The sequence below is a fragment of the Athene noctua genome, chromosome 2, assembly GCF_965140245.1.
Source record: "Athene noctua chromosome 2, bAthNoc1.hap1.1, whole genome shotgun sequence".
Lineage (NCBI taxonomy): Eukaryota > Metazoa > Chordata > Aves > Strigiformes > Strigidae > Athene > Athene noctua.
The window spans coordinates 126336768-126608935 of NC_134038.1; the positions used below are offsets into that span (position 1 = coordinate 126336768).

A 272168-nucleotide genomic window follows, 5' to 3' on the forward strand; every position below is an offset into this window, starting at 1 on the left:
AGTTACTTTGAGAAAAATGTGGATGATCTGGAAGGGGACCAAAGGAGGGCAGTAAGAATGATTAGCTGTCTGGAAAGACTGACAGCCAAAATAAGAGAAGACAGGAGGGAGACATCAATAAGCTTCAAACATAAAAAGTTGCTGCTGCAAAGAGGAAGGAACTAATGTTTGCCATGTTCGTGTTGGATAGGACAAAAAATAAGAGGCTTATGTGTCACTGAGGGAGATTTAGGTTAGATATTAGAAAATGTTCCTGAACAGGCAGGGCAGTGAATTTAAATCAGATTGCCTGGGGAGTGAATTGGGATGTACGGTCCAGATCACCAGCTACGGCTGAGAATGGACTGCAGAGACTGAGCATAGCAAGTCAGAGGAATGGCAAGAGCAGCCTCTCAGAGTCCTTCCCAGTACTGGAAGTCTTCCTAGTACTGTTTATAAGTCATATCAAGAGTAGCAGAAAGAGGTAATCAGCTGAGTGGCAATTCAAGTATTGTCTCGAAAAATTCGTTAGCACTTCGGGCAACAGGAAAGTTCCTGTAGCATGTCTTGGAAAGTATAATACGAAACTTACCTTTAATACTGAACATTGCTTTCTTTGAAACATCCTCAGGTAGGGAATAGTCCACACAAAATAAATTACTAAATTCAAGTCAAATTTAGAGACCAAATTTTGTCTTTTATTTTCTGCGTTTCTTTACAGATAGGCATCATCAGGAACAGGGAGTGCAGTACTGTGCCTTATAATATGGTAAGGAACAGGAGGAACTTGGTATTTTTTATTGCAGTGTTGACAGTGGTATTTTTCTTTAGGTAGTGCCTTGTCCCTGAATCTTTTGTCATGCATCTGCCCAAGAAAAATAGTCACATTAAGTGGATAGGTGTGATAACATCAAATAGGTGTGATACATCAAATATATATTTATTCTCCTTCTGCAATATTTGTGACTTTCATATTCCTTAGAGGACTATTCACTCCATCCAGTTACTGGAGATATTCAAATTTAGACAGGTAAATTTTCTTCGGTCTTTGTAGGGTTAGAACTTCAATTTGCATTAAAAGCCTCGTGACTCCATATGGAGGTTCTAGGCCTAATTTAACAAGAGTTCATGACTCTAAGATTGAAAACCACCAGACTATAAGAATAATATACATTAATCAAAGGACTGTCATGACTATGGTTAACTTGCCATTTTAATTATACTGCATGATGAAACTGCTATATTAAATAACTTCACTAATGACTAAGCCTCACAATACAAGCTGTGGAATGATTTTTCTTTAAGATATTAATTTTGTCTTAAGATGATTTTTTTCTGACATGGATAATGTTTCTGCAATGACATCTTCATGGTGCAAAATTAATTATGTCTGGACAATCAGAGATGAGTTTCTGAATTCCACTGTATTTTATTGTAGTCCCTTCTTAATATTTCAAAGTACTGTGGAAAATTATTTAAATTTCTCACTCTTTCACTGCTTTGTTTCTTTTTGAAGCAATACACATTTTTCTAGGACCTAATAAAGGAGAAACTGTTCATAAAAGATTATGTTTATGGGTTTCCATTTTCTGTATTCAGTCATATAAAGGTGATCTCATTACCCTGGGGGGATTGTGGGTTTTTTGTTTGCAGTGCACCCCAGAGACAGTATAAGGATGCATTTACATAGGCATCGCCCTCAGAAATGTCATATTATCAAGTTTAACTTACTGAGCAATAAATTCTTACCAGCTTTCAAATCCAAAAGGGGCAGCATGGGAATTACTCTTTATATTACATCTTTAAATAAGCATTTCTTATATTTTCTAGGTGATAGAAAAATTACAGTGAAATAGGGAGGGAGAAAAGGCGGAAAAACAATAAACTGACTCATGGTGGGAAAATTTGAAAAGGTCATTTCTTGTTTCTGGCCTGATCACCCTGGGGCACATTTTTCTCTGTTTCACTGCCCAATTTTTACCAATGCTTTTGAGATGAGGCAAAGACACGTCCACCTTCACAATACAGTTCTGTTTGTGGGTGAAACTAGGACCAAAACCAAAGCTGAATAGGAACAAATACCATGGGGAGACACTTTCAGCCAAGTCCTCTGGACATCCCCCTTCAAGTCCCTTTTCTGACACCAGAGTCTTCTTGCAACACCAGATGCTTGAGGAAGAGAAACAATTTGGATCAGCTTCCTCACCCTGTTCTCAACTACTAGTTCAGCTTTGACTTACGCCTGTTTTTACCTCCATAATAGGTTTTATGTACTGCCCAAATGAAATTGCTCTTTCAGCTTTGATTGTTCATGGATATAATCTGTCATTTAGGCAGCCTCTCTCCCTCTTCTTGGTCAGGAACTGAAAAAAATACTGCTTTTGATGGCATATATGAACCCCAAATTAAAGGTATTAGTATGATCCTGTCCCTGCCCAGTTCTGGAGTCATTACATTTAAAATTGTAAACAAAAGCCTAGTATTATTCAAATATACTCTACTGTTAAATACATCCTAATCATCTGTCATATGTAAATACTCGTAACTACAAGCTGCAGCAACAGGTCAATCCTGCAACCTGGGCAGTGGGTGGCAACCATGCTTAACTGGAAATCTCATCTGCCCCTGCTATGTGGCCCCTAGGCTATTTCAGATACTGCTTTCAGCATGTCACTCCCATCAGAGGTTCTGCTATAAAGTTTCAGTGCCTGTACTGCTTAGAAAGGCAGCTCTAATCCACTCATTTGTGGTCCTGGTCCAAGACCTCATTTCTTCCACTCTCATTAGAGGCTCCAAGATCAATAACAGTCCATCAAACACACTGGCTCCAGATGCATAATGCCATATATATCCCTAGGAGGAAGCTCTACAATACTTGCAGCAGTGAAGACAGATCAGGCCTTTGAGATAAAGGCACACCAGAATCCCATACATGGACCAGCGGCTATAAAACAGGTGAAGGATGTCCCCAGTGCTCCTCCTCTCCATCCTACCTGCCGGGGAGGAGGAGACTGAAACCAGCTCCTTCACTCCCTTCTTCATGTCCTGATAGGTGCCATTGTGACAAAGTCAGTGAGGGAAGTGGCAAATAACCATGTTGGCAGGATTTCTGCAGTTTGACAATTACATTAGGTGTCTTCCCATTCTTTAAAATATTTCTCCTTGCTTCTTTCATTTTGATTAGTATATGAAAACAGCAAAAGCTAAAGGACTCTCTTTTCACAGAACAAAAATACAGGATGCTGGAAAAGGAAGTTTAGAAGTTTCCTGAAACTCTAAGGGACAAAAAAAAAAAAAAAAAAAAAAAAAAGACAATACCAATTTTCCATCATTCAAAAGAGGCAGATATTTAGTATTTCTCATTTCTTAATGTTCTGATATATTAAAACCCCAGTGATCTCCAGGACTGTTACTGGTCTGCTCTAAAATAAAAGTGGTTTAATAGCTCGATACTGTCCTCGGCCATCTGCATCAGGTGACAGTGCACCACCACCATCTACTGATCAACTGACTGTACTACCAACAGAGGCCTCCGCTCAGACCGATTTGGACTTGCAGAGATTTTAATTCACACATTAAACTTCTTTTACTGAGCCAGAGTTTGTCACATGTTGCATATGCCTGAGAAGGAGAGCAAGGACAGATACATGCAAGAGTCTAGAAGAATTATGAAACTGAAAAATTTCAGGGAGCAACTGTTTAGGTTTTTTGGATAATGTTGAGCTACTGCTGGGAAAAGCTACAGATACAGGTCATTTGAATAGCATCTTGCTTTGACTTAAAAATCATGAAAACAGCAGGGTAGGCCACACTGATTAATGTTGCATTGGAAGGATTAAAAACTACTTTCTCTTCCTGCACTTTTACTCATGCTAATGAAAATAATCAGAAATATTGTGTAAATGATCTTTGACCACTCTTCCAAGGTATTCAGCTATCTACATCCATTTAAAGAACTCAGTAATGTAATGCATCACGTTGCATAGAACACACACTTGGTTCTTCATGCTAAGCTCAGAGCGCATTTGTTAGGAGGAGCTAAGCTGTCATTTCTCAGTATGTCTTCTTGAATTTGAATACATACATTAAAAATGTCATGGCAAGGCATTTTCATGGTTATGAAAGGGCTAAATTGATGTCAAATTTCTTAGCTTAAAAGGATTATTTTGGTTCGTATTCTTTATAATATCAGTTGTTCTTTTTCTAACCTTTCAAGTTCTCTATGTACTTAGATCAGCTATTCTATTTTTTAAGAGGCTTCATAGAATCTTTGCCTCTGTAGCAAATGGAAAATTTTTCCTGGAAAGTGTGATCTCTCAGTTTTTCCTATGTTATTGAATCCTTTTGGTCTGATACTGCTGTAAACCAAACTGATGTGAAGGAGGATCTATCAAAAATACCCAGGCAGTGGTGTAAATGTCTGTGCATTGTGTACGAAGACACACACTGGTGCTCAGAGCCATCCTTTCCATCTCAGGTCCGCTGCCTTTTGTTAAAGTGCTCCATATGACTACCTCTTCAACTCACTTACCTTCTTTTGTCTGTGTTGATGGAGTTGTGCCATCTTACAGCAATAGATAATAAGGCGTTACGTTCTGTGCAAGTGTTACCTCTGTGTTTCACTTTGCTGTGTCTGTGCACTAAAATGATAGGTGTTTGTGGCCAGTCACCTTTGATTTACTGTTGAGGGTGCCATGCACACCTCTGTCATTGTAGATGCAATAAATAGTGTGAAAGTAACAACTTATTCCTACTGAACAAGGAAACAGACACGTTACCGAATGGGCTGTCTTCTTGTTATCCCAACCGAGGGAATTTACAGGTGTTCAGCTGGCCACAGGAGGGCTCTCGTATTGTTCTCTAGATTCAGTAAGGAATACAATGTGAACAAAGACCACATCATTCAGGTCAGACAAATTCTCTCTCTTCCTGCATTACACTCATAGTTTATGAAAAATTGAGTTTTTTATAGTTCTTAAACAAAGCCTTTCCATTAGGGTTAAAGCCAGCTGGGACCATTAGGTCGTTATAGAATATGAATCTGTTGTTCCCAACATTTTTGTAGTCACAACTCCCTGCAGCCACCTTCTCGCTTTCCCAGTCCCTAGACTTCATCTTTGTCTGTCTGGTCCTTTCCACTTCTGTTTTCCTCCTTGCACTCTTCCACACTTTAATGTCTCTTAATGGCAATAGCAGGGAGGTCATGCTAATTATCCTGGCAGGGTTTATTAGCCTGGACTCCAGCCACTGCCATGTTTTGCCTCTAATGTCATGAATCAATCCTGAAACAGGGACTAGAAAGTAAGAACATGAGCTGTAAGATTTTACCAATGTCCACTTTTTTTTTGTCAAGATGTTTTTGCTGAATGCATAATGTTTGTGTGCCTTTACATGGTACAATCATTCTTAAAGAATTATACTAATTCCACAGACTTTAAAGTGAACAAGGAATGAAAGCCTTTTACTCAGTTAATACTTTTTTTTATATATTTATACACACACACAGATATAGAGACCTACCAGTGGCATGCACAGATACAGTTGTATGCATAGATATATGTATTTATGTGTCTTGATATAGATTTATGTATACATTAACAATATATACATAAAGACTGAAAAAGAACAGTACTCCACAGTGGCATTACAAAACACATAGACAAATGCTTTTCATGGAGGGAAAATACTAGAACTCCCATGTTGATAGTGCTGGATTTCCATCTTCAATAATTTGTGTGTATCTACATGCATGTGCATGCACACATGGTTAAGCCTAACATTTGAAGAGTTCCAGTTTCCTACAGTCAACATTTCAGTAGTGTTTATGTAGGTTATGAGTCACTCTCACACTGAAATCGTGTTCCAGCAACCAGGCAATATACAGGGCTTTCAGAGCATCTGTCACTCTCTGCAAGTACATGATCCAGTTTTGGGCCTGTCTACTTTTCTTGGGCCAAACCCACTCATTTTTATCTTAATTTTCTCAAGATAGATAAAAATCACAGCATCATAAGATACATGTAATGAGATTACATCTCATTTTCTGGGTTTCCCCAGAAAAGTCACAGTCATCATGCTCTGGAAAACACATTGCAATGGATATCTTTTAGTTAGCATGTTTTCACTTGAAAGCAGAAAGAGCTTGCATCTCAGTTTTTGTGGCGCACTGGTTCTGCACTCTGTTTGATGGCCGTACCATCTCTGTCAATGAGTGAGTTCAATATATTTTCCCAGTTCCTGTCTCCCATATTCTTCTTTTGCAGCATACAGAGGTTTTAGGAGAAGCTGAGTAGTCCTTGTGGCCTTGAGCCCTGCCCTATGGGGAAAGCCTGGCTGTTATCTATGGACATTAGTCCACAATCCTACACTTAGCAGTCCCACAAGTTTCTTGCCTTTTGGGGGGAAAAAAAAAAAAAAGATATTTTAGATTACTTATTAGTCTTTACCCTGTCTTCCCAACATATGGCCACAAACTGTCTTGCCTTCAGTAGTTTTATGTGTTGGACATGGGCTGACAATAACACTTTTTTTTTTTTTTTCCTTTACAGAAGGCATACGTTCAGCTGGAGGACTGTTCCTGGAGCAGCATGGGGTGTAGGAGTGCACAGTGAGGGGCTGTGAATATTCCTCAGGAAGCAGCACAGGGTTTGGTGTAAGATTAAACTGGGTAATCCATAACCAGAGCAGGCATATGGCGTGTCAGCATGGTGGGAAACTCCAACAGATCAGGCAGAGGCTGTGAGCAGAGCTAAGGCAAAGGGCCTGGGAAAGCCAGAAGTTTACTGCCTTTCCTAAAAGCAGCTGATCCCTGCTTCAGTGACAGCAGCATTTTGTTGCTCCCAGGAGTCTGGTCCGATAGGCAGCTATCCACTTTGCCTTTCTCAGAGCCAGTCCTGCCAACATCAATCTTAAATGTTTCAGAATGCCAGACACAAAAACAATTTCACAATGCTTCAGCCCTCATCTCCTGAGGCTTGTGCCTCTTGAGAAGCCTCGATATTTTCTTAAGTAATCATGAGGCGAGTCCCTCCCAGCGAGTTACATCTATGATGAATTACGATGCCTGGTCTTATTCACTCATGAGACAAATAATAAAATCCTGCCCATCATTTCAGTATTTCACATTTCACTGTGTTTATCTTGCACACTACTTAAGCTCTGTCTTTTCCAGATGATGAGTAATTCAGGCAAAACCACCTGCAGATGCTCTTTTTCTCATTCATGCTCCCCTCCCTTGGAAATCTGTGGTGGCATCTGTTTCAGACAGACAGTCCTCCAAAAGAATGGGAAGAGCTGATTCTCAGATAGCAACTGAGACAATAACCGCTCTCCTATCTTTTTAATATAATTTAATAAAAATTTCAACAAATGTTGAGTTCTGGTACATTTGTAATCAACAGCACAGATGTTAAGTTTAATTAGCAGTCAGTGATGGGTTCAGTATTTGTGCTTCAGTCAATATGATCTACTGTATATTGAGTATAATGCAAACTTACAGTGAAAAGTACCACAGTTCAAATGAACAGACTATTCAGCCATATCTACATGCTCTGGAAAAACATAGGGATGAAATGAAAAGGAGAGGAGAGTGCAGACAGAATTCTGTGTATTTCTAATAAGTATACAGGGAAATACAGGGGAAGATACGCAAAACCTGACTTGGAAATGACCTGGCACAAATGTGTAAATATTTACCGGTATGGTAATTAACTTCTTGCCTGAATTCAGAATACAGAAAATGTTCAGTCTCAGTGCACTCAGAAAAGAAAAGCAGTGGACCACAAAAAAAGCAAGACTATTTAAATGTAATAATGAATTTCCTTTAAATTTTTTAGTCTTTTGGTAAATCCCCTTAATTTTCAATTCTATTATTTGTATTTTAAATGCACAGTGAAAGAGCTGCTATCTCTTTTTCACTGAAGTGGCAACTAGGTTAATTCTCTCCTGAACTCTGGCATAGAGAACACCACCATCTCTTCTTCCCCAAGCTGACAATAACACTTACATTGCTCATCAGTCCTTTGGTCACCTTCCTCTGACAGGTTTCTGACATTTCCTTCCTTCCTTCCCTGCCAGATGCACCTTTGACCCTTTGCTTCACATGTACTGTCTCATTTCCATTGCTTCCTCCCTCTGTGCTATGCATAGAGAACGGGTACACTCAGGGTCTTCAGGGGCAACCTGAAAACAGCACGACTGTGGCTATCTTTACTTCCACGGGTAAAGGCTGCAGAAATGGCAAAATCTTCAGGGTTACTTCCAAAATAATAGGAGACAGTAGGACAAGGAAAAGGCACAATTACACCAAGATGCTTCCTGAGACAATGAGCTCTAGAAATCATAAGACTTAGAAGAATAGCAAGTAAACCATCAGAACCATTTAGAAGCATAAATGCACCTGAAAAACCAAGCAGTTTCTGCGTATTAATATTGTATAATTTAGTATTTACATGAAACAATTTGGTAACAAACTCTATGTGAGATTGAAGACTTTAATAATGAGCTTGAGTTTATTGTCAGAAGGAAAAAAAAAAAAATTTGGAATGTGCATCATGTTAATTGTGGTGGGAGGGACACTGTTTAGCACTAGCTAATTCAAAGCTGGGCCCTTGGGAGCTAAGAAACTAGTTGCATTTGCTGGCACAGCTGTAGCTGTCTAAGAGATTACTAAACTGTGATGGGATGTGTGTGGCAATCAAATGCAGCAGACCAGTCATCTGAGAAAAATTACAGCAATAATTGCCTCTATATTTTGTTTTTAACTAGGTAGCCAAAATTACAACAGTCCAAAAATTATATCCATTAAGGACTGGTGGCATAGTATGATGAAATTAATACCTGAAATATTTTAAAAGTCAACTTAGATAGATCCTGGAAAGTTATACTTCACAGAGGTTCCATGATTACAATATGATTCCCTGTCTTTGTAAATTACCAATAACTGTGAACTATTTTTAAGCTGCTGCATAATTCCATTTGGAAAAAAACTGAGTTTTAACTTTAAAAATGGTAAGTCTCCAGTTCTTACGAAGAAACAGTGAATCAAACAGATGCAATTTGAATGTCTGTTTGAATCGGCAGGTGTATTGATACCAAAGATCGGAGTGAATTCTGATCCGTCATAAACAACTATTAATCATTTTAGATTAAAGAAGGAAAGAGGTTGACGTAGGAAGGTGGGAGTGGATGGGGAGGGACCTGTAGTAATAGAGATTAGGTAAAACTGCTTGAACAAGACTATGGCAGTAGGAATGTTTAGGATAAAGTAAAGTTTAGAAAGATGAACCAGGATAAATGTGTGAGATAAAACAGATGGGAAGAAAGCAAAAGGAAAAAAAAAAATGGAAGTGCTGTTTAGAAGTATAGGTGAGAGGTAACAGTAAGTAGGTTTTAAATAATAAAAGAAAGGACAAGGTTTTTGAGGAAAACGCTATGATTTCCAGTTGTAAAGCTGATCTGCTTGAAGCTGAAAGGTTGAAGTAACGAAAAGTTTGGAGTAGAAAGGTAAATGATAATGTAGGCAGTAGCTGAAACCACGAGCATAAGTGAAGTGTCCTGGATGAGAGGAAGTCTGAGAGCAGAGGTAACAGGCAGATGGGAGGAACGAGAGCCACAGGAAGATGATTGACACAACTGATTGGAGAACTTTAATGAAATTCCGTTTTTAAAATCTTGCTAAGATTATGGCTTCTGGAGAACAACGTTTGACAGTTTTGTATTGATTTATAAAGTGCGCTTTTTTTTTTTTTCCCAGAAAAAGACTAAAATCTGTACAGAACTCCTTAATGACAACTCAAGGCTGTAACTGTAACTCCCTTGCATTTTATTTTTGCTGACTCAAAGGGAGAAAACAGAAGAAACTGTCAGCAGGAGGCACATGGAAGCACAAGCACTCACAAACTCCCCAAACAGAGCTGTACCTGGATGGATGTTTGTATCTCCATCAAATTCCAGAAGAGCTGTGCTGCTGCAGTGGCATAGGGGGGTGGGATAGAGTACAACTAAGAGCAACGGTGTGACTTGGTGGTGAAGAACTCGGATCTAAACTGCTTTGAGAGTATTTCATCAAGGCAATTAAACAGAGAATGGAGGCTCTTAAATTTAATCAAAAGCCATCAAGAGCTTTAGGGGAGACGGTGGTTTAGTAAGACATTACACGAAAACGACACTTTAGAAAGCTTCTATTTTGCTGGTATGCTTTTGGCATCCTTTGATGTAGCACAAAGATAGTTTGGTCTATTTAAATCTGACATATTTTTTGTTGTATCATAAGACTTTGTGGCAGTTTAGACAATCACATAAGTAGTGTCCAGCATGGTTTAAATCAAGCCTTCTCCAGTTTTAAGTTCTCCTAGCTTATAACGAAATGATAGTCATTCCTTCAGCTAAATTCAGCCATAAATAACAGAAAAGGGAAAAGAAGCATTTCTGAGCTAACAACTTCCTCTTAATTATAGCCTATGTTAACTTTGTAACAATCCTTTGTATGAATGTTGTCACCTTTTCTTATTTTATTGAGAATTTCATTATGTTGGTGTTCTTATTAAAATCTCAGAGTCAGGGGCTCATCTGGGACTCTCAGATTTTTGTTGTTTGTTTTAAATTCAGCTTTCAGAAATGCAGGAAAAAGCTGGAAAACATAACTACCCTAGAGGTTAAAAAAAACCCTTGCCAGTCACAAAATGTGCAAAATAATTCCTTTTGGGGATGGGAGGAGATGAGATGTCTGGTTTTTAATTGGACATTTAGGATTATTGATACTGAAAATCTGAAATTAATGCAGTAAAGAGTAAGGAAAACAACTCTGTGTGTGTACTTGATGCATTATGCATGGTGCTACATTTTGAGGTATACAAGAACTAAATCTTAAGACCAGGACATGCTTAGCCTCTCCAAGGCTAATGTTTTGTATGTTTGTGTGAGAACTGGAGCAGGAACTGGAAGAGGTTCAAAAGAATCATGACTACATTTCTGTTCTATAGCATGTGTGCTCAGATACCGAGACCTTGATTTGCTTCTCAGTGTTCTAATTTTGGATTATCTTAATGTTTTGTCTTTCAATTAAATGAAATCCCTTCAGCCTAGTGCTAGTGGATCCTCCCTTGTTTGTTGTTAATAAGCTGTCCACAAGGCTATATAACCTCACTGGCCTGTTCTCTGTTCTTATAAAACTTCTTAACTCATGCAGACCTCATAAAGTTCAACAAGGCCAAGTGCAAGGTCCTGCACACAGATTGAGAGCAGCCCTGCGGAGAAGGACTTGGGTGTAGTAGTGGATGAAAAACTGACTATGAGCCAGCAATGTGCACTCACAGCCCAGAAAGCCAACTGTATCCTGGGCTGCATCAAGAGAAGTGTGATCAGCAGGTTGAGGGAGGGCATTGTCCCCCTCTGCTCAGCTCTGGTGAGACCCCATCTGGAGTGCTGTGTCCAGCTCTGGGGCCCCCAGTATAAGAGTATAAACTGATCTAGTGGAAGGTGTCCCTGCCCATGGCAGGGGGGTTGGAACTAGATGATCTTTAAGGTCCCTTCCAACCCAATCTATTCTATCATTCTATGATTCTTAGTTTATAAGATAATGATGTGACCATATCCCCACATGTGGCTTTTAGCATCTCCCCACGTTTTACAGACAGACTTACAGCTGCTGCACACTCAAATATATTCTGCCCTAACTCAGAGGCTGCAAACTGAAGTATCCATGCCCAGCTTGTCAAGACATGTATTATCACTGGGAAATATCTAGGTACCAGGACTGGCATTTCTACATTTGACTGGCAGACTAATGTCTGGAAGCCTTTTTCATCATATGCTTCCACCAAATGTTCTTCCAGCAGAAGTATGGGTTGCTTCAAAAAAGTGATAGGTTACTGTACAGTATTTCTGAAATTGCGTTTTCTCCTCTGGGAGATGCTGAACAGCAGTATATGGAACTTTTTTTGATCTGCCCTAGACTTCTTAGAGTCCTTAGGGTCAGTCCAGACCTTTTATTCTTCCAAGATAGATTGAGTATCATTCAGCTAGTTGTTTCAGTCTTCAGGGAAATACAGACACTATGCCTGGATATTCTAAGGAGGCTTTGCACAAAGAGTGTCAACAGAAGAAACTAGTTTTTGATGTAGTCAGATGCCTGGGGTAGCAATCTACAGGAGTTGCTATTCAGCCCAGTAAGGGACAGATGTTTCCTCACAGCTCACCTGCCAGTGGGGTTAAGCAGATCTCACTGGTCCCAGAACTGGACTTTGTTTTTTGTAGCTGTGCACAGGGCCAGACTTGCTGCTGTTCCTGTTAAGGGAAGGGTCAGGATGGGAGGAGCAGTGGCCACTTTGAAGAGGAGCCTGTGATGCACTGGTAGAGGCAGTCACTGCTCTTTTGCTTCTTCCCTGGTGCTGCTCTCCCCCTCCATTGCTCTTCGCCCTGAGCCAGCTCTTCACCTTCATATGCTGTCTCCCTTGGCAGAAGCAGAGGCTGCTCCTTCTGTGAAGAGGTAGAAGCTATCCGGAAAAGAAGACAGCAAGTATCTGCTCATCTTCTGAGCAGGTCATGCTGCAAGGAGAGGCACAAGCTCACAGATGCTGGTATGTCCCATAGCTCCCAAAAGCTCCACAGACCCCATGCAGCCCTTCCTTCATCCTTCCTTCCCCTGTCCCAAAGCCCACTGACTCCTCAGCCATCCTTTCATCCTTGCTTCAGATCTACCACTGTCTCCCAGTCCTTTCCCAGCTGCTGAAGCACAGCCTCCTAAAACCCTAGTTCTGAGTTCAAAACTCCCTGCTAGCCTCTCCTCTGCAACCTTTAGGCAATGCCTACAGATCTTGTTTCTAATCTCAGCCTAGTCCTATTCTGGTAGCTTCCACAAGATAAATATTATTTTATTTAATATAGAAACAGGGCAGTGAAACCTACTTTTGGCTCTAATACTTATTGAAGCCTTGAGCTGGTTCCCATCCAGTTGTCTACCAAGGGATTTAGTGTGCAGTCAGGTATGGGGATGTATTTCACACATAACTCTTCCACACTGACTTCCCTATGTAAACAAGCACTTAGGTCTTGCTTAGGCAAACTTTTCTTTACCTTATAAGCACGTAGAGGCACTAGTTGACTTTCATATTAATAGCACAGCATGTGTATGTCAATATTGAAATGATCTGAGATCTTTTGGGTAAAAGATATTTATGCCAAAGATATTATGTTTTGGTATCCACACTCAGCATGGCTACAATTAAAACAACAGGCATACTCAAACACTGCTAGATTTCTGGTAAGGATAGGAAGTTACTGTTACTGTTATTGCCATTAAAATTTGCTTTTCTCTTTGAAAGATCCAGGACTAAATAGCTTCTATAGTTTTGATGTGAAACGTTGAATACCACATAATCAGTAGATGGTTCAGTTTACCAGGAGCATTTCAAAATAATCTTCAGGGCTTTGTACTCTTGACATTCACATTTTTTTTTTCAGATTTAGTTTTGTGTGATCTTCCGTATGTAAAGTAACTTGTGCGTTGGTAAACAAGGACTCTGCTAGAAATGATAAAAGTACTTCAAAGCTATTCTCAAATGCACAGACGAGTACTACCAACCAGAAAGGCTAGATAACATCTTGCTAGAGATATGTCTTTATTACAAATATTTGCACTTCTTGATGTACTGAATTCACATGCTACATAGAAAATATTTAACTGTTAATCCATTATAGATTTTTCATTGGCTGTCTGAGCACTGCTTTCATAATTTACATTTGTGTACATGGAAATAGTACAAGAAAAACTGTACTAGAAGTGGTACTAGAAGTAGTGAGAGAGAAAAGAAATCATTAGCCCAAATTTTTGCTTAAGCATATTCACTATACCATTCAAAAGTGTCTGTGAAACTATTCATAGAAAATTGAAAATTTTAACTATAAGCCTAACCTCAAAGTAAGCCATATACTCTTCAAGGCACTCTTTGAACATGTCTATCTACTAATGATTGATACAGAGAGTCTCATTAATAGCTGATCATGTTCTAAATATATTAGTACACACGACTTGAATGGCCAACTACTTGGAAATTAGTTTGTTTGTACAATGTAAAATGCAATTTACATTGTTTGTACAATGTAAAAATGCACAGTGTGTAGCCTCAGTATGGACTGGACAAATAGGAAATGCTGCAGAAAGAAAAAATTTCCTTTCCCACCTTGGGGCAGGAATAGGTCCAGCCACCAAGCTCCCACTGCACCTTGGGTATTCTTTCTGAATAGAAATCACTGAATCACAGAATGGTTGAGGTTGGAAGGCACCTTTGGAGGTCATCTGGTCCAACCTCCCCTGCTCAAGCAGGGCCACCTAGAGCCAGTTGCCCAGGACCATGTTCAGGCGGCTCTTGAATATCTCCAAGGGTGGAGACTCCACAGTCTCCCTGGACAACCTGTGCCAGTGCTCAGTCATCTTCACAGTAAAAAATTGTTTCTTGATGTTCAGAGGGAACCTTCTGCGTTCCAGTTTGTGTCTATTGCCTCTGGTTCTGTCACTGGGCATCACTGACAAAAGACTGGCTCTGTCCTCTTTGCATACTCCCTTCAGGTATTTATATACATAAGACCTCCCCTGAGTCTTCTCTTCTCCAGGCTGAACAGTCCCAGCTCTCTCAGGCTTTCCTCATGGGAGAGATGCTCCAGTCCCTTCGTCATCTTCATGACCCTTTGTTGGACTCTCTCCAGTATGCCTGTGTCTCCCTTGTACTGGGGAGCCCAGAACTGGACACAGCCCTCCAGGGGTGGCCTCACCAGGGCTGAGCAGAGGGGAAGGATCATCTCAAATGACCTGCTAGCAATACTTTGACTAATGCAGCTAAGGATGCCATTCACCTTCATTGCTGCAAGGGCACACTGCTGGCTGATCTCTCACTAGAGCCTGACTTAGGTCATATTATTTTACTAATGTTATTTACTGATACCTCTCCCGTGGTGTTTACTCAGACTGCAGTAAGCTGACCCCCTATTTTCTTTAAAGGTGTCTAGCCAATGGGTATCAACAAACAAGGCATGAAAATATGACTGGAGTATAACTGATATTTGCTTAAGTTTGATGAGGATTTGAAGCTGGGACATGAACTATCCCATGTGTCACAGGCAGTGTTCATCCAGGAATCAATGGCATTACCAATAGGTCAGTGTTAGATACTACAGTGTTCATTGAAGCAAGGGAGAAAAGATCATTTGAGAGAAGCTATTTGAAGGAGTAGTTCAGTTTCATGACATGAATGGGTGCATTTATGAGAATGCTACCATATGATTATGTATATAAATTTAACTTATTCAGGAAGGAGACAAGCCCTGTGTGCCCAGCATAGTCTATAAGTATGTCTGGGCTGCAATAAATAGGGTTAGTGCAGGGACTGCGTGGTATTATATATACAGCTTGTGTTTTCAAAATCTGCACAGCCTATTTAGGATCAGGTATCCACATCTCACTTCAGTAGGTCAAAATATTTACGGGAATATGAAGAAAAAATATATATTTTCTTTTCATCCTCTGCTGTGAATTGTTAGATGGGATATTGTAATGTCAAGATCTAGGTATTAACTTATACATAATTTGAAAATAAGAGATTTGGGAATAACCACTCCCGGAAAATCTTTTATCCTTTTTCATGTCTAATCGGCTTGTGTGAAGTGGTAGGTGTGATGTGTCTTAGTCGTGGAATCCATATAGGTGAGCTATATTCCCCAGGCTAAACAAAACTCAAAAGCTATGAGACCACCAACCTAAGAAAGTTGAATTTCATAACTTTAAGGTAGCTTACTCAAGTTAGGTTTCAAAACAACATAGGAAAGCCAAAGCAGTCTGTAATTCCAATGAGTTGTGGTAGTTCCCAGTGCACAACCACAGGAGAGGGGAAAGTGCTACTGTGAGTGGCTCCAAGCAGTATTCTTTCTTCTTTGAAGGAAGAAGGCAATGATGAACAGTTAACCTTTCATATGGCTGTAGCTTGTAGTATGAATTAGGAATCATCCTTTGCTTGAACTGCAAATCTATTGCATAATGGGCCAAGTGAGCAAATGCAGCCAAAACTGAGTCTTGAAGCAGAGCATTTGTTTCTTTGTGATAAAGCAAAATTTTCTGGTTTTGTAAAAGATGTTTAAGGGAAGGGCCTATGTGAATGGCTTTCTGCTTTCTTAAATGTAAATTCTAGACAAAATTAAATGTAATATCCTATTTCTCAGTGCAATATCTCATTTATTTTCCAGCCCAAATCATTATGTGTTATCCACTGATGTTGCAAGGACTGTGGTATCTGTTTTCTGTGAAAATAATGCAACTATGTTCAGGAAAATGCATATTCCTCTTTGTAACAAATTGCTCTAGCTTTCCTTATGGACAGAAATAGGTTTTATACAAGTTTCTAGCTATGAGCTCATCTTATTTATGCTAATTTAAATCCATGCACATCCAGAGAAAGGAAAATGGAATCTCAAAAAAGATTCTATATATTGTGTGATTATTTACCACGTGGCCAACTTTCTTTAGGGAGGAGTTGCCTCACAGTCACTAACAGCCTTTAGACTTTGATCAGTTTATAAATCCTCTGGGCTCTTCAGACCATGATAACTGTTTAGACATGGCATGAGTTAACAATATTGAAATCTTTGTTTTATGATAAGCAGGAGTAAGATCAGATGATCTGTATTTGCTCATTTAGTCTTCTCTGTGAACTGAATAGCCTTTTTGTACCTACTTTCCTTATAGGACCAAGCTTTACAAATAAATCCTCCAAATTCTGAGGATAAAAAGATGCAGTGTCTACACTGTATTTATCAACTCTCAGAAAATGTATTTGGACAACTTAATGGTAAAAGCAGAGTGAAATATATCGTAATAAATTGGAGTGTCTCTAAAAATGAACTGGAAAATCAGTTTTAGCACTTCTGGGGCACAAGAATTTAATAAAATTCATAAAAGGAACAACCTGTAGCTTGTGGTATAGATAGTCTGGTCAAATACTGAAGTGACAAAGTAAACTGTACTCGTTTCTAAAAAGAAATGTATAAAGCATTGCATTTTTATGAAAGATTTCATTTTTAAATGGACGTTAAAATAAAACCTGAAGCTTTAAGGCACCTCTGTGAGAAAGATTAAACCTGTAGATCTATAAACTGCAGCCTTACAGGCAAACTGAAGCATTGGCAGTGTTTGGGAGCAGATCGTGGGAAACCCGTGAGCTGGTGGGGCAGAGGCTTTGCTTTGCACAGCTGTGTAAAGACTTGCCATAATAGCTGTCTGCAGCAGCGATCTCTGCGCTGGAAGAAACGTGAAGAGCGCCTGTTCTCCCTCCCCTAGGAAGCATAACGCCCAGTAGAGCCCGGGAAGGGAGGAGCGAGTGCTGTGGCCTTGCATTCTGTCTCCACTGGCCTGGAGAAAAGTACACCAAGAGATGCTCTTAGGGATGGTGCAAAATATACCAGCGAGAAAGCCCTCAGGGAGCCTGTCCCTGCCCTTTTCCTTTTCCTGTTGCAGTTTCCACAGAGCTGCTTCTCTCCTGCCCTGTGCGGTGCAGCTGTGGGAGGCCACCACACCGCCACCACCCCGGCGACTCCGCCAGCCCTGGCTGACCCCAGCCTTCACCGCCAGCATTTCAACTGCCTTTTTCGTGCAGTTTGCAATAGCATCTTTTAAACAATTTTGTATAAAACCCAGTAGGTGGATGCATTTTCTGTTGTGCTTTCGTTGCTTCTTTTTTTTTTTTTTTTTCAAACGGCTGTAAATATATCATCATCAGCAGCAGGGGACCGTGCCGGGGGGCCGCGGGCGCAGCTGGGCCGCGGGGGACCCTGTGACTCGACACGTCTCAGCCGTGCCGTTATAAGCCACCACGTCCATCTTCCCCCTCGTCCTTCCCGCTGGGCTGCGGCTGAAGGCGAGCGAGCCGCCGCGGCGGGGGACAGCACCACCGAGGAGGCCATTTTGCAGCCGTTGAGGGCGGGAGGAGGGAGGGGAGCGAGCGGCGGGCGCTGCCGGGCGGGACCCAGCCCCCCGCGGCAGGTAAGCGCGGCACCACCTGGCGGAGGGGCGTGAGGAGGGCGCGGGCTACTCGGCGGGTCCGTGTGCCTGCCCGCGGGCAGCCGCCGGGTCCCGCGGGACGAGGAGGCTCGGCGGGGCCGGGCGCGATAGCCCGCCAGGCCCCGCTGCTCGCCGGGCAGCCGCGGCCCCTCGCCCCGCGGCGGGGCGGGCCGGGCGGGGCCGGGCGGGGCGCGGTGCGGCCGGCAGGGGGCGCTGTCCCGCCGGGCGCGGGGCAGGGGGTGCCGCAAAGGGTTAACGAGCGGGCGGTGGAGCCTGGCTGCCCCTGCCGGGAGACCGGCGAGGGGGGGAGGAAGAATAATTAAAAAAATAAAACCAGACCGGCAGCCGGGGCCGCGGAGCGCTCCCGCCTCTCCTTGTCCCCCCGCCTCCGCCGCCCGTCCGCCCGGGGGGACAGCGCGGGACGCGGAGGCCGGGGCGCAGCGGCGGGACGACAATGCAGCAGGCGGAGAAAGCAGGAGGGGCAGCACACGGCAACATGGAGGGAGGCGCGGAGCGGGCCAGCCCCTGATGCGGCTCTTTCTCCTCCTCCTCCTCCTCCGGGCAGCGGCTCCGGCGGCGATTCCCTCCCTGGCGGCGGCTGGCGGCGGCGGGTGGAAATGAGCAGGTCGGCGGCTCTTCTCCTCTGCCTGCTGGGCTGCAACGTGTGGAAGGCGGTGACCAAAACCTTAGGGGCGCCCGAGGCGGCTCAAGGTCGGTGCGGGAAGGGTGGCGGGACCGGCCCGCTTTGTGCGGCGGCCCCCGGGGCGGCGGGGGGCTGCACTGTGCGGGCGGCTGCAAACTTGGGGGGGCCGGGAGCTTGGCGGGGGGAGGGGGGGCGGCGATGCGAGACCTCTCCGGCGCCCACCGGCTGCGGGGCGCAGCGGGGGCGCCACCCGCTGCAGACCCCCCCAGGCCCGAGGTGGTGAAGGCAGCCCCGCGGCTGGGGAGCTTTTGTTAACGGAAGGGGCAGGGGCTGCCGCTGGCCTCATTGTGCTGCCCCCTCCCTCCTTCCCTCCGCGCCGCCGGAGCTGTTGCATTGCGTCCTTCTCCCCCGGTTCCCCCTCCTCCTCCTCGCCGTGTCCGCTGCAGGGCCCGCCGCGGCGGTGAGAGGCGGGCCAAGGGACACCGGCGGCGGCAAGGCCCTGCCCCCGGCTGTGCGGGGCCGCCGGGCTGCGGGTTCGCCCCCCGGGCTGGTGGCGCGGCTCGGCCCGCCGCCCCGGGACGTCTCGGGGCCTTTTGTTCGGCGCGGTGGGCTGCCGGCCGGGCGGGGGCCTGTCAGGGCGGCCGCTGCGTCCCTCGGCAGCCTGGGAGAGCCGGGTGGAAGCAGCGGTCGCAGCGGGGCAATGCCCGATCCCCCCGGGAGGCCGCGGCGGCTCCCCCGGCACCTGGGGCAGCTCCTGGGCCGGGGGCCTGCCGGGGGCTGCTCTGCCCTGGCCCTCGCAGGTGCCGCGGTGAGGCGTCCCCTGGGCGGCGAGGTGCACCTGCCCTCCCGCCCTCAGCCCCTGGGGAGGGCGGCGGGGGGAGACGTCCCCCGTGCCGCGCTTGCCCTCGGCCTTGCGTTTGGTGGCGGGGCAGCAGCCCCTCGGTCGGCCTCCTCCTACTGGGCGCCCACGGGGATCCTGCGGCAGCGTCGCGCCTGCCGGGACAACGGTTGTGTTAGGAAGCAGAAAACTTGTCAGCCCAAGGGTGCGAAACGTGCTGGGAGGAAACGCGGCCTCCCCCGTGGTCAGTGTTGGCCTTGTGGCACGCGTCCTCAGCTGGCTAAATGTGTCATCTGGGACGAGAGATCGTTCTCCTGCTCAGCCTTCGTGGTGATGGGCTTGCAGCGGCCTTCCCGCTGCGGTGGGGTGGAAGCACGCCACGCGAAGAGTACGCTTGTTCCTCGCATCCTGTGAGCTTTCCTGTCTTGTGCGTCAGTAAGAATCAGTAAGAGATGCTTGCCGTGAGAAGAAAAACCTTAAATGTAACCTTTTTGAACTCTTTTCTCTCATGGTTATATTTGCAGTGTGCTCATTAAGATCTAGGTGGGCCTGTGCTCTCATGCAGAGCATTCAAAAGGTAATGGTGTCTTGTTGCAAAACCTACCATGCTAGGCAATCTGGCAGCAAATGTAATGTCAGATTCTGCCTTATACAATAGCAGTTCTGAAATAAGAAGTACTAAACTGTAACTCAGAGGCTGGTAAACTGTGGAGTATACTGAGTTTATTGGTAAGTGGGCCAGAAAAACAGAGCTCTTGAAGCTAGCACTTCAGATACCAAGGTAATATCAAAATCTGTTGTAATTTCTGTATTGTACGGAAAATCTTTCATATAAGTAATCAAAGTGGTGAGATGTTAGCAAAATCAGTGCCTTTCAACTGCCCTGTCGATCTCAACTTCCATTGTCAAGCTTAATTCATGGTTAAGTGGAAAGGTTTGTCCCTGTAGCTGCTAAATCCACATCAAGCCCGGTAGCTGATTATTTAAGTAATAGCAGCTATGTCAGTGACTTGAGAACATGTCTATCTAAAATGGTCTAATTTTGTCTTCAGTGTAAGAACATCAGAAGTTTCGTAGATAGCATCATTTTCCAAAGTCTAATTACAAACCCAATCTTTACTGCTTGACGTGTACATTGGTAAGTGGATATGTAGAACTAATTTCATATTGAAGTGTGTTCTGCTCACTAGTTACCAGCCACTTACTAGGAGCCCTTTTTGAAAGTTCATGAGGTGACAGCTTAGAGCCTTGAGTAAGTTCCCAAACATCAGGCGTGAACATCTGGGGAAAGAGTTTTAGTACCAGGCAAGGTCCTTGTTTGTATATTGAATGAAGTGAGTGCTAAATGGTTGTAAAGCCTTAAACCAACTGTTTTTCCCTCCTGCCCTTTTAGCACCGTGGTGATAGTCTAGCCACAGGTGAATGGCCATTGCCGAAGTTCAGGGATGTTTGCTAATGACTGACTTTCCCCCTGTCAGTCTGGGAAAAGACTGGTGAGAGACTAGTGAAAAACCAAGAAATTGGAGTAAAAGTGGAGATGAGAAAGCCAGAGGATGCCATCAGGGAGTAATTGCTTCATCTGCATTATCTGTTATTGGACAGGTTACAAGAGACTAGGACCGAGAGCCCTCCTTACCGTGGGACAGGTTAGATGAGACTCAGTTAGGATGTTCCATGCCTGTGTTAAACAGACCAAATAAATAGGTCTTTGATTTAGAGCTATTCTGGTTAAGGAAGGGATGAGGAGCGATTGCTTTGCATTGAGCATTTTTCTCTTTCACTACTTTCAGCCGTATGTTCAGACAGTCCCAGCTTCAAATTCCTCGGCCAGACTGATTACATAATTTGTGAATATGGAAAGTAGTGGTAATTAAGTTCTGCATTTAGCACCCTATTTAGAAAATTGGATGACTTTGGCATGCTGTTACCTTGTTTGATTCATTACACAGATCTGTTGTGGTGTATGAAGGTCACAGAGTTTCAGTAACTTTTTTTTTTTCTTTAATATGGTAAAATCCACACAGATGACTTGTTCATTTTTGTCAGTGTTCCTGCTTAGAGCCCCAGCAGTGAGGCTGTTAGAAGTCCATGAAGGTACATTTTGGGATTGGTAAGGCTTTACCCCTTAAATTTCTCTCAAATACTTGAAACCAGACATGTTTCAGATGAGGACTAAATTATCATTTTGAGGTGTCTTTGTGTGGTTTTTTTGTTGTTGATGTTGTTTGGTTTTTCATTGTTCTATCAAGTGTTCCAGAACTTAAAGTTGTTTGAATGCTGAAATGAATGTGTAGAAATTTTAATTAAAACAAGCCAGCCCTTAAGCTGCATTCCTGTTGGGAATTGGTGATTTGAGTACAGACAAAATATACAGTGAGTTTTCTTTATGTGAACAGATGCCTTTTAAACTTAGGGAACCTTGGCAAATAGCAATTTAAGAGTTATATGAAGAAGTAACACAAACCCCGGGAGGATGTAAGCAAAATCACTGTAACTTGAGAAAGAGTTAAATTTCTTTGTTGCCTGTAAACTTTGCTTCACAGTTGAAGATTAGGATGATTCATTTGTAGAGTCTAGGGAGGCTCTTTTAAGAGAAATCCTAGTATGTTGTGTTGTAGTGCAGAAGTCCAGTATGACTGCACTCTGCTGTGGTGAGTATTGGTTTTAATTCATGTCTTGGTCTTACTATTTCAGTAGTTGTTCAAAATGAAGTTATGAATAATAAGCAAACATTTGAGTAATAAATAGCACTCAGTTCAAGGACTAGTCTACTAGAAGATGCATATTCTCAGGATATCCCACCTTCATAATCCCAGAGTGTGATCAGGCAAATAATCTTTTTTCCTAGTATGGTGAATAGAAGTTCAGCTGTTGCTCCTTAGTCAGAACCCTCAGTATCTTCTCCCTCTGTGTGTATGGAGGACAGGAGGGTTGGTGCTTCAGTGCTAGTTTGTAATTGCCTGTTTGCCTGCAAATAGTCATTATTTTACTTGACACTGTGAAAGCTAATTCAACAACCATTTTAGATGGACATTTTGTAAAGGCTTCTTTTCTGAACAGCACAGCTGTGAGGAGACTCTCAAGTTCTCGTGTTTTCTTTTCGTTTTTTTTAAGCCAGTTGTCCCAAGCTTTTAGTTTTAGCCACGATGATAAACTTTGGGTGATGCAGAAACAGTCTTTCTCTCTTTCATCTTGCACTGCTGTATTATCTCTTTTCAATCAGCTGCAGATTACTAATGACCTTCAAATGCAAACATTTATTTCATTGAGACCACAAATGGACTCATAAGAGAGGAAGCTAAATGCACAAAAGATGTTTTAGTGGAGGAGCAAATTTTTTACTTAGTACTAGATAGTATCGTAAAATCTTAAGGAAGGTGAGGTATTAATTGATTTTATTGGTTATCAGATCCAGGTAAGCACTACTTGTGTGGTGGTTTTTTTTAATGTTTACCTCAAACTACTGATGTCTGCAAATGCCCAATAACTTGATTTCTTTGTCAGATGAACAAGTTACCTGGGTGAGCTGAGGGTTTAAAACTGCAGTCCTTTACTGCTGGAAATTTGTGTTCACCCTTCTGGCTTTTGTAATACCTTGCAGTAAGTGATTCAATTTACTTTAAACAATGTGTGTATGCATTTGTCAAGTGACAGGAAATTCACATGCACACTTTCCCTATGGTCCTTTGTTGGATTGTGTCTTGACGGTGTTAATTGCCATGTGTTACCTAACACAGAGGTTAAAATAACATTCTTCCTCTGCTTCAGCCTTTTTTCCTTTAAACCTCACACTGAGACCCCTCACTACTTGAGACTAGAACCTGATTCATGAAATTTTTAGGGGCGGCTGCTTTCTGTGCCAATTTCTGGCCAAGTGAATGGTTTCAAATAGCAGTTACCTCTCTACAGGAGAGGTTTCTGGTAGCAATGAAATGCAGTTTTACCATATGATTGTTAATTTTACAGAAGCCTGGGTTATATGTATTTGTGTGCTGGGGAGGAAGAAGGATTATGCTTTTAGGTTTGTTGGAAAACTTAAGAACAGTGGCTTTGGTGCATGGAGGAGCAGAAATGTCAGTCTGCTTCCTGTTAGTACAAACTTCAAATTAGTTTTTTGCTCATCTTCTGTGGGCAATGACTAGCCACAGTGTTGGTGTATAAAGAAAACTTAAAGTGCATGACAAAGAAACTCAGTGTATAGGTCATGTCAGCACAGGTATGCACAGTACCTGACAGCTTGGTGGTTTGGCTTTAATGGTATTTCTTAACAACCTTGCTTGAAGTTTGACTGTTGAATAGCAGTATGGTATCCAAACAGTCTTCGTTTCCACATATCTCAAATTACTCTAGTACATTTGATCAATACAACTGTGGGGTGTACCTTGAGCTTATATTTTAGGGAGATCATTATTTTTGTAGTCAACCAAAGGCAAACTAAATAATCTCTCCAAAATACCTGCAACTTGAAATCAAAGTGTGCACTTTCAGTTTGTATTACCTTATATGTTGATTGTTATGCAAGCTGCACTGTTTTGTAGGATTAATCTCCCTTTGCTCCAGTATATGTATCAGTTCTGCTTTTAGATGTGAAGAAAGGCAACTTCTGAGAGAACTATACTGTCACTATTCTACCTTTCCCACAGATCTCAGTGGTCAGGGAGCACAAATAAGGGAGGCAAGAAGCCTGTGTATTTACTACAACAAATCATTTTAATAACACTAAATATAATGCACACTAATAATATACACTAAAACATTTTGGTTTGGGACATACGAAAGAGAACTGAGTGCTTCTTTTTTCTTCAGAAATTCCAGAAACATTTTTCTGTAAGCTGGTTTACATTACGTCTTCAGTTAATCTAATACATTTTTCTGTAAGCTGGTTAACATTACGTTTTCAGTTAATGTAATATCTGGCTTGTTGTGCATGGGTAATAAGCATTATACACATGCTCTTTACGAACACTATCTTTAGTTTTATTGGAAACTGGAAAGATATATATTTGTTAATACAGAGCCATAAAAATGTGAACATACTGTAATTTCTTGTTACTTTTAGTAAGCGTATTGAATCTTTCACTTTTAAAATACTAAGACAGAATCATAATTGACATAAGGGTGAGTTTGAGCCCTTGAAAGTAGTATTTAAGGATATTCCAACATAGATATTCATGTTGAAATTAATTTCATAGATATTACATAAAATGTTTCATGTAAAATGCCAGTGTTCTGGTTCAGATACACCTATGTACTTTTTTGCTAGCTTGAAGAGCAACAAATCTTGAGATGACCTGAAGGAAAATTTCATTTCTGTATAGTATAGTCTGTAAATTTGGCTCCCTCCCTAGCTGCTTGGGGGATTTGATGTATTTAAACAACTGTTGTGGATATAAAGTATGTTTTGAATAGAAGCAGTCTCTGCAGGCAGGGCACAGAAGTCCCTGGAAATCCAACACTGAAGCATCTTTTAGTTGTTCCTACTTAACTTTTGCAGTTCTGTGAGCTGTCACTGCCTGTGCCATATTGTGGAGGCATTCTAAGGAGTGAAATCCTGTTTTTATCCATTATCTGTATACCTCATGCACCAGGAGGTAAAGCTTCCCTGTCACTGTGAGTAGGAACCTGCACCATGGAAAACTCTACTATGCTGCCGTAATGGTGGCTTTTCAGATGGGGAGGCAAGAGTACGTAACAGTAGAGGGGACCCCACATTAAGCCTTGCTGGACTTGGGGTGACTCTTGTAGGGGCCACCCTCAGCCTCTCTGCCCTGTGGGAACCAGGCTTTCAGGAGACATAGTGGCAGCTGCAGTTAGCAGGGAGGAAATGGAACATGGGGGAAGCCCAGGGGAAGGAATTAGCAGCATCCTTTTGGCTTGGGAGCTACAAAGGAGCTAAATCCAGTAAGGTGAAAAATGCTTCCAGTTTTCTTAAATTCTAGCTGCAAAAGTGCTGAGAGCTACTGTACCGTGTGGTAGGAGTGAGTAATACAATAGCAATATTTAACAGTAAAGGGAAGCTTGCCTTGACAGTCAGTAAATGCTGAGATAAATACGAGGTAGAGGCATAAGGTACTCCTGCTTTGTTAAAGAAAACAAAGAGGCCTTTCTTCATGCAGTAATTAACAAAGATGATAGCAGTGTTGGGAGCTCCTTGTTTCATCCCACCTTTGTGGTTGTCATTACTGAAAAAAAGGTGTCTTTCATTTTTATGAGCAAGGGCATGTACTAATACAGCAACAAGTATTTATCAAATGATGTTGTGAGACTTGCTTGATAATAAAGTAACAACAAACTAAGGTGTGTTTGGACTGCTGCTGGGGGGAAATGAATGTATCAGCAGTTTTCTCCAGACCTCTTGCTCTCCGCTGTACCGTGAACAGTTGTGCAAATTTAAAATGTTAAGATCCCAACATCTCCTCTCTGTCTGTATTTGATATGTGAATGTAAGACTTCTTCTGTGAGAGGTATGTAGTTGTCATCCAGGGTAGGAGGCATCTCACCTAACTCGGGTGTCTGCAGCCTGCAAGTGTCTACATCTTAGCTAGTCATCCATGGTCCTTTTAAAGACATGATGATCAGACAGCTAATGGAGCCGAGTGTTATTCCTGTCACCTGGAATAAGCACGTTCGGTCAGATAAATCAAGCTGTGTGGATCTCCACTGACTAGAATGGAAGCCTAGACAAGGCTGTTTGTACTCCCATTTAGTCGGATGAATCTTCCCTCAGGTACTGTAACTGGAAGTTTCATCAGCATGGTGTTGCCCTCTGGCTCGGCCTTAGAGCTACTGAATATATATCATGTAATAAGCTATGTGAAGGAATGTACACTCTTGAATTACCTGTCTGGGTTATCCTGCATTTCTCAACACTTAAACAAGAGTTATTGTCTATTTACATTTCTAAACCATTTGTCTTCATAGCATTATGCTTATGAGCCTAAGTGTTTCACTCCCAAGGGTAAATAAACAAAAAGAAAGGTTTAGAATAAAGTAAGGAGGCTTGTGGAGTTGTTTGGGCTTGTCTACATGTTTTTTCCATGTTTTTAATTAGCTTTGTATTCCCAAGAGTTGATTTATTCTGGATTAAGCTGCATTATTACTCTCACCTTTGTCTGTTTTCTCTTATTGGCATTTGTGTAGCAATGTGGTAAACCAGATTGAGGAATTAGCCAACTGAAAACTCCTGCATGCACCAGTTCAGCCTTCACCTGGATCACTTCCTCAGTTGAATTCATTGGGAATTACACAAATACTGTTGCTGGTGCAAGAGGAAAGGGCTGAGAGGAGCTGATAAGGGAAAACAAGTACTTCATGGCAGCAGTGCCAGTTGATGCAGGATTAAATTGTTTGCAGAACTGTAACATAGGATATAGGGCACAACATTTAGCAATTTAACTGTTTTAAGTGTTAATGCTCAAAGGAGACAGCTGCTCTCTAAAAATGTGGTATCACCCTATTACTCAAAGAAAAAGCATAGTTTCTTGAAAACTATTCACCTACATTAAATGAAAAAACTGTGTTAGAGTGGTGAATACCTGCAGACCTGGACCTAGGTACTGGCAGGTGATTTGAGATGCTCTCAGCTGTGATTGGCTCTGCCTCCATCAAGACAGGCTTTTGTACCTGCCTTGGATACTACAGTTTGTACCCTGCATGGTAGTTTAAACAGAGCTTCATCCACAGTTTCAGCGCAAGTGGACTGTGAAATGTAGTGCTTATGAGTGTTTCTCCCAGTTGTAGGGTAAAGGGTGGGTTAGCACCCAAGTCATATGTTCTCTGCTGTCTGGATGTCCCAAATGGCTTGAGAGGAGATGCACTTTGGCCCATTTAAACACTGAAGAAATGCGAGGGCAGTACTGGGCACTTACCATAGCATTCTGGTAGAGTAACTTTTGTCAGGTAGCCATGAATGTTCAATTTGTTATATAATTAGTGCATGATGCCTGATAGTGTCTGGTCACTTCTCTCTGTCAAGCTAGAGCAATTTCCACTTTTCTCCAGATAATTGCCTTGCTTTCCTTAGTTACTGTACTTCTGCATTGATGTTTCCTAGATTAGGGTGTCTGCTGAGAGATAAGAAGTTTTTACTTCTTATCTTACCCTTCCTTCTTCTGTCCCTGTGTTGGCCTTCTCATGTCTTGAAAGGTCTGGAGTGCTTTCACTGCAGGTTGACAAGAAAGTCAGCTAGGGAGGGTTCATGGCTGTTTCTGTTTGAGTTGGGCAAGTATTTCTAGGGAAATAAATGGGTCCAGGAGCTCTGGAGACAGGACTGATGGTCTGCAGGGGGTGAAGCAGCCAAGGGCGGGAACATGCTGCCGGGTAGCAGGGCGATAAACTTGTCCAGGCGCCGCATTGTGTTTGCAGAATGGGTGGCATCAGTTCAAGATGGGAGCAACAGTTGCTCTCTTTGATTCCCTCTAAATTGTGCTCCTGGCAAGTTCTGAAACCTGCTGAGTAGCATGCTGACCTGGACAAATATTACAGTAATTTAAAAAGCTACTTGTGGTAATAATGTTGACAGACACAGTGAAGCACATCAATATACTTATTCTTTTAGCTTTACTGCTAGTACCCAGAGTATTCCTGCAACTCGGCTTATTTCAGTGTGTGGTGCTGCAGTCGAGTTCCTGGCAAATAACTTAAGTTTGAGCCAGTGTCTAGGTTCATGATGTATGATTTACAGGAGCCAGGAACACAGATGTTTGTAGTGAGAGCTGTATCTTCATTGTTTTGCAGTGCCTGTGGACTGTTATTTTTCCCTACTGCTAAAACTTTAGTGTTAAGAAGTTTTTGCTTTCTTCAAAAGTTAGAATTTCCTTTGTTCTTACAGGATATTCTTTATTACACTGCTAGTAAAAACTTTTTAGAGGAAACTGTGGCATTAAACTTACTTGATGTAAATACTGTTGTTAGCAGTCTACCTGAAAATTAAAAGTACGCTTGCTTCAGGCAGCCTGAAGCAGCAGGAGCAAGAGCTTCTAATAGGATGAATTTCAAGTTTACTTATTGCTGTAAGCTATTGAGTTATAACTGCAGCAGGCTTTTCAATATTAAACTAGTAAAAGTACTTTAAAAAACAGTTGTTGAAGGAAGAGAACCCGATGTACTAAAAGTCTTGCTGAAAACTATTAGTTTTTCCAGACCTTTGATGAGATAAGGACTTCCTTCTTCAGATCAGATATGAATAGCTATCTGCTCTGTGAAGCTTTACCTCAGTGAAAACTACTTGGCACTCTTTAGCTATGTTCAAAATCTTGCTGGAGATCTTGTTTTAATCTGTAATTTTACCTGAAAGTATGTAGTTAAATGTTCAGTAACATTTTTTTTTTTTTTTTTTTTAAAAAACATGGTTTAGTGTTGCTACCAAAAGAGTCAAGTGAGCCCTCTCAGCAGATGCTGTCATTAGAACGGGGATCGAAGCTTGTGACATGACACTGCTAACTTTCTGCACAGAAATTCTTGCCTTTCAAGGGACGGGAGGCTAGGTAACGGAGAGTAGAACAGTTTTTTGTGGTGGTGTCCTAGAAAGGTAATGGTTATTCCCATGTGCAAATTAATGCATGCTTTTAAGTGAATATTCCATACTTTCTTGAATCCTTCTGTGGTGAAGAAAAATCAAAAAAGAGTGTATATAAGCTCTCAAGATCAAACTCTTGTAAGTGATAGCTCTAGGTTCCTTCAGAGCAGTAGAGAATCTTTGTTTACCATGGATGGTTGCACATAAACAAAGATGCTTTTTAATATCTGATGCACTCAAGTGTTAAGTCTTGCATCAGTTAGCCACTCAGAATGATCAAGTGTCATCTTCTCTTACCCCTAGCCTAATTGCGTGGTGGAAAATATTAAAGCTCAGATTTTTATGGCCAACCTCAGGTGTTTCTTCAGTCCAGGTATTATTTAATCTGTGTACCTGAGCCTTACAAAACTGGTGATTTTAGCACTTCCAAGATGGTACATATTGAATTGGAAGAAAGCAAATGCACACCAGTGTTCCTTGACTATGGTGCCGATGTGAGGCAGAAATTTCATTGCCTTACTGTTACTCTGTGCCATTCTGTCTTCTGCTATACAGACTAACAGCTAGTAACTATATCCTTACTCTATAAGGATATACTCTGAATAGTCCATCATGAAAGAGCTTTGGTACATCTGGGGTCTGGCTATAAACAAATGCTATCTGACAGTATCAGGTTGTGGGCCTGATCATGGCTTACTTTCTGGTGTGTCTTTTTGGAGATAGCAAAGTGCAGCCTTCGTTACTCCAGTTCTTGTTAAAATTAGGAAGAGCTTTTAAAAGCCCAAAGGCTTTGAAGGAGATGCATATGTTTGCCAAAAGGAATAGCACTTTCTGTTGCTGAGTTGCATCTGTAAGTTACTCTTACAGTATCTTGAGTGGGTAATAAAAAATTAGTATTAATAAAAGGGTGTATCTTTCTTGGAGAAAAAACACTCCTTGCTTACTCTGTAATCACAGGATGAGGAAGATACTTCTATTGTGCAGAAGATAAGGTTAAGAGTAAAGAGAAAGTACAATGACCGAGACAGCATACTGTCTGTATCAGAGCGGGTAAGTAAACCAAGGCCGTTCAAGAGTCAGGTCTTAATTCATGCCATCTTTACTTTAATGATTAGGGAGCTTTTAATGAATTTACTGATACTCAGTTGTGGCAGTTTCTTCTTGGACCCTTGTGAAATAATTTTCAGATTTAGTCACCCTTTTCTTGCCATTCCATACTTTTCTTTGTCATGCTTGCATAAGTGTAAAGGGTAAAGCCGGAAAGCTGCCTGGCAGTGGGCAGCGCCGTGGTGCGTCAGCAATCTGGGCTTGCTTTTGGCCTCCTGAAAAGGCAGACGGCCCCCACCTGCTACACTGATTTTCAAATTTGAGGATTTTTTTTTAAAGTGGATACACAGCCACTTGTCCCCAAAATGGATGACAAGCTTGATTTCTGAATATATATATATTTAATGAAAAAAAGGAGGGGGGGGGGGGGGGGAAGGCAAAAAGAAAAAGCATAGAGAGGATGCCATGTTAAAGTTCCTACATAGGAAATGAAGTTTGAAGGGGTTCCAGTTACAGTACTAAGAAGCGTCTTCATTTTCCTCTTGCTCCTTCTTTCATCTTTCCTTCCTTGTTGAGTTGAGCTTAATTTTTAAACTTTATATCAGTTGTCCAGAAGGCAACCTACCTTTTCAGAAGCAGTCAAGTAACCAAATCTTTATTTCAAATGTACTCATGAGTTTGGTGTTGCTAGTAACATCGGAATCTCATTTCATGTTCTTAAGCAACAGGAGGGTAAAATACCTCAAACCCAAGATGCTGTGAAGAAGTCAGTACTTGTCTGTAGTTACAATGCAGAAAATACCATAAGAAGCCATTATTTTAATTCAGAGAGTGAGGCAATACAGTCAAGTGTTGATTTTTGGAGAATTTTGCTGATAACTAGTTGAACTTTTAAATAATGTTTTCTGTGCTCCTAGTATAATATTTGGTTTAGCTTTTTTTATTTTAAACGCAGACTGATGACCCATGACTTTGAGATAGCCATGTATTGCATTCACTGGACCTCTGCCTGAGGAAGAAATAAAAAATATTGTATGTTTTATACCATGTTAAACAGAATAAGGTAGAAGAACTTAATGATATGTCCATGGATCTCTTTCCTTGTCATGAATTATTCAGATAGTAGTATGATTGGTTTTGTTCCGTTTTAGGGGGTTTTGTAAGCCTTGTAAAGAGGAAAACAAATGCAAACATAACTAGGTATTGTATTGATGCTAGGTATTATCTTCACACCTTTATTTATCTCAGTTTGTGTTAACTACCAGGTTTCTGAGACAGTGAGTCAGTATGATTAGCTTTCCTGAATGACTTTGACTCTGAAAAACTATGAATTTAGTGTTTACTGGAATCCTCCTGTCTTCTCCTTACTTCTAGAAAACTGGGATAGATACAATTGCACATTGGAGATCTGTGTTCATGCACACATGTGCAGATGTGCACACATGCTTGTCTTGTAAGGCCATATGGTATGAATCAAAGCTTACCTCACAGTAGTAAAACTGTAATGCATTTTCCACCATTTTCAGTTACGTGTTTGTGGCATGATATTCTGTACTTTGAAAAACATAGTGATTGTCCTTTTTAAATGGTATTATTCTATGAAATTAATGTTTTATCCAGGATACTTGGCTTCAATTTTGTCCTTGGATTGCTGTGGCTATTTCAATAACACCAGAAGTTGCGTTGCCTTTTCTGCTTGCTGCCTTTGTTCAAAGCAGCTTTGGCTTGCAAATGTATACAGATGTGTTTGTTCTTTCTTGTTCATGACAATAGATTTGAAATAAACCCTAGCTGGCAGATAGAAGGCATGTGAATTAATTGAGTGTATGAGTATGTGTACTTCCTTGTTCAAGATTTTTAAACAATCTGTTGAGGCCTCTAATTAAGCATCAATGGCTTCTGGTATTTTTTTCCTGCAGTTTTCATGGTATTTGCATATTATTATCAGGACTTCTTACAAATTTCCAACTTTCTGAGAAAAAGTAGATTTTAATATTAGAATTTTACATCTTTTTACATAAACCTGTATCACCTATAATTTTTCTCTCTCATTCTAAATTGCCCAAGACAATGCAGCCTTTAGTCTGTGACAGTGCCTTCAATACTATTAAAAATTATCCTTTCTAAAAACACAAATATGCTTAACATTAAAATGGAGAGCTGACCTACTTTATATCTCTTTATCTGTATTAAGATAAGAGGGTTCCAGAGGTAGCTAAGATACCCTAAAACCCGACCAGATGTTGAATCAGATGTATTTAAGCAGAACTGGTAAATTCAGTGTATTTTTATTTCTTTTTCCCAACTCACTGGTGCTTTGTGCTAGAGCCTGTGTGATACTGTATTGATGTTTTGTGACCAAAGGAAAAAAAATACTTTGAAGATTATACTACCCTGATGTAAGGTATGACATTCAATTAAAGCTGCAATACCTTGTAACAGGAGTATGGGAATTTCGTGGATATTCTTAATGCAGATAAAAGTGACAGAATAATGTCTTATTCTGCGTGTTACTTAGTGAAAATCAATACTAGTAGCTTTTCTTTGGTAGCGATCATAGGTCTTGGCTTCTAACTATTCTTGTATTCTCAGTATACCTTTTTGGAACTGATATGCTGTCAATTTTTTTTATCAGAAATAAAAGGTATTAAAATTATACATATTTAGGTAACATAATATGTCTTCTACATTGATCTTTTTGTACTGTTTGTAAATGCTCTGATCCGTCTCTTCAGAATTTATCTAGTGTCTGAATCTTCTGCCACACTTGTCATTTTTGACAAGAGGACTTCTCTTGTTAGCAGCTGTGGTACAGAAATTGGGCTCAGTGGAGTGGCCAGTAACTTTTTCAGTCACAACCACTTTGACTTTCAGAGGAGATGAGCACGTGTCCACCTCAGTGTGGTTCTGTGGTTCCCTTAGAGCAAGAAGCACACTCAGGCCAAAATATGAAGGAGATGGATAGTTCATCAGGGAGTTGTGCTGAGACTTACTTAGTTGTTTCCTGATTCTTGTTTCTGGAGGCTGTCCATCCTTATGGCAATTCTGGAGACATTCTATGCTTTGTTAGATTCACTTGAACTTGCCTCTGACCACTGTTTCTAACTGTGCATTATAAAAGGTTGTACTGTGCATTATAGAAGTTGTATTACCTGGGTGTTTACTCATGAGTTAGTTGTCCCCGATGACTTGGCAATGTTTCAACGTGTCCTTCCAGTTGTTTGAAATACAGCTGCATTTCAGCTTCTGAAATATTCTCATCCATGTGTCCTGTTCTTCTCCCAGATTCTTAATCCCCATCAGAAGTGATTGAGAAGGATTTTTTTTCTGCAGTGATTCCTGGAGAGTGGTGCTGGATGTGTAGGTGGAATAAGGCATTTTGCTGGCCTTTACTACCACGCAGGGATGTGCACAGATGTAGTTAGAACAGTGTGTTTCTGTGTGTGTTATTCCTACTTGAGGGGGGGTTAGTTTGACAGCCACGGCAGTATCTCAGGGCTACTAACTGGCTGGTGTTGGCCAGTCCTTTGTATTCTTTTTGACACATTGCGTCCAGACTTAAAAGGTCTGTTGGCTTTCTACCAACTGAGGGTCCTGAACTGCAGCTTCTTTAGCGGGGTTGATGTGGCAGAACATAGAGCGATGAGCAAGCTGTGCTCCTGTTCTTCACACCCATCCCAACCCCACTGCAGTAGCTCTGTATCCAGATAGTATGGATCTCTGCAATAATTAAAAGGATGATTATTATGGACATTTTGTGAACTCATTGGGGGACATGAAAAAACAAAATCATCTTCCTGGCTTCTGTTCAGAAGAATGGTGGCTGCTGTGCAGTTGTTTTTGCCTTGCTGCGTGAGCTTGGAACAAATGTCTCATTGTTTTGCTCTCAATACATGTAGGAGGCAGATGCTGGGCTTGCACTTCGTACCACTGCTGTAACTTCTTGCTTGGCTATTAAGATCTGTAAATAGCAGTAGCGCATGAGGGCCCCAGCTTGTGGCTGGGGTTCTGCTGGGGCTGTAAAGTGTCAAATTGTTGCCTTTTTTTTTTTTTTCCTTTTTCTGTTGCTGGGGAGATAAATAGCAAAAGTTCTGCTTTGTGACCCCTTCAAATACTGTAAGTTGTGCAGTAGGGAAAGGCAAATAAGGTAGAAACAGGAAAAAAGTTCATATGAAACTGCAAGTAGTTGGAAGAGGTAAGCAAAAGAGAAGAGAATACATGAAAGGTACCCATCTGTCTTACTGGCTTTGGCTGCTTGCTCTAAACTGGTAAGAGAAGAATGTGTCTACCCTTGTTTGCCAAAGGCTGACATGCTCAGGACTGCTTCAGAGCTACTATCCCACAATACTGAGTAGGAGCTGAAGGGTAGTTCACTGTTCATTAATTCTTGTTGACAGCTTGGGGTTGATGGAAGTGGGTACTTTAAAAGGAAGTAAATTTAGTGCAAGGTTATGAAATGATGGGGTAGCAGTTTATTTATCTGTAAATTTTGGCTTCTCTAGACTCATTGGGTTTCCCTGCTTTAAGGGGGCTTGTATTGCCCAGATATAGGGGCTTGATGTAGTGATGTGTGATGTTTGTGTGCTGGATAGCCTTTCTCCATAGGTGCAAAAAAGAAGAACTTATGGGAAAAAGGGCATTTATTTGAAGAATTCTAAACATCAGCATTTCTTTTTCTTACTCCGTTGTGCAAAAGCTTCTGTCCTAGGTGTTCTCTTCAAAGACAGTCTTTGATTACTGTGTGGTGCTCACCCTTCAGGTCTAGCAATGCTGATCTCCTGGTCTGATTTCACTGTGGCTAGGTTTAGTGCCATACGTTGGCCTTTACTTTCTAAGCGTCTTTGACAAGAAATTGGTACGTTGTGGGCTTGAATACCACCTCAAACTGCTCCTTTTTAATAACAGTGCTCAAGGTTTTATGATTTTGTTTGTCTCTTTCACTGTAGAGTGCCATTTGCCTCTGTCCTTGTCTCTCTTCTCTGCATATCTTCTCCCTCTAAGAAATCATATTGCTCTCTTCAGCCTTACCCATCACTTCTATATAGGTCATGTCTATTTCTACATACTCTTAATTTTGATTTCTTTGTCTGTCTGGTCTCATTGGCTCCTGGCTGCACTGTAATTTATTGCAAGTGACACTTCTGGAGGAGGAGGTTCTCTGCTGTGTCGTATCTCTGTAATGATGGCAGATGATCGTGCTGTGACATTCCTCTGCTTGGGTGTTTTAAAAAGTTTCAGGGTGGAGGAACTGACATGCTCTGAAAACTATAAAACCCAAAGGAGTTTAAAGTAACAGCTTCCAAACAGCTTTAACTCTTTACTTTCCATCTTTGTTTATATTATGAGTGAGGAATAAAGTTAATTTTTTTTCAATGAAAAAAAAAATTTGGACTGCATTGTGAACTGATGAGAATCAGATGCTAACTTTTTATTGTGTGATTCTTTAAGAGTTAAAACATGATAGCAAGGGTGTTAATTCAGCAAATGTCTTCTGTTCATGTTTTAAACTCAGCATGAACAGACATGGATGTTTTTAATAAAAAGACAGATACTTAATTCCAGGAAATATACAGGTCTTATGCCAGAATAAATGCAATTTATGATTTCTGGTTAATTTTTTATTATTATTATTTTAGAATTATTTCCTCGGAGGCCACTTGTAGTCTTTGGAGCACTTTGTAAGTTTTGGTAATAGTTTCAATATTTTGTGTATTACAGAAATTTAAGATTTTTCTTGCTGGTAATCTGCGTTTATCTGACTTTCTGAAAGCTGTTACAGGCACCAGCAATAGCCTGTACTTGATTTCTGAATTAGTGATTTTTATTTTTTAACTTTTTTTTCCCCACACTTCTTTGGTCTAGTAGGTCTACCTTGTCTACTTTGCTTTCAGCCTGGATCAGGATGATTGTTAACTGCAGAATATGGAAGGCAAATACTTGCTAGCTGAAAGTAAAGGGAAGCAGTCTCATTTCTCCTTTTGGTGTGCAAAGTGATTGATTGCATGTTGTTTTCAGAGTGAGTAGCTTGGTCAGCATGGTTGCAATTGGTGCTTTGTATGCAGAACAGAAGTGGGGACTAGGTGAAATTCCTTAGTGTTATATTGTGGCTCATACCAACTGGCCTTTCTGCCATCCAATCTACAAACCTGTTACTGAAGAAATTACAGGTGGTGTGCAAGGTGTGACCACAACTCTCTTTGTAGACAGGGAGAGGTAATGAAGTGCAGCAATATGTTAACTTCTGTGTTTGACCTAAAAATGTTTGGAATGCAGTTTTGAATATGAATTGTGAGCCTGATGTAAATGTAGGAGTATGGGATTAGAACAGGCTGGATTGTAATCTCTGTAGCAGGTGCCATGTGAGCTCTTCTTGAATCTGACTGACCTCATTTTAAAACCAAGTTCTGCTTGATTCCACCATTTGTGAAGTGGAGGATGTTTCAAGGCATTTCACTGTTATTAGTAATATTGTACTATCCAGTGCAATTTTTCCAATACTTTTTATCTACAGTAGCAACTAAAATAGTTAAGTCATAGCTCATGAGTGACCCAACAGCTTGATCCATCTGGCTCAGTTCAGTGAAAGTTGCAGTTGTACAAATGCCCTCGTGAGTTTCTTTGTGTGATGTTTGTTGTTTTTTTTTTAAATAAAGTAAAAAAAAAATTTACAAACTAAAGATTGGGCACATGGGGTCAGTGCCAACAGAGATGCTGAAAACCCTTAGCAGTACAGAGCCACAAGTGGTCACTTACCTAAGTTCTTCTGAATACCAACTGGATAGGAATTAATTGCTTTCTTTTCTGAACTGTAGTGGTAAACTAGTCTGAACCTGATAATCTCTTACACTTTCTTTCCCCAGTCTTATCCAAATGAATGTAGCTTGCACGTGGTCCTGTTTCTTAGAACAGTCATATTTTAGACCAGCTTGTGACATAGAAAAACAGATAGGCCTGCAGATGCAAAGATTTTATCCATGTCTCGGACAAAGGTGGCTTTCCAACTTGTACATACCTCAGTACAAGTACTCTGACTTTAATTTGCTTAAGTTAATATTGAGACAAGTTGAAGAGAGGAAAAAAGGTTGGTTAACATCTGTCAAATCAGGGAAAGGCAGGCATTAAAACAGTGGAGGGCTAGGAACACAGAATCAGATGGTTGAGGTTGGAAGGCACCTCTGGAGGTCACCAAATCACAACACCCTGCTGAGGCAAGGCCGCTTAGAGCCAGTGGCCTAGGACTGTAACCCAGATGGCTTTTGAGTATCTCTAAGGGTAGAGACTCCACAACCTCCCTGGACAACCTGTGCCAGTGCTCAGTCACCCTCACAATGAAAACACATGTTCTGATGTTCAGAGGGAACCTCCTGTGTTTCAGTTTGTGCCCACTGCCTCTGATCCTGTCACTGGGAACCACTGAGAAGAGCCTGGCTCTGTCATCTTTACAATAAAGTAGGAAGTGAAGAAATACTGGGTCAGATGGTATTAGCATAATTACACCACATTAAAAGCTGGTTTTTTTCCAAGCTGAACTTGGCTGGAAGGTGCTGCTACTGATAAGACCAGAAAGGGTGGAAAGACTTTTGTGTCTGAAAAATTCTCAAATTCTCACTAATTATTCATTCAGTAGAAGATATCTGTCATGGAAATCAAGCCTTGCATGTTTCCTCAAAATTATGAGGTCTATAGTGGAGCCAAGAAGTTGCCAGTGTGCCAGGTTATTTTGAGTGGAGTTGTATTGCTTTCATAGCATTTGTTGTTAAAACATGAATAGTAAAGATACAAGGTGAACTGCCAGAAATTTTGGATGTTTTAACAGTTGCCTGTGTTCTAAAATGTCTCAAGGACAATATTTTCAAACTGCATCTGTCTATCCAGAGCTCTGGCTATGTAGGATTTAATATACAGGGGGTTGTGGTTGTACCCTACTTGTATGGTTTTTTAGTGATATATGTGTTGACATCTATATCTTATTTGATAAGCAATTTTATAACATACTCCTTACATTGTTTCCTTCTTACAGTTAAGATATGATCATATTATCCTTCCAGATCTAGCAGAATCAACTTCGGATCTTGCAGCAGTCAGTGAGAGATTGCTGTTCTACAGTTTGGATAACTTCAGTTGATTTTCACCAAAAACCTGTCAACAGTATTGGTGGATGGAGTCACTGCCTGGCTGCTTTTGCGCTCATGTAGATGAGGTATGCTCAAGTAATGCTCTCTGCAATCCTCCAGCTGTAGGAGTAATAACGTGCAGATGAGGGATGGTGCTAGGTAGCTTGGGTATGAGCATCTTTGTCTACTGCTGCTGTTCCTGATTACACTGTTTCATTCACCTTTGGTATCTGTGAGTAGCTGTTATAATGGTATTTGATCCCTTTCAAAAAGCAGTGTTATTCTTTTGGCTAATCAGGAGTGAATGTTATTTACCTGTACAGAAAAGGTTGCTGTTGCTAGCCTGAGCTCACAGCTTTGTAAAGCCACATGGGGCTGTTTATTCTCTTGATGTCAGTTTGTGCCACCTGGCACAGCTCCATTACATTCAAGTTTTTCTCCTTTCCCAGAAAGGAGGAAACAGGCACTTCAGGCCCTGAATAATCATCTAAACATCAGTGTGTGATGATTTGAGATAATAAAATGAATTATTAAACTTTTTTATTTGTGTAAAGTTTGTTGCTACCTAGCTTTTGAACTACAGATGAACTTGGCCAATCACACGTTTTTCCTCATGGCATGTTTAATTTAGTTTTCCAATACTACAGACTACTTACATTAATAATTTTATATGATACTAGTATCAGCATTTCAGAGTATATCACTGCATTCTTTTTTGACTTTCAGCTTTCTGTAACCTAGCACTGCATCCCAGTACTTGCAAAACTCTTAACTGTCTCTCCCTTTAAAAAAAAAGGGGGGGAGGGGAGGGTTGGAGGAAATTTCTTAATCAAGCTGGTTTTCTGAAGACCAGCCCCAGGTTAATCCGTATGACCTGCTGCTTTACTTCAAGAATTCTGGAAAAGATTTTGGATAATAGCAGCTGCCTGAGCTTGTGAGCATAGTATGAATTATTGTTACTGCCTCCACCTAAGAATAGGAGATGAGGTTGGAAATTCCCCATCTCGGGTGCTGGGTGTGGAGATGAGGACTTCTGCAGTTGGTGTCCTGGCTGCTGGATGGCCTGACACGGCGCTTTTCTTGGGGTTACACCCTGCCTTTGCAGCTCTTGACACCAGACCACCTTTTAAAATCACTTGTTTGTCTTTCTGTTATCAGTTGTAAATCCCTAAGACTTCTATTCATGGAAACACCACAGTTCAACCTCTTTACAGCATTTATTACTCTAATGCTGTACTTTCCGTTGTTACAAATAGGAAGCTAATTCTCATATAAACTTTACTAAACCTTTTTATCCCAAGATCTTTGTGTTCTCTTGCTTACTTTATTGTCCTTCACATTCTATGGTCTTAGTTATACAGTTCTGTTCTTCTTATGGAGCTGAAATGCGCTTTTCAAAGCTTATTACCAGAAAAGTCTGTGCTTGCTTTATGCTGTTTTGTTAATGGCAGTCACAAAATGAACCTCATCATCTTAATATTATACAGCATAAATCCATCCAGTCATATCCCTATCCTCCACTCAGCATATACATTAATGGTCTTGAAATAAATGGTTTCATGGTGTGTGCAGTAAACCACTAACATAAGAAAGCATCATATTTATCGGGATCATTTTGCTAAAAAGTTTGAATCTTAAACTTCTACTTGTAAACTTATATCTAACTTTTAACTTGATGAATGCTTAAACTTGTCTTCAGATTGCATTTCTATTTAGACTTCCAGAACTGATGCCTTGGGTTTTGTTTGTTGTTTGGGGTTTTTTGTTTTGGTTAGGGAAATTTGTCATTTTATACTACTTTTGCTCTTTTATTTTTAAGAGTTGGAAAATGCTGTGACAAAGAACACTCAAGACTGTTTTCCAGTTGTTTTCTGAAAAGCTGATATTTTGCTAGACTCTTGTAAAAGCTATTTCAGACCTTTCGCTCTAACATGTTAGCATTGCACAAAAGCTTCTGTTAATATTGAATGGGATAATAGTGCTGTTCCTCAAGTTTATGGAGCCCAAATTTGACTGTACCTACAGTAACAAAGCTGTTACTATTGTTCCATAAGGATTTTGATTTCCGTTTGATGTTGCAAAAGTATTCCTGTGTGACCAAACACACTAGCCTGTGAATAGATACTTAATATTTTTACTAGTGGATTTTTATTCACACTTCTAACAACATTTATAAAGCTTTAATTTTATAACATTCTTTATGACATGAGGCAACGATATTACAGTATGAATTTGTGTGTTTTGGGACCAATAACAAGAGTTTCTAAGTTGGAGGCTCATCAGTTGTTAGTTACAGAGGTAAAAACAGATTACTAGAGTATTGATCAGTCACAGAATGTTTTATGAGCCACCAAAGTGATTCTGCTATGGAAAGAGTGTATGTGATTGCAAAATGTGTTGGGTGAGTTATCGACAGAAAGGATGATATTAATACAGTTGTAAAGACATTGGCAGCACCTTCTCTAAAATTCTGGCTTCTGTTTTCTTATTTGGAAAAGATTAGTTCTGACATTTGAATATACCTTTTAAGTTGAAAAAGCAAAAGAGGATGTATCTCAATTAATGGAGAACGGAAAAAAAAAAGGGGGGGGGGGCTTAGCAAAATTAAGAGTGGAAGGTGATTGTGCTCTGCAGATATAGAAGGGACCCTGTTAAGGAAAGAACAACACTTGACAGTTTGGCCATAAGAAAAGCATGCAGGTAAGAAGTAGCCATTGAGAAATGGGGTTCTGGCACAGCAGCCAACTGCATAAGGGTGGAAGATGTGTAATTACCTTTTTAAGGTGGAACTTGAAAAACTTGGATTTTTTTATTATCTATGTTTTTTGTGGTGATGGGTCTGGATTTGACTATCCACATGATTCCTTTAGGTCCTTTATTCTAATTTAAAACATGCCTACTGAGAACAAGTGAAAAGAATAGAAACATGGGAAAGATGTAATAGCATAATAAAGATCCAGCTAAAATGTTTTTCTTTTGTTGTTCATTTTTGGTTTTCAGTGGAATACAAAAAAACCCCCCTAAAAACTCTTCTAAAAATGGCCTGAGGTGACTCAGTATTTAAATTAAAAAACTAAAACCAACACAAGAAGTTAAAAAAGTGACTCTGACTTCTTGAGATTTACGCTTCCTTTTGTACTTGTATTGCAGTTTATTAGGGATTGTATGTTGTTATTTCTTGATAATTTCTGTACAGATTAGTTTTAAAGTATAAGTCATTTTACTTCAAGAGAACTCGTACTCTGAAAGTAATTACAGTTTTCTTTCTCAGTGCACATGGAAAGTCATTAACGTATGGGTAAGGGAGTGAAAGGAAAAAACTTCATTTCAGTGTTGATTTGAATGACTGTTGAGTGCGAAGAGTTCACTTTGTGGTTGGTTTGGTGGCTGTTAATCGCTAATACAAAACCACCACTGGGTAGCAAGAGGAATATGAAAAACAAACCAAGCTTGTAAATGCAACTTCTGATTTTGGGAAAAGTCAAATGGCTGCAAGATCCCTATTCTGTGATTACATGAAGGTGTGACTACTGCAGATTTTGTTGTAATGAGTCGATGGAATGAAATTTATATAATGGTGGCTGTGTTCTTCAGCAAACTTTCTTGCAGGCCATCAGTCTAGTCTGTGGGTTTCTTTGTGTGTTCACTTGTAGTGTAAAAGACTTGGGTGATAAAGTGGCAAAGACTGAAGCTTTAAATAGACTATCCAAGTATTCTCAACACTTGGATAAGAACAGAGATCTACTCTAAGTCTAGAGAGCTAATTGATGTGGCATTTCACTATAGTTAGATGTTATGACCAGCAACCGAGATAATTTAGAATTTTAGAAACAGATTTTTTTTTGATGCAAAATGTTTAATTTTAGTAACTCAGTATACAAATCGAATTGGTTTTGAGAGGAAGTGGTCTGATTTGTTTCAAAAGCTTTTGATGGTAATTTGTTCTTTGTCATTCGTAAAGCCGAAGGTGGGACTCTGAGACAGGTATTGACTTGAGAACATTGTATTGATGAGTTTTACAGGAGAGCAACAGAAGTCTCAAGTTTCTGTCTATGGAAAACCATAATCTCAGAAATAGCTGGCAATCAGTCTTCCCCTCTGAAATGCTGTACTTTGTCCTGGGAAGTTCAGTCTATTCTGCATGCTTCTTTGCCTTTGTTTCACATCCGTGTTTAAACTTTAGTCAAACTTTATTTTAGCTCAACTTTCCTGTATGGATTCTTGGTGGGAACTGTGCTTCTAGTAGTTTGCAAGAACGCTTTGGGTTATGGAATACCTTACTTCATGAAGTCACCCACACAGCTAAGTCTGTCCAAGTTTACTGCAAATAAGTATTTAACTATTTCCAATAATATTTAATGTTTTAACTAATTTTCAGACAAAGAGCATTCTGTTTCTACATTTGGTTTGACAGAATTTGTTGTTAGTTGAAAACCAATCCCAAGTGAAATTGCAATAAAAGTAGATACCAGCAACAAGTTCCTTTTTCTTCTGCATGGCCTTGTCTTGTGCCTTGCTTACTGCTCCAGTGTGGCACATACAGTCCACTATGGTTTGCCTGCAAGTTGATCTTTTCCTGAATAGTTCTCTCAAGCAGTTTCCTAGATTTTCTTTGTGGGGGGATGGGGTGGTTTTTTTTCTGGTCTCTTTCTTCTTTCTTTTTTCTTTGCTTCAGAATTTTGTTGGACCTCAACAGAACATATGATGTCATCCCATGTCCACTTCATCTGTCTACAAGAAAGGTAGATTTTTAACCTAGATCAGTCTGAACTGAGCAGTTCTTTGCCTGGGAAAGATTTATTTTTTAAATTATTATTCCTAATAAAATGGATGTGAGAATTCTTTCTTGATCATCCAAATAACTCCCTCCATGGGGAGTTTCTTGATAACCATGAAACATCTTAAAGGATGTATGTTGTGAGCAACTCATCTTCCAAAATGTAAAACTGAGTAAGAAAAATGAATAGACTGATATTCCTGCATATATGAAATATGGGGTACAACTCCACTGTTCTTGTCCCTAGTCACTCATCTGTCTTCTCTACCACCTTTTGGCTCTGCTGACACCACCACCATCCACTATGCCTGGTCAGTGACTTGGTCTGGGTTAAAAGAAAATCCTTCCCTTATTAGTTAAGTTTTTTGACTAGGGTCTATTTTAACCAGCCCATATATGCAGGGAAGTGGAGGGAATCAGTGGCCTACAGAGTTTTTCCCCACAAACACTTAAGTGCTGCTGCATGCTGTTAAGTCCCTTCTGGAACCACATCTGAAGAAGGAATCTTCTTGCACCCACTGGAAAATTTTTTTCTCCCATCACTTCTTTTAAAATTCCTTTGTCGAATATAAGTGCTTGACAGATGGAGCCCCATCTGTCATGATACCATTATCTGTTGTATTTCTAAATTTGGTCTCACTTGTAGTGCTTATGAGACTACTTTCGCATTGTTCTTAATTGTTCTTTGGACTGCTTGCAGAGTTATAACCTTGAATAGTGAATTAACTCAGGAAACTGCATAATTCATTACATGATTTTATGTAAGATAATACAATTTCCCATGTCCTTTACTCTTTCATTTTCATACATTTATGCTATGCAACTTCATTTCTTTTTTTTTTTTTTATTAGGCTGACTTTGTCACTTTCTTGCCAATCCGCATTATTGAGCAGATGCCAAAGGCAGATACCATCCAAGATACAGTAGTGGCCTGATCTGATGTGGCAAATCCCATTTCCATTCTTTAACGAATGGTTTTTTTTACTGTATTTGTTAGCATAAAGTCTGATTTACCTAGATCAAAACCATAGTGAAATATTGCTAATTACTCTGTAATAATCGTGTATTTTGAGGTTGAGTATAGCTTAAACTGTGTCTAAAAGCATAAAGGAGTGTATGGCCTTTGGGAGTGTCAATATAATGGTTTAATCAGGTGAATAGGTTTAATTATTTCAGTAGTCACACTAGTAAATTGCAGAACCCAAAGGATAACACAGTTTATAGGATCATTGATTCAAGTGCAGCTCATATAAATCATTCAGGAGTACCTGATCTGTAAAGTAATATTTGCTGCTACCATAAAAAAACCCAGCCAGACTGCCCTAAGGCACATTTTAGTGGTTCAGCCTCACTTCCCAGCTTTGATATGTGGTTTTAGTCAAAGCAGTGACTGAGTTCTGTCACAGAGGATCTATCAGGTAGACTGCATCTTCCCTCTGGCTCTGGTTTACTCTAAATTTGTGTGGCTAAAACCCATCTTAAACACACAAACAAAAATCAATGGATTAGTCAATTCTCTGCCTTGCTTGTCAGTTAAAGGACACTTTCCTACATTGTAGTAGGGGAATAATTGGCAAACGTTTGTTTTGTTGAGGACAATACAATACTGTTTTTCAAAAAGTTCATTCAATAGTGGAGTTGGTTTACTTTTAACATTTTGCATCACAAAATCGTTTAGGTTGGAAAAGACCTTTAAGATCACAGAGTACAACTGTTAACCTAACACTACCAAGTCCACTACTAAACTGTGTCCTGAAGCACCACATATACACATATTTTAAATACCTCCAGGGATGGTGACTCAACTGCTTCCCTGGTCAGCCTGTTCCAATGCTTGACAATCCTTCCAGTGAAGAAATTTTTCCTAATATTCAATCTAAGCCTCCCCTGGCACAATTTGAGGCTGTTTCCTCTAGTCCTATCCCTTATTACCTGGAAGAAGAGATGGATACCCACCTAGATACAGCTGCCTTTCAGGTAGTTGTAGAGCAATGAGGTCTCCCCTGAGCCTCCTTTCCTGCAGACTAAACACCCTCAGTTCCCTCAGCCACTCCTCACAGGACTTGTGCTCTAGATCCTGCACCAGCTGTGTTGCCCTTCTCTGGATGCACTCCAGCACCGCAATGTCTTTCCTGTAGTGAGGGGTCCAAAACTGTATACAGTAGTTGAGGTGGGGCCTCACCAGTGCCAAGTACAGGGGTAAGATCCCTTCCCTGTCCCTGCTGCCCACTTTATTTCTGACACAAGCCAGGATGCTATTGGCCTTCTTGGCCACCTGGGCACACTGCTGGCTCACATTCAGCCAGCTGTTGACCAACCCCCCAGATCCTTTTCTGTCGGGCAGTTTTCCAGCCACTCCTCCCTAGGCCTGTAGTTTTGCATGGGGTTGTTGTGACCCAAGTGCAGGCCTGGCACTCAGCCTTGTTGAACCTCATGAAGTTGACCTTGGTTCATCCTCTGTTGGAGCATTCCTGCCCTCAAGCAGATCAATATTCCCACCCAATTTGTTATTGTCTGCAGACTTAGTGAGGTTGCACTTGATTGCCTTGTCAGGATCATTGATAAAAATATTAAACAGAACTGGCCCCAATACTGAGCCCTGAGGAACACCACTTGTGACCAGCCACCAACTGGATTTAACTCTGTTCACCACCACTCTTTGGGCCTGGCCATCCAGCCATTTTTTTACCCAGCAAACGTGAACCCATCCATTTTTGTTAGTATCTTGACAAATATAAAATGCCCAGTTAAGGGGATATCTGGTTTTAAGAGTTAGCTGAGGAGATTGATGGTACTTCATGCTCCACTGTAGATGGTGCTTTTGCTGTCAAGATACAACTTATCACGCTTGACAATGGCTTACATCAAACTTGACTCCATACATTTCTAGAACTGCCTGGGGGATAGTTTTCTTGTTACATAGTTTTCTTGCCTTGAGAAAAAGCCCTTTTCAAACATCTTATGTCTTAAGAAGCTACAACGTTCTTCTGGTTTAGTGATTGGAACTGTGATGTCCAATTGTCTCCTTACACCAGCAAATGTGTTCATTTTGTGCTCTTTCTAACCTGTTGAAGATCTCTTCACTGGCAAGATGATTAGGATGTGTGAAATATGGAAAAGTTTATATTTAAAGCCCCTAGAACAAATATCATGACTCATAATAGGAACATGAATCTACCAAATAGACATGTGAGGACTACTTAGACATTTTTACCTGTCTAACTCAGCAAAGGTTCAGCCCATCACATATTTTTTCAGACTCTTCTCTGATAACTAGGCAAAGATGCAAGTTGGAAGTCACTGAAGTTAATTGTAATGACTGTTCATCTGCCTGTCTGCAACTTTTCAGCTCTCTTCTACCTCTGGTGGATCCTAGTAGTTGTTTACCTTGACTTTAGCAAGGCCTTTGACACCGTTTCCCACAACATTCTCCTGGCAGAACTGGCTGCTCGAGGCTTGGACAATCGCACACTTTGCTGGGTAAAAAACTGGCTGGATGGCCGGGCCCAGAGAGTTGTGGTGAACGGAGTTAAATCCAGTTGGCGGCCAGTCACGAGTGGTGTCCCCCAGGGCTCGGTTTTGGGGCCACTCCTGTTTAACATCTTTATTGATGATCTAGACGAGGGGATCGAGTGCACCCTCAGTCAGTTTGCAGATGACACCAGGTTGGGTGGGAGTGTTGATGTGCTTGAGGGTAGGGAGGCTCTGCAGAGAGACCTGGACAGGCTGGAGCCATGGGCTGAGGCCAACTGGAGGAGTTTCCATAAGGCCAAATGCCGGGGGCTGCCCTTGGGCCACAACAACCCCCAGCAGCGCTACAGGCTTGGGGAGGAGTGGCTGGAGAGCTGCCAGTCAGAGAGGGACCTGGGGGTGCTGATTGACAGCCAACTGAACAGGAGCCAGCAGTGTGCCCAGGGGGCCAAGAAGGCCAATGGCATCCTGGCTTGTGTCAGCAATAGCGTGGCCAGCAGGGACAGGGAAGGGATCTTACCCCTGTACTCGGCACTGGTGAGGCCGCACCTCGATTCCTGTGTTCGGTTTTGGGCCCCTCACTACAAAAAGGACATTGAATGACTCGAACATGTCCAGAGAAGGGCAACAAAGCTGGTGCAAGGTCTGGAGCATAGGTCGTACGGGGAGCGGCTGAGGGAACTGGGGGTGTTTAGCCTGGAGAAGAGGAGGCTGAGGGGAGACCTCATTGCCCTCTACAGCTCCCTGAAAGGAGGGTGCAGAGAGCTGGGGATGAGCCTCTTTAACCAAGTAATAAGTGATAGGACAAGAGGGAATGGCCTCAAGTTTCACCAGGGAAGGTTTAGATTGGATGTGAGGAAGCATTTCTTTCCAGAAGGGGTTGTTAGGCGTTGGAATGGGCTGCCCAGGGAGGTGGTGGAGTCCCCATCCCTGGAGGTTTTTCAGAGTCGGGTTGACATAGCGCTGAGGGATATGGTGTAGTTGGGAACTGTCAGTGTTAGGTTAATGGTTGGGCTAGGTGATCTTAAAAAGGTCTTTTCCAGCCTAGATGATTCTGTTACAGATACTGCAGTGATATTGAGCCCCATGTTGTCTCTTAGTAATAGGTATGTGCCTAAAAGTACAGAATTTGGACTTTTTAGAATCAACACCAGGGAAGCAGCAATTTGAGTAAAATCACATAAGAGGTTGACTCTTTGCTGCTTTTTTTAATGTAAATGATGTAGCTAAGAGGTAGAAAAAAATAGCTTGGACATAAGCAGAGAGAGAAAATAGATCTTTATATGTGGAAAAAATGAAATATCTTTAGACTGAGTTGGAATCTCATCTGGAACCTCATGAAGGTCATCATGCATCAGTATTCATTGCAGGTTTCCCTCCTCCTTTCCCCCCCTACGCGCATGCACACATACGCGCACAAACACTCTTTTTAGTAACAAGCTAGGGCTTGGAAAAAGTAATAACCAGCATTCCTGAATCCAAGCTGTAGAGCTCTTCTTGTAGCATTACTTCCTGGAAAGTTGGAGAATCACTTTGTGGGATCATGAGGCTACTAAAAGGGTAAATATCTTTAAGTATCCATGAATATCAACATACTTAATGGAGTTTTTCTTCTCCTGTCCAGACAGTATTGCCATATTCAGATAGCATTGATAAAGTTACAGAGTAAGGCAGGTGCTGAATGTACAGACCTGCAGACCCTCTAGATCTTTCTAATTAAACTTCCTTTAGAGGAAAGGACTGCCTTAATGGTTCATTTCCTTGGTGTTCATCCTTTCTGTCATGTGTGTCGCCTGTTCCCAACTCCCAAACTGCATAGCGTTTGTGTGCTATCACAGAAGGAACTCAGAATAGTTCTGGTACAGGTGAATATGGAGTTCTGTTTATTACAAGTTAACTTGTTTAAAATGCCAATTGTATTTGTACTTACCTGTAATCAATATCTTGAAGAAAAAATGTAACCATTTTTAAAAATGGGGAAGTATTTGAATTATACCTCTAAATCCTGTATGCTTTGCTTCCATGTGATAATTGCATCAATGTTGTTTTCCAGCAGTGCATGCCAAGAGAAGGTTCCTGTCCTCAGGAGACAGAAACTGCACATTCTTTCCTTTTGTCCCTTTCTCCAACCCAATGTGCAACTGCAGTCTGAGGGATAAGGGGTTGAGAGCTTCAGTATTCTGTATACTGTGTACCCAGGAAAAAAACATTCCTTCAGTCAAATGTTCATGCAGATCGTTGAAGACATTTTCTGAAGATTTAAATTTGCTCGCTCTTCACTCACATAGCTTTTTTTGTTTCCCTCTTCTAAAAGTAGGTTGTCTGAAGTGACATGTACTGTATAGCTTTTAAATGCATGCTAATGTAGCTAGTGAGCTGCTTCTTCATTCAGCAAGAAAGTCTAACTGAAGTCATCCATTCAATAGCTTTCCTAAATATTTACCAAAATTATGGAAGTTTTGGTCATTTACCATAATGCTTAAATCAGCTAACAGCCTTAAAAAAGAAACTTTTAAAAAAGCCCATAAAAACAGTGTCATGATCTAAGTCAGTTTAAGTTGGCTAAATGTGAAAGATTATATGCAATATTTGAAAAAAAATACAATTAAACCATGTGGGGTTTATGTTATTCTTGGCAGGTAAGTGGTGTTGCTTTTGCATCACTGTACTGGTTTTTCACTTGCTTGTGTCATGTTGACTTGTGAGCAACCATATTAACTTTACTTGAAAGTGAACATTTCATTGCTCTTTAAGCCCTGTTTGTGCAAAACATGCTTTTAATGAGTATGCACATTTAGCTGTAACAGATTGAAAACAGGAGGACTCTCACAGTAGAAAAAATTGTATTTTGAAAGCTTGCCCACTACTATCCTTTGTTTCGAAGCTATGGTAAACTAATGCAGTGTTACAGCTCTGGCTTCTGCTTGTGGTTGGGCGCTTTTTTTTTTTTGTTTGGGAGAGGGGGATTGGCTGTAATCACGGTGATATATCCATTATATTCACATATAAGAACTGTTAAGTAAGATACTTTTACCTTCAACTAACATTTAATGTGTATGTTAACTCAAATGAAATTGAGTTGCAAATGCAGTCGTTACTGAAAAGGTCTTGAAGAGGCATCAGGAATGAAAGCACTCTAAGGAGAAATGGAATCCAATTGATTTTAAAAAGTGGCTTGATGACAATAATGTTCTCTGTTAAGTATGGAGGAAAAACAGATTGCTTTTTAAACCAGTTTCCAGGCTGCTTTAGTGTTATGTCTTTTCCATACTATTCTTTCACTGTAATTTCTCAAAGGAATTTTCAGCAAGATTGTTCTTTCAAGCTGGTTTAGAATATGATAATTTATTGCAGCACAGTTTGAGTGAGAAGTGTTTCTTGCTATATAAAATTGTACAGCATCTACTTTGCTTTCACTTTTAAACATAGTGGACAGCAGGCAAAAAACATACGGTTGCAAGATATGGGACGTGTCAACTGAAATTTAAATACTTTTCTAGGTGTAGCTAAAAGAAGTGTATTAAATGCAGGAGTCCTAGTTTTGTAGGCAGGCTTGTTTGTAATCAATGTGTCTGTGGATTGCCATAATGAAGATTCTAGAAAAGCTGTAATTGGACCATCTGAAAACTAGAATATCACTTAATTGCCTCAGTGTATTCTCTTAATTGGGAGGTTATATTTCTAGAAAACTAGGTGGGTTTATGCATTGCTTTTACACTCATAGTGGTATCAGCATTGATAACAGGCTGGTTAACTACATTTTTAGCAACTTTGTCGTGGTCAGAAAGCAAAGGGAGATAATGCCATTGAGGGTTAAAGATAGCTTTGTGAAATTGCTCTAAACTGACAAATAATGGTTTGCTGTCTTTGACATCTGTTAAATAAATGAATACAGCTAAATTTAAGTCAACTAAAGGGAATGCTGTTCTGTTAATCAGTCTCCCTTTCCCCTTTGCTTACCAAGTACTTCTAGGAGAGACAGTTCAACTGCAAACTTTCTTTCCCAATGTGATTCTTCTGCATAAATCTACATATAGATATGTGGAGTGTTTTTCCATATTAATTTTAAGTTAATATGGACATCTAACTTGCTTGCAAATCAAAGTACCAAAATAAGCATACTGTATTCTTTGCATTGTCATTGGAGAAATGTTGACCTTCCCTGGAGGTGTTTTGGTTTGAGTGCTTCTGGCAGCCTAAACCAGGTGATATAAAAATCCCTTGTTATGTCTCCAGTGCAGGATTTTTATACTCTTAGAGCTTTATCTAATAATTATTCTTTGCTTTTGATCTGTGAAGAAAAGAAGTCGGAAAGAAAAAGATCTGAAAGGCAAGTCAAATGACAGGGAGGAGCAGCCTGCATTGAACAGTCCTGTTGCTTTCTTCTGATGATGAAACCTCCAGAGCCCCTGGGAAGCTGCAGTCATGGGGAACAAACTTAGTAGACTTGGAGGGTCGCTGAAAGACGGTGTGGTACAGTTGTCCTGCTCATGGCACTGTGAACCACTGGTACATGGTGTCTGGCTGGTAAGGGATAAAGGTGGGTCTACACCAAGTTCTGCTTCTGACTTGGTCGCTGTAGGATTTTACAATTTTTTTATCAGTGGGCATGCTGTGCATGGATGGTGTGATTCAAGCAGCCACACCACATTGCTGGATCCATCCTGAGGTGTGACGTATTTCAATTCTGAAACATATTGTGTTCGTATGGTACTGAATAAATATTCCTGGTTTTGAGCTACAATACTGAGAACCTTCCGGTCTTCAAAATGTCAGATACAATAAGTTTTTGCTTGCCACTTAGAATTAAATGACCATCAGACTGAATGATGCTGAACTAAAGTTTGTCTAAAATCGTGGTATGATTAACGCTTTTCTAGTTGGGTTTCTTAGCTCTGTATTAATACCATATGATGAAGCATTCTAGCCCTGAAACAAAACCCACGTGAAGTGGAAACTGTGGTTTCTTGATTTAACTGCAAGGAAGTTAGTCCTCGCTCTCCTTTATGCATCTGAGCCAATACTTCTATTAAAGATGTAATGCATAAGGAGTGTGATGCATAAAACCCACAGAGTTTTGTAGGAAAATAATCTCCTAATTAAAAGAATACGCTGAGGCAGTGAAATTAAGTGTATTCTGATTTTCAGATGTTTCAATTCTATGTTGTCTAGGCTGAAGGAAATGGTAAACTTCCCATTTAATTGTTCCCTTTTTAATAAATGAACTATCTTAACCATTCTTCTGCTCAAAAATACAGTTTTAAGATAGGCAGTGTGGTAGTATCGCTAATAGCTGTAAACTATATGAGGGTGTATACTAATAAAATAGGTTGAATTCATGTGGTAGCCAAGTTTTACTCTGCCTCTGGCACAGAGCGTGACAAAACCACTCGCTGTGTAGCAGTGGGCTTTTAGTACACATCCTGCTGTGGTGAACTGTTGCCTTTTCCTCTCTGTAACTACAGATGCAATAGTAACATTCTCAGGACGGAAACTGCTACTTTTAAATCACCACCCATAGATTAATTTTCTACATTGCAAAATCTCAGCAACCTATTATCTATTTCACTGACTATCAAGGTATTGACTGTGAAAGTTTATAATGTAAAATTAAAACCCCTGTATTCTTGTAGACTTGTCAAAAAGCTGCAAATCTATTACAAGTAAAAAAGGCAAAGCATAATTACAGGTCTCAATGATCTGTGTGGCCTTTCTTTGCCCTCCACTTTTTTTTTTTTTTCTTTCCTTTCTGTAAAGTGTAAAGAGGCAGCATCATCATCTCTGTGCAAAGCTAGCCCAAACCTCAACAGCAGCCTTTGTTTTAAGGTGCTGTGTAAGTTCATAGGTCTTCCAGAGAGCCTAAGGCCCTGCTGAGAAAGCAGTGATCTCAAAGGAGAAGAAAAGTCAGGAATATTTTTCTTGTCTAGTATGGCCTTGGTTTTAGGATGACTGTTTCCCTTTGCCTGGTTTTGCAGTGTAACCTGGGGCTCCCATGTGCTGCTGAGGCTGATTCATTGAGAAGATTTGCACAAAGAAATGTTTGTGTTTGTTTCTGTTTATGATAAACCCAGAGTAACTAATTTATTATTCTCTTGATATCTCTGCCCAATTAAATTAAAAAAAGAGATAGCAACTAATCCTTGCCCACAAATCAGAAAATAACCACTGATCAAAATGAACCCAGTCTAAAACATTACCACGTAGAAATCAACTTTGTAGTTTTTTCATGTTGGTTGGGGTGTGTGTAAGGCTGAGTAAGGAGAAGAGCCTCAACTGTGTCTTTGGGAATTGAGTATGGCGAGCCCACAAGGTGGTAGAAGAGTGGTTCTTGTTTCCCCATCTTATGCTAGGACTTTTGGTTTCAGTAATGCAAGGAAATCTGTTTTCTGCACTCCCACATGATGGTTCCTGTGTTGCTGTGGCAGCAAAAGCAGGGTGAGAGTTGGCTTCCGAAACAGGCACACAAGGGGTTCTGCAGTGAAAAATCAAGGCCGCAATTAATGAGTCACCAGATTCCTGCTTGTTCTCTCAAAGAGATTGTCATCCTCAGCCCACTCATCTCATTGCAAACCATCTTGAGCTAGCTTTGAATAAAGGAGACAGTGTGAATGTATTTGCCAGGGAGGCAGTCTCCCCTTCAGCACAATGAAAAAATACTTTCATGTGGTCACTGTGCAGTTCACAAAATATCAAGCCCTTATCAATGTTTTTTTATTAAAATCTAAAAAAAAGAAAGCCAGCCCCCCCCCCCCCCCCCCCCCCCCCCCCAACCCACCCAAAAGGCAGTTAATAGAAACATCCGTTCCCCTGCGGTTACCTGGTTCTTTGTTGGTCCCATGTGTCATGCTGTAGCATCTCTGTCACACTTCCCAGAGGAGCGATGTGGGAAAGAGCATCTTGGCCAGACGTGTAATACAGCCGGGCTCCTTGGCATGAGAAGGGTCTAGAACTGAGAAACGTCTCCCATGTCTGCCTGTGGTCTATTCCCTCTAACCCCAGGAGTACTTGTCATCCTTTCTTCCATATAAAACTTTAGCCAGTTACCTTCCTACCCGATTCTGTCTCCATCTGGATAGAACCCAGACTGGAAACTGTAGGGGTCTGGTCACTTGCTGAACTTAACAACTCTTTTTCCTACATTAAAACTGCTGTTAAAGTGGTATTCTTGGAATTAAGTTTCATTCATATCAGATAATTGAGGGTTTTTTACTATTTTTTAAAGATAAGTTCTGTGAAAAAAGGACTTTTTTTACTAGATGTGAACTGTAAATATGAATGTAGGATTTTTCAGACTAGATATAAATAAGAGTAATTTTAAATACCCTATTTTGTGTGGGTTTTTTAAGCTATCTTGTAAACTATGAATTTATTGTGTGTTCTATTTAAAAACATAGGTTAATTAAATCTTCAGCTTGTAGTGTATAAGGCTTGAATTATGTCTCTGTTCATTAATAAACTGTCTTCATGATGCTTTTGAATCTCTCAAAAATTTCAGTATAGCAAAAGCCAAAATACTGCAAATGAAGCCTGTGAGTCTATAGAACATATAGGTATGATAGGCAATGCTACTCCCACGTCTAATGCTGTTGACCTTGGTGGTGTTGTCTGTGCACTTGCATCGTAAAAGCTAACTTTTCTCAGTGTTCATTCATGGTGCTCTGGCAGTTGCATGTGACTAGGGTGTAGAACCAAACAACTGCCTGATAAACACTGTGTTCTGTATGGTCTCTGGCACTTCAGAGTAGATTTGTATTAGTGTTAAGAACTAATTATTTTCTTTGTGTACTAACCTTTGAAGAATTCAGAACTAGTTTGTTAGATGTATACAGGCAGAACATTCAATAATAGAAGCCTAACCTTCTTGAAGCCTTACACTCCAAATGTTGCTTGACTTTTTCCCAAAGGTATGCTGGTGACATAGGAGCATGAATCCCTACAGCCTCTGGAATTGTGGAGGTGTATACAAACTACTCAGAAAACTTCATTTTCTGGATTGTCTAAAGCTTGTGGTTTCTGAAGTAACTTAACCTGGAAGTGAGAGAGTCCTACAGTTGTCCTTTGCAGTACCAGTGAGCATTTCAAATAAAACTCTAGTGGAAAATTCCTGTGTAAAAGCTAGCAACTATTTTACTGGCCATGAGGAACATAATTAAACTAATTTAAGAAAAAAAAAAAAAATCTGTAGTCATTTAACATCCAAAAAACCCTAAAGACTTTTTGAGTTAGGTCAGCTATGACACAAACTTTGCACTTAAGCATACTATTTTTACTAGTTTTCACTTTAGGTATTGCTTCATATCCGATTGCTGATGTGTTTCAAGGATGTATAGATGTCCTCCACCACCGTTCATTGCTGCAAGTGACAAATCTGTTCCATTTGACCTTTTTTTTCTGTAAAGCAATGTGCAAATCATCTTCTAGCACTTAGGTGCTTAACCTATGATTTACTTACGTGTTTGCGAGAGCCATTTTCACGTTAGATGCCTTTCTCATTGCAACTTGCTCCATTTTTATCTTGCAAACTGCAGCAAGTGTCCCAGATGCTGAGTGCTGTCACACAAGCTATGCCAAAGCTTCAGAGGGAGGGGGGTCCACCATGTGCCTTGTAGTTCTGGCCAGGGTGGGACCCAGATGGGTTACAGCTATTCCAAAATTTCATCTTGTGGAAAGCAAGCTGCAAAAGTCAGAGAGGATGGCATACTCCTATGTCTCCTCCCAGCATGGGACTGCGATCTGTTGAAGCAGTATGTACACACCTGAGAGCCAAGAAATTTTCCCTAGGTCCCAGAGCAGAGAATGGAGTTGGTGTTTTTGCACAACTCGGGTGGCTTCAGGGCACACTATTTGAAATATCTTCCCCTCGGACCTCGTACCCTGCTGCTGGTTGTGATGATTGCATGATGTGAAGTCAGTGCTTGTATGAGTCACTCTGTGTCTCTGGGGGGAGGGAGGGAGGGGTGTAATATTCCTGCAGTCCCTGAGCAGCATCAGAGCACAATGTGTGGGTAGAGAAGTGTTTTTATCTCTTAGGGCCTCTCTTGACTGCTGTGAAGGGAGAAGGCAGAGCCCTTTCCACCTCACTTTTTTACCAGCTAGCTGACAGCCTGGAGATGGTGGGGTAAGGGTGATATCTCTGGAGGGTAAGAGGCCAAAATAACCCAGTGGTCAGGAGTGAGGAGAGTATGCCAGCTGCTGAGCAGAGCTGCCCTGTTCAGTGACCTGGCTCACCACAGCGTGGCTGTGTACAGCCCTTAGGCTGAAGTGTCTTGGGACACAGCAGTAACGTAGTCCTGTGCAAATCGAAGGGAGCAGCCTGAAATACTCAACTTTGGGTGGGGTGGTTTTTTTGTGAGTTGTTGTTTTTTTTTTTTATCCTGACACTCCCACATCCACGGGGAGATGATACTTTGCATATACAAACCCCACATGCGTAGGAGGATCTTAAACTTGAACAGCCAGCTGCTGTAATAACTAAAATGTAGCAAATGATCCCAAAGAGAAAGGGGAAATGGGAGTCAAAAGGCCGAGGTGTTCTGGCCCAAAGCAGATGTTGGCAGTATCTGGGCTGGATGTGCTGGAAGAGGAGTGAATCTTGAATGATGTCAATGAAGTGTGTAGACCCAACAATGGGGGATGGGGCACCCAGCAGAGCGCTAAGGAAGCCCAGCTGTTCTTTGCTGTCTGTAGGGAACATAGCTGTGTGCTGCCTTTGCTGCCTTACACCTAGGTCCTGAAGAACTTGGCAGGTCAGGAAAGTGGAGTGATAGATGTATCAGTGAGCAGGGCCTGTGCCATTGTGTAGGTGTTACTCTCTCACTACTGCACCAAGGAAGAATTTTCTCTGCATCTTGCTTCTCTTGATACTTTTGGATCAATTTTCAGGCAAGTCCAAGTAAGACCAAATTGCAACAGTCAATCTAGAGCTGATGGATGTTACTGGAATATGCTAAGGATTTATAGAGGAAGGACAGTCCAGTGTTCAGGGAGAAAAATGCTTAATTTTTTAAAATATTCCAGCAGGATGGAGGAGCAGTATCTGCAGACCTATAACTTTCACATAAGCATCTCTCCTTGTTCTCATTTCATTGTTGCAGTGGACAGAGATTGTCCATCTCTTCCCATGTCTTCCTGTCTACTCCCATCCTACCCAAGCTGACAGACACGGCAGGTAGCTGAGCAGGCTCCCAGCTGTGTTAGTTGTCTCTGCCTGTAATGTTGAAGTCTGTTTCCTGGTTCCCCCCACCCCAACTCAGCCCAAAGGCTTTTCCTTTTGCAAGGATGCATTTGCACTTTTTTTTATATCTAATAGGAGGTGAAAGTCTCAGTGGACACAAAACATTGTGTAGATCCTTTGGAAGCTAATAAATTGTTAGAATAAATGTATACATAGGCTTTAATTCAACTCATGTGAAAGCTAGATGCTGCCCTATCTTCATTACATTTTCACCTTCTGTTACTGCATTATTTTTCTTTCTCATAGTTTGGAGTTCCTTTTTCTAAATTGTCTGTGAATATCTGCTTCATAAGAACCGCAAACCAAGAAGCAGCCCTACTACCATCTTAATAGACTTCCTTCATGATTCAGCAATATTTTTTACCCTTTTTGCTTTTATAGATCCTATTAAAAATATATAATATTCTAGTAACAGTAAAAATGCCAGTATACTACTGGTAAGCTTCATGGCTCGCTTTTGTAAAGATTTGCTCTTTTTTGGGTGCTATTTATGAATCTCTTGATGTAATCTGTATGTTCAAGAGCCTTGTACAGAGCCTGAAAAACACTGCCGTGAGAAACAAAATAGACTGGTAGGTGACTGCTTGGTGTACCAAGGGATCTTCCTGCTGCTCTGAACTTCATGATCATACCGTGTTCCAGATATTCAAAATACTATGCTGCATGATTTGTGGGCTTCTTTTAACTTTGGATTTCATTTATTTGGGAAAAATGTTTGTTAACTTTAGAACTGAGCTGTCACACTTGCTGGAATCAGCGTGCCTGCTGTCACTGAACTAAGCAATCTAAAAAGGATGCATATTTTCAGGAGGACTCTGGGAGCAAGTCACCAAGGATTGCAATGAAACTATTGAAAAATGAGCAATCTTAATATAAAAAGCAGTTTCAAATTTCTGTGCGCTTTGTAGGATGAACTTCTGAAACCTGTTTTTCTCAGCAGATTGGTACAATCTCATGAAACTTGGGGTGGATTGTCTCAAACTTTTGCAAAGAGAGACAAAAGTAAAATGTATGTGTTTTGTTGACTTTTTAAAACTGTGTTAGGACTGCTATTTAAACCTATTTGCTATTATTGGCTCTCAGTGCTATTTAAATAAAATTAAGCTTAAACAAGACATACTGCTCGAGAGTAAATGCATTTAATTCTGGTTTTGAAATTTAATCACTTGATTGAATTTATCTCTAGCAGAGCTTTCTCTTTTTCCTTTCAAAAGAAGGTGTATCAGTAAGTGATGGTGTTTTGAAGTGGGAGGGCAGCAGGGCAAAGGTATCTAAATATGAAGCAAGGTGTTTGACAAATAGCTCTGAAAATTCATAGCTAACACGTCAACATGTCCAGGTTATTTCAGCAGTATCTCATTAGGCTAAAGAGGTGGTGGTTTTAAGCTAAATGAAGCTTCAGCACAAGAGTGGAAAGTAACCCAGACTGGGATTCCTGGGTGAGACCATCAGCCTCGAGCACCTTCTTATGCTGTGCCAGGAACCTGGGCCAGGAAGTATGCTCTGCAACTGCTCTGCCTGTCAGAGAGGCTTCCCAGGTTAGAGTACAGCTGCCTCTCACAGACCTTTCCCTGTGCCTTCCAAAGTAGCCTGGGCTGAAGAAATTAGAGCACTATCAGGGCCAAGCCCACATATCTTCAGAGTCCAGGCTTTGTTATGGCTGATGTGAAAGTCAGTCTCCAGGACATTCTGTCAGGAAATCCCTCTAATTTTTGGAAGAGGATAGGCATGGTGCAAAAGTAGTTTATGGCCTGCAAAGCCACCTGCTCCTACCACTGCCTGTGTTGACTGAAAGTTTAGCACTGCATCCCTAAGCGAATCATGAAATCTCCCCCATTATGCTTCACAGGTATTTGATTTTCTATTTGATTTTCTGAAAGTTCTTTCTACCAAGGGAATTGGAGCAGTGGCTCTAGAAGGTACGTTTGCTGAGGTTCCTAGTTGAAAAGAGATTTTAAGAAATTCCGCCTACCTCACTGCATGTTACTTACATGGCAGTAACACAAATAAATTTCAAAAGCAGCCTTCAAAGTAGACAGCCATGATTTTTTAATATATAAGCATACCCATTGAAAAGAATACAAAATGTACTTGCTTGCTTTGGTACTGTAGGTAACGGAAGAATCACCACATATTTTAAATGATACATTATGAGTATCTGTTATACGCTATGAGTGTCTATACTTAGCTGAGTGATTATCTTGCATATTCCATGCTATTTAGGATCCTAAGGATTTTGTGGTCCATGTGAATATAACCATAAAATAATTTCAGCCCAAATTTAATACTCATTTAATGACCAGAAAGATGAACTTAAATTTCAAATATTAAAGATTGTTTCATTCACATTAGCTATTAATGATTGTTACTTGCTGCCCTTTTTCTTTAGTTAACTACCCACTCAGATGGGAGTGTCAGATTGAATGGTCCAAAGATGAAGTTAAAATTCTTCTTGCTCACATTGAACATATTGGCATTAGCGTAACTTGGCCATTTCTGGGAGAAACTTGAGTCTGCAGATATGCTGGTATACATCACCATTTAAGGCTATTTGATTTTTAATTATTTTGTCTCTCCTATATCCCCATACTGCATCCACTTGTATGTGGGTAGAGGATGTTAATGTGCCTGTATAATTCTGTTGTAACTGCATAGAATAAGAACTATCACTGTTTTGCTGTGTGTGCTGGCTGATACTGTACTAGAGACCCTGTCGCAAATGAATGATTTAGGATCCTTAAAGAATTACTGTCAAAGGTATTAGCAAAAGTGATTTTAACATGGATTTGTAAAAATGTGACTTAACAGAGTTCAATGGTAAGGTTCACTCTATTACTTACACGTGGAAGAAACAACAGAAAACTGAGTTAGAATCAATTTAGAGTTATGGTCAAAGATGAAGACAGTAAGACAGACCCTCCCATTGAGTCACAAGGTTCAGAATGGACCCCTTGCTTTCTAAACTCCTGGTGGAGCTTAGGTGTGGCTAGATCCAAACTTAGTCTCAGATTTGGTCAACAGTTATGTCTTAAGAGATACAAAGGATAAGGAAAACCTCCCATTGAGTCACGCTGTTCAGAATGACCCCCCCTTGCTTTCTAAACTCCTCAGAGAGGAGTCTAGGTGTGGCTGAATCCAGACTTAGTCCCAGAGTTGGTCAGTGATTTATGGCTAAAGGATTATATGTGTACAATCAATCTTTTATATCAGTTAGGATTTTAAAGTTTAGCATGGTGTTAATTACTTACCTTCTTTCCAGATGTCCAGTGTTAGTTTGCTCTGAAGTTCAAACCCTAGGTTTTCCTAAAGTGGAATCACAGGCATCAAATCTTCAAAAAATAAATAATTTAATAGAATGGTACAGCAGCAGGATCAGGTCAAGCTGGGTGTCTCCAGAAAAGAAGTGGAGAGAGGGACTCAAACAAAAAAAATCCATGGGCAATTATACCCTTTCAGACTATTCACCTGCCGCTTTGGCCCAACAGTGATTCTGGCCTGAGCTCTTCTGACACTTTTGACACCTTACTGGATGCCTTCACTGAGTCCAGACAGGCTGTTGGTTATCTTGTCTAGTTGCAGGTGCTGTTGATGGTCCTAGCCTTGAAGCCACCTTATCTTCTGATTTACGCTGGCTCTAGAGGCCCCTGTTTTGACTAAGTAGGGGCAAGTTCGGTAAATCTAAGTGAAAGTTTAGACCTTGTGGCCTAAGGCTTCAGCAAATCTAGCTACTTGTGAAGTAAGTAAAGCTAAACAAATAGCATACTAAATCACAGAACATTATAACTCTAAGTGATTCATTCTATTGAAAACGTACTTATTTAAGCTAAATAACTAGTATCTCTTAACACTGAGAGGGCATCCCTGCTCAAGGGGAGAGTTGCCTGGCATGCAGTCTGGTTGCCGTTCAAGGAGAACTCAAATTGGGCTCATCCAACGATCTGTCATTGGTAAAACATCTCTCTGCCTCGAGGAGCAACCTTGAGAGGCGTCCCAGCTCGAGGGCAGATTGCTGCCATGCAACAACGCTGCCTAGCAGGGGGAGCTCAAAGAAGGCTCACTCAGGCTGTCGTATTTATGGGTTAAAGTGGTTGGCTTGTAGTCAAATTGCATATAAGAGGAGAGATATGCATGAGAATCCTTCTACCCACAACTTTGTTCACTCTGTTCTTTTATGGGTTTCCTAGAGGAGTTCTTGGCCCAGCTACAGCTCAGGCCTTTACCTCCTTTGGAGCCTGTACCAAACTAGTGCTGCCTTGGTTAAGGGGGGTTGAGTGCCTCTGTCACAGACCCAAAGTCCTTTTCTCTTTGTAAATATCTAAGGCAATTCAGCTGATTGTCAACATTTTTGGAGGAGGCATCCAGTTCCTACTGGGTGAGTGCTGCTAGATTTCCTAACCTCTTTACTTTGTGAGCTCTTTAAAACTCTGCATATTGTGTTCTGCCAGCTGATGGCTAGAAGTCTCTGTAGTGCTAGTATGGTAGCATGAGGCTGCCTGGGAATTTGCTTTGAGCAATAATAGCAATCTCCTGTCCTTTTACTCTTCCCTTAAGTAATTCTGTAACCTCAAGAGAACATCAGGCCACTTGGATTATTAGACCAGTTGTTGAAATAAATACATCAGCTTTCCTTTTTTTCCTGTTTGCTGTGAGTTGTGAGTGTGTGTATGCACACACGCATCCATTGGGTTATGTGTTTGGGTTTTTTCCCCAGGGTCTAGTGTGTGTGTATGTGGGGGAAGTGAAGAGCAATTTTGATTTAGAACATATGTTTAGCAAAGCAAGAATAATACCTTATTTCTGTATTGTGGAATGTTAATTTCTCAAATCCCAGAACATGCTGAAATTATCTGAACTTTATTTTAAAAGTGTATAGTAGTTCAGAAAATTGGATGTCATATAAAATAATACATAGCATGAAATGATACTGAAGGTATTGCTGAAAATTGGTATGTATAGAAGGAAAGATGAGAATTCTGTATCTCTATAGCATATATTTACAAGGTGGTTAGTACTCCTGCAGTACTCACCGGAATTTTGTTTATGATTAAGTGTGGTAGAATAGGTTTTTAATTTAGTGGGTTGATTCTTTTAAAATAATGGCTAACTGTTGTATAATGTTATTTTTCCTAACAGTTCCTTTGTAAGTGTGAGAATAGAATTAATTGCAAAGAAACAAACAAAGATATTATATAAATAGGTATTTTCTTATCTTCAGAAAAGTATCCATAGTGTCAAAGAAGCTTTTAAGTAAATGCTGTCATTTTTAGTGTGATTAGCTCTACCTTGTATTTTCGGTTTAATTTAGCATACATATAAGTGTGCATGTATGCATAACATTCATGAACCCTTCATCTGCTAACCTTATATTCATTGTAGGCACAATGTAATAGAGCATATTTTGCCCTTTTGAGAAGTTGATTTGTCTTGTATATGTACTTTTTCATTTGCTTCCCAGCACATTCCCCCAGCACATGCTGTTAATGTGGCTTCTGTATATAAGGTTAGTGTCTGTATGATTTGGTTATTTAGAAATTCCTTCCTCCTACTTCCCCTTTAGACGTTGCTTGTATGCAGTAGATCACTTTCCAAACATACAGCTGTTTGTTTAAACCAGTATAATACTTTAAAATGCCGGCTTAATGCATAGACGAAGTGGCCTACAAAATATTCATGTTGCTGTCTGTGCCGAGAAAACAGAGTGCACTGCTGGAATGTTTTCGGTTCTACGTATCTGCTTGTTAATGGGAAGGTGAACATATTTGTTAAAGTAAGAATGCCAGCAGTTTTTTGTGATACTTTTAAACAGATGCGTGTTTTGCAGTACGAGTGTAAGAAACAGAGTGGTGAAATGAAAGAATGTGATGGATTCTGTGCTGTGAGAGAGCTTAAGAGAGTGATGTTTACAGCTATAAATATCTAAAATGGGTCTATGCCAGAGCATAAGCAATAAACCCTTTCAGTTGTCAAATAGACAAACAAGTAAATAATATGAGCATTTGTCAGAGTCCTCTACTCTCTGACTGGACTTTTTTAGGCAGGCCACATGTGAAGAGTATAATGTTTAATATGCAACATACTTATTTGAAGATATTTAATGTTACATGGGATTTTTGATTTAGCACCGTGATACAAAATATACTGAAATCACAATACCACGTAATTTGCACTTAACAAATGGGAAATAACAGCAATGGCAATAACAGACAACACCGGTGTGTGATACCGTTGCTGGTCTCTGTAATATGGTCACTGTCACAATGCTGGGCATCACTAGACACTGAGAAGGAATATGTGGGTTGAAAGCAGATCAGGCCTGTGGCTCTCTTCAAATTTATTTATTTATTTATTTATTTATTTGTGTTGTTCAGTTTTTATGCTCTGTGCTGGGCTGAGCCATGTATACACCCCCTCCCCATGCTGGTCTGGGAGACATTCTCATTCCTTTAATGAACTCGGAGAAAGATTTCATCCACTCAGCTGTGGTGTATTCAGTTGATCCACTCAACTGACATAGTTGTTCATCTAAAACAAAAGTCGCCCCTGGGTCCCATTTGTGTTGAGATAAAGTCAGCTCTGTTTGCAACAGCTGTGGTCAGTCACAGCCTGCATTATTATTCCCTGAGCTTCAGGACACACTGCCCTTGCCCATCTCCTCTCAGCCTTCTTCCATTGTTTATTGGCCAGTCACAACATTTTACATTGAGATTTATCTCTAAGGAGAACAGATAATTAAAGGGTTTGTTTGATCAGCCAGTTCTGCTGTAGTTAGTTGGTTTTCACCATTTTGATTTGTGAACCCTGAGAGTCTTTCAGCAGAGTGCCGTCCCCTTCAGGTCCCCCTTAGGCAGGCAGTTGTACAACCTACACGACCCTGCTTCTCCAGGCTTTTCCAGGTCACTTTCACACATTCCCGAAGCCGGGACCACAGACCTCCAGGTTGAAAAATTTTGTCTCCGAGCTACAGTGGTAGTCCTGGGACTGTGATAAGCACCACTGGGAATCAGAGCTGCAAAGTGACAAGAAATACAAAGGTATCACAGAGTCATCTAGGTTGAGAAAGACCTTGAAGATCATTTAGTCCAACCATTAACCTAACACTGACAGTTCCCAACTACACCATATCCCTCAGCGCTGTGTCAACCCAACTCTTCAACACCTCCAGGGATGGGGACTCCACCACCTCCCTGGGCAGCCCATTCCAACCCCTAACAACCCCTTCTGGAAATAAATGCTTCCTAATATCCAGTCTAAAAAATTGATAAACTCCAGTGCTCTTCCCAGTCACAGAAAGCAATATAAGCTGGATGAGCAGCATTTCAAAGCCCTGGTCATTGCTGCTTTGTGGTTTTTATATAAAATGAGTTTGTAAGGAAGATGCATGTTGCAAGTATAACTATAACTACTTTCCGATTATGATTGTGAACTTGTGGGAGAGCCAATAACTTCTGATCTACATAAGTGACTTCCCATGTTGGAGATTGGAAAGTAATTTTTTAAAATTCACAATTTTAGTCTGATTAGAAATTATTTTCATATGAAATCTTAACAGCCCTTAAATTAATCCACTGCCAAGAATTAAGATCACCATGGCTGTTATGATAATTTAAACTGAAGAAAGTTTTGGTCGCTGAGTCAGTTGTTATGCTTGGCATATATATGCAGTCATTACAGCTGAAATACAGACAGTAGCATCCTGGTTCAAAAATATTAATTGAAAAATTAATTGACTTGGATGAGAAGGCTTCTTCTGTGTGACTGAGATTGAATGAAGGAGTAAACAAAAGATAATGAGAAATGGCCATGTGTCAAGCTAGGGATGCTTTACAGTGTTAGGATGAAGGGAACTGGAGTAGATCCTTTTTAATTTGAAGTCTTTACTCATTATCTGGAAGAAGACCTAGATCATAGGTTAATTTATTATTTTTTTTTGTTATTCCAAATAAGGAAATATGAACATTGTTTGAACAGAAAAATCTCAAAAACTTGGATATAGTAAGTATTTCTGGAGGATAAGAGAACTTCAATATAGGCAAGTTGGGGGGCAATTGATCCTCATGTTACAGTGAGGAGAAAACAGAAGTCACAGCAACTGGCATGTAGAGATGTTAATGAAAACGTGCTTTTTAGGGTCAGGAAGAACCAACATTAACCTCCTCCCTCCAGACATAAATGGCAACTGTGACTGTAGGGGTTCTGGGGTATTCAAGAGTGGTTATAAAGCCTGCATAGTGCCCATGCAACAGTCCTCACTGCTCCAAATTAAACTCTTCCCTGGCATTGCCACAAGCATCCTATCCTTATGAAGCCAGATTTTACTGCTGCAGTGCCAGTATGCAGTGGTAGAGGTACGGTAGTCGGGAAGTTACTTAGGATTCAGTTTGGGATTTGAGACTAATGCAGAATAAAGGTCTACTGCAACTGTTCATGTCAAGTACTGACCTAAAACTTGTCTAAGGAGAGGGACAGGCAGCTTTCCAAAGTGACCGTGGGGGTGCAGTTACTTGAGGAGGACCCTCAGGGTGTGGTTCAGCAGTACAGTTGAGCTGGCCTTATTGTGAACCAGCAGGGATGGTCCTGATTCCCTTCTCTTGCACTTGGCCAGAAGACTTCTTCCCTGCCCACCCCCATACTTGCCCGTTCTGCTGATTCTGGCACTTTGAGCTGCATTGCTTCAGCAGTTCAACCTGATAACCTGGCAGCAAGCCATTTGTTTTGTTAAGCTGGGGCTATGCTGTTAGTAAGTGGAACCGACAGTGACAGATTCAAGGAGCAGGAGTCCACAGCTGGGCCACGGAGGTGGGATGGGAAGGGATGCTCCTGATTCTGCCCTGGCATAGCTGAGCAGCAGTACTGAGCTCCTCATCACCCTGCAGAGCTCTGCTCAGGCTGTCAGCTGCAGGAATGAGGTTGTTACCATGTGAAGCTTCACCTATGCTTAATTTTCCTGTCTGCCAGCTGGGGATAACCTCTTCAAGGAGTGAAGTGAATATAAATTGACTATTTAGTTACTTGAAAAAAGAGAACGTGCAAGTACCTAGATAAAATTTTAACACAAGAATTTGCCTCTGTACATGTAATTATATATTAAATTAATTATCTTACGTCAGTGGAGGACTGAGATGGAAGTGGAAGTCTGCACTGTAGACTGCAGTGGGAATGTAGAGAGTCACTTGAGTTGGGTTTGTTTGAATTGTTACAGTGGTTTGTTTGAAAAAAAAGGACAAACAACTCAAGTAAAAATACACTCTTCCAAAGTGACATCTAGCTTTGCTTTCACAACAGGCTTTGGAAATAAGTAGAGATTAAACCTAAGATTAAAGTTACTTGGAAATAAGCAAAAAAAAGTCCTTGTCTCCTCACTGCCCCACTGCACATACACTGATTCACTTAAATGTAGAATGCATCTGCTTTAAATTGTTTTCACCAGATGCATACTGTTGTTAATAGAGTTAAGAAAAGTTGTTCCAAGAAAGCGCATCCATTCATGGCTAAGTAAATCCAAGATTTCCCTTTCTGCCCTCTCCCAGACCAGACTGGTGATGCCAGTAGGTATAAAGTTGGCTTAAAGTCCCTGTGAGCTGTGCAGTGGCTGAGCTCAATGAGTTGTTATCCTCAGAGCTGATGTTGCAAAATCAGCTGTGGTCTTGTTTGAGTCAGTGGAGAACTCTAATGCTCAGCAACTGAAAAATATCGGTGCATTAACTTTTCATTCCGTATTGATCTCCAGAGTTTCAAAGGACTCTATTAGGAAAAAAAGAGGGTTTTAAGCAGGGATTACTTTTTCATGTCTTGTAAAGAATGCATTATGCGTGTGGCAAGCTAAAGCTTTGAAACTCAATTTCCATCTGCGCTCCATGACAGTATCTTTATATAATTCCATGTCTAAAAGACAAGATTTGGAAATGAAATTAGTTTGTGCCATGCACAGTTACTGTAGAGATCAAAGCCAGACCTGTTAATGCAACTATTGCTATTCATGAGTTTCATAGCTGTGTGAGTTTCAAGTTAATTATAAATGCTTGTTTAATCACTTAACAATAGAGTATCAGAATCTCATCTGGGCATTATGCATATAGCTCTCACTTTTTTTAATTAAAGCAAATTCCTACCTTTTTTTCCAAGAAATTAATTTTGGTGGTAATGCTCTTGGCTCTAGCAGGTCAGGATGTGCAAATCCTCTTTTAAATGCTGGACAGTTGTGTGATGAATGTCTTTATTTTATTATCCTTTAACTGCCCCTTCCTCCTCCTTGAGTACATGGTTGTGTAGTAGCCTGGTTGTCACTGGAGATGGCATAAATTGCTCTAGTTCTTACATTAGAGTTCCTTTTGTGGCATTTTATTAAAATTTGTGTGCATTATCATTAGGAGATAATATATTTTGAGATAAATCAATTATCAGTTTAGTTTCCAAATGCTTTGTTTAATAGATTTTAATCCTGAAGAGGCAAATAAGGCACCTGTCTGACCTTCATATCACAGACCACTGTGCTTTATTTGAATATTGAGCATTGAGTTCTAATTATTTTATTTAAGATAAACCATTTCAGTCCTCTGGAAGTTAAATTCTTGTGCACCAGAGGAACTAGCCACAGTGCCAGCAATGCTTGAGGCATTTGCAGTGGCAAGGGATGTTAGATGAGAAATGCAGATGAATCAAATTGTGCTACGGAGAAGGGTGAAAAAGTCTCAAGTGCCACCCAAGAGCAGCCTCCTCCAGAACCCTGGATCCTGCTTGTCCGTTGAGATGAGGTGAGCAAGATGCAATTGATCGGGCTCACATAGGGACTTTACAAAAATAAGCACAGCTAAAAGATTGGACTGTGCAGCCCCAGCTGCATCAGATCTCTACTATTTCTGATGCAGAGCAAGGGAGAATAAAAGAAAAACCTCAGAAATCACAATCAGTTGTGCATTTGGGGAAGAAAGTTCCTTCTTGACTTCTGAGGTGCAAGAGTTAATTATAGTCATCACACTACAAGTGCTTGGAATGTGCAGAGGACCATACTGATAGTCTTCCCCATGACCTGTAAAGCAAAAAAGTGTTTAGCAAATACAGATTGCAGTGATGAAAAGAAGCACTGTAGACAACAGTTTGGGCTGGCTTCATAAATGTTCCAGAATAAAAAACTAATTCTCTTACCTTCAGAATTAAACATTAATTGTAAGCCTTAATTAAACACCTAGAACTAAAATTAAAGCTATTAAAAAAAAAAAAAACAAAAACAAAAAAACCAACAAACAACCCCAAAGAAAATAAATCTTCCCGTAGTTTGTCAGCACAAGTGGATCTGCCATGTAGTAAGCTGTTCTCTTGTTGCTAAGAAATTACACCCAAGTTTGCTTAAGTTCAGTGTATGGCTGTTGAATCATACTGTATCTCAGTCAGCAAGACTAAAGGTCCTCAGCTGACTTTTTTTTTTTGCAGTTGCGCTGTCATGCACAGTGATCCACCTTCTCTTGCAATAACTGAAGAGGTTGGATTCTTCAGATGGCCAGTTCCAAGGCTGCTTCCCTATCCCCTGGATTTTTATGTGGCTCTTCTCTGAACCCTTGTGCTTTCTAAACCCTTGAAGTCTGGGCCTGAGAACCAAGCCTTGTTGTGTGGTCCTTACTGGAGTTCTGACTAGTGCTGTGGGCAGAAGTCAGGATCTTTCTGCTTGATGACTGCAGCAGCCCTGGTAAAATTTTGAGAATTGCTGAACAGGCAGTGAGCAGAAGCAGACCTGCATCCCAGCTTCTGTGTGGATGGATTCCCTGGAAATCAGTGGCAGACACTCATCCCAGTTGAAACCTTGGTCACCTGTGGTGGAGGGAAAGGCTGTGTAGCACCACAGGTTTTCCTGTAATGTGGACCAGAGCCTGTTCTGAACAGAGGATGTCATTGTCTTTACTGTGAATCTTCTACAAGCATGCCAAGTTTGCCATTTGTCATGGTACTTGTGAACGTACTTTTCAGGTGACAACATCAGTGAATATTAGAGTCTGGACTTCTGGAGGAATTTTACATACACGTTTCCTTTTTCTTCGTATGAACTTACTCTGCTACTATTTTGAAGTATGGTTTTCAGTAGAGCCTTCTTGATGCAGTACATTAGAAATATGACGATAATGTAAATCCTTGAGTTGGCATTTGTGGCTAGGGGATGGGGAACACTCCTTTTTCTAGAACAATGTTTTCCTTTAGATAAATGAAAATCCTATTGTTTGGCTGAGGAGTAACCTTGTACATGGGTGAAAGGTTAAGAGGCAGAAAAGCTTATCTATCTGGCATGTAGGATTCAAAACCAGGCATGTTGCCAGTAAGCTCAGTCAGAGCGGAGGTTTCAATTTTAAATAAAGTTCATAATGGCATTTTTTAAATTAGCAGGAAGTTTCTTTCTCTAATCAAAACCTAGATAATTTAAATATCTCTTTCTTTGGTAATATCCTGACATTGTCCATGGATAGGGGACCCCCAGAGGAACAGATAAGTGATTAACGGTTGCCTGTGTCAGCCTGCTCCTAAAACAGATCATCTGTCCAGCAGACATCAGTGGGAGTCTGCTTGACGGAGGGGTGTGTGCACAGAAACCAAATTGCAGGATTGGGATCTAAGTAAAATTGTGATCTTTAACTTCTAATCTGTGTCATAACTTTTATCTGTTTATTTCAGTATTTGAGATCTGATAGTGCGCCATCACTCAGGATTTTTCTCTCTGTGTAACATTACTGGCTTTTCAAAAAAAAAAAAACAAACCACAAGACCAAAACAACAGTGCTTTTCACTTCTCAGGAGTTTGGTTGTAGAAGACAGCACTGATGATACTAGTTCTGAAGGAAGCTGTTCCAAACTGGGAGTTCACAGCAATATAAGGAGCAATTGTGAGTCTAATAGGTGTTGCAACTGCAGAAATAGTTGTCTTAAGGTTACTTGTATTTCAGAGGAGGCAGTATGGTTCATAAAGCAGATGGCACAGGAAGGATTGCTCAGGGAAAGTTTAGACTTAGTAAAATCTCAAAAATCAGATTAAGAGGACAGATGGGATTCTGGATTGGAATGCTAACATGTAAGGGTTTTTTTTGTCCTTTTTTATTTCACTTTCCCAAATTATAACCTTGGAGATGCTGGGGGATTTTTATATAGCTGACAATAATTTTAGTACTAGAAAAGTGGGAGGGAGTTACACTTAAGCAGCTGGTTTCGCTGTAGCTAGTAGTTTTGGTTTGTACTTGTTTAAAAAACAAGATGCGATTGCTGAAAAAAGACAAAGGAATATAACTATAAGAAAGGAGATTTAGGCTAGATTTAACTTGCTAGAGCATACACATACCTCAACCTTGATCTCTTTGTGGAATGTAACCTAGATTTGTTGTTTTTTCACTAACCACCTTTTTTCCACTTTGCTTTGAGTTTCTTGAAACAGAGTTGTAGGGTTTCCCAGATGGTCTGCATTATTTAACGTTTGTGAGTGGCCCATTCCTAGCTGCACTTTTAGACAGGGACACACAGTCTTTTTGCCCATCCAGACAGAATATCTTTGTCCATCTCCTGGAAATAAAGTTATCGTAAGTAGCTCTGGCTTTGGACATGAAACATTCCTATAGGAATATAATGGCAGGGCACACGCTAGTGGTGCAGGCAAATTACGCTGGCTCTTTCTGGGCCCACCTGCATTGCACTGCAAGCCAACAGGGCATCACATGCCAGGCAGCCCAGGTCTGAAAAAGTCACACCACACTGGTCAGGAGCCAGGTGTATTAGACAGGGCCATTAGCTCAGGCATAGCCTGTCCTGAATGTGGCTGGCCTCTCTGGGGGGCAAGAGAGATCACAACTGCCCTGGGTGAATTCATCATCCCAGGGTTTGACACCTCAGCTATCTCTGCTTTGCTCTGCAGTGAGGAAATATCAGCACTGTACACCTTTATGCCCCCTTCCTCCCTCCAGGACCTCACTAGTAGCACAGAGCAAAGCTCTTTCAGAACTTAGTAATTGAATATTCCTGCTGTAGTAAATAATAGGAAGCACAACAGTATCACAAATCTGTGAAAGAATGAAGCATGCTTCTCTTCAGCACTTCGCATTCTCTGAGTTCATCTTACTCTGCAGTGCTTTCAGTTCCTTGCTTCCATTGTGTTCCCCACTTACTGCAGATGTCCTTCATTCTCTGAGTCCATGTGTCTTTAATTCTCTGTGAGCTCCTTGCTCTGGCAGGCTGTAAAACTCAAGAATAATATATCTGCTTTATCCCCACTGTTTTGCTGAGAGTACCAACTAAAAAGTTTGCCAGATATTTTAAAGACTCTCTTCCTTAGCTAATAATGAGTCTTCTAAGCAGTTTTTCTAATTAAATACTTATTTTAGTATACCTAATGCTTCAGCCTACGACCCCCCTATTGATTTGAGGTCAGACTGATCTTGGATCACTTGCTGTCATTACTCTGCTCACTTCTTTCCCTTTTTCAGTCCTCCTGTTCCTCAAGAAGTGCCTGAGTATCTCCTAACAATTCTGAAACTTACTGTGTAGGTTTTATAGTAGTCTCTCGTTATAGATTGTTGTCATCACTCACTGTTTGAGAGGAGATTTTCTTCAACAGTTTCTCTCCAGTTTAAAGCTTGTAATCATTCTGTTGCTGTGGAAATTACTGTGATAATGAAGGTTTAGCATTCATGACTTCACTGCTGCATTAGATAAGAAGAAAAAGGAGCTGTTGCGTGGGAGAAAGCCCTGAATTAACCAAGTTGTATACATTTCACACCTATGTTAGGGAAGATAACATATGAAAAGGAAATAGGGTTGTTCAGGCTGCTAGTATTTTCTCTATGTTTCAGGAAAAAACAAGTCTAAATATTAATAAAGAGGAGAAAAAAAGCCCAGTGTCTGATCTAGGGACTGTGGTTTGGAACAGCAGTTCCAGTCCATTGCCTTTCAGGACATCAGTCTTCCATCTTGGGTGATGGCCTTTGTAGTTTCTGTTTGGAAACAGGATTTTGGAAACCCTTGTTCTTCCTTATCAGAAAGAGAGAAGGATGCAGACAGAAAGCTTTATATAGCTGTAGAGTGAAGGATAAAGGCATTTCCTACTCATGGCTAGCTCTTGTTAGAGAAGAGAGAGCAGGATTTGTGTATGCAGGAAGAGTTTTGTTTATCAGTCTTTGTCTCTTGATCAATTTTAGTAGCAGTCTCTATTCTAGAATTTTGGATGTCCATAAGGAATTAAATAGATTTGATACTTCTGTTGTTTTCTTATCCTCTTCCTTGATTAGTTTTTAATGTTCCAGAGCTCCTTCGTTCCTTTTTATATGTGGTTGTTTTAGAAAAGGCTAAACTTTCATGTTACTGAAATTGCTAACCACAATGTTCAGCTTGTCCTGTTTCCTTGCTTTTTCTTTAATGCATGACCCATTATTCTTAACCGCATCTGTTCTTCAGCATTCTTTGCTAGGCAATTCAAAGTGGGAAACATTAACAGCACAACTATCTGGCTTTGGATCTAAGCATATTTTTCCTTCACATTTTGAAAATAAAAACTTACATTGCTTTTTGCCCTCACGTTTGTAAATCCATGTACAGTTTGTAAATACATAAATACATATGTGTTCCTCCTTTGATTAATGTGGCTGCCTTTCGCATGCACAAGATTTCACGTTTCTTGGTGGTCAAGGCAAGGTTTCTAAGGAGGCATTCTGTATGTGCACACCAGAGTGTATGGACACTGCTTTTCTTGACTACTAAATGCAAAACTGGGAACAAGTCCAGAATCTTTAATAGCTAGAATGTATTTGATGCTGATTCTCTGTAAACTGGCATCCTTCATTGCCAAGTTCTAAAGTGAGGGCTGCGATGATGATGAATTTCTCTAATGGGGTTTTTGTTCAGAGCTGCCTGATATTTATATTTTCTGTACCGTAGGGTTCAGACAGAAGGTGTCCGCATATAAACGGGCCCGATATCTCTCTGGCTGAAATGCCCTCAGGATCGAAGTGCTGATATTTTTGTATTAGAACCTGACACCCTTTTAAAATTTTATATTATTACAGTATATTTCTCAGCATACTTAGTTGTGTCCTTTCACTATTGAAATTCACAACAGAGGTTTTGTTAAGTTCTTCGTTGTTCTTGGTGTTATGCCTTGCTGGCTCAGGGTTTACACCAAAGTAAGTTTTTAAAATCCTAACACTGTAATAATAGAACAGTACCACCAGTACTGTTCTGTAGAAATCAATGTATTGTTTTTAAATATATTCAAAAAGGAGGTCATACCCTCTTTTCTGGGCAGCACATGAAAAAGTTGCACGTGGAGTGTGAGCATCTTGTTTGTTAGCAGCTGAATTACCCTGACACAAAAAGGGAGTTTGCAAAATATCATCTACTACACTGGGGAATGGAGTAAGCTGAGATACGGGAGTTCATGCAAGAACAACAGAATTTCCAAGGATGAGGGAGAGAAAGGGGAGAGTGAGAGAGAAGAGAGAAGAAAAAAGAGGGAGGTAGGTACTCATTTAGGAGAACAAGGTGACTGTAAACAAAAAAATCCAAGGGGTGGTTTGGTGGAGACATTGGACCGTTGTTGGATCTTTTCAACACAGCATTGCTAAATGCATAGTCATCGTTCCTGAAGAAAGACAACAGCTGTCTCTTTAGAGCATGAGGCAGAGGAACTAGTGGAGGGGCAGAAAAATAATCATAGATATAGAGGAATGCCTTCCAGAGGGACTGTCTTGCACAAGCCACTGCACTTTATGTAACAAAAGCCTGGTGACACAATGCATGGTTTAGTCATAGGAGTGCCCTGGAGTGGACAAATATTGTACATCTGGAAACATTTAAACAAGTAATTAATTTCTGGAAAAATGGCAAATTACTCAAGGAAAATGTAGTCCATTGTGTTAGCTTCTGACTGCATATCTACAAGATGTATGATTTTCCTGACTGCCTTAACCATCAGTTCTTTGCTTCTCATACCCACCAGTTGTATGTGGGGACCAGTATGGTAGTGTCAGGGCTGACAAGCAGATACCACTAGGGGCTGTGACATTTTTGCCCCTTTGGAAAAAGGGGCAGTGAACAGAGAGGGAGGGTGGGAAGTGTTCCTCTCTTCCTCACTGCTAGCATTCTGCATCCCACCTGGTCATCCTGTGCTTTGAGGACAAGGACCTGATCCTGTGGGATTTCACCACCTTGGTTAGACCCCACCAAGGAAGTCCTATGCCACCTGGGGCAATCTCTCCAACTGGGGTTCAAAATCTCTGACTGTAACACAGCCCACTTCGTTGCCCACTTTCTTCCTGGGCTTCCATCACAGCATATTACCTCCATTCCTGTGCTACACAAAGAAGAGAGATGTTTTGAGGAATGGGTAAAGGAGCACAGCCCACTGCCAGTTTTTCCCTCTCCCTGCTGCTGGTGGAAAAGGCTGTCCAGAGCAGAGGCACAGAGAGGCAGGGACCTTACAGAGAGTTACAATGTTGTGCTGTCTATGAGTAATAAATGATGTTTGATAGCACACATATTTAGAATTACAATGCTACTGTGAGACTGACATGTTGCCCATCAAAAGGAATATTGCCTGCCCCTGGTGATATGCTGCCCAGCTGTTTGTGAGTCATAAGTGGAATATAGATGCCTCCACAGCTGGAGTTAGCAGTAAAGTCAATAATTCAGGACCCGGTCTGGCTTGTGGCAGAATCTGCAGTGTCTCTAAAGAGTGACTGCCTGAAATGGAGAACTGCAGGCCAGGACAAGAGGTCGTACTTGGCACCAAAGTGTCAGAGGTTAGTGCTGAGCCTGATGTCTTTTTGATCATTGGTGTGCTAGCATGTTCTAACTGCTGCCTCCTGCAGAAGCTTTTTGGACGATAATTGCTGTGGTTGTTTGTCATTACAGAAGTAACGCTGAAGGTCCATGTAAGTGATGCCAGCACACATCAGCCAGTAACTGAAGCCTTCATTGAGATTTTTACCAACCAGATCTCCATTGCATCTGGAACCTCAGGAGCAGATGGCACTGCCTTCCTCAAGTTTCAGTATAAGTTGGGCAATCAGCTGATAGTGACTGCTAGTAAACATGCATATGTGCCAAATTCTGCACCATGGAAACCTGTAAGATTGCCTGGTAAGAGATCTTTATTTTTGTTCTGAGGTAAGATTTTGCATCTAAAGGAAGTTACACAGTTTTGTATGATGTGTTTTAATGCTTGCTGTCCTGGGTGGGAGGAAGAACATCTGTGTGTTTCAAAAAAAAGCAAGGTTTCTTCCTCAGTTAAACTGTGGCATCAGGGCTATGCAGAGATGTGCTCTCCTCCTGGCTGTCCTTGATACTGTGCTATGTCAGTTTTCAAACAACTGTTGGTGCTCTTACAGCTCCACAAAAAATACAAATCTATTCCAGATACTTTTCTTTATGGGAACTCTGTTTCCAAGTGCTTTGTTTCGGCAACTATAATGTACTCGTTCATTTCTCCCCCAAGGTGTAACAACAACTGTTGCACTTTAGGCTGTAGTGTACGAAAGAAGTTCTGACCTTTCAGTTTTTGGCTATGTCCATAGGACAGTTTTAATCTGCAGTTATGTTATCCAGATGTAAGGATTTTTTCTAGCTTAATTAGCATGGTTTGTTTCTTCCACAGGCAAACAAATATAACAATAATACTTGCATATTAGTTTTTATCAGAATGCCTCAAAATTTTATGGGAAGTGGGAGACTTTTTGTTAGTTGTACAGGAGGGGAAACTGAGTCATGAAAACTATTTCTGTACTGCTAAATAAAACAGATCAAGAGTGACTTTCAGACCAGGAGACCTAACATCTAAATGAAGGCCACATCCCCAGTTTTTATCTGTCTTTCCTCTAATCCCCAGCCACAATTAGGGTGAAAGTAGTTTGGGAATAGTCTGAGGCTTGTATTATACCCAGATGACACCTAAATATCACCTCAGATTTGTTAATTAGCTGAGGCCAAAGCCATGCCACATTTTAAGTGCACTAATATTTAAATAGTACAAATGATACCAGGGCAGTGTTCAATCCCATGCCTTGGCTCTATTTTATTTGTTAATGTCAGCATAGCCGGAAGGACTGTGTGAATTGCCACAAGGTCAAGCAGCAAATATATTTTCATATGGGAAAAGGAACTTGAATCTCTTCAGAATTATGCTTTAGGCATTTCAACATGCTGTTTACTTATCTGAACTTGCTTGCTTCAAGTAAGATAGACTGACTTCTACATTTCCTCTACTGTATTCTTCCACATTTTCCAGCTACTTAATGGAGCTGTAGTGAAGACTGAGTCAGGCTTTTAGGTGCATGGTGAACAAATAAGAAGCAACTGAAATGAGTTGCAGCAAGGAGAATTTCAAATTAATAAAAGGGAACAGTTCTTTACAGTAGTAGTAATCAAAGATTGGAACAGGTTTTCCAGAAAGGTTGTGAAATCTCCATCTTTAAACATACTCAAAATTCAGCTGGACACTCCTCTGCTTGGTTGAAGCAGGTGACTTCCAGAGGTCCCTTCCAACCATAATTGTTTTGTGGCTGTTTAGAAATTTCCTTGATGTTTCCTTCTGTTTGAATAAGATGAATTGCAGCTTCCTCAGCATGTTTCATGTACTTCCTTAAGACACAATCATATATGATTAAAGCATGCAATAACCTTTTCTTGCCTGAACCTTTTCTCACCTTGTGTCTTATATCTTTCTGACTCATACCCTGGATCTTTTGAATGTGACTACTCTTCCATGGCCTGGAGGTTGTCTGGTTAGGTTTTTTGCTTGTTGCTTTTTCTTAAATACTGATTTTTAGGGAAGGGAATCAAACATGCCATTATTGTTTTGGTAAGTCATTGAAGTTTAAAGACCTGTAATCATATACAGTTTCCACAAAATCTCTTTCCACAGCTGAAATGTGAGCTTAACTCAGAAAATAGATTCCTTTCACCTCTGATCTTCCTGCACTGAAACTGGTAGATACTTTGCCATTGATTTAATTGGGAGTAGAATCCTTTTCCTTTTTGTACCTTGAACTTAATCCTTTCTTTGATTAAAGAAACAACAAGTTACAACTTGATACACCCCATGTAGATTTAATAGGGTTGTTCTTTGAATTATTCCTTAAAAGGGACACAACATAAAAGATCAGACCCAAGATACTTAGACTGTTATTTTCTGTGTTGACTAAGATACCTATAGTATTTTTAGAAAAATTCCAAGAATTGTTTGCATTTAAATGTGCTGTATTTAAATGCCTGTCATGCTTGTAGCCAGCACAGTATAGAAGTTTTGAAAACCATGGAAGTTTTGTTGTTGTTTTTAATCTTGGTTGAATGATGGGGAACAGGCATCACATTTAAATCTTGATTCTACAGTGTGCAGTCTGGGCACATGTGTACAGCAGGATCCTTAGTTCCCGAAAATGCTTTTTTAACAGTGCTACCAGTTGTCACCTCATAGAGCAGATACACCATACGGAGTAGCATTCTACCCACAGCAGTGGTTTAAGCTGATATGCTGTCCTGTGTGCTGTGGTAAATTAACTATAGACATGTTTACTTCAAATGCAGAAATGATAACCATGAGCAGGGAGTAGGTTTGAGAGCTATAGGGTGATAATGTTTGAAGTACGGTAACAGCACTTTGCTGAAAGATCAGGATTCTTCCATCACAGTCTATATACATTAGTTATAATCTTACGCTGATAAGCTGTGCAGCCACTGAACTCATATTATTGTAATATCTTTAAGAGGTAAGCATCAAGGGTTTTCTGTTTTCATAATTCAGCAGAAACGAACTTTTCTTATATTAACAAAAATAATTACTAGCTCCTTACCACTTAAGCAGGAGGATTATTTATTTACATAGTAATAAATGGTAGGAGGAAACGATTAAGATCGCTTTTTCCATTAAACTATTTATCAGCAGAGCCATGACTCCACTTATTAACAGTTCATTAATTTAACATCACTTGAGTTGTTGAAGTGTTCATGATGGAAGTTGTGATCATCTATCTGCTCTTAGCTGTGCGTAGATTTTTCTTTGTAAATAATTTGGAAGATAAAAAATTGTGACTGGTAGTCCCTATTTAAGAGGACAATTTGGGAGCAATGTGTGTGATGGAGAGAGGGAAGTTGCTGAGGCAGCACAGTTCAGACTAGTTGGTAGGGTCAGTCAAAGCAAACCATGGTATTCAATGCAGTAAAATGTAATTTTAGGAGCAGAGGATGCTCGTAGTGTTTCTAGGAGAGGAGAGCTCATCTCAAAAGCAGTGACTCTGCAGAAGACTCTGTGAGTCATGGTAGATGAATGATTAAAAATAACGTCCCAATGCAGCAATGCAAAAATGCAGAATAATCTGATCCCTAGCTGTAAAATACAGTAAAGACTGAGAAGATGATATATAGTATTTCAGAACTTGTCCTTGGTGTGGCCACTCAGGGAAATGTGTGTCCAGTTCTGGATCCGTGCTTCAAGTAAAATGTTTAAAACTGCAGGGTTATATCAGGAGTGCTTAAAAGATTGGAGAAATGACTTACAGGGAAAGGCTTGGAAGTGCTTAATTTATTTTCTTCACCAGAGAGAAAGTTCATGGGGTAATTTGATCTTAGTCCATCAGTACCTGCATAGAGAACAGGAAACAGGTAAGAGAATTCTTCTGTCTAGCAGGCTTGTATAAAAAGAAGATCAAATGGCTGGAAGTCTAACCTCAATAAATTTTGATGGGTAAAAAGACACGTAGTTTAACTGCCCTCATAATTATTTACTAGAACGCTGACATTGCAGTGTGTTCTTCACCACTGGGCACCTTTAAAAGAAAATTGGATGGTTTTTCTGCAACATTTTCTAGTTTAAGCACAGCTATTGGAACTGAAGCTGTAATTAATTCAGGGGAGGCTGTAGTTATACAGGAGTAAAATTGGATCATCACAGTCATCCTGCTGGCCTTAAAAACTATGACTTTCTGCCTTTGTCATGCTGAGAAAAGATTGTGCAGAAAAGCCCAAGGGAAGTTTTAGAGGTTATATATGCATTATAGTCTGGCATATATGGAAGAAGATGTTGGTGTTTTTTATTGTGTTGAGCTCCCCAGGGTGTCTAAATTATATTAGCTTTCTTCATACAAATTAAGTTATTGGAGTAAAGACAAACAAATTTTGTAATTGTGTGGCCTTAGTGCTACTTGCAGTAGGCTTTTATACTTACGTTGTTTGATGTGTAGATCTGTTTCACATGTAGAGCGTTGAAAAGAAAATTCTCATCTGTACTTGCAATAACATGATTTTTTTTCTAATGTTCATATATGTTGTTAAGATAATCTTTTAGATGGTGGCTCTTAGCAGTATGTTTCTCCTAGTTTCTTTTGCTTTCTCCAGTATTTGTCCCAAACACTAAAACTTCTGGTCTTTAAAAAGAGAATATTTCTTAAAACAGAAATAGTGTACAGTCTCTCTGTAGCTAACATCTGTATGGTCTCTTGAATTAAGTAATACATACTAATTGAGAGGAAATTTATGAAGCTCCAGAAAATCAGAAGATCTTGTGCTGTTCTGTTATTACTCGGTTCTGGAAATGTCTTCCTCAGCTCGTGATCATTTCAGAATGGGATGGGTACTTTCTTGGTGCATATGTGGGATGGTGCTCAGTTACCGAAAATTACTAGTCTTCATTAATCTCCTTCTCTCCTTCTATCTTTGAAAGCCATGCATGGACTGCAGGCAGGTCTACTTCTTACTGTTTTTATGGGTGTGGGAGTCAGGTGTGCTTGATGGCTAATTCCATACATATTTCTGGCCTTCTGAGTCTGAAGAACTTGGCATGAAATTACATCATGTTCTTCACTCTCCAAAGATGTGTGTGCATGCAGACACAGCCCCCTGCAAGGAATGTCAGTACCCAGTGGCAAAGGAGGTCCTTGCAGGTACCTTTCTTGTAGCAGATACCATTTATCTGTCCCCTTTCACACCACTGGTAGAATGACAATTCTGATATATATATATATATATATATAGCACTTCTATAGTGTAGGTGGCGACTTAGTAAGGACATGCTGTATTTTAAAGCAAATTATTCAGGCTTATTCATCATACTTTGCCTCTATGACTATTTATGTAAGTATCTCAAAGTATTTGAAAGTTAAGTTTCATTAAAATCTTCCTAAAAAGTATAGCTATTTCACAAAAAAAATAATTTAGTCAGACTGAGTTAGTGTTTCACTCCTCTTTATGTAATGACAAGTCTTTCTGTGGAGCTGTAACCCAAAACCCTGCTTTATACTGCACTCTTACGTACTTTGAGCTACCATGCATGACTTGTAGGAGTCAAAGCATAGAACGTGCTGTTTAGTTCAATAATAATTATCCTGGAAATTTAATTATTTGGTTTAGAAAATGCATGTGGTTTCTGTCACGTATACAATGTGGTTTTCATTTTTTGGGTGGCCTGCTTTTGCAAAAATGTAGAAAAAAGTAAGTGCTGTTGTTGTTGGGTTATGTTTATAAGAATTCAAATATATCCCACTTAAACCACTTCTCTCCCACAGTGTTCTCTTCACTGAGTCTCGGCCTTCTTCCTGAACGCTCAGCTACACTAATGGTCTATGACGATGTAGTCCAGATAGTCTCAGGATTTCAAGGTATGCTGATTTTGGGGAGTCAGATTTGAAATCTGAGTGACACTAAACAAAAAGCCTGACAGCCCAATACTTTCTGAACTCTATCCAGTGGGTGAGACTGGTATTTCGTGGGGAGTTAACTTCTGAGTTCCCTGAGGAATGCTCCTCTGTGGGATAGTTTTACCAAATTGATTAATAGCTAAAGTCATCCCTAACTGCTGTGACTAGGGAATTTGAATAACTTGGTAATAAACAAGTTTGGACTTTGTGTGCCATTTGAGAGAGCTAGAGATTAAATTTCTTCCATTATCTGTTGGATGTTTTTTCATCTAGCCTCATTTAACCATTCTTGCAGTAAACATTTTCTGATGTTCTTATTGTTTAAGAATTTTCTCTGATTGTATTTTGTTTCTTGCTTCCTACTGTGGATGCCTTAGAAATGTAGGGTATAGAAAAATTGAAAATTTCTCATATTTGCATTGTTGTATATCCTATATAAACTTGCTTTTCTTAAGTACTTCCTGTGGAACCCTTATCAGACTGCCTGCAAACGCACATGCTATAAGATGAAACCCACTGTATTGGAAGACTAAAGTTCGAATCACCTTTTCATAAGGCCAAACACAGAAATTAAAGCAACTGTAGTATCAGTCAGATGAACACTGTGTTTTCTGAATTGCACTGTAAAAAATAAAATGTTCATCAGACCTAGGTGTCTGACCTAGCTTAGCCCAATTGATGTGATAGCTGAGGTGAGTCTGTTAATAAAAGAACAGAAATTTTTAAAGATACTTTGATGAGCCAAAACAAGGGGATATCCTTCCTGTGAGCACTTTTCTTGAACATAAAATGCGTCTTATTCATGTGTATTATGATTACCATCATTTTAAACTCTGCCAGATAGCTAATAAACTAGGGACTACTATCTTCAATAATATTCCAAGATAACCTTGTTTTATCTGAGGGAATATAATTCAATTATGCCTTCCTGACATCTTTTTTTACAGTTAGAAACCATCCAGACACAATAGGCTTTTCATTAATGATAGCACTAGATACAACTGGAGCTGAAGAAGCACTAAACAAATTAGGTAGCTGGTGGAACACTCAGAAGGAGCTGGAGAACAGCACAGCTTCTGTACATATATTCTGCACTTTGAGAGCTGACATTATCTAATGGGGTAAATTAGATGGACGGTGAACTGTGTTAAAATGCAAGGGATTCCATTAGACAAAACGTGAAACGTTTACCAACAGTATTCTACTAGCATGGGGTATTAAATACTCTTATGCAAATGCATTAATATTATACAGTTGGCTTTAAAAAACCAATCTTTTCATCTCTACAGATTTCTTTCTTCAAAAAAATAGGGATATTAGAGGGACATTTAGCAGCCAAGTGACACTCAAATATTTTCCACATAACTTTGCTCCCTTCAGTGAAGTGATCCAGTCTGTTCACAATATATTTAAATAAACAAATAAATTAACTGATTCTGCTGGTATAGAAGAAAAAGAAGATAAAGGAAGAAAGTGGTACCCAGAATATTCTAAGGGTTGAGATTTGAACTCTCGGTCTTGCCCAGTAAAAATTATTTTACGTGACCTTTTCGTGGGAATTGTCTTGTGATGAAACCTAAATGAAAGACAGCCTAGACATTGTACCAGCATTTGAATGGAGCCTTTCTAGTCTCGATCCAAATTCCTTGTGGCCTAGTTTTCTTGTTTATTTCTCCAGTTGATTTCCCAGTAATTTTGCACTACTTCAAAAGAGCTGATCAGGTGTTACCCTAGTGCAAAAATGAGAACAAAATAGAATGCACTACTAGAAACAGGCTGGGAACACTGGGGTTAGAAGGCCGGGAAATAAAAAGCCTGTCTGATACAATAAATTACCAGTTGTTTTTGAATAACTAATCAAGCAAGCGACTTATGCAATTGAGAAGTTTGTCTGAGTTGATGTAGCCAGCTTCATTTTCATGATGGCATTATAATCCACTGCTGTGCTCAGTCAGTAATTGCGAGGGTTGGAGCTTGCCAGCCACTGGGTCATTTAAGTTATTTAATACCAGCACAGTGACAAGCTGAACTTCAGCATTCAGTGAATGGGAGGTGTATGGGTACCCTTTGTCTGCCTCTGACATATGAGCAATCAGAGCATGAATTGATGATACTTTAGATGTTACTTCACATAGATTGCAGCTCAAATGTCAGTGTTGGTGCCACATGTCACACATCCACGTGACAAGAGCTGCCTTACGGGGACTCCTTGAGATGGTTACGTCTTCAGGTGTGCACTGGCAAACTGGAGCTGACAGCATTTCAGTCATGGCCAGTGTGTTGACAAGAGGATGTTTAAAGAAGATCAGTGCTCAGCAGTCCTTTACCTCATGGCACTCACTAAGTGGAGAGAGCTCGCATGTCAATATTATACTTGAATGTGTTTGGGTTTTGTTTGGGTTTTATAAGTCATATCTAGACATCTTCAGTAGTAGAAGCAATACTAATAATACACTCTCAGTGGTAAGTGTTGACTTGTTAAAAAATACTCTTAAGAGTCTGGTCAACACAAGTCTTTCTCTCCATTTTACCACTTCCAATTCCTTCATTAAGTCTATTCCCAAACATATACCTTAAATCCTCTATGACCTCTGCTAAAGGAGGTCATTGGATTATCTTCTAGCAAAGTGGTGAGAGAAGGCAAAAGCCTTGGTAGCTGCTTCACTCACAAACCTTTTGCTGGTTGCTCCTGGTCTTCTGCCCCTTTGAAGTCTCTTGCTGAGTTTGGGGAGACTCAACTGAGGAGCCAAGGGTAGAGTCAGGGTGAGTGGCAAGTTTCAGCTGGATATCAGTATCAAGGAGTTTGTTAATCTAGGGTGTGAATCAACTACTCTGCCCTGATTTGTTCTATGCATATGCACTATCTACAGAGAAAGCTGCTTCTTCCACCTTCAAACTTTCATCTGAGGTGATTGCTGCACAGGTTTCCTGCCAGATTTGGGTCTCAGCCATAGGAACACTTTATGTTGCCAGTCAGATTAAAGAAACTGAGATTGGCTTTCTGCGTCCTCTCCATCTAGTTAAAATTTGGCAGGTCCTGGCTCTCCTAGTGTTACAGACTCAGCAACAGTTACTTTGTTTTTAATTCTTAATTAGTTTGTCTCCTGGGAAATATAATATCGGTTCTTAGCAATTTGAATAATTCATTTTAACCAGAGATGTAGACAGCAGAAAATCCTACAATTTTACACTGAACTCTTAGTGATAATCTAATGATGGTTTCTTTGTTGTGGTGGGGTTTTTTTGGTTTTGTTACTGTGGATGCTTATCTCTACAGGCCGTAGTAGCCTCCTCAGCAGTGCAGTCAAGAGGTTCCCAAGGGCTTGAGTAGTTCTGTCCCAGAGGCACAGCAAACTACTACAGTACTGGAGATCACTCAGGAGATAAGTCCTCCTCAAGTTCACTGCAGTCAATTTATTTAGTCTTTTATGTTGTTTTCCACTTAAGCCTAGAAATTGGGTAAGGGAGATTGCTTTCCATTTCACACAGGTGTTTAATGACTATCTTAAACATGTAAGGAAATTGCCAGTCTTGAAAGCGGTAAACACATGTTTCAGAAATTAGAAAAATAGTTTTATAGCTTTTTCTTGCAGAATTACCAGAGAAATGACAGCTAAACAATGATCAGCTCTGGAGATTGTTGCCCACCTACATAGCAATTTTTGTTGGCTGATACAAAGTTTGTTCTGTAGAATTTTATGTTTGCTCGTAAGTACAGCTCCTGCTAGAAAATAGTGCAAGAAAAGATTCCAGTCTCCTGGTTAATGACACTGACAGTTAACAAAGCTTAAGAGTTTTGAGTAAAGCTCTTTAATCTTTCTTGAAGTGAAGTTACATGTAGCCTAAAAGGTCTGCCAGAGACTAATAGGGGAAAAGAAGCAAAATTGTTTTGAGTTGACATCTTTGAACCGTGTAATCAAATGTGAATTAAGAAAAAAACTGCTTGCCTCTTGATTTTGTGCTGTGTGGGGAGTGTTCTGTGGGTATGCAAAATGAGCTCTGGAGAATACAATAGCTTTTGATTTAAAAATTAATTTGCATGTTGCACACACAAACTTGCAGATGGAGTCTTGCTGTGTGTTGCTAAACAGTATTAATGGTGAGCATCCATTGAAAAAGACTATTGACTTTATAAACTGGGATTTAAATGAGACATGAAATGCTGTAGTACATGAAACAGTCTTAAATCATGTTGCAGCAAAGACCCTTCAATTAACACCTAGTGATCTTGAAAAAGACACTAAAACTGCACAAGACAGAGGAAGAGAGAGAAATCTTAAATGCCAAGTAATCTGGTTCTGTTTAGATGTGTTTTTTGCATGGGAGAATATGGAAATTCTTTTCACCCAAGCTTTGTCAAGTAAATCTTTTTATCCAGTGATTTAAATAAAAAGCGACTATTATCTCAGTACTAGAGATAGTTAACATGGCCAAAGCTTTGTAAAAATTTTATACAGAAATTGCTCAAGTTAATTGGGACTATGGGTAGAATTGTCTCTTAGAAAATTACTTTAAAGAGTATAAACTACATTTATCTGACTATTTCAGGAGAAACAAAATTTAAACAAATATGAGGAACCGAATGCTTTTCTAAGCTTTTACATGACCTACCTCTGGACTCAGTTTTAGTTTAAATTATATTAATTAAAAGAAGTGTGTAATGCAATTGGAGATGATCTGGGGAAATAACATTGTCAAAAAAGCTTCTGATACTAGGTGTCTTCACAATTTTGCTCTGTAATACTTGCTTAAGAATAATGCCAACTGCAAAATAAATGTAAAAATACTGGTTTTCTGCCTCTTTTATGATAGTCTTCTGATGTCTCTGTCCTCAAGCTATTGCAATTTATAATGAAAAAAAATGTAAATGTGCTTCCATAAATATGAACACCTAAATATTCTGTTCGCATTGGATATAAAGTCACTTTTAATTTTCTTAGGTGCACGGACTCAGCCACAAGTTCACTTTCAGAGAAGATCTGTGAAATTACCAGAGAACACTAGCTACAGTGATTTGACAGCATATCTGACTGCAGCCAGTTCACCCTGGGAAGTGGACAGCTTTCCTTATTTGCAGGGGTTAGATGGAAATGGAACAGGTAACCCACTCCTTTAGTTTTGCTCTGAGTTCATATTAGTCCAGGGATCCACTTTTGACCATGTAATTTTTCCTATTCCCCATTCCAGCAAACATTCTTTAAAATTTGGCTGATGTGATAGGTTCAACTGCCCTATCAAAATGCTGTTCCAATAAGCAAGAGAGCAAGGTCCACTGTCCTTTAAATCGGACCACTGAATAACAAAGATGAAGACTCCTAGGCCTTGAGAAATCAGAAAAGTTTGTTATACTTGTAGTTTAGAGCTAAATGTGTCACACATGCATGTATAAGAATGGAGGTTAGCATGAAGGGACAAAAGAGAATTTAACTTGAGGTAGCCATAGAATTCTTGTCCATTTTTTTTTTTCCAAAAAATAAAATGCCATTTATCAAGGATCTAATACTCTGTTATTTCAACCAAGAGTTGTTTCAATGGCTTTGTTAATACTTTTGAATCTAGCTTTAGCCAAAGATGTGCAAATTCATCTAGCACCAAAGGGAAAGCAATGACAATTCGTAGTAAAAACACAACCACTGTTAAGTTCAAAGCTGTAATACATTTTTATGATTGCAACTGCCTGTTGGTTGAAATAATTGGTGTTGTGTAGGCTAGGGGAAGATAGAATTGGACACAGAAACCTTCAAAGTCTTAAAATGCTGGTATGAAAAGGAGAATAATGTTTCTTCTCTGTCTGTATTTGGTTAGAAAGCAAGCAGTGGACTTGCAGTGCAGCAAGAGAGATTCAGACTGGTGATTAGGAGAATCTTGCTATGGTGAGGATAGCTTAAGCCTAGGATCAATTGCTTGAGGGCATTGTACAGTTAGATAATCACCTGTGAGGATGGCACAGCCCTAGCTGAGCCTGCTTTGAAGCAAGCTAAATAACCCCTTGAGGTCCCTCCCTGCTGTTTCTCAGGATGCATTTGCTTGTGATGTGTTGATCTAGGTGACTTTGAATGCTAGGTCATGTGTGTAAACTATGTACTGAGCTTGCTAGCTTTTCCCTGTAAGGAAAAAAAAAAAAAAAAAAAAAAGGCATACTAAACTTACCCTTCCCTTTGTACAGATCTGAATACCTCCTTTTCTATTACAATTAGAAATGTATCTGCTGCCTTACCCCAATCCTTCTGTCTGCTCCATCTCATGCTATCTCATTCTATCTGTCATTTCCCTATTCTCATCTTCAACCTGCAGTTTTCTCTGGCTCTTCATATTCAGACATGATCAAATATCTCTTTATCTTTTTTAAAAATAAAGAATGCACTTGATCTTACTCATCTGTCTACTTCCTTGTCTCCTTTCTTTTTATCTCTGAACCCACTGAAGAAACTGTTGACAGTGTGTGTGGGATTGTTCTCTCCCAAATCTTTCCTTAGTACTCTGCAACCCAACTTCCCACCCTTGCATTTATTTAGTGAAAACAGGTCTTTCCAAGATTTCAGATGATCACCTTTCATGGGAACTACACAACCAGGACATCATCTTTTTCCTGTTTTACCCTCCTAGCCTCCTACAAAACAGATGAGTGCACCCTTGGTTTTTTAGTCTTCTGTATGCTTCAATGACAAGAACCTTTCTACTTGAGCATGGGGAGCCTGGATTTGACTTTCATTAGCCTTCAAGTAAAAGTATGTCACAAAAGACCAAAATGACCAGCAAAGAAATTAGGTTTAAGAGACTGAGAATAGCCTTGTTTTCTGAATACTGTAGTATTCGGTATGGTATAATACAGACTACAAATACAATACATTTGTATACGCACTATAGTATAGGTGAAATGTCCTCTGTTTTTAGTAGAAGTTTCTCCTGCTGCGGAAACATGAAATTTTAAAATCCTAAACCTGGATTGACTTCCTTTTCTTCATCTCCAAGCAACTTGGTGAAGATTTCCCCTGAAAATCTTTTGAAGGAATAAAAAATGAAATCACCACTTGCTGAGGATTTTTTAATACTTCCATTCTCAAGAGAAAAAGAAAAATATGTACAAATTTTAGAATCCTAAAAGAACTTCGCATTAATTTTCATGGGAAAGTTTTGAATGTTCCTGAACACTGCTTCTTCTCCCCTCTCTCCCACCTCTCCTCCCCCCCCAGTTACTTCTCTATTCTTTCATGGTTTATTTACATGTCTGTAGAGGTCTGTAGAGGTCCTCCCATTTATTTCAATCAACTAAGTTCTCTGGCTAGTATTTATCAAGAGTGACTACAGTTGTTTAACTAAAACCTATTCTCCACTAGTTCAACGGTTTTCACAAAATCCCAGCTGGGTGTTGAAGTAGTAATATGGAGAAGTGAAAATCCATTGCATGAATCAGCATGTTCCAAACATAAAATTTCAGAGAATTTAGCTACAAGTAGTGACATGCTTGTATAGTGTTAGATTATTGTTTGTATTAATCACTAATTGGAGAGCAGTAGGATAGTTTCATAAAATCTTGTCCTTTTAGCTGACCTAAACAAAACTTTCAATCATCTGCAGTAATGGACCAAGCTGGCTAATAACCATTGCTCCTGCTGGTTTCATAGGCTGATTGTTTCTTTATAAACAGTCAAGTCTAAGTCACAGTGGATTTTCCTCTGATTATTTTTAGAGCTCTTTACAGGTCACCAGATGTCAAAAATGACAAGAAATAAATGAAAGCTGACATTTGTTGAACTGCATTCCCATTTAATCTGTGCATGTGTTTATCAGTTTCATAGCACGCGAGAGTTTCATAAGCATTGACTTTAATTTACCTTCACAACAGAGAAAAGAAAAATGTATCTTTTTAATGAGCATTTACATACTGTGCAAGGTGGCAAACTGAAGGATTATTTCTTCTTGCCAGAGGTCAATGGATTTCAGAAATTTCTTCATGTTCTAATATAACTTGTTCAGCCCAGTACTGAGCAAAGTGTCAGTGCATCTTAAGTAAAAAAGATGCAAACAGTGTTTTACCATGTTTTTTTCTGGGGCTAAAAATTCAATTTTACAGATATTGGGCAGATAATTCTTTATCAAGACAGTAATGAAAGAAAAATTTTAAATCTTAAATACCTAAAAATAAGTAAAATATAAAACATAATTTAATCTTAGATATTAATCTAAATGTTTCTAAAATCTGAAGTTATACCTTCTATTATCAGGGATTTGTATATGCCAGAACATGGTCAGGTTATGATACTTAGCAAGAGGAATTTATTTCTTTGAAACCAGCCTGAGAAACTTAGTGGTCCAGGCCCAGTGGCCTGAGGACAACCATCAGTCTGACAGAAGTTACAGGTGCATGGCAGAGGCATTGAACGATCAGGAATAAAGAAACGTCTTTTTTCCCCACCGATTCCCTCCTCTATCTCTCTGGTTTATATTCTAAGGCTGTAAGGGGATGATATTGTGCACCATTGGAGCCTATAATATACAAATGCTTGGGTAGGCTGACAACCTTCCCCTGTGCCCTAGCTGAATTTTCAAACCTTTTTTTTCCTGTTTTTTTCTCTGTTAGCTCTGTGGCTTTCTTATATGGCCATCTTCAGAGTGCCTGTTTTCTCAGCACTCTAATCCCTCTGGAACATATGCTTCTGCCCTTCCATTCACAGTACGTCAAAGCAGCGTGTATGCTCTTTGCATGTCAGCTGTGCAACAGTGACACTTGCCTTGAAATCTGGGGAAAATGTGCATCATAGTAAATAAAGCACATGCAAAGTTACTTCTGGTTATTTACCATGTCTTCAGTTTGGCACCTCTTGCAAAATCTGAAGAACTTCGTTCTGTGGAATTTTGTCTCTTTTTTACCTTCCCTTTGCCACTTCCCCACCCCACCCACTTTCCTGGTGATGTCTTTACTTTGGTGAGCTGTTACTCAGAGACACCAAATTTAATAAAGGCCATTCCTTGAGACTTACTCACTCTTAAAAAGTATCATAAAGGTCTTAATGTTCTCCCACTGTTCCCTCGAATGTACTCATCCTAATGAACACTGTCACTGAGATACTGCGTATTCCTGAAGACCCCTTGTTGTGCCTTAGTGTGGCAGGTGGCATACCACTGTTGGGTGCACATATGCTTTTACAGGCTGTTTATGCTGATGCAAGGCAGCAGAATGACAGGAGGGGCAGCACCCTGCTCTCTGCCCACCGAGCACCCCTGTTCCTTCTCTCAGATTAGCCCCACAGCAGGAGGAGTGGCTGCACAACCCCCGGAGCCAGCAGGAAGCTGGTGGCAGGGCTGCAGCTCCCAGCAGCAGTGTCAACCCGGGTAGCTCAAGCCCCTTGCAAAACTGGAAGCTCCATCTCTTCCAGTTTAAACTACTGCCACTATTGCCAGATCTCCTTGGTTTTAAACCTCAAGCCTTTTTCCCCTGAATACATATATATGTGTGGTATTTTTCCCTGTCATTGTTTCATTTGGTTAAATGGTTGAAGGGTTTTTCAAATCATGTTGTCATGAAGTAATGTCCATTGGCATGCAGTTTAAACATAAAGAATATTATCTTACATAGGTAAGAAGATGATACTGTGTATCCTAATAATCCATTTAGCTTGGTTTATTTCAGTGAAAGGCCAAAGGAGATATATCCTGGCATTCTTATACATATGACCAATCATCCTTGCAGTGTCACTGCATGTTTGGATGTTTGTTAGCTATCATATGGGTATGTAAATCTTTAATAAAGGCCTGTGAGATTATTTTTTTTTGGCCATGATTATGGTTGTGATAATCGTGCATATTTATTTAATATGAACTAAGATGAGAAAATATATGCAGGAGATCTTTGCATTGTAGTTTTCTTCAGAATTTTCCAAAATTAAGTGAAACATACAGGAGCATATATGCCTGTCGTCTTGTGAATTTTGTAAGGCAGGGAGGATTACCTACTACCATCCCTTGAGAAATATGTTGGTGCAGTACTGCAGTCATGGACCACATGGGTGTATCTTAAATTCTGGAAAATTCTGCAGTCACAATGTTAATTCATTCTCTTGGTAGGAAACAGCACTAGGTATGACCTCACCCCTGTCACTGCCGTCAGCGTTCATCTCCTCAACAGCGATGGGACTCCAATCCCCGTGAATGGCCCCATCTATGTAACAGTGCCTCTGCCAGCAAATAGCAACTTGAAGCACAATGCACACGTTCCAGCATGGAGGTTTGACCAAAAATTTGGTAGGTAGCGTCTCATTGTGATTCCCTAGATGATTAATATCTTGCAGCATTTATGATGTTAGTATATTAAGGTCTTCACTGCAGTGTACAGAAATCTGTTTTCTGTTTAAAAGGAGAGAAGACTGAGTGTTATTGCTCAAGTAATATATAGTATATATTCAAATATAATTGAGTAGTATTGTGTGCCACTTCTAGAGAAAAAATTCTGGCAAAATGGTACATTTACAATTATTAAATATTTTATGTGGAAACTATCTTGATAAAATTTAATTTTACCCACAGACTGAGAAACAGAGAGATATTCACTATGACATTGAATTGGAAGTCTGGAGAAATGGAAACTAGCCTTATCTTTGTCAGCAGCCAGCTATCTGACCTTTGGTCTATCTCTTGTCTCTAGCTCAGTTTCCTGCCTGACAGATAGGAAACATAATACTGACTTCTTTTGTAAATCACTTTGAGATTGACTAATACTATCAAGAAGGAAAGTATGTGTAAAAGATTTTTTTCAAAAACAAAGGGAGCAAGCAAAACTCATGGAAAATTTTGAAAGAACAGAATGACTAATCAATATAAGCTGTAAAAAGCACTCAGTTTTTTACATTGCAGGATAATGTTTGCTGTTGTGAACATGAATTTTTTCCACAAGTATGTGGTTTAGATTCTCTATTTTTGTTTTGATTTGTTTTTTCATTGCTTGCTGGTATACCATGCTGGCCTTCTTTACACCTTCAAAGTGTAAAGCATTAAGGGATGCGTAAGTTTTGTCCTAGTGATTCCCCTTCAGTTATTGCAATGTGCCTTCTAAAGTATGTACCAGATGGTTGTTAAGAAAAAGTGAAGAAAGAAGAATGGAAGGTGAGAAAGGTAGATGCTGTGAGGAAGAGAGAAAGAAAAGGAGAAGGAAATGCAGATCTGTGTAGACAATTGTTGGGCTTTTGTCCCTGCAAGGCAAATGTTTTGAGCCAGTTTATGATCACATCCAGAAGCAGAGCAACCAGCATGAAACCAGTATGTTGGAGGAAGGGAAGGGAGGAGGGGAAAGAGAGGGGGGGGGGGGGGGGGGGGATAATGTTTTTGCTTCCTTCCTGCCTCTGTTTACTGAAAAAGGTGATGTATTTTCAAACAGCATGCCTATAAATCTTGTGACAGAAGTTGGCTTTATTAGAGAGTAAACCAGTAGCATTTAATGAAGAATAAAATTGAATAGTAGAGAAAGAGCGCCATGAATGGATTCAAGGTTTCCCTTAACTGTAGAAACAGCACTTTTCTTGTGGTAGCCTGGCAGTCAGTTTCACTACATTCTTCCTGAAACTGATTTTGATTTGTGATTCTAGAAACTATTCTGTTTTCCCTGGTTCAAAAAAAGATGGGAAAGACATTCACATTTACTTTCTCCACAAGAAGCAGTCCAGCCCCAATCCTTTCTGTCAGCTGTGTTATAGCTGCAGGCTGCCTCATTGCTAGTTACTCACTGCTAGTAAAATGGTTCTGATTTTGATTATGGAGCTTTCTCATTTGTGGCCAAATTTCCATGCCCCTGCGGTGGAGTCACAAAAGCTCTCTCTTAGTATAGAATATGGTTTTCACTTTTGTATATAAAGAGCTAGTTACCCTATTTTGTGCAGTATATATTAGTATATATCAATACAGGTTAGTTAATTAGTGTTGCAGGCTTGAGGCTCCCAATCTTGAGACAAGTCCAGCTTTGTTTTCTTCATGATAAACTGCTGGAGCACTTGTGTTATTAGGAGTGGAAGGCATGAGGACCACTAAACAAAATGTGTCTTTGTCAGGCCACTTAGCTTCACAAAGCCATGGAGAGGAAGGTATTGAAGACGTTATGCTTAGGCTCAGGCTCACACTTCAGCTGAAGTAAGCATCTTTCCGTGCAACCGAAGATGTTGAACAAAGATGCATTTAAGCCCTGACTGCAGCATGCCAGTTCTAGCAGAACTTTGGCCACCTCCCAACCAATTTAAATTCGAGTAGCCTAATTTAATAAGTAGAGCAGCCACTCTATCTTGTGCGGGCTAGATTAGCACCCTAAGGGCTGTCAAACTAGCCATATGTAGCGTGAACATGGTGGTACCCTGTCACTCCCCATCCCTGTTGTTCCTGGACTGTGAAGGGAGGAGGATGGATGATGACTGGGATGACTCCATGCTGGAGAAATCTTTTAACTGGCAAATAAGTTGTTGTAACCCATTTGCACTGCCAGATCTGTGCCTTGTCAGGATAGGACCTCTAACCTCATTATTCTGATTTTGTCTTTAATTTCAGGAGCTGCTTTTTTCAGTGCTAGTGATGTTTCAATCTCTTCTTAATAGATTTTTGGTGGCTTAAGTTTTCACACTTGAAAACTGAATAAATGCCAGAGATGGAAAACTATGACTGTATTACCAGGCAATAATGCAGTGCTTCTCTCTAGCCTATTAGCAGTACAGTGGGTGCTTGTTCATGCAAGCCACTGTTTTTGTTTAGAATCCATGTGGTTGTCATCATTACTGCATGAAGTATAGTTTCTGCTCTAAAAAGCAGAAATACTTTTCACTTTTAGAGGACAGAGTGTAAAAGGGACAGAAATACTACAACTATGTTTTAATCCTTAGGATCTCATACATTTTGCTGAGTTTGTGATGTACTAGTATAAACCCAGTCGTGTCTGATTGGAAGTGCAGAGATTTTCATAGTTTCTACAGAAATTAGGCATGTTTGCATACTATGGCAGCCAAAAATAATTAATGGCTTTTTAGGATGTTTACCATAAACAATCTGTATTTTCATGACCACAGTTTCTGTCCTTGAGAGAGAACTGAGGAGAGAAGGGGGAGAAGCAGCATAGTCTGCTTAAGGCTGAGGGTAGCTCCATTGACACTGATGAAACACACAGCCAGAAAAAGCAGGCTGACATCAAAATAAGACAATCTGCTGCATCTATTTTATACCGTTCCAAATGAGATTTTTCATTACAAAACAAACTTACTGCCTTGCGTGCACAGCAAGCAAATTAAAGCAGTAATACCTTTTTGAATAATTAATAAAATGAAGAGCAATTATCTATGCCCTGGAGAAGTTTTAGGGTAAATGAATGCATCCAACCTTGTTCTTGTGTTGAAGATGCACTCTAACACCTTCCTCTGCAGCATTTCTTAGTGTTGGTAATAATAAGCAGAGATGCATTGATGTTATGGAGACATATACACTAAAAAGCAATTTAATCATTCTGTGCTGTTGACATACCCATGTCTCTCTCCTGTGTTTCACACTACTGTGGGAGAGTGGTTTATTTCATACTAAACACTTAAAGGTTTGAAGATAGAGGTGTGGATTCTCAGTTTTGTAATCAGGATTGCTCAGTGAGGTTTTCTGGGCTGGCTTCCCCCCCCCCAGCGCTGTCTTGTTTTCCTCAAAATCTGAAGGGTCTGAAAACCTTTTTTTTCCTTTATCTGTAAACAGATGGTTGGGATCATGAGTTCCTCCCTGTATATTTGCCTTGATGTCAGTAGGATTTACAGCAATATAATTAATCTCTCTATTCTTGGACATCACATTTATGTCCACGACTTCTTTCTAGCTTTGTCATCTTCAGTCAGAAATGAACACTACAGATCCCAGTAGAAATGAAACTTTGTACCTTCTGTATCATTTCCTGCTCTGGCCAGCTGGACTGAATAACACGGCACTTGCTCAGCTGTATTCTCAGCCTCCGTTTAGATGGTTTATGCTTTATGTTAAGGTGTCTGTTTTTCATTTAATTCAGCGAGCAAATCTGTAAGACCAGCATGCTCCATCTTAAGTTCTCAGTTTCATCCCATGTGGTATGGAAGCATCATGTTGCACCTAGACCTCTAGATCCACATCTAGAGCTGTATGAAAGACTTTAAAATATTACCAAATATTTCAGAATGTATAAGATGAAAGTGGGATTTATTCTTCAGTGACAATATCAATGCATCTGCTAGTTTATTAATCCCACCAAATAACAGGAAAATATTTTCAACGCTGTTTTCAACCTTGTGTAGCAAATTATTCTGGATCGAAGGGGTTAAACCTCCACCCTTTTGCTCCTCCTTCTTAAAATGTGTTATTGCTTGTGCACTATGTGTAAATGAAGTTCAGAGTACTGTTTCTCTGTTCTTCCTCCTCCCTGAACACTTGATGCACGTCTTTGACGTGACCTTGTTGTCTTTAAATTATTGGCTTCTTTGCAGAGGAGGATGTTTCCCAGTGCCTGAAATTTCAACCATGTATTAATGTAAAGCGATGGCAGAATATGGAGAAGAGTGTCTTGGGAAACTCTTTTTATAGCTTTATAAAGCACGATACTTTATATACTCTGCTGCACTTGGTCAGTGCTTTCTGACTGCATTTAATGCCATAATAGATTCTGAAATATATTTGAAAGTCTGGTACTTACTTTTTCTGGATGATGTCCTGCCTTCAGTGGTAAAATTTCCATTGATTTTTGCAGAGTCAGAATTTCCTTATGTTCCTTCCTCAGCAAAATGAAGACAATGTTTTCTGTGCTCAAAAGTAGTCGTATGTATGACAATATCAGTACATGCTTAAACTTGACTGCAGTATGGTTTTGCTGTATTTCATGGAGGTGAAATGATGCTTGGTTTTTGTTTATCGTGTTTATAGGGAGAGACAGCCAGCTACTGTCAGGGAGAAAACATAAGCAGGTTACTGTACATATACCAGTCTAGTTCACTGTGTGTTATTTGTAAATAAGATTATTTCTAAAAGTCTCTGACTTAGGCTTCCCATATGGTAGCAGTGATAATCCACCTAAAGAAAAGATTGACTTGTATTTTCATAGTTTAAAAATTAAACATATTCATTTTTGTTGTGAATTTTGTTAACTTCTGATTGCCACCACATTCATACACTGCATGACAGACAGAAAATAGTAATTTAACAAAAACTTTTGCATTCTGCTGCTTGATTTGACAGTGTGTATGAGTACATTCCTTTGAACTTGGATAGATGGCCTGCATTTGGACTACATGCAACTGTGCACACGGCCTGGGACTACATGCACTTCTCCATGGGTTTTATTGGGTTTTCTACATATGAGAAACGGACATGTTCAGGAAAACACATGGTCTCTCTCCAAAACTTTCATCTTAATATAATCAGATCCGCAACATTTTGTTCCATATCAGATTCACTGGTAATACAGAGATTGCAAGAACACCAAGCCTCCATAAAGTTCGGTTACACTATTTACAAGTTCCTTGACAATTTATTTCCTTTTTTATCTAAGCTGTGAAGGTTAAATTATTCTTAAAGACTAAATACACTGAGGAATATAGATTTTTAATGAACTGCTCTCAAGGAATTTTGTATTTTATGTTGCCATAGAAATAGCAGCTACCAACCCCAGCTTTTTACCATGTACGATGTCTGCATAATAGGTGCAGATATAACTGCAGAGTAGTAGACAGACCTCAGCATTGAAAGGAAAAGAAGCTCTTCCTCTACTGCTGCACAGTGTAGCTCACTGAGGTATGCTCTCACTATCGTGATTCCCCTGGAGAGGTGTAGTGGATCACAAGAGGCAGTTGTGCTCGTTTATCAATACATGTGTTGTTTTTAAAGTGGATGTTGTGGCTTACACATGTGAAAGTGATGTGAGCAGATTGTTTGATCCTTTCCCCACCTCATATACCATCTGGGTTGCATTTGTGGCAAAACAGACATGGTATGGCATGGTGGTGGAGCTTAAGAGGACATTGAAGGAATCAGGTTTACCAAAGTGTAGAGGTATATATATGCAAATAATTTATTATTATGTAGTCAAGGAAGTAAAACTGGAAACAAACGTTTTGACTTCTGGGAACAGGTTTTAATAACAGACTATATGTTGTATCATGTGGATGGCCCTGTAGCTCTACCTACAGAAGGTATGAAGTAGAAGGTGGGAAGAGGTGGACGTCGAAATTTCAGAAGTGAAGAAAAGACTATTGTGCTTGTGCAGCTGCTTGAGTTGGAGAGGATTTGGAGATTGGTGGAAGTACAGGCAGGAGTGCATAGAGCAGGAGTGTGAAGTATCTGGGTGGGGCTGGAAGAGGCTGAGGAGGACCTGGGACAACTTTCCTTTGTAGCCTTGGGATGGTAGGTCAAATGTCAGTGTGTATGTGCTTCCACTTCCAGCTTGAAAAATAGAAATTGAACGTGAGCATGATGTGAGGCTGAATGAAGGAAAAGGCATGCAAGTGTTTTGAATTCCCTTGTGCTTTTATTTATGACTTGTCCTAATAATTTTGTCAATAACTGACTGTGATTAATAATGTGATAAAGTGAATGTTAAAGGCATTATCTTTCATGTACACTAGTAAATAGGGATGGTGGTTCAGCAAGCATAACTAAGCTTTCCCTTTTTGAAATAATTATTCACCAGTAATTAAGTATGGAAGTCATTTTCTTGAATAAGTCTCTTCCAGCATTCTGGAAGGGAGTGCAGAGGGAACTAAAGCAATGCCAGCAGTTCTCTGGACAATGTGCCCTCCCTTCTGCCCAGACATAATTAAAATCATCAAATAAAGAAAACTGATGTGTTCTTTTGTTAAACGCTTGACAGGTGATTTAAGGGGAAAAATGAGCAGTGGTGTCAAAATGACAGAGCTTCTCAAACACTAGTAATAAATCGAACTGTTAAACTTCCTTGTAAAAATCTTCAAGGTATGATGTTAAAAGTGTTTCCCTTACAGTACGCCAGATAATGGTGGTGCTTCTAGAACAGTAGCCAGATTTAGCACTGGAAGGCTTGTGTAACAAAATCTGTAAGAGTGGAAGAATAACGAAGGTATGAGCTCAGAGCAGGGACGTTTATTTTTTGATGTTGCCTAGCAACTCCAAAAGCAAAATTGTAATATTAACTTAAATACTATGAATTTTTAAACCCATGTGTACTGGAGGGGGGAGGGGAGGGGAGGAGAGTAATCTCTACCAATATTCAGGAAGGAATTTTTCAACTTCTAATTTCAGTGGCTTTTAGGTTTTTAGAGAATGAACAAAAGTAAATCGAAAAAACCCACCCTTTTGTAGTAAAACTTCCCATGCTGATGCAGGTTAGAGGTGATTTTTTGTTGGAAGAAGAAATCTGATAAGCAGCTTTTAGCTGGTAGAATGAGAAGTTACAATTTATGTATGTCAGAACATGCTTTAGGAAGTTATTTGCACAACTTGCCCTTGATTAACTCTCCAAAATAACATTGCCATTCGAAGTGTCTAAATCAATGGCTTCTAGAAGTACTGTTAGTATGTTTTCAATATCCTTTGCTGTCCCATGCTCCGTCTGATAGAAACTTGCCTCATTCCTTTTGACACATGTATCTCCATTTAACTGAATCTCTGCCTAAGCAGGGCAATCTTACAAGACATTGTAGACATCACAGAAGAGATCCATGTCGAAAGAAAAGCACTTCTTAGTAAGGAATATTTATTTAAAAGATCTATGCTATTAAGTAGTATGGTTAAAAGTATCTTTCTTTACTTTCCAAAACTCTTTTCTCCAAGGAAGATAATATTGTGAGTAAAAAAAAATTCATATAGTGGGATTATGCTTAATTTGCTCTCTGGCTAATTAAATCCTCTTATTTGTCAGACCTATTGGATGGAAATAATTCGTGCTGTAAATAGCATAATTTGGGTTCCTTGCTTGAGTGGGATTGAATGATCCTATTGCCACTTAAAAGAAATAAAATAAGAACCCAACAGTATTTGATCAGTGGAAGAGTTTCCTACCAAAAGCTCACATGTAAAAGTAATTTATGGAAAAAAAGCAACCACCATAGCTACCATATATTTAAACACTAGCAATATTTAGACTTTATGACTGCCCTTAGGGGAACCTGCTGGCTACAGCACACTCCTCTGACAGTCTGACCAGAAACGTTTTGATCAGCAATAGGAAGAATACACAATCAAAATCAGCAGAAGTCTGCAGCAGTAATGATATGTGAGGCTCTGAAATGGTCAGTTTGGAAAGATAAACCTGAAGTAAGCAGTATTATACATCCTCCCAGAGAGCTGAGTTCTGTCTGGGGTGCCAGCATGCAAACTCCCCTTGCAGCCAGCACACAAGAGGGGAGTTTGTCTCCTTTCTTCTTGACTTTAATAGGAGTCACATGCATGTCTCTAGAGCAGATGGCCTGGTGTGGCAGTCCTGCCTGAATGAAGCACGGTCCTGCCTCACGTAGGCCGGTAGGAAGTTTGCCATTTGCTTGAGCTGAAGCAGCATGGGATTGTCAGCATGCACAGTCATGCACGTGGAAGCCAGAGAGGTGTACGATTCCCTGGATTTTGCTACAGATTAATTAAAAATAATAAGGTCCAGCTTTAAAATATGGAAGTAATGTCTTATTCAGAGGCATTGTGCATCTAGACTACAAAAGCAGATCCATTCATGCTGCCTGGATCCAGCAAGCTGTCACATTGAATAGTCAGTGTCTTTGAAGACAATAGGACATCTCTTTTCTGGGCAGACTGGCTGTACGTGCAGTGACCTGATTGTGCAGGGAAGTAGTCTAGAATAGCTGTTCTGTAATGGCTTTTCTGCAGTAGCTGCCCATCTGGACACTCTCCATGCTGAAAAGTGCCATTTTTCAATCTGATTTAGAAGTAAACTAAATTAAATACAAAAAGGCGGCTTTAGTGCAGAATGTGTGTTGAAACGGAAATTTAATGTGCGAACCTTTTTCTGTTAAATTTACTCATGATAACCCCCTCTTGCCGATAGGCAAGTCCTAAAAGCTGCCTAAGATAAATAAGCATGTTCATCAGAATCAAAGTTACTGCAAAGTATTAAGATGCTTTTCTCTAGCAGAATTTATTTCTCCTGCTCTGCTGAACTCTTCAGCTTGTCTCTGATATTTGGATATTTTTGTAGCCAGATGGAGCTCAGCTTTCTTTATCTGATTGTTATTTGATTTGTATTTCTTTTAAAGTACTCTCATTTTTATATTCTTTGTAATGTTAATGATGGTAGTTCTTGTACCTTGCTTTTAAATTACATATACGAAGGAGTGCTAGGTAACTGTTTCATAAGCTTTTTAAGAGGAAATTTGTTAAATTACACCATTTATTCCAAAAAGTCAGTAATATTAAATACAATTTTGGGGAGGAAAGAGTTAAGAAACTTCTTGGTTCTCCTCCTGCCATTAGTTTGAGCCAGGAGACAGCTCCCCTGACTTGAATCCTGGATCAGCATGTTGGCTCCACTGAGCAGTAACAGAGGAAAAAGAGGAAGAGAAATGTAAAAATGATCTATAAGCAAGAATGTCTCTATATATAGAAGTTTTCCGTGAAGCACCAGACACTCTTTAAGAATTAATGTCAAATTGGCCCAAATCATGCAGTGCTTACAAACTATACCGAACTTGCTGTTTCTGCTCCAAAGATGCATTGACATGTTTTCTTTGGAACTACACAATCAGCCTTGAGCAAAAATGATCAGTTCCATTACATCAAACTACTTGTACTGCTTTTTATTTGGAATCCTGTATTGCTTGTTACTTAACAATTATTGTGCATCATGTATAAAACTTAAAAAGCAGTGAAGCTAGTTGATTGTGCTGACTTTGAGTAGGGGGAGGAAGTAGATGTTACAGGATATTTGGAGAATAACAAATTATCATAACACTTAGCCATGCAGGGAGGTAAGACCTCTCTTCCTTCCTAAATCCTCTGCTTAGTTCTAATGCAGTTGTAATCCTGCCTGCACAGAAAAAAATGAATTTTGCTTGCCTTTACTCAATTTGCTAGTGGATAGGAAAGGACAGAAAAATGTAAGAAGTTCTTTACTCGCTGCCCCTCAGTCTCCCCCCTTGCTTATGAGAACAAGTATGTGAAGACACAGAGCGTAATTAGCTGTGTTTTTAGAACAGGAAAATGTCTTGTTTCCCACTGTAAGGAAGAACCTGGGATGGGATAGGGAATTCATTCTCAAGGTTGCACAGCAGTGAACTCTTGCTTACTCAAGGCAGCTTGAAACACTAAGAGCATAGACAGTAAGTACAATGTGATTGGGTTCTGCTCGGTAGAAGGTCTGACATTAGTCATTACAACAAGACATTGCTTGTAGGGAGTTACAAGAACACTGCTTGGTATTTAATGATAGTTGAAAAGTGACTAGGATATTAGAACCTATAAAGGATGAAATACGAGATAGACCTGGAAACATCCCGATGGATTTGCAGAATACAGAAGGCACATCAGTTCCCTCCAGTAATAACTGTGTTGGCTTTCAGCTATTTGATCATGCAAGAAACAATAAAGGAATTTGTATTTCAACTGTTTCCACTCAAACTTGTTTTCCAGTGCTGTTGTGAAGGATGGAGTTCTTTATTCTCTTCATCCCACCATGTGGGAGCATGCTCTGTTTTATTAATAGACTATTGGTAGGAGATGGTGGAAGTATAAGAGGTAAGTTTATCACCAGTGTTGGACCAGGGAAGTTTTAAAAAAGGCAGCTGATGAGATTGTGTACCTGTGTTCCCAGGAACCTGCATTTGGTGTGGTCATGATGAAGGAACTTGGGACAATGCCATTTAGAAAATAATTATTTTCTAGCTGTCATCACATACTAATGTGTAGGCTATGGTCAACAAAAGCTTCATCACTCTTGTTTAAAGATGACCAATATCAGATATATCTGTTACAGTTTTTAAATTCTTAACTGTCCAAAGAGAGGGAATTACATTTTTCCCTAGTGTTATACAAACCAATACATTTCCTTGAGTATCTCCAGTGGTTAGCAAAAACGGGTGACCTAAAAGAGCAGAAGACAAGCATGAAAGCTGACTGACCTTGTGCAGTAGACTCTATTGTTTGCTTCCATTGCAGATACAGGGATTCCTTTCGTTGCTAAAATATGAGCAATCTGAGCTGCTGCTTGTCTGGCAGAATGGCAGCTGAGCTCTGCTTGCAGCGATAAGAGTGCAGCCTCTGTTAGCTTCTTGATTGCTGCATTATGCAAGCAGAGTATTACTGAGCAAAAGGCTTTTAAGGAGGCATTAGGAGGATTGTGTTCATTAGAATGCAGTGTAATGTGAATAAGGCAAGCTGGACACAAGTTCCCCCTAGTGAGAGAATCAATAATAGCTTCTGCTTGAGGACTTAACTATAAAAATAAAGTCTATGAGGAGAATGAACTTTGCTAAATTACATATGTATATGTTCTGCTTCTGTGTGAATTTAAAGGGCTTATAGACGATACGAGAAGTATAGGAAGCATGATAAATTAATCACCAGGTCTTTCCATTCTTTTACTTTTTAATCAGTACTTTTATATCTCTTTTAAAGTTTTGTTTCACATAGTTGCATATTTGAATAGTTGGTGCATATTCTCATTGTCTGAACCTTGCAGAAAAAGAAAAGACAAAGTTTAAGTTTACAGGAGATTTCTTGCAAAATGGTGTTTTAGGCACAAGATATAAGCAGTTTTTGACCCTACAGGCTATTTTTCACCTTGTGGTTCAGGGCTATTAGGATGGCATCTTCCCCAAAACTGCATGGGTAGAAAATTGGAAGGATAGTGGCTGTCTTAGTGGAGAATATCAGTCCACTTTTCCTAGTTTTCCCAGAAACTTCACACGTAACTGTGGGCGATTCAATAATATAGTTCCTGATAATGTTTCCCTAAAAGAGGTAAACTAATGGCTACATCAAGGTCTTCTGATACAACAGTTACGGATGCCATATGTGCAAATCTGTGTACACAGATTTTGGTCCTTTTTGTACTGTGAATCAAAATTACTTGTCTTATGTGACTGACTTTATGAAGTAACAGGTTATTGCTACCCTATACAGACTGGAAATGTACTTGGAAAACTGAAAATTACAACAATAATACCTTTCCTCTGTTGCCCACAAATTCAGTTTGGTTGCAAATACAGAGTCACTGTCTGGCAATAATAGTCACCTAAATCTATAAATCCTCTCAAACATGTATTTTTCTTAACCTTTCACTATATTGAGATGGATTTATTATTAGCCAAAGATGGTGGACTTTAAGTGTGGACTGACATAGGAAAAATCCATAGTAAAGAGGAAATAAATGGTCAGAAAAGCCATTCTTATATATACAGGGTTTACACACATGGATAATCTGAGGAACACAGAGGAAATCATCAGGATGTTGGTGGTATTAGAAAAACAAAGCAACAAACAGTATCCCTTCTGTGTGGTCTGCACTCACTGCTAAGTGTTCAGACAACTGATACCCAGAAATGCTTGTGCTCAGTCCTGAGTGATGTCTGATGAAAGGGAAATTCTGTCCCTGCTTTGCACAGAAATACAGAGCTGCTCTGGAGAAGTGCAGAGGGATTTCTCCCTTCACTGTACATGGATCAGCTGTACTGGTAGTGGCCACCAGAGTGTGTGAAGAATCTCCTTAGTGAGTGAATGCCCTCTGTTACGGCACCCACTGGAGGCGCGAAGCCAGCACTGCAGCTTTGGGAGATGCTGCTTGGTGCCAGGGGTGGCTTCCCAGCGACTGCTCTCAGTGTCCAGGACAGCAATTCTATGTTTCTTTCAAAGAGAATAAATACGGAAGCAGTCTGAGGCCTACTGGACATTTAATATATCAGAAGCTCAGGTGAGGTTTTTTTTCTCCTACAGCTGCAGAATCAGGGGTCTTAATGAATTACAAAAAGGCATATAGCTGATTCAGTTGTAAAGGTTTTTTGTAGCCCAATTCTTGCGGCAAAATTTATCTTCTGAAGGTAGAACAGCTCTCAACTAGTACAGCTTGTCAATCTGGACTACTTAAGAGTTATGTGGATTTAAACACATTGCTTTAAAATTGTCAATCTTATTTATTTGGAAATGATCATTTGATAATTCTAAAAAATCTATTACATTTCCTTTGAGAAACATGTTTTAAAAAACTCATCAGCCATTACCAAACAGTATTCCTGGATGTATACGTATTCTGAATGACTAACGTTGCTGAATCAAAGTGGTGGTGCAACTTATTTGTACATTTATTGGCAGTAATATTCATAAACTTATTTTCTGTATAGGAAAACCAACATTTTGAGGAAGTATTTTCTTCAATCTTCTAGAAGTTGACAGCCAGAGCTGATAGAAGGGTGGTGTACAAAACTCACGTGTGGTCTGGGAGATGGGATGTCTCTTGAAATAGTGGGCTGTCTACATATAATCAGCATCAGGAATATCCTTCTTTGAAAAATGGGAATCTAATATGACAATAATTGTTTTCTATTAATCCTTTCTGAAGATTTATTAATTTTATTTAATCTTAAATGTTTTTCTACATAGCTTCTGAGAAGGCCATGGGGATGACTGCTTGTGGGAGCTCTCAAATGCCAGTGACAAAAAGGCACGATCTTTCACTTCACAGCAATGCACACAACCCCTACAGCACATTGATAGCTTTTGTTACTGCTTGCTTTTCCACTTGTTTGCAGAGGAAGGTGCAAGTATATCTGTAACATGTTCCTACAACCTTTACGTTTACAGGGACATGGCTGAAGAGTAGTTTGGGCCTTGTACAACAAGAAGGAAATCAGTTGACTTGGACTTATATTGCACCTCAGCTGGGCTACTGGGTTGCAGCTATGTCACCTACTATCCCAGGTAAGATAAAATTGAATCTTACTGATACTCACACCATTGAGTAATTATTTATTCATATATAACGTTTATATTTTTCAGAATGACCTCATCTGAGATGCCACAGCTTGATCAATAATGGATTATTAGAAAACAGAAATCTGAAAGTAAAGGGCTAAAATATTTTGGGGGTTATGGGGGGGGAACCCTTGTGCTCAAAATCTCTCATTTCAATGGGAAACTTTTTTTAAAGTGTTATTGCTTTGATGTATTTATGTCAGCACTGCCTGGTGGAGCCATTGCTAGAAAATGAGGGTAGTTATAACATCAATATATTGGTGTTCCAGCAGGTCAAAAAATACATGCTGTGAAGTTTCTCTGCAGAAACTCTCAAAGAAATGGATTCACATAAGACCAACATCATCCTGGGTTAGATGTTTACTAAGGGATTGATTGATTGTAACTTTTTTTTTCCTTTTATGCTGAAGATGCCCATTTTGCCCTGACATGCTTTGCATCATCTTGGTGACTGATTAATTTGCACCATGAGTAACTTAGTGCAGAAGTTCTAGGAAGTATATTAGAAGAATGGCATTAGTAGATGAGCTGACTGGTTGCCATTTGCAAGTCTTTTGGCATAACTGTAGAAAATACACTTTGATCTAGACATTATGTGTACTTCTGTGCCTGTGGAGATTATTAATGTTGCAGCTTGCTTTTCCTTTTTTCTGTCTGTGGCTTCCAATTTCTTAGAAATAGTTCTTCAGCCACCAACAATCAGAGATACCTCTGTGTATAAAAGAGCCAATCAATCAAACAAAAATCTCCTCCTCTTACAGATTTTCTTTATTAAGTTTTCTGGATGAAAATCAAATACAGTAGAAATGAAAACATTCTTGCCTTGGCTGTGCAAGCTAAATAAACTATATCTAACCAACAAAACAAACTCTAACATGAGAACTGTTTTTAAAGTCTGCTTGTATATGCCATTAAGTTGTTTCATGATATGCAAGCTTTTTATTTGAGGTTATGTTAAATGAAACTGCTGGAATATTCAGCTGATTCATTGCTGAACAGAGTTTAGAAGCAGGTGCAGATCTGGATAAGCTATCATATTGAATTTAATGGAATTTTACAAAATAATTTCACTTTAAGAAAAAGCAACTGCTCTGTGCCAAACATTTCCCAGTACAGCTCTGTCCCAGACTGCGAGGAAGTTAGACTAGTCATGAAATTGTGCCTGTAACTCTAACAGGAGAAGGCTTATTTGTCCTTGCAATTTGACTTATATGGCAGAATTTCTACTTGTATTTTACCTTTCCTTCTTTCTGAGGGATAGATCTGGGTTCCTAAAACTTTGCTGCAAATTGGAACAACATTTTCATGAAAAATTTAAGTGATTTATCTCTTCTTCTTTTTGCTTAATGTCCTGAAGCAGCAGTATCAATCAATTATGTAAAGGTAGTGGCAGGACAGAATATATAAATATTTAGATTTCCAAAACGCAATATACTTGATGTTATTTTTAATGAGGTTAACGTAGTTTTGCTTATTTTGTCTCCTCATTGAATCTGTTTGATTTCTTATCTCAAAAACCAGACAAAAATGAGCTTTGTATTCCTAGCAGCGGCTCTACAGACCACTCAAGAACCACAGATGAGGTTTTATAGACTTCATGATCTAGAACCTTAATGTTGGCCAAGTTTGCTGTCCTTGACAGTACATGCATGTTACTCTGTCAGTTGGTGCTGTACCTCCTTGCCTGCAGATCAAAATTTGAGCCTTTATTTCAAAATCATGATAAGGATTTTACAAACCAACAGGGTTACACAAGCATAATTGTGAACAGATGCCTTTGTATGTTAGAACGTTTACTAAGCATTATTGAAACCTGGAGTTACAACACTGTTTCACTAGTGGCTTGGTTTTTAAAGCTACTGAGGATCGGCTTGGCTTGGCTTGTTCTAGACTTCAGAGCACCAACACATCTTCCAGTGAATCCTGTACTGCACTGTATGTACTGTTTAAAGCAAAACACCACAAGTGTTGTTAAAGAGAAGTTGCTGGCCACAGTGCTGCTACATGCATTACAGTGCTGGAAGATGCTGTGATGGCTTTTCTCCAGTGATGAGAGCTTTGGCGCATTGTGTTAGCATCAGGACCTGGAAGGCAGCATTCACTGATGCATGCTCCCATTGAAACTAACTGCTTTTCCACAGAATGATCTATTTGGACTTGCAGTCATGAAAACCAGCACATGCTTTCTCCACAACTTGCTCCCTTCTCCAGAGATGGTGTGCTCAATAGGCACCAGGGCTATGAGCGGCAGCGTTGCTCACTTAGCACCCTGATAACAAGGGAAGATGTCCGTCTCTTTGTTTAAGTGTTGTTCCTCTTCCTGTTTGCAGGTTGTTACAGGTCTAAATTCTCTTTTCTGGCCTTCCAGGTCCCGTTGTAACACACGACATTACCAGCTATCACACAATGTTTCTTTTGGCAATTTTAGGAGGGATGGCTCTCATACTTCTAGTCTTGCTGTGTCTGCTTTTGTATTATTGCAGGTAAGATTCACCGTCCTGGTTACTTAGTTCATGCTGGAAATATAAACTTTTTTGTACTTATGAAATTAAACGTTTTTGTATTGAAACATTTTTACCTCGGGGAAAAAAAATAAAAAGCAAGCAAGCACTTGAAGAGGAAAGAAACAGATCAAATTTCCTGTGTTCCTGGTTACATGCAGCATATACAATCCCTGCCTTTGGTAGGATGGTAGTTGAATAAAGCACACACACCTGTACCTGTGTTTTCCTTGTAAGATGTTCTAAAACCTCCTATCAAACATGGGCATAGGTCTAAGATCTCTGTCATTGTACCTGTCATGCATTTGCAAGTGATCTTTCTATTAGTCTTACATTAAAATGATTGTTAAACTTTTAGCAGCAAGTGTATATTAATGAGTGATTTTGTATTTGCCTCCTCCAGACATTTGCTCCAATTTGTAATTGGTGCTTGAGATATTTCCCAATTGGCATTAGTTATTCTTTAATTTTGTCTTTGCTGCTGGGATAAGCTTTTAATTGTTAGGTTATGTAATAAAAGCTCAATTCCCCTAATACTAATCACTGCTTTAAAATCTCCCATTAAGACACACTTGCTGCTCTTGTTTCTGTGTACAACAGTCACACATGTGTAACTTCTTTTATTACCGGCTTTTATAGAAGAAAATGTTTAAGACCACGTCAGCATCATAAGAAACTGCAACTTTCAACAGCACTGGACACTTCTAAGAAGGATCAAGCAACCTCAATGTCCCATATAAATTTAATATTTTCACGTCGTGAGTCAGAATTTCCTGGCGCATTGTCCGTTGCTAGCAATGGACATACTGAAAACTCAGGTGCAAAGGAATTAATCAGTGCTGTCCACATGGAGATAGTATCACCCAGTGGAGAAGCAGATATGCATACCCCCATGCTCAAACACTCCTTCAGTACTTCTCAGGAGTTTAGCTCCCGAGAGGAACTGCTCTCTGACAAGGAGAAGGACAAGAGCAGAATTTCCTTGGATGACCTGACTCCCAGTGGGTCTCTAAGAAAAGATTACCACAAATCAGCAGATAGTTTTCCTTTAAAGACAAGAAAATCTACAGAAACAGCTGAAGGCTATGAGTCCCCTGTCAAAGATGAGTACAGGAGAAGTTACAATGCAATGCTGTCTCAGCCTTTATTTGAAAAGCAAGAGAGAGAAATTCAAGTATCTATGAACCATATTGCTACTGGAAGTAAATACAATATTCAGGAACAAATATACCCCACTCCTTCAGCCCCTGAAAAAGAGCTGCTGGACTGCAGACCTACTGATTGTATGATGTCTCGTTCAGTTGATCACCTTGAAAGACCTACATCTTTCCCTCGACCAGGTCAGTTAATCTGCTGCAATTCTGTTGACCAAGTCAATGACAGTGTTTACAGGAAAGTTTTGCCTGCATTGGTCATTCCAGGTCATTACATGAAACTACCAGGAGAACACCCTTTTGTTAGCCAGCCACTGGTTGTCCCAGCTGACCAGCAAATTGATATAGAAAGACTTCAGGCTGAGCTTCCTAACCCTCATGCACGGCTTTTCCCACACCCCCCACAACAGCTGCAACCCCAACAGTTAGCATCACAAGCAATATCTCAGCAACATTTGCAAGATGCAGGTGCAGCTGAGTGGAGTCAACAAAATGCTTCCATGTCTGAATCTGTTTCCATTCCTGCCTCACTTAATGATGCATCCCTGGCTCAAATGAATAGTGAAGTGCAGCTTCTTACAGAAAAGGCTTTGATGGAATTAGGAGGTGGAAAGCCATTGCCTCATCCTCGAGCATGGTTTGTTTCTCTAGATGGACGTTCAAATGCTCACGTTAGACATTCATACATCGATCTCCAAAGAGCTGGTAGGAATGGGAGTAACGATGCCAGTTTGGACTCTGGTGTTGACATGAATGAACCAAAATCTGCCCGAAAGGGAAGAGGAGATCATCTGTCTGCGCCACAGAGTCACCCACCAGTGCAAGAGCACCAGCAGAGAGAGCGGAAGGTTTCAGATAGCACAGCTTACACACAGCTTGTGTACTTGGATGATATGGACCAAAGTGGCAGCGAGTGTGGAACAGCAGTTTGTAGCCCTGAGGACAATGCTCTACGATGCCTCCTAGAAGGCACTAGTAAGAGAAGTGGTGTGCAGCTGCCTAGCCTGCAGGAGGAAACAAGAACTGTGGATACCAAACCAGAGCCATTAACTAGTCCTGAACATGGAACATCAGTTCAAGAGGATGAGGATGATGAGGAGGATGAGGAGGATGACCAGGGTGAAGATAAGAAGAGTCCTTGGCAGAAACGAGAGGAAAGACCACTAATGACTTTCAATCTAAAGTGAGCTATTGTGAAAATCCACCATTCAGTGGAGTATAAAATTGCCAAATATTCTTTCTGTGGAAGTGCTTGATTTTTTTTTTTTCTTTTTTTTTGTTGTGGAGAGAAAAGAGAAAAACAAACTGTGGTGAGCAACATTTGAAGGAACTTAAATGCATTACTGTGTAAATGTTAGAAAAGAATTAAAATCATTCCTCTGATTTAACAGCTGCCTCCAGTGAGATAGCTGAACAAAGAGTGTGATTGTTATTCCATATACTTGATATTGGTCATCCAGGATGTTGAAAATACTGACAAATTGTTTTGGTTGGTTTATGACCTCAATCTCCTTATGAATGGGAGCTGGTAAAGCTTTTGTTTTGTAGGCCAATTTTATGTTGATAATGCTACTGAAAGTATCTTAAAAACAAGAGTTTGACACATGGTGTCCAAAATTGTGCATTATCTCAATGAAAGGCTATGCATTGCTGCTTTTAGTAATATTTTGCTTATACTATGCTTTTCTTAATTTTACGAGTTGGTTGTAAACATTTTATGTCCTTTATTATAAACTACTCAGCAATTTATTTTAATGTAAAACTGCAGGAAACTTGAGTAGCATCCCTTAGCATTGAAGCCTTTTTATGAAACCAAACTGAACTTTGTGTCGACTAAGATTCCTCCAATTCTGGTCCCATTTACTCAAAGTGCCTTTTTTACAGTAACAATGAACAGTCCCTTCTTTTGCTAACTCCTTTTAATTGACCCCATTTGGGATTTTATAAACTTCTGAACTTCTACCTTTTATTTTAAGCTGCATGCCAAGAGTCCCATTTTGTGCTGAGCATTTCTCATTGCAATACAGTGTATTCTGTAGCTATCATGTATATTGTGGATTCTGTTTAGCCAGGATAGACTTAGAAGACATTTTAAAGGGCCCAGAGTAGCCAAGAAGATAGTTTCATTGACTGTATATATTGTTAGTTTCCTCTGGAATCATATGAGCTAATCATGCTCATATAAAATGGACTATAGACCGAGCAAGTGGACTGAATATGTCTAGAAAAATTTAAAAAAAAAAAAAAAAAAAAAATTAAAAAAAAATGTACTATCCAAAAGTGCCAGAATGACTTTTCTGTGCTTTCTCCATACAGAGCTGCTTGGTTATCCAAAAATTATAATTGAAAATAAACTGCAAAAAATATCTTTGTGGATTTTTTCCTCTGTGGGTGGTCATCACATTATTTTATGTTATTTAATAAGAAAAATACTTTGGTTTCACTTTTGCTGTGCATATTTATGCTTGTGTTACTTACTTTGTTATGCAGTTCTCATGACCTTCAGTCAATACTGAAGTTGAAACCCCTTTTCAGAAAAGCATCCTCCCTATCTTGATAAATACCTAACTATCTGTTTAAGTATCACTGATGACTTTGGAAATGAAATCCTGGTATCACCAAAATTCTCTATGGAGTTGCCCTTCCTGTGGGACCAGTTTTCTTTCTGATATTTCTGCGGGTACTCACACATATTGCACACTTCTCACTTCTTCATGAATTGGGTTCAAAGAAGGGAAAGTATGTGACATCCACTCCTGTGGAATCCTTCGTATATATTCAGTTTATCATATTTCATTCAATTATTTGTACGCAGCAATCATGCTTAATAAAGTTAATTATTATGTTATCTCTAAAGTGATTAGAGAAAGTGTTATATAGTTCTTATTTTATTTTTAATAATAAACCCTGATTCAGATTCATTGCTCTTTTTTTTCAGTAGATTTCAAGGTTTTCTTAGGTGGCCAGTGTTGTAATTTCTGTCTTACTGAATGTCTTACCTGGGAGTCTGGGCTTGACCCAGGAACTAAATCCTGATTTCCTCATTCCCAGGCCAGTGCTCCTCTCCATCCACAAAGCCACATTGCCTCTGTTTTGCTTTGATCCATGTTCGGAAGTGGTATGTGTCGTAAAAGAAATCTAAAATAATACTTGTGGAGTGCATTGAATATTGAAATCACCATACTAGCAGTACTTATGTTTACTCATCATGTGCGTTCCAGGTCCTTTCCTGTTCTGTTTAGGAATTTTGCTACTGACCACATGTGAACTGGTGCTGGGGTCTGAGTTACTTATTGTCGGTCTGTGCAAGGTCACTGAACAGAAAAATACTATTTTAAAGGAAAAGTATCAGATGTTAGTAAGTGCTGGTAATACAGTGTCACTTATTAATCACAATGCTGCATCAAGTAAACATTCTGGTTAATATTTCCACGTACTGGAATTATTGTGCTATTTAATTTTAAACTTTCTGTTGTCTTAAATCTGTCATTTTTAATTACATTCTTTTTCAGATTCCTTTGCAAAGTTTCCATCGTTATGATCTTGTAAAGTGAGATTGTTGCTATTAAATTGCAGAGGTTTGTTTCTTTAATTGTGTTGGTTTTATGTTCAAAACACATGGTTTGATGGTTTGATAATTTGTGGCCTTAATATAGCAGATATATGTGAACAAACACAATGTGGGTATTTTGAAAATCTTCTTTAAAACAGCATTTTTTTTATTGTTGTGATATCACCAGCCATATAATAGTTTGATTATGCAGAATCTAGTTTATGAAATGTAATTCTCAGTATATCCAGCACATCTGAGCCACATGTTAAATGAAATTGGAACAGAGGAACACAGATCAGATAATAGGTTAAGGTTAGAGTGTGTCTATTGTACACATTTTGCCTACCTAATCTTACACTCCAGTGACAAATTATGTGTTTTAAATTTCAGAAACATACTGAGGAAGATACTTTGGTAAAATACAAAGAAATTTTGTTGCTTATATTTTGCAGTTGCACAGTGAAGCAAGTACCTATAAAGCTTATAAAACATAAAGAAAAAAGTATAACTTGAATAGGTCTTGGCATCAGCAGCTCCAAGTGATCTTAGTCCATGTAGAAGATAACTTAGAAAAGCGGTTGTTTTCTTATTTTTTGATGGCAAATATTAATGGGAAAAAATGCAAAAGACTGTAATGACAAGTACAAAAGTAAGGAAAATATGTTGGACTTAAAAAAATACTAGGAACAGGTCTTCAATTAATCTATCAGCAATTCAGATTTTCACATGGGTAATGAGTGGAAGTGTAAAGATAAATTTTAAATCTTAGGTTATATTATCCAACGTCCATTTATATCATAGGGCCTATGAAATGTTAGGACTGTCGGGAGTTAATACACTCATTAAGAGTCCATACACTTCATGGTTGTCCCCCAGCCCAGACTTTGTTCCTGTTGAAGTACTTACTTCTCAAAGCTTATTAAACTGTCTGTAAAGCATCTTTACTTATTGTGATAAAGACCTTTTATTATTTAAGTGGTTTGTCAGGGTACCAGCATGCTAAACCGTCTACAGATACAGGGGAAAAAAGTGTTTCCTGCCTCAGAGCATTTGCAATCTAACATGTTACTCACATCTACAAAATCATGGTACTGAGCTTGGATGAACAGCTTACAAAGAAACCCCACCATTTGGAAATTGCTCATGATGCTTTTCTCTCTTACAGGAAAGATTAAGTAGCTTTAGCAGAGTGAATTAAGCACTTTTGAAATACCTTGGCAGTATTTTAATTTTCTGCCCTTCCTTCTATCCATGAATGCTCCGGAGGACCAATTTTATTTTGCTATCCAAATTTTCAACATGGTTGAAATTAGTAAGAAATTAGTAAGAAATCACATGTCCCATGTAGGGTTCAGCCTATAGAATAGTACAGGTGTAAATGAACAAGTGTTGGATTAGATATTTACTCTTTCTCTAGGAAGGGTCCTAGTGAACCAAAAAAGCATTGTGTTTTTTTCTTAACCGAGAATTCACGTGAGGATTAAAACTTGTTATAACAACAGTACTTCGTAACTTAGCAATAGGCTGTAACCTGGGGAATGGGCCATGGTAGCAGCCATCCAGTACATCTTTGGACTTGGTCAAACATGATTAATGTTAGTTTGCTTTTCTAAAATGAGTGGGCGACAGTTAAGGGTTTTTTTAATCAGTGCTGCTGTTTGCATCGCTTCAATGTTTGAAATTCTTAAAGTTGGACTGTCTGCCATCTGGTGGTGAACTGTTTCTCCATCCATACTGTGAATAAAACAGTTTATAATTTCAATATAAATAAGTTTATAACCTCAATAACACCAGTAGGCAGCTGGCAGAAGATCATCAGTTGTTTCATGGACCTGCTCTCAGCCCAAGTGTGGAGATCCCTGTCAGCTTGAGTCAGTGCCCAGCATCTTAGCTGGGGCAGTATTCAGCTTGTAACATCTCTATTCAAATCAAAATGCATCATCAGTGATGGCAGTGTAGTGTGTTCAGGTGTAAATGTGCCTGTTTTCTCTCACCTTGTGAATATCACCTTGGTTTTAGATTAAAATAAAGTTAAAACAATTTTAACTACAAATTGTTTCAAAAGTTGAGAAAAATAAGAGCAACTCAATTACTATTCTTTTCCTCTCTCCTTACAGACAAATGTAAGCTGGCAGGTTTAGTGCTAACCTTACTCATATATATATATAAAAATATATGCTATATATGTGATATGATGATATAATTTATATCATTATATGTAAACAATATTTTCATTATATGATATTTTCATATATGTCTAATATTTTCATTTGGAGGCTGCAAACCATTTGGAATTGGAGCTTTGGGTAGACGACTGTGCAGCAGTCAAGTGCCATTTTCAGACTAGAGAAGTGCTTTTTTATGTTACTTGTGTAATTCCAACTGGTAAATTGACACCAGGTACTGTCTTCTCTTTGACAGTAATAACAGAAAGGGTATGTAGTTCTTTTTAGCAATAATCCTCTCGTATCCACAGGTTATTAGCTTGCAAAATGTGGCACCTGGTCTATTATCACTTAACTCTGAAGTATTTCTTATTTATTGATGTGCTTTTCTTCTAGGATAAACAGTGCCAGTTAGTATGTTTGATCATTAAATATCTCTTCTGCCTTGGAAGCTTACAGCCGCAGGGAAGGAAAATGTGATGACAACAGGGAGGTGCAAATGAAACCCTTGTTTACAGTTTATTTTTGTAATTCTGGAAAGAAGGACTTTGTGCTCACATGACTGGAGATAGACTCCTGAATAAACCCAACAGAGTGAGGAATGGTTCTTCCAGTTTTATATTATAAAGGTAGGAAATGGTGCTTGAAATACTGTGGGATGAGAAATCCCACTTTCAAAGGATTGGCTGGTCCTGCTACAAGAGATGTTGGGCATCAAAGCTGGACGAAATTATTTCAAAGGGCTCCTGTTACAGGCATTGATTTTTAAAGGGGTTTGGTGATTTAGTGGTTGTAGGGAGTTTAAAAAAGCCTCAGGACCATCTTCTCACCAGTTTTTCACAAGCACACTCCCAGCAGGTTGGCCCCTGAGCTCCTCCCCCTGGGTAGAAAACTGTTACTGTCCTACTCTTACGCTGGAGCTTACAGCTCTGGCTGTGGCATATGCAGCACAAGCTACTCCAGCTAGATTCTGTTCCCTACACGTTTCTTCTGGAAGTTTTCCATCAACAGAGGCTGAAACCACATCTCAAACTAAGGGAAATCTACAATGAAAAGAATAACACAGCAGGAGATCTGCCTACATACTACCCTTACCTACATGCTTAGGGCAGGACCTTTCCCTCAGTGTCCCCTGTCCTTGGAGATGAGAGAGATTGCACGTTTTGGTTTCCCTCTTCCCTGTCTTCAGGGAATGCCCCTTCTATAAACTCAACCCCCTGATTCCACCTTCAGTTTTGTGCCATGCTGTGAGGCCAACATCGATGGGACATACAACATGACACGCTCAGTAAAGCTACTTTTAAGTGTTGGTAAGGGTGAGCTTTCTCAGGCTATCTGCCTCTTTGTGTCTGTGCCATTAGCTCTACCTTCAATTTAACATCTCATAATCCTGTATTAACACAAAAGCAATGAGGGAAGCAGAACGCGAGAGCCGAGTTCACCCATATAAGGAGTATTTTTCTTTTGAGAGCTGGATTGGCCTTTTATCCCTTGAAATCAGCAAAGTAAACCTACATAAATGTGTGTGTGTGTGTACGTACATGCATGTACATGCACATCTGTGTATATAAATACATCTAATATAAAAGCTGGTTTACATGCTAGTTTCAGCATTTCAACATAAAGCAATTTCAAAGTAGAGGTCACTCACCTAGGCTGACTGGAAGAACCAGCATAAGAGCTCATGGAAGCTTGTATTAATTAACTTGATTGTCCTTGTCTTGACATTGCAGGGTGAAAGCCATGCAGGGTGAAAGCCATGCTTGATGCTAAGTATGCTGTGCCTACGGCCCTGACCATGAGATTTATTCACACTTGCCTGCTAGCCTAGACCTGAGGTCTAAATTTGGGGATTAAGGCTTGTTTAATGTTTATATTTTAAGTAATTTACTCTTCAATTGTTGCAACATTTGACAGAGGCTTTTCTTTTGCAGAAAGTTGTAAAATTTTGAAGGGTAAAATCTTACTGTAAAATCTCCTGAAATTTTGCATGGAAATGGAGGAGTTATAACAGAGTCTGATTTCCCGTTTTCTTCCTAGGGAAGACATTATGTTCATGAGACACTTCTTAATTCCATGTAATTCTCCACATGGTAGCGTGCATCCTGGACAATGCTGTTAATCTGCTTCTAATCTGCAGAAGGTATGCAGAACCTTTATTGGCATTATCCAGTCACCCGATTTGTAAGTTAATGGGATACTTCTAGTTGGAGAAGCCGACAGAACACTGGAAATAATTTTCTGTTTGCTATCATGGAAATGTTGGAAATAAGGCCTCTACCCAAAAGTAACAACATACTATCCCTGAGAAGGTTGTCATCACAAGGAGCATTCTGTTCATCATAAAATACTATTCTTATCCAAGGTCTGCCTGTCTTTAGACTGCAGTCTCCCAACACTAGAAGAGCACCTTTCCAAATAAAAGGGGTTCATGCTAATAAAATTGGTAGTGGATACTAAAGTATTTGATAGATATACCATTTGTTTGGAGATGGGAGACTTTAAGGTTTCCTTCTCTGGGCCTGAACTTTGAGAACTGTCCTACTTCATATTCTCAAGGTTTCCAGACTCTAGTCTCCATATCAGGGTGTCTAACAGTGTTAAACATGCTAGGACAAAACAGGACATGTAGGAACACCCTAATAGTACTAATCTATTACAAATGCTCTGAGAGTTGTAGTCAGGGTGTAGCCTCTTCAGTCTAGCAGTAAAAAACGTAAATCTATCACAGGAAAGAGTCCCTTTATGTTTGGGGATAAAGAACTATCAGAAACAGACAAAAAGAAAACTGAAAAAATTCATTTTGGAAAATAACTGAAATGGTCAAGAGATGAAGAATAATTCATGTATCTATCACTTCCTCCATCTAGAATCTGGGAAAGAAAACATCTTTGCTGTACCTGCAGCCTCCCTGCAAAAAGGAGGAAACAGCAGGTGAATTGATACAGGGGAACTGTAAAAGGTTGATGGGAGAACTGATTTAGGAGCTGACAGGAGTAAATTGGGTTGATTCAGAGACTGGATGTGCAGAAGTAATTGCTGAGTATTGGCCAGAGCTCCTGCAGCACCAGCGTGAAAACCATCTTTGTCAATAAATGTGTCACCCCTAATTCTCAGGCACATATATAGTTTGAGAAGTTTGAAAGAGTTAGAAAAAATAGACATGGAAATGCAAAATATATATATATGAAAAAATAGACATGGAAATGCAAAATATATATATGAATAATTATTATTATTTAGGAGTCTGTTCTGATTATTTAATATATTTTAATGTAAAACATTATTTATTTTTTACCTTTTTGGGCTAAAGACCCTAAGAACAGAGGAATTGCAATGCTGCAACCAGTTTGAACCTGTGTTTGATCTAAGCCTGGTATCCTGCTTCCAACAATCATCAAAACCAGATGCTTCAGAAAACCGGGGAAGAAATTTCTACCAGTAATAATAAAGCCACAGTCTTATTATAAAAGTCTTCCTATCCTTATCACTTATACCCTTAAGCATGAGGGTTTGTATTTATCATACACATTTTTTAATGCTACGGTATGTTTTCATTATGCATGTAAATGCCTAACCCTTTTTAAATGCTGTATAGCCTACAGCCTTGCTGATGCAGGCACCGGCACGGAGATGTAGATGCTTCAGTGCAAAAGGTAAGATGTAAAATAGAGGAGGTATAGTATGAGCTGCATTTTAAAACATAAAAGCTGAACGTCAGAGTGCAGCAGAGAGTGGAAAGAGTGGGCTGTCCCCCCCCGGTTTGAATGCTGCAGCCAACACAGGCCAGAAGCAAGTGGGCTGTGTGAGACAGGCAAGGCTGCAGCTCACCAAGTGTGGTATGCAGCAGGAGGCTAAGAAGACATAAAGTGGGTGAGACAAACCATAAAGATCTGAGACGATCTCACATGGATACATGTGTGCAACATATGGGATCACAAGCTCATTTTGTTCCCTAACTATCTCTACCTCTTCTGTTAGCTGACAACTATATACATATGTTTTGGTGCATTTGTTGCAGTGTATTTTGAATCTCTATTCTCTTACCCTGGCTTCTCATTCAGGACTGGAGAAGGCAGTATTTAAATTCTCAGCATAAAGAGTAGCCAGTTAAAAAAAATAATTGTGAGGTAGTACTAGTAGGCACTTACATGAAGCAAAGGCTAAACATAGCTATTTGCTCCATAACTTTTTTTTTTTAAATATTTGTTAAGAAAACAAAGAAAACACTAACCTATTAGCTAATTTTCAAATTGGATCAGTTTTGCTTCCAATTTACAAGATTACAAAAAGTTCACACCAAGTTGTTTATTATATGCAATATCAAATCCATTTTAAATTATAAATGCCATGGGTATTTCAAAGTGGTGTGTAAAGTTAGGAGCAGTCCTATGACTGCATGAAAATTTCAGGTACTTTTCTTCTGCAGTGTTTAATACTCAGAACACATAGATTAATCAGATGATGCCAGTAGTCTGAATGCTGTATTACATACCACTAGCTCACTGGGAGGTAATGAATATGTATCACTAGGCAGATAAACAGGTCTGGATTGTGTCTGGCTCCTTGAGAGAAACTGGATCTGTGACTGGCTGGCTTTATTCAGCTGCAGAAGAGCAAAGAGAAGAAGGGTACGACCCTGACCACGTCCTACACAGCCTCACTTGATGGTTCATCCAGTGGATGAGATCTGACAAAGCCCCATACAACCCTGGGAGTTAAGGCTTCCCAGTCCTCAGTATTTCTTACTGCCAAACTTTGATGGCTCCTCCCTCAGTAGCCTAGGGTTCTTTTAAACTTACATCAGCCACTGAAATGCCCAAAGTATTTGAATGTTTGTAGAGCTTTGAGTCCTGGATTTTGCTGTGGGAGTCAACTAGGAAAAAGTTAAACATGGTGACACCAAAGTCCATTTGTGGATCTGGGCCTTTACTCGTATATTTATGTTCAATGTGTCTCAAAGCCTCTCAGAATTGTAGGCACAAGTTAATTTTGTGTAGCCACGACCCACCCATGACTGCATCTGTTAAGCAATGCAGAGGAAAGACGGAACCTGGGAAGGGAAGTAGGATGGGGAAATATCCAGAAAGCTGGGATTTATGGTGGTGTAGAGGGTCCCCTGTACACTGGTCTGTTCCTCGGTGGCTGACAGTGGTGGGAGCAGCGAGGCAGAGCTACATCTGTAGTGTTTGACCTTTCTTTCTTCCTTTCAATTTGTTGCCATAAGCAACTGGATATTTTGGCTACATCCAGCAGCAAACCTAGAGTTGCTACTAATGTTCTAAGGAGACCTATGAAAATAACCAACCAATCAATGAATAATTCATCAAATGCTGGAATGATTTTAATTGATTTCATGTTATGCTCTTTAGTATTAAGTGAGGTGTATTTCCTGATTAGGAAGTCTCTTTTCCTTTGTTACTCATTTTTTAGCTTTTGTGTAAAATGCCTGTGCTTTCTTCTTTTTAATCTTCATAAAATAAAAGGCTTTTATCTTCCCTGTACATCTAGGAAGAGGTCTTTTTAATCGATTAAAACCAGTAAATTCACACCTTCACAAACACAGGCTTTTACCTGGTAAGTTCAAAATGAAACATTTCTGATAGCTTTTGATGGTCTGCTTAGGCTGGCGTGAGTGTGTGGGTTATGCCTGCATCACTCGTATGCCCTGTTTGGGGAGTTCCCAGACATACCCGCCCACAACAACAGAGCTCTTGGGAGTACAGATGCCCACAGACAGCCTGTTCAGGCATGTCCGGTACCATCCGTGTTGCTACTCACCTAGTGGTACATACTCTGTTAACTCATGGTGGTTGCACATGTGGGGTCCTGAAATACAGGGGTACATTTTTTCCACCTTGCTGCTCTGTTTTGGGAAGATACCTATACACGTGACAGCCAACATCTATTGAGTAGTGCAACTGCTGAGCAGTGTCTGTAGAGTGAATTGAAACACTCTTGGAATCTGGTTGACAACTACAGAAATGCGAAGCTACATCAGAAATCCTCAGTGCAGGACAGATGCATATCTCTCGCTTCCGGTCAACTTCTCTACTTGTGGTATAAGCAAAAGTCACATATCCATGAAACACAAAGCACAATTTAGCGTTGTCCTCTGGCCTTGTACCACTCGAATCTGGAGTACAATCTCAGTTGTGCCTCTCAGGAGATAAACTGTAATATCCATAAGGATATTCTTCACACATCCCATGAAGTCTAGAATAGTAGCCATTCTGCAACGATAGTCTTCTTGATCCCCCTTCCAGGGAGACCTTCCAGCAGGGGACAGCACATGGTAGCTTGCTGGGAGGGATTCATAGTACCTATTTTATTATCACAGTGAACTGCAAGAAGAGTCAGGATCCAGGCTTCCTAAACTCCATTTATCTCAATGAAGTAAGGAAAACTGTGGTAAAGGACAGAAGATGGTTAAACCCACAGTTTCTCCAAGACAGTGATTCAGTATAGCTGTTTAGTCACTGACATACTGTTCTTCACTTTCTCCTACACATTATTATGAGGAGCAAAAAAATCACTAGTAATCACTGGAATAACTTCTCTCCAGGCTATGGGGCAGCTGTTCACAATTGGGGTTTTTAACTGAAAACTATTGAAAAGGTATTGTGCCTTTGTTGTGAGATTTTCTTTCTCTCCTATACATTACAACTGAATGAGGGTTTACTTCTAAAGGTCATTTCAAACTGTGGTAACATGGTAGGCACATTTCCCCTCTGAACTACAGCAATGACTTGACACTGGGAGGTCATGCTTGGCCAAGTGTTAATGACAGACTCCATCAGTTTTGCAATAGTTGAGGGTAGGCCAGCTGTCTAGAACTTGTTTCCTTCTGCCTTTATTTATTTGTGGAAGACCAACACCACCTTAACAATTTAGCCATATTCAGGAACAACTGCTGTTTTTAAAGATGTATGTGCTTTGTCACAGTTTATTTTATTTGGAATGTGCTGGTTGAATATTTTCTAACCTTATTGATTTGGTACCCTTGAATTTTCCAGTCACCGCAGCTAGTATTTCAAAACTGTCAAGACAGAAAATACCTTTCAGATGATGGAATTCAACATAGATTAGTCACTGAAGATTTGACCATAGTCATAAGACATCGGAGTGTACCATGATACAGCTGATAAACCCATACTCCCTCACCCATTCAGAACTGTGTTTCCCTCTGGGCTTTCACAGCAAAGCAGGAGGGGCTTCCACAGGTCCACCCGTGGCAGGAAACAAATTTCAGTAATTAGCTGATAGCACGAGGGCAGCACTTTGATACAACTGATTACGTGGTTAGACCGAGAGAATTTGGGAGGTAGCTTAGGAAAATTGTTATAGAAAAATACAGCTGACAGGGTGACCTGGGCCTTGGATTTTTTTATCATTACATTGTCTGCCTTTGGCTCTTCAAGACTTATGAATTTGAATTACAAGTTCCTGTGGCAAGTCACATGTTGTAAAGGACCAAGCGCAGCAGGACACAGAGTGGCCCAGGGCTGGTGCCTGATACGCATAAATTCAGAGTTTGCCTGTGAGGGTACAGCTGGAGGGACATCTAGCTGTCTTCTGCTTGGCCAGTGAGATGTTTTACTTGTCATGTCATCTGCAGTATCTGATAAGAGCAAAACATTACACCACCTTAAATCAAAAATAGCAAAAAGTAATCCAAATCACCACCTTAAATCAAAATGGGAGGAAGCATTATCGTCCTTACATTAAATGACTTTCAAGAGGGCAGTGGGGATGAGGAGAAATTACAACTGATGCATACTATTGTTACATTTTAATGCGATGTTTGGCAGCACTGCCAAACCAATCACTCAGAAATTCTGAATCTCGTCCAGAAATCTTGATATGACACTGGAAATCATGGGAGTTCAAGTAATTAATACAAGTTGCTCTTTATTTGTTTTCCCGGGTTCAAATCACTACCATTCAACTGAAGTTTTTCTAGCATGGATCTTGTAGAAATACAAAAGGCTTCGGGAAAACAACAAGTCCTTCGAGAGCCGGTGGCCACGGCGGCCTCAGCAGCGTCTACCAGCGGCAACTTTGGCGTCGAAGTATTCATGGTGCGCAGGGAACACGGGCAGCTGGCAAAACGCGCCCCGATGCTGCCGAGACCCGGCAGCCACCGCCCCACCGAGCGGGCCCCGCGGGCCTGCAGGCCCCGACCCCACGGCGCCGGGCCGGGTCCCGCCGGGCCTACGCCTCAGGCCTCCCCCGGCGGCGGGGGGCGGCGGGGGGCAGCGCCCGGGCCGCGGGGGGGCGCCCCGCGGGGCCCTGAGTCTCGTGGAAGGCCGGGTTGGATGTCGGCTACCAGGGGGTGAGACGGGGGCCGGGCCCAGGGGCGGCCCCGCCGGGTGTGAGGGGCAGGGCAGGGCAGGGCAGGGCAGGGCGCGGAGCCCCCCGCGGCGGGGCCCGGCCCGGCCCCGCCCCGCCCCTCCCCGGTCCCGTCCGGTCCGGTCCCCCGCGGGGTGGCGGGGAGCGCCCGGGCAGTCCTGGCGGCCTCCGCCGCCTCCTCCGCCGGCACGGGGGAGGACAGCAGCTAGAGGGAGCTCCTCCGGACTGCATCTGCCCGTGCGCCCCGGTTCCTTTCATAGGCTCCCCCGCCCCCTCCCCTCCCTCCTTCCCCCGTGATGGCGGAGGACAGCGAGTCTGCGGCCAGTCAGCAGAGCCTGGAGCTGGATGACCAGGACACCTGCGGCATAGACGGCGACAATGAGGAGGAGGCCGAGCACGCCAAGGGGTAGGGGCGCGGCGCGGGGCGGGCGGGCACAGCCCGGGGAGGCAGCCCCCGCGTCTGCCGCCGCGGCAGCGGTGGGGCTGGAGGCGCTGCTGCGGCCGCTGCGCGGGCCGGGCCGGGCTCTCCTCGCCGCCCAGAGCGGGCCCCGCGGTGGGGCGGGCAGCGGAGCGGAGCGAAGGGAGTGCGAGGCGCGCTCCTGTCAGCCGGCGGGCGGGCGGCCTGCCCGGCACGGCCCAGCCCGGCTCGGCTCGGCGCTCCTCCGCGGCGCCTGCGCCTGTGCCGCCCGCGGCCGAGGGGGCCCCGCCGGCGGCACCCGCGCCCTCCTCCCGGGCCGCCCTCCGCCGCGGCCGGCGGCCGTGGGAGGACCCTGCCGCGCCGCCCGGCTCGGCTCCCCTCGCCCCTCCGGGGGTGGCCTCCGCCGAAGGGAGAGGCGGGGGGCTGGCCCCGGCCCGCGGAGAGGGGGGCGGCGGGACAGGCGCTTCCCGCCGGACGGCGGCCTCAAAAGCGGGCCGTCAGGGGGAGGGTAAACCCTCTTTTGCTGTCGGTGCTTTTTCAGGATTTGGGGGCTTTGGGGTTTTTTTTCGGGCCGTTGGGAGGTCCCCCGTGGTGGGTGACGGCGCTGCGGGGAAATGCCCCCGTGCTCCCTTACTTGTTTCGGTTGAGCGGCTCCCTCGGGGCAGCCCTCGCTGCGGGCACCCCCACGCCCCCCGCTCCCCTCCCCGGCCTGGGGGACCTCTCCAGGCATCGGCTGCGCCCCTCTGTCCTGCAGACACTCCTCCTCAATGTCACCTATTGTCCACGAGGAAACGTTACCTCAAAACCCACGCGCCGTGGAGAGTGGAGCGCGTGTTTGCCCACGGCGTGGCCGGAGCGGACGCTGTTGTTGTGGTCGTTCCTTCTCCGCTCACCTCGTGTCTTCAGTGTCTGCCCCGGCCGGGCGCTGCCTCCCGTCGCCGAGGGAGCCGGCAGGGACGTGGCGCTGGGCTGCGGGTGGGCACAAGGTGCCGAGGGTCTGGCCTGCCCTGCGGCCGGGGGCTCTTGCGGCAGGGAGGTGGGAGGAACGTGTTTTTAAAACCGGCTTCATTTAAATTTACTTTTTGGAGGGGTTAGGAAACGTGATTGCAGAGAAAGAGCTTTGTCGTCGCAACTAGGAGTGGCTGGAGTACCCTAAAATAGAACTCGGTTAATCTGTACACCGCCTCACAGATCTCTTCCTCATGGATTTCTGATTCATCTGGTTGAGAGCCTTTCTGTGGGTGATTGATGTTTGAGGATGTACGCTGTTTGTCATCTCCTGCCCCTAGCATTTGCTTGGCAACAAGCAGCTCAGCATCTTAAACGTGGCAAGAGAAATCTTAAGAGATTTTAGGACTGACTTGTCTAAAAGGCAGGAAAGGGGAAAACTTCAGTGCTTGCAGCTCTCAGTGAATTCATGGTAGGCATACCAGAACAGTTGTGTCTATAGTAATATAAATCGGGGATATTAAAAAGGGACAAAATAATATTTGACTACCTTAGGGCTTTCGTTACGTTTGTTTGCGTAAATATGCCACAGTTGATGATTCCAAAATATGTAAAATTAACACCATTAAGAGCAGAGAATGATTATTTATTGCTCTTCGTAGGAGCCAACCTGATGCGCCAGGCAGGATTGTTTGATAGATGGGTGATACCTCTCTAGAATTCATTTGTACCTTACTCCTACTCCGGTTTCCTCTTCGGTTTGTGTGCATGACCGAGCTGTAGCTGCCCTCTGCAGTGTAGCTGGGCTTGTGGCTCAGCGCGCGAGCCGCTGTGGCAGCGAGTGCAGAAGCAGTGTTTAAGAAGCAGCCCAGAAACAAAGAATTGCACTTTGGTGTGTTCTGAATCGCAGCTTGCTGCTCTGCTCCAGCATGGGTCTTGCTGAGCTCTGGGGGACAACAACCACTGCAGCTGAGGGCCGTATGCCATTCTCCCCAAAACTTGTTTTTGTTGAATATCCTAAATGTATTTTAATGAGTATTTCAAAGATCCGGCTTTATTCATCTTTGAATAAGAAAGTGAATGCTTCTAAGTAATAGGAAGTTTAATTAAATTGGTGGTAGATCATTCCAGTAGAAAAAGCCTCGAAGTATTAGGATCAGTTTTCTGTCGTGTTTCTGATGCATGAAGTCTAATATTGACGTTTGAATTACTTTATTTTTCTGTAGTCTTTGAGAATCTTGTTTGCTGCTGTTTGTCTGCAGGCTGAAGTATTCAAACAAATTCCATCAAATAAAAAGAAAAATCTTACATTATAGCAAACATATACTTATAGAAAGATCTGCTTTTGATCTGGGAGATTAACCCATGGTAGTAAGAGCCCAATTATTCCGTTTTTTCTTTATCACAGTATATTAATTTTCGAGGTAGCTTTAAAGTTTGCTTTGGGCTTTTAGATTAGGTTTAGGTTTTATCTGCCAAGTCTTACTGCTCGAGGCTCTCTGTCAACTGACTTGCTAAATTCTGAATGGTCTCCATTGCTGCCGGTTAGTATTTAATCTCATGGTATTTTAACCCTCACTTTTTTAGAAGGAGGTAGAGTTATATGTGACATGTAAGACTGAATTAAGTTACTTTCAAGCTGTGTCTTGACATCTGAAAACAAATCTTTATAATACTGACCACAAAAAACCCATGGCTTGTATATATATGTATGACTTAGAATTTTTTTTTTTAATTTGCTATTTTTTTATCTGCTTGGGGACTGAATGACTGCAGCAGAAAATACCACTTTATAGCTCTCAACTGTGCAAATGTCTTTGTCCTCTGCTTCTACTCCTGTTTTTTAGATGCAGGATTATGTATGTTGTGTGAGTCATTGCTGTTCTTCTATTCTGTGTCTGTAGCTTGCTCCTGCTAGATGCATTATGCTGTATTTGTTCTGTTTCATAATAAAGTGTTGTTTACAAAGTAGCTTTGTTAGTGTGTATGTAGAAAAAATGTGTTTATTACACCTGAATCCACCCTGCTGAGCCTAGCTTTGTAAGGTCTCTTACTTAATTCGAAATAGCTCCTTATGCTCAATGGCAAGAAGGCTTTGGGCACAGAACATTTAGTAAACAGATGAGGAAAAAGTATGACCTTTAAACAACTCTGCCCTTCACTCACAAGTTATTTATGTTGATTGTTTAGTAGTATACCCCTTTGATTATTGTTAAATGGCAACTTTATAACCACCACTACTTTTAGATTTAAAAAAAAATATAAGGTACTGGAGGCAGTGCTCAGTTTTAGCAGGTGAGATTTACATCTTGGAGTACAGCCTTACAGACTTTAAGGGGGAGGCAGAGGAAACACACAGCACAGAGCTTTGAGGAATATCTGTTCGGTTAGATTTTAAGGCATTGCTACTGGGTTTTCATGCTCAAAAAACTTTCATTTCTAAGTACTGAAATGTATGGAAATGCAGTTTTTGTCCAGGGAGGTTGTTAGTAGTGGTAGTCTGTTAGTAAGTGGAACTTGAAGGACACAAGGCCTTCTGGTCAGGACCACCTTATTGTCTTGATATGGTGGTAGTCTAATACAGCAACAGGAAAGCCCTTTGCATCTAAGCTTCCATTTTCTTTATGAACCAAGGACGGCCCTAGCATAAATAATAATACTTCGATATTTTTTGGAGTATTGCCCGTATACATGAGATCTGATTTTTGTGATCAAAAGATCTCTATAATGTCTTCAGAAATGTAGTTTTGCAACCTCACAGTGAGAGGAAAAATACTGTGAAGACAAAAACCCCACACAGACCTAGGCCTTTGCAACTTAAAAATAAACATCTGAAGTACATGGTTGGTTTTAAATTTGAGAAACTGCTAACTTAAAATTACCGTTCCATGTAATTTAAAACAGATGTTGATATTACAGAAAGCTGTTTCTGCTAAAACAGAATTTCGTGTCCAAAAAGGCCATTAAAATGGCACTATTCAGTGGGAAAGATAATCTCAAATCAAAACCAAGGGAGCCAAAACAGTTTGCCCACCTGAGTAGGGTAACTATCACACGCCTCCTGATTCTTCCATCTCAGCTTTTCAAGGTTTTGCTCAGAGCCCCACAAAGTAAGTTTCTCTGCCTCTGCTACAGTCCTCCCCAAATGCAGTAAGTATCCCCATTTTTCAGTTAAAAAAACCCCACATATGCAGGGAGAAGCAAAAGTCTTTTTTCACATTTATGCAAAACACCAGATGTGTGTACATAAGTGGAAAGGTATGTGGGTGGGATCATGGGCTTGCATTTGTAACTTGCAGACAAAATCATAGAACTGTGGGCCTGTGTGACTGTCTCAGAGTCATATCCGTAGCCTGTTTCTGTGGCAAGGTTAAGTCTTTTTGGGGCAGAACGAGGTCTTTTGACTCTTCTTTTGCCTCAGCTGAATTTGGATTTGCATGTCACCTTTGTGCTGGCCTCACTTCTTTCTTATTCATCAGACTGACAAAACTGTCATCATGGATGCAGTTAAAAATATCTTAGATCATGTCCATGCTTAGGTACACCTCAGCTTCAGTGTGTAGGCTTGCCCTCCTGTCAGCAAAGTGCTCCTGGTATAAGCGTGTCTCTACTAGATTGACACAGCCAAAATCTTTCCCAAGACTAACGCTGAATATTTTTCCTAGTATAACCATCCGTGGTCTATGTGGTGGGCTGGGCTGGGACAGATGCATTGACCTGTTGCGTGGAAAGGTTGTGTTTCCTGACATGACAGGTAGACGTAGCATCAACCTGAGTTGCATATCCTTATCCTGCTTCCCACGTGGGACCTATGTTCTGAGTTGTGTCGCTTCAATGGTGGCAGGGTAGTTCAGCAGAAGAGATTCACACTTCAAGGTCAGGTTTCATAGAAGTGGGAAACTACACCCCTCTACCCCTAGCTTCTAAGAGTGAGATACATTTCATGCTGTCATCATATAGGCGTATCTGACCAGAGAAAGGAGAGCTCAGATCTTAGCACACAAGAATGTTTAATTAAGAGAAAAGTTTTTAATAGGAGTCTTTACTTTTAATCCTGTTACCTTTGCATATCCTTTGTGCCGTCACATCAAGCATAATTACTGCGAGTTGAGCAACAAAGTTCCTCCCTTCCCAGCCACCCTCACTCCCAGTTTTAGAGCCTTTTGGTTCCTTTCAAGGCAGAGTATGAGAAGGATGAGAAATCCCGAGATGTTTTGGTTTTGCTTTTGCCCTAATTTGCTTGGTATCTCTGGTTGTAACTTGTGTTGGACAAACCTGTTTACTCAGTAGAAGTTTCTGTGTGCTGCCTGCTGCCAAATGTCTGGCTTGCAGGCGTGCTTAAATAGTTGAAGGACAAGTGGATCTCTCTTTAAGTCCTCTTTTTACATTCTGTGGACTGTAACAGTAAAAAAAGACTGACCCAAGCAGGAGACTGTGCATAAATAACTACACTGAATAGTCCCTGGGTAACCTGTCAGACAAAAATACCAGTATTTATTTTGCAAGAGATAGTGTGAAGGCTCTAAACCTGAAGGTCCTGAACCAAGGATTGGGATTTTGAAAAATTTATACCAAATTAGTAGTTTTAAACACTGTGTATATTGTACAGCAATTTAGTTCGCTCTTCCCTCTTTCCCAGCTAAAAAATATGCATTTCTATATGAAAAAGACCTTGAGCTGGTCAGTGAACAAACTTAAGATTATCCTGGTAAAAGTACAGTTTAACTGGGGATAACATTAGTAAAGCTTGGCAGAGCTGCTTTTTTCTCCATAGCTGACAAACTTTTTTTTTTTTTGAGTACAGTCGTTCATTATTTCACCAAACTAAATAAAACATTGACCCTCAGGTAATCTCAGTAAGCAGAATTCCCTTGTGTGATTTGGGCCGGCTTCTACTGAAAGGCAAGAAAACAAGTGAGCTGCACTGATGTGACTCAGGGCTCGGTGCCTGCTGAGGGCATCTGTTTAAGAACGGTGTTTGCTGAAGCTCCTAGTAGACTTCTGTTCAACACAAAAGCCCTTGGGAGTCAGCTCAAGGACACAGTGGCATCATTTGCTGTATGTGAGATGTTAGAGGAAAAGGCGAAAGTTTGTGGACAGTTCAAGAAAGTAGAAGAGCACCTCATTAAACGAGTCTTAGCAAAGGTGAAATTGCTTCCCCCCAGTTATTTTTATCTCAGTTGTGCAAGAGGTGGTAAAGTCCTAGGTCTTGTACATATTTGGTTTTTCACTCTGTCATATTTATAACCTCTTGCTAGGCCTCTTGGTCTGTTCTGTGTTTAAATTCTGTACAAAATGTCAGCTTGGTGTACAGACCTTCAAATATATTTAAATTTTATTATTTTAAGATGACAGTATCGAAATTGTTAGCAGGATCATCTAGGTGATAAGACAGTATCAACAACAGAAAATTTTCTCCTTGTCACACTTCTACAACTCCACCTTTTGTTTCTGCAGACTTCTAGTAGATACTACAAATTCTCTCTCCTGTGTGAGTGTTTGGTCTGCTACGCTGGTGTCCACTGAGTAACTCCTTGGTCTGAGTTAGCATCCCAGAGGGTGCCACTGTCAATGTTAAGGACTTCTCGGGGTTGATCCTTCACTGCAGGGTATTCTACAGAGCAGTAATGATCTCACAAAAATGAGCCTTTGTTTAGTTGCATGTTTGATTAATTGCAGGCTTTTGGCCTTCCAGTTGGACATTTGGGTGTTTTCTTGCGGACTTCAGCTCTGACAAGGTATAGATGCTATATACAGCTGGGCACTGTAATCCTGAAAGTGAGCATGATACAGTGAATAACATGCCCCTTGCAGACACGTTGATCTTAATAACTTTAGTTTAGTTTAGTTGTTCTGAGTTCTTCTTTTGGTTTGCCGGTATCATATCTGGTTTTTCTCCCCTCCAGAATTAAAATAAATAATTGTTTGTTGCGTTGACTTTTTTATTTTTCAGTGAGAAACACCCAAGCCCCTCAAACCCCAATATCTATCTTGAGCTCCATTATGTACATATGATTTTGCTGGGAAATTAACCTCGTGAATAGGATTCAGTGTTAACTGACTCACTGCCTGCTTATTTGCCTTCTGTCTGAGAGTTGCCAACACTTCCCACATTTGCAAATTCTAATCTAATCTTGATTCTGTATCTTGATTATTTGTCAAATTAGAATCCCCTTAAAGAAGAAAGGAGTTGTATTATCAATAGTCAAAATATGTCAGAATCTGCAAGTGCAATATATACTTTGTTGGGGTTTTTTTTATTAGTTGACCCTGTTGTACTTACTGTTTTAAAGCACAAATATTTGTTTAGTTTTGTGTTGTTTCTTACTGAGATTTCAGCAAAACTTTCATCACTACATAAATTAGAAACAGAATTTTTGTTTGGATTCTTCTCAAATTCCGATGTGCCTGATGGTTGAGCATGAAGGGGAAAAGATACTGGGCCACTAGTAGTTGGAGAATTTCCAAAGAGGTTACCTTTCTCAGTTCCTGCGCTTTCCCGAGTTCCTCCAAACTCTCTTGAATTTGGTTGTTTCATGTTTGTGCTGGGTAATAGCCTGGAGAAGAGCACTGACTGTTCTAGAGCACCACAATTTGATACCAGTGTGTCAAAACGCCTGCTTGTGCTAGGGTCTGAGTATAAAACAAATTAGAAAGCACTTGCAGGGAGTTTTTCATCAATGCTCTCATTTTCCCCCTTCCTTCCTTTTCCCTGCCTTTTCTTCACATTCTAACTGCTGTTAGATTTTGCATATTAAAATGCTGATTTTTCCATATTTAACTTTTTTTGAATTTTAAGCTTGGTGGTATTGATTTTTTTTCTCATTGCACATTCTCTGAATCTCTGGCAGAAGTCCTGGAGGGGATTTGGGAGCAAAGAAGAAGAAAAAGAAGCAGAAGAGAAAAAAGGAGAAACCAAATTCTGGAGGCACCAAATCAGATTCTGCATCTGACTCCCAGGAGATTAAAATTCAACAGCCTTCAAAAGTGAGAGCCTGGTTCTGTTTTAATTTGTGCTTGCTTTATAATTTAATTTTAATTTGTGCGTTGCTTTTTGTAAAAGCAACTTGGTGGTTCTGCCTTAACACGTCAGAATTAAGCAAATGGTTACTGTCCTGAATAGAGACAGAAGCAAGGTAAGACCTGGTGTTTGCAGACTTTGTGAAGTTAGCTGGAGAGTTGTCATCATCGCCACAGTGGTGGTGTACTCTTAAGAAAAGCAGAGGAGGAGGTGTTTTGTCTTTTCCAGCAGTTAGAACTCAGGCTAGTGACAGCTTTGTCACAAGGAATCTTAATCTGCAGTGGTAATGCTTTTAAATAGATTTTGTGTTTGATGAATTGCCTTTAGCCACCATCTAACTTGGCTTAGTGCAGTTTCAGTTACTTGTACAGCCAAATGCTATCACATGGCGAGCATCAGCAGTAGGAGGGAAGGTGTACCTCCTGTGCTAACCAGAGTCGTATTTGGGCAAACAAGCACCATGTCATCTTACATAAAATGCGGTAATCTAACACGAAGATCCAGACTGAAGAAACGTTTCACCACCTGAGAGCCCTCCACTGTAAATTAAGAATGCACAGTTACGTGAGGGGATGTGCAATCTTTGTGGGCTTTGTGATAAAACATTGTCTGTGTGCTTTTGACTACCATGTTCTGAATGAATGGTGAATAATATGACATGATGGCCTTTTAACGTATGGTTTTTATCTCAAGAGAGATCTGAGCCTGAGAACTGAAGTTTGTAACATGATGACAAGAAAGTTTATGGACCATGAAATAGTTATATTTGATTTATCAGATTAATGTGGAGAAAGTTACACCACTGTAACAGTAGTACTGTTCATCCTGTAAGATTTGTCGTGTACATTGTGGCTACCAACTAATTTTACGGAAAAAAGTTGTGTTTTGGCTCATTAACATACTGATAGATTTTTGTGTTGTCCCTTTAGTTCTTCTTTGTGTCACCCTTATTGCTTTGAATGGGCACATGGGGCACAGGGAACATCTTAAAATATGTACAGAGATGTTATGTTCTTTCTGATCTTGGCACGTGTTTTGATACAGTGTTTCTATAAAGCACGTGGCATAAATTGCTAATGCGAGATGACCGTTTGCAAGCGATAACCAAGTAACCTCAAACTCTTTTACAATTGGACCGAGGTCAATTTTAATGTTAACATGAAGACATAATTCATTGCTGCAGTGTCCTGGGAGTTCCTTTGTTCCCTGCTGACCAAACTTACTGTTCCATATGTTGCTTCTAATTGCGTTAAAAAGAAGCTACTTCCCTTTTTATTTTGTTTTCATGTGCAAGATTTTAGTCCTCAGCACCTTGCTGTCTTGCACACCATTTCTCTGGCATGATGCACCTTGCAAACATGGGAGGCTATCCTTGTTCTAAGTTGTGTACTTAGAGTGGCACTCTTTATGATTATTTTACTGTCACAAGAAGTTTAGCAAGTTTGTTAGCAGCGTTACAGAATTTTCTCTTTTATTGGCATAAAAGAAAAGCTCTTATTTTTGTCTCAAGCTCTAGGCAGCTAAACCATTTTATTATTCTTATATGGCTTCCACTTTTCTCTAGATGCAGATACATCAGCGTTGGCTGTTTTTTTTGCCTTCTCTGCTGTGTTTCAGGTGTACACACTGCTAAGTAGAAAAGCTTCTCCATCTTGGACAACTTTCCCATTTTAGATTTTTTGAAAGTATCTTAGACTGCTGATCTGGATCAGTGTAGAGAAGTATATTTATTTTTTCTGCTACTCAAGTGATATTTAGATTTTGTATTCCTTGTGCTATGTGAAATATATTGCAGAAGAAAGGCTTTCAGCATTTGCTTGGTCTTGGTTGAAAAGAGGTTTACAAAATATTTCAGAGGAAAGTGGCATTGTACACCTTACCTCTAAGAGAATGCATGCAGGATCATTAGGTTTTACTCAGTGGGGCTTCTGAACTCATTGAAAATTATTTTGAAAAAGGATTTTGAGGTCAGGTCAGTTTGTAAATAGGTGTACCAGTGTGGAGATGAGACAAACAGAACAGTCAGTCTCCTTGTCTCCTCCTTCTCTTATTGGTGATATTGGACTTTTTAAACACTGGCATGAGTGTAACCACAGCAATAAATGCTTGTTAACATTGTATGCTTATGCCAACCTTTAGGACACTTCAGTGTCCATCTCACAAGACTTTGATCTCTCCCCATTATAAGTCCCAGTGATGTAGGCCATCCACACTGACACAAATGAAGCTTCCCAGATCTGCAGTATTACCAGTCATTATTGTAGTCATCAATGGCCTACACATGATCACAGAATAATTTAGATTGGAAGGGACCTCTGGAGGTCTTTCGACCAACCTCCTGCTTAGAGCAGATCCAACTAGATGAGGTTGCTTAGGCTTAAATCAGGTTGTTTGGTCTCCAAGGGTGGAGACTGCCCAACCTCTGTGGGCAACCTATTCCAGTGTTTGACTACATTTAATGATTAAAAAATAGTAATCCCTTATATCTAAATGGATTTTGCTAGGTTGCAAGTTGTGTCCGTTGTTTCTTGTCCTATCGTTATGCTCCTCTGAAAAGAATTGGCTCAGTTTTCTTTACATCCTCCCATTAGGCAGCAGTAAGATTTCTCCTATTCCCTTAACCTTCTCTTCTTAAGGCTGAACAAAGCAAGGTCTCATCTCTTCCTTGTATGTCGTGTGCTTCAGACCCCCACTCGTCTTGGTGGCCATTCATTGATCTCACTCCATTATGTCAATGTTTTCTTTGTAATGGGGAACCCAAAACTGTGAGACATCATCTCAGGGATGCCGGGTAAAGGGGAAGACTTGCTAGCCAGTCTTACTGGTACAACATAGCATACAGCTGTCCTTCTTTGCTGGCCAGCAAACTGCGGGCTCACGTCCACCAGGCTTTCCCAGTTCTTTTCCACAAAGCTGCTTCCTAGCCAGTCCATGCTGGCCTCTGCCATTGCATGTGCTTTTTCTGTCCCAGATGCAGGACTTTGTGTTTGCCTTTGCCAAACTTCATGAAGTTTCTGTTTCCAGCCTGTCAGAGTAGCTTTGAATAGCAGCTCTGCAGTCCAGCGTATTGACCGTTCTTCCCAACTAGGTATCATCTATGAACTTGCAGAGAAAGTGTTCTTTGTCACATCCAGATTGTTAAACAGTATTGACCGCTGAGTTCTCAAAACCCTCGCCCTTGCCTTCTTGAAGATGGGCGTGATATCTGCCTTTTTCCAGTTGTAAGAAACCTCCACCAATTGCTATAACCTTTTAAACTTAATATATTCTAGTTGCAGTAACATCATGCAGCTCCCTCAGTACCCTCGGTTGCATGCAGTCTGTTCTTAGGGACCTGCGCATGTTTCCTAAGTGGTCCCTAACTTTCCCTCTGCCATGGTTAATGGGAGTCTCACAGACTGTGCTACAAGGCTCAGGCACAACAAAAGTCTGAGGTCAGATCTTGTCACCGAAACTGAGGCAAAAAGAGCATTGTATACCTCAGCCCTGTTGCATTACAGTGCCATTTTGTGCCTTGAGGAGATACTTCTCCTAAACTGAAATTAAACAAAGTCACTATTGTTTCTAATTCATGTGAAGTTCTGTGTAGCTTTTTCTTGCTTTCCATTAAAGGACTGATCTCTGAATATTTTGAAAGGAAGGGAGATTCCTCCTGATGTCCCTAGCTATGTTGTATTTAGTACCAGAACATGAACTTTTTACTTCATATGCGCTAGTAAGATCATTTCAGATCCTAGTATATTTTATTCTGATTTTATGTTTTCTTCTTCCTAATGTAGGAAAAAACATGAGACTCAAAATAAATGTACAAAATAAATTACAGTCTGTCAGTGTTTATGTATGATTTCATAATGTACTGATAAGATTCCAGAATTTATCCAGTGGCATTAGAAGTATTTGTATCAGGCCATGGTGTGTAATAGACAAATTGATTTTTATTTGAGAAAAGTAACTTATGTCACTGTAATCTGGATCTAGAAATAGGGTTGGTTTTTTATGTTCCAATAGTGTTGCTCTAAAATGTGTAAATATCTTAATTCATAACTAGTCAGATGACAGGTGTTTAAAGCATGCTCACAGGTAAAATTTTGCAATACTTAAATTAATGAAAGAAATTGCATAATGATTAGAGAGTACAGGTTTTTATTATAAATAGAAAATTATGGCCTGCTTGAGCTACAGGGAGGGACATCTGCTCCTTTTCTGACTGAGATACAAGAGGCAGATGCCTGTCCAGATGAAGCTTTACATCATAATTACATGTAATTTATGGTGGTTTTTCAATGCATGAATCCTGGAAAGAAAGTGAAATACGGAAGTAGTGGTCCACTGATATTCAGTAAAAAAAAACATCTGGCTTGAAATCGATGCAGAATTGCTTAAAATTTTCCAGTGCATTTGAGACTGTTCCTTCAAATGTTGCACTGCAGTCTGGGAAAACCTGAGTACAAGCATGCTGTTAGTATGTCTCAGAACAGGACTTACCACTTGGGAGATAACAAAGCAAAACAAATAAATAGACTAAAAAAGTGAGAGAAAAATCCCTTTAGATTTAGAAGTCTGTTACCATTATTCATCTATCCTATGCAGGTGAAATTCTCATTCCAGTTACACTCAGAGTGATCAAAAGTGACAGTTTAAGAGCTCAGTTTAGAAATGCTTAGCCTTAGGTTTATGCTTTTCAAATAACATTTCTATAAAGATTTTTCATCTTTTAAGTTGAAGATTGATTTATTTTATGTCTGTCTGCTTCTATCAGTTAAAATTCTCTTTAGTTGTGAGTGTTGGCACAGTTGATGTTAGTGGCAAGATGGTTAGCTCCTACACTGTGCAGAAAGTACCTGATACAATAATTGCAAGCTAATAGAAGACAGATACAATATAACTAAGGTTAAAAAGCGGGTATTTGTAGCAATACAACATACCTGAAATACTGGACTATAGTGAATTTAAATATTACTTTATATTATATGGTAAAGTAGAACTTCAAAAATCTCTGTGTGTACCAGTGCTATCTTTAGATTGTTAGATATCTAAGCTGATTGATTTTTGCTGTTTTACTGTATTTTACCAAGTGAGGGGTGGGGCAGGGAATATAAGAACCATTTTACTGTGATACTGGTATCCTGCCTTAATGCTGCAGTATTTGTGTTAAAAATGCTGAAGTTTCGTGGTTAAATGCAAATGCTACTAAAAACTATTAAGTATTTTGTGAAGTTGCTCCTCTGTTGCCCACCTGACTTTCCACCCTCCTGCCTCCAAAGGTTGTACTTTAACTAAGCACGATGAGAAGAGTACATGAAAGAATACTTAACATTAAAATAAATTAGTATGTTTGAACAATTGTTCAAAGTAAACATACTCAATAAGCTTCCTCTTCCTTTTGTCTCTGTGTGCAGAATCCAGCCATTCCAATGCAGAAGCTTCAAGACATCCAGAGAGCAATGGAGCTGCTCTCTGCATGCCAAGGCCCAGCAAAGAATATTGATGAGGCTACCAAACGTAAATACCAGTTTTGGGATACACAACCTGTACCTAAACTTAGTAAGTTTAACTGGATCTGGGCATAAGATCTGTCTTACTGACCGCTAAACAAATGTGTGCCAGCTGTGTGGCATGTTCTCTAGAATGGGTATGAAGTTGGACTGTGTGCAGTAGAGATTCTTCATCTTTAGTTTATGTGGAATTCTTGATGTTCTTTAGGAAAGTGCTTGCCCTTCTCCCTAGTGATCTGCAACAAAATACAGTGTTAATAAATCTCATTAACGTTTTCTATAAAAATGGGACATGCTATTGAAATAGCATTCTTTTGTATATTTTAGGTCTGAACTCTTGAACAACAGAAAGTAGAAGTCTTTTCCACTTCAGGGAAAATAAGAACTCTTTAAGTGGTAACAGAGAGTAAACTTTGATTTTTTTTATTATTTTTTTTTTAATTCCTTTTCCCTTACTTTTTTTTAATATAGAGATAATGCCTCTCTTGCTGGAGGTTACACTGTTTTCATGCATCTTTAAGTGGATAATGGTGCTTCTGTCATGCATGAAGACTTTTACTGCTGTATGTTCACATGCTTCCTCCACAATGTACGCTGCCTTGAAAACATGCTTTTCAGAGTCTGTTCTCTGTTCTTGATACCAAGTAAGAATATGAGGTGACCTCTCCTTGCCTTTAATTCTGTAAGGAATTTGGCAGATTACTTTTTATACTGATCTGATCCCTGATAACACAGTTGGTAAATCTTAGTCTTTATTGGAGAAGATACTTGATGACTCTTGCTTTTTCTGAATTGCTTTCTGAACCTTCTTCCCCCTTCATTATCTCCAAGTTAAGCAGTAGTAGCTCTTCAGTGCCAATGAAACTTGAGGACCCCACAAGTAAAGTAGTCTCAGGGCAGTAGCTGACATTGTTCTGTTCTGCAGGTTTCTCTCCATGGCATTGGAGACTGTTCTAGAATAAGCAGAAATAAGGTAGAGTCTAAAGCACAGGAGCACTTTGCGTGCTCTCTCTCCACAGGGCAGCATTTCACATTAATCCATTTCTATAGCTTAGTCCACGGTGATCTCATTTCTACCTGACTTCTTTGCATAGGGAAGTCCAGAGCAGAGTCCCTGCATGTAGTTATTTTCCACTGGATTGAACTGGCCTGCCCTGGCTCTTCTCCATACAGATTGTATCCAAATACCTCTGTAAACTAGTGGTAGTAATTGTCACAGTAATCCTGCCTATGTGGAGGAAGAGCCTAGCTGAAATAAGTTGATGTGTCAGTCAAAAAATACTTTGGCTATAATAAACCTTTTTCAGAGCTAGTTCAGGTGTTTGCACAGCAGTTCCAGGACTTCAGTTCAGGTTAGTCAATATGTCTTACAGCACTTCTATAGGGATGAGAGTCTGTCACTTGCCAGCCTAAAAGGACCAATGCATTGGCTCTAAAAATGAATTGTTAGTGTTATTTAGTAGAAATATGCTTTGTTGAATTCATCTGGCAGAGTTTTTGTTCCACAGTGTTTATGAATTACTTTTTGATCCTGTTGATTTATTTTCTTTTTTTTTAAGCTTTATCTGCTGAGTGAACATATTGGGAAGTCTTCAATATTTGATATGCTGGATATGTTTAAGTGGAAAAAATTAATCTGTTGATTCAAGAAATAGCTGTAGGGATATTTGCATTAAATTAGCTTCACAATTCTTCTGTCTTTTGGTTGAGGTTGTTAGCAGTAGGTCCTTTAGTTAGGCCAAGTCTGCCATGTAGTGGCAGTAATGTGTAGGCTGTTGATACTTTCCAGAGTTTGTGAAAAGATGCTGGTAATGATGACATTCCAAACTGGAGAGTAGGCCATAACTATTTGTCATGATTGCACATCATTTGGGAAAAGTTCATACTACAAAGGAACATTGGACTGTCTAGAGCTTCATGGTGATGGTAGGATTGAGTGTTTATGGGTAAGTGTCGTAGTTTACAGTGTATTAACATCAGTATATTATCAACATTCTTCTCATACCATATCCCATACTGAATCTAGAACAAAGCACTATTCTCACTACTAGAAGAAGAAAATAGCTCTATCCTAGCCAAAACCAGGATGGTATGAAACAGGGGGAAGGCCAGCAAGGCAGATATCATAATGGGAGGCTGTTACAGACCAACCAACCAAGATGATAGGGCAGACAAAATATTCTGTAAGCAGCTGAGACAAGTCTCACAATCACTTGCCCTTGTTCTCATGGGGGACTTCAATTTACCTGATGTCTGCTGGAAATATAATACAGTGGAGAGGAAACAGTTTAGGAGGTTCCTGGAGTGTGTGGAAGACACTGTCCTGACACAGCTGGTGAGTGAGCCAACTAGGGAAGGTGCCTCATTGGACCTGTTGTCTGAGAACAGAGAAGGATTTGTGGGTGATGTGATGGCTGGAGGCCAGCTTGGGCATAGCAATCACAAAATGATAGACTTTTCAATTCTTGGAGAAGTAAGGAGGGAGTTAGCAGAACCACCACCTTGGACTCCTGGAGGGCAGATTTTGGCCTGTTTAGGGACCTGGTTGACAAAGTCCCTTGGGAGGCAGTCCTGAAGGGCAAAGGAATCTAGGAGGGCTGGACATTCTTCAAGAAGAAAATCTTAAAGGCTCAGGAGCAGCCTGTCCCCATGTGCCAAAAGGTGAATTGTCAAGAAAGAAGACTGGCCTGGCTGAACAGATTGTTTTGGCTGGAACTCAAAGTCAAAAAAGGAGAGTTTATGCCCTTTGGAAGAAGGGGCATGCAACTCAGCGGACTACAGGGATGTTGTGAGGTTGTGCAGGGAGAAAATTAGAAGGGCCAAAGTCCAATCTAGAGCTTAATATGGCTACTGCTTTAAATGACAATAAAAAATGTTTTTATAAATACAGTAGCAATAAAAGAAAGGCTAAGGAGAATCTCCGTCCTTTATTGGATACAAGTAGAAACATAGTGACAATGGATGAGGAAAAAGCTGAGGTACTTAGTGCCTTCTTTGCCTCAGTCTTTAATAGTAAGACCAGTTGTTCTTGGGGTACCCAGCCCCCTGAGCTGGAAGACAGGGATGGGGAGCAGAATGAAGCCACCATAATCCAAGGGGAAATGGTTAGTGACCTGCTGCACCACTTAGACACACACAAGACTATGGGGCTGGATAGGATCCACCCCAGGGTACTGAGGGAGCTGGCAGAAGTGCTCACCAAGCCACTTTCAATCATTTATCAGCAGTCCTGGCTAACCGGGGAAGTCCCAGTTGACTGAAGATTAGCAAATGTGACGCCCATCTACAAGAAGGGCCAGAAGGAGGATCTGGGGAACTACAGGCCTGTCAGTCTGACCTTGGTGCCAGGGAAGGTTATGAAGCAGATCATCCTGAGTGCTGTCACGCAGCATGTACAAGACAACCAGGGGATCAGGCCCAGTCAGCCTGGGTTTATGAAAGACAGGTCCTGCTGGACGAACCTGATCTCCTTCTGTGACAGGGTGACCTGTTTAGTGGATGAGGGAAAGGCTGTGGATGTTGTCTACCTAGACTTCAGTAAGGCCTTTGACACCGTTTCCCACAGCGTTCTCCTGGAGAAACTGGCTTCTCATGGATTGGATGGATGTACTCTTTGCTGGGTAAAATACTGTCTGGATGGCCAGGCCCAAAGAGTGGTGGTGAATGGAGTTAAATCCAGTTGGTGGCCAGCCACAAGTGGTGTTCCTCAGGGCTCAGTATTGGGGACAGTTCTGTTTAATATCTATCAGTGTTGTGGATGAGGGGATGGAGTGCACCCTCAGTAGGTTTGCAGACAAAACCAAGTTGGGTGGGTGTGTTGATCTGTTTGAGGGCGAAAAGGCTCTACAGAGAGATCTGGACCAGTTGGATCGATGGGCACAGGCCAGCTGTGTGAAGTTCAACAAGGCTGAGTGCTGGATCCTGCACTTGGGTCACAACAACCCAATGCAACGCTGCAGGCTTGAAGAGGAGCGTCTGGAAAACTGCCCAGTGGAAAAGGACCTGGGGGCGTTGGTTGACAGCCAGATGAATATGAGCCAGCAGTGTGCCCTGGTGGCCAGGAAGGCCAGTGGCGTCCTGGCTTGTGTCAGAAATAGTGTGGCCAGCAGGACTAGGGAAGTATTCATCTCCCTGTACTTGGCACTGGTGAGGCTGCACCTCAGTTACTGTGTTCAGTTTTGGGCCCCTCACTACAAGAAAGACATTGAGGTGCTGCAGTGTGTCCAGAGAAGGGTGACAAAGCTGGTGAAGGGTCTGGAGCACAAGCCCTGTGAGGAGTGGCTGAGGGAACTGGGGTGGTTTAGCCTGGAGAAAAGGAGACTCAGGAGAGACCTTACAACTACCCGAAAGGAGGCTGTAGCAAGGTGGATGTTGATCTCTCCTCCCAAGTAATAAGCGATAGGATGAGAGGAAATGGCCTCAAGTTGTGGCAGGGGAGGTTTACATTGGATATTAGGAAAATTTCTTCACTGAAAGGGTTGTCAAGCATTTCAGAACAGGCTGCCCATGGAAGTGGTTGAGTCACCATCCCTGGAAATATTTAAAAGACATGTAGATATGGCACTTAAAGACGTGGTTTAGTGGTGGACTTGTCAGTGCTAGGTTAACAGTTGGACTTCCCAACCTAAATGATTCTGTGATTCTTTGATTTGGCAGGTGCTGCTCCTCCATAGAAGAGTAACAGCTTATAGCTATATACTGAGGGACTGGAGTTGTAAATAAGGGAGAAGAAAGCACACTTTCATGTAGGATTTTAGAAACAAGTTTTACATTTCACTAGCATCCCTTAAATGCCCTGGCTTTGCCATGTCACTGCTTCTAAGTAATCCTGTTGAGTTCAGGTCTGTTCAAGTCAGTGTAAACAGGATCCAAGCCATAGCTTGTTAGCTGTGAGTACAACATGTTTCTCATGATGAGACTGTGGATCTTGTGGCTGGCTAAATGCTGTGTATGTGCTGATAAATTGCTGTCCTGTGTTATGAAATACTGGGTATCAGTTGGAGTAGTTCTGTGCATAGTTATCGATACCCTGATGAGCTAGTCATTAGCCTGAATCTGATCTGTGATACTGAGAAATAGTATAAGGTAATAATACTAACCTTTTTCAGCATTTTTTAAAATATCATGTTCCTATCACATAAGTATGAGAAAATACATGATGTGACTTAAATGCACATTTTTTTGAGAACTATCAGGAAAGCTAGCAATGTAACTTCTTTCTTTTGTTGTTGATCTTTTTTTTTTTTTTTTTCCTTTCTCCTCCCTCAAAAGATGAAGTTATAACTTCACATGGTGCAATTGAACCAGATAAGGACAATGTCCGCCTAGAGCCATATTCATTGCCACAAGGTTTTATGTGGGACACATTGGATCTTAGCAATGCTGAAGTTGTAAGTAAAACAATTCTTATATGTATCTAAAATCATTGAAGCTTATTCTGATTGATGTGTGTGGATAAATATTTGGACTTTCTTGTGTGTGTTTTCAGCTGAAGGAGTTATACACGCTGTTAAATGAGAATTATGTAGAAGATGATGATAATATGTTTAGGTTTGATTATTCACCTGAATTTCTTCTGTGGTGAGTAGCAAGTTCCACATTCTGCTCTGGCTGGAGTGCAAAGAAGGGTGTTTTTATTACATCTTCTTAGGCAGTAATTTGTAATTATTTCTGTCATCAATTCTAGGGCGCTACGTCCTCCAGGCTGGTTACCCCAGTGGCACTGTGGGGTTAGAGTGTCTTCAAACAAAAAACTGGTAGGATTCATAAGTGCCATCCCTGCAAATATTCGTATTTATGACAGGTAAAATGCACCATTACTTCTGTATTTTAAAAGAATAACATGATGAAACAAATCTTAAACTGATATCCACTGCCATAGACAACTTAGAGCAAGAGGGTCACTGACCATAAAGAGTCAGAAGAAATCTGTGTATGTAGCAGAGGCTTTTTTTTTTTTTTCACTCTTCCCCCCCCCCCGCCCCAAAAAGCTTGTGGTTTCCTTACAGTAAAGACCAGTAATACATATTTAAGGAATTTTCTTACTGATGGATGATACAGATAACGACATAGAATTTTCTAACCGTACTGGAAAGTATTTAAAGTATAGTCAGTTGGACTTTGTTGGCCAGGTCTCTATAGACTGACAGTCACAAAGTATTATGATACCACGTAGCATGTGCTTGGATGCCATTCTGCATTTTAAATGCAATTGGTTAAGTCTCAGTAGAGCTCTGAAAACAGTGTTGCAACACCTTAGACACAACTTGCATATTGTGCAGTTTGCCATTGCAGTCACAATATCACAGATGAGTGTTTCTTGCAGATGTACTTTGTCACAGGCCAGTTTATTGTTACTTCAGATTCTTCTGTCACAGTATGGGAAGCTACATTTGCAAAAATTAAAATATGCGATGTGCACCTCTTTATAACTTTTCCACTATTTAATGCCCTTTTAGTGTGAAGAAGATGGTAGAAATCAATTTTCTGTGTGTCCATAAGAAACTGAGATCTAAACGGGTAGCACCTGTACTGATTCGGGAAATAACCAGAAGAGTAAACCTGGAAGGAATTTTTCAGGCTGTTTACACTGCTGGAGTGGTACTTCCCAAACCTGTGGCCACTTGCAGGTAACCTAGGTGATGTTCATAATAATATCAGTTCCTGTAGCAGTCATTTTACAGAACACTTTATGTATTTGGCTAGAAACAATAAAAGCATAAAGTCAGTGAAAATAAATGTTGTAATCTTGACTAACCTGAAGACCTCAGTGTTTGTCAGGGTGCTTTTTTGGTTGGTTTGTTTGTTGGTTGTGGTTTGTTGTTTTTTTTTTTCCTCCCAGTGCCTTTGAAACAGCTTCTCAGACTAAAATCTAATTTTGTGTTTGTTTATCATACCTTAAATAGACTAATAGATATTTCTGTTGACCTTCTGGTGGAGGCCATGCTAGCAATGACAACATTGTATACCTGTGTTTTTCAAGTGGCCTGTTTCCCTGCTGAGGCACTTCTTTGTTGACCTGGTTGGTTGCCAAAGATGGCAGAGCACTTCTGGGAATTGTATGATTTGCTTTTTGAAATACTTTCATCTTTCCTGAAGAAAGGACTTGATCGGAATTTGATAAAGACAGGAAAACTATCATGTGAGAAGAATTATATGTAATCAAATACAATTTTGTTTGCTTGGAATGTAATTTATTTCTACTGGGAAAAGTTCAGTTCCAGTAGTAGTAGTTCAGCTGTCTAGCCTTCTGGAGGACAGGGTATTTTTTGATTTGAAATTGTGTTTGTATCTATCAACACCAAAGATCCTCTAAGTCTCTGTAAGGAAGGATGGGGAAAAAAAAAAAAAAAGCCATGCTGTGTTAGAGTAACCAGGGATGTTCTTTTGCACAATGATGTCCTAGGAAGAGATCTCCTTCAACAACCACTTAGACATGAGCAGAGGGTCCCATCTGTACAAGAAAATAAATGTTGCCATGTAAGTATGGTGAGATTGTCAGGGCTATGGCAAGTACTAAAATGTTTAACTTTGTAATTACTCATTCTGTAATAAAAAGCATTTGCTTAGATTCAAAAATATGGTTGGATGTAGCTTCTCCTTATCTTTTGTTGCTCAAGCTTCTTACAGACAGTACAGTCTTGCTTAAAAACAGATTTGGAGAGGAGGAGGAGCAATGAGAGAAAGTAGGAAAATGGATGCAAGTAAAGCTGACATTAAAAATACTATTTGATCTTATTATTAATTTTATTTGCAGGTATTGGCATCGATCACTGAATCCCAGAAAATTGGTGGAGGTGAAATTTTCACATTTGAGTAGAAACATGACTCTACAAAGAACAATGAAGCTCTACAGACTTCCTGATGTAAGCAGTATGACTTCTAGAGAATCCCCACAGTTATTGTGAGGCCCAAAATAACCTTCCATCTGTCTCTGACAGCACAGGCTTTTCTGTGGAAAGGCAGTGCATGCAGGACAAAAAAAAAATAATCTGTGGTTGATGAAAAAGACTTTAAGGGATATACTAAACAGAAGAGGCTATCGCTGGAAATGTAGATACGTATATGGAGAAAATATAAATTTTGACCTAAAAGCCTTAAACAGACAAAGAAAAAACCCAGAAACCTTGGCTTCATAAACATGTGGGATTGAGTTGAAAATGCCGAAGACTATTCTCAGTATGATTAATATGATAAAAGATTACTGGAACAGAAAATTAACAGTTCATGTCTTAAAATTTTCAGAGAAGTCCATCAAAAAGTTGGCTGAATACAGTGCGATTGTTGATTCCACTCTAATTCACAGCTTTTTCTGTTCTGTCAGAGAATGTTGTTCTTCTGCAATGAGCAGGCTCAGCAAAATGTATGTTGTGTACGATTTATTTGCATGGTGTAGCAAAAAAAAAAAGTATTCTGGCATAGCTAAGTTAGTTTAAAATATTTTTTCTCATGTTTGCAGCTAATGGTTAGGCTGCAGAAAGTCTTAGGAGGCATTTCCATGACAGGGCAAGTCACTCTAAGTAGTCTGAAACATACTATGAAAAAATCTCATTGCTGTAATTAATAGCCTACAGAAGCTAGTCTAAGCTTTATGAATGAAAACAATTTTCTTTGTTTTAAAAGCTACCTTTCTATTTGGAGGGATTGCAGAATATCCTTTACCTCCACCGTATCAGTAGATTGTTTTTTATTTAAACACTCCCTTTTGGTTAGGAAAAGTTGGGGTTTTTTTCCTCACTTGTAGTACTTTTAATAATTTATCTGACTTTGGAGACTTCTGTCTGTTGGTTGTATTTAGCTTGATGCTGCAGGTTCTCTTACTACTTAAATATTTGAGTAATACAGTAAGCACTCCTTGGTATAGAGCACATGCCATGGCTTGATCTGAACTCCTGCTGCTGTCAGAGAGATTTGTTTCCTGTGCTGCCTGCATGCTACCTCTGCCTGCACACGCAGGCTCTCCCTTGCGTGCAGGGCAGCAGTTTTCAGAGCTTAAGAATTAATAACCAAATTAATTAGGTTTTAATACTGGGGAGCTAAATATAGCTTCCACCAAATCTTGAAGGCATTAATAGTCTAAAAAAGTGCAATAGACAATTTCAAATATAGGTTGTGGAGGGAGCTCTAATAACAGTTTCTCATGGAAACAATACAGGAAAAGAATAGTTTAAAGAATAAGGATCTTACTTACAGTACAAAAAGTGTAACTACAGAGGACAATTAGAAACAGTAGCAGTTGTACCCTGATCATCTTCCCTTACCATAAAACCTGGATTTCAACAGAAAAATAAATTACGGAAAACAAAGAATACATCATCTCTCATTCATAAAATATAGCTAAGGCAAACATACTCTACAGAGATGTGCAAATAGAAAATAGGTGCTTTGAAAATCAACTTTTAAAAACTAAGTGATGTAGGAGTCCATACGCCTCAGCTGTTGGTTTATTTTTAGATTGGATTGGGAGCTTTTCCCATGGAATACAAAGATCTAATCTTTGTGCTGTTTTCTCTTTAGGTCTAGTGCTTTGGAGTTTTTTGGACGTTTTTTTTCCTAAGAAAGGGTTTAAGTACTATTGAGGGTCTTTATCCTCAGTTTCAGGCTGTTATCATAATCAGTACTGTCACACAAATTTGTTCATACAGGGCACACTGTCCTGTACCTCAGCACCAAACACTGTTTCTTGCATTTTAACCTCTTTTCGTAGTGTCCTTGGAATATCATTGTCACTGAGAGCTTATCTCCCTTTAAGAGGAATTAATCATTTCTAATCACTTTAACAGTCTGAATTAAAAAGGTTTTCAGAAATAATAAATACTGTTATTATTAAATTCCACCCTCACTGAAGGCTGTGTTTGTGCAGGCACCTACAGATATAAAAAATAAAATTTATTTTCTAAGTGTTTAGTCTCTTGAGCAAGGAGTTTTCTGGAAGAGGTGAATTTTGGTTGTGTTTAGAATAAGGACAGGAGCATGTTTGCCTCTGTATGACCTCCTGACTGATTGAGATCCTGAGCCAGGAGACTTGTATGAATATATGCCCAGTGCAGCTTGATATGTGGAGCAGAGTAACAAATTTTAGCCCAGTTCTGTACTCTTTCCCTCACTTCTGGGGCTGCAAATAATTGTTTACTGGTTGCCATTCTGAGCATTGCTGGGGAGTAAAGATGTTCCAGCCCAGCTGCATTTCCTCCCATCCTGCTCCAGTGTATGGTTTTAGAAGAGGGATGAAGGCTTGGAGTGAGCTGAAATTAACCTTTCATAAAGGTGGTTATGAGTGAAATATGGCATAAGAAGTGTCATGTTGATGAGTCAGGTGAATACCCTTATGGATTCAGGGCATTTAAAATAAATCTAGATGATGTGCTGTTCTGGAGGCACACCACAGTCCCAGGCTGCTCAGGAAAGCAGGAAGACTAAATTGTAAATACACAGGCCAGACCTGTGGCAAAACGTGCCTTGATTTTTTTCATCTGTCTGCTGACTTTCAGAGCATGTGAATAAATACCTCCCCCATAATAATGCCTTCTGAGCAAAGCATAATCAGCTACACTAATTTCAGGCTTCCAGTAATCAAGCCTCTCTCTACCTGGCTGCTCTTGCAATTGACTTTGCTATGATTAATGTGATACGTGCCCAAGTATGTAACTCAGACAGATGAGGCAGGATAAATGAGCTCTGAAGAGAACACCCCTTAGCCTCCCTAAAAGGAAATACTCAGGAAAGCTAACAAAAGCTGGGGAGAAAACTTTAATCACCTTTGCTTGTTTAAACATTAATTGTGTAGTACTGGAACACATTTTTTTCCTCTTCTAATGTTTAAAATAAAATATGTAACTTGTTAAAATACTGTAGGTTTCTAATTTCAGGCAGCTGTAAGTTATGAGAAGCTTGCTTGTTAATGGAACAGGAGTTGTGCCTGTATAGAAAGTGGGAGTTTGCAAGTGTTAAGAATGGGTGGATTTTTTTTTATTAAATAAAGTTTAATTAGAAATTAGCTGACTTTGGTTTATAGCTTGACTTTAATTTTCATAACTTTGTATCACAAGTGTTCTTGTCTTCAGATTAACTTCTGGTATGCAAGTTGCTTTGTTTTGTTTCTGTGTCTGGGCCCTAGGTAGTTTAGAAGATAAGAAGTAAAGATTGACCTAAAAAAAAAAATAAAAAAAAAAATACAAAATGCATGAAGTCTAGGCTGTTGGCAATGGTATTTCTTTCTCTGGAGAAATGAAGTTGTTTCAATAATGAAATATAAAGATTGAAGTGCCCCAGACTATCTCAATAATTAGAAGAGAGGGAATTCTGATTGAAAGCCTTTTGTAAAATAGCATAATGAATTAGGTGGCTGGGGTAAAATAGGCTAATAATGAATACATTATAGCAAGTGGAGTGACTGCAACCTACTTTCAGCCTTTGCTGTGTATGCAGTTTTCCTTTCAACATCTTAACATTTATATTTCTTTTGTTACAATAAGGCCACAAAGACTTCGGGTTTGAGACCAATGGAACAGAAAGATACTAAAGCAGTACAAGAATTAATCAACGCTTACTTGAAACAGTTTAATCTTGCTCCTGTGATGGATGAAGAAGAGGTAGCCCACTGGTTCTTGCCCCGGGATCATATTATTGACACTTACGTAGTAGAGGTAAAACATGGGCAAACTACTTCACGAATGTATATGTGAATGCCACTTCCAAAAGTTCGTATTGGCATCAAAATTTTTGAAATGCAGACAGTATGAAAACTATAGGTAGAATTTGATATCATGATTTCAAGCTTTGTTATTTGAATTGAATTCTGTTAATGAGAAAATGTTTGGTTGTGATAAACTGCAGTGCTCTTATAACAGGATATTTTAAAGAAGAATTTTGAGATCTCAAAATACCACTATCTTGAAATGCTACAGCAAAGAACCTTACATATTTTAAAAACAGCCCTTCTTCTGCTTGCATTCCTCCATTTTTTTCCATAGAGATATGACATGATATTAAGCAGTGGTCTTCAAATCTCCTTTTCTAGAAAAAAAGGAAAAATGATATAATGACAGATAAGGATTTGGTTTGAATTCAGTATCATTCTCTTCCGTGTCTAAGTTTCTGCCATACACCAGTTCAAAATTCTTTATTTTTAAAACCAATTTTAGGGGCACCTGCTGGGGGAATTAGAGTTGGTAATCTGCTTCAGTAAAACATATTTTTGCCAGTGGAAGGGGGTGGGGGTGTGTGTGTGTGTGTGTATGTGTATGAATGTGTGTGTATATAGATACATGTATATGCATGAGTATATGTAAAATACAAGAAGTAAAAGTTAACATCCCTTGATGCTATCACGAGTTGCTATCAGCTGTGAGTTCAATTATCTTGAAAATTATAATCTTTGTCCAATAACAAGATGAAGAGCATCATCTCTTCCTACCACTTACTCTTCCCTCCCCATCCTACCACCTCAACTCTCTAACCTGTTGGTCACAACGCTACTTGCAAAATAAGCAGTACAGGAATAGATTAGCATTTGGACTGGAAATCTCCAAGGCATGGTTTGGAATAGCTGCGATAAAGCTAGTGGAGAAAGGTACACTCTTCCCTTTGAATACATGCTAAATCAGTTGTAGACATCATATTTAGTTAGTGTATTCCTTCATTTAGAGTGATAAAATTATTTGAAAATGATCAGCGCTAACATCCTTAAACCTACCAGCTCCCTACAGAAGCTGCAGGTTGTGAAGCTCAGTGTTCACACAGTGCAACCTGAATTTGTGCAGGAGTCTCAACTGAATTTAGAAACCTACTGATGCTGGAGATGAGAGGTCCTGCTCATCGGTTGTCATTGTTCAGGCTTAGCTTTCTACTTACTTTGTAGTGGGTCTAGCGCTCATTGGACTCTTCCATGGTCTAATTTAACCTGCTGTCCCTCCTTCTTTCTCCCCCCCCTACTCCCTGGGTTGGTTTTTGGCTTTGTTGATAAGTTGAAGCCCACAGAAGAGTCCATAGGCACCAGGATCAGCATGAGTGTGCTTAAGACCTGTGTGACCTGGAGAAGTTAGTGTCATATTTTTAAGTCGTCTTTGTAATGTGCAGAACTGAAACCTTAAGATACTCTGTATGACTCCTAAATTAGTATTTTCATTGTCCTTACTGAAGTTAGTGACTTAACTTTTCTGTTATTTGTTGTTAGTGTACCTCTACTACAGAATCTGTACCTGCTCTAAGACAGTAGCTTTTTTTGCATGTGATGGGTTCAACTCTTACTTTTTACTGTGGAAGAACTATCAGTTTAAGGATCCATGTGAGGTCCTTCACTGGTCTCAAAATAGTGAGCATCAATCGTTCAAAAATAAAGCAAACAAACATTTGTGCGTCTCCTTTGCCATATCTTCTTGAAGATACTGGAGACCAAATCAAATAGGAGTGAAAAGCTGGGTAGCTTTTTTGTGCTTAGTATGTCAGTCATAACCCATGTAATGATTATTTTCCATTTCCTATTAATCTGCACTCTTAAAGATGGTTAAACTTCATTAGATGTGCGGAATATTAAGAAAGTTTATGCAGGATACTGTAGATTTCTGTATAAGTACCTTTTTTGGTGACTACTGGTCTTACTAGAATTCTGATGGGATTTAGCACTGTTGTCTTAACAAATGGATTGTGCTTGTTGATATTTAAATCAGCTCTAGTGATTATTAATGTTTTGTATACCAGCACAGTAAATTCTTTTCTGTTTTTAGAAAGTTGAGAAAACTATTCCTCAGTATGAACTTTGTCAGATTTTAAAAATATTCTACTAAAAATAAGTTAAATTGGAAAAAAATTCTATACTTTTTTTGGAAGTGTGCTTTGTTAGCTTTGCTTGTAGCAGGCTAAGCTTGGGAAGCAAACTGAAACCTTCGGCAGTTGTTCAATATCAAAATATTATTGGTGTAATAGACTAGAAAAATCTAAATGTTTGTTTCCTTTTCTGAAGCAACCACTTCAGGCTTCAGTCTCACTTTGATGTATAGATACATCCTCAGCAAGAATTCAGCAAATTTTAGCCAGGATTACCTGTTAGATCATAATACTTACAGTGTGCAAGACTGCATTTATTATTTTTCCTATAGAACTGCTATGTTAGCCTAATCAATAACTGAGCGGTTACTTTTTTTTTTTTTTTGTAGGGCTCAAATGGTATTTTAACAGACTTCCTGAGTTTCTACACATTACCTTCAACAGTGATGCACCATCCTGTTCATAAAAGCCTGAAAGCTGCCTATTCGTTTTACAATATTCATACAGAGACCCCCCTCTTGGACTTAATGAATGATGCACTCATTATAGCTAAATTGGTAAGTTGTTTTGGATTTTTTTCCTGCTTCTTTCACAAAGGTATTCTTATGAGTGGTGGAAAGGTAAGAACTGACTGCAATTTATCCATACCATTGCGTTCTGTTTTCTTTTACTGTCTGCAGCATGGAGTGCAGTTAATGAGACATTTAACATATATATTTTAGAATATAAAATACTGTGCTTGTTTTTGAGTGGTGCTATGAAGATCATGTGTTTGCAATAGCTTCAACAGTGTAAACATCCAAGAGCATGTTGATGACCGTATTCACTAAGTACCAAAAGAATGGAAGGTATCACTAAAATAGTTTCCCTTAGAGATGAGTTAATACATTTATTAAATACATATTGTTTGTTTATTTAAAATATATTTTATTTCTAATATATAATTTTATTTATCGTTTCATCTTGTTACTAATTGCTGCCTGTAAAGCTCTGTAGATGTCATGTTGTAGCTTTTAAGCACACCTTCACGCATAGAATTACACTGATAGATGGTTTAGTTGAATAGAAGGGAAGAGACTATAAATGAAGTTTTTAAGCATAAGAATTGTAAGGGTTTAGTGCTGCCTGATGAAAAGTTAATGCTCAGCCCTTAATCATCACGTTTTCGTGGAGTGCAGGGCAAACGCCAGTGGTAGTGCAGACTGTGGTACATTGTGCAAGGTAGTGGGAAACTTACTAAGCTCACTGTCTATACTTTGTGACTTCCTTTTAAATACTCCTAAACTGATGGAGAGCTTAAAAATCCTCTTTTTCTTCAGTCCCCTTTTTTCCTAATATGGGGTGCTTATTTAAAAGAAAAAAAAAAGAAAAACAAAAAAACAACACACATCTAGTTTTTATAACGAGTAAAGAATGTTCCTTACCATCTTCTTGTGGTTGAGGAACTGAACATTGTTGTTTTGTAACTTATTTTTATTTCAGAGTATAGAAAGTCTCACTGATGAACTGCATGTGTGCTGTTAAGACTCCCAGGATCTTAGGTCAGACTCTCTTGCAGTTAATTGCAAATAAATGGACTTTTATATCCAGACCCTGAAGCAAATTCAGCTGTTCATACGTGGTGGCTGTCACTGTGATGGCTTAACTGACCTTGTTTTTATGTTGCCTGTTAACAGTTCATAGTGAGTTGGGATTTGAGTATGTTTGTGTTGCTGCACAAAACCCTGATACTAATTTGGCTATGTGGCTTTTCCAAGAGCAAAAAACCTTTGGTGAATTTGGAAGGGTGACGAAAAGAAAAGCAGGTAGAGGGTGCCTGAGTAGAGAAGGGAGAGTAACGTGAAAGATTGGAGTTCTAAAGACAATGACATTTCAGAAAAGCACCAAATCACATAAATTTAATGTTTATCATTAACGGAATGATAAATGACTGAAAAATATCGTAAGCTGTATTTATGCAGCTTTAGCTGGAATAGGCCATGTGTGTCAAAACACTGTATATGACTGTAAAAAATTCTCATCTATAAGGATAAAATAAAGGATAATGCTTTAGGGACTCTTCAGACTGTTAGCCTTGAAAATGGCTTTAAAATTCCTACTCTTTTGGAGATAATCTTCAAACAAAGTTGTACCTTATACTTTGCTTTTATTGGAAAAATTTCTTTGTGTGTGTACCTAATTAACAGGTGAGAATGATTCCTGTCTTTTTTTTTCTACTTACTTAGCCTAGTCTCTTGGATATTGTATGCCACTGTGTAAAATATCATTTGTGCATCATTTGTAACTGTAAAAAGTAAAATTTAAAAAATGTTTTGCTATTGCCAGAAAGGATTTGATGTGTTCAATGCACTAGACTTAATGGAAAACAAAACATTCCTGGAAAAACTGAAGTTTGGGATTGGAGATGGAAATTTGCAGTATTATTTGTACAACTGGAGGTGTCCTGGCATGGAATCCGAAAAGGTAAGGGAGAAAAAAAGAGCTTCTGAATTCTGTTAGGTATAACGATACATTAATCTAACTGGTCAAAATGGGCAGAGGTTTTAAAGTAACTGTTTTAATTCGTCATATTTAAGATCCATAATTGAAGTGCGGGAAACTGATGCCGTTTAGATTTATTGCCATACGTGAACTAAAATACTCTGTTTCTTCTTCCTTTAGGTTGGTCTTGTTTTACAATGAGGACACGTTTCTAGAACTCTGAGGTCATCATTTGAGTTAATTTGATCTCCATAACTCTTGGAACGGTATTGTTCAAGAGAAGTAAAAGCACAACGTCAGTGATACTGAAATAGTCCATTAAAGCTGAATGAAGACATCCAGATGTGACCAAATTTATGCATTTTCAGATAGATCAGAAGGTTCATGAAACACTTTTATTGTCCATGAAAAGAATAAAAGCACATTCATTTAAGTTTCAAAGCTTAGCTTGCACCTTGATGAGAAGAAGGTATTTTTTTTCCACTCTGTAGAAAAGACTGTTTTGTACAAACTGAACTTCAGTGGTGGATTAGGGTACAAAAATATTTGCTATTATGTGGATGAACTGCTGCATTTCTATTTATTAAGTGGTGGTGTATGTTTGTCAGTGTAACAGAATGAAGGATACAAACTTGAGTATCTTTGCTTATTTACTTCACATGGATATCATCATTTGGGGGAAAATCATGAAGTACGATACGTTTGTAGCTCTATGAAAGTCCTGGATGTTTTTGTAACTGGAGCAGTATGACAATGTACTGGTTTAACTAGTGCATTTGTTTCTCCATAAGCAACGCTGCCAAATCAATAAAAATACAGATTTGTACTTTGATCTTCAATAGATCAGTGGATTGATTTAACAGTATCGCACTGTTCAGTGCAGGTGTTACCGATGTTGCCGGAATGATAATACATTACTGTACTTAATTTACAGTTGTGGCACAAAACCTTAGTTTTTCCTCAGTAGAATAACATCAGCCTGTGTGTAAAACTAAGAATTTTGGTAGTGCTATCAGGATATTTATAGTTTGAATGTTTTCAACGCTTCTGCAAAATTGCACATATTCCTTTGTCTACTTTGATTTCCTATGAAGTCTGTAATTCTAATGAAAAGTATCTTGTGTAAATATGTATTCATAAATTGTTCCTGGTAGTGTTTTTATCCTGACTTTGGAACAAGAAGTTTTGCTATATCTGTGGCTGGTAAGCAGAAGAGAAATGCTCTACCCTCAGTCCTTGGAAGTCTCTGTACTGCGCTTCCTGAAATGTAGGAGGCCGATCTTTGTTGTTGAGGGGAGCTGTTATAATTCCCTCGCAAATGCTCGGCAAACAGAGTGGCTTCTGAAGCACTTTATATGCATTCCAGCATAGCGTCATAGCTAGATATAATAGCAGTTCTTTCAGCTCACGGATGCTGCAGTAACGTGAGCACCAAGAAACTCTGCAGTAAGAAACTGTTCTAGCTGAAAGTGCCAAATTGTGGTAGTGAAGCCTCTGTGCTGTGAGCATCTTTTGAATGTGACTTGAATATCTCATGAAATGCAAATGTCTAAACTTTCCTTTTAAACATGCCTGTAATTCTGACAGCAGATTTTGCTGGAAGTTGAATTCTGTACCTGAAAACATCAACTTAGATGAAGATAAATTTGTCTGTTCTTCATAACTGCTAGCCCTACCCCCCTCCTTATAGCAGTGGGGGTTTTCTTTCTTCCCGCTCCTTTTCTGATGCGTGAATGGTTTGTGGTTTGGTTTCTTTTTCTCGTTGAATTGCGGTGAGAGGATTCTGCCCTAGAGACAGTGCTAAGTACTTTCCCTTATTGCGTGACAGCTCTGTGATTAAAGCATTCGACCTCCTTCAAACACAGGAAGGGATTGAATGTGGTTTGTCTGACCCCCTGGGTGTGCACCAGCTCGGGACCTCATGAATTTAAAAGGGCTTCAGAGGAGATCTTTCAGACATGTCATGGTACAGTTGGACTTTGACTTTGGCCACTCTGATACCTGTCTGCTAGTAGCAGTCATAACAGACGGTGCAGAGGGAGCTTGGACTCCCTGTGTGAGGCCTGAACAGAATTAAGTGCCTGAAAATGCAATCGGTGGTAGTGATATCTGAGGTAACAAGAATTTCATCTCAACTCCATCAAAGACTTAAGTCCTTAATTCCCGAAAGGCAGGAAGGTGCCTTCCTGGCTGGGAAGTGGCATGGGAGTCTGCTAGGATGAGGAGGAGGTTCACCAAGGGGCTTATGCGTTCTGCTTTGGCTCTAACGGCAGAGCCTTGGCACTCCTCACTGAGCTGCTGCCTAACAGGAGGTGGGACAGCAGGGTATAGCTCTGTCCTCAGTGCTAAGGTACTTCCTTAATCCTTACATCCCTAATCTGGATGGATGCTCTTGAAACGCCAGGTGAAAGACATGCTCGTGTTCTCTGCCTTCCCTCCCCTCAAAAAAATGACAATAGAAGAAATGGTTGGCATTTTCTTTTCTCCTCTCTTCTCTGAAACCAGAAGACAAATCCTCCCCAGTACTATTGTTTGGAAAAGCAGTGGGGCCACAATGGGACCAAATATGTCCAGGTAGAACACAGACTTGAGCCTGCGTTTCCTGCAGCCTGGCTTTCTGCCCTGATCTTGGGGTAATTGCACATGAAGGAAGGCGTGCTATTTACCTCTGAATCTGAGGGGCAGTCTTCTCTGTCTCGTTTCCTAGCTCATGCTGCATGTTAACTGAGGGGAAGGAGGCAGAGTTGTGCTCCTGGAGAAGCTGTGCAGCACTGTAGCTGAAGAAAACTTACTGGGCTAGAGAGCAGGAGGAAAGTGGGCATCTGAGCCCGAGTGCTGAGGCAGTTCCTGGAGAGTTCTGTTCACAAACCTGTATGTGTCACCTACCAGCTGTGTAACCCAACAAGGTCTCCTCTGTCCCTGTTGAGCACTCAAACCTTTTGGCCAGCCCTGCTCTTCACCCTCAAGTGCTTCGCTGAAGTAGCACAGCAGCGAGAGGATGTAAAACTTGATGGTGTCCCAGCCTGCACCCACGCAATAGTAGAGTTTCTCAGGAGGTGGAAAGTGTGGCAACTCCCTCTCGTTTCCTAAGCAGATACCTAACAAAAGGTTATTCTCCATGTGGGTGCCACCGTGGGCAGCTCAATAGGAGAGGCTCGCCTGTTGTTTCCAAAGTCGAACCGGTCTGTGCATTAGGCTAGCTACGAACAGCTACCAGGTAAGACTCCTCGAAACCTAATAGACGGTTTCACAAACTCAAGGCTCGCTTGCTCCTCCACCTTTCCCACCAGTCTTTTGAAACATCTGTCGTTTCCTTCCTAATTTCCTATCTACAGAGGGGACACAAATCCCTGGAAAGCTATAGACCTGGGCAGGCAGCAAAGTTCTTGGAAGATGATTGCAGTGCTTATGTTCTTTACCAAAGCTAATCTTCATGCTCTGTTGAAAGGCTAAGATTTAAACGTTACAGTTAGCCAGTGTGGGAATTAATACACTAGTCTAGCACACCTTCAAAGTTTTATGCATCCAAAAAGCTGAAATAAAGGATGTGTATGAAGGACTACAAAGCAAGGCAAAAAAACCCTGTCCTCTTCTTGCCACCCCCAGCCAGGGAGGGCAAAAATTCTGGCATTAAGTGTCTTAGTTGTGTTTAAACTTCAGGGAGCATAATGACTACAGAATCGTTGCTACTGTCTCCCTTCATAGTTGGTGTCATGAGCTAAAGTCATCACTAAATAAATTCAAAATACAGATTAGCTATCTGATGGCACTGTTAAGTCTGGATTAGCAAATCTCTGAAAACTACATCATGTAAATTTTATCTAAGGAACAACAGAGTAACTCAGTTAAGGTATTTTATGCTTTTTTTCTACACTACTGTACTGACTTTTGCTTAAAATATGGAGCGCCAAGTAAATTCCTAGGCCATTGATTTTGACTGAATTGCAGGACTATTCCTTTCCTTCCTACAACAACTGTCTCATTAGGAAACTGTAATCCTCAGTAGAACTGAAGGAAACTCAAAACTTAAGTGGTATGTTTTCAGTCTTGTAGCAGTTATAGCTGTCATCTACTTTGTATACAACAGTATATGGCTTATCTCCATTTTCTGGAAAATAATTTTAGACTCCATTTAGAAACCAAATTGAGTTTAGGTTAGTTTACATTTTCTCACAGGATGTGTGTTAAATTGTGCATATGGCAATCTTTTTTCAAAATGCAGAAGTAGTAGTTTGGTTTTGTTCTGTATTTCAAAATAAAGTTTTTCCTTCAGCATACTGGACACCAGGTATTAGATGGAACCCAAGTCTGCATATGTTCTTGACCAAAACAAGTTTATTGTTCAGCAGAGAAACTGACAGTTATAAAGGGAATCTGCCTGTGCTGTACAGCTGTTTACTTGAAGCACTGAACCAGCTTTAAAAGAGTTCTACTGGCATGGACCTTTGTTTAAATAAACTTTCACTTTTGGTATTGATTTGTTTGACTAATTATACTCAAATCCGTTCTGCTTGAAGCATGTTCATCTGTATAAAAATATAAAGTTTGTTTAATGCTTTGCATTAATTCCAGAGATGTACTTATGTCTTACATTACTTCACCATATTCAGTACTGATTTTAAGTCCCTGATCTCCAACTGCTGATGAAATATTTGCCCCCAGGTAAAGACTCACACCCAAATTTGAGCAATAGTCTTTATTAAAGCAGAAAAGTACCTCAGCTGGATGCAACATAAAGTTCACCTTGTATTCAGGTGCTTTGCACTGTAAAGCCTAACAGAATAGTTTAGTTAGAGCCGTACTCCATGCCACATTAAAAAAAAATCAGCTTAATATGACAAACCAAACTAAAATTAGTTATGCTGAAAAAGCTTTTTTCTTTTTGCGAGGTGGCTTCTTTATCTTATTTGGATTTGGAACAAGTTTCTTGATTTTCAAAGGCTGTAAAATTACATTTGAAAGATCGAGCTGATTGCTTTCTGTACGCTTCCGCTTCTGGCTCGTGAGCTCATCCCCCAGTGCCTCTGCAAGCTGCTCGGGTTCTTGATTTTCTGAAGAATCTGTATGTGCGTAAGCCACAGATTCTTCAGTTCTGTACTGAAACCATGGCACTTCCAAAGCTGGTATCTTTGGAATTATTGCTTCTATTGCTTCAGTAAATTTATCAGACTGCTTTTTAAAGCCTAGAGCTAAAATGGATGTTAAGCCAAGAAGTGGAGCAACTGTTTCACTGAGACGGGGAACCTGGCCTGCTGGTGTGGCTCGACTTGCACTCAGCTGAATAAGATGTGATGTGATCATGGCAGGTTTTGCAGATTTGCACACCAGCAAGAGAAGTAGCTCATTTTTTTCCAATGCTTTTGTAACTTCATTAACCCCAATAGCAAGCTGTCTTCTAATACTTATGTCAGTCCATCCTGGTTTCTGTTGATGGCCTTCTGTTTCCTCTTCTTTAGGGAGTTCGTTGGTGTTAGTATCACACTTCCTTTTCGTTTGTTTTTTTGTAAGGCAATGTTTTTTCTTTCTTGGAGCCTCAATCTTTTTAAGTCCAGTATGTTTAATCCTTTCTCCTAAGGTCTGCAGTATAAAATGCATATCTTCTCCATCTATGGTTTTCCACTGAAGAAGAAAGGGGTTATCTAGACATGTTTTTACAGTGATTTTCTTTGCTTTACGAAGTGTTGCTGTCCCTTGCGGAATCACAGACATTCTGAGGTTCTTTTGTGTTTTGCCACCCTAGCTGCAGAGGGAAGAAAGAGGTAAACGTTAGTTCGCATAATGTACTCTTTGCTGCAGACATCATAACCAGAAGCTTCTTCTGGGAATGCAGAAGAGAAACATCACATCTCAAAGTGATGCTGGCAGCTATCACCCTCCTCACTTTAGCTCACTGCTAATCCTTAACAAAGTTCCACAAAGCACATGTCATGTTGTGGTGCCTTTTTTTTTAATAAATAAAAAACCCCAACAGACCAGACAGCAAGGCAACGCCAGTGACAAGAGACCCTTCTGAAGCTGAGTGAAAGCAGCTAGAGCTATTACAGATTTTTTAAAATAACACCAATCGACCCCAAAAAACCCCAGAACCGCAAGCTGAAGGACCACTCAATTTTCACTGTTGCACAGCTGCACTGTAGCAGTACTATGACATGAGAAAAAAAAAAAAAAAAAGCAAAATCACATGAAAGAAGCTCCAAGTTCCTGAATTTATATAGGATTTTTAAAACTTTAAAAAACAAAGAGGCAAATTAATCTATGTCTTGTGTTTGTCTGCATTTAGAAGGTAGGATAGAAACCTGCAGACTTAATTTATGCTTTCAGTGAAGGAAGGCAATCCTCTGCAGGCCTCCAGAAAAGCTCAGAAGGAATCTTTTGTGTCACCTAGACCATGCCTTTAGGGATGAGAAAAATTAAACAGGAGCAGAGAAAGAGTAATTGTTTAGCTCTGATTGACCTAGTGCAGAATAACAGTAAAGACATGCAGACGAGCTTGATTACAGACCCTGGTAACTCAGTAAGTCCCCATACTCCTGCCTGGGTCACTATTCACCATCTCCTTGCTAAACTAGCAATTATCTTCATTGTTGGCCAGTCAAGCTCGCAAAGTAAGAGAAGCTCAGGCTTCAAATCAGGAGAAATAAGACATGACTTTCTCATAGGTTTCCTAGTTACACAAGTAGGCATATGGATAGCATTTGTGTACATTGTTTGAGTGGCAGCTTTTAAATATTTACAAGACACCACTTTACTAGTCCTATCAGTTCTCTGTGTACTAGTAGTAAGCCACCTTGTTATAAAAAAAGAGACAAACCCCATCTTCACTGGTATTCCCCCAACAGTACCTAAAGCATTCCTACCATAAAGCAACATCTGTCTGGAGGAATTTTCCCTCAGCTAAACCCTTGTCTGGAAGCCAGTAGGAGAGAGTTGTATCAAAGCAACGCAAACTGTGGAGCTCTCATCAACGAGTCAGAAACACAGAAGCAGTTTTAGTAAAACTGAGTCAGTATTCCAAAATACAACTAAGCACTGTGACCCTCTCCCAGTACTCGCAGAAGAGCCTATGAAATGCCCTGCGGAGCCACCCAGGCAATGGTCCGTCCAGCCCAGTTGTCTGCCTTCAACACTGGCAACTAGAAAAGCTGTTTGGGGAGGGCAGGGCCCCTCTGACGCTTTCCGTTATCAATTTTTCTCTGCTGCCCGCACCCAGAACGGTTGCATCAGGGATGTAAGATGGAAGATCTGCCGACTTTTTATCAGTCCCCTATGGAGCTATAGTCTGCGCGGTTAACCCTTTTGCTCACCATCAGTGGCAACAACTAAAGAATGGAAATGACCACTAGAAATCTTACACGTGACTGAGTTAGAAATGGAAGCTTATGATAGGTTTAAAAAAAAAAAAAAAAAAGCTCTGAGTTATCGTTTTTAAAAGCTTTCAATTAGGGATGCTCTAATGACCGTCTACAAGGGTGTATCAAGCAAAGCCAGCAACAGACTTGTATATGAGAAAGGAGCAAGACGTGAGAAATTTCACAGTTTAAAGATTACATTTTACTTTTCAAAATGGGCACACTACAGAGGAAAACAAGCATGCAGGAAAAGGAAATAAAGCAACGAGGGGGAAAAAAAATACGCACCACGCTTCCCCACCTCGCAGTGCCACGACCCACCCCCCTCACTTCCTGCGGAAGGGAGAAGCGGGGAAGCACCGCCCCGGAGAGAAACCCCCCCGGCCGGCTGCTCACTCACTCGCTCGCTCTCCCGGGCACCTCCTGCCGCCTCCTGACCAGAGGAAGGAGCCGCGGGTTAAAGCACGTCTTCCGCAGGACGCGCACCCCGGTCCCGGGACAGCCGGCTCCACCCGCCTCCCTCGGCCCCGCCGCCACACCGCCGGGCCCACAGCCGGGCCTCTACCCGCCCGCCGAGCAGCGCCGGGCCGGGCGGAGCCCAGGCCGCCGGGTCACAGCAAGGCCCGGGCCGCAACCGCCCCGCTCCGGCCAGCGGCGAGCAGGCCCGCCCTACCTCCGCCCGACACCGGCACCTCGGCGCCCAGCGCGCCTGCGCTCCGGCCGCTGCCCGGCGGGGCGGGGCGGGGCGGGGCGGATCCTCCCCTCCCGCCCTGCGGGCCGGGCCTGGGGCGGGCTGAGGCGAGTAGCGCGGGAGCTCAGGGGGCGCGTAGTGGGCCGCGGGCCGGGCTCCCCGAGGGGCCGCCCGTCTGCCCGCCCGCTGCTGGCCCCTGTGGCGCGGTCAGTGCCGCGGAGGGCGACGGCGCGTTGCCGCCCGCTGAGGGGCAGCGCCGGGAGGCTGCTGCGGAGAGCCGCGCTGGCGGGTGCGCGCCTCGAGCGCTGCCGTGAGCCGCCGCCGCGCGGTGGTGGCGGGGCTGCGCTGCTGCGCCTCCTCTCGGGAAACCGCGGCCCGGGCGGGTCGGCAGGGGCTGCGCAGCCGTGGCGGCGGCGGCTGGGCCGCTCGCGTCGCCGCCCGCAGGCTCCAGTAAGATGGGTGACCGGGCAGAACCGGGTGCGGTCGGCGATTCCCGGAGGCTGCTGCCAGCCGTTACCAAGTGTTTGCCAACACGTTCCGTTTCTGTGCTCGACCTGGGCGCACGGCGGGGTGCCTCGCAGCCTCCCGTGCCTGAAAGAGCAGAGCTGCCCCACCGGAAAGGACGGCGGCGCTTCGCCGTGCTGGTGGGAGGGAGAGTTGGTGGAGTTGATTTCAGATTTTTTTTTAAATCTCGGTTTATCTACTGAAATTGCCTTGGCTTGTTTTCTCGTTAAGTCATGGCTTAATTTAACACGGACTTAAGTTGAGGCTTTCTACATGGCTTTACGGAAGTTCGTGCATCTAAAAATCCTGAAGCATACAGTATTGTGATTAAACCACGCTCAAGGAATGATGAATATAAATGTATAGAGGTGTGAATATAAACTATTTATGAATTGACACAATAGATAAGCAGGGATTTTTTTTTTCCTGTAATGGTTACAGGTGTAGGCTATTCATTTCATAATTTTTTAATTCTGTATTTAGTAAAGCAAATTAAAAAAAACAGCATTCTCGAGGTATTTGGTGTGTGTTACTGCTCGTGTGTGGTGTCCCAGGGATACCCGCGTGTTTTTCAGAGATGGAGCTGGAGGTGTGAGGTCCCAGGCAGGGTTGGGCAGGGGCTGCGGCGGAGGGGACAGTAGCAGTAACTGCTGTAGTTGCGGTTCAAATCACTCGAGTAATTCCTTTTTCAAACAAACAGCTTGAAAACCTCGCTGTATCTCTGCTCTCAGGCTGGCGGCCTAACCCCTCAGGGGTACGGAAACGAGCTCAGGCTTTCTGACGAAACTAGTGTGAGCTTAATGCGCCCGCCGTCCCTGCGCGGGCATTCGTAGGCGCTCAGTTGTCCCCGCGGGGCCCGAGAGGCGCAGCGAGCCCCCGTGTCCTGCCGCGGCGTGGCTTTGCTGCGGCGGGTGAGCTGAGGTCACTCGCGGGCAGCCCCCAGCGCCCTCCCCGCCGCCCGTGGGGCACAGCACAGCCGCCGCCGCCGCGCTCGCACGGCAGCAGCCGAGCGGCAGAAGCAGCGCGTCGCCGGCGGAGAAGGAGCGAGGCCGTTCCCTGGGCATCCTCGCAGCATCATGACTCTGCAGGTAGGCAGCTCTGCATCTGGTGAGGCAGGGACGCGGGAGGAGAGGGAGACATGCGCTGTCCACCTGGGCAATGCCGTGTCCGAGAGAGGGGTATTTCTTCAGCGTAAGGATTATTGCTGCAAAATCAAGGTTACCTTGCGGCACGGGAAATTTGCCTAAGCCTTTGGAGGTTAAATAATGCACTATGTTTCTCAAGTGGAGGGTGACAGTCATGCTGCTTATTTTAAACTACTCGTAGGTCATTTAATTTTTTGGAGCCTCACCTGTTTAGAGCATGCATGAATTTATGTGTGCAGCTGAGTTTGCTAGGACTGGATTATGCATTGAAAAATAGGAACGTACTTAATTTTTTAGGATCTAGCAGTTACTTGTATCTCTATAAAGGAGGAGGGGAGGGAAACTTCTAACACTGAAGCAATGGTCTGTGGATTTGGGAAGCATGAATAATTTTTGAGGGAGTTGTGCGGATTTTTTCTGGTGTGTGCGTCTTTGGAGTGGTACGTGTTTTGGTAGGAAAGCTTCTTTCTGCCTTCTGGATAGAGAGAGCTTCCTTCTACCTCTCTCTGACGATAGATTTAAATCGTTTTTGAGGAAATTAGATCTTACTGGTGGCTTTTAGCCCTCTACCTTTGTAGCAAACGATGAATACTTCCCTTGTCTTGCCCATACCCTGATGGATTAGGCTGTTTTTCTTCATTAGGCTTTCTATTATCCCTTTCACTTCCAAGATTTGCAAGCCCTTTTATCCCAGTCTCATTATAATGTCTGTCTCGGCTCGGTTAGTGTGCGTGTTTTGCAAAGACCGAGCAACATAATGCTCTGACCTAGATGCAGGAAGTGTGTTACCAGTAGCTCAGCAATTTTCTCCTGAGCTGCAATTATGTTGAATGACACAGAGGTTTCATTGTGGAGTTTTACAGCTAAGAGGAAGAATCATATTTCTTCAGTGGGTCACGATTGCCAAATTCCAAATATAACACCACCTTTGTTCAATTAGTGATCACTGCAATTATAGTTCATTTTATTCTGCCTTGAATTCACCGCTGAAAATAAATTTATTAGCCAGGTGATTAAGCAATAAGCCATAAATCACTATTAGAAAGAGCTGAGTGCAGTATAATATGCCATTCCATTGCTGTATACAGTTACACGTTCACATAAAAATCAGTGCTTGAAATATTACGATATCCAACACATTCTGCATTTGGCATTAGAGAGGTTTTCACTGTCGCTTTGGGTAACAGCTACCATCTATATCCATAAAAATTCTTGAATCAAGATGTATGGGAATGAGGACAAAATGAGCAAAATAATGTTTTCATCAGGGAGGCTGTAAAAGGTTTAGAAGTTTTGCAAACTGGTAAAATATTCTGCTGTAAATGAAGAATTCATTCAAGCTTTTTTCTTTGAAAAAAGGGAGTATGTGCTAATAGTCTGATGATTTGTGCATTTCTCTTTAGTTCATGTTTGTATGTTTATGTTTGTATATATGCTTTTAATTTGAGAAGTTAAAGGCAATTTTATTGGCACATGATTAAAAGGAAATTACATTTTTATAGGCTGCTCCTAAGCATGTTGTGTAAGCAAGCAAATCCTAAGCAACAGTCTGTGCACAATGATTGGCTAGACGGAGATGAAGAAAGAAATGTTTTGTGTTTAAATGTCATTTCAGCGTATTTCTTGCCGAGTAGGATACATATTTGTATATTTTAAAAACAGTATCTTGTGATACTTGTCTATAGATGCAAATAGCATAAACGTATATGAAGATAAGAAGCTTATTAACTTAATGGTTTCCTTTTTTTTGAGGGTTGGGGTTTTTTTGTCTTGTACAGGTCTAACAGCATTTCTTGTTCATTCTTACTGTGAAACTTAGATTAGAAAACTATTGAAGGCATGTGGAAGTTTCCTACTGACTTGAATGGTCCTTGTTCATCAATGCTGGCAGAACCTCACATGCACTAGTGGCCACAGTATAAAGATGAAGATAAAACTTATTTGTTTTAATCAGTTTTGGCAACTCAGTTATGTTTTATTATTGATACCACATCTTACTGTTAACAAAGCATGAATGCTGCTTTTGTTTGTACATGTATGGATAATATTAAGAGGTATCTGTGATGCAGGAGTCAGTGATAGGTAAAGTTAAGAATGTCACATTACTGGTGTTTGGATTAAGACTGAAATATTTATTTTAATAAAATTTTACCTGTAAAAGAGATTTTAAGAGTGATGGGCCATTACATATATTTTCACAATCAAACCTACATCCCTTTTATCTATGTCTATCAACAGTGTGTGTGTAAGGCTTGTAGGAGTGTTAGAGATGTACAGTTCCAGTTTCTTTTGGATGGTATTTTTAATTCAGTGATAAGTTAGTTGCATTGCTGATTTTGTTTCCCCTCATTGAGTTCTTCTCCATAATAAATGCTATACATCTATTAAAAATACTGTTGTTAGTGCTTATGTGGACATGTGGTTTTGCATAATTAGACTATAGTTTTGGTACCCGAGTACAAAACTCATTTGTATCCAAATGCTGCAGTGTCTGAACACTGCACCACAGCATGGCATGTCTGGAGTGACTCTGGGGTAAGCCGGGGATGTAAATTCAGAGCATGTGAGTTCCCCTGCAGTAAGCACCCATGTCCTTGCTCCTGCCCTGAGCTAAGCGCAAAGTGGACCAGGCCTATTTTCGTGGAGGGTTAAGGTACCTATCTGTCAAGGAACATAGAGATAACAAGTCGTGCAAACAGTCTCATAAGCACTGTGAGTTCAGACTCCTGTTTAGCTTATAGCGACATGTCTGCCCAACCCCCGTGGTCCCAGACTGAAGGTGCCCATCCTGTGCCTAAGGCACAGGGCAGTGCGCTTGTGAATTCCCTCCCAGCGCTCTTGCTGACTTGCTGGCCTCAAACATGTGTGTTCACCTTTCTGGTTTTGCTTCTGAAAGGAAGAGTAGTGAAATTTACTTACTTTCTATGGCCCTTGGCAACTTTTGGTGAAAAACTAAAAATGAGTTTAACATCTGACTTTGCTGAAGCGTTGCAGGTGGTTGTAGGAAATTCAGGTACAGTTGTCCTACAGAAGGAGAACAAGAGAAAATACCACTGAAGAAGAAAAATAAAGATTGCAAGGCTTTCATGAAAGCAAATACTAATATCACAAATATTAGGAATTCTTCACAGGGAGGATTTTGTTATATTGCTTAGAAGAAGCACAAACAAACTATGAACTGTGATTAATAAATAAACCACTGCTTTTTTTCTTTTATGGCCAAAGATACTTCTCTTTTGAACATCTAGGACAAGCCAAGGATTGAACAATGCATGATTCAGAATAGTTTTGTTTGCACCTAAGCTAGAAGCTATCAAAACTGTAATTTCTGGAGAAATAATCAATTTCTCTAATCAGATTTGAGATTAGGGTTTTCTCATTTGTACAGATTTTTTGTCTGTGGCATCAAGAACAGATAGATGTAGAGAATATACAGTTTTGACGTTAGCCTAACGACTGATCCTAAGGGATCATATTACAATTTGTGCTGTAAACTTCATACAGTCCATTGGAATTCTAATGGCAAAGCTTACAGAATAATCAGCAAGAGTTTCTTTGTATTCTTATTTACTTAACTGCTGTTCAGCAGATTCAGTATTTAAAGAAGAAATTAAATTATCTGAAATACCTGTCTAGCCACAGGTCTTGCAACCATGGCAGGGCAGCCATGGTTACAAAGATTTTGCAGCAGGAATTCCTTAAGGATCAGATCATACTACTGTGTGCATCATGAAAACTTGGCCAGCTGACAGAAGATTTCTAAAAATTTATCATTTACTAATTTGACCTGAATTATAAAGATTTTCATTCTTGTACAGTTACATTCATGAAGTGTTTCTATATTTAACTATTTCCTTTTAACGTCTGCAATTTAAAGGGGTTTTAGAAGAACAAAAATTGACTTGCACTGTGGCATATACTAAAAATGTGTCTCCTGACCTATACATTGAAATACTTCACCACAAGCAAGACAGCAAAACCGTCCATTCACGAATATGCATATCTGAAGTTCTTGTTTATAAGAATCTACATCAGTATTAATGTCACTATGGCTAATTTAAAACATTGAATAAAACTGAAATTATAAATTATTTTGTTTAGCTAAATTGCCAGAAATATTTGCTGTTCAGACCTGTCAGAAGATACAACTCCTGCTCCACAGAGCTTATTACTTTAAGATAATTTCAAAATATTTGTTTTATGGCAGTGAGGAGATACACCCTTGCTTTCACACTACAAAATGCCACCCTATACAGGTTAGAAAGGGCTCCTCAATACTAGCATAACTTTACAAAAAAGGTCACTACGTATTGTGAAGGTTGAGGACTCTGTGCATGCTATTGTATACCTCCTAACCCTCATACAGTCCTGAAAAGTGTTTGCCATTAAGTAGTGTGTTCTCTCCTTGAACTTCTTTCCTGTGGTAGGGGTCCCTCCCATTAATAAGCAAAAGATGATCAAAGGTAAGGTACAGTGATGGAAGGAAATCCTTATGCTTAGTTAGTTGGTAACAACTAGATGCTTTAGTGATGCTTGAAGTGGTTTGGGGGAAACATTTGCTTTTATTATTATTTGATTTAAATCATTATGGCTACTTTTTAAATGGGACCCTCCATAGATTTTCCAAGATTTATTTACTTATAACAGTGTGACTATTTGTAGGGTACCACCTGTGGAATTTGTACTTTGTCAGACTTCTAACCCAGGGGAACACTGGGCCACTATTACTGTCTGTATCATAAAGCCTACAGAGGGTGGAAGCAAGGACAGGTAGCCCAGGAGGAGTACAGAGAAATTGTCTGAGCAGGCAGGGATCAGGTTAGAATACAGAGAAATTGTCTGAGCAGGCAGGGATCAGGTTAGAATACAGAGAAATTGTCTGAGCAGGCAGGGATCAGGTTAGAATACAGAGAAATTGTCTGAGCAGGCAGGGATCAGGTTAGAATACAGAGAAATTGTCTGAGCAGGCAGGGATCAGGTTAGGAAGGCCAAAGCCTTGACAGAATTACATCTGGCCAGGGACATCAAAGGTAACAAGAAAAGCTTCTGTAGGTACGTTGGTGACAAAAGGAACACTAGGGGAAATGTGGGCCCTCTCCAGAAGGAAACAGGAGACTTGGTTACCTGGGGTATGGAGAAGGCTGAGGTACTTAACCACTTTTTGCTTCAATCTTCACCAGCAAGTGCTCCAGCCACACCACCGTAATCACAGAAAGCAAAGGCAGGGAGAAGGAAGAACTGCCCACTGTAAGAGAAGATCAGGTTCGAGACCATCTAAGGAAGCTGAAGGTGCACGAGTCCATGGGACGTGATGAGATGAATCCATAGGTCCTGAGGGAACTGGCGGATGAATTGGCTAAGCCACTGCCCATCATATTTGAGAAGTTGTGGCAGTCTGGGGAAGTTCCCACTGACTGGAAAAGGGGAAACATAACCTCAATTTTTGAAAGGAAGAAAAAGGAAGATCCAGGGAACTACAGGGCAGTCAGTCTCACCTCTGTGCCTGGCAAAATCATGGAACAGATCCTCCTGGAAACTGCTGGGGCACATGGAAAATAAGGAGGTGATTGGTGACCAGCAGGTCAAGGGAGGTGATCCTCCGCCTCTACTCCGGTCTGGTGAGACCCCACCTGCAGTGCTGTGTCCAGCTCTGGGGCCCCCAACATAAGAAGGACATGGACCTGCTTGAGGGGGCTGGAGCACCTCCCCTGTGAGGACAGGCTAAGACAGTTGGGGTTGTTCAACCTGGAGAAGGCTCCAGGGAGACCTTATCGTGGTCTTCCAGTACATAAAGGTGGCCTACCATTTTCTAGCCTTTCAGGAAAATGAATAACCAGGTTTCATATTTCTGTCGTTAAGCTTTGCAGAAGAAAATATTTACATTTTCTTTATCCAGAACAAAGAAGCAAAGGAGCTTTTTGTGGTTCATATAATCCATTTTTAATTGATCCAAACTGACTAAATCCAGCTACTTCAATTAAAATAGTCATCATGATCAATTTAATTTCTGATGATTTTTTTTTAAGTAAACAGTAGAGTAGAATGTAATTAAGTAAATTAAGTAAGTAAAATAGTAGAATGCTGATTTTTTAAGTAAACAAGAGAGTACATGGAAACAAAAAAATGTTGACAAGAGATGCTGTAAGGTCATTTCAACATTATTGATTCAGCTTTTATATGTAGTCTGGAGCATATGATTTTCGTTTATCTAAATTACATATAACATATTCTGGGTGTTTTGGGTTTTAATTCTAGCAAAATCCTGTATTTGTCTTGCAACACTCCCAAATATTTGGTTGGTTAAAAAAAAAAATTTAAAAATCCACAGTGTTTGGTTGTTCTTAAAAGAAATCAGACACAAAAAGTTGGACTTAAAGCTTTATGTTTGTCAATGATTCTATGGTATTATTGCATTTGATTGATATTGAGAATTATTTTTCTCAAAATCTGAACAAACTGCATAAGCATAGTTACATGTTTTCTGTCTGTAAAGTTTTAAGAATATCATTTGGAAGTAATTTGAGCTAGAATTTAATGCAGTAACTCTGCCAAATCGTATACTTTATCAAATGATCAAGTTTCAGAGCTTTAAGCGGACAGATGACACTTGGAATCTGGGCAATTCTCAGTACTGTACTGAGTAAAGAATGAAGGATCATTATATTAAAAATATCTCCACATAACAGCAGTGTTTCTCAAACTTAAAACTGATAGACCGTTTTAACACCCTAGCCATTTTCTGTACTCCTGCATCCACTACTGGGCATTTAGTTCTGGGATGCCTTAGTGGGAATCTCCTGGAAACTTCTGCTTGTCAGTTATTCAAACACTGCGGTTCTTGCTGAGTTAGAAGATTATTTGTCGATAAGCATCTGCGTAGCTGCAGGATTTTTGTCTAAAGAGCTTTCCTTTCATTGCATTTTTAAGGGTGCTATAAACACACAGAACTAGAGATGTTCATTATCGTCATGGAACCCTTCTCATCTAATGTTCTGTGAATTTGTAACTGCAGTCTAAAGAAGACTCAAGATTTATTTTTAATTGCTGTTTTGCAGAGAGCATTCCTTTGCTAGAACACCCTTTTAATCATACATCATGATTTTTCTTAAAACATTGTTTCTAAATACACCTGTCTGCCTGATGCTCCTTGTTTCGACTCTAGTGTTACAGATATAAGTCCTCCTGCGGTGAGGACTTTTGTTCTTAGACTTGCTATTTCTCTTTGTGGATTTCAAACAGCAATTATCCAAAACATTAGAAATTCCTCAGAAGTTTGTATCTGGGAACTTTACTTGCTAGCCAAACTAAATTTCCAGGCTAGAACAAAAAGTGAACTCCATCTCAGGAGGCAGATGTAACTCATCTGGTGGGAGAGTGGCCAGGTTTCTGTGCAGTGAATTCAGGTACCTGTCCTTACCCTCTACCACTGCCTTTAATGCAGTCACTAGCTGATGTGTCCTTATATCAATGAATGTGTAGTTTCGTGATTCCAGGAAGGGGCCTTGCTTTGAAGAAAGATACTTAAGCATCAGTCTTAAAATTTTTTGTTTTCCTTCTTGAATTTAAATACAGAAAGAGCCTTTCTCTTGTACTTTCTCTCTGTTTGAATACAGAATGTTATAGTGAGCCCAGCTCTCATGCATACTTTCTTTTTTCTATCACCTGGTCCACCCAGCACGGTTGCTTGTCAAGGAGAAAGGCATCAACTAACGAGAGAAACGTGCATTAGGTTTTCTTATTAAAATATACATATATATATATATTTCCCGTAACTAGAGAAAGGAAAAAGTGGTCTAAAGAAGCACAGTACAAACTGCTGAGGTAGTGCCAGGGTCTCAGTTATTTAAATAGAGCGACAGCATTCATGCTGAAACTATTGCTGAATACATCAGTGATTTATCACAAAGTTGTAGACTGGTTTTGTACATATTAAATATATGTGTAATAGCACATCTTGCAGGATATATTGTGCTTCTGCAAACACAGATCCAACTCAAAAGCTAAAATAATTATTACAGTCAGCATATAGCATATTAAAGTGACTGAATCTTTTTTGCATTATAGTAGTGCAGTGACCTGGCAGGTCTGTTGTCACTGTATGAAATCTCTCTCTGAAATGTCCTGGGCATGAAACAGGACTCCCAACTCTGTGCTAAAGTCTTAGCCTGAGACCTAATAGATAGGAAGAATAATGGCTATAGCCTTGGGTTGGTGTGAATGTGAGATGCATGGTGATGAAAGGAGTAAAGTTATACTTCACTCTTGTGTTGGAGAGTGGAGAAGTGGCAATGAAGGGGGAAGTGGGCAGTACCCCTCAGAGGGTATTCAGGCTCTGCCACTCCAGTCAGCACTGTGCAGTCAGGGCCAAATTCAGAGATTACTGCTGAGGCATAAAGTTCAGTGAACACCTTCATACCCCCACTGTGACTGTGAAAGACATACATGCTACATTCACTCTATAATAGGCTGCTTGCATAAATATATCTGTAGATCTCCTGACACTAGACAGTCTGTAATGGTTCTAAGTAAAACTGTTGGAAAAATTATTTTAGCAGTGCTGACCCTATTAGCTAAGCTGGCCTAGTTCCCCTTCTAATAACCGAGGGTTTTATTAAGCTTCTTTCATGGGAAAATGCCTAGACTTACCACTGAACCCGAATGAGTAATTGAGAGTGTCTAATGATACTACTGCGCATGCTATACTTAATGTTTTAAGCACACTGCTTGAGAGGAGAACTAACATTTTCTTTTCTTTCACCAGGCTGACTTTGATCATGCTGCAGAAGATGTAAAAAAATTAAAAACAAGACCAACTGATGAAGAACTGAAGGAACTATATGGATTCTACAAACAGGCTACTGTTGGAGATATTAATATTGGTATTCCTATATATACACACTTCATTTACTCCCATATCTTAATGAAATCAAGCAAATGTTAGTAAATCTGCATGATAACCAAAGGTATGCATTTATTTTGGCAGAATGTCCAGGAATGCTAGATTTGAAAGGCAAAGCCAAATGGGAAGCATGGAACCTGAAAAAAGGTGTTACAATAAGTAAATTTACATCATGTAGTCATATCCACAGGATTACCAACGAGGAAAGATAATGACTCTTACTTTCCTTTGCAGGTTTATCGAAGGAGGATGCCATGAATGCCTATATCTCTAAAGCAAAAGCAATGATAGAAAAATATGGGATCTAGAATCCTCAAAATAATTCCCACTAATAACTAACTCTTCAGTGGCTAATGAACTAACTCTGTTATGGAAAATGCAATACTAACTCCTTATTGTTTAGTCTGACAGTAAAATCTTTTAAGCATGTTTGACTGTAAAGGCTATTTACATACATACTCTATTTTTAGATTGTATCTTATTCTAAATAAATTTGAATCTAATAAATTAAGCTTTCTATAAGAATTGTGGATTTTTGTGGGTATGAAATTATATTTAGCAGTTTTGCAGAAGCACACATAGAGAAGCTCTGAAAGTAAAATAACATAGCTGTCATTTTTTGCAAACGAGGTTATAGCATGAAGGGTTTGTGCACATGCAAGATGAGAACAGGGAAAAGATGAAAATTTTATTTTTAAGACCCAAAGCCAATGTTTATTTTCAAAAAAAATCAGAAAAATCGCCCCCTTTTAAAAGGATTACAACAAAGATCTGGAGGAACAGTACAACTCTTAGGTATAACTGCATGCAATTGTACAGAAATAATGACTTATTATGAAGTGCTGTGGACTAATCTTACACCTTTGCCATTAAAATAGAGGGAAATACTCATAGACCAGCATTTTCTATACATCTTGTTATGTGTTTTGTCAAGAAAACTGCATTAGAGGGTTCCAGCAGATAAAAGTGACCTCCAGGAAGGTCATAAAAGGAAGTATCTCCACTTGTTAGATCGTGCCAGGCTGAAAAAGATAATTAAAGTGTCAGAGAAATGTCAACCATTGTTATTTTACATAACTGTTTCAAAGTTGTTATTTAATAATTATTTTAAATCCCATATCAGCTGTTTTGGTTTATACAGTGAGACTGCTCTGTTGATTTGTCTCATTTAAGAAGGACATGAAAGACTCTATAATCATTAGCTGATTCAATACAACAGGAATATGCATAAATGTAAGAGGAAAGCCATTTAAGCGAAGTACCTTCTAAATCATGTGGTTTATCTTCGGACCCATTAAAGCAAGTAATATCACAAGAGAAGGGGATATTCCTTTCTGCCTTCTCAAAACTGTGAACATAAAAAGTAGTAATAAAATACTTTATTTGGGGTTTGCTTCCATATACAAAATAGCTGTTTCCTTCTCTTCCAAAACATAACTTCAGGAATTAAACTGTGCACAGAAGGAATTACTGTAAGATTCTTAGCTCTTTACCCTACTGCAATTAGGTCTAAAAATTTTAAACAAAGAATGACCCAATAGTTAGGAAGAAGAGAGCTTCAACCTGCAATAAAAATTCTTACCAATAAACAATTATGTTTTCTGCTTATATTCAAGTTCTAGCATTTCAGGGCCTTATCAGCATCGGGTTCCTATGGCCAAAATGGGTCCCACATCCAAGAGTGTCCTTGTCTTTGCCCGGATAAGAAACCTTAACCACTCAGCTATGTGAGCTGTTGTGTAACATCAGTGGGGACAGCAGTTAGGACGAAAGAAGCTGGTTGCTCTCTAGATGCCCAGAGCACAGGGGTTCTTTGCTTCTGGTTAGGTTAGGGGGCCTTGGATCAGCAATCTGAATGCAGTGATCCTGGAGCATAATTAGTTGAGCTTATTAGACTCAGAAAACAACAATAGATAGGAGAATATTCCTCTTAGTGGCTACTAACTTTGGATCCAAAGTAGAATTGTAATTCTACCGTGACGCATCTGCTACTGTAATAACAGTAGTGCTTACTACAGTAAGCAATGTTTTCATCTAGGGCTTAAATACTAGAATATAAATGGAAAAGCACACAAAGGAGAAAACTATGTTTACTTTTTCATACTCTTTATAACAAATGAGAACAAATTACAGAGAAAAACCCTGAAATGATTAGACAGAAGTAAAAACTGTAAAATGCAGATATAAATGTAATACAAAATTGTAAAACTTACGAAAATGTCTGAAGAACTCTAATATCTTCTCTGAAAGTATGTATCAGATGTTTCTTAACATCTTCATATTGGAGAAACTCAGAAGGAGTTCCTCCTAAGAGTTGTATATATGTAATAATGTCTTCATCTTGTGCATCACATAGGGGTATGCTTTTGATGGGAAGAAATGCTTCAGACTGTCAGCACCAGATAAAACAAATCAGGTATATATTTTTTAAAGTATATAATCATATCTATATATATCAGGTATATACTTTGTAAAGTATAAAATAGACTTTTAAAACTCCTAAGTTCAACAAGGACAAGTGCAAGGTCCTGCACATGGGTCAGGGCAATCCCAAGCACAAATACAGGCTGGGTGATGAGTGGTTTGAGAGCAGCCCTGTGGAGAAGGACTTGGGGGTATTGGTCAATGGAAAACTGAATATGAGCCAGCAATGTGCCAACATATCCTGGGCTGCATCAAGAGAACTGTGGCCAGCAGGTTGAGAGAGGGGATTCTTCCTCTACTCTGCTCTGGTGAGACCCCACCTGGAGTGCTGCATCCAGCTCTGGGGCCCCCAACATAAGAAGGGCATGGACCTGCTTGAGTGGGCCCAGGGAAGGGCTATGAAGATGATCAGGGGGCTGGAGCACCTCCCCTGTGAGGACAGGCTGAGAGAGTTGGGGTTGTTCAGCCTGGAGAAGGCTCCAGGGAGATCTTATAGTGGTCTTCCAGTACTTAAAGGGGGCTTAAGGAAAGATGGGGAGGGACTCTTTATCAGGGACTGTAGGGACAGGATGAGGGGTAATGGTTTTAAACTGAAATAAGGTTTAGATTAGCTCTAAGGAAGAAATTCTTTCCTGTGAGGGTGGTGAGACACTGGCACAGGTTGCCCAGAGCAGCTGTGGCTGCCCCCTCCCTGGCAGTGTTCAAGGCCAGGTTGGACGGGGCTTTGAGCAACCTGGTCTAGTGGGAGGTGTCCCTGCCCATGGCAGTGGGGGTGGAACTAGATGATCTTTGAGGTCCCTTCCAACCCAAACTGTTCTGTGCGTCTGTGATCCTATTCTAATATTTTCATTAAGAATTGTTTTAGTAAGAAAGTACAATGATTCTCTGTCTCCAGTATACAATGGCTGATTAGTTTAACATCCACAGGGAATACCTCTTGGTAAGGCTTCATGGACTGTTTGCTGAAAATACAGATTATGAGTGAGCCAAGTCCCCTCAAGGTCTGAAACTTCCACAGACAAGTAACGATTAATTTAATTTTGTTCAAAGTTTGACTCTCACTATTGAAATACAACTAATAAAATAATCTGTTCAAGAGAAAGAAAAGCCTAGCAGTGGACACAAATCTGACTGACGTAGGACCGGAGAGACCAACCTCTTATGGAAATTTGTGGGAATATTAATTGCTTCCATGAAGTACTAGCTCATTCTCAGGATTACTAAGAAGCCCCAAAAACAGAAAAATGGAAATAGTAAATGCTGACTGAGGACGAGAGGAATGGGAAAAAGCCACTTCACCGTTGCTTTCCTTAAAAGACTAGCAGAACCACCAGAACCCCAGAAGAAACTGAGGACAGATTAAAAAGCCAAAAAAGAGTGAGGAGGGAAAGAAACAAATGTGCAAATGTACTGAGGGCTGGTGCAGGAGGTTTATGAAAGACTAGGTTAAGACAGTTATTTCAAATGTTACAGAGTAGGGAGTGGCACTTTATATTTTGATTACTTTTCAGTATTAAGCCAAAGGTCATAGTAAATAATACAGAATTCAAATGAGGTAGCATTCTCTTAAGAAGACTGTTCTCCCTAGGCTAAGGTTAGCAGCAGTGAATATTCCGTAATGTGAAATTCTCTGACTGCCTCAGACTTTTCCTCTAAGAAAACAGAACATTCAGAAGCAATGCTTGTTTTGTATTAAAGCCACTCTGCATACCATACTGTAAAATGTTGTTTTTACTCTTGGTAGCTAATATACTGTTTTGTTTCCTAGTATTAATGATTCTGTAACTTACATTTGGGGCATGTGCCCCTGATACAAAAAGATGGATCGGCTCTAGTCCGTACTTTTCTTTCAAGTGTAGTGCAACTGCAAAACTAATATAAGATCCAAAACTGCAGCAAAAAGACAAAGAACGGTGAGCAAAACCATACATAAAACCTGGAAAATGTAAACATAATTTGAATTTCAGTGCTTATTTGCTGTCTTGAACCATTACTGAAACCATATATGACATGTAAATTACAGTGGTATTAGCAAATTGTGTGTTACTATACAGTCTAGTTTTACAAATCAGACTTTTAAAAAAATCCCTCTTTCTTGTAGTAGTCTCCTTAATTTGAAGTAAGAACAGTTATTTTAAATACTGGGGACTAAGTAATCTTGAAAATCTATGTGTTTTAGGAATGGTTCACCCTGCATTCATATAGAACAAGCACTGACACAAATATTAACAGTAAACAGTATTATAATTTATCAGTGAAAAAAAAAACAGAAACAAAACACAACACTGCCTGAAGTAAGAACAAAATAACCAGAGTCTGAGATCAACAACATGTTTTAGGCTGACTTGACAAAAGACCTTTGCAGAAATGTCTTTCTAAAGTTTTTGCAAATAAAGGCAAGTAACTATCTACTCCTAGAGTTCAAAGATAGAGCTTCTTCATTACGGTATCTAAAAATGTATATATTTTTACCTGTGACCAAAAAACGCAAATGGTTTTTCTTGCAATTCTTTTAACAAAACACTTGTAATTTCATTAACTATGGTTGTCATGTCTTTTGCAAAAGGCTCCTTAAGACGAGATTCTCTTCCAGGAAGCCTTACAGAGGACACTGCAGAAAAGGTGGAGGAATAATAATTATAGTTATTTCAGATAGAAACAGGAAAATACATTTAACTGTTTTTTAATCTATTCTGCAGAATACATAGATTATTTAAAATAATCCTTTTTACAGTTGATATGGTATATTTGCTATTGCTACTACTGTCCTTTAATCCCATGAGAGATTCCATCCCTTCCTTTACTCAAAAACGTTGCCTCTCCAGTTGATCTGATTGATAAATAAATGCCTTGGGTCAGAAATCCACAAGGTCCTGATCTCAGCTGAGGTTTCAAAGGACTTTATTACTGTTAGCATTACTAAACAACCACAAATTCATTAATTTCAATAAGTTGGAGGCTTGTATAAAATGCATCCTTTCAAGGGCAGCATTAGAAAGTTAAACTATAGTAGAATCATACAGTCCCTGTTCTTTGCAGGCTCTTCAGCACTGCACATAGTAAAATGTGGAATCGTAGTATAAATTGCTGACAACTTATGTGGAAGGACATATTACATGCTTTTATTATATTCCTCACAAAAATGGGGATTTTCTTCTTGCTGTTTAGAGAAAGTAAGGTATGAATAGATCAGGGAAAAAAATGTTGATTTTCTAAAATCTCCTTGACATTGCACATACTGCCAAACTAATAGAGAAGCAATAGGTCAGACACAAAGTATTTTAGGAGATATAGAATAAACCACTACTTAATACCATAGATAGCAGTGCAGAAAGGTTTGCATCTTCTATACTTCCTTCCTGCAGAAAAAATCTCTTAAAGAGCATGCTGCACCCTGATTTTATTTATGTGTCTGCAGTTGCTCATAGGCCATCTCCTTAGTAACTTCATTGGAAGTAGTTCCAGTGGACAAAAGCGCTTATTTTTTTCTTTAAAATTTCAAGAAAAATTTGATGTGACTTGTGCAACTGTTTACAGAAAGCATACAAGCATTTAGAGGACTAGTGCAATTGCAGTGGAAATGCTCTCTATAAATGTTAATTTTTTTTTTTTTCTTTGGGGAAGGGTCTGGAAAATGGCCTTCATTCCTCTTCAAATAGTTCAGCAATGGATCTTTTCAGTGCTGATACAGCCTAATAGCAGTGAGAATTACTTCGCACTGTAACGAAATGTTAAACTTCAGTTTTGACACAAGGAGCGCAAAACCACACAAACACTCTGGATAATGGAAATACATTCTGTGCAGTCTCTCAACATTAAGTAGTTCTCACATCTGCACTACTAACCTTGTTGATGCCTTTTTAAACATATTAACAATATGCCAGTGTATTGCTGCTTCTGAGTCATACCAATGGTTTCTGAAGCAATCAAGCCTACTATAGTCTTGTGAAATCTAGCTCTGAGGATATAATTTTTTAACCTAGTCAAATACAACTTGATGAAGGTGGTATATAAACTTAGTAAACTCAGCATCCTAATAGAAATGCTAATTCTTAATGGAATTCCTTTCTGGATAAAACCCATTGGAAAAAAGACTGCAGTGCTCTCAAGAACATTACATTCCATGGAAAAAATCTGGCTTCTGTGTATTTCAGACTTGCTTAACTTCTGCTTTAGCTACACAAATGACTAACCTTCAATTGAGCTGCTGAAGAGTTTGCCCCATGCAGCAAGTTGAGAAGTTCCACCACCAGCCCACGGAAAGCAAATCAGCCTACAAAGAGCATTTGGCCTCTTGTATGGACAAACAACCAGCTTTTCCATTCCTAAAAAAAAAAAAAAAAAAAAAAAAAAACAACCCCACAGGAAAACAACACATCATTCTAGAACAAGACTCTTAAGGTATAGGAAAATTAGAATGACTTAAGTCTAATTTGAAACAATGGGCTGCAATATTTTCTGTCATCAGAACTGCTTGTGCTACAACAACAATCTGCTAGATATGAGATCATCTCCATGCAGCCGTGGAAACAAGTTCTGCTTTTATAAACGGTGGTGGAATAGTATTGGACAGCACCTTTGGTTAATATTTTTTCCTATTTGAGTCACTGACCACAAAGAACCTAACAAGCAGCAAAACAAATTGATATGGGATTTCAGGATGACCATTTTAAGACACAGGCTTTTAGAACATAAAAATATAAGGTCCATCTAAAGACCTAGAAAACATAAGGATCACCTAGTTAAATATTCTCTCTACTACAGTAGTAAAATAGATGTCTAGGGAACAGCTGGATGCAGTTTCTTTATACAGGAAATATCTTTCATGTATTTATCCACCCTCTCCTTAAATTCCTATGAACAGCTGGCATCTACGACATCCTCTGGCAATGAGTTTCACAGCTCTACTATCTCTTGCATAAAGAATTATCTCCTTTTTTGTTTTTAATCTGACTCCTACAACTTCAGTTGATGGCCAGAGGTTAGTACAATAGAGAAAGTGAATGGTGCATCTCTCAAGATTTGCCATTGAGCATTTCTGAGATCTTCTGTCATATTGTCCCTGCCCTCAGTCAGCTCTTTTTCCTGAATGAAAAAGGCCTGGCTTGCTTAGGTGTCCCTCATATGGCAATACTTCTATACTCATGACTGTCATTGCTGCCCATCTCTGGACTTTTTCTAATTACATTCTTTTTGAGATGGTGGAGTAACCAGAGCCACATTCAGTTTTATCACAGCAGCTTTAGTATTTTTGTTTACTGACTGACAGAAGTAATAGCTGAAGCAAGATTATAACTACTCCTTCCTTCTTACTGAGAAGAAAAAAATCGCATTGAACATGCCAACTGCATTGTCTCTAGCATCAGATACTGTCTTTACTATCTGAAGAAAAAAGTAACTCGCAACCATTTTTAGTCTTTCCTGATTTTCTTGTCCTTTATTCTTGCTGATTAGATTTGTAGACTTAAGCACTGAGTTGACATCCTACTACTGGTAGCCATATCAGGCTGTGTTCTGTCAGAAGAACCTGAGATCACCATGTGCAACACATAAATTAATTAGAAGTAGTAGTGATGTAAAAAAAATGTTTTCTGCAACAATTAGCATAAACTCACATGTTCTTGTTAAAAAGACTGCAAAAATAGTAATTAGGGGATAACAAGCAGCAAAATTCCATTTCCAAAATGCTGCAAATCATGGTTAGTTCTTGCTTTGAATATAGCTCAGTATATGCAAGGTTCATCATAAAATACATCTATATGCCTACATGCAGTCTTTTTTACCAGCACAGAAAGTTTAAGAAATGCAACCAGATCAAAAAAAAGCTATGTAATGCAAGACAGAAGAAAATCTACCCAAATGTTGCTATGCCAATTCCTTGATTTTCACATATGTTTAAACTGGAAAGTTTGTCAACATCAGTTAATAATCACTTTAAAGAAACTATAAGAAGACCAAGCCAAAAAAAGGTGTATCAAAAATCACTGGGCAGACAATGTGAGCTTAAAAATAGCTGAAGGATAGTGGAACTAGTGCTGCAGAAGACATAACTCCTCTGGTAGATTAATTTATCTTCAATACCATTAGTCCCATTTACACAGTCACTTCTTCCACAAAAACAGACAAACACTCAAACATTTCTGAAGCCAGTGCTCTGACTTGACAGTCAAATACAAAAAGAAAAATATCTTCTAAAATGGATTCCAAAGGTGATACAAAAATTTCAAGCATGATAAAGAAGCACATTTAGTTAAAGTCCTTAAACTGCTTAAAGATACATTACCGGTCACTGAGAATCATTCACACTTTCTACTCATACAGGTTTATTCCTTCATCATTCAGCTTACTTTAGTTGCAAATACCTGAATAGTCAGGAAAACCACCAGTGACAGGAAACAACAGCCTGGAGGTGGGTCCGCTTCTCAGTACTGCACAGCAAGAACCAGGAGTCAGAATCTGTACCTATCAGCAGATACAGGAGCAAAGCCAACCTTGCAGGAAAGGGGAGGACGTGCACCCAGGTGGCACAGCTGCCTGCTTTTAAGTCTTTTCTAGGCTTAAGGGAGGAGCCCACATCTCAAAAAAAGGCAGGGACTGAGGCACACAGCATCCCAAAAGGGAGACAGAAGCATCATGTGTTAGGCATGACACACAGCATTTGGCAGCAATATAAGGAAGGTGCACTGCATCAATGGCAGTGATTTACAAAGCACAGGTTAACATGCACATGACAGTACAGAAGTTGTAGCAGTTTTAATACATAGAAGCCCACAACGTCACTGAAGAAAAAGGCTGCATAAAGTAACCAAGAAAAGCCAGCCTTTTGTAAGAGCTATATTCACCAGTACAGCACTCACACCTCTGCTGGACAGTTTTGCAGGGGTCTGAAAATGTTGATGTATCACCTGATTTGAATAAAACACTGCATTTGGTTAGTAGGCCAGTTGTAATTTCTACAAGGTGAAGACATAGCGGTGCATGAACAACACACTGTGGTTACATATGATGATTTTATATTAGCTAACATGTTATGCTCCTGGTGACCAGATGCTATCAGCAACCTAAAAACACCAGTGTATTTTGTAACTGGATCTGTAGTACTAGGAAGATTGGCTTTTTTCTTTTTTTTTTTTTTTTTTCCTTTCCTGTTACTCTACCAGAAATATCAGTAACAATAATAATAAAGTAAAAATATTCAAAGGCAGTGGTGACTGAAACTAAAGAACCTGAGTGCCAAAATGGGTTATGATGCTTAACTTGAGACTCATAAGCTGGACTACTTTGTGGATTTCACATTATTCTTCATTCTTTTACATTTCTCTTCATCATGTCTAAGAAAATGAAAAATCTGTGGTGTCAAGAGAAAAGCCTGCCTGTTGACCTAGACAGTAAGCACTGCTCCTTTCCCCAGTGAGATCTGCAGTCTTCTACTCACTTCTGATTCCTGCTTTCCTGGGGAACCCTAAAGCAACCCTTCTGACTGCAGCAGATTCTGTGGGAAGGCACAGGCTCTGCAGTGAGGGGCTGGTGCCAGGTCCTGCAGCTGCCTCTTCCAAATGGCAAAAGTGGAAACTGTTGCTGAGGCGTCTTTCACGCTACTTTTATGTTGTAATTAGGGTGAAGTAAGATGAGGCACACCTATGTTTGGAAGGTGCACAATTTAAAGCAGCTTATATTGGCTAGTCCCGACCTGTGCTGTTATGCCCAATACTGCTTCTCCAAATAATGTATCAGCTATCAGAGGTATTTGATTATAAGGTACAATTTATAATAAAGCACCTAATATGCTTTATTTATTGCCACCTTAAATTGTGCCAACTGTAAAATCTGGTACACAATGTTGATGTTATGAAAGCCAGCTGTTCTAAACATTGAGCCCACTAATGTTGCTAAAAATAATAAAATACGCCTAGAAACAATTATTTCCTAAATAAGGCTGAAAATAGGTTAAGAATAAGATTTTGAAAGTATAGCATTAATCAAATAGCATGACATTTCCTTAAAATTATTTCCTTAAAAATAATGAAATTATAAATTGTATGTGTTGGTTGGTTTTGTTTGCCTTCTAAATTTTTTCTTGGTATCAGGCTAGAAATGTATTGGTTTTCATATGAAAAATTAGTATTTTCACAAATGAAGTCGTTCCAGGAGATGCCATTCTCAACCAAAATTATGTTTACTATTTCCAGGGCTGAAGGTAGAAGAGGGCTTTACAGAACCAAATTTTCCAACTCAATACTAATACAGAATAGACTAGACTAGACTGTTTCAGTCGGAAGGGCCCTACAATGATCATCTAGTCCAACTGCCTGATCAATTCAGGGCTGACCAAGTTAAAGCATGTCATTAAGAGCATTGTCCAAATGCCTCTTACACACTGGCAGGCTTGGGGCATCAACCACTTCTATAGGAAGTCTGTTCCAGTGTTTGACCACCCTCTCAGTAAAGAAATGCTTCCTAATGTCCAGTCTAAACCTCCCCTGGAGCAGCTTTGAACCATTCCCACATATCCTATCACTGGATACCAGGGAGAAGAGATCAGCACCTCCCTCTCCACTTCCCCTCCTCAGGGAGCTGTAGAGAGTGATGAGGTCACCCCTCAGCCTTTTTTCTCCAAACTAGACAATTCCAAAGTCCCTAGCCGCTCCTCACAGGACATTCCTTCCAGCCCTTTCACCAGCTTTGTTGCCGTCCTCTGGACGCATTCAAGGACCTTCACATCCTTCTTAAATTGTGGGGCCCAGAACTGCACACAGTACCCCAGGTGAGGCTGCACCAACACTGAATATGGCAGGATAATCACGTCTTTTAACTAGCTGGTTATACTGTGTTTGATGCACCCCAGGATGCAGTTTGCCCTCCTGGCTGCCAGGGCACACTGCTCACTCCTATTGTGTCTGCTGTCAACCAGCACCTCCAGATTCCTTTCTGCAGGGCTGATCTCCAGCTAATCCTGTTCCAATTTATACTTGTGCTCAGTGTAGGTGCAGAATCCAGTGTTTCAACGTGTTAAATTTCATCCCAGTAATCACAGCCCAATGCTCCAGTCTATCTAGATCCCTCTGCAAGGCCTCTTGTCCCTCAGGAGAGTCAACAGCACCTCCCAGCTTGATATCATCAGCAAACTCACTAATGGTGCATTCAACTCCTGCATCCAGATTGTCGATAAATATACTGAACAGAACTGGCCCTAGAATTGACCCCTGAGGAATACTGCTGGTGACCAGTCACCAGCCAAATGTTGTCCCATTCACTATAACCCTTTGAGCTCTGCCCTTCAGCCAGTTCTTCACCCAGTGCACTGTGAACCTGCTCACCCCACAGACAACTTGTTCAGAGGATGCTGTGAGGGACAGTATCAAAAGTCTTACTAAAATCCAGAAAAACTACATCTATTGCTGTATTGGGTTTGTGTGGTGGGGTTTTGGTAACAGGGGAGGAGCTACAGAGGTGGGTCCTGTGAGAAGCCACTAGAAGCTTCCCTAGCTCCAAGTTGGACCTGCCTCTGGCCAAAGCCAAGCCAATCAGCAATGGTGGCTGAACCCCTGTGGTAACATATTTAAGAAGCGGAAAACCTGCAGTGGAGTGAGTTGTGAGAGAACTAACTCTGCAGACACCAAGGTCAATGAAGGGAGGAGGTGCTGCAGGTGCCGGAGCAGAGATTCCCCTGCAGCCTGTGGTGCAGCCCATGGTGAGGCAGGCTGGGCCCTGCAGCACATGGAGGGTAATGGGGGAGCAGAGATCCACCTGCAGCTTGTGGAGGACCCTACGCTGGACCACATGTGGGTGCTCAAAGGAGGCTGTGACCCTATGGGAAGCCCACGCTGGATCAGCCTGTTTTCTGGTAGGACTGCACCCTGTGGAAGGGACTCACGCTGGAGCAGTTCGTGGAGGAGTGTCTCCTGTGGGATGGTTCCCATGCTGGAGCAGCGGAAGAGTGAAAGGACACCCCTGCCCTGAGGAGGAAGAAGTGGCAAAGATGTCTGATGGACTGACTGCAACCCCCATTCCCTGTCGCTCTGCACCACTATGGGGGAAGACGTAGAGAAATCAGGAGTAAAGTTAAGCCCAGGAGGAAAGGAATGGTGGAGGAAAGGTGGTTTTAAGATTTAGTTTTATTTCTCATTATCTTACTCTGATTTGATTGGCAACAAATTAAATTGATGTTTTTTTTCCCCAAGACAAGTCTGGTTTGTCTGTGACCATAATTGGCGAGTGATCCTTCCCTGTCCTTGTCTCAACCCCCCAGCCTTTTGTTATGTTTTCTCCTCCCAATGCCACTGTCAGGGAGGAGTGAGTGAGCAAACGCATGGTGTTTAGTTGCCAGCTGGACCTAAACCATAACAATCACCTTCCCTTCATCTACTAGGCAGGTGACCTTATCATAGAAGGATATCAAATTAGTTAAACAGGACTTGCCCTTTGTGAACCCATGTTGTCTGTGCTTGATGACTGCACTATTCTTTAAATGCCTTTCAATAATATCCAATATAATCTTCTCCATAATTTTTAAAGGAAATTAGGTTAGACTAACATGGCTGTAATTTTCTGGGTCTTCCCTCATGCCCTTTTTGTGGATTGCAATAATACCGGCTAGCTTCTAGTCAGCAGGGACCTCCCCAGACTCCCAAGGCCCTTGGTACATGATGGAGAGGGGTCCTGCCATAACATCCATTAGCTTCTTCAGTACTCTGGGATGAATCCCATGAGGCCCCATGGACTTGTGAGCATTCAGCTGATACAGCTGGTCCCTTACAATTTCAGTGTCCACAAATGGAAAGTCACTGTTCCCACAGTGGTCCTCTGACTCAGTCTTTAGTTTAATAAAGACTCAGTCTTTATTAAAGACTGAGGCAAAAAAAGCATTGAATGCCTCTGCTTTTTCTTCATCCCTATTAGTCAGATGACCATCTTCAACAAGTATTGGTCCAATATTTTCTTTAGACCTCTCCTTGCTATTAACGTACTTTAAAAAGTCCTTCTTGTTATCTGAAACAACACTTGCCACTTTCAACTCTAATTGAGCTTTGGCCTTTCAGGTCTTCTCCCTGCCTATACAAACCACAGCTCCGTACTCTTCCTGTGAAGCCTGACCTCACTTCCAGAGATCATACAATTTCTTTTATCTTGTGAGCTCCATGAGGAGTTCCATGTTCAGCCAAATGGTCTTCTGCCCCACTTGCTTGATATATGACACAGTGGAATTGCCTGCTCCTGTGCTTCCAAAAGGCAGTTCTTAAAGACCAGCACTTGTGGACTCCTAAGCCCTCAAAAGCAGATTCACAGGGTACTCTGCTAAATAGCTCCCTGAATAGCTTAAGGTTTGCTCTCCTGAAGTCCAGGGTAGCAACTCTGCTGTCGTTTTTTATCATTACACTGACAAATGTTAAACTCAACCATTTCATGATCACTGTGGCCAAGACAGCCACTTACTATCACATCCCCCACGAGTCCCTCTCTATTCACAAACAGCAAGTCTAGGAAGGCATCTTTCCTAGTTGGCTCACTGAGTACCTGTGACAAAAAGTTATTTCCTACGAACTTCAAGAATTTCCAAGACTTGCTTGTCACAACAGTATGATATTCCTTGTTGATGTCTGGGAAGTTGAAATCTCCCGTAAGGACAAGGGCTACTGATCCTGAAATTTCTGCTAATTGTCTATAGAATAACTCATCAGTGCTTACATCCTGGCTGGGCAATTGGTACTAGACACCCACTACAAAATGTCGTTTGTTTTCCATCCCCCTAATCCTCACACAGAGGCTCTCAACCACATCATCACTAACTATAAGGGCTGTGCAATCAAAGATCTATTTTATGCATAGTCTCCACCTCGCCTGCCCTGCCTATCCTTCCTGAACAGCCTGTAGCCATCTATCCCAGCACTCCAGTCGTGGGACTCATTCCACCAAGTCTCACTAATACTACTGATACTGTATCTCTGGGAGCTGAGCAACACTTCCAGTTCATCTTGTTTGTTTCTCATACTGCATGCGTTGGTGTACAAGCATTTCAGATATGCTCCTGAGCCCTCCATGCTCCCAGGAGCAGTGTAAATATTCCCACTAGCACTGCCACCCTCAGGCAATTCCATGCCAAACCTTGGCTTACCTGCTGCAATCCTGTTGTTACTCCCTTCTGCCCATTGATTCCAGTTTAAAGCTCTCAGTCTGCCCTGCCAGTTTATGCCCAAAGACACATTCCCCAGTCGGGACAGATGGATCCTGTCAGGCCCCAGCATACCTTGCCTCTCAAAGGGTCTTCCATGTTAAAAACCCAAAGTTTTGGGGGAGACACTGGTCCTGGAGACAGGCATTGATATCCTGAGCTCACCTGCTTCTTCCAGATTCTCTCCCATTACCGGGACTACTAGGAAAACACTACCTGTGCTCCTGAATTTTTTAGCATTCTTCCCAGGGCTCTGGAATCTCTTTTGATTGACCTCAGACTTTTTGGTGCAACAGGTGCAACATCATTTGTACCCATGTGAAAGACCAAGAATGGATAGTAGTCTGAAGGTTGTAGCAGGGTCTTCAGTCTTGTGGTCCCTAATTCGGGCCCCAGGGAGGCGGCAAATTTCACTGGAAAGAGGGTTGTCCAGTCTGAAAATGCGTGCTTCCATTCTGCGCAGGAGGGAATCACCAATGACCATAACTTGCCACTGTTTCTTCTCGGTGCTGGTCTTAATGCAGGTTTTGGTGTGAGGGGTTGGTCTCTCTGACCCTGACAAGACTGCATACGCAGGTTCCTCCTCTGTCTCGTTATGCGCTTCATCTATCGTACCCAGGGCTTCGTCCCTGTTCTGTAAGGGCATTTTAGAGGGTAACATAAGAGGGTAAGAAGGGGTTTCTCTTACCACTCCGTGCTGTCCCCTCCTTATCCCTTATGATGCTGTCTTCCTCCTGGTACAAAGCAGATCCAGGACCTGCCTCCCTTGTAGCCATGCTGAGTTGGCTTCCCTGCATCACAGATGCAGAGTGTGGCTCTACTGATCAGTCTCCCTCTCAGACACTCAGATACTCCTCAGAAGTTCCTCATCCTTAAAGATTTCTTAGCTGCTGCTTTATGGAAATTTTCAGTTCTTTTGGACCACAATAATAATACAAATGGATGTACTGATAGGTCAGGAAATTACCTCATTCTCTAAAAACTGAAACTTATTTACTATCTATTGATGGTAAATGACAACATCTGCTATGTTATACAAGCAGTGTGCACTCTGAAGATCATAGCAACTGAAATGCATGAAGTAAACTGTCACTTCAAGCAATTTGCAAGATTAGAAGTGGCTGAAACACAGGATAACTAGTAAGTATGAGTCTTTCAGAAATGATAATGAAATACTGCAAGAGTAATTTTTTTTATCCAGTAGTTATTAATACTGGAACCCCACCAATGTAATTCTTGTTTAAGAATAGAAACATTGCTGGGGCAGTTGCAATTCATTTATAGTAATTCAATGTGACTCATTTTGAGCAGTAAAATGAGCACATACTGATCCCTGAAGTAAAGCAACAAAGAAGCATGTGTTTCTCAGTTGCACACGTAAGATTTAAGGAACTAAGTTGTGTATGTTGCTTAATAAAGGTTGACTTTTAATATTGATGGTTGTGAAATACATTGGATTATATGTACTGTGAGCAGTTTAATTTGTTTTCTCCTATGTCAGTCTTTATTTATTGTCAATAATTATTTTTTTAACAATTTGCACCATTTGTAGCACCTTTACTGCAACTATACTTCATTTCCTAGTCACCCAACTTCAAGGGATAAAATTAAGGATACACTTAAATCTTTCTCTTAAAAATCACCGTTAGCTGCTGATCTCCTTCTACGACAGGGTGATCTGCTTACTGAATGAAGGAAAGGCTGTAGATGTTGCTTACCTTGACTTTAGCGAGGCCTTTGACACCATTTCCCACATCATTCTCCTGGCAGAACTGGCTGCTCATGGCTTGGATGGGCACACGCTTTGCTGGGTAAAAAACTGTCTGGATGGCCGGGCCCAGAGAGTTGTGGTGAATGGAGTTAAATCCAGTTGGTGGCCGGTCACAAGTGGCCCCAGGGCTCAGATTTGGGGCCACTCCTGTTTAACAACTTTATTGATGATCTGGACGAGGGGATCGAGTGCACCCTCAGTCAGTTTGCAGATGACACCAGGTTGGGTGGGAGTGTTGATGTGCTCGAGGGTAGGGAGGCTCTGCAGAGAGACCTGGACAGGCTGGAGCCATGGGCTGAGGCCAACTGGAGGAGTTTCCATAAGGCCAAATGCCGGGGGCTGCCCTTGGGCCACAACAACCCCCAGCAGCGCTACAGGCTTGGGGAGGAGTGGCTGGAGAGCTGCCAGTCAGAGAGGGACCTGGGGGTGTTGATTGACAGCTGGCTGAACAGGAGCCAGCAGTGTGCCCAGGGGGCCAAGAAGGCCAATGGCATCCTGGCTTGTGTCAGCAATAGCGTGGCCAGCAGGGACAGGGAAGGGATCTGACCCCTGTACTTGGCGCTGGTGAGGCCGCACCTCGATTCCTGGGTTCAGTTTTGGGCCCCTCACTACAAAAAGGACATTGAATGACTCGAGCGTGTCCAGAGAAGGGCAACGAAGCTGGTGCAGGGTCTGGAGCACAGGTCGTACAGGGAGCGGCTGAGGGAACTGGGGGTGTTTAGTCTGGAGAAGAGGAGGCTGAGGGGAGACCTCATCGCCCTCTACAGCTACCTGAAAGGAGGGTGCAGAGAGCTGGGGATGAGCCTCTTTAAGCAAGTAACAAGCGATAGAACAAGAGGGAATGGCCTCAAATTGTGCCAGGGAAGGTTTAGACTGGATGTCATGAAGCATTTCTTTCCAGAACGGGTTGTTAGGTGTTAGAATGGGCTGCCCAGGGAGGTGGTGGAGTCCCCATCCCTGGAGGTGTTTAAGAGTTGGATTGACACAGTGCTGAGGGATATGGTGTAGCTGGGAACTGCCAGTGTTAGGTCAATGGTTGGACTACATGGACTACAAGGTCCTTTCCAACCTAGATGATTCTGTGATTCTGTGATATGGAGAGGCATGCAATTAAGCAGTCCTCATGCCATCCAAAGGAAAGCAGTAGTAACCCTCCTCTCTAGGGCGAATAGGCCTCATCTTCCCACTTGCCTTCCAGCTCTCATACTCCTAGAGCAAACCCATGGGACCAAAGGAGAATTTGCCCACACATGTTTACAGAAGTTAATGAGCAGCCCATGCTGTAGGCATGAATTCACTGATGGGTAATATGAGATAGCCATAAAACAGAGTCCGATCCTTCATGCTATCTTTGGCCCATACTTGATACTTTCTTGGAACAATGGGTAGACACCCCCTCCTTAAAAAGGCAAAAATAGAGGGATTGTAAATTTTGCTGATGTACTGGTGGGTTCACAAATTGTTCATCCAGACCTTCTTCTCAAGCATTTGGCAAAGCAGGCCTCAAACTGTGACCAACACAAGTCACTCACACAAGCAGAAATATGCTAATAAGGTATGGAAACAAATACAAGATTCCTGTCAAAAATCAGTAATGGTGCCAAATTTCTTACTCACAGGATGACCTACAGTAATATTTGATTACGATAGTAGTATGACAGTATTCAAAATCAATATTGTCTTTGCTGCAAAGTTCTAATCAAAATGTTAATGCCTTTGTATCAATAAAGGCGAGGAAGTCTGCATTTCCTCCTACAGAGCTGAGGAGTCTGATACAACTTTCTTTTGCTGAACAGAGGATAATCTACAGAAAAATGAACTGGAGAGAGTATCAAGGCTCAGCACAGAGTGTCTGGAGGAACTTCCAGTTGGCAATCACAGTCATTAGGATGCTTATGAAGTCCAAAGGCAGCTGTTGCTGCAGTAGTGGTCACAAATCAAATCTCATTTTGTTGCAAAATCTGTGGGGAAGGCAAGTATGGGGAGCAGATTAACTGTGCAGAGAGTAATGTATGACAAAGCTGTTACTGAGATGCAGACGTCATCGGCTTTGTTGGATCTTGCTGGTGATGAAAGAGACAATCCTGCCCTTCCCATCTTCTCGGAGCATGAATTTCTATCCCAATCTTTTTGTCAACACTAGGAACTATGCAGTTATGTAGTAAGAGCACATTGTTTATCAGGCTGAAAACTAATACTTATCCTGTAGGTTAGTTTTCACCTACATCAGATGATCCCATACAATCTCACCACCCTCCTGTGGATAAGGAAAGGGTCCTTTCATGACCTTTTTTCAAGCTTTGACCCACTTAAACCACCTGGAAAGGTGCATGCTGAGATTACATACAAAGCCCCAAGGTTTGGATGTAAAAGATACATCTGTGCTAAAATAATGGAGTAATTTGCCCTTAAGAATTATTTTACAGTTCTTGCCAAAACAAAAAACCCTGCAGAGTCTGTCTTACTGGTTTGAAAGAAAGACACATTCAGTTGATCTAATTTTCATTCAGAAAAAAATACATAAGATACACACAAGAAAGAATTATTGCATGAATAAATAATCTTCTTTGGTGTACATTCAGCTGAATCTGGATTTATTTGAAATCTAAGCATATCTGGTTAGGGAAATGTCTATTTTTTGGTCTTTTTTTTGGTCTGTTTTACAAGATAACAGATCTAAAAAAAGAGATTATTTCTAAATTGTCTTTATCTTTCCAGTATATCTATCTATTGGCCTTATACCTAAGAACTGACTTAGACCCTATTAAAATTAAGAAAGGATACATACACGTTCCTCTGCATAACCAAGATTTTTCTGGATTGTAAAGTTTTCAAGAATTTATTTTATTACCTGTAAATTTAAAGTTAGATATGCAAGCTGATGACTTAATGGTAGACAAAATCTGCTTTGAAGTGTTCACAGACAAAAAGAATGTTTCTTTGTTGAATTATTGGCAAAGAAATGGCTCATGTGAGCAAAAAAACCACTGAATTTTGTTTTAAGAAATTATTCCTTCAGGGTGGGGTGGCGTGTGCATATTCTTTTATTCTCTTCACATTTAGAATAAGATGAAAATAAAATCCTAGCTCTATAAAGAGCTGTATGAAGATTAAAAGAACAAGCAGATAAATCACAGAATAATTTAGATTGAAAGGGATCTCTAGAGATCATATAGTCCAAGCCCTGTCTTGTTGAGTATCTCCAAGGATGGAGACCCCACAACCCCCCTACATAACCTTGTCCCAGAGTTCAACCATGCTCATGGTGAGGATATTTTTCTTTCTATCTAATCTCTTTTTGCACCTCGTATCTGCAAGTCATTTGCCTTTTTGCTGAGTACATCCAAGAAGAATCTGTCTCTGTCCATCCTCTTCATACCCTTCCATTATGTAGGTGAAGACATTAATAAAATCCTCATTTAGTACTCTCCTCTTAAAACAAAATAATTTATTTCAGCCTCTCCTTGTAGACCACCCTAGCCACAATTACAGGGGCCCCTGCCACACCCACTTCAGTATTTCCACACCCTTCTAGTACAGCGGAATCCAAATCAGACACAGATGTGGTATACTAAATAAATTGTGGAATATTTTTCAACTGTGCTTTTGAGACGTAGCTTTTCAGGGCACGATGAGCTTTTACATTTGCTTTATTCATTGTCACAGCACCACCTTATAGTAGATGGACAAACATTAATTGAAAAGTACAATTGAAAACACAAGCAACAACAAAACTGCTTTTGCAGTGACCAGCCACTAGGACAAACACAGAAACAGACTCAGCAGCCCCACTCTGCAGAGAACATAAAGTCAAAGGTAAAGAAACACTGAGTGCTTGCAGCACAGGGCTGCTGTGATATCTCCCAAATGAAAATGTATCCTATAGTTCACAGTCTAGCAATCTATGAAATGAGTGTGACCTGCAGGAGCATGGCATTTGCCAGCTGGGGAGTCCAGGACAAGAGAGGTTTCTCAGATATCTAATCACTTGTCAATCTTCCATATTAGACACATCCCATTCACACATCCATGGGCTAACTGCTTGCCTGCAGATTCTGGAAGCCAGGGAAAAAAGCAGCCCTATCTTCAGATGACTGTCTACCCCCTGAATTTAGATTTAAGGTAGTCCATTCACTAGCCCACCAATAAGCAGAGAAGTGGACTAGGGAGCCTGGGAGTCAAACGACTCACTTCACTGGTAGGTATGGAGTCTGTTAGTAAAGCTGCTGGATTGCTTACAGCCAGGCAGGCATCTGTGACACCTGGCTGGGAACATGGAAGCCTTAACAAGTCAGGGCATCGACAACTTGGTATCTGCAAACCTGTAATAACAGAACTGTCAGGTTGTAGGACAGTTAGGCAATGTCATTCTCTACTAATGTAATCTTTGATGATCTGAACAGAAATGCAGCTTGTGCAGCCTATGGATACCAGCATGTCTCAGTGTCCTAAACATTGTGATCCTGTTGCAATTTTGTGTTTCTGCAGCTGTATCATTATCTTACACATTACTACATCACACACATCATTCACAGCATCATTAATAAAAGTAAAAAAATACATATTTTCCAGGGTAGGAAAATAATAGGGTCATAAAGAGGTGTCCAGTTAGAAAGCACATCTGTAACACGCATCATAATATTCATTACAGGGTTTTTAGGAATATGGATTCATATCCCTAAAAGTTTTCCTACTCAGGGAAAAGAAATGGTGTGGTCTTGCATTTAGAAGTCAGCAAAATGAATAAACCACAGGAAGAAACTCTATAGGAAACCATGTTACAGTAGCTCCTCAATTCAGGAAACTCCGTAGGAAACCATGTTACAGTAGCTCCTCAATTCAGGAAACTCCTGGTCTTTGCTTCTTGAAAAATAAAGATTAAGGTAATATTTTGTCATTATACCTAGACATTATAAACTAATGGAGAAAACTATGGAGTATACTCAACTTTTCTATCCATTGGTCACATTTTTCCCAGCAACAAATACTCATGGCTACAGTTTTAGCAGATTATACTCCAAGTAGGTTAATGTCATTGCTAACATATAAAAGCTGCTGCTGAAAAATATATATATCTGTCTTTACCAGATGAAATTCTGTTCTCCAGAAAGCTGTCTACTCATCCCTTTACTTAGACTTGAAAAAAAAGTGGGAAATTATAGACAAACTTCTTTGTGGAAGACTTGCAGCTAATGTGCTCACAGCATTACTAATGCCAGATTACTGAAATAAATATTAAAGCCACACAACACACATTCCCAGTTTTACCACCTGGACCTTCCAGGGTGTTGAAGCTGCAAATACAAAGATCATGCAGATACTTCAAAGGTGAATGTGTAAAGAAGGAACATAACCTCCCCTCCTTTTCTACTGTTTTGGCTGTCAGATTAGTTCTGCTATTGGCACAGCTTCATAGCCTTTGCTCAGATTTTTGAGGAAAACGTTAAACTGAGAGGAAGAGCTATGAGGAAGTCCACAGCATAGAGCATGAAATGGTAGAGAGGTAAAATTGAAAATAAAGGTAAAGACTGCTGAGATGGGGCCAGTCAGCAGCTCAAGGATCAAGAGGAAGGACATCAGCGTGGGAATATAGTTACATCTCAAGGGAAAAAATGAGGTGGAAGATTGCAACATCAAACACCTGCCACAGGGAGCAGTGAAAGCTGACCCTTTTCCATCTGACTAGCAGGCTCTATAGGTGATTAACAAACTAATACTGATTTAGTAGGTCATTAATCCTGGCTATCTTTTGTGTGTGTTCACCACAAAGTAACCACTTTACATACAACTTCACATAGCAAAGGTGACTGAACAAAGTGGCCCAGGGAAGGAGGGTGTGAAACAGGTAATGGGAAGCCATTTTGGCAGCAAAGGCATGTAGCAACAAGGAAGCAACCTGCAGATGGAAAGAGGAAGTAAGTCAAGAAACAATGTTTACATGAACTGTGAGTGATAATGCAGTATAACAACGCTGACATTTTGTTCAGAGCATGGCAGTTATGTCACAGAAAATCCTTTAAAATTGATGCCAAGGCCATGAAGAAAGTGAAGAAGATTAGGTGATCCCTATTATGATATATTCTGTCCTTAATCTTCCAGCTCTAAAAATGTACATGTTTAGATAATAGTCTTTGTTTTTAGGAACAGCAGAAGAGTAGGATTAAGTAGCAATTCAGCAGATGGACAGTTTATCTACTTTGTTTTCACAGCACCTACCTTAGGTGCATTTCTAGACAAGTATGTTAGTGAAGAACAATGCAAAAACCACCTTCCTATTTCCATCTCTACAGTCTAAACAGGGTATTAGAATGTTTTGGTGTTATTTAAAATGCGTGGAAAGAAAATTTTTGGCTAGGGCTCAACTTAGATGTCATAGCAATTCCCATAGCTACAACTAAAGACTTTAAAGCAACATTTCTTGCCATTTGTGATACAGAATATGCAATAGTAGTCTTTATTTCCCAGTTACAAACGTTTCAGTGGCAAGAATAATCAAGAGATTGTGCCAAGTTTGATAGTGTTTTCTATCACATGCTGACTTCACTATATTCATCCAAAGCTAGACTCATAGCTGTGAGCTAAAACCTGAACTAAACCTTAAGTCTTCTTAAAAACAGCAATTATGAGTAAAAACCTCTTGTTAAACTGCCTTTTTTTTTTTTTTTTAAGAATTGTATTATACCTTTGTTTCTTTTCATAGGCTACTACTAATTAGATTTTTAGAGGAAGATGTGATTGCCCTTAATCTCTGAGCTGCTTTGGACCTACCTGGGAATCAAATGAGAAGGATCAAGCAAACGTTTAGTATTAAAACCCAGTGTGTGACAGGAACCTCTGATGAAAGGGATGGCCACATACATCTGAAGTCTACAGTCCCCATAAGGGAAGAGCAAGCCATAGGAAGCAGCAGTCCTCACACAGTCTATAGTAGCAAAGACAACTGGAGCTTCATAGGGCTGGAAGTGAGTAAGATTGTAATTTGGTGAGGGTTATACAGGGTTTCTGCAGAGGTCTTGAGTCTCTGCCTAGAGGCAATGATAGCAGGCATCAGGCTACATCCTCAGCCTGGCCCAAACCTGTACAGACTCCTGCATGATGCGGACAGCCTGACACACACCTCCTTCTCCTGCCCTGATGGCTATGTCACATTCAACTGCTTTTACTACTTCAAGACCTCTCTGAGCTGCCAGTCTTCTGTCAGGAGGTCTTCAGAGCAGCCAGGTCCCCGGGTGACATGAGAAGGAGAAATCTCTGGGATGACTGTAGCTCCCCATCGCACATCACCCACCTACATCCGCAGGTGGCAGAGACCCCTTCTGGGTGCCAAAGAACAGTCCTGGCAGGTGCTTGTGAAAGCAGAAACCCCATTAGCCATGGCAAGTGGGACGGGGTAAGTCTCAAATTCCTTGCCCAGCATAAGTGGTCTTCCACCACGCAGTGAAGCATTTGCTCCAGGACATGAGGGCTGCTCCAAATCCCACCCTTAGTCATACTACTGGTGGTCTGTGCTTACCCCCACTCCTGTGGAGCTGCCCCTCATACCTCTACCCCACAAGCCTCTCTCACACACACCACTTTAACAGGCAAGACAGAAACCCACTGCTTCCTCCCAGACCTGAGCCACAGAAACGTCCCTGCAGCCCCCTGAGCTCTTCCCACTACAAAGCGGGGAGGGGTGTGTGTGTGTGTGTGTGTGCTGCTTACCCCTGGGCTAGGAGCCCCCCTCAGGGTTCACAGCTGGGCTCAGGCCCGCTGGGGATGCCGCCAGGGCTATAAGCGCAGCCCGGGCGGAGCATCAGCTGAGGAGACCCTTACCCTCACAGGGCCCGAGGGGAGCCTCTTTCTCCTCTTGCCCTTTTATTCACGCCCGCGGCCCATCCGGAGCCTCGGGGGCTGCGAGGCCCTTTCCCACCCCCGCCCGGGCACGGCCGCTCCGTTCCGTTCCGTTCCCCTCCCCTCCCCTCCGCCCTCCCCATCCCGCCCCGCCCGCCTTCCGGGCCCGCTTGGAAGTGGGGCAGAGGTGAAGGCAGGCGGGCAGCCGGCCGGCTGAGGCGGCGGCGGCGGCCATAGATCCGGACCCCGACCCCAACCCCCCAGGCCACGGTAAAGCGGCGTCCCACGGGGCGGGTAGTGATCTCCGCCGGGCTCTTTTCTCAGGGGTGCGCGGCGGTGGGGCAGAGGGTGGGTCGGACGGACGGGTGGGTGGCTCGGCTGTGTGGGCTATGTCGTTACCCTCCAGCCCCGTCCACCGGCGCCTCTGGGGCAGCTCCTCGGCGCGGGCCCTGAGCTGCTGTAAACACCGCTGCGGGGCGGCGGCGGCCCCGGGCCCTGCTCGGCCCTGTCCCGCCGCGGGCCTCAGTTCCGCCAGGCGGGGGGCGCTGGGGTAGAGCGGGGCTCGGCAGGGGGCCGCCCCCCATCGCCCTTCCTGCGGCTGTGGGGGCCGTGGTGGAGGTCGGGGGTGGGGGCGAGCGGCGGGATGGCGGCCGCCGAGCGGGGGGGGCGGCGTGAGAGTGATTTCCCCCTTCCCCAGTTACCCCCCTGGTCTCGGTTGGTGGCTTCAGGCCAACAAGAAGCCCTCGATCCGAAGCCAAATCCCGGCTTTGTCGGGGGACGCTTCCCTGATACGTGTCTTTTACTGTGTAAGTGGCTGGGGGCGGGAGAGGGGGAGAAAACGGTGTGGGGAGATACTTCATCAAACTTCGGCTTCGTTAATAGTCTGTTGATGTGCTGCAGATCTGCATTATGGAAAAGCAAGTGCTTGAATCCTCTGAGGAGCGAACGTTTCAGTACCAAGATTCTCTGCCTTCCCTGCCAGTACCTCCTCTAGATGAATCTCTAAGTAAATACCTGGATGCAGGTAATGACTTAATATTGTGGTAGTAGCATGACGTGTGCTGTTACAGCCAGGCTAATCTGAAGATGGTTTGCAAAATGATATGTAGAGACAGCTTGCATCGACTGACATAATTGGGGCAGGGGATCCAGACAAGTTTAGAGTGCAAAAGATCATTTTACAGGTTCAAAACAGGAACTAAGTGTCCAGAGCAACCTGAGTAAAAGTTTCCATTTTATCCCTATTTGCTTTTCTTCAGGGGAACTGGACATATGGGAAGGTTAACTTTTTGGTTTGAGTTTTCCACCCCCCCCTAAGGTTTTGGGGTTTTTAGTCTGTTTGGGGTTTTTTTCCCCAAGCTACATCAGCTGGTCTAATAAAAGATATTTTTCCATCCAAATTTGGTTTTGCCTAATAACTACTTTGTTCATGACTGTGTTTGCGCAGGATCTTTGTTTAAAAAAAAAAGTTATTTCAAACTTTTTAATACTTACACATTCTTCTTTCTCACCAGTACTATTAACTATACAGTAGTAGGAAAAGGCAGTGGTGGGTATTTTTGGATAATTTAACTTGGATAATTTATGCCCTGAAATTTTGGCTGTCTAAAGAAGATCACATAAGAGAAAAGTTTTCAAAGCAGCATCAATGCACATGTGTCTGCCTTTGTTTATAAAGTAGATATGATTGGTTAGTTCTTTATTATCATATTAGGCTTTGATATATTGGGGATGACAAAAATACATTACCTGGTAGCTTGAGATTACTTTCCTATGTTTCTTTAATAATTTTCAGAACTCAGAGGCATTGAGCTTTTTTCTGGAGCATCTGCTCTGTGTCTTAACAATACAGGAATACAGTAATACAGGAGTGCTAACAGATTAAGACCTAGAGTTCTCTCCTTAACATAAATATATTACACCAGAGTTTCCCTTTCTCAAAACAGAAATCCTTTAGTTCACTCTGACTTCCCCTTTATTCTGAATATAGTGGAAATGGCCCAGTAGATGGCAATAGGTTTTCTTTGGTGTTCCTTACATCATTGCTTTTTGATGCAGAATGTTGAAATGGTGGTTTTATAGAAAAAAATGTTATGTGGGTTTGTGTGTCAAAAAGTTTTCTCTTTCTTGTAGTACAGGTTAACTAAACTTGTGTTGCAACAGTAGTGAACCTGCAATAACAGTATTCCCTTTAGAACTTAGTTTTTTACACCCTGGCTCTCCAAGTTAATAAATAACTCTCATATGGACTGATAAAATCTGATGGTGAATTTGTTTGCTTTTGGTTTCTGACTGATCTATGGTTTCATAAATGCCTTGTCACATGACCCTTTTTTTCATGCTGAAGATAACTTCCTACTTACTGTTCTTGTACATAAGGCATTCTATAACTTTGATCTCATCAAAAGCATTGTTGATCTCATTTAGGCTTGCTGGAGTTTGGAGGAAAGTTAGTCCAGTATTTGTTGTTCTGCCACAGTCTTCCCTTGTACAAATCCCTTAAAGCCAGAATGTGCAGGGCACAATCTAGACACTAGCTTGGGGATTCTCATTGCTTCAGCTTGTCATTTATTTAGTCTGTGAAGGTGAGTGAAGGAAAGGAAGTGCTTCTGAAGAACAATTCAGAACCTCCAAATGACCCTTCATAGATGCTGTGAATCATTCCTTGGGAACTCCTGTCTTTCATTGGTTGGAGGAAGACCACAGGCACTTAATGTTAGTCAGTGTGCCTGTTGGTCTAGCACTTGTCTGTTTAAAGCCAGTCAACTGGAAAAGCTGGACAGAGTAGGTCTCAGAAGGTGTCTTACTTAAGGCTTTACAGTAGCTACCTCTGCTTTGGATTCAGAATTACTAATCTTGTTTTGAAGGTAGGCCTTGAGCAGAGAAGGTGGCTGTAGCCATGTTATTTAGCCTTTCAGATCACCTCAGAGTTTGAGACTTGGAAGCTTGGACTCAACCTGAAAGTATGAAACCCCAAAGTTCCAGCTTTCTGGAGGGTTCCTTAACTATGCAACTGAAGGTGTTTTTCACAGGATACTACTTGTTCATGGATGGAGCTGATATATGGAGAAAGGAAGACAAGATCTGTGGGCCTGGAGAAAGTGGCAAGACAGAAGTTTCACTGAACTCTAGGGAGAAAGGGGCTGAGTGCTGCTTCTTCCTGATAGTACTGCTTCTACATCTGATAAAATAGTTCGTAAGTGGAAAGAGGCCCTGTAGTCATAGAAGCACGTAGGTTGGGAATGGTTCATCTAGATGAGATCCCTGCTCAAAGCTGGTCCAACTACAGCAGGTTGCTCAGGCCTTGCTTTGCTGGCTTTTGTATATCTGCAAGGAGAGAGATTCCACAGCCTCTCCGGGCAACCTGTTCTGGTGTTTGATCACCTTCACAATTGTGGGAGGGGAAACAAAAAACAAATCAGCAACAATCACAAAAAGAAAAACCACTCTTCGCACTCTCCTCGTCAGAAATTTCCTATGTTGCAACTTGAGTCTATTTTCTTTTGCCCTATTTCTCTGCATCTCTGAGAGGAACCATACTTTATCTTCGCTATGACTTTCCATTCAGTTGTTACAGAGAGCAGCAAGGTCTTCCCTGCATTCTTTTCTTAAGCTGAACAAACCCAGTTCTCAGTCTCATCTCATCATGTGTTCCAGTGCCCTAGCAGTCTCAGTCACTCCTAGCCATCTAGTCACCCCTTTAACGCTTGGACTCCATGATCTTAAAGCTCTTTTCCAACCTAAATGATTCTACGATTCTATGAATAGATACCAGAACCCAGTAATTTTGCTTATTTTCTTTCTTCTGTGTGTGTGTGTATTGCTCTGTAATGACTTTGTAACTCGAATAACAGAGGAGAATCACTCTTATCTTACAATATGGCATGGTAATAAGGTTGCACTCTGAGAAACCTGGGTGTTGGACTACTGTCAGTCTGGGGAGGCTTTCAACTCTTTGTTTCCTGGGTGAATACTGTAAACTGCTAAATGATATAGGTGGATGACTCTGTTGCTATTTTTCTTTTCTTATCTGTGTTTGAAACTGATGGTGCAAATCAAGCTGCATGTAGCTAAGTTCTACATATGTTAGGCACTGCCTGAATGTTCATAGCTTAGGTGTAGGTGAAATGCTAATACCTTTCCAGTCCTGGTGGTGTTGTGGTGGAACTTACAGAGGTCTTCAGTGCGATTTAAACACAAGTACTGTATGATAATGCTTGAAAGTGGATGTTCTGTCTTGCTGCTTGAGGTTGTCAGCATGCATTTAAAATGCATTTGTAGGTAGTATTTGGCCCTTACTCTCCATGTTTGCCCTATGAAATGGGAAGAATATCACTAGGACTTGCATGATACTGTTGTGGAGTAGCATAAGGAGGCCAGAATGTAGATGAAAATGGATCTTTATGTTTCACCTTAAGACAGGTAGTGCAAAATACTGAAAATCTTTTTATGATTAGGGTAAAAATTGAATTATTTTCAAAAGGAGCAAGCAGGACTTACCCTTGCTGGAAGAGAATCAGCATAGGGAACACTTGGAACAGATTGGACAGGATAAGCTCTATAGGATCTGTTAGGATGGGATGTGGCCATGAGTGCTGGGGGAGCCAGCCTTTGTCATTGCGAGGTCACTTCTGATATCTCTAAAAGGTCGTGGTGATTGGGGAAAGTTCCTGAGGACTGGAAGAAAGCAAATGTCGCCACTGTCTTCAGGAAGGGAAAAAGGAAGATTTTGGGAACTACAGGCCAATCAACCTCACTTTAATGCCTGATAAATAATCATGGAAACCATTTCTAAGCAAGTGAAGGACGAAAAGGTGTCTGGAAGTAGGCAGCATGGGTTTGTGAAGAGGAAATCATTCTTGACCAACCGAATAGCCTTTTATGATGAGGTGACTGTCTCAGTGGATGGAGAGAGAGCAGCAGGTATTGTTTATATTGACTTTAGCAAGGCTTTTGGTTCATTGAAACCGTTTTTTGGTGTGTGTGTGGGGGGGGGGGGGGGGGGGGGGGGAGATTTTTGTGGTTTGTTTTTTTTTTTTTTTAATTCCTCATAGATGAACTGATAAAGTATGGACTAGGTAGTGGACCATCAAGTGGACTGAAAACTGTCTCAGCTGCTGGGCTCAAAGGTTTGTGATCAGCAGCGTGCATTCCAGATGTAGACGACTCTCTGATGGTGTACCCCAGGGGTCCAGTACGGTTTAACATCTCCATTAATGACCTGGATGACGGGACAGAGTGTGCTTTGAGTTTGTAAGTGACACAAAGCTGGAAGGAGTGACTGATACACCAGATGGTTGTAATGTCAGCAGAGGGAGCTTGGTAGGCTGGAGGAATGGGCTGATCAGAGCTTCTTGAAGCCCAACAAAGGGAAGTGCCAAGTCATACAACCAGGGAGGAATAACTCCCCACACCAGCACAACCTGGGGCTGACTGGCTGAAAGGCAGCTTTGCAGAAAAGCCCCAGGGGTCCTGGTAGTGTGAAGTTGAACATGAGCCAGCAATGTGCCCTTGTAGCAAGGCAGGCCAGCAGCCTTGGGGCCCGCATTAGAAGTAGTGTTGCCAGCAGGTAGAGAGAGAGATCCTTCCCCTCTGTTCAACACTGGGGAGGCCACACCTGGAGTACTGTGCCCATTTCTGGGCTCACTAGTACAAGGGAGACATAGGGACACTGGAGAGAGTCCAATGAAGGGCTGGGAGGGCGGTTAAGGGCTTGGATTATCTGACAAACGAGGAGAGACTGAGAGAGCTGGGCCTGTTCAACCTGGGAAAGAAAAGGCTCTGGAAGGGCATCTTAGCAATATATGTAAATACTCGATGGGGAGGAGTAAAGTACAGGGAGCCAGACATTACAGTGGTATCCAGTGACAGAACAAGAGATGATGGGCATAAATTAAAATACAAGAAACTCCTTTTAAATGTAAGAAAACTGTTTTTATTGTGAGGGTGGCCAAGCACTGGAACAGGTTGTTAACAGGGAGGTTGTAAAGTCTCCATCCTTGGAGATACTCAAAACACAGCACTGTCTTGAGCAACCTGCTGTAGCTGACCCTGCTGAGATGAGGTGTTGAACTAGATCATCTCTAGATCTGTGAAAAAAGAAAAAGGTAGTGGTTGCAGGCAAGCAGCCATAATTGCAGCAAGACACGGTTGCGTGGAAGTAAGATTTAAGTTCTACAAGGATAAGTATTTGACACCTCGCCCAGCTGAAATTGCTGTTGCTCACAAAAGCTAGATTAGAGATGATACAGATACCTGATTACTAAAGATTAAACAAGTATACTTCCTTGTTTCTTAACAGCTCTAAGTAGATCACAGGGTTAGCACTAGTAAGGCAGACAAGAAATTAACAGACAGTAGTGTCCAGCAGCCTCAAAAATGAATCAGACCTCTGTTGGCATTGAATCAGCAGGAAACTCCTACCCTCCCATTCTGTTTGCCACTGACTTCACAATCTAAGTATAAAGATAACAGAAAATACATGATACACAAGGCAAAGTATAAGCTGACAGGGAGATGTGCTTGTATGGAACTGACATCAGCAATGCCTGTTACTGGTCATAGACTTCATAGGAAAAAGGCTTTAAGGAGGATTTTAGATTAAAATAATGACTAATTTTGCAAATGTTTACAGAGAGCTTTGGCCTGTATGGCACATGATCTGAGAGAAATCCCTAAGTATTTTAAAATATAAAAGTGGGGTAGTAGTAATTGCCATCAATGTCATTCAAAGGTAAGCATAATATGGGGACAGTGAATGAGAATTGGTGGCTTGAAGGTACTTGTAGACTGTGAATGGACTTTTGAAAATAAAGGCAAGTAGCTTATGGTTGGTGGAGTAGGGTGGCAGACGTGTCCAAAGTTCATGTAAATTTAATTATCGGTGAGTTCTGTGTCAGCTGATGGAGTTGCAGAACTCCATAGTATTTCCAGCTACAGTTTTAAATATATTGGATTTAGTTATCTGTCAAGTATTTCAGATTTTCAGCAATTACTTTCACCTGCTAACATCTGTGTTTATTTAAAAGTATGTATTTATGTTTTATTAGAACACACTGTTATATTTACAGATTTTTAAAAGGTGTTTTCCCTTCAAATACTTGTTTTAGAAAAATGTTGAGTGTTTTCATCCACTTCCTTGCTTGTGGATACCTGAATCTTGCAATAAATCTCATTATCCGGTTGTCTTTAAAATAAAAACATTTCCTTTACAGTGAAACCTTTTCTAAATCAAGAAGAATATCAAAGAACTGAGGATATAGTTAAAAAATTTGAAAATGGGATTGGGAAAGAGTTGCATCAAAAATTGCTGGAAAGAGCTAAAACAAGAAGGAATTGGGTATGTATTTAGATATGTCAGAAATCATAATTCAACTTATGGAAAGTTCGGTGTTTGGGATATAATTTAGAGAGTCATTTAGCTTTTTTTAATCTTAGGATCTTCTTTATATCTGCCACTTGGTCTATGGATAGGAACACATTCACTTGTACGTGTGATTTGGTTTTTTTCAAAGTTGAGTGGCTAAGAGAGCTCACTAACTGAAATGTTAAGCCACCTACCAGCTTTTGAATGCTTTGTCTGATAGTCTCTTCTAACACCTCCATCCTCCCCTCTCTCTAGCCTGCCAAAAAAAAAAAAAAAAAAAAGAGAATGGAATTTAGAGTTTGGTCTCTTTCTAACTTGAAGAAACCTATGTGGTAACATTTTAAAGTTGTCGTTCAACAGAGAAGGTTATACAAGGAGGAGTTGTTGCCAGGTAGAATTTATTTGTAAATCTTAACATGGCACATTCCAGAGCAGGGATTTTCAGATGATAGTAGAGAAAATAAGTTATGAACTGTCCGTCCCAGACTCTCAACACAAATCTCCTTTCCTTCTATTTTTCACAGAGTAATCTGTCTGATATTCACAGCAGCCACAGCTGACATCTGCAAGAGTTTAAGATGATGAATATCAGGGAATAACTCTTCATCATAATTTACAGTTTAATAATCTTAAGCAGTATTCAACTTTATTTCAGGCTTGAAAATAGAAGAGCTAGATGTGTCGTTACTCTCAGCAGTTAGTTTTGAAACACTGCTCTGCCTTCTGTCATATAGGAAATACTATTCAAAATATTAATAAAGTAGTAAAAAATGCAGGCAGATGAACAATCATTAATCAAGAATTAGTGACTACAACTTATTTCTGATGCTAAACATTTTTCGTTTTCAGCTGGAGGACTGGTGGCTGAATGTGGCTTATCTTGATCTTCGCATCTCAACGCAAATACACTGTAATATGGCAGGCCCTGGTCCCTATATTGAACACTGCTGGCCACCAAAAGAGGGCACTCAGATAGAAAGAGCATGTGTAAATATATGGCACACCCTGAAATACTGGGATCTATTACGAACGTAAGACTTTAAGAAAAAAAAAATTGATTCTAAATATTAATGATCTATGTGTACTTTAGTCACAAAAATATGTTTATGTTCAGTGGCATGTGTTCTTTGCAGTAAAAGATGGGTTGGTCTTACCTTGATTTACTTGCATAATGATGCTTCTCTTGTTTGATTTTTGTGTGTTTGTTTACTACAGAGAGAAGGTGGCTATAGAGAGATCTGGGAATGCTGTTCTGGACATGAACCAATTTCGAATGCTCTTCTGCACTTGCAGAATTCCTGGAGTTACCAGAGACTCGATCGGCAGTTATTTTAAAACTGGTAAACAAATGCAAATTGGAGGTTAATATGAGCAAATGATTTTGTATTAATGGGCTAATGGAGTGGTCATTTTAACCACAAAATACTTGCTTTCTCAAGCACTAAATCAGGTACTAGTTGTTGAGTGCTTGTATAAGAAAGCAAAGAAGATATCTAATCTACAAATGACATTTTTGGTCCAGTATTTAGTCCTTACTAAATAAGATTAAAAGCAAGCACTGCTTCAAGTTGTGTGTTACCAGCTTGATGCCTATAATAAATGTGCCAGCATTAAGAATTGGAAAAAAAGACAAATTCCATGTGTTTATAAATGTGGGTGGATTCTGCGTATTATATGTACAGAATTTCTGCATCATTACTAATTGCATAGTTTTCCACAGAATGCATTTCTCATGTGTGCTCCCTCCCATACATTCTGTTGGGATGATTCTTACTTATTTTCTATCAGTGTTGTTTCTTGGCTTGGTCAGCTGCTTCTATTTTCAGTCTTGAAAGTACTCCACAGCACTTCTTGAAGCCATCCTCTTAAACTCCCAGCAGTTTTACTCTAGCTCTTGATCTTGCACTCCAGAAAAAGTGTGATGTTCTTATTCATCCTCCACTAACAAATACTTGAGTATTAGTAAATAGCAACCTGAAATTGTAACACCCCTCCCACACACATTCTGATGTGACCAGAGTTGTTCAGCAGTGTCACTCTAGATGAATATGGGAGATGTGAATTCCTCTTAAGACTCAGGAATGTGTATGCCTCTTTAAGACTCAGGAATGTCTATGTCTTGCTCCATAGAAAATATATAAGGAAATCTCCATACCACGGGATGTGACAAGAAAATGCAAAGTTGAAGGCAAGTTTGAAGGGTTTTATCTTAGTGTTACAGTTGAAGAGTCAGTTTAAATACCAAAAAATAGAGAAAACATTCAAATGATGGAAATTCAATGTTCTGTTATGATCACACTTAATAAACAAAGCTATTATCCTATGGAGATGCAATTTATGTCATTCACTTCCATTTTCTGCCTTAAGATATTGTAAGAACTTTATTAAAAAATCTTAGGTTTATAATTTTTCATGTCACACATGGTAGGTGATACCCATTTCCATGTAGATTGTCTGCCTCCATGTGAAATGTTTAGTCCAGTTAGTTGTTTTGTTTCTCTGTGATTCATGGAGAAAGACGAGTACCTCCAGAGAAGGATTTAGGCCATTAAAATATGCAGGTGTCTATGATAGGTGGAAGGAATTGCCATCTGGAGAGGACTCTGTTTTTCTTCTTTGGCTAGAGAGGAAACTGGTGTGGTCTACTCACTTGAAGTAGTATTCAGATTGCAGAGCAGGGCACCTAAAATTTGCCAGGTAATGTCAGCTTGGAGTCAAAAACTACACTAAAAGGCAAGAGAGCCTGATCAGTGAAACCTGGAGAGCTCTTTGGTTCAGGCTGCAGCAGACACCTTAGTAAGAACAGGTGAAGAGCTCAATAGATGTTGAGTGTATGGGGTAGATCTCCACCCACTGTAGTGAGATCTCAGGCACTTAATTCTAGGTATGTTAATTTCCAAACTTAATTCTACCCCTTTGCTTTAGTCCTGGTTAGGACCAGGCTACCTAAAGGAACTGAATTTGATGTCATCCCTTCTGACTTTTGTTATGTTAGAAATTAATTTCGTGATCTATGAAGATGGGGTTTACATGAAATGACAAATTCCTCACTCTAGAATGTCTTGAATCAGGTATATATTGAATTGTATTGTCTGATTTAGAAAGTAGGACCATAGAGACAGATGTGAAAGCCTTGTAGATTATTAGATTAAGACTTCTGTGGGTGTCTGTTCAGTTAGAAACTTGTGAGTAAAGTAGCATACATTTCTTCTTTTTCTCAAGGCGGAGTACTGGACTGAAAGAGAATGTAGCACAGTGGCTCAGTTTGAGAAAAATGTAGCTACATTTCTTGGGGGTTTAACATCTGTTTTTTGTCAGAATCTTTTCCAGCTTTATTTAGTCTTACTTCCAGATAGATGGATTCAATAAGGCAGTGCTCTGCAAATGTACCTGGCCTAGCATGGGCCAACAGTACCATCTGTGTTTCTGTATAGTGGCCACATCTGTGTGTCAGTGCTCCCTTTTAGCAGATTTGCATGTGCCGATTAGGTCTGGTTGACATTGCAGTGCATCTCGGGTCTTGAGCTGCATAACTGAAACTGGTTGCATAAACACTGTGACAACTGAAGGACTCATTTGCAAAGTACCATAGAAGCCTGCTTGCTGCATTATATTTACCCATTTTTCAGCAAGCAACACTCATTTCAGCAGGGGATGTTCCTGCCTACAAGATACACAAATAAATGACATTTGCTATTAGGTCATGACAGTGACTTGAAGTAGTTAATAACAGTGAAAGTTATGTAATTCTGTGTATTTCTCTGATGGTTATAAAAACGTCTTCAAATTTGCAGTAAGATCATGCAATTGGACTTAAAAAGTTTTTTCTTTTTTCTTTTTTCCTGTTTTTAACTGTATGAAAGTCTGCCTCATTTTGAACAAAAGCATGGGTCTGTAGGACTTGCTAGTGTTTTTCCTGTATCTGTCACTCACTTTATCTCCGCAGGTGGATTTTCATGTTTTGTTTTTTGTTTAATTTCAGAGACTGAAGGGGAATGCCCATCTCACTTAATAGTTATGTGTCGAGGTCGAGTGTTTGCATTTGATACCATACATGAAGGCAATATGGTGACTCCTCCAGAGATTTTCAGGTTTTCAAACTACATTGTTTCAAATGAGCTGTCCTGTTTAAGCTGCATACAAAAGAGAGTCTTTCTGTCCACCCCAGAGAATTAGGTGTGAAAGAGGCTGCAACTTCTCCTCTAGCTGAGGGTTCAGGTTTGAGTAGATTTCTGTTCAGTGGATGGCAACTTCTTGCCATGAAGCATGATAATCATGTACTGTTGTAATACATCATAGAACCTCACAAAACGGTTGAATGAAGATGTTTCCGTAGGAAACATGATTTATGTGTGAAGTTTCTTGACATGGAATTACTAGGATTATAAAGTAATATCATTCCTTTCAGGACTAGTCCGCACTGATAATTGTCTCATTGCTACTTAATCATTATCAAAGATGAAGCACCATTGTCATGTTGATTCACATCTAATAACACTTGCGGTCAATTTTCTCAAGAACAGAGGGGCTGGAATTCCTGTTGAGTGCAGCAGAGTCCAAAATTGTAGTACATACTGACTGACTTCCTGCTAGCTACAGAGCACTACACCAGCTTTTCACTTGCATTTCTTGTCTTTGCACCAGACCTGTGACAACCAGCCATGTCTGTGACTCTTTTTGTATTCCTGAGCTGCTGCAAAGAAGAGAGAAGGAATCATGTTCTTCAAATACTAAATTTCAGTACTAGTGCAACTGGCAACGTTTAAAGCTTTTCTGTGCTGTATCTCCTATCTCCCAGTAGCATGTGGAGGTGCTGTTTTTCAAATTGTCAGTACCTTGAGGCCACAGGTTTTTCTGCTCTGTCAAACTCTGATGTCACATACAGAGGTAGTTTCAGCATAAGTCTCTTGCATATAAATCCCAAATTGATCACATCCGCTTACTAGAGAGGGATTGTGCATTTCATCTAGGAGTAATTTACTGCATTTGTCAAAGTGCTGCTTATAAAGCACAACAGAAAACTTGTAATTAAAATTGGGAGGAGGTGGATGGCCATATTCCTCAGGCAAGATAAGAACTAGTTAGAGAAGCTGAAAAATCACTTTTTTTTGAAAGTGTGGTACTTTAATACTTAAGATATTTCAAGGTATTTATTTCTGATTTCTGTAGTTGTACCTGTTAGATCAAGCAACAAAGAAATAAACATCTGGAATACAGACAAAACCCCCCCTAAAGCTTTCTATTGTCTGTAGAAAGGGCAGGTTGGTTTTGGTTTGGTGGGGTTTTTGGTTTGGTGTTTTGGGGTTGGTTTTTTTTTTTTTTTTTTAGAACCTCATCATGGGTGTCTTATATTTTTGACAACTGTGTAACTAATGATCAGTAGTGAAGTTTAATGAGCAAGAGTGCCAGAACAAAGGACAAACCAGATTAAACACCTGTAATTTCTGGAATTTCTTTAACACCTAGAACAGCATGTGAAAAACTGAATTTGCAAACTAAAAAGCAGCTATCTGTTAATAGCTCTTCAGAAGGAAAATGCAAGGAAAAGGTAGGAAGAGAAGTATTCTTGTGTAGTTTAGTCTCTACATTTAGGTTGTACTGTAGCTACTGTTCTGTTTTAAATTTCAGGATTTATCTTGAGTGAAAGTTTTGCTCTTATATCTGAGTAATTGCTGCAAAGCTTCAGTATTGCAGATGTCTGCTGCTCAGGAAAGTTTGATTTGCACTGATGAAATCTTAAATGTAGTTTTAAATTAAGTGTGTAATAACACTTCAGGACCATGGTTGTTTACATTTAAGTTCATACTGGGCTGGTAGCTGCAATTTGAATTAACTGTTAGTGACCAAAACCAGACCAGGTCTCCAACTGCCCTTAGAGTCCAAGGGAGCTGATTTGTGTTTCCTGAAAATTCACATTAGCTTGTGAATGTAGAACCAAAATTCCAGCTTGGCAAAAAAGAGAGAAAAAGGGTGACTTTTATCTTCTCTTCATATCTTCTTTGTTAACTTCAGTTTTTTAAATCTTCTTAAAGGCAACTTACATATATACAGAAAAGATGCCATAGTGAACCAGATGGACCCGGACTGGCGGCCCTAACAAGCAATGAAAGGACAAAATGGGCAGAGGTGGGAGTACTTTGTTGATTCCTGAAAAAAACATTGGGATCACTGGAAATGCATCATTTCACTTAGCTTTGTCTTTTTATGCTTTCTAGTTACGTGAATATTTGATCAGTCTTGATCCAAAGAACTTAACTCTTCTGGAAAAAATTCAGAGAAGTTTGTTTGTGGTCTGCCTTGATGATTCTAGTCCCCATGCAACTCCTGAGGACTACACTGAGGTAGCTAAGGTTTTTTTGATAATTCATATTTAGTCCTCTTTATATAAAAATACCTTTATATAAAAATTTCTTCTGCATATATGCAGAAGTATCTCTTCTTGCTCTTTCAGAACAGAGAAAATGAAGCAGATAAATACGCAAATAATGCTACTTGTTGATCCATAGGCATACTTAAATAGTTTGAATTGTTAGGACATTGAAAGTGGGAAATGCTGAAATCTACCTTCATAATCTTTAGCCCTCTATCTTTCAGGGTTCTCAAAAAATATAGTCATCAATTTATTACCACTCTATAATTTAAAAACATAGGCTTATAATTATGTTTCATCTTCAACTGGATGAAAATGTCTTCTCTGTCAGTGAGGTCTCACCATCTTAATGTAGGCTTGGTTTAGCTGACAGAGGTTGGCAGTGTACTCAGTGTTTTATAAACCCAACAATGTGTAACTTTTGCTTTAGGTTACAAGGCTGGGACTAGTAGGTGATCCGACTGTACGCTGGGGAGATAAATCCTACAATAGCATATTCTTTTCCAATGGAACCTGTAGCGCACTCTGTGATGTAAGTTGAAAATTCTTCCCCCTTATAAACCTTTCAGGTATTTATTTACTAAGTTTTCCCTTTCAGAGTATTATTTTAATTGCTTAATGTGTTCCTCTTTAGTATAGCCTTGTTTACTAGGCACCTTGTGTGGCAAGTTTCCAAAAGCAGTCTGCTTTCACAGTGTTTGATACTACACTATACTTGAATTACAAACATGAGATCTGAAATCATAATCTTATCTCTAAAAGTGTTTAATGAAGGGGTTCCAAAGTAAAAAAAATACATTGCACAAGAAGGCTTAAAATTAACTCTTTGTAGGATGTAGGTATTTGAACAGCTGTGTCTTTAAACTCAAGATTTTTTTAGACTCATTATTGAATGGCCAGAAATCTGCTTTTCCATAGCAGTGTATTGTGCCTCCCTGTCTGGGCTGGAGAGCAGTCAAAAACATGCAGTAGTTCTATGTGTACTGTAGAACTAGAAAAACAAGTCCAACACTGTGCAGTAAAGATGTTGATCCGCAGAAAAAAGCGTGGGGTGGGGGGAAAAGGCAATTTGATCCTCTTGCAGTTATGCAAATAATGTGGTATCTTGTTTTACATGATTCTAGCATTCTCCATTTGATGCCATGGCTTTAATTACCATGTTATCTTATGCTGAAAAGAAGATTATTGAAAATGAGGGAAAATGGAAGGTATCTATCCTTTTAAACTTTCAGGTTTATTAGTTAATGTGTCTTTTCTTATGGATAACGTTCTGTTTTCTTTCTGCATCCTCCCAGGGATCAGATAAAGTGAGGGATATTCCGTGGCCAGAGGAACTTGTATTCACAGTGGATCAAAAAGTTATAAAGGAAATTGAACGTACTAAAGAATTGTATTACAAAAAGGTGGAATTTCTTGCTGCTTCTCTTAATTATCACTGATTTTTTTTTTTTTTTTTTTTTTTTTCTGTTCACATGTTTTTATGTTCTCCAGGCTGGAGAACAGGGATGAATGTTATTGATAAAGGGGGACTTAACACCACAGTTAAATTTGTTACATTGTTGGTTTATGTCAAGTATGTTTTATTTGAAGTGGACCAAGTTGTGACATTCCTTGACTTGTGTGGCTTTTCCTCCTTTGGTATGCCAGGTATCTGACTTGCATCTAGTGAATTATGCCTTCACATCCTTTGGTAAAGCATTGATTAGAAAGAGGAAACTTCATCCCGATACATTTGTGCAGCTTGCCCTTCAGCTTGCTTATTACAAATGCCATGGACGGTAAGAAAACCACATTACCCAGATTAGGAATAAAAAACCTAGTTTCTTGAGTAAAGGGGTGGATCTGGGAATATGCAGTGGCCTTGCAGTGCCAGTGTGTCAGCAAATCGCCATTTGCTATGGTGATAGAAGAATGAAGAAGTAAAGGGGTTTTTAAAGTAACAGCTGCATCAGGTCTTATTCTGTGCCATTGAAATCCACAAGGCTTGTGCTCTCACCTGCAGGAGAATTGTGTCCTTGTGCCCCTTGGGATCACACGTGTACATACTGTGCAATGGAGGGCAGAAGCCAGTCCATGGAAATGTAGATTTGTGCTGTTCAAAGTAAATACCTAGGCAAACACCAAATGTGCAGTGGGTCAGGATTCTTTAATGCCAGACAGTTGCTGAGATGAAGAAAGCTCTGTCTGTACCAAGTGACAGCCATCAGTAAAATGGTTAGTCTTCCAAGCCTGTAAAAAAACCTTGCAAACCTCAGTGTCTCACTTTCCTTAGCAACATTAGATGCGAAGGTTTGAGCAGAATACTAGAGATATAGATGGTGTCCCTGTAAATGTGTGGGTGTGACATTTTGCTTTGTATTATTGGTAAAAGGCAACATTCTTCCTTGTATTGGTGTTCCCAAATTTCTGTCTGCTAACAAGCACTGATTATGGCTTGTATAAGTCATTACTGACCTGGCAAGTGTTGCTTGCTTCAGAAAAAGGAGGGTTTCGTCATATGAGCATGATGTTTAGTCTGGAGATGTGTGTCTCATCATAAGAAAGGTTGGTAGATCTCAGTTTGAACGTTGGAATAAATTAATTGTCTGACTGAAATAGCCTGTTAGGTCTGTTCTAAACACACAAGTATGTTTCATGTAAGTTGTATAGTAAATGGTAGGCTGGGGATGCTCCAGATAAAAGCTGTATGTGTGTCAGTATGCAACAGAGAATGATTTGAGCCTTATCCTTATAAATGCCTTGGGACACACTGCTTAGTTCAAGTGTGTCTCTTAATTTTTGAGTTTTTGGATAGTGTAGATGGTTTCTTCAATGGAAATACATAGTGAAACTGAAGCTTGCACAGAATTTCAGCTTATTTTTATACTAGAGGCTGATAGATTTGTAGTTTGCAGAAAACAGTCATGACAATCCAGTCTTTTCAAGGTGTGATTATACCACTGGCATGTTTTCAGTCTTCTCATAAAAGCTCGTAGAGTTCCTTTGTGGCTCTCTTTCAGACACACAGCTTAAAGAAAATTGTAACTGAGCTAATGTATAAGATACTTGGCAGGACTTTTTTTTTTCCTTCAGAGAGCTAATAGTTTTGTTAAGTTAATGAGATCCTCTTCCCTAATTTTTCTTCTTAGCCCAGGCTGCTGTTACGAAACTGCCATGACCAGGCGTTTCTATCATGGCCGCACAGAGACCATAAGACCGTGTACTGTGGAAGCAGTGGAATGGTGCAGATCCATGCTGGATCCTTCTGATGGTGTAAATACTGAAATCCTACTTTAATCGTCATGTATTTAGAAGGCCTGTCATTTGAACTACTTAAAACTCATTTTTCTATTGGGAGTTGGCCTGTTTCCGGTGAGACAGATTTCAGATGTTGGGTTGCTTGAAGTCTGGTTCTGGTCATTGTGACTGAGGTGGGATGTCATGTGTGGGCTTGTTTGGTTTTCTAGCCTATTTACGTTTCGGTTTCAAGAGTGTAAGTGTCTTGAGTTACATTCACATTGATTTTTTTTTTTTAATTTTTTTATTTTTTATTATTATTATTTTTATTCCCCTCCCCCTACCCCCCCGAAAGTGACTGAGTTGGAATCAGTGCTATGGAGTGGTTCTGTTGTTTTAATTTTTAAGTGAAATAAGGAAATGTTAATCTAATCGTTGAGTCTGAGAGCAAGATTGGGATCTGTTTGTGACCCAGTGGCACCAGGGATGTATTCCAGAATTTGAATAGCTGAACCAGGAACATTTTTTTTTCCCAGCAACTACGCTCTGGTGCTTGGCTGGCAAAGCATGTCATGCCTTTCTCGCCAAGTGAGAGCTGTACAAAAGCTCTTTCTGTTGTCCTCACTGCGCATTTCTCAGAGCCTCAGAAATGAAGCAAGGAGAAGATTTTTGAGACAAAGGACTATCTATCTTTAGGAAATGCAAAGGTTCTGTATTATTAGTGCACCTGAGAAACATACAGGAATATGGCTAGTGGGAAGTATGTGTGACTGATAATTATAATGTTCAAGAGTGTATTTTCCTGGTCTTCCTTGGCTTCTTATGGCCTGTGTTGCAGCTTTAAAACTCAGTTTTCTGGCCATTATTCAAATCTGCTTTCCTATTGCAGGTACGGATTCCTGTTATTTCCCTGCTCTTCAGTTATTTTCTAACCAATTATCAGGCTTCTGTGGGTAATACACATAGAGGTTTCTTACTTCCAACACTAACTGTAGCCTTTTACTTTTTCTCTTTGTAATTTTAAATAGCATCTCCAAATACCTTCCTATTGCTATTTTGTTTATGATGAACTCTTGGGGCTTAAAAAAACATTGAATCTGTTCAGTAGTACTGAAATTAAGATGCTTAAAAGTCTGCTTTTAAGGTACTAGAAAATACCTAAAGTTAGGCGCTTTGGGAAAAATCCTTTTGTCTCAACTCTTCTTTTGCCCCTTGTGAGCTTAGTAGCTTGATTTTTATCGATATTGAGTGTCTACTGCCCTTGTTTCACATTCTCTGCTGCAGCCTCTCATGTAATGAATAAAAGGATAAAGGATGCTTCTTAAGAAGTTAGAGCTAGTAAGATCTGAGATCTTAGAAGTCAAGATCTTGTGTGTCTAGAGGTGTTTCTCTAGGCCTCCTTTACTGAAACTTGTATTCTGATCTGGTTTTAATATGTATGTTTCAATATAAAATCAAAAAAAGCATGACATTGGGCAAAACTACTGTCACAGAAGTATATTTCAATCAGCAGAGAAAGTCTGGGAATGCATTTGGAATGTGTATATGAGTATATTTTAATCAGGGTCTTTTTTGGTTTGTTTTCTGCTTTTACATCACAATTTTCTTTCCTTCTGTTTCCCTCCCCCCCCCCAAATGATAGACTAGAACAGACTATTTCAGTTGGAAGTGACCTACAGTGATCATCTAGTTCAATTGCTTGACCAGTTCACAGGTGGTGATCATGTAAATGCAACAGCACATGCTAAAAAGCTATCGTGCTTCTAAAGAAGTGGTAGTGTAGGAAGTTTTTGGTTTTGGTTACTCTAGTTCACCGTGGCTACTCTCCATTGTTTCAGCTTGTTTGGGAAAGAGCATGAGATTTAGAATATTGTCCAGTGCAAAAGTGATCTGAGTAACAGAACAGAGATACAGGAAACAAATGAGCAAGTTCACCTGAAAAAGGAATTTGGATTTGGGAGAAAGTTTGAGAGAGGTTCTAGTATACCTTTCAAGTTCCTCCATTTTCTTCAGTCTAAAATAGCTGGAAACTGTGAAAGGGAAAACCTTGCTGATCTGTGATTCCTGAAGTGTTACTCATCTGGATTGTTTTTTCTTTTTTTGTTTTTTCTTTTTTTATTTTTGATCCTGTCTTCCCTACTTTACACAGACTTATCAACGACTACAGCTGATGCATAAGGCATTTGCAAAGCACAATAAAATGAGGAAGGAATGTGAGAATGGAAAAGGTACTCTGGGATCAAAAGGGTTTTTTGTTTTGTTTTTTCTTGTGGGTGAAAAGGGCATATTGCTGTATGCTAACACATTTTCTGTTCCCTTTTTTTCAACCTCAGCAAAAACTACCCCTTAACATTTTTTACTTCAGTTTCAGGGAGAGGAACTAAAAGCTACTCCTTGCACTTTTTGTGGTGCCCCAAAGACACGTTCACTTTGAATATTGATTCAGTTTCTGCCCAGCTAAACATTATTTCAGAATACCTTCTGATCAAATATATGCTTGTGTGGAAAGTGGAAAATGTGGCCTTTTAAGGCAGAGGAGAGATTTGGGTGGAGTTCTAAACCACCTGTGTTAGTATGGTAAGCTATTCTATGAATGAGAAAGAGTAGCTGGGAAATAATCATCTGATAAACCTTCATTCTCTCTCCATCCTACTTAGTGAGTTATCTAAGCAGTTGTGGCCCTGAAAGCCTTCTCACCTTGTCCATGTGATTGCCAGTGGGCCAGTTTCACTGTGTGGAACTTCTCCTCCTTGGCTGAAATGGAAGTTTTCATGGGTTTTGTTTTCCACAGGAACTGTGCTGGGTTTATATTACTTAATTCATTTTTAATTGGGCTTAGTATTGCAAGCTGAAAGTGATGAAGGCCTCTTGGATCAACTGTTTGGGAAATGTTCTTGTATGCTACAATATGAATTCTGGGTGTTATTAGACTGTTATTTATCCACCCTTCAGCAGCTATTTCAGCTTCCAGCTCTCCAGACCAGAAGAAGGAGAAAAACGGGAAACAGTGCTGTTAACAATGCAGTATTTGCATTTATTTGACAGGCTTTGATCGTCACCTTCTGGGTCTCCTACTTATAGCACAGGAGCAAGGACTGCCAGTGCCAGAACTTTATGTGGATAATGCCTTCACAGCTAGGTAATTTGTGTTCTTGTCCTGCGGGGGGGTTGTATCCCTTGATACTAAGGACTTTGTTACATTGGCCTTACGCATCCCGATTTCTTGATCTCTAGGGCAAAATAACTTTTTGTAAAACTCATCTTGTTTTAAATTGTCTTTAAAAGTGCTGCTTTTGTTTTGTGTTGTTTTACAGTGGAGGAGGTGGGAATTTTATTCTTTCAACTAGTCTGACTGGCTACACTAGGTTTACTGGGTCTGCACTTCCGATGGTGTATCATGGCTATAGCTTTTTTTATGCAATCAGAGATGACAGGTAAGGATATAATTTCATTTTGGGCATGGTTCTGTCTCAAAGGGAAAGGCAGCTAACAACTAGAATGATGAAAAGAAGAGACAGAAGAAACATGGCTGAGTGTGTCGGAAAAAGTTAAGTGAGAATAGAGGCATTAATGTTCTGGGAAAGCATGTGTGGGAGGAAGAACGAAACAGTGGAGGAGAATTGAGCACCAAGGTATTGATAGTAAGCTGAAAGGAAGGTGTGGGGAAGGTGAAAAAAGGAGGAACAAGAGAAATTAAGTTACTTTAAAATAAGCATTCATTTTAGAGATTGTTGAGTGTAACGTGCAAAGGTGTTTTTAAAGAAGTAGCAGTTGACTGAGATAGACCAGATAGAGTATAGGTGAGCACACTGCCCATCAGTCTTGTCAGTGAGACATGCGTGTCTTGACTCCAACCAGACCTCTGAGTAACAAGCAGAAGCTAAACCATTTGGCTTCACTTCTCATGAAATGGTAGGATTTGAAAAAAAATCCAACTTTGGCATATTGGTTTTACAAACAAAAATTATTTCTTCCTTATCAAATCTAATAAACTACTTTGATTATAATGGGTTGAGGTAACTTGCTATTTTGTGATTGAGGTGTAATTCAGATGACTTCTTCCTAAGGCTAAATAAATTGTGTGCAGATTTAATTCCGTTTGAGAATACAAACCATTTACACATTGGTCTATGGCTCTTTTAAGATAAATAGGACTAGATAAATCTTTACCTTTTATTAGGTAAATTGAAAAATAAAACTACTTTAAACCTTAAATGAGTTGCAGAGAAGAAATGCATTTTCAAATATAGGTGGAAAAGTTATGTTGCAGTGTATGTAGAAATGGGTATTTAAATCAAAGTATCTAGTTTTAAGATCTGTCAACATTATTGCTTACTGAAGGCACTAGGGATCCAAGTCCTTTTTTGAATGTTGAGACAGTATGTTTATGTGACAATTTTTGTTTCAGAATTTATGTCAATAACTTCACATTTCAGGGCAATTTGTGTGACTTTTATCCTAGACCACGACAATTAAGAGTGATAACTTCATTGTTTTCTATATTGATAGGATCATGACTACCTGTTCTTCTTGGAAATCATGCCCAGAGACTGATGCAGAAGTGCTGTGTAGAACTGTGTTCCAGTGTTTTCAGGACATGCTACAATTAACAGTTGCAGCTCAGCTCTAAGGTTGCTAATGATGTAAAAGCCTTTGCAAGCTCACAACTTATATGTAGTACTTACAAATTAAATACTACTCAAGAGTAGTTATAGTCAAGACATTGAATGATCTATGTGAAGTCTACCTATTTTCATGGGATTTACTGTGATAACAGTACCCAATTAAGAGTAATGTAGCCATTTGCAACAACAATGCAAGCAGTAGTACCTTATCTACGTAGAACTATGCAATATAAAATATGCCTCAACAATGCAAACATACTTGAGAGTAGGTTATTGGAAGTGGAGAATTACGGGAGATGTGTATTCATGATGTTAGTAGTAACACTTAGAAAATACTTTGTAGTCTACTGATACTGTTTATGCCAGTGGAGCACTTAACTGCATACTTAAGAGTAACAGCACTATCCTCTTAGGTGATTATGCATCCTATTTATAGTGGTTTATGAAATAGAAGGGCTGCCTTCATCAGGCTATATGTTGTTTTATAACTTCTCTGTCATTTTTGCTATCAGGATTATACCAAATAAATATTATATCTGCAAATGGGGATGCTCCCACTACATTTGTTGTATGAAAGCACTACAGTCTGAAGTATTTTGAAAAAGAAGTTCTCAATAATAAAGACAGAAAGCAGCATATGAGTTCCAGATTCCTCAGAGTTCTCATCTTCTAGTGAATTGCCAATGTCTGCTGCTTTACACTAATAATACACAATAAAAGAAAGCACTGAATGCAGTTTGATACAATTCTCAGGATTTTAAGGCTTGATTCCTCTCTTTGAGTGGCTTTGTATTTTCCTGTCGTAGAAATAAAATTCTTCTAAAAAATCAGCTTTGTATTGATTTGTGGGTGGACTGTTTAATGTCTAGTGAGTAAACTCTGTGAAAAATGATGCTGGGACAGATGAACTTGAAATAGAGATTCTAAAGTACCCATTGTTTTTTCTCTAGTTTTTGGAGTTTTGAGAGAGATCAGAGATTATTATTTATTTTACAGAAACAATTGCAACCTCAGCTAACACTGAACAAGTCCCTCTGCCCTCTGGAAGCTCTGTTGCATATTTTTTTCACAGCAGCAAGAACAGAATTTCCCTTTTTATTTCTCTGAGTAACCTGCCAAGGTGTGTTATACTGTGTCTTGTTGCCTCAGAAAAGTGTCTCATTATTTCAGCCTTTGTCTTCCCTGCCTTTACTGGACTACTTTTATGGCCTGTCTCTGACAACCATTCATTGTTTACTGGTTGATTTGAGGTCTTCCAAAACTGAGTAAGAATCCATTCCTGTTCTAGAGTGCTTATAATAACCCACTCTCTTTCCCATAGGTAAATGACTTTCTGAAGTCTCTTGGTTAGTGAAGCATGTTTCTTTATGATGTGATTTCTGTGAGATAGATTAGGATTTTGGATCAAGCTATGCCTGATGACTTTTTTTTTTAATAAGATCTGTCTGACAATTATGACCTTTTACCCTTCAGTGGGGTAGTAAACCTTGTAGCAGTGGTGACAAGGATGGTTTGCTTTGAACACCTGTTACACAGCCTGAAATGTAATGAAGGGGTATAATTTTGCATTTATTTTCCACACACCTACTGCTGCCTCTCTGGGGATTTCTGGGACCATAGACATCCTGGCATAAATATGGAAAAAGGAAAACTATTTCAGCAAATGTATCATGGAGAAAATGTAATTCAGTCACCAGCATAAGCAGAGTTTTCTTCAGCTGGGACAGTCTGCGCCTTGCCTAGAGGGGCTTGAGACAGAAGTGTAGCCAGAGATAATAAAATTAAATTATGTGAGTTGTTAGAGCTACTCGGTATGTGCTGTGGATGCATGAACTCAAAAACATGGTGTTAATTTCCTTGTTGCAAGGACCAAAGTGTGTTTGACTCAAAGTTGTTCTACTAAGTTTATGCTCTGTGGATCGTGTGGGACTAAAGCATAAAGTGTTAAACAGGTTGGGGGTATTCAGTGCAGAAAGAGCATAATGGTGTAAGGAGTCTGATTTCACTTCAGGGTGGTTAAGCTGTGCAGTCCTGTTGTCATAGGACTGGCACCATTTGCTCTGAAGACACAGAGTAAAGCAGGGGGTTGCAGAAATTGGCTGCATCCATTGGCAAGCCAAGAATAGGAGCCAGGTTTCTGCACTGGTGGGACTGAGCAACAGTCATACCTGGAATGGTGCTTTGGGCCCATCTGTGTTGAGGAACACATCGCTACCTTTCTTCTGCCTGTGAGCGCTGGCATCTTTGTGCATAAGCAATAGCTACTCTCTCTCTTTCCAGAGACTGCTTTTCTGAAAACTTTTTTGGCCTCTTGCTGGCGTACATCTCACTGCCTCATCACTCGCTGGCGTTTAGAGAGAATGCAGTTAGAACATGTAGTTACAATCAACCTGTAAAAACAAACCCTGAGACCAGAGCAGATGAACGAGCTCTTATCCCTTTTCCACTAGTGCTCTACGTAACAGCTTGCTGCTGGCCCTAGGCTGGACACTGCTTTTTCCCTACCTCGGAAGACCAACCTATTCTATCTCCAGTGTCTCTGTGCTCAAACCCTCTCTCCCTGTTTTTGAACACGCATCCCTTCACTGTGAGCACCCGTGCTAGGTGCTGCAGAATCAATCTTCGCAGAGCCTGGAGGACAGAAGGGGCCCTTCACACCCAGCGTCCTTTGCTTTGCAGCTTGGCAAATCAGTGGGGGGTTTTTTCATGACTGCTATGTAGTCTTTAATTTGAGCAACTGAATTTTTGTGCTGGTGGAAGAGGAGGGTTGGGGTCTTAAAGCAAATGCACCTTAGTAATTTATTAATTACAGGGTTTAAGGAAACTACTTACAGAATTTTATAAAAACCAGAAGTAGTGAAGCATCCTTAATAGTCTCATACAAAAAACTGAACCAGCTGTAAAGCTGTGCTTCAGCGCCAGGTACTGCCCACTGTCACACACTGCATGACCCACTTTGGACATTGACCAGAGAATAGTAGATGCCTTTTTCAGCCAGGAGCTGCTGATGGGTCCCTTGCTCTACGACCTTGCCGTTCTGGACCACGGCAATCTTGTCAGCATTTTGGATGGTGGAGAGGCGGTGAGCTATCACGATGCAGGTGCGACCTTCTCTGGCTTTATCCAGCGCTTCCTGGACAATCTGCACAATGAACAAACCAAAAGGTGAATTAAAAATAAATGCAGCAGCTGTTTCCACCTGAAGTACCGCTAGTCTGTCATCTGTGTGATAAAGCAATGACAGAGGTGATGTTTCAATGGACTTGGAGGTGAAAAAGTGTAACCCCTGATGACTGGTTCAGATCCTTGTTTGTACCTCTGGGGTGAGGGACAGGCAGTGCTTGCTGGTGGGCATGCGTTCATGTTCTCACTTGCCTCAGAAGTCAGATCAAGCTGATTTCTCTGGGGTCACAGCCCAGCCCTTACTTACTGTCGCAGGTAGGTCTTAGTTGGTCAGTTTTAGAAATTGTCCCCAACAAATTGATCTGTCTCCTTTGACAAGCCATGCACTTTATCACTTTCAGCAACATGGAAAACTGCTCCAACTTTCAGTCCCACTCATTAGATAATGACAACTTAATCCCCCAAATATTTCCATTATAAAATCATGGTATAATCAAATAAAATGCTGGATAATTTTGTATTCTAGTTTTTAAGCACTAAATATGGTATACTTGGTACACACCCTTTTAACAGCACCTCCACACTTCCCCTTTATGTTTAATACTCTGAAGGTTACAAATTCTTTAATGTCACCTGTTCTGGGCTCTGTAGCCACAAAGATACTAAATGTTGCAATAAAATTATTTTGAAAATTGATAATACGGAATTGCTTTTGGGATGGGGGTGGGTAAGTTTGTTTGTTTTTCACAAAATGAGCCTCTTGTTGGCGTGACCAGCCAACTTGCAAATCCTCATTTCTATCTGCAAAGCCAACATACCTTTTCGCTTTCTGTATCCAGTGCAGAGGTAGCTTCATCTAACAGCAGGATTCGGGGCTGCCGTACAAGAGCTCGGGCAATAGCAACACGTTGCTTCTGACCACCAGAGAGCTGGGTTCCTTTGTCTCCCACGCGTGTGCCATATTTCTAGATACAGAAAGTAAGCACAAGTGTAAACCTGGATTTGGACCTAATCCTGTGGAGTGTGACATTTGAGCTGCATTTCCCCTGGGTGATGAGTCCGGGGCAGCCCCTTTCCCAGCCACTGGGGCAAGTGAGGGTGAGGAGCCTACATACAGTAGCTGAGCTGAGAAAGATATTTAAGAGTGTATTTAACTGCAGAGCAAACCCCGTGATGCTGAGCAAAGCAGCATCGTTTGTTTGGGGTAGAGGACCAAGGTGCAGAGAAGCTGAGGGCAGGGCAGGAGAGGGAGGTTGTGACATTGCCGGGAGTGAACCCAAGATTCAGCTTAGCACCAAGCAGCCCAGGCACTCAGCTCTTCTCTCACCACCCCAGTTCTCTCTAAGAGGAAAACAGCCTGAGAGAGACGTTGAGAATGATTTAGGATGAATGAGAAGCCAGTCAAATTCAAAATCTCATCTGCATTGCACCCTACTTTAAAGCTGACACAAATTTACTCAAGAAATTTGATTCCAGCTCTGTGCTTCCTCTGTTTGTTACCTGCTGTGTGAATAAATGTACATCTCTGATCTAAGGGATGAAGTTTTGCATGGAAAACCCACCAACCTCCTTAGCCTGTGGGAATTTATTGACTGAGAAATACTTGTCCTAGCCCGTATTTTCCACAAGAGCAAGCTGACAAACAGCTGTTAGCATCAGCCAATCACTTCACACAGCAGGTAGGAAGAGCTTTGCTTGCATTCACCTGTCAGCAGCTGCTCATCAGGACACGAACAGACAGACTTCAGGGATCTTTTTTTTTCCTAGCGTAATTATTCACAACCAATCTAGCAAACCTGAAACTGCTTTTCCCTCCAAGGTGCTATTTATTTTGCAGCAAAAAGATCCACTGTACCCAAGACTCAGCTTGTCACATCAGGTACAACCAGGAGGTAACAACAGGTATAAATAGGGAAAGGGAGAGAAGGAAGTGGGAACAAGGTGCTGGGTTTCTGTCTGCTTTTCCAAGTCAACTCTGTGTGTGACTTTACACACCTGACTAATGAGATGTTGAAAAAAAGGAGGGTGAGACCAGTGCTCTTTGGGCTGGCTTAGCACTTTCCTGTTCTTTCCACTTTACTGAAGGGAAGCACCCAGCCTCTTTTTCGGTATTTTCTTCATGTCTGTTGCTCCATGCTCTTCCATCTAGAATGACTCACCTGAGTACCAGCTTCACCCAGGTTATTCTATTAACAGACACTTCTCCTGCAGAGATGAAGACCCCTCCCATTCAGGCATTTGCAGCCGTGGGCCTGAGCAAATGCCTGCAGCCACTGCCACTCCCTAGCTCTCTGTTTGCCCTTTGGGTCTTCTGGGGGCAACCCCCCCCCCCCCCAAATTTCAATGTCCAATTGTGTAAGTCACAGAAATATAAATGCTTTTAACCCATATTTACTTAAGAAAGCATGAATAGGCACTATGGTTTTTTCCCCCAGTTTAAAGTTGGAAATGAGGGCCTAATTACCTTTGGTAGTGTTTCAATGAAGGAATGAATATTGGCTGCTTTTGCTGCATTTACAATTTCCTCATGTGACACCTCCCGACTGTTATCTCCATATGCGATGTTTTCAGCAATAGTGCAGTCAAACAGGACTGGTTCTTGTGAGACGATACCAATCTGAGCTCTCAGCCACTGGATATTTAGTGTCTTTGCATTATGGCCATCCAGGAGCTAAAAAGTCAAAAATAATATGTTTTAATCATAGTACTTTATAGATGGCTGAGGTTTGTTTGTGGTTTTTGGGTTTTTTGGCTTTTTTTTAATTTAGCAACATGAAGGCCTCCTTTAGCAGACAGGGCACGCAGGCCATTTCATGCCCCGAGTCTGTTAATTTAGGCACTTATGCATGGCAGCAGAGATGGGGAGATGACTGTTTAAAACTTAGCTATGTTTGCAATCAATACAATAACACCAGATGTCTCCATGATTCTTAAAAAACTCCAGCTGTATGAAGCCACTATGTATTGCACCCCACTTTTTATCACTCTAAGAGCCAATACAAATCTGCTTTCTCTGCCACCTAGCTATCAGTATTATAGACATTTGGCACTGTGCTGGTGACAGAAGGATCTGCTTCAGAAGCCAGTAGATCTATACCACAATGTGTTTCCACAGCCACTTCCTTTATTAGCAGCTTTATCCCATCTATTATGCTGATTTGGGAGTCAGATGTCCTCACCTTTCAAATGACAGTAAAGGGAAACAGCAATGGATCACAGTCTCTAATCCTGAATATCATCCTTGTACATCAGTGAGAAAAATTCATCTACCACCACTTACTCCTGTAAGATGAGATGCATGTTTAAAAATCTATATATTTAGCACTTGAACTCCTCCTCTTCTCGCACTGTACCTTATCTGGGCATTAGAATCCACAGTTGTAAGTTTAACTGTGTCTGTTATGCAGGGACTTATTTTGTCCAAAATAAAACATCAGTCCATCTTTCTGCTTTATCCCCATGACTTCTATCTAAAGCAGATGTAATGACCTGTTCCTGTGGGTGCACTGGGACATTGGACTCTTGGAGCTCAGATCATCTGTTTTCTCTGTGGGTTGATGTGATGAATCTGTCTTCTTATTCTCAGAATATAATAAATAGAAGCAGTTAAATGATTAAGTACTGAATAATATTTTTTTTTTCCCCAGTCTCAGGAAAAGGTATCTCACAGTTCAAGGCTACTCTCTCATTGACAAGCATCAGGAACTAAATACAAACTCCAGGGAGAAGAAGCCAAAAGGTCACTCCGGCATCTCCATCTGTCAAGAAGGCTATCTGTACTTCAGGCTGCTGTTCAGTTTGAGCTACAGATGACAGTTTTGCCTTTCACAGTCAGGACTATGGTGGGAGGCAGATATCTGGGTTTCGGAAGTCTGGTGGTCACATTTTTGGAGGAAGGATCCAAATCCTCTGAACTGAAGCCATGACTATGGATGAAATATGGGTATAAGTGAAGAAACAGATTAAATATGATATCACTTTATTTGGCAAGTACAAAAAAAAATGTCCTAGGAATGCACAGACGTCTGTCTTCAGCCTCCAGATGCTTCAAGATACAAGAAGAGATTTCAGGGGTTTTTTAATCTTCCCTTTACTTAGTTTTTATATGCTAGGTGATGATGCAGTGAAGGTCTATGGCTACCCTAAGCAGTGCTGCTGTTAAATTTCCAACATTTTGTCCTTACTGTCATTAAACTAAACCTCAGTGATATCAGTAGGCTCTGGTTGTATCAATGTAGCAAGTTCTGTCCATTGGATTGTGTTCTAGTAACTTGAAATTGCATGGGAAATTCAGAAATTTTACTTTCCTTCTACTTTCCCCATGATTGCATAGAGAATATTGAAAATCCATATGCTCCTGCCCTTAATTTTCAAAAATATTACCAAAAATTTATACCAAAAGTGGGTACTCATACTAGCAAACATGTAATGAGGTTATTTAAGAGGGAAAAAGAAAGGAAAATAAATTATATTAATAAAATAGAGTAAGCATGTATCATGTACCTGCAACTTACACTTTGATGTGGAACACTTACCATTTCTCCACTGAGTGGATCATAAAATCTCTCAAGCAGCTGAACAACAGTGCTCTTTCCACAGCCACTGCTACCAACAAGAGCCAGAGTTTGTCCCTTTTCTACTTTTAGATTCAAACCTTGGAGCACTTTGGCCTCTGGTCGGGTTGGGTAGTTAAATGCCACATCGTTAAATGTTATGTTTCCACCAAATATTTTCTGATTGAAACAGTAGAGTTAGGTCAATTTTTTAGGCTAATGTAACAGATCATAAAACACCATGCAGAATATTCATAAAAGAGATCAGTGGGAGTTTTTCCCAAAAGATCAGACTTCTTTTTTTTCCCAGGAATTAATATGTAGTGAGAAGCTATTGTGAAAACACAAATTCTCTCCTAAATATTCTACTCTTCAGGCATATTTTAATTAAAATTCTGTTCCGTAAACACAAATTCTGACAGCTTCTCTTACACCATCTGTTTAAACAAGATTACATTTTCAAAAGTAACAATAACTCTAGGTGGCTGACTTCTGTCTGCTTTGCAAGGACCTCATTCAGATTCCTGGCATGTTTGTTTTTTTTTTTTCTGTTTTTCTTTTTTGTCCTTAAAGATACTGAAAATAATCTACTATTTTTGATCTATGCACAGAATCAACCCTTCTACTTAAAGATTTTTTCTAATTAATTTACTATACAATGTAATATGTTATATGTAGTATGGATATATGCCTACACAAGAAGAAATATAGTTCATATGAATGAGTATATATAAAATGTAAATATAGATGTATGCAAATGGCCGATCAACATAACAGCTCAAATGCATAACACTTGATAGGACTCACAGCTATTTTCCTTTATTATGTGTGTATATATATATATATATATGCATATATACACATATATAAACATAATAAACATTGGGTTTGGAATATATACATGATAGTTTTCTGTAATGTTTTGTCCTCTGTTGTATGACAGGCCACATGCACCCATATGTTCATATACATTGTTGGCTACTAAAGTATGTGACAATCTATTATGGACAACTTGCAAAGAAGTTATCCCTCAAAAATTTTTGGTTAAATATTAGAGGCCAAGCTATATGTTCAAGATCCATGCTCAGGAGCTTCATGCAAGAAAGTCTTGAAAAACTATCTCTGCTGCATTAACCCTATTTCCACTGGCTCTTAAAGGTGTTTCACCAAGAGACAGGTGAGGTTTTGGCAGCAGACACAAAGCAAAGCTTAACCCCAATTTGGTTGGATGAGTCAGATATGAATGGGCTCACACAGTACTTGTTCTCAGGAGCTATTATGTGGGTGGGAGAAAAAAAAAGAAAAACAGGCTTGAAATAAATTAGAGGAGTATGCTATGCTGTGCATAACACCGTGCTTACTTACAGGCTTCTCTCCTTCCTCACTGTAGCTATCTATGGAGGGTACTCTTTCAAACAGCATGAACAAGTAGGCTGCTGACATTTTGGCTTTGGCATAGTCTGGAGTGAAAGAAGTGCTTTGTCCTAATGCCATTGCACCAAATACAATAGCTGAAAAAACTCTGTAAAGATAAAAAGAAGAAATATATATTGACATTGTTGTGACAAAGGCAAAAAAAAGTGTTTATGGGCAATTAGGGGCTTCAGATAAATATTCATAAGGCTAAGGTAGGGTAAGAGCTGTCTACTGCAAACTCTGACACTTTTTTCCTTACTGAGAAAATCTGTAATTTGTTTGTAGGGAAGAGAGTAGCACTCTAAGCTTCCCTTCCTTGCCCACTTGTCTTGGATTTATTAGAAATGGATGTGTTGATTTCTGTTTCTGTTCTTAACGCGTGTTAGGATGTATATTTCCTTGCAGCTCGGTTTGGTCTGTAAAATTGAAGGTATCAGTTGTGGAGCAGTCTGGGGATTATGGAGAAATTTGCCATTCTATATTTCCTTTGAATGGCCCCGTCTTCTAGGCACAGTCAAATCGTTGAGTTGAGGAGAAATAGGCAAAAGGCAAATGGAAGATGAGAAAGAAGCTTGAAATCTGGGGTGAGCAAAAGGCAGTAGGAGAGGAGATACACAAGGAGAAGGGATTCACTTGAATGTGTAGGGGAAGGAAGGGTAACGATGGTATTTGAGAAGGGGTAGGTGTAAACAGGGTAAGAAGCAGCTTTAGCTTCAGCAGCATTTCTTGCCAGGCAAGAGTGTGGCAAGTGCTGAAAGCAGGCATGAGATGTGCATGGGAGACAAGGTGGCTATTGACAAATATGGACAGGGGTTAGAGCTGCAGGGAGAAAAGCAAAAGACTTGGTTAGATGCCAGAGATAGGGAGGGAGGAAAGAGAAGGTTGGAAGTGTGCCAGTCAGTGGGAACAACTCTCCAGAAACACTTGGAGAAGCTTTTTCAGCTCTGGCTGGGCATTTTCCAGATTGGGTGTTTGCCAAACCTTTCTCCTGCTCTCCACCTCTCTTGTCCCAGGGCTCAATTTCCTCATCTCAGTTTCATTCACTACTTGCTCCACTTACCTTCTAATCTTGTCCACCTACACTCCCTACAGCTAAGCCATGTGATTCTGTTATTAACGAAACCTTGTTGGCCATGAAAACGAGGAATATAGCTTTGCTTTGTTTGTCTTTATGTTGCCTTCCTTTTAGCCTGGGCAAACAGATTACAAGGGAAGTTGTTTGTAGGTAGCTAAACACAGTCTGAAAGCATCACTTTGGATTTGTAATAGCGTAAGGAAAGAAAGGGAATGTAAGGGTGAAGAGTGGAAGACAGAAATATGTATTGGTTTTTTCAGCTCTATAATCCATCATTTCATGATACCTATAGAAAAACCAAACATATGTTCCCATATGGTCAAAAAAGAACCTAACAAAGAGATACTTACAAAAGCACATCTTTAAACCGCATATGTCCATTTCTCACTAGGTAGGCACCAAACCTAAAACACCCAGCATAAGTAAAGTACATAATAGCTTGCGTAAAGGCAAAAGTAAATCCAAAGATATGTGCCTTTTTTATAGAATTTCTGTAACAGAAAAAAACATATAATCATGACCATATTATACATTCCCTTGCAGCAATCAAGAATGTGAAGAGTATTCTATAATTCAAAGGAATCCACAAGTCCTCATTATTTTAAAGTAAAATAATCTCCAGCTCTTTTTAAGATCCTAACCTAAGACATCATCATTCCTGTACGCTTCAGTTTCCTCTCTGCAAAAAACAATGAGACTATTGGAATAGAAGAAGAAATTGCTTTAACTCCAAGTATTCTGAGCATGTACAATTTGTATTGTCTTCACCTCATACATTCATTAAAATTATTTTCAAAACTATAATACAGTTGCAATTCAGAATTTCAACTAACTGATGCATGAGGAAAATTAAGAACTTTAGAATGTCTACAAAACAGAAATTACTTCAATAAAACTAATTTTTTTGCTTTATCTTACATTGAACTAAATCAAGCGACATTTCATGAGGTTTCACATGATCTGCTATAGTACTTCAGTAAAATAGCAGAGTGAATAAATACAGAAGCTGCTATGCAGGTGCACCCTTCTAGTTCCTTTGTTGGGAAAATTCCACTGATTTTTATAGGAATCTTACCTGAACAAACAGGTAAAACCCGACTTTTGGTTTGTTAAACAACAAATTCCCTCAGAAGAAAGGGCTCGTGATCACAAGAATTAATAAAGGCTTCTACTTCCAGAATTACAGCAGCCAATAACAACATCATGGAAATTTTTTTGGGAAAAAAAAGGAATTTAAAACATTACCTTTGGAACATTACTTAAAATGTCAAGATCATTATCTTTAAGGGAAAGATAATCTATATTTTTTTATGTCAAAGCTGAGTTTGGAATGAAAGATTTTATGATGCAGTGACAGAGATAAATTGTGATTCAGTTTACTGGTGTTAATTTATGTTCATTTTAAAAAAGAATATTTCAATAACTTTTTTTTTAAAGAAGCATTCTTTTACCTATATGATGCCTGAAAACTTTGTCCATACATAAGCTCAAATTTTCTCTCCTGAGTCAAAGTAACAACAGTTCGAATATTTTCTATGGCTTCTGAAGCAATCTGTATGAGAGAACAGATATTCATCAGCAGAAAAACAAGATTATACGGAAATTTTAAAACATAATACGATTGATAGAATAACTGCAACAGAAGTATGTCTACAATATTGTTGAAAGTTTGGTTGCAACATTTGTAGATATGTTGCTGTTAAATAATATACACAATTAGCATGAATTATAGCAGTGAAGTTGAGACAGCATACATTTTAGCACAGCCAGCACTGTGATTTTATTTTCCAGTGGGCTTGTGTAACCTGTCACGAGGACGATGCCATGCAGCTGTCATCGCTGTGGGAGCCAGTCAGGATAAACTGAACAAGCCCACATCACCTCCAAATGCATTTGGAACTGCAAGGTAAACATATGTCCACATTTTCAAAAGCGACTAGTGATTTTAATCTCACAAATAAAGAAATGGTCTTTCCTAGGGTGCATTCTCAGCTTTTGTGGAAAATCAGGAGTCTTTCAAAACTCCTAAAAGAGAAACTCCAAACCACTGGCCATTCCTAAAAATGTAGAGACAGGTTTTCCTGTCCCATATAGCAGCTTGACATCTAATTCCTATTAACATTATATCTGAAAATCTTCCTGTTTTGCCACAGAAGAAAAAATAGTAGAGGTTTTCCAAAACGATTAATGATGCTACGTATCCAATCTTGATTGAAAAATAGTGGAAGTTCATTACTTAATTTTCTTAATGATCCCCAGTATTAAGGGGATTTACTTGTAGTTTTTTAATATCATCAGCAAATCTTTTAATAACAACAGTTGATTTAGCCTTAGTCAAGAATCCATCAAATCAAAACTAAAAATGTAACTCACTTTGGAAAGCAAATTTTGTAAAATATATTAATGGAACACTATACTCATTCCAGCTCAAAATTTAGTTCCAATGTCCTTGTTTTAGGGGAAAAGAAAATTTAAAATTATCCACTGTCTAGAGTCACCTACCACCTGGGACTCAAGCTCCATTTTTTCTCACATATTGTCACCCATGTAAGATTTATACACTGTGGAATCCCACTAACTTCACAGAAGCCTCCCTTAGGTCTGTACCACTCGAAATCCTGTGCTCATGGATTGTACCAGGAACTAACTGATTTCATTAGATAAGTGTATGACAAATTCTGCTGCTCATAAGGAAGGCACGAAATATATTTACTCTCTTTTAGCTATGTTGTTTCTGCACTACCTTTCAATGAGAGTAGTTTATTTTTATCTCTCGTGTGAAAATGGCCTTTCTCCATAGGGAGTTTTTGAGGAAGAACCCTTCTTTTAAAGAGAAGAGTAGATTTTTACCTAGAACTAAAAATAGTTGCTTGGGATTTGTTTTTATTCAGGTTTGCTTGATATGTTGAGAATGAAACATTTTGCTGAATTGCTATGGAAATATATATGGTTTAAATTTTGCCAGAAACTGGGGATCTGCAAAAAATTGTTTTGATTAATACAGTCTGCCAAAACCAGATATTCAGGTCATTGCCTAACAATCACGTAACTGTTCTTACAAATAGTCTCCAAGGAAATTGGCATGAGATAGTCAGCTGTAAACAACTTGACTATGAGATAGCTTTGAAATATTCCAGTGCATAAGAATGCAGTCAACAAGGTTACTTGTTTGGCAAAATTTTATGAATCATTAGTGACAGTATTTTGAATTTTTTCTTGATTACCCTATCATGTAAAAAAGAACAGGCTTTTTTTTTTTTTTTCCTACACATATATACTTTTAAAAATAAATCTACTTTAACTTTTTGTTTTAATGTGTAACAAAACACCTCTAGGCTTGTGAATCATCAGCCTTTACTGCAAATGTAGAAACCAGCTCGGAAGCAAACACGACTCTCAGTCTTCAACTCAGTAAGAAAAAGGAAAAGCTTAGCAGCTCTAAACACATGAGAACTAACCTCCAAAAATTTTATACCCATGCATTTGGCAGACCCTTCTTTCTACATTATTACTTCTACACAATAATAAGTAGAATAAATGCTTAGACAATCTACAAATAAGAAACACAGCAGACTAAGTAACATGAGGGATAAGATATTAAAATAATTAAATAAGGCGGAAAAACTAACATAACTGCATGTAAGTGCTATCTGGCTCCCCTACAAAGACAAACATCATGTTTTCTTTATGTCTGTATTAGTGATAAGAATAGTTTTACAGGCAGGTAAAGTGAAATTTTTCTCTGCACAGCCAATTTAAATAAGCTTTGAGGCTGAGAAGCTTTACAGTTGTCTCAATAACAACCTTTAATGAAATTGCTCCCCATAGAAGCAAGATTGTTTTGGACTGTTTCTCTGGTTTTCTGACAGCCAACCTGTGTGCTCACAGAGGTTTCCAAGTTTCATTTCCAGTCCTTGCATTACCTTCCCTTGTCTTTTCCCAACCACCATTATCAGCTGAGGCTGTTAAGTAGCCAGTGCAATCATTGTATGATCTGGAAAGAAACATAAAAAATAGATAACAATTTTAGCCAGATCATACAATGATTGCACCGGAGGCTTATTTCAAAAGAGCATTGTGAGACTGTTTGTTAAATTCAAGCTGTATTGTAAGCCTCGGCTGAAAACTGTTGTAGAAGTCATGATAAATAAAAGATGAGTTAATTCCCTCAAATTTTCTTGACTATTTGTTATGTTTTTATTTAAAATTATTGTTAGAGAATAGTCATTTACATGTGTCAGTGGATGACAACGTTCTGCGGATGTCTTGTGATTTGGACTTACAAATGAATCATTGCTATGTAGATTTATACCAAAATGCCTGGCAGGCAAATACAAGAGGAATTTCCTTTCTTTGTATTTTAGTGTGAAAAGGGCTAGGAGCAAACACCCAAACCCATTTTCTAATCAGCCTGGAGACACAGAAATGCCTCTGAGAAACTTTCCTAATGTAGGTCATGGCAAGAGAGACTAAGATTTGCTGCGCTCAGACTCCACTGCAACTGACCACGGTGTAATGGGAGGGAGGGAGGGAAAGGGCAGAAGAGAAGCTCACACAGGTGCTGTGCTGCTTGGGTGGAGCGTGTCAGAAACCCAGTCTCCACAAAGCACGGTCCGGGAAGTGAGGAAACAGTTCTCCTCAAAGTTATGAAATTAATACCCTCTCTCTTTGCTGCCACACTCACATTTTCCTTTGAAGCAGATTCCCAGGCTCCTGCTTCCCTTCCCAGCTAAGAGGGGAAGGAATGAACATCAGAGCAAGGGATTGCAGGGCACCGTCAGCTACACTGTCACCGTGATGTCTTCATGCATCCTTGTTACTGATGGTTTGTTTCTATACTGTGCCTTTTTGTACTAAGCCCACAGACAACTGCAAGGTGAGAGAAAGAGAAGATGTGTGACAGGTAGAAAAGAGGGGCACTGAAAGGAAACAAACCGGAAAGAAATGAAGAAAATGAAAAAAAAAAGCAGAGTGCTGGGAAAGAATAGGGAACCCAAATGCAGGCTTGGGACAGGCATCAGAGACCAGGACTTTTACAATGTTTAGTATGCTCTGAGTGCTACAAACTATTTGAGAACATAAATTAATAACTCACAGTTTCAATTTTCAGCTTCATATTTGCTATATTACCATTCTGTCAAAGCAATACAACAATGAAGACTTTTACTTCTTTGAGTATATTCTTGATCCATCACCAATGTCCCTATCAAGCAACACTGTGTAATACAACATAAAACCAGATAAAAACATCCCCAAACCCACCTTTCCTGCAATTTCCAGTTCCTTCTTATCTTTTTTTGCATGTCCAGCAAGCATCTTCATTTGAATCATTCCTGTTACAGCAATAATTGGCACAACGGCTAAAAGCAGAAGAGTCAGCTGCCAGCCATGGATCAATGACAAAACAATCCCAGTCCCAAGATTAGCTACATTTTGGGCAATTAGTCCCAGTCTAGAACCTGTAGCCTGGAAAAGAATGAAACCATTGTAAATTACTCTGTTTTATTTGAAAACTAGACAGGAAATTTTTCTTACCTAGACAATTGAGATTTATTCACCAGAGGACATCTGGAAGTGCTTAATTTGGTCTAAATATTCTGCAGAACTGGATGCTTTATCTTTTGAAAAATGTCTCTATTGTACAGATCATTCCCCCAAGTCTTCTGTATCTTATCTAGATTTCCTCCTCTGTTTCCATCCATTCATTCAGATTTATAGTCCTTGTTTTAAGGTTTTGCCCAAGAAAACAATGCCATCTCATATTTTTTAAACCATGACTTCAAACTTGCCAGTTCTCCTGAAACATAGCATTTCTTAACTCGTAGTCCGAGACCATTTTTTTCCCTGACTACTTTTAACTTCAAGCATATGAACACACACAGTGCTGCAATGAGAACAATGGTCATTTTGAGGCATACACGTAAACATTTTCTTAATATTTGTAATATTTATCATGAAAACACAATGCTGTCTAGACATCTAAGTAGGTTGGATAAATAACTTTAAATAAACAGACTCTATATTAGTTATAACAGGACTGAACATTAGTATGAATTAAAAGCAAAAATGTAGATATAGATATATATAAAATACATATCTTACCTACTGTTATATTATATTCCTGTGCGACACCCCCCAAAAAATTAATACAAAATTAAATATTATATTATTTAATAAATAATAACAGCTTCCAGATGACTGTGTGTGCAGGATTTCTATTTATTGAATCCAGTCTGTAACTTATTCCAGGCTAAACCAAATAAAAAAAATGCCAGGGCTTGTTACTTACTCCTTTCACTCGTGAGGCGTCGTTAGCAAGTCTTGTAATTAATGCTCCAGTGCTATTTTTGGGATCATCAAACCAGCTGATCTCCTACAACATGAAATAGAGTTATTATAATCTTAAAATATCTAGTTTGCACATCATCTAATCAGAGTAGGTAAGAGAACTTAATCACTTTGGATTACAAAGGGATGACACACACAATATGGTGTTCTTTACATGTAACCGTACATACAATAGACATAAAAGTTTATTAGATGTATGGGAACACAAAACTCAAACTTAAATTGTGTTAACAACTCATATATCCTTTTTGCAATAACACAAACACTACTACATTATTTCACATTAAAAGTAGCTTTACAAGATTTTTTTTTTGTGAATTTAACATGGTTTTGATGATCAGATGCTCACTAAATAGAGGAATAATATAGGGACAATTACTTGGATGTATAACATTCATCTGCAAAGACAACTAAACAATATACTTTCTCATATTACAAAGCTAAAAATGCATCTTAATTCTCTGTCACAAGTACTGTGGAATCTGTAAGTCTGCTGTGAAGTGTTTTGAAAGTCTGAGTGTTGCTGCAAAATTTCTGTGGTGTCTGAGAAGACAGATGTAAAATGATATGCCGTGATGGGAACTTACTCAAGACTGCCTCTTCCTCATCTGGAAGACACTATTTTGAGGGGAAAAAATCTTGTCAATCTTTTGTATCTCATTAACAATTCAGATTAATTGGTCAGAGGGATCAGTGACTGAAGCATTTGTTTGAAAACTATATGTCTGAATTAAATGCAACACATTTGTCTTCTTTAAATCCAGGAAGTAAAAATAAGATATCCACTTGTATCTTTTTTTCCTCCAGATTTGCCAAATATCGAAACCAAAAGATCATTTTCATGAAACGATCTAAGTATTTGTATTACTTTATACATACATAATTCTAACCAACAGTGTGGTATTTTTGTGTAATAACTGTTCGTAAGGTTACTCTAAGAGCTTTTATTTTGCCTACCATTAGTGTATAAATGTACAACCTTTAGACATCAACAAGTATGCTACATTTTGATTTCTTGGGGTTTTATTGAGGGTGAAGGGATTATTTTTAAATGCAGTGAAGTATTCTTAAATACAGTAAGAAAAAAAGATGTCAAACAAACAGTTTCAATCTGGCTGTAGGCTCGCATAGCCAGATGGCTGCTTTGGCGTTACGTGATATGGAGAATGCACCACATGTGTTGGTGCTAATACACAAAACCCTCCCAGGTTCCACTGCTGTAGTGCCTGATACTTGAACATGGTGCCAGGTGGACACCATTTTCACACCAGAGTGAGAAAAGTGAATATAATGATATTACTTGACCATGAAAACCTCTCTGTTACCTTTACAATCTTTCAAGACCTTCCTCCGGGGAGCTGCTGAGATTCAGTGTGATCTTAGAGTCCTCACTTTCCTCCTGGGCTAGTCAAAAAAGTCTCATGGGACTTAATTTCCAAGGACCTATAATTCCTTCCAGTATAAACCACAAAGAAGAGGCATCTGGGCCCCTGTGAAAGGGGCTAACGAAAGGAAAGCCTGACGTGACTCAGGTTGGCTCTGGGAACTTCTCAAGGAGGGAATGACCCTCTGGAGATCAGGGAAACTTCACTCAGCTATATGGGCTGAAGAAGTGGTAGGGTTGTGCCTGTTTGGAAACCTCCTCTTTGGTCCCAGACTGCTGATGTATCAGACTGGGGTGGTTAGAATGGACCACTGTCTGTAGCGAGTGAAAGGCAAGGGAGTGAGGTGTCTAGTCTCACATTGCTCTGCTTTCTGCTACCTCAGGGTTTACATGCATGGCCACAGCTGGGTCAAATGCAGTAAAATTTAATTGAAATTTAGAGGAGGATTGAATTCATGCTGTGGATTGATAATATGATACTGAATACCAGGATTTCCTTGAAATACTTGAATTAAAAGAAAGACCTCAGTAGGAAATCAACTGGTAAAGGTAGGAGGGGCAGATAAAGAGGGGTAAAAATATCTGAGTTAGTTCTAGCTGTGGTGAAATAAGAACTGGAAGTGCTGGCAAACCTGCAGGACAGATACTAGTGCAGGCTGTGCCTCCCAGGTAAGGCTCACCAGTTTGCACTGGTACATTACCCACACTGCAGCGAGTAGGGATGCTGAGCAGCTCGCCACTGCACCAGCTCCAGAAAGCAGCTAATGCCAACCATCAGACAATGGTGATAAGGCTGGTTACACACGTAGTTAGGATCCTTGCCATCCTCCTCACTGCTTAGCAACTAAGGACTGCTGTGCTTGGATTTCAGGTTGATTATTTTAAAAAGTTTTTCACTCTGCTGCTGAATGTATTATACTTCTACTGAGAGCAGAGCCCTGTTCTTATCCCTGACCCCTCCCATGGCTGTCTTTGCCTCTGTGCCTGCTACATAGGAGCAGCCACCAGTTTAGTGAGTGCAGCTAGTCAGATATTCGGATATTCAGGTCCTATAACCTTCACTAGTAAATATTTGTGGATCCTAACCTATATATGGAGTTAGCTGACCATGAAGGCTGATCTGAATTTCAGATTCAGTCTCTTAGAGTACAGCCTACTTTCTCTGGTCCTCAAACCAAAGGTGCTTTGATTTTATTAAATAAGCTAAATAAACACTACCATTACCTTTGAGTTTTCCTACACTTGACCTATAATTATATCAATAAAAAGATTTTAAAACCATTTAAAATATCTAGCTGGACTTGTTATGTAGATTTAGTCCAGTCAGTTTCTAAACTGAGCTAAAGAAATCAGTGTGGTATCATTATGGATATGATTACAGGATGACTAACTAAATAAACACAAAGATAATTTATGGCACATAAACATAAAAGCATTTCTAAAGCTCCAGCAAGCTAATATATAATGCTTTTACCTGTCTCAGAACTGCTCTAAATGCCATGGATCGAAGCCTCATTGTAAGGATTTCTCCAGCTTTGCCAAATGTGAAACCCTGTTTGAGAAAAAAGAAAACAAGTTTTTATTACCTAATCACAGTTTTTGTCTTTTTCAGATAAATAAAGTGACTATCTGCATATAATATTAAAAAAAAAAAACCAAAAAACAAACAAACAAAAAAAAACAAAAAACAAACAACCTATTGCCAAGTAAAAAAATATTCTAGCTGTAATGGAAATAATAAAAGTCCTTAAAAGCTAAATTTAGCACCTATAAGGATAGAGCAAAGAATGAGACACTGGTTTTTTAAGAAACAAATGTATACCATGTAATAGTCTTCAGGTCCCACCAAGCAATGTTTTAATTACAGGAATTTTTCTATCACACCTGATCTCAGATGGAAACCAGTTACTTCAAAGTAACAGGCTCAGTGCTACTACAAGTAAGACCTTATACTTGTTTTAGGCACTGTACAAATACCAAGGGTTCTTCTCTCTCTCTAAGTGCTTACAGTCAAAAAACTATAGTGCTACCAGTTATTTTCTAGGGGAAGCCTCTGAACCTGCACAGATACTCACTGACTACAACACAACTCAGCGTGCACAAAGACGTACTGGTGAATCTTTCACTCCTGGGCCAGGGCCATGCAGGGTCAGACTACGCAGGAATGAGATGAGAGAGACAGGCAGACACATTTGAGTGGACAAATATCCATAACAGCTATACCACCAATTTATTTTCTTTTCCAAGGCCATCACGGAAGTGGGAGTTTTGAGATTGGTTCTTGCTGAAGAGAGGGCAAGGGCTGGAGGTAATTTCAGAAAAGGCCCCCTGTTGTCTCAGGGGCATGAGGCAGAAGGTAACAAGGTGATGTTCAGAAGTCTATATATGATTGGGCAAGGCCAACACAAGTAGCTGAGCAATAACTAAAGGGATTTGTGCATGTAGATGAGATGCACATCAAGTCACATAAAAAGTGACTGATTTACATATGAACTTGGCAGTTTTCCTGCAACATACGTAACTCCATGCATTGTCAAATGCACATTATGTGTACATGGGAATTTAGACTGTTTCAGAAAATTTGGTCAAAACTATTTGATCCTGTACAAACAGAAGAATGCATCTCAAACTGAAGAGATTATTTGAAATATTATTTAACTTTCACAGTATGAAGCTGTGAGTAATCTTAAATTAAGCATATGATGTGGTCTTTCTCAATTACGTTTGGTATGTTTTCTTAGGAATCCAAGGGGTTCAGTCAGTGTAGGTACACACAGAGTAGTTTCAGTACAACCAGATCAGATGCTGACAGGAGCATTGCACAGAGCTCAGAGCAGGTGTTGAGGCAACCATTTACTCAAGACAGAAGATTCAAAACCCGATCTAAATCTGGGCTGCTGATGTTACTATCAGTACTGTATTGGGTTTTCCTACACAGGCTGTGGTGTAGTGTGGTCCTTACACCCAAAGTTTCCTTTGCTGGTGAGATGGAGGTCAGCTTATAGTACAGAGAACATTTGAAACGTCTTACTATATTTTGAACCTATCTGACAGTGAAAGTTCATCATCATTTTTCTTGTGTACTGTTTAACACTGAGGTGCTGAGATGTTAGCGCAGTTGAGATCTAGTGCTTCAAATACCATGAACAACTGCAGTAAAAAAAACTTACCTGAAGAAAAAAAGTCACAAGTGAAATTAGCCCAAAACCTAAGAACAGCAGTGCATACGTGCTATTTGTCTCCCTGATGGCAGCCTCTCCTTTTTCTACAAACATCTACAAGAGAAAATTTTGAAAATTAGTTTCAGTTACAGTGCAATAATTTCCCCTGTTACTGTGGTATATGCATTACATACTCTTAAAGTGATCACGAGTCCATGTCTTGTTGAACTAAGAATTCTTTTCTTCAAAGTTTATAGACTGAAATGATTTTTCATGTCTTGTGAATGAAGTCTTCATTGTTATTTTGGCAAGACAGAATCAGTAACACATGTCAGTGAACAACCTATATCAGGAAATTATTATTGCAATTGACACCTGCAAAATGCTGAGGCATGTCTTAAGACTCTAAAATAACATTTCTAGAGTCACTGACTGAAGACTATTGCATGTTAAACAATGATTAGTTAGTAAGAGAGAAATATGGCACTTGTTCTTAATATGATGTGTATAATTTTACAAACCGATTATTTTTTTAGGCTAATACTCATCAATAAGCAGACTTCTATTGTTTGTTTCCTGTATGTTAACAAAAAAAATATTTACATCGTACAGAGAGTTTGCTTTGTTATGGAAATAATTTTCCATTTAAATCTTCCATGCACTTATTTATCTCAAAAGCAGATAAATGAATATTAAAGATATAGTATCTTCAAGCCATCATCATACTTCTATATACAGTAAAAAAATCATAGGTCATGAAGCAAGGAGATCATATAGTTTTAGCTTCACCAAGTTTGTAAAGCAATAAAGATAATGCTCCTAAGTTTTGATAACAAAAATATGTTTTATAAGGTTTGAGGTCTTCACAGTCTCTGAATCTTTTAATTAGATATTTGAGGGCTTTGTATATTCTTTGCTGTTGCATTGTGTTTACATAATTTTGGATGTTGAGTAACTATCATTATGTGGTTTTAATTTGTTTAATGAAATTTAATTTGCTTTAGTCAAAATTTATCTATTGTTTGTTCAGACTGACTCCAGTTTATCTTGTTTTATACCTTGATGCATAGCATTAAGTTTACAATGCAATTATTTAAATGTTATAATATAGATTTGCTATAAATCCTATCACATCTGAAAATATTTTTTAAAGTTTTTAGAGTAAATTAATGTTTTAAAAAGGAAGGACCTTAATTCTCTTAATTCTCTTTTTCCAATATTTATCTTCCGCCCTTTGCCAGATTATTTTCCATGTTGGACTGATTTGGGGACAACTGCTTAAAGACTGCAACTTCATAGCATGCTCCCCTTCCCTCAGGGATGTTTCCTGTTACACTTGCGTTAAAAGCTGAAGTATAACACCCACATAATAATCTTTTCCCAAACAGTTCTTTGGAAAGTGACTCCTCATGTGCGAATACAAAAAATTTAATATAGGCTATTTCAGTATCTTTCATGTTGTATACTACAGCTTATCTGGCTATAAAAAAAACGATCCAGTAAATGCAGATATGACTGTGTTTCCATTTTTTTCTTTTTTCTTGTTTTGTGATAAAACTGTGAAAAACAAGAAAACAAGACTGAGAGCCTCATCCCAAAATAGTCAAAACATGAACCCGAGGCTTGGCTTCCAGGAGTGTATTTGTTTCTAAACTGATTCAGATTCCTGTAGCAGACAAATAAGATAATCATTGTCTTCTACAACTCATGCAAGTAACATGGCCATATACTCTTTCTTGGTATGGCATGTGAGTGCCATATGTCATACAGGTACATAAGCGCTCATAAACACATACACTTGTACTCTCACAATCAGTTTGTCTCTCTCCTGCACTGTTATCGATATTAATACCTTTCTAATGTAGTAGTGTGTTCTGACAGAACATGTTAGAAAATTCCCACCAGTACAAATAAAATCTTGCTTGCTTGAGAATGTAACTTCATTTTCTAACACCATAAATTTAGGTTTACAGAAATTCTCTCTATGATGAAAAGTCTACTCAGAAGCATTATGTCACATCCCTTTCACCTTGTAGCTTTTGCATTGTTTGTGTCACACTGTATCTTCTGAGAAGCTGTGACTGAGCACAAATGGGCAAGACAGCACAAGGAGCACCTTTCAGAAGGCGTGCACTGCTCGTGCTGACATACTGCCTTCTCTAAAGGGGTAAGGCTGAAGCAGATTAGGAGAGGTCATAAGAGAATCTCTCCTCATTCAGCATTTGGTGACCTGACCTGCTTGAGGATGTGCAATTTGCATCATTGCTCTGTAAGACACTGAACAGGCGTTTTGCATTCTCCGTAGCAAGGACCTTTGCCTGTCATCACATTTGCAGTGCAAATTGAAAAAAATGTATCATTTTATTGGTTTATCATAAAGGTAATTAGGAAATAATGACAAAAGGTAAAGCATACAATGAAGATTTTTACTTCTTTGTTTTATACTCACCCCTATAATGTCTGAAATGATGACTGAAAACACGGGTTGCAAGGCCCCATTGATAATTGCGCATAAAGTTCCAATAACAAAGTATGGCCATTCAGTTTTATTCAACTCCATGATTTTAAAAAATGAAACTGGAGGTATGCTTTTATCCTAAAATAAAAGTGTTCCATCAGGATAAATATAATACCTTAATGGAGGGAAATGAGGGTTATCTGTATTCTTTGTAATATGCTCTTCATCTTATATATTACATTCAGAAACCCCAAAGTGACTAATCTTTAAAAGCCATATTAATTAACTGCAGAAATTCTTACTGTTACTCAATACCCAATATTAATAACATAAAAGAAGGAAAAAAAGAATGAATTTTATATAAATTCTCATGCTTCCAACAATAACAATTTGAGCCTTTTCCTGAAAGAATTAGTCACAAATCCCACTTACCCTTCGCGGGACTATACAGAAACAGAAATTGTGAATTTAAACCACTTTTTGCATTTGATGGTATCAAGTTTCTCCTTACTCGTTGCTGAATATGATCAGCAGGTTTAGGTCATTAGCCAGTTCGATAATTCTATCTCAATTTTCAGTCATTTATTTGCTAACACGGACATTTTAGACAATAGATAGCAAAACATTTAGACAAAAATAGTAATTATTTCCTATCCAGAGTGTGCTATTTGAGTTATATGACTAATTAACTGTTTGTTTTTTTCTTATAATTAAATTAATTAACTTGCTATTAAGCCATTCCCATATTCAAGTTTCATAATATTACTCAAAATATTTCAAGTATCACAACAACAATAAAACCAAAAATTTAGCTTCAGGGGAAAAGACTGTTTCCATAGAACTCTTGCATGATTTTGTCAATTTATGAGTCTTTAACCAGACACATAGGCTGCCTTCACACATTTTGTTAAAAAATTACTCTTGAGTGGGATCACATTTCTTTCTTAGTCCATTAGTTATGGAAAACACATGCAGGTAAGAATACAGAGACACTCACAAGCTGAACAGTGTTTACATCAGGTTCATCATTCTGTATTCTGAACCTTTTTATGCTTTTCTGAGTGGATTGTCTTCTCTGTCCAGTCAGTATTGATCCCTTCCATGACTCCTCTGAGACAGCTGGTGCATTACCTTCTTCCTGTAACTGATCCTCAGTTCCTGATGCCTGAAATGAAACCAAATGATGCTAAAAATTGTTTGTGGCTGTATTATCCTTCCAAATGATGATCAATTCTAAATTAGAACAACAAAAACTTCTGTTAAGTAAATGGAAGATTGATAAGAAAAGCACAAGCAAGTACTGAAATTTCATTAAGTTCTCTCTATAATCTGAAAAACCTGGCAATACATTAACACTTACAAGGTGGGGGAGGGAGTTTCAGCCACAGAGATTTTTTTTTTTTCTCATATTTCTGTCAAGTTAAACTGTTCTGAAAACATACAGGAGAGTTAATTAAGTTAACTCAAGAAACCCACCAGAAAGCCTCTTCAAAATGCAAAAATTATATAAAAGAACCTTAAAGTAAAAAGAGAATAAGAAAGTCAATAAGAGGGACTTTCAACACAGGGAGGGAGCCATTAAGAATAGGAGCAAGACTTCCAGTTACTTCAAAGTTAAGGCCTGAGAGAAACTGTTTGAGAAGTTCAGGAGACAGCTTGAGAGATAATAAAAATATTCAACATAGACCATGCCTGAACAACAAAACTTCAGGAGCCTGAGTCACTAAGATGCTGGTGATTTGAAAAGTACTTGCGTAAAAGAGTTTGAGTTTTCACAATAAGGGTGGGAGGCACTGGAGAAGGTGACTTGAGGAGGGTGTGGAGTCTCCATTCTTGGATATATTCCAGACTCAACAGGACAAGGCCCTGAGGAACCCATCCTGACCTGAGAGTCTACCCTGTGTTCCATGGGAGTGGGACTACATGAGCCACCGAGGTCCCCTTCAGCCTGAGTTATTTTATAATTCTATGATTTGGAAAAGTAGCCTGAGAATCAGTCATCTCCAGAACCTCATTTTTGCCACAATCACATTCACAGTCATCATTTTTACCTTCTCACATACCTAATTTTTAACTTTTAATGTACTTTTTTTTTGCTTAAAATTCTTGTAATTCACAAATTTGAATTAAACTTGCATATTTTACTTAATATGAATTTTTCTTAATACGAAGTTTAGCACTCTTTAGGGGAGATTTCTTTCCCCCTAGAATTTCCCTATTGAGAAAACACTGCAAGATGGAGGTACCTTTGGGAGCAGTTCAATTTGGTTAACTCAATAGCACACGATACGATAAAAGATATGACAAAAGGTTTGTGAAAAAGCTACCTGCATATTAACAAGTGTGTAGTAAATTCCCTTTCGTTCTATTAATTCATTATGAGTCCCTTGTTCTGTAATAACACCATTTTCAAATGCAGCTATAAGATCTGCATTTCGAACCGTTGACAAACGATGAGCAATAACAAGTGTAGTCCGTCCTTTCCGGACCTAGAAACAGCATAACAATGGTCCCACATTAGCATTGTCAGGTACATATGATATTTCCCCTCTTCACATTAGAGTTGAGTAACTGAAAAGTTTTCCTTAGAAATGATATTCTAGTAAAGACCAAAATTGTCAATTGAGAAATGTTGAATTTCACAGTATTTTTCAATTTCTCCAAGGTAAACTAAAGCAAAAATGTAACAAATAAAATACTGCAAAACATATTTTATTTGAAAATATGAATTAAGGTACTTTGTTTTTATCATGTCTGACCATTTCTTTCTAAACACAAATATCTAAATTTCATTTTTTTGGAAACAACTCCTTCAATATCCTCCTAGGTTATGTATCCAATTTTCACTGGAAAAAGACTATCTACTGTTAAGCAAGTCAATGACAATTCTATTTCAGAGCATTTCACAAATATTAAAAATTAATCACATAGCAATTTTACTTGCTCTAAATTACTTGTGTGACTTCACTGAAAATATTTATCTAAAATTGTACTTAAAACCATACTTCTATTACGCATGTTTTTCCATTTTTAATTACTCACAAATAATAAAATAAATCCTATAAGTATGTAGTTTGACACAACCAAGATATATTCACAAGTGTATCGTTACAGTGTGTGTTGGGATAAATTGGTGTCAATGTCTAATGGCCCAACAACTGAATCCAAACTTTATATAATTCAGTTTGAAAATCTTAATTCAGTTTAAAAACCTTCACTTAACATTTGAACTCCAACTCCTGGCTTAATAAGTGTTTTACAATTAGGAAATAAAAGAGAAAACTGTAATGTGTGTAGTATTCTCAGTGAGTTTCCAGATAAACCTCATATCTTAGTATTGTCACATGATTTTAAGAACTGTAAATGACAGCTATTCAAACCATCCTGTAAGAAATGGTAGGCATTTTCTTGGTAGGCTGAAAGCTTCACTGTATCTGAGATGATCTTGAAAAGTTAAAATCACATCAAGATGTAGAAGAAAATTAAGTTAATGTCCTTAATTATAAAAAGCAGAGCACCTTATCTGCATAAACAGTAAATGGAGATTTAGCAGAGGTTTGGTGAAGCCTGCAGGGAAAAGTGGTCTACATTAGATCTGATGTAAACCTTCTATAGAGGTACGTGTTCAGCACAGTGAGGAAGGGAAATAGCAAGCAAGAGGAGGACAAATGAATGCTTGGCACATAACAGCTTAGCTTCGTCTTGCTTAACCCCAGCAATCTGAGGGCTAGTCTAGTCTGAGCAAGCCTTTCTGGCATGCTGTGCAGAAACATCAACAGGGAGACTCATCTCACCATATGACATATTTTAAAGATAGGTGGGGGAGGTCAGAGGCTAAGTTAACTTGTTTAAACTAGCTGTCTAAGTTTTATATTGCAGCAGTTAGTTGGGATCCCACCAAATATGTCTCAATCAGCAGTTCTCTGCCCTCCTGCCTCTGGGATTCACTTTATAGGGCAAGAGTTGGGAGAAAGATCCACAAGTGTGCCAACCAGTGTAGCTTCACAGAGTAGGATGAATTATCAGTAATTAGGACTAGTGGACAGAGAGTCTAACTCTTGCTGAAATTAGTGGCAATTAGGTATCCTAGTAAAAGTCAGGGACAAAAATAACTTTGGAGATGAGAACATAGATTCTGTTTGATTCTTCTAGACATAATACTGCACAGTGGGTAACATAAGATACTTCTGAGGCAGAACAGCATGTGGAGGCAAAATGGTGTCTAAAGATATTGTCCATAGATAAACATTTTCAGCAATGATCACATGATCACAGTTTATTTAATAGTGGGAATTTGTTTTCACTCGGAGCATAAGAGTAGATGCAGAGAGAGAGAGAGAGAAACAGAGGAAGGGAAATAAACAACGAATATTATTGATTCAGCCTGAGGAATAGCTGGAACTATTTTGTAAACAGTTCATAAACTTGTTTAGAAAAGACAACAAGAAATACAGGATTGGCTATTTTTTTCATTTGTCTAGGTGGTTTAGAAGTTATGTCTAGATGGCAGTCAACATATAGCAGCTTCTCTTGAAGACATCCCTGAATTGGTTTTGAATCACTTTGCTGGGTGTTGTTAAGAACATAGATCACATGGATCTCCAAACCTGCTTGAGAATATTTAGCTCTTATTCCCTTTTGAGCTCTTCACTGCTCCAAAGACTAAAGCTTGCTTGGAAAAGTCTGCTGCAGTTCAGCCCTACCCATGATATTATTAACTGAATTCACTGGGCACTTGCAAAAACACTTCACCACTGGGCAGACTGCCTGACCTGGTGGAGCTAGTGCTGGCAAATTTCAAAACAGATTTTTAATGTATTTATTTTTTAAAGCATCTCACTATTCATCCCCATTTAGAGTTCCTAATCTTTGTATGAACAGAGAGTATTTGTCAAATTCAAGCTTACCTTAGACTTTTTAGGGGTCTCTCTTGCAGCTCTTTAAACAAATGATCAATACTGACCTTGTCCAGTGCCGCCTGCACAACTGATTCGCTCTCAGTATCCAAAGCTGATGTTGCCTCATCAAGCAGAAGAATCTTAGGATTGCGAACCAGAGCTCGGGCAATTGCTATTCTTTGCTTCTGGCCTCCACTCAACTGTGCCCCTCTTTCTCCAACCATGGTTTCAAACTTCTACAAGATAACCACACACATTTCCACAACCCTCAGTAGCACAGTCCTTTCACCAGAGTAAGGCCGTGTAAAGAAAAGGCACGGTGGCGTCAGTAGCCCCAGCAGCGCTTTTTCCTTCATCTAAAACACTACAGGACAAACACCCACTTGGATATATCTGCTAATCGTGTGCATCCCTGGAATTCCAGTAGCTCTCCAAATGCTCATCAAGTCATGACCTAAACATTTAAAATCAAAATTATCCTCAGAAGTTATGAAGCAGCTCTGCATAGCTATGCCTACTCACAGCTCCAGGGAGAGCTTCCTCTGTTTCCAAAAATCCCTTCTAAGGAACTATTTGGCACAAGAAGGTTTAGGAGAAATAATTTCAGCAGGGCAGCTGGTTTGCTTACATTGGGTAGCTTCATGATGAAGTCATAAGCATTTGCTTCCTTGGTAGCTTTTTCAATCTCTTCCATGGTGACACCCTCACGGCCATAACGAATGTTTTCTGCAATAGTGGTAGCAAAGAGCACGGGCTCCTGATTCACTACACCAATAATCTCCCGCAGATACCTTACATTTAAGGTCTTAATATCCTGCCCATCAATAGTAACCTAAACGAAAGGAAGCAGACAAAACCCGTTTACTAAGTGTTTTGGTCAAGGAACCTCTCTCCCCACGTTGGCCCATGCCTTTTTAGGGGAGGCTTTGCCATATCATTGGAACAAGGGCAGTGAGACCAGAACCAGACTTCTAACAACTGTGACACACAGAGCAGTCCTCTCACTTGAGGTATCTTACCGTGCCTTCCTTGGGATCGTAAAATCTCTGGATGAGCTGAACAGTTGTACTTTTCCCACAGCCACTGCCGCCAACCAGGGCCACTGTCTGGCCACAATTAACCTTGAGATTCAAGCCCTTTAGTATCTGTGCATATATGAAGGGTAAGCAACACATAACAGTATGTAAAAACGTCAGTGTAAATTTGAAGAAACTCTAAAGACTACAATAAAATTTTGCAAGAGAGCTTTAACTAGTGAAGGGGAAGAACTACATGTGAAATTGTGGAAGGGCTGACATGGAGTTTATGGAGTTTTACCGAAATATGAAGAGATTCTTCCTTCTACTTATCCCTTCAAAACGTGGCATTTCACACCTGTTGCAAAAGTGAAGTTCTGCTTTCCATGCAAACTTACTTGCTACTCCCTCAGCTTTTCAGTTTCAGGTACATGGTGAAGACATTACACAGCAATCACTGCAGCTGTAGAGGAAAAGAACTTTTCTTTCCCTCTTACTCTGCTGTTGGTCTATGGGAACTTTTCTCTGTAGCTTTCTCTAAAGCTTCAGAGAGACATTTTTAAACCTCTGTGTAATGAGATGAAAAGGAACATTTCCTTAGCTATTTATTTTTCAGTTAAAAAGGAGGAAGAATTTATAGCTTTGGTTTTGCATATTTATATAAAATATCACATTATTTAATTACAAGTAACTCAGCAGGAAACCATCATGAGGACGTTCTTAGCTTAAAAGAAGTGAAAGAGCTGATATTCCATTAAACATTTGCCAGGACTGTTCTTGTTTCAGAACAATAGGGTAAAACACTCGTTATTTTCAGCAATACTAAAACCTCTGAAAATTTGCCATTTTTATCAAGAATATTTTGAACTGTGAGATTTGGATGATGTCAAAAGGAGCAAGTATGAACTGAGACAACCTAGTATAAACTCTCAGGCTACCTTAGAATTCCATCAAAAGTCTTTGTTTTCTAAGTTTTTTACGTGGAAATATACTTATTACATTGTTAGGGATTTACATGGAAGTTGGCCCTGGAAATAAGATAAAAGATCCTGATCCAAAACCTGAGGATGCAAATGGAAATACTTCACTGATTTCAGTCACCTTTGGGCCAAATACTTTGTCCTCCACCAAAGTGAGAAGAATAACATATCATCTTCACAATATTTTCTTACACATAAACTTGCAAAATAAAAAGTGATCAAAGGTATAATGGGCCTGTCTGAGGACGTTATTTAGGTTTTGTCTCCATCCTACCACAAGCTAATATTAGAGAAGAAGCCTATCTTAGAAGAACCCCGATAAAATGTAGCCGTGACAACAGCAAGCCTGGCACAGTCGTGGCACACAAGCACCTGCTCCATGTCTTGGGCAGGTTTTGCAGCCCTTGCTGGGGAAGTGTTCCTGCAGCTACCACATGAGGTGAATTCCCAGCCACTGATGTCACATATATCTGCTCAAGTTTAAGAATGAAGAGTGAGGTCTTCTGTAACACACTACCCTCTTAAACCTTACTGTTGTCAGCAGGCAAAAACAACTTGGGAGGGTGCAATATTTTTTCCATGAATACATTATGTTCCCTTGCATCCTCTGGATTGCTCATCATTCTTGTTTTAATTTGTTATGCAACATCCTTCACCCTTTCTCACCAGGATTAAATGCTAAAAAGGTAACCTCGGTAATAAACAGAGGAAGAAATAAAAAAACAAATTCCTTCTGTTATGCTAGATAATCTTAAAAATGTTTTAGAAACCTGGTGCAGAACTGAGAGCACTACTCTCCCTAGTCTTCATATTGATTCTAATGTAGCTAATACAAATGCCAAATGATTTCAGCTGATCTCTTTAGAAACTGGTGAGCTGAAATGTTTTCTTTGTCTATTTAAAAGTCGACTAAGAAAGTCCTGGTCCTCTTTGTCGTCATATCCTACCTGAACAAAATGGAAGCAGATCCCCTTTTATAGATCAGTGAAAGCAGACTTCCTTCACATTGGAAAAGATTATTTTCCAAGACCTTCTTAATAAATGTATTTTTAGAAATCGTTCAGACCTCTTTCCCAGTTAATTGCATCAAGATTTACCTTATGAGAGCTCTCAAACAAAACAGTCTCTTCCTTCAAAGGGACAGGTTTTACATTGCAAATGCAATAAAGCAGGTGTTGGATTTGCTGTCAGTTTCTCAGAGAAATACTTCTAGCAGACTTATGGTGTGGACAATTTCACATATCAATATACTGCTATAACATTTTTACTGAGTTAAAACACGTATTATTACAATTAGTGATTATCATTATATTTGTGACTTAAAAGGATCTCCAACTTTTAGCTTTTAGTGGAAATTTCATGAAGTTATATTTTATTTTAAAAGGCTGGCTGTTAAATTATTTAACTAACCAGTTCAGGCTAAAATGTGTTACCAATTCTAGATAAAAGCAAAGGTTTCCATTATCTCTATGACTTTTTTTTTATTATTATTATTATAACAATTGTTTTTCTCTAAGGGAATCAGTTATCTTAAATGGAATCTGTATCACCTCCATGAGTAATACCTTAGTATCTGGCCTAGCAGGATAATTGAAGTAAACATTTTGGAATTCCAAATTGCCCTTAACATGCGTTGGTTTATAGCCAGCATCAGATGAACTGTCAATCTCAGGTTCCTGTGCAAAAAAAACATGCCAAGAAAAGAGAAAAAAAAAATGTTTAGATTTCTAATGACATTTTAACACAACACAGTTCTGTGGTATCTTAGACATTAATGTTACCATATAACAAGGCGTAGCAGGCCTCATTACAAAGTAGCTGCAACTACTCATAGATACATGAAGATGCCAGTCCAGGTCACTAGCAGATCTGCCATCAGGGGCGAGTAACAAGGCAAATGCTCAGGCCCTTAAGTCTTCACTGGTGTAGATTAAGGAATAGAGGAAATAATCTAAAACATCTGTGAAAGGAAGGAGTAATTTACACATTCACATCCAGCTGTTGCATACTAGCAGTAATTTGTGTTTACACTCCTTCCTTTAATATACTGTAGGAGACAGCAGCTGTGCCATATTAACACAGACAAAGGAATAGGTTTTAATGCACTTTTTTTCATTCTTACCCAGAACAGTCTAGAATCAGGAAGAGTGCATTAATATCCAAAGGCAGAAATATAGCTTGTGTAGACAATGTTAGTTTTAAAATAGTATTGTAGTCACTATGATACTATAGCAGTAAGTTTACAGCCCCTGCTAGCCATCCAGTATGTAGCAGTGTACAGTCCCAGCCAGCCACTATGTACCAGAAGTTTGGTAAGTAAATATTATTGCTGAAACCAATCCTTGTCAGGCATGATGCTACTGTTACTGGTATCTCAGCTAGTTACTTGAGTTAGCATGGATTTAATTGCAACAGCTGCACTTACATCTCTGAACTACAAGGCAGATGTGACCTCAGAGGTAAAAATGTCATCAGATGCTTCAGCATTGTTTCATAACCTGTTATCTGATGCAGCAAAAATTGGAAACAACCTTAAGTTTAGTTATATTTTATATATAGTATTCAAATAACTCATATTTATAAACTATACAAATATTTTAATATTTTTTGACCTAGGACTTGAAAGTAGAAGTTATATTGCCACATCGCTAGAGATGTAGTCACTGTAAAGGCAGTCCTTTAAGTTATTGATAGCTGAAAAGAAATATCAATAAAGTGAACATAGTTACAGAAGATCTAGAATCCTCTCTCAACTGTTGGGTTGGGGTTTTTTTGAAGTATACTTATTGAGGCAAGCTTTGTAAGATTACTTTTTCTTCTTCAACCTGGTCTTCTGAACTATCAAATAAAAAAAACAGCCGGTAGGAATTTGCACCTTCCTCTGTTATTGGCTCATATTCCAGTATTTAGATGCTTGTCCTTTATCCAAAACTGTGTTAGGTAGAATTTTAAAATATCATTATATTGTACACACAATTGCTAATTTTAACTCAGAAAGAAGTCAGATGTTCAACACTTTTGGATGACAAACATGACAAAGATACTCACATTGTCTATAATACTAAAGATTGCATAGGCAGCTCCTCTGGCGTTGGCAAATGCCTCCATACTTGGTGCAGTCTGTCCAACACTAAAAGCTCCGAGTAATATAGAAAAAAAGACCTAAAGAGAAACAAAACCACCAGATAATACATAGCTAGGAACTCATAACTCTAATTAGACAGCTTCATTTATCAGAGAATATTAGCTATTGCTGCTTCAAGTAGTTTCATGCATGCTGTGCAATATGAGGAAGTCTAGAATCAAAGCAGGAATTAAACAGGCGGTAATCATTTAACAAAATGTAAACAGGGAGGCAAAAAGGGAATCATCTTTCCTTCTTCCACAATTGGACCATAAGAAGCATATTATGTGATGCTGATGGCTGGGATTCTTCTTTAGAGTGACAGTAGAGAACAGAAGGACATTTCTAATTCCACCTGAACAAAAATTAGCCACCAGTTACTTTTGTGATTAAACATAGATAAAAATTTCTTTCTTTCTTCATATAACATAAAACCAAGGTTACTCCAACCCAAAAGGTAAAAGCACAGTAATCTACTCCATTGGAGTACGGCAAGCACAGAACCAAATGTTTGGTGAAACTCGAAACTTCTTTGTGTGAAACTGAAATGGTTTGTCACATCAGAAGCAGACTAAATTCTCATCTAATTTTCTTCAGCTTTGGATCTGACTCTTTCATGTTTGGGTGTTTTTTTCTGAATACATGCAACAGACACCCATTTGAGATGGTGGGAATAAAGCCTTATTTGCATTTTATTCTAACTATATCTGAGTATTAAATCAAGCTTACATTACAGTCTAAATTGTTAGTGGCCCAGAGGAGGTGACAACGAGTATGGCCTTCTGCAAGGACCAGTGAAACCCCTGCTCTGCATTTATGTGCTGTTTGTGAGATAAGGCAGAAGCCTGGCTGCAGGTGCTCCTGTTTTTCCCTGCCCCACCATTTGCTTTCACTGAGGACATGAGAGCAAAGCTTCTTCCCAACTGGTTTCTGCAGGGTGTTGGTAGTACAAACTTACCTGCCTGGCTTTGCCCTGGAGTGGACAAAATCATAGAGTTACAGAATCGTTTAGGTTGGAAAAGACTCTTAAGATCATCAAGTCCAACCGTTAACCTATCACTGCCAAGTCCACCACTAAACCATGTCCCTAAGCACCATGTCTACATTACCACCAGGGATGGTGACTCAATCACTTCCCTGGGCAGCCTGTTCCAATGCTTGATAACCCTTTCAGTGGAGAATTTTTTCCTAATATCCAATGTAAACCTCCCCTGGCACAACTTGAGGCCATTTCCTCTCGTCCTATCACTTGCCACTTGGGAGAAGAGACCCCCACCCACCTCTCTACAACCTCCTTTCAGGAGCCTCCTTTTCTCCAGACTAAACCACCCAGTTCCCTCAGCTGCTCCTCATAAGACTTGCTCTCTACACCCTTCACCAGCTTTGTTCTCTTTCTGTGGACACATTCCAGCACCTCAATGCCGTTCTTATAGTGAGGGGCCCAAAACTGAACACAGTATTTGAAGTGCAGCTTCACCACTGCTGAGTACAGGCAGATGATTATTTCCCCAGTCTTGCTGGCCACAGAATGGACTTACCCGCCTGGTCACAATGGGAACAATTAAATGAGCTGCTCCTGAAAGACTCTTAGGTTTTGCTAGGGACCCTGGTGCCTGAGCATAAAGGAACGGATGGCTTCAAGAGCTGCTGACCTATCACAGATATAAACTCCTTCGCAGGCAGGTTGTGACTGGGATCAAACCTTCAACCACACTGTCACACCTCAAGCCCTCCAACAAAAGGTCCAACCTGATATCAGTGTAGATAAAGACTGCAGGTAAATGAACTGTGTCTAAGACAGGAGCTAACATGTTACAAAGATAATGCTAGTTGATGCCCGATCTTTCTCTCATCAATGCAACCACTGGGCATGAATCATGTTTCCTAGAAGTTATACATAAGTCCTTTAGAAAAGATCTGGTGTGACTGAGCAAAAAATTACCCACTAATTATTATTGATCCAAGCTGGGTTTTTAACAAGGGACTTTAAAGTAGGTGATTTTTATGTTGTTATCCAACTTACAGAAATATCAGTGGTATGCAGAACTGTACTGGTTTTGGTTTTGTTATCGGGGTGATAAAGTGAAAAATGTAGTTTAAAAAGCTAACTTCAACCTCACTTAAAATGTAAAGTCACATATTCCAACAGGATTATACAAGATCAGTATTTTTCATAAACTTTGTTCAGCTACTGGTGGATACATACTGTAAAGACTTTTCCGATTGTATAATCATCAGAGAGTATCAAAGTGGTTCCATACCAGAAGGCCAAGGCATATGAAGCATATATCAAAAAGAAAGCAATACCCATAGAAATATTGGCTGAAATGGCTTTTTTGATACCAACTCGTTTGGCATCTTCTAATTTTTTTTGGTATCTGAAAGAAAAAAAAAACAACCCAGAAGTACAGGAAATTACTATTTCATTCATTCTGTGTATTGATAAATTACCCATAAAATACATCAAAGATATATAAAAGATTTTTGATAAACAGTAATCCAATCCTGAGAAAAATCTTGCTAAGAGTAGAAGAAAATATATTGACTTTTTTTTTAATGTTATGACAGACTGAGCTGATCAGTTTTGTCTGTAACAAGGACTGGATGAGTGGAAAAGGCTGTGGCAAGCTGTTAAACAGCGTTAATCTTGTGACTTTCAGTGGAATCTTCCAACTGTGAGTGAATATTACTGATGCTGATGCTATGAAGAAAGGTAAGCAGTGCCTAGCCATGGGAAGAACTGGCTGAAAGATGTCTCCTCTGAGTCACTTGCAGTAGGTATCTAGGATTGAGGATAAACTTTCTGAAGGAATAAAGTGTGAAAGCTGGGAGAGACCGATATAAATTCTAAAAGCAATTCTGATGTATAGGAGGATTAATGAAAGTACAGCAATGTTAAACATGTCAATAACAGGAGAAATAAAATACTGCTATTAGATCAGAAATAAAGGTAACAAGGATGGGATAACTGTTGCATGAGTGTTGAAATACACTGGAAGGAAAAGAGAAATGGTGATATGGAGAAAATGGAATTAATGTCAAAATCTTTTTGGTGATGAATGTAAAATATATAATTGGGATGATGCTTGTATCTGAATACTTTAGATTGGATTTGGACATGGACAGAGGGAACAACTCAGTTGAAATGTGTGACTGTGAGAGATACATCATAAATATAGACTAAAGAATTAAATGCCAGCAATAGCTGTGTGACCCATGTGCTCTGGGAAGGGATAGCTGGAAAGTTTCTTTTTTTAAATAGTCGCTGAACAAACAAAAGGACGAACACACCCAAAAATTATCTCCAACAAAGATTTTCCTTTTCATGAGTCTTAGAAATTAAAAAGCATCGAGATTATAATTATACTCCAAAAATGTGCATGCTGCCAAAGAAGTATGACCATTGTGAATTAGGGTATTTTAATTACCACATCTGACCTGAAAGGGAAAGCAGTAAGGAGGGAATGTACCTTTCATGGTGATCATGGACTCTTTATTCCAGAGTACTGAATAAACTGGCAAACATAAAAGACTTCTAGTGATTATTTTCAAATTATGGATAAAGGCACGGCACTGAAGTATTATAAAAGAAGCAGATACCTGAGAAAATACAAGCTTGTAGCCTGGTAAAAATAGCACATAAAACTTGCAAACATATCCTGAGGAAAACAATAAAATCCTAAATAAGTAGAAATAAAATAAAATCATACTAAATGACAAGACACAAAAAGTGTCATGGGTTATGAAAGAGAAGGATTAACCTGATTATTGTTCTTTAATATTGTTTTTTTTCTAGAGAAGCAAGACACAATAAAACTAATCCATTGGGACTTCATTAATATTATACCATCTAATGCCAATTTATCCTAAAGCCATAGGATAAATAACTAATTAAACAGTAGTTGTGAAATAATAAAGGAAAGGTAAGGTAAGGAACTGCTTGAAGCAAGATAGCGATGTTCAGCAGGGAGCTGTAATACCCAACGGAGTTGACAACATAAATTCTTCAGTCAATCTTGGGATTTATTGTTTTTACTTATTTTAATGACCTGGGTATGCAAACACTGCTCAATATAATGAAATTTCCTGATGGTAAAAAACTTAGAGGATGAGTACAGAGGAGCAGTGAGAGGACCAGGACAAAAGAGTATGAAATGTCTTACAGAATTAGATATATGATGTTGGCGGGTAGTAATAAGAGAACTAAATGAACCATAACTATGTAAAATAAAAGATGACCAGTGAAATGGCAAACCTATACTATGTGAGAAAACTTGAAGGACTTAATTTCATTGTCCCAGCAAAATGCCATCTGAGACAGTCTATGATATATTTCTATAAACAGCACAGGAAAGTAAACCCATGGGAGGGAACTACTAAAGCAAATGTTCAGTGCTGGTACAGTAACAAGTTAATATATAGGAACTACGCATACATTTTGTCAGAAAGAGATCTCTGGTCTTCAGATAGTCAAGCAGTAGAATAGCCTCCCTGCAGCAGAAGAGTTAAAAAGCCTACCTGGTTTTAGGATGGAGCTTTTATGCTTATTGGCAAGGGAATTAGATGATACATTTGCTTACTACAATAGCAGGAGCTGGTCCCAGTGATAGAGGAGGTCCTTCCCACTTCTGGGTCATGAGGAAAGACCCTACATCACATTTAGCACACTCATGACAAGTAGTGGCTGGCAAACGGTGCTTTAAGGATGAGTAAGAAAAAGAGGTGAGAGGAATGGGGGTGATGAGCAGCAATGGGTAACTAAAGAAGGATGATGAGGTGAACTGGGAAGTGAGTTGTAGATACCCAAAGGACTTCTTTCAGCCACCTGAGCTGGGCAGCAGCAGTGACTGGAGCAAAAAGAGAGAAGCAAGTCAGGGGATGTGTGTTTTCTGTGGATGACACAACTCTTACTGAACTTTGAGTCTGAAAAACTCCTGCCAGTATTTGTGGTCATGCTAGTTATCTTTAGATAAAAGATCAAAAAGATGGCAGGAATGATGTTCCATAGCATAATACAAAGAACTACGTGTGCATGACCTTGGTTTGTGACCTTAGTGTTATACTTGTCTTTTTTTGCAACATGTCTGCCTTTTTTGCTTTCAACTCTTACTGGGTTTATGAAGCCTGTAAGACCATATTCCTTCTGGGCAAGGAACTGCATCTCTACATGTTTTATGATGCTTTTCGAAGCTAATAAAAAAAGTAGAGAAACGAAAAACATCAGCAGCAAAGATATAAAAAAATCTCTTTAGTCACTATTATAAAAACAGCCAACATATGGAAACTTTATTCTCACCTTTCGATTTCTTTTCTCTGTCCTCCAAATGCTACCACAGTTCGAATTGCTGCCAGAACTTCCTCTGCAACAGCTCCTGCTCTTGCATATGCAGTTAGCTCTTTGTTAGTGAATGCAGAAATTATCTGTGTAGAAGCAAAATATTTTAACTCTCCCATTCAAAGAAAACCAGAACGAGCTCAATTGTTGTTCCGATGTCTAAGAATTCTTAATTTATTGTACCAAATTTCCTACTCTTTTTTTTTTTTTTTAATTATTATAATAAAGATTTTTAAAAGAATCCGTATTTGACTTCCAAGGCAGAAATTTGATGAAGGGCATCGTGACAATGCTTGCACTGCATAAAATACATTAACTGGAAAAACGCATGTTATCTGCTGCCAAAAATGAGGTTGGATTTTCAGTTCTATACTTTCATCATTTTGGAAAGCCAGAGGAGCTGACGAAGATCCCTTACACTTAGAAATACTTGCACCGCCACCATCAGGCAGTTCTGGTTTGTGTCAGGATGAGTAGTTGCCCCACAAGAAACGGGAACGGAACATCATGTTCCCAACAGAGGCTGCAGATGAGGTTATAGCAGAGTATTCATGTGCTATATTAGGGACTGCACATGTTAAATAGGGTTGGGATTTTTGTTTTAGCTGAAAGGGCGAGGCTGGCCAGTGTCCCTGAAACTCAGTAGCCGGTTGGTACTCAACACCCTGAAGCCCCTTTGAAACTCCTAGCCAAAAGCAATTCTATTTCTATAGATGAAGTCTATTTCTCTCCAAATGGCCTGCGTCTACTTCTGGAGTGCTGTTTCCAGTAAGTTATTGGGAGTTGAGCAAATGGTAAAGGGACAATCTGGAGCAGAGTTCACAGTGTGCCGGCTGCCTGGCTGTGTCTGCCCGTGCCCATGTGCTGTCCCCGGGGGTAATGTCCTTCGCCGAGGGGTCAGAGCCCACAGACAGGCCTTATCACTGGACACCTGATATGCTGCAGGGTCATGCCAGAACTTACTGTCAGTTACCTTCAATGACTTCAGCTCTGCCATTTTACTTAATTTCTATATTTATTTATTTATTTTTACTGACCTTACCGGGTTATTTTGGTGTAGTTGTCATGGAGCCCAGGCAAAGGTACTGCTTATTTACCCTTTCAAAGGAGGGTATGTTAGACTTATGTAAACTTTGCAGCAGCATAGCTGAGTGCATGGTGAAGGCATGCACTTCTTCATCTGTACCAGTGTCATCATGCACCTGTTCACATCTTTCTGCATGTGGGCAAGATCTAAATTCACTAAGAGCCAGATTTCACTTTTAAGTCTTACAGATACCAAATGGGAGTATAGAAGATATAGCTTACCAGTTTATCAAAAACTCACACGTTTTGCCTACCTTTGCCCAGAGAGCTGATGAGAATCCCAAAACAGGACTGAGTGCCAGAATCACAAGTGTTAATTTCCAGCCTTTTGTAAAACCAACTATAAATCCAGTGAGAAAGGTAGCCACTGCCTGAAAGAACATTGCAATTTTTTCCCCTATTCCTTCGTTAATCTTGGAGATGTCACTGAAAAAAACAAATTATATCCAAACAAATAAGAGAGTGTGGAAAAGACAGAAGTGAACTCTTTGGATGCAGTACACATTGTTGGTGTTTCATGATGTTTCTAACACCTGCAACTCAACACAGCTACAAGTTTGCCACCACAAAGAACACGGAGCAGCATTCTCCAACATCTCTATTCCTCAGGCTCCATTTAAATAATCCATACACATCTCCAGATTCATATAAAGAATAGTATAGCTTACAGAGGAGTTTAGTAAGATAAAATAACATTGCAAACAAACAACTGATTTTCAATAATTAGAATTAACACACAGTTGGCAATTAACTGATATTTAATACTTACTCTACAAGTCTAGTGTTAAGCTCGCCTACATCATTTACATCAAACCATCCAATCTCCTGTCTCATTACAGCATGAAAAAGTTCTTGTCTGATTCTTTTTATTTGCCGGCCAGCAGCCACTGTCCAAAATGAAACTTGAATGTAGGCAGCAAAAAGGACACCAGCTCCTATTCCAGAATAATAATATGCATATCTGAAAAGAAACAAAAAGATCAGAAAATGACTCAATTCTACTCCAAACAGGGCTAGGTACCATTTATCGTTCTTCACTATTATAAAGATTTTTAAAGGTCTTTCAGAATAACATTTCAGTTATCTTTTGCTAACTTATACAACTTCCACAAACTAAAAAAAAAAAAAAAAAAAAAAGTCTCAAAATCCATGAAGACATAGATTTAAAAAACAAGCTTAGAATGACATATTTACTCTTAGAAACACTTCCCACAAAGAGTGAAAATTAAAGCTGGGATTTTTAAAATGCTTAAGTAATATGAAAGCAAAAACAAGTTAGGTTTCGGGATATCCACCTTCATTTAATGAATTAAAGATAGAAACATTGAATTTTAATTGTTTGCATGCTATCATAATTTAACTGTTTTATTTAGTCATCTTTGAGAAATGTTGGTTTGGTTTTAAACTTGCATACATTCCTAAGGAAAAATAAGCAAATTAATGCCTACATACTATTCATGCAATTGCAACAAAATAAGGCTCCAAACATAGAAAAAAAAAAAAAAGAAAAAGCAATACAGAAAGCTATTCTAAGTACTTTTGTTATAAATAATGCCAAAGATGTTTTACTTGTGATTGCAATTAAACATTTCATATTTGAACTGAAAAATATTAGTACATTAATGAATAACTTAAATAGCTGAATGTTGTTCTTAATCATTGCCAGCATAATAAAAAAGCTACAAAAGGCAACAAAACTAGGGAAAACACAGAATTTATGCATTTGTTTGAACATCTGGCTCATACCAAAACACAATGGATTGATCTAATTTTGGTTCAAAATCCCTATTAATTATGGTTATTTTATAATATTAGCAACAATTAATTGGAAAATAAAATTATGATCTTGTGAATTATTTATTTAATGACAGTTGTTAAGAAAGGTATAGCTATGATTTTGCCAGCTTTTTTGCATGACAAATATACCTAAAGTTTATGTTTAGATTTCAGTTCCAGAATTGAGCCATATAATTTTTGTATCAATAACTCCTAATTCTTATCCTACCCAGTGGTGTTTGTACAACAGGAGTAGAATTTGACCTCTGTAATTTCATACTCCCTTCAAGGAGCACACTGTCTTGGCTTGCTTACTTACAAAACAGATACACTTCTCTGACACTGAACAAAAAGACTAGGGCTTTCTTTCCCCTTCAGAATGGTGGTGTGAAGAAAGGGCTTGAAAAACCTGGAAACAGAAGGAAAACCTGGAAAGGGCAAAGGATAACAAAAGAAGAGACAGGGTATATGTAGATAGAGAAAGAAAAAGAAATAACGGTCCTTTAACCATAAACCTGGAAATTGCTCAGGCAATGACACCATGTGTCCCCACAGCCTGTCTCTGAAAATAACTGGTGCTTAACACCTTAGAAGACTGTGAAAAAATGTTATTAGACTAACATGAAACAGCTTGTCAGTGAGATAGTTTAATCGCACCTACTGTTGCATCTCAGTCCCTATTGCAATTTTATCTGATATGAATAAGTGAGCTCTTGACCTAGTTTATATTTTTCAGTTATGAGCTCTGCAGATTTGTTGAGCATTATATAAAAAGTGTTTCTTTTATCAGTTTTAAATTTGGTGTCTCTCAACTTCACTGTCTATTTGTTGTTCTTCTAGAAGGAAAGGGTACCAAAGAGTACTTGATTTACCTTCTCAGTGGCAATCATCGTTATTATTATTATTATTTGGGTGACCTTCAGGTGATATTCCCCTGTGTTTGTAGTGTCAAAGACTAAATGAAAAATGAAAACCTGGAAACTTAATGGAAACTCCGTGCATGACTTCATAATCATCCTCTTTAGGTTTATTTCTGGTAGAGTATGAAGTGTTTGTCTTTAAGGGATGTCTTTTAAAATTTCTCTTACTATCAACAAATTTTTAATGTGTGATTCTGTGCAGTGAGAACATGGAGTGAATAAATGGGTTACCTAGAAAGTTACCATGAGCTTTTGACATTGAGGGGATGCACAGGGAAGGAAGAAGGGGACTAGATTCTCTGAATTACAAGAAACTTTGTTTCACTTTCTTTCATAAAACTGGATCCAAACTTCACTAGTTGATGGAGTTATGTGAAAACAGCATCCATAGTCTTCATACAGCTACTAGGGTCTCGCAGGTATCGTCCTTCAAAAAGTTTATAAACTAATAGCAAATACGTGGTTCAGCTATATAAGTAATTAGTTGACTTTGCTGACTGAAGTGGTGTCATTTAATTATGGATAAAACAAAGTAACTTCAGGGCTTTGCATGTGATCAGTTCCAATATTTTAGGGAATTTGTTAGTCATCAGTCAAAACATTTGTGGGTTTGACGAAAATGAGAAAGCCGAAGGGCAGGAAATGGGGAATCTCCACAGAAGCTCTTACAGAGCTGGCACAGTGCTCCTTCAGCTGTGGAAGATCCCTCTCCCAGGACCTCCCTCAGAACCAGGTGTGTGGCAGCCATTCGTGTATTGGACTGTGCCTTACTCTCTTATGGTGGTTACCCACTGAGAGAGGAAGGAAAGCAGCAGAGAAAAGGAAAAGAGATGAACAGAAAAGTTGTGGCAGGAAGAGGAGAAGCCAGTTTGCCAGGCAGGCAGGGCTGGTGGCAAAATGAGAGCTGGAGAGTGCAAGGGGAGGATGAGGAGTGAAGGGTGTGGGCAAGGAGGAAGAGCAAGAGTAGGATGACACATTGAGGGAAAGGCATGAGAACTGGCATGGGAAGAGAACAAGGTATCCTGGCACATGAGAAACCGAGGAATAACCCTTCCTCTGAGCTTCTGTCACAAAGGTTGTAGGTTTGCAGGAACCATCTGGCACAGTCTGGGATTAGAGTGAGAAAATGCAAGGTGCCACTGACTCATACAGTGACGTTAACCTAAAGACATAACAAAATCTGAATTCCTTCAGTTCCATGAACTATTTATAATGAGATTAATCTTGGGCTAAATATGAAAATAATCTTTAGAGGACAATTGCTTGAGATCTCTATTACAAGAATAGCCATGAAGTGAATGAAAACTTTCCTTTTACCTGGTCATTTCTTCCTCCAACTTTCCCATCAGAGTATAAGAAAAAATTTCTCTGGAAAAATTCACTGATGTATGGTTCCATAAAGAAAAATTTGCTAGAGAGAAAATTAGAGAAAAGGACTTTAATTATTTTTATTTAATCACATGACAACTTCCTTCCATAAGCTTCTATTCCAACTATGCTGAATGAAGATTAAGAGTAGTCAGCTACCTAGAACCTTACCTAGCCCCTGACCATGTTTAAGGGAACTGAAGCTATGCAACACATTACAAAGCATTTTCTGAAGCCAGCAAGTGCGTATTCTACCTGTAATACAATGAACAGTTAAATAACTAGCTAATTTCATCTAGTCTACAATCACCAGCCTGAATTCCACATTTCAAATATAGTATATTCTCTGGAATGTGTGCTGATTTAGTGAATATTTATAAAACAATACACTGGCACTATAAAACCCACCTTATTTAACAGTGCTCCAGAGTGCTTTATGAATGTCGATTCATAAATAAGTTCAGAAAATTAATGAATATGCTATTAGGCACTTCTTTCCAGTTGTCCAGGGGACATGTTTTTATTTAACTAATTCTTGTCACAGGTTAAAGGTGTAATTAAATTGTATAAAAATTTGTCTACATGTGAAGCTAATGAGAATGAGCAGTTCTGGAGCATGTACTTGGCACTTTAATTTCAGAATAAATGTTCCCTTGTTCTGGTTTGGCTCTGCAATAAAAAGTGATTGTAACAGCTTTTCAGACTTGGATACTGCACTTTATATTTACACTTGATTTAAACCTAGATTAATTTTCCCATGCAAATACTGCTTAGTAGAAATCAAATTATGAGGCAGAGGTGGCAATACTTAAGAGTTCAACTCTTTTGGGGATGCTTTGAGGAATATCATTATATCTCACCAGTGACAGTCATTCTTGTCCAAATATTCAGAGGGAGTGGTTAAATCCTTTTGAAATCAATGCTTGACAGGTAAATTAGGTGATTAAAATAAGCATAATGCTCTTTAATGAAGAGCACTTGACTGAATCATGCAACTATATGAACATAGCGTTCAGCTCTTTGCCCTCTGTACCTTGTCTACTTCTCTGTCGAAGAACAAAGTGGTGTTGGAGAAGTTGTGGGAAATAACATGGAAGTGTTTGGAAAAGTTTAGGAAATTCCACATTCATGTAACACAAACAAGGTTCCCACTGGTTTAGAAGAAAAGGACAAAGTTGATGTTTGGACAAAAGGGACTCCTGGGTACATCCCTGTGAAATGTAATAATTTATATGCTCAGATTTAGCAGCAGAAAAGCAGTTTTTCTGATAATACCGTTATATCAATCTGAAAGTATTTTGTTGATATTGTTCAAGTAAATGGACCTATAATCATAGTCTTTGGGACACTTAATACCCTTCTAAAATACACAGCAGTTAGTAAATACTGAAATATCTAATAACATTTGTGTTGGGTTATATATTTATTACAGCTGCTTTGTTTGATAACTGGGGCTTTATTACATATTTTGATTTACATATTTAGTTTTGTTTAAAAACTGCTTCTGATTTCAGCACAACACATTTTTTTCTCTGTTTCTTTACTGTTTCCCATTAATCTATTTATTTAAGTCCTTAACCCAAATAGCAATATTTTAAAATATTCCTTTAACCTGGCATAACAGTTAATTAGTGAACTGTTTGTAACAGCACAGGAGACTGGTTGGAAGAAATACAGAACAAAATTAAAAGCCCAGTAACTTCTCAGAGCAGGGAGAAGGCCAGTAACACATCTGGCCCCCAGCATAGGAGCAAACTGCTTCCCAGGGAATGAATAGTTTGAGGCGAGCAACTATTCTACAGTTTATTTTTTCCAAATAGAACTAATTTTTTGTTGCATAAAAGCCATATTTCAATGACACCAGCTAGGAGCTACAACAGTTCTTACCTGAGTAAGTAATATTTTCTGAAGTAATAAAGCTATCTGTCATGTCACCAAAGATGATCATCATAAGGGGGAGACCTGCGCCGTGGAGTATTGCCATGGTAGTGCCTAGCACCATGAGGAGTTTATCCTGCCAGTCCGAGTATCGAAACTGAAAGTGCAAACAGAACTGTGCTGAAAAGTTCTCTATTTGCAGCAATTGCGTTTGAGTGACAACACAGCAGTAACTATGCAGAAAGAGGCAGTAAAAGATAAGATTAAAAAAATTTAATACATAAAATGGTAAAATTGTAATATAAACAAGTAAATTCTTAATAATTTTTAATGAATAAAATAATGGCTTTCATAAAATATGAATAATAATAATATATGTAAAATGTACTAAAAAAATTTTGTATCCAATTTAACTATGTCCCATTGGAATTTAAATTTATAACTATAACTGAAATATTATGAATATAATCTAATAATATAACATCTATAATAATTTATCTACTTTTATAGTCTCTTAGATAGGTTTACACTTCAGGCTGGTAGGTCTTTACTACTGTAAGCAGTTTCAAGGCCATTATATTTAAAGCTGTGTAAAAGTGATGTCCACTCTTTCTATTTTAACGTTACTAATACTTCTCATGAAACAATTATCATAACATAAATATGACTGTGTACTAAGGAGAATAAGGAGAATAAGGGAATCATGCATTTTATTGTATGGAGTATACAAACGGAAAATAGTTTCTCTGGATTTTAGTTAGCTTTCTGAAGCCAAAAGAATTCTTAAATGCAATTACTGGACCTGCATAGAGGTAGGAGCCATGGGCTATCATGTCACCACAGGGACCCCTAAACAAGCTCTCAGGTAATTATGAGATACCTTATCCTCCTTGTAGGGGCAACGGTAAATCACTTCTCACACCCTGAAAGGATAGTGCCTAGGAACAGTTAGGTCAGAGCAGGTTGTTCCTGTCCCCATACTCCAAATGAGGAAGAAGAGAAAAAAAATAAAAGGAGTAAAAATGTCTTTCTCATTGCATAATAACGAATATGAGTCCTTGAGTGAAAATGTATCTGCAGGTGTGTAACAGGGTGGGTATGTTCAGCATCCTATGGCTCTTAGGAGGCAGATGTGTCAGTGTGCCAGCCTAGGGTACTCCTGGGTACTCCTGAGAGATGTCAGTTTGTGCATGACATGTCTGGCCCCACTGCCAGAAGATTGGGAAGTGTGCTCAGACTGGTCTGGGGATGTGATTTCCAGGGGCACCCAAACTAAGAAGAGTTTTCCTCTCTGAGCATGTAGCGATGATCTGAAGGGCATGGCTCAGAAATAATCCCTTGGTTGATGGAAGCTGTGCTCTTTGGCATGTAGGTGGGCTCCATGGGATGCACCTTCAGCTGGGTGATCTTTGAAGGAAACGTGTTTTGCTGTGGCGGTTACTTGAATAGAGTTGCCCTGGTCTTTCAGGTGAGTCAGAGCAGTTTAGTGCTTCTTGTCCTCTATGTGGAGAAGCAAGGGTTACCGGTGTGTGGTTCTCTTTTCTCCTATGTGTGAATTTTTACCACTAGTTTCTCACAGGTTTTCAGAAAACGGGGAGAAAGATGGAAGCTCTGCTGAATGCAGTGCTAGCACTAGTAATAAAAAGAGTGTGATGCTAGTGGTCATCACTCCTACACTGTGCAGGAGTGGTTTTCTCTTGCTTCCTCTGCAGGAAGAAATTTTGTTTCAAATGCTGGAATTATCCTTCAGGAGGTAAAGGGGCATCAATTTTCCATGGGTATATGGGAGTCAGGAAATCTTTTTATTTACGAGAGAAAAAATATTTTCCTAAAGCTACCTCCGATTCTGTTAGATGTAGACTTGACTTAAATGTGAATAAATCCTAAGTCTACTACTAGTTAAGCATGAAATTGAATTACTCTGTGAAATCTTGATACAGTTATGTATAAGACTGAAATAGTACAGAAGTTGCCCTATCATTTCCTTCCTAAGCTACTTCGAATAGCGCATGTGAGGTTTCATTTGTCCTCAAGAGGGCAGGTAATCAAATACGTAGTAAAAGAATTTCATATGGTATGTCATGGAAACTTCAGACAATTGTGGTCAAGCCCTGGAACAAGTGCTTAGAGAGGCTGTGGAACTGCCAGGCTCTGAGCAACCAGCTCTAACTTTGTTGTGCAGCCTGACTCTGAGAAGAACATTGGGCCAGATGATCTCCTTGAGGTACCCTTTATCTATGTAAAATGCAAAAATATTGTGGCCTGCATATAAAAGAAGAAACTTAAAACTGTGTGCTTCCAAATCACCTGTTTAAAAATTAGTGCAATTGTACTGTAAAATCTGCTGTGACTCTCTCCTGTTGTTTTCTGGATAGGAATTTGGGTGGGAGAGTGGCTGAGAAGAGACTATTTAGTAATTGGTATAGTACTGATAAGTTAGAATAAATTACAAAAGAATAACTTGAAAATGGAAGCTAAGATTTGTTTCTGACAATGCTTTTTGAAGAGTATTCCGTTAGGCAGCTATGCCAGGTGCTTATGAAAGTACAGCTAGTGTGGGAGATAAATTTTTCTGGCATAGGTTACCCTTATGCTGGGGATTTTCCTTTTCTTTCTTTCTGTGTCTGCAAACACATTTCAGGTTCACGTTACACCCTCCCTCCCCATCTATCTGTTAATACACCTATGTCAACATCAGTTGGACATAGCTGTGACCGTAAAAATCTCCAGCAGCAACATGATTTAAGCTAGTTTACTCCATCTCTTGTGTCTGCCCTTTCTTTCCTTTCTCCTCCATTTTCCCTTCCCTTTGCAGATCCCTGAGTACTCTATACTGTTAACAGTGAAGTACCTCTTGTATAGCTCTGCAACATGAGATACATATATTAAAATAATAAATTTTAAACATTACGGTAAACTGGGATTCATATTAAAATAATACATTTTAAACATTATGGTAGACTGGGATTGCTAAACACACAAGTATCGTGAAACTTACCACTGTAAACAGGCTGACCATATTCAGTTTCTCAGGTTTCTTCTTGTTCCCATTGCTAAAAAATTATGATTGTATTTTAAGTAGGAAGAGCACTTAAAACATAAAACAAGCCTAATGCATTATTAAAATTACTGTCTCTTAATTGTGTTCAGATGCAAGGAGGAGATATAGGAATGCAAAATAAGGACTTTCAATGTAAACCAAGTGAATTTCTCTGAACACTGTCAAAAATGCTTTCAAGAAGTCTTCTGGTTTGGTATTGTGTTAATACACAGTCTATTTGGGAAAGAAGCCCATGCAGTCTAGCTGTAGGTTGCAAGCTACCTAAGGAAGACTCATTTAAAATTACAGCTCCTATGAAAAAATATTAAGAATGGCTGTAACTAAATCTGCAGTGAGACTTTGATAATGTAGCAAAAGAGTCCTCTTGCAAACTTTGTTAGTGAACTCCACTGCACTTTTTTTCTTAAAGAGGGTGAGAAGTTCTTTGATTAAAGCTGTTTAGCCTTTCTAGCCTAGGCTAGGGCCTAGTGGTAGCTATTGGCAACCTAGGTGGGTGGGCTACTCTAAGAATAGGGCCAACTGTCTGTCAAAGGCCCCTCATACCTAAGTGTTTTTATTTCAGATCATTAAACTGTAGTTAGGCAGACTGATCCCTCCAATCATAAGATACAACCTACAGAACTGAACTTGGAAGAAACTGATCGATTTTAATGAGAAGTGGACTGCAAAGAGAAGAAAATAAAACAAACTTGGAGAAGGGGGAAGTGGTGGTGGAAAGAATGTAATGCTTTATGGTGGTGAGAAGGCTTGTAGCAGAAAGAAGACATGAACAGGTATAGAATTTCACAAAAATCACTGTGAGGTTGCAGGGCTGTGACCTGTCCTAACACAAGATACCCTGCGAGTTATTAACATGGCTTTCAGGGCTGGGATGGTATGTGTCAACCAGACACTGTTAAAATGATGTAGGAGTTTTGCTTTCACTTTAAAAAGTCAGAGGTTCACACTGAAGGTTTCCACTTGAAAAAATGTTAGGTAAAGCACTAATCTTTAGGTGACTCTATTATAGCGAAGACTTTGGGGTTTTGGAGTTGGGGTTTTTTGGTACTAAACCTATATTCATTGCATTGCCATTATAAACTGTAACAGTTTTAGACAGAAAAGTGACAGTAATTAGTCTTTGCCTAGACAGAGATAAAATAAGCTGTTCTGCTCATAATTGCCAGTTTGGGATTAAACTGTATTTCTCTAGCTTGGACACTCCCAGCAAAGACTGGAAAGCAACATGGTTGGTAAAATTGGCATCTTGTTCTATCAGTAGTGCATCAGACTTTCACCAGATACTCTAAAATATTTTACAATTTTGTATTCACATGCTTTCTTCCGAAATACGCCAAGATCTGAGAATGCTATTAAAGTCTACCTCATTTGCAGAGGCATATAGGGGTTTTGGTTGTGGGTGGTTTTTTAAAATAAATTCAAAGAGAAAACATGAGATATTTTATTTTTACCTGACATTTTCACAGCTTTTGGTACAGTAAAACTAGCAGTGATAGCAGTAAACTTTATTCTGACATGTAAGAAACTGCAAGTTGATGAACACTAAAATGATAAATTAACATACTTCCCTCCACGGACAAATTCCGGACAATTTGTTAGATTTTTAAGACTTTTTGTCAATATCAGAATTAAATATCTCCTTTTTAGCTTGAAAAAGGAGGAAAATGGGCTTTAATAACTGTTCTTGGCCTATAAACCATCAGAGAGAAGACATGAGAAGGTTATTATCTAAATAAACTGAGTTTTCCCTCCAGATAGTCTGTGTTCTCCAGTTAAAACTAAGCCCATCTAGCACTTTTTAAATGTAGGTAAAATGTCAAACTCTTTCCACTGTTTTGCAATGGGGCTTCTCTCATCCTTAAAAAGTTCAGTGTGAGATCAAATACTAGTCTTTCTCTTGCTGTCATTGGCACAAGTTATTTTAAAGGACATAAAACATGGTGCCAGTCAACAGTTTCATAAACTCTAGTTAACCCTAACTGGGATGAGTCACTGTTTCCACTTTTACCACACACAGAGGTCAGATTCTGGTGCCTGGAAGTCCCACTCAGTCCATCCTAAACTCTCCCCTGTAAGATAGGTGGGGATTAGGTGTCTTTTACTGCATAACACGGGAATCAGCATATTACAGTTGTTTAAATCATGAAATCTATATTCCATAGTGGTCTGTTTCTTTTTTTGAAACAGAAATGATGTAGAGAGGAGAATGTGTAGGACATCTGACCCCAATTGGCCCTCCATTCTAGTAAAAAAATGACACTACTTTCAGAGAACTTGGAGAAGCGTGTAACTTAGTTGTCCCTTAACTATTCCGACTTCAATTCTCTCAGTATTTTGTATCAGCCTTTTAACAAAACAGGATAGATACAGCTGTCACTATCTTTTTGAAAAAGAATAAGTGAAGCAGCCATATTTTCAATAACCCCAATAGAAATTCTCAATCATAGCATCAAGGTACAAGCAAAGATTTCTGCTCCTCAGACAGGCTTCCCCTGACCTGGGAGGTTCAACTGGATTTATCTGTTAAAAATTATCTATATTTAGATTCGTTTATTCATATTTAGATATAGATATTGATACATTTTTATATCTGTGTTCATCTATATTGTCTGAAGAGAATAGTGGATATCAAAGACTTCTCCGAAAAAGGAAAACTGTGTGATTATTATTGTATTGTGATTATTATTGTATTGTTTACCAGTGAAATTTAAGCCTATGCAGTTAAAGAGAAAACATTAGTATAATAGAATCATAGAACAGCCCACTTTGGAAGGGACCTCCAAAGATCATCTGGTCCAACCTTTCATGGGAATATTTTGAAATCAACTGCTATACTTACCATTTGCCTTCAGATTCATAATCCTGATATGATAGAGCAATATTATCATCCTTTCCATTTCTGTAAGACTTTGTTTCATCTTCAGAATGCATTTTAATCTGAGAAAGAGTACATCAGGAAAAACTACCAGTAATATTTAACTGAGAGAATGCAAAACTAGTAATCTGAAAACCTATATCCTGATTTGCTGCTTGAAAACAGCTTGTCTTCAGTTTTTAAGCAGGACCCTCAGTGGTGTCCTCTGCATAACCCTTGGTAATATGTAATTTCAAAGCATGCAAATTTCTGCAGTTTAATTATAATAATACAAAATAAATAATAAAATTAATTTTAAATAGAATTAAATTTCACTGGATATTTTTGCTTGGTTTTTAATATTCACTATTGAACATTGATAATTTGCCCTAGACAAAATAAATGTGCAGACTTACCACAGAGATGAGCTTAATCTGTTTTCACCTGTTCTGGAAGGTTATTCAGGAGCCAGTAGGAGTAGGTTGGTTAGGACCGAGCAGTGAGGTTGGACTTTGCTCAATTTACGTAAAACTCTAATGAGGAAAACTTTCAAAAACTGGTGCATGCCAGCCTTTTGCAGTGCCCTTGAAGCCTGCTGGGTCTGTGAAGGACTGTGCACACTCTGCCTGCAGAAACTGAGTGCTCAATAGTGTTAAAGAGCCTGTTTTATCACTGTCCCTCTTGAAAGCCTCTGAGAAGTTTCCTCCTAACTCCTCTCAAAGGAAGTCTGTTCATATTTTAATCAAAAACTATCTGCGATTCTTAATACAAAGGTTTGCCACTCCCTGGCTTTCACTGAGTAAAGGCATGGCTTGCTGTCATGCTGTCAAAACGACATTTTGTTAGAAGTGATGAGTTGTTGGTAAAAGAGATAAAACACTCCTCTCTCTCCTTGGGGAGACACAACCTAAGGATGATTCCTTGGCTCAGGCTGCCAGCCAAAATCTGGGGTAAAAGCAGAAGTCAGAAAGTATTTCTAAAACATTCCTTTTGTCATATTCCAGTCATCTTTGAGGTGCAGGATACTTTTATGTACTCTTTGGACAAAAATTTAGAAAGTTATAAAATAACTATTTTCTTCTTGATACACCTTGTGATGTATTGAATAGTTTTGACATACTGGAAGCCACCTTATGGAGTGGGTCGTTTTAATAGGTTGGATTCACGTGGCTGACCATGACTCTTCCTGCACAGGATCACAGCTTGGCTGAGATTGGCAGGCACCTCTGGAGATTGTCTAGTCCAAACCTTAGCTCAAGGAGGGTCAAGTAGAACAGGTTGCTCAGAGCTGTGTCTAGACTAGTTTTGAATATCTAAATGTAGACTCCCCAGCCTAAGAAACCTGTTTCAGTGTTCAACCACCCTCACAATAATAAACTTTTTTCTCACATTTGAGAGACATTTGACCCATCATGTCTTATTCTGTTACTGGATACAACAGAGAAGTGTAATGCGTATGAACATACACTGTCACCCACAATGAGAAGTTCACTCACTGGTGTGTTATTGAGAATTATTTGAAGTCAGCTGTTGTCTGACGTGGACATCCTACATATATATTTTAATGTAATTTAAGGATTCATAATAAACCTGACAATCTAGAACATATTGTGGGGAATTGGCCACCAGCTCATTTGATCCTTCTTCTTGATGAATCTTAGAAACAAAAGTCCACATGAGTTTTCAGATAGCTGTAGCTGAAGAACAACTGTGCAATAGAAAATTTATTTTGTAGGTCAAATGCAATTAAGATATTAAGGTAAAGCTGAGGAATGTGCTATGACCAAATAGTACAACATAGCTACCTCTGCAAACATGGAAAACATATAATTGAGAAAAAAATTGATACCACAGCGTTCAAGTATCTGTTCAATATGTGAATTCCCTTATATGGACTTTTTAAGATGACAGATTTAATGACTTACTGTGTGTAATGGTAAATGGATAAAAAATTACATTCAGATGTCTAAAATATATAACCTCAATCTGTAGACTGGAACTCAAGTAATTGACCTATTTATCATCTCCAAAACTGAAGGAAGTAGGCAAATGCCTTTGAAAATGTTGAAATGATTCCCCCTGATCTGGATGTAATATTTCTTACTGATATGTCGGTATTCTGAAGCTTAACATTTGGAATACACTTTGAGCATTTAGAAACAACAGCTGTAGCCAAAAACAATAGTCCAAAACTTTTGTTGACTTAATCTGAGATAGAAGTTCCTTTTATTCACATGAATATTCTGATGCTTTGCTTTTGGTCATGGTATGGGAATCCCAGACAAACACCTAAAAGAGGGGTTTGCTCTATCCATATGAGGGAGACAGATAGGGGGTTACAGGCAGGTGGACTGCAGCTGCTATTCTGATGTGGTCGTGGCCAGTGCTCAACCGCACAAGCAGCTACACACAAATAAACTCCTAAAGCCGGATGAATACGAGCAGCCAGAGAAGACTGCACTAGTGCTCCATAAGGATTCTCAGAAATATCGACTCTGGTTTTGTTTCTCAAGCACCAAACTATTTACCAACTGAACTGATGTACCTTTCCTCTACATCTGAGAGCTGAAAGTTTTAAATTGTGTAGTTACATTAAGTTTTTTTGGATGAGAGCATATTCTCAAAACAGTTTTCCTTTATAATCCTTGTGAATATACTCACCAGACATTTTTTTGTTGTGAAGCAATCTCATTCTAGAAACAGATTTTTCCTCAGTGTAGAATGATAAACCATCTTGGTATCCTTACTGCAGCCAGTTTAACCACTTATATAATTAAATTATTTGATTATAGTTTTAATTTAGGTGACATGAAAGTATTTTCCATCTGTTTTAAAGTCTGTGATATATTAAATTGAACCAAATATTGGCTTTCCTTCCACAGCTGCAAAAATCAAGCAATTATGTAATGTTTTTATCTTCTATTAGAACGAAATATTAAATTCATCTAGTGTAAAATACTGATGTCAGTGGTAAAATGCCTGTTGTCTTGCAGGTGAAGAGTTTCACTTTATCATAACTGCAGCATTTTCATACTCTATTTTGTAAATTTCTATATCTGGTCTTTAATAATTATAGGACATCTGAAATTCAATGTAGAATGTTAGTGGTGTTGAGCATAACATCTCTGAAAGAAGTCATTCACTCAGGAAAATAGTACTCAAACTCTACCTGGAATCAAATTACCCAGACTAAACGAAAACCTCGTTGCTCTTGTAATACTCAGAAATATTTTTAATACATGGGAAAACTCTTCTTTAACCTTCTCCTTTATCTTAATATATTTTGTGACAAATAAGACTGAATTATGAAGAAATGAATGAAAGGTCTTTGATTTAAATGCTAAGATAAACATTATCTACCATCGTTGATTGTCTCCAGTAGGATTGTTTAACATAGTACAAGCTGGAATGAGCAGTTAGTGTCTACTGCCTTAGTCTAGGTCTTAAGAACTCTGACTTTAGTAGACACAGTAGCAATGTTGTCAGGTCTGTAAAATTATACTATTCCCTTGGGTGGAAAAAAGGGTGGGGATCCTAAACAGTAACCGAAAGCTCATAAGAATATTGCTCTTTGGATTAGACAGAACATTGTATACATTGTGTTGAACAAGATATACATGAAGAAGAAAAGAAACAGAAATTTCTAGAAGAAAATGCGGGTTAGTTTAGCTATTGTCTGAACAAATGAGGCCATCATGTGGCAAGTTAAAGACATGGTCACACAAAGAAAAGTCATTGATTAATAGTATTGGTGATAATGAAGAAAATATATACCTTCCATCAGAGGAAACTGGTGTGAAAGTTCAAAAACAGAAATTCCTCCTAGCTTTTAATTTTTCATGAGGAATTCCAAAGAAATTCTGAAGGATATTTTAGAAATTCTTTATCAATGAAAGATTCTTAGGTGGAAATCACATACATTTTTTTC

The 272168-nt window shown here is 39.8% G+C and overlaps 7 protein-coding genes across 11 annotated transcripts; 4 read left to right on the forward strand and 3 right to left on the reverse strand.

The window, feature by feature from the left end:
- Positions 1-17960: 17960 nt before the first annotated feature.
- FAM171A1 (family with sequence similarity 171 member A1) lies at positions 17961-111459 on the forward strand. Of its 2 annotated transcripts, XM_074900208.1 has the most exons (9): positions 17961-18004; positions 18588-18733; positions 74532-74759; positions 80174-80266; positions 85246-85404; positions 90371-90547; positions 104042-104158; positions 106581-106695; positions 107353-111459. In XM_074900208.1, the coding sequence occupies exons 2-9, from the start codon at positions 18640-18642 to the stop codon at positions 109052-109054; spliced, it is 2685 nt and encodes an 894-aa protein (XP_074756309.1). In that variant the 5' UTR covers positions 17961-18004; positions 18588-18639; the 3' UTR covers positions 109055-111459. The 2 variants fall into 2 exon arrangements, with proteins under 2 accessions (XP_074756309.1, XP_074756310.1); XM_074900209.1 differs by lacking the exons at positions 17961-18004; positions 18588-18733 and adding an exon at positions 74311-74419.
- A 10625-nt stretch (positions 111460-122084) lies between these two features.
- NMT2 (N-myristoyltransferase 2) lies at positions 122085-152896 on the forward strand. Its single transcript, XM_074900210.1, has 12 exons — positions 122085-122343; positions 130155-130290; positions 135724-135868; positions 141091-141209; positions 141308-141399; positions 141506-141622; positions 142278-142448; positions 143576-143684; positions 147294-147464; positions 149973-150140; positions 151909-152046; positions 152245-152896. The coding sequence occupies exons 1-12, from the start codon at positions 122234-122236 to the stop codon at positions 152263-152265; spliced, it is 1497 nt and encodes a 498-aa protein (XP_074756311.1). The 5' UTR covers positions 122085-122233; the 3' UTR covers positions 152266-152896.
- A 149-nt stretch (positions 152897-153045) lies between these two features.
- Positions 153046-160133, reverse strand: RPP38 (ribonuclease P/MRP subunit p38). Of its 3 annotated transcripts, none has more exons than XM_074900212.1 (2): positions 160087-160133; positions 153046-157804 (listed from the first exon to the last, which is right to left on the reverse strand). In XM_074900212.1, the coding sequence occupies exon 2, from the start codon at positions 157771-157773 to the stop codon at positions 156922-156924; it is 852 nt and encodes a 283-aa protein (XP_074756313.1). In that variant the 5' UTR covers positions 157774-157804; positions 160087-160133; the 3' UTR covers positions 153046-156921. The 3 variants fall into 3 exon arrangements, with proteins under 3 accessions (XP_074756313.1, XP_074756312.1, XP_074756314.1); XM_074900211.1 differs by having other exon boundaries at positions 159814-160109; XM_074900213.1 differs by lacking the exon at positions 160087-160133 and adding an exon at positions 159702-159795.
- Positions 160134-161501: 1368 nt separating this feature from the next.
- ACBD7 (acyl-CoA binding domain containing 7) lies at positions 161502-171166 on the forward strand. The gene is made up of 4 exons (XM_074900214.1): positions 161502-161696; positions 170515-170632; positions 170737-170799; positions 170887-171166. The coding sequence occupies exons 1-4, from the start codon at positions 161685-161687 to the stop codon at positions 170958-170960; spliced, it is 267 nt and encodes an 88-aa protein (XP_074756315.1). The 5' UTR covers positions 161502-161684; the 3' UTR covers positions 170961-171166.
- A 374-nt stretch (positions 171167-171540) lies between these two features.
- Positions 171541-177399, reverse strand: OLAH (oleoyl-ACP hydrolase). Its single transcript, XM_074897983.1, has 6 exons — positions 177270-177399; positions 175549-175687; positions 174867-174966; positions 172866-173041; positions 171915-172000; positions 171541-171674 (listed from the first exon to the last, which is right to left on the reverse strand). Exons 1-6 carry the CDS (start codon positions 177397-177399, stop codon positions 171541-171543), a joined length of 765 nt encoding a protein of 254 aa, XP_074754084.1.
- A 17605-nt stretch (positions 177400-195004) lies between these two features.
- On the forward strand, positions 195005-217256 carry CROT (carnitine O-octanoyltransferase). Of its 2 annotated transcripts, XM_074900217.1 has the most exons (17): positions 195005-195119; positions 195750-195873; positions 202064-202188; positions 203065-203246; positions 203431-203555; positions 206198-206306; positions 208248-208341; positions 208431-208556; positions 209016-209117; positions 209710-209793; positions 209881-209988; positions 210233-210363; positions 211714-211837; positions 213951-214029; positions 214847-214940; positions 215116-215235; positions 216311-217256. In XM_074900217.1, the coding sequence occupies exons 2-17, from the start codon at positions 195759-195761 to the stop codon at positions 216429-216431; spliced, it is 1839 nt and encodes a 612-aa protein (XP_074756318.1). In that variant the 5' UTR covers positions 195005-195119; positions 195750-195758; the 3' UTR covers positions 216432-217256. The 2 variants fall into 2 exon arrangements, with proteins under 2 accessions (XP_074756318.1, XP_074756319.1); XM_074900218.1 differs by lacking the exons at positions 206198-206306; positions 208248-208341; positions 208431-208556; ... (4 more) ...; positions 211714-211837; positions 213951-214029.
- Positions 217257-219176: 1920 nt separating this feature from the next.
- On the reverse strand, positions 219177-268317 carry LOC141957932 (phosphatidylcholine translocator ABCB4-like). The gene is made up of 27 exons (XM_074900215.1): positions 268226-268317; positions 265324-265378; positions 262335-262482; positions 260397-260490; positions 257153-257344; positions 256638-256809; positions 255259-255383; positions 252169-252340; positions 249887-250000; positions 248404-248514; positions 245862-245987; positions 245471-245674; positions 244908-245078; positions 242272-242433; positions 240942-241109; positions 239936-240082; positions 237496-237600; positions 235800-235877; positions 232883-232966; positions 231856-232059; positions 228045-228145; positions 226944-227084; positions 225468-225624; positions 224085-224282; positions 222014-222220; positions 220368-220514; positions 219177-219568 (listed from the first exon to the last, which is right to left on the reverse strand). The coding sequence occupies exons 1-27, from the start codon at positions 268315-268317 to the stop codon at positions 219362-219364; spliced, it is 3882 nt and encodes a 1293-aa protein (XP_074756316.1). The 3' UTR covers positions 219177-219361.
- Positions 268318-272168: the final 3851 nt, after the last annotated feature.

What these genes read in the sequence shown, in the direction of transcription:
- FAM171A1 (XM_074900208.1), top strand. Translation starts at nt 18,640, where the DNA reads ATGAGCAGGTCGGCGGCTCTTCTCCTCTGCCTGCTGGGCTGCAACGTG. An exon ending in GAGGTTTGACCAAAAATTTG is followed by an intron (nt 90,548 to 104,041) that starts GTAGGTAGCGTC and finishes TTACGTTTACAG; the next exon opens with GGACATGGCTGAAGAGTAGT. An exon ending in CTGCTTTTGTATTATTGCAG is followed by an intron (nt 106,696 to 107,352) that starts GTAAGATTCACC and finishes CGGCTTTTATAG; the next exon opens with AAGAAAATGTTTAAGACCAC.
- NMT2 (XM_074900210.1), top strand. Translation starts at nt 122,234, where the DNA reads ATGGCGGAGGACAGCGAGTCTGCGGCCAGTCAGCAGAGCCTGGAGCTG. An exon ending in ACAACCTGTACCTAAACTTA is followed by an intron (nt 135,869 to 141,090) that starts GTAAGTTTAACT and finishes CTCCCTCAAAAG; the next exon opens with ATGAAGTTATAACTTCACAT. An exon ending in AGCTCTACAGACTTCCTGAT is followed by an intron (nt 143,685 to 147,293) that starts GTAAGCAGTATG and finishes TGTTACAATAAG; the next exon opens with GCCACAAAGACTTCGGGTTT.
- RPP38 (XM_074900212.1), bottom strand. Translation starts at nt 157,773, where the DNA reads ATGTCTGTGATTCCGCAAGGGACAGCAACACTTCGTAAAGCAAAGAAA.
- ACBD7 (XM_074900214.1), top strand. An exon ending in TGTTGGAGATATTAATATTG is followed by an intron (nt 170,633 to 170,736) that starts GTATTCCTATAT and finishes TTATTTTGGCAG; the next exon opens with AATGTCCAGGAATGCTAGAT. An exon ending in AGCATGGAACCTGAAAAAAG is followed by an intron (nt 170,800 to 170,886) that starts GTGTTACAATAA and finishes TTTCCTTTGCAG; the next exon opens with GTTTATCGAAGGAGGATGCC.
- OLAH (XM_074897983.1), bottom strand. Translation starts at nt 177,399, where the DNA reads ATGGAAAAGCTGGTTGTTTGTCCATACAAGAGGCCAAATGCTCTTTGT. An exon ending in CTTCAGCAGCTCAATTGAAG is followed by an intron (nt 175,688 to 177,269) that starts GTTAGTCATTTG and finishes CCTTTTCTGCAG; the next exon opens with TGTCCTCTGTAAGGCTTCCT. An exon ending in TAAACCACATGATTTAGAAG is followed by an intron (nt 171,675 to 171,914) that starts GTACTTCGCTTA and finishes TATCTTTTTCAG; the next exon opens with CCTGGCACGATCTAACAAGT.
- CROT (XM_074900217.1), top strand. Translation starts at nt 195,759, where the DNA reads ATGGAAAAGCAAGTGCTTGAATCCTCTGAGGAGCGAACGTTTCAGTAC. An exon ending in CTCCTGAGGACTACACTGAG is followed by an intron (nt 208,557 to 209,015) that starts GTAGCTAAGGTT and finishes CTTTTGCTTTAG; the next exon opens with GTTACAAGGCTGGGACTAGT. An exon ending in TATGCAATCAGAGATGACAG is followed by an intron (nt 215,236 to 216,310) that starts GTAAGGATATAA and finishes CTATATTGATAG; the next exon opens with GATCATGACTACCTGTTCTT.
- LOC141957932 (XM_074900215.1), bottom strand. Translation starts at nt 268,317, where the DNA reads ATGCATTCTGAAGATGAAACAAAGTCTTACAGAAATGGAAAGGATGAT. An exon ending in TATGAATCTGAAGGCAAATG is followed by an intron (nt 265,379 to 268,225) that starts GTAAGTATAGCA and finishes ATAATTTTTTAG; the next exon opens with CAATGGGAACAAGAAGAAAC. An exon ending in CTTAACACTAGACTTGTAGA is followed by an intron (nt 256,810 to 257,152) that starts GTAAGTATTAAA and finishes TGTTTTTTTCAG; the next exon opens with TGACATCTCCAAGATTAACG.